General features: G+C 44.8%; 4 protein-coding genes, 1 long non-coding RNA gene and 2 pseudogenes across 15 annotated transcripts; 2 read left to right on the forward strand and 5 right to left on the reverse strand.

Moving 5' to 3' along the window:
- Positions 1 to 21,659: 21,659 nt before the first annotated feature.
- LOC310845566 (testican-2) lies at positions 21,660 to 45,533 on the reverse strand. Its single transcript, XM_083740792.1, has 9 exons — positions 45,489 to 45,533; positions 40,821 to 40,935; positions 39,509 to 39,623; positions 32,208 to 32,322; positions 29,937 to 30,056; positions 26,378 to 26,596; positions 25,003 to 25,065; positions 23,775 to 23,912; positions 21,660 to 22,803 (listed from the first exon to the last, which is right to left on the reverse strand). Exons 2-9 carry the CDS (start codon positions 40,850 to 40,852, stop codon positions 22,658 to 22,660), a joined length of 948 nt encoding a protein of 315 aa, XP_083596918.1. The 5' UTR covers positions 40,853 to 40,935; positions 45,489 to 45,533; the 3' UTR covers positions 21,660 to 22,657.
- Positions 45,534 to 86,354: 40,821 nt separating this feature from the next.
- On the reverse strand, positions 86,355 to 87,018 carry LOC310845581 (testican-2 pseudogene; annotated as a pseudogene). The gene has a single exon. The product of its transcript is annotated as a testican-2 pseudogene (transcript).
- A 10,829-nt stretch (positions 87,019 to 97,847) lies between these two features.
- Positions 97,848 to 146,430, reverse strand: ASCC1 (activating signal cointegrator 1 complex subunit 1). 4 transcript variants are annotated; one of them, XM_083740778.1, is made up of 10 exons: positions 146,290 to 146,430; positions 143,996 to 144,127; positions 140,737 to 140,836; positions 140,308 to 140,405; positions 138,155 to 138,333; positions 126,931 to 127,067; positions 124,589 to 124,708; positions 119,811 to 119,935; positions 118,036 to 118,112; positions 97,848 to 98,321 (listed from the first exon to the last, which is right to left on the reverse strand). In XM_083740778.1, the coding sequence occupies exons 2-10, from the start codon at positions 144,102 to 144,104 to the stop codon at positions 98,205 to 98,207; spliced, it is 1,062 nt and encodes a 353-aa protein (XP_083596904.1). In that variant the 5' UTR covers positions 144,105 to 144,127; positions 146,290 to 146,430; the 3' UTR covers positions 97,848 to 98,204. The 4 variants fall into 4 exon arrangements, with proteins under 4 accessions (XP_083596904.1, XP_083596906.1, XP_083596905.1 ...); XM_083740780.1 differs by having other exon boundaries at positions 140,308 to 140,394; positions 140,725 to 140,836; XM_083740779.1 differs by lacking the exon at positions 146,290 to 146,430 and adding an exon at positions 145,588 to 146,077.
- Positions 146,132 to 172,628, forward strand: ANAPC16 (anaphase promoting complex subunit 16). Of its 5 annotated transcripts, none has more exons than XM_083740804.1 (4): positions 146,132 to 146,246; positions 157,373 to 157,530; positions 170,225 to 170,299; positions 171,815 to 172,628. In XM_083740804.1, exons 2-4 carry the CDS (start codon positions 157,389 to 157,391, stop codon positions 171,928 to 171,930), a joined length of 333 nt encoding a protein of 110 aa, XP_083596930.1. In that variant the 5' UTR covers positions 146,132 to 146,246; positions 157,373 to 157,388; the 3' UTR covers positions 171,931 to 172,628. The 5 variants fall into 5 exon arrangements, with proteins under 5 accessions (XP_083596930.1, XP_083596933.1, XP_083596931.1 ...); XM_083740807.1 differs by having other exon boundaries at positions 146,170 to 146,200; XM_083740805.1 differs by having other exon boundaries at positions 146,180 to 146,237.
- LOC310844480 (craniofacial development protein 2 pseudogene) lies at positions 146,135 to 218,797 on the reverse strand (annotated as a pseudogene). The gene is made up of 3 exons (XR_014568699.1): positions 218,783 to 218,797; positions 149,413 to 150,878; positions 146,135 to 146,231 (listed from the first exon to the last, which is right to left on the reverse strand). The product of XR_014568699.1 is annotated as a craniofacial development protein 2 pseudogene (transcript).
- LOC310845580 lies at positions 183,485 to 200,225 on the reverse strand. Of its 2 annotated transcripts, XR_014564839.1 has the most exons (4): positions 200,140 to 200,225; positions 192,216 to 192,368; positions 191,379 to 191,446; positions 190,193 to 190,803 (listed from the first exon to the last, which is right to left on the reverse strand). It is a non-coding gene; the product is annotated as an uncharacterized lncRNA (long non-coding RNA). The 2 variants fall into 2 exon arrangements; XR_014564838.1 differs by lacking the exons at positions 190,193 to 190,803; positions 191,379 to 191,446 and adding an exon at positions 183,485 to 184,039.
- Positions 199,272 to 203,761, forward strand: DDIT4 (DNA damage inducible transcript 4). The gene is made up of 3 exons (XM_083740797.1): positions 199,272 to 201,222; positions 201,373 to 201,626; positions 202,298 to 203,761. The coding sequence occupies exons 2-3, from the start codon at positions 201,449 to 201,451 to the stop codon at positions 202,789 to 202,791; spliced, it is 672 nt and encodes a 223-aa protein (XP_083596923.1). The 5' UTR covers positions 199,272 to 201,222; positions 201,373 to 201,448; the 3' UTR covers positions 202,792 to 203,761.
- Positions 218,798 to 231,291: the final 12,494 nt, after the last annotated feature.

Consider the following 231,291-nt stretch of genomic DNA (forward strand, 5'->3'; position numbering starts at 1 on the left):
CTCGTGGGTGCTCATGTCCGCTTCTTAAAAAGAGAAGGTAAAGGGCAACGCTGCTCTCCACTTCTCGGCAAAAGACGGACTCAAACCATTCTTCTATTTTCCCTTTCCTCTTCCTTGGGGATGAAATGGACCAGGCCAGCAGGGCAGTCTTAGCTCATTTCATTCCTCTGTCAACTCAGAGAAGGCCAGGAAAAGGATTGCAATTTATAGAAGCAGGCCTTCCGCGCTGTGTTATGTTCATTCAGTTTCCAGTGCTGAAACTCAACAAACAGTTGTTTGGAGGGGCAGGGGAAGTTGTGCTGCATAATTATTTTTCTGAACACAGCTTGCACAGTATACCGTATTTTTCGTCCCATAGGACGCTCCGTCCCATAGGACGCACCTAGTTTTTTTGGGGGGAAATAAAGGAAAATTTTTTTTCCTTTATTTCCCCCCCCCCCCCAAAAGCAGTTCGGGGAAACCGAACCAGGTCGAGGAACGGCGCTGCGCCTCCCTGAGCTTGTGGGGCTGGCCGATGTCTGCCTCAGGCGCAGGCTGCTATCCGCAGCGTGGGGAGCCCTGCGGGGAACCCCTGCAGGGCTCCCCACGCTGCGGATGTGCTCCCGAAGCGCCGGGCGCTCTGCTTTCAGGGCGCCCAACGCTCCAGGAAGCAGGCTGCTATCCGCAGCCTAGACATCCCTGCCGGACCTCCTGCAGGGCTGCCCAGGCTGCGGATGTCTTCCTGAAGCCTGGAGAGCGAGAGGGGTCGGTGCGCACCGACCCCTCTCGCTCTCCAAGCTTCAGCGAAAGCCTGCATTCGCCCCATAGGACGCACCCAGATTTCCCCTTCATTTTTGGAGGGGAAAAAGTGCGTCTTATGGGGCGAAAAATACGGTACATCTTGCTGTTGAGTGCGTTCAAGCCACGCTATGAATTTCTAATAGAAATGGTGTAGAGCAGGGGAATGAACTTTTACTGCTGGCTTCAGAGCATCTCCCCTCCTCACCTGTAGGAAAAGTTCACAGCCAGCGCAGTAAACAGCACTTTGCATCTGACAGGCTGAGATCCCCTGAATTTCTGTCTTGGAGGGGCTTTGACAAATAAGTGGTATAGCTTCATAGAATCCATTGATCTGGGGAGCTCATATGAGCAAAGTACTAAGGATAGGAGATGGTATGTGTGATGCCCATTTATCTCGCAGTCTCCTTGAGACAAATGTCCACACAAGGAGCTCCACCGCTGTTGAAGAAAATGAAGACTTCTCGAAATGGTCTCGCCAGCAAGTATAGCTCCTTCTCCCTCGAGCCATAAATATCTCTTGCTGCAGCCACTTCTTCCAGACACAGTGCAGAAGAAAAATACTGTGTGTTCTTAAAAGGATGGTAGAAGTAGTTTGAGAGTTTTTTACCACTTGAGTTGTGTAGAGAGGGGAAGAGGCCAACATTTAAATCTATGTGGCTCCTGCTAGGAAGAAAAAGAAGAAGAGTTTGGATTTGATATCTCGCTTTATCACTACCCGAAGGAGTCTCAAAGCGGCTAACAATCTCCTTTCCCTTCCTCCCCCACAACAAACACTCTGTGAGGTGAGTGAGGCTGAGAGACTTCAGAGAAGTATGACTAGCCCAAGGTCACCCAGCAGCTGCATGTGGAGGAGTTGGTGGTCCTCACCACCCCTTGGGGGAGCAAATTCTGTAGGCTAAACACTCTGCTCCTGTTCTGTAAAATTATAAATAGGATTGTGATGGTATAGGCAGCAGGGGAAGCAATTAAGAATCACTTGGTGGACCCTAGCAACGTTGTCGTCCAACGGAGTGGGCCTGGTTTAGATTCATAAACAGAGGCAGAGTTAGATCATAGAATCGTAGGCTTGGAAAGGACCCTGAGGATCGCCTAAGTCCTACCCCCTGCAATATGCAGCTGTCCCATACGGGGATCGAACCTGCAGTCTTGGCGCTATCAGCACCATGCTCTAACCAACTGAGCCGTTCAGGCTTATGCCTGTTACCCCCTTGCTTGTGGATTCTGCTATATGGCTCTCCATGCCACCACCTGTGTTTTTCTGCAACTAGTCACACATTAAAATCTTGTTTTATGCAGCGAGGCCTGGATCAAAGCTGGAAAGGTATACTATCCTGATCTTTTATTTTGCAGAACTGAATGCTGGATTTTTTCCTCGTCTGAGGAATGACTTCTCAGTGTAAAAGCAGTGAGTGGACACTAACTTTGGAACATGCGTACAATGCAATAGACGCTACACAGGTGAACAGTACAGTCCTATACACTCAAAAGTAAACCCCACCAAGTCCACTGGGGCTTACTCCCAAGCATGTAGTATTGTATACGACTGCAGCTGAGGAAGACCATTCGAACATTCCTTCCGAAAACATCCTTTGTCATTCACAGGATTTTGGTTGCCAGTTGTCCTGTTCCCCGCTGCCTGTGGGAAGCCCCCAAGCAGGACTGGAGGAGAACAGCCTCCTTCTGCCCATGTTCCTCACCTAGTATTTGCAAGCATGCTGCTTCAGATCATGGAGGAAATGCAGGTCTGTCTTGACAAGCACCCAGGAGTAGTAGCCTTATCCTCCATTCATTTGTCTTATCCAGGGTTTCCCAAACTTGGGTCTCCCGCTGTTTTTTGGACTACAGCTCCCATCATCCCTAGCTAGCAGGGTCAATGGTCAGGGATGATGGGAGTTGTGGTCCAAAAAACCATTGGGAGACCCAAGTTTGGGAAACCCTGGTCTAATCTAAGGTTGCCAGATTTTTTTCAATGAATACGGAGACATCATACATACATACATACATACATACTACATACTACATATTCGGGACGATGTTGCAGAGATGGCGGTGGCAGAGGGGCAGCCCACCTTGTCCTCAACCGCCACGTTTCCCCTTCCTCCAAGGCTTCTATCTCCTTTCTCCATGAGCCTGGGCAGCCCATGAGTTGTTGGTTCTTTGGTGGTGGTGGGGAAGTGGTGCGCAGTGGGTCAGGCATGGAAGGCGGAGAAGGAGGGCTGAGAGCGGTGGCGATGGCAAGGCTCGGGCAGCGCCTTGCCTCCCCTCCCATCGGAGCAGCCCCAATCCCATTCCTACTCGCGTGCAAGCAGGAGGGGCAGGGATCCCTCAGCTGGGAAGGGAGGCTTCACACTGCCTTTCGGAGCAGCCCCGTCCCAGCTCCTACTTGCGTGCAAGCAGGAGGGGGCAGGGGTCTCTCAGGCAGCTCAATGCCTCCGAGCAGCCCCAATCCCATTCCTACTTATGTGAAAGCAGGAGGGGGCGTGGATCTCTCAGCTGGGAAGGGAGGCTTCCCATTGCCTAGGCTTCTCAAACGGCTTAATGCAAGGCAGCATTGCATCACCACACTTTGCAAACCATGACTGCTGATTTTGTTGCACATCTGATCTGTACGCTGTGCAGCTTCGTTTGCAAAGGGAGCACCTTGCTGGAGGGCCAGTTTGCGCACAGCTTGTGGATAATTGTGAACTGAAGCCCCCAGGGACCTTCGAGCTGGACCTACTCTTAATGCCCTCCCTTTTGCCTTTTACTGCTTCTCCTGCCATGGAAACCATCAGAAAGCAGCCCTGCCAAGTTCCTAAACTGCGGGGTAAGCTGTGACTTCCGATCGCACGCACTAGGGGGCAGTGTGGTCCTTCGGCAGCTCCGCTCTGCCGGCCTCCAATCTCAGCCTATGCCAGCAGCAGCCTATAGAGCTGCAGAGTGTTCATTTTGTGCAAATGGTGTGATCAAAGCGCAACATGGGGCTGCTGCTCTTTTGCCGGCTCTTAACAGCCACGTGATGGGCAGCAACCCCGCGTTCTCTTTGTCCTGGGGTGGAATCCCAATTGCCTGGCCCACTTTCTGCAGAGGCCTTAGGGGTTGTTTCAACGTTGATGTGAGTTTCTGGAGTTATCCTTCCTCTGGCTTCACCCCCCACTTGCTGGTGTGAGATTTGATTCATGGAATCGTAAGAGCTCAAAAGGGTTCTTTGGGATCAAAGGACAAGCACCCTGTTTTGCTTTCAAACCAGGGCTAGCTCTGGTCTTGTTAACTATAAAACCAATGTACTAGCACAGTCACTAAATAAATACTGGGGAGAGGAAGCTTGGAAGAGTGAGAGTAAGGAGGATGTTGCAAGTAGCATGTGGTGCAATTCTAGGCATATCTACTCGGGAGTCCTAACGACTTCCGTGGGGTTGCCTGCCAAACAGGCTGGCCTAGGAGTATTGCAACCTGCCTGCCTCACCTGTAAAACACAGGAGGGTGTGGCGCTGGAATCCCTGCAGTCCAAGAATGCCCTCTTGTGTGGTCTGATAGGCCTCTTCTGATGACTGAGGAGTTATGCTTCTCCATTGACTTGCCCATCATGATGTCCTATTATTATTATTATTATTATTATTATTATTATTATTATTATTATTCCCCACCCATCTGGCTGGGTTTCCCCAGCCACTCTGGGCAGCACCCAACAGAATATTAAAAACACGGTAAAACTTGAAACATTAAAAACTTCCCTAAACAGGGCTGTCTTCCGATGTCTTTAAAAAGTCAGATAGTTGTTTATTTTCTTGACATCTGGTGGGAGGGTGTTCCGCAGAGCGGGTGCCACTGCCGAGAAGGCCCTCTGCCTGGTTCCCTGTAACCTCACTTCTTGCAGGGAGGGAATTGCCAGAAGGCCCTCGGAGCTGGAGCTCAAGTGTCTGGGCTGAACGATGGAGGTGTCAAAAGAGATGAGCAAAGAGGCTTTTGCTTAGCTAATTAATGGAAGTCGCGGGATCTTCTTAAAGAACAAAAACTATTTTTAAAAAAACAAAGTTGGGATAGAGAGAAAAGAGCCCAGATTCCAGCCTTTCATTCATTTGGGGGGTGAGGGAAAATTTAAATAACTTGACTTCCAAGAATGGAAAGAAATTTCCATGTAGTTTTGAAGGGATGTCTAAATTCCTCATGCACCTTGATTAGCAGCCTGCTTATACCCACAGGATCACAGAACCATAGAGTTGGATGGGACCCCAAGGGTCATCTAGCTCAACCCCATGCAATGCAGGAATCTCAGCTAAAGCATCCGTGACAGATGGCCACCCAACATCTGCTTAAAAACCTCAAAGGAAGGAGAGGCTGTCACCTTCCGAGGGGGACCGTTCCGCTGTTAAGCAGCTTTTACTATCAGAAAGTTTTTCTGTATGTTTAGTCGGAAACTCCTTGTAACTTAAATCCATTGATTTGTGCCCTGCCCTCCAGAACAGGAGAAAAACAAGCTAGCATCATCTTCCACATGGCAGCCATTGAGATAGTAGAAGATGGCTATCATATCAGTCTCCTGTTTTCCAGACTCAACAGCTGTTTTGAGAATTGGCCCTGAATCTAGCATATTGTTTTGTAAAACGGGCTTACCTGGCAACTAGGTCATAACATTTTAACATGGGGTAGAAAACCTCTCATTATCCCTGTCCGTTGAGCATGCTCTCTGGGGCTGATGGGAGTTCAACAACACCTGGAGGGCCACAAATTCTCTCTTCTCTCTCTCAAAATACAATTGTGTGAGCTTCTACACACACACACATTCAAATTGCCACGATTATTTCTTAAAGGTTAGGCAGTAGGTTACCAACTTATTCCTCAGTCCCTGTGCCTGAAACAGCTGCTTGTTCTGCAGAGGCTGGCAGACATTTGCTACCTAATGGAGACGTGTCAACCAGAAGTCGTTTTTGTCTCTGCCGTGTAAAGTGTTCCCTCCTCATTTCTGCAGATCAGGCCGGCACTAAAGGCGCAAGAGCATGCTGGCCTGGGGTTCTTTTTCGGTCAGTTGGCAACCCTATGCAACAGGAAGGCTTGGTCGCTGCTAGGGGAAGGCGGCCTCATCTTGCCACCCTGTAAGGAAAGTTGTTTCCAAGGAAACAAGCTTAGGACCTGCATCCTTCAATTGCCTTCCTTTCAGTGACTGCACGAAATCACCTCCAAGGAGCAAACAGGCAAATATGCTATAGAGGTTGTGAATCAGCTCTAAGCTCACTACACAACTGTTGTTTTCATCTGCCAAATCCAGTTTCCTTCCGTCTCGGGAGACCTGACACAGACTTTACCTTTATGAAATCCTGGCTCCGTGTGTCCTAGTTTTCCTAGCACCTCGCTGGATTTATGGAGCTGATGAGATTCTTGGCTCTGCCAGCTTTGCTTCGAGCCGCCCTTGCTCATTCCTACGACCCATATTTCAGGTGCTGGACGGCTTCTGCAAGGGAGGAGGCAAAATTAGATTCAGAGCAGTTGAAAGGATGGTAGTATATTGTGCCTGTCTAGGTGCTCTTTTAAGTTTGGGCTCGGGAGTGAATTTACTGCTTGTTATTGTGGATATTATTCCGTCTGATGTATTTGTGTAGCCTCCCACCAAAGAGGATTTGTGGGTGCCCTGCAATGTTCCAAGTTCAAACTGTGCTGCTTTGTATTTCTGGTACTCTGGGGCTGCAGGAATTGGAAGGGAAGAATAAAGCATCACATCCTATCCTGTATATTTGGGTCAGGGGAAGAATGATGTGGGGTGGGATCTCGCAGCATCAGCTGTGACCCCTGCAATTCACTGGGCCAGGTTCTGCTTGTTTCAGGGGTGGGGAACTGGGGACACCCCCCCCCAGTCCTGTTTGGACTCCACTTCCCATCGTCCCTGACCATTGGGCATGCTGGCTGGGACTGGTGAGAGGCAGACTCCTGCAAGGCCCGAGTGCCACAGGTTGCCCACCCCCGATTTGCAGGCAGTAGGAAACAGCACAGCTGCTCAGTTGGGAGACCACAAGACTCTTAAAACAAAACAAAACCACTTCACGTTAATGCGGGAGTGTTGGACCTTTGGCCCTCCAAGTGCCGCTGAACTATAACTCCCACCTGCCCCAGCCAGCTGGCCAGGGATGAGGGAAGCTGGTGCCCAATGACAGACACACCTGCAGCCCAGCCATTGCCCTGGCTGCCTGCGGAAACTGAGCAGAGCGATCTGTCGCTTCCCCAGCTTGTTGTTTTGCCTTGCCGGTTCAGTGTTAGGCACTGGAGGCCACATCAGCCGGATGGAGGCTTCGGAAAGCGACAGCCCGTCACCACTCAAGGGACAGGGAAGACGCTACTAGCTAATGCTAGCCTCTCTGCTGGTTTCCTGGTGAGCATGCTTAGTCCCTCAGATAGCAGCTGCTGCTCTGGAAGGTCCTTCCTGGCTGCTGTGCTAATGCTGGAGGATCTCAGGTGGCCTTTGCCTCAGCCATCTCTTCTTGGCCAGGAGGGCCTTTATTTTCAGCAAAGGTCTTCCAGAATGGCTGCAGTATATATCTTAGCAGCTGGGATTTCGTGATTTCATTCTTGATTTCCTTTTCCTTTTCAACCTGCTTTCCTCCAAATAATACTATATTCTGCCGTTGTCAGAAGTGACAGCAGTAAAGCACACTGTGCATGTTGGAGTTAACTCTTTATTAGCAAAAAACACGTTCTGCAAGGACCTGGTGGAGCGTCAGGCCTAATGAGCACAGCAACTCAACTCTAGTAGGTCCGGCCCCCATGAAGCAGTTGATGAGACTATGCCGACGTGCTTGTCTCTGCTCCTCCCTCTTCATGCCTCTTCTGGTTCTGGAGGAGGGGAGCTGGTCACAGCTGGAGGGGGAGGCCCTCTGGCTTCTTCATCCTCAGCCAGAGTCATCTCTGCCTCTTGGCCTCCCTCCTCTCCTGCCTCAGCTTCTGAACTTCCCTCTGTCTCAGCCTTTTCCCTCTCACTAAACCCTGTTACCTTTTCAGCTTCCAACACCACCTCCTCCCAGTCTTCTCCCTCTGACCACTCGTAGCCATCCCACCAACAACCCCTGGGCTTCTTTCCTTAGGTGTTCCCTAGCTGGTTCCTCCCACCCTTCATCTGCGTCCAACCAGTCCATGACGTCTGTACATGTCATTTTGCATAATTAATTGTGCAAGGAGTTCCCTCAAGGCTCTGAAGGGGACTTTTCAGGCTGATGGTCTCATCCCCTTCTGACAAAACTTATCCCCGTTGCTCCACCCACTTTTGCCTCTGGCCCCGCCCACCTCTAGCATGTGACCTCTGGAAGATTGCACACAGAAAGGAATGTGGCCCCTGGGCTTCCCTGCCTCTGCCCCATAGGGGGGCCTAAAAACCCATCAAAACAACACATAAATAGCAGCCTTACCCATCACCCCTTTGCCTCACCTTGGCCTACAGAGATGTCCCCGTTATAGAAGTAAACAGATGAATTTTCCCAGCAGCTGCCAAGGTGTCAGTAGCACCTGTCACCCAGGGGAGCTGCCAAGGTGTCAGCAGTTGTCACCTAGGTGAGCACTCCAGGAAACGCAGGCAAATGCCCGAGGCGTTGGCATGCCGGTTTCTGCTTGGATAATAAGCTCCAGTAATGAACCGAGCTGGGATTAGCCTCACCCTTTCCCCGAGGAGGGCTTGCGGGCTAAACATAGCCCAGGCAATTAAAAAAATGTAAGCCCGCAAAATGGTTCTTTCGTGACAACGGCGCCTTGAAGGTCCTCCTTTGGGCAGTGGAAGCCACAGGGTGTTGTTATGGGGTTGGGGTTGGCAGCCGTTAGGCACAAGATAGGATACCTCTCATGCTGCGCTAGTATCGTGCTAAATGTAGCCTGGGGTGAGCCACTGGGGAGTTTTATACTTGACTCCGGGATAGGGGCAAAGCTGGGAATAGTTGGCTCCTCCTGTCATCAGGCTGCCCAGCTGCCCTCCCTATGAGTCTCGTTGGGCACAGGCCTCCACTGGATTGTGGGATTCCCCAAGGTTCTGCTTGCAGCAGGAGAAAGCAGCAGAGGACCCAAATATCCACATGTGGATCTGCTGGTGGACACAGCCTCTGTTTGAGAAGGTGTGACCCAGAATGCAGAGTCCTTTTTGACATACGCTGGACCAACCTCCACCAGAGTCCTAATTGGATGTGCTAATTGGATGCAGTGAAGATGGCAAATGTTGCCTCTCCGCTTTCTCTCTCTCTTCAGCATTCATCCTCGTGAAGGAGGTTAGATGAGGTTGGCTCTTTTGTGAGCATTCGGATTCGTTTGCGGTTGGCAGGTATATGACGTTGGGTCAAGCAAGTGTTATCTCACACTTTTCTCCTCGCTTTCCATATTGCGATAAGTCCTGTTTGTGGGAGTGGATTGGTGGTGGCGGCAGGTTTGTTGCTCAAGACTTGCCCGATCATCTTCAACTGTGCAACCTGAATTTGCCAGTATGCAATCAAATCCCACCTGAAAATAGCAAGCGTCTGGAAGCACCCAGGGAGTCCTGAGGCACCTTAAAGACAAGCCTTTTTATGATCCATCCATGGACCTGACCAGAGTCCTCTTTGTCACATCTGATGAAGTGGGCTCTGGCCCCTGACAGCTTATACCACTGTGAATGGTTCATATTTAGTGTGTGACAAGTAGGGAAAAGAGAGTCAATTTATTTTGCATTTAAAGCTGGGGCGAAATGTAGCCATCCTTTGAAATTCACACTTCTCCAAATTTTGCGGTGCAGGCCTTTTTTACAAAATATCTGTGTACTGGGGTAAAGTATGCATAAAATTTTCTTTTTCTTTTATTTACTAAATTTGTAGACCGCTCTATACCTGTAGCTTGGGGCAGGACACAATATAAAATTACAAAATAAAATAAAAATCTGTTAGTGAAAATGACATACGAAAATACGTTAAATCTGGGGAAATTGCGATATGAAAATGTGTGTGTCGGGCAAAATTGCATACAGAAATGTTTATATTAGAAGAAATTCACACCAAAATGATGACTTTTTTTTTTTTGCACATTGATGTGGAAATGTGAAGAGCTGAACTTAAGATGGGAAAGGTGAGAAACTTGAGAGAAACCAAAATGGACAGATTTGGCCATCGCTAGACAAAAGAAACTATTATCTCTTGCTGTGTGGGTTTTGCTAACCTGCTGTCTGATGCTGATGGGAGTTGTAGTCCGAAACACTAGGAGGGCACCAGCTTGGCAAAGGCTGCTGTAACATGGGTGCTGCTGAGGTCAGCGGTGTTGGAGGGACATAAATTGTGAGCAGGATGTACTGTGCAGCCCGGCACATACAGGCCTTCATAGAAAAGCCTCTAAGCCCTTTGCGCCACTTTGATAAATCTACCACACTTCTCCCTCTCTTACAAATATGTCATGACCAGGCGGAAAATGATTAGCCAACTGGGACTCTGGCCAGGGGATGACAACTGCTGTGTGCTGTGCTAAAGCCCTTGAGCTGTGAACTCCACAAAGCGCTCCTGAGAGCAGAGGAAAGCGACTGGTCAGCAGTTCGCATCCGCTGCCTTGGGACGCTGCTGAGCCATGCATGGCCTCCCCCCCTTAGAGAAGAGGTTAGGCACATTTGGGTAGCACGTTCTCCGAAGAAGGGATGCCCACAGGAACCATGCAGCCGAGATCAGAGAACAGGGCCGTGTTCCGAGGGGGGTGACTAGGCAGCTGAACACCGTTTTCATTTTATGAAGATGAACTTGTTTGTTGATGTGTGTATGTCATCATTCTTCACCTTACCTAATTTTAGAATGGGCAAAACTAGGGCATTCGCTGTGGCAGCCTCGACATGGTGGAACAGAGATGCGCTATAATTTTTTTAAAAAATGCCATTCACATGAACATGATGGAAAAGGTACCTTCGTCTGGGAACAGTCGTGTTTCTTTAAGAGCAGTTGTGTTCCTTTTATCCTTCATAGTGTTGTTTCCAAGTGACAGAAGGTGGAGTGGTCAAAGAGGAAATTCCTTTAGCAGGTAGAATCATGAACTTTTGGGGGAGGGGTTATCTAGTAAGTTATATTATTGTTGTTGTTGTTGTTGTTGTTTAGTCGTTTAGTCGTGTCCGACTCTTTGTGACCCCATGGACCAGAGCACGCCAGGCACTCCTGTCTTCCACTGCCTCCCGCAGTTTGGTCAGACTCATGTTTGTAGCTTCGAGAACACTGTCCAGCCATCTCGTCCTCTGTCGTCCCCTTCTCCTTGTGCCCTCCATCTTTCCCAACATCAGGGTCTTTTCCAGGGAGTCTTCTCTTCTCATGAGGTGGCCAAAGTATTGGAGCCTCAGCTTCAGGATCTGTCCTTCCAGTGAGCACTCAGGGCTAATTTCCTTCAGAATGGATGCATTTGATCTTCTTGCAGTCCATGGGACTCTCAAGAGTCTCCTCCAGCACCATAATTCAAAAGCATCAATTCTTCGGCGATCAGCCTTCTTTATGGTCCAGCTCTCACTTCCATACATCATCATCATCATTATTATTATTATTCCCCATCCATCTGTATGGTTTTCCCCAGCCACACTGGGCAGCTTCCAGCAGCAATAATAATAATAATAATAATAATAATAATAATAATAATACGTCAAACTTTAAAAACTTCCCAAAGATTAGTCTTTGTTCCATCATTTCAAGGCCATCCACTTTAAATCAGGGGAAGAGAACCAATTCCAGCTGGGGAGCCAGATCATTATCTCTCCAAACCTTGGGACATCAGGTGATTCTAATATTTCTTTTTAATCTATTAAATTTCTGTACTGCCCTTCATCCAAGGATCACAGTTTGGCTTCCAATATATATGCTGCACTTTGAAGCCCCAGGTGTTTTTTTTTTATAAAAAAATGGAGGTGGAAAGGAGCAGCGTGGGATTAGTTCAGAGAGCAGCGGTGGGAGATGCTTTGCTCCAGCACAGTAGAACTCAGGAGACCACTCCAACCCACCCTTACCTGTCCCACACCTGGGATGTCATGTATGTATGAGATCAGGTATAAGGTGTGCAGGCCTGGCTTCACCAGAACAGCTTTGCAGGGCCAAATGAGGAGGCCTGGTGGTCCAGGTTTGGCCCATGATCTGGAGATTCTCTACCCCTGTTTGCTTTTAAAGTTTGTGGGGTTTGTGTGAAGCTTAAGCAGAAAATGAAACCAGGGAATCTTTCCATATGGCCGGTCTCCTTGTCACTGTCAATGGATGTGTCATTTTCCCTGATGGCACCACCTGCCATAATTCTCCTTACCATTTGTCTCTCGCCAAACCATCTGCATGTTTCCAGAGTTAGGGAATAGCTTGTCTCACAGCATGACGTTCGCAAGCATTTTAGATATTTTACAGCATTGTTTTCGTTATACTTTACGCTGAACAAAATTAAGGGTGGCACCGCCACTGTTTGTTTTGTTACTGTTTCTTCCACATGGTATGCTACTTTCTTTCGAATGGTGTTTTCCAGAAGGACATTGCTTTTCGTACAATTCCACCACATGTGCATAAGCACTCTGTGTTGCCTGCAGTCTCTCCAGCACCCCGGGAGACGTTGTTTGACTATTTGTGCCTCCAGGCTGCCACTGTTTTGCAGGAGGGATTCAAGTGAACAAATAATTGCAGGGGAGTTGGCTTATTGCTATATAAAAAGGTAAAGGGAACCCTGACCGTTAGGTCCAGTTGCGGATGACACTGGGGTTGCGGTGCTCATCTTGCTTTACTGGCCAAGGGAGCCGGCATACAGCTTCTGGGTCATGTGGTCAGCATGACTAAGCCGCTTCTGGCGAAACCAGAGCAGTGCATGGAAACACCGTTTACCTTCCCGCCGGAGCGGTACCTATTTATCTACTTGCACTTTGATGTGCTTTTGAACTATTATACCTATATATTGCTATATAAGTATCCTGCAAACAAATCATAATGAATGCTACATAAAGATTGGGCATTGTCTGGCTTCCATGCTTGTGCAACTGAATCAGAATGAGTGCTCAATGAACAGGCTGTCTAGACGAAACCTGTGTGTTAACTGCCCAGGAGCAATAGATCATCAACTCTAAGGCCCCTTCCCTACTTTGTGTACAAATAGATTTATTCTATCTTTTACAGTATATACTAGTTTTTGCAATGTAATGTTTCTTTTTTGCTATTACAATCCTCTAGTGTCTGTTTCATTTTCTGTTGCATTTTTTAAAATTGCAGAACTTGTTGCCTGATATTTTTCAAAGACCGTTCAAATTCTCCGTAATGGGGGAAGGATGAAGAACACCTTTGGGGTAATGCTGGGTCTTCATAGTGGTTGCCTCCTATACTATGGAGCAGTCTAATGCAAGAAGTTTGCTCAAGCCCTGCTCTCCTGACTTTTGAAACGAATATCAAGCACATCTTTTGGGGAAATTTGTAACCTTACAGGCAGTGATATGTGGCTGAAAATTTTCCACTGCTCTATTTTCCCACCGAAAGTTTTGTTTCCTGGGTTCATTAGAAGCAATTAATGTGTGCCAACTGCAAATTAAATATTAGGCAAGCTTGGTATTTTCACAGGTTTTACTTTTGTTTGCTAACTGCAAGTAAAGGAAATATGCTTAATTAAATCACAGCCTGGGGCATGAGAAAATATTTCAGTGCAAAGTAAAAAAAAAATTCCAAACTTGCCTAATTTGCATTAGAAAATTTTCCCATTCAGTTTTTTTCCAGAAAACCTACATCACTGCTCACTGGGGGGAAGTGCCTATTGTCTGTTGTTAACTAAGGATGTTTTATCTGGCAGGCTTTTTATTTTTTGAGTGTGAGTCTATGTTATCCGCTGCCTCAAGCGTTTGGACAGGCAGCAGACAAAATGACATTGGAAAATGTTGCTGGCGCCAGCCTTCCATTGGAACCCAAAGTCTCAGGGAAACAAACCAGGCAAAAAGGATTCATCTGATATTTGATATTGCTTGTGAGAAGCCGACTGCCAGAACGAGCCACCTGGAAGTTGGTGCCAGGAAGATACAAGCTTTGAGAGGCAGAGTCAACCGAGAGCCAAACTGCTGTTTGAAAACGAGACATGCTGTGATCACGGCGCAGCCTGGAAGCTTCGCTGGTGCGGCTCCAAGTGCTCATAACAACCGAGAGCTGCATCTCACTTTACACTTTGAAATCCAGGGTGACGGACATCCAAGGGCAAAAATACCCAGGCCTCTTATCAGGCACAGCCCTGAGACAATTTGGAGAAGAACTGAAATAATACCTCACCTCACTATTTGCAGGGCAGCGCATTGCACATAAACGTTTCTCTGCAGAGTCCTAGTCAGTACTGTCGCTCTTCAGTTTGTTGCATATTCCATCCCTGATGTCCCATTGTGTCCCATCAGTAGCAGACAGCTTGTTGGGGCAACATCACTCACCTAGTCCCATTGCTGCATGTTCCCTCCCATGTAGGGTCCTTGACCAGACTAGAACTTTACCCAACAGAGGCCTGGAAAGTTTGGCTTAGGGGGAAATGGGAGGTTTTTCCTCTTTCTGTCTTTCTCCAAAGTGTCTGTCTCCTAAAGAGAGTGTCCTGTGTCTGCACCCCCACATTGGTATGTGAGCTGTTAATGGCCTTTCCTGGTTGTACAGTGCTGGCCCAAGACATTTTGCCACCTGAAGCAGAGCTCCCCAGAACGATAGTCTTGCTGCTCCAGTCAGAGTCAGACATTCATGTCTTTCATTTCCCGCTAGGGCCAGCTCGCTCATGAGGCAACTTGAAGCAGCCGCCTCAGGCAGCAGAAACCCAAGAGGCAGTGCCCCCTCTGCCCCACAGCAGAAGTGGCGCTGGCAAGATCTGGGAAGATCTTGCAAGATTTCAGTGAATTCTCGCTGGGAACTGCTGTCATTTTGCAGCCGCCACCGTGAAACCCAGGTACGGGTTCAGGACCACGTCTGAAGGCAGCCCTGTTTAGGGAAGTTTTTAATATTTAATGCTGTATTGTTTTTAACACTCGATTGGGAGCCGCCCAGAGTGGCTGGGGATACTCAGCCAGATGGGCAGGGTATAAATAATAAATTATTATTATTATTATTATTATACGTTTCCCTTTTTGCCTCAGCCAGCAAAATGGGATGTGCCACCCAATTTCCCACCACCCTCATCCTGGGCCCTGCTCAAAGCAGGTCGCCTCAACCTGCTGCCATACTAGGACTGACCTGGCATGCTCAATAGGCAAAAGTGGAAGTTGCATGCCTTTGGTGTCCAGAAGCCTATTTTCCTCGTACAAAATGCAACACGCCACAAGCCCCTGAGAAGACAGAGTTAACTCTCTCTGCAGGTGCTGTCCGTGCGAAGCCTCAGTGAACAGGCCTGTCACTGTTCAGGCCCTGGAAGTGGGCCTAGAAATGCAGGCAGCTGAGGGGACAGCTGCAACTTGCGAAGTCTTGGCCTGGCGATAATGGGAAAAGCAAGGAGAGAGAAAAATCCTCTGTGGCTTTGTTGGCTCGCGGCCTGCCAACGGCCGCCGCAGAGTGACAGTGAGCAATGTGCCCACACTGCAGCAGGAAGAGGCCTTTGGCGTTCTGCAGCGGCGACTCAACGCTCCGTTCCCATTTCGAGTTGGCATCGCTCCCTTTCTCCTTGTGGCTTTATGTGAGAGCAGAAAACCGAATCCTCGCCAGCAAGCCAGGACTGTTTATCTGGCAGAGCAAGGACAGCCTTTGTCGCCTCTTATTCTCTCGCAATCATTAGGACTGCCAGGAGCATTGGAGCTTTGCAGTGTGGATGGCAGAGATCTGCACAGTACTTGCTTCCGAATGCTACCATCGAGGCAGAGCAGATTCTCCACCAGGTGAACATTTTGTAACATAGGAATGCAGAACCTGTGGCCCAGCAGTTTAGTGGACGCCACCTCCCACCTGCACGGCCAGTTGCTGAGGATGAAGGGATTTGTAGTCCACCCAGATGTGAAAACCTGTTGGTTCCCCCAACCCTCCTGCAAGATGTGCTCTGGGGTGTGGTGGGAGATGCTTTGAAAAGCATTCCAGCCCAATGGGAAGGTGGTCAAGGCTCAACAACTTTCGGGGTATCCTGGTTTTTACTTTTTGAAATACAGCAACTATGGTTTAGACACTTACTTGAGGCTGGCTCGGGCCTGCAATGGACGCGGCCTAAAGTTTTGGGTGTGCCATAAGAGCCACATTTGGTCCGTGGGCCAGACCCTCACCATCTCTGCTCTAGGAGTTCCACATTTACCCATATGACTGCATACGCCCATTGAGCTGCTCTGCCCCTGCAAAGCAGTTCTGAGGCCACCTCCCTGCTCAAATCACAGAAATGCCTTTCCTAAGCTAGCAGACGGCAAGAAGTGGGGATTCATCTTGGAAGTGCCACAGCCAGGTGGAGCCCAACAGGTGGGCATTTTTACTAGCAGACGTCAGCACCCTTCTGTCTTCTTGAACTCTTCCCCGACCCCAATCCCCTCCCCAGTGCCATTACAAACCACAACGGAGTGATGTTTATAAATTTTTATTTTCTTTTTTTAAAAAATAAGGTTGTATTCATTTCTTGGAATGGTGTACGTGTGTACTTGTTTCCTTAGGTTAAGTAAGTGAAGTTATTAGGCAGAGAACCGACAATGTGAAACAGTTTCCCAGGGAGCCGCCGGGAAAGCGATACAGGAGTGTCACAGCTGGGAGGGAGGGGAGAGGGCACCCTAGGAACAGAAGGAGCCTGGGGGGCAAGGTCTTGCCCAAGTTGAGCTCTTTAAAGTCCCAGAACGATTTCCGTGGAAGGAAGTGTTTAAACTCTCCCATTGGAACTAACTGGACAGCTTTTGCCAACATGGCACCCTCTGAATGTCCTGGACTCCCATCAGGCCCACGCAGGGTCTGATGGGAACTGTAGTCCAAAGTGGATATCCGGAGGGCACGAGACTAGCAAAGGCCGCAATAGGATTTCAAAGGCTATGAACTTGGGCAAGCTTGCCCCCACTGGTGTTCCAGCGCCCGCCATATGCACACACATACGTTCTAACACTTTTTGTTGTTGTTTCATTTTTAATCGTCTAGAATTACCGAGATACACTTGCAGCACTGAAATATACAAACTGAAATCAAAGCACTTGAACACGATGTTTAACGCTATAAAGTTCAGAAGTTATTATTGCACATAAGACTTAAATATGTTCTCAGGCTATAGGCGAGTTTTTTTCTCGATTCTGGTTTGTTAAGCGTAAAATGCTGTTGGTTTTTTCTTCCCCCTTTCAAAAAAAAATCAACTCATTTTAACACTTTAAAAATACACATTCTTTCCATCAACACTGAGCTGAGATTCAATACAGAGAAGAGAGAAAGGTTTAATAGATTGGACTAGACAGAGCTACTTTAATTTGTTTGGTGTGGGGAGACTTGCGATAAATGTGTAAAAATGATCTATTTGAGATTTGGACACTAAGGGGAAGAAGAGGGGTGTGTTTGTGTACAGGGCAAATTTCAAAAGCAGCACACCTGTGAGCCTAACTCCCCCAGTAACTAACACAATTGTCTTGCTACAACATGAAGGGAATCCCTTATGTCAAAGCAGACACACTACAGCCAATGTGGGTGAGTGTTTGGATCCACATCTCAGGGCTCATCTGGAACTTAATGGACTTGCAGGTTTCACTTGTTGGTGCAGACTGGGATGCACACCTCTGGCTGTTGCGCAGAATGAGTGCTGGATATGGACGTCACTTCCAACTGAACTCGCTTCTGAAGCGTGCTTAAGAGAAATGCAACCTTTGGCTGCCATCTTCAAGTCACATGCTCTACACGGCATTTGTGCATGAAAGCATCAGAACAGGAACACATCCCAATGGCCATTGGCCAACTTTTGAGGAGGTGGTTCAAGAACTGCAGTCTACTCTCCACATTTTAAAATGAATTGAAGTCACTTCTGAATATAAGAACCTTTGGATGGTTAGCTGCAGTCTTAGGAGTTTAATGCATTGCAAAGATTTCCTTCCCTTGGATGTTAATTCTTTTCACCTGTACTCTGGATAAGAAGAATGGTCCATTTCCTTCCCCTCCAGCATCCAGAATCAATGAATATCAAGGGAAAATAATATTTGCACACATGAATACCAAGAGTTCTTCCAGATATATTCATTTGTCCTCTGATCATCGGCCAGTAAGGGGTTCCAATGGAAGGCCATTTCTTGCCCACCTGAGCAAACGATTGCTTAGCTCTCCCAGAGAGGATCAGGGGAGCATGATCCTCAAAGCTCAAAAGAATAGAAAGAGGACTTCACCAGCTCAAAACAGCAAGGATCAGGCCCGTAGGGCTGTTTCATACATTACACAAAGGCAAACCTGGGTTTGCTACTGAGGGCACGCTCGCCAGGTAGTCGCTGCCAATCACAGTTCCTTGACAAGAGTTCTCAGATGACACACAGATTCAAAACATGCTATGAATGCCATACTACAGTCGCTAGTGTCAGCATACACCTAAAAATATGATCATCTTAGGGGCAAACCTAAAAATGTATGAAGGGAGACAAGCAACCAAGAAGAGGAGCACCTGCTATTAGGGAGACCCCTTTGGCCAATTTGTTGAAGCAACCAAAACATTACATACTTACGCTCCGAAGCAGGCTTGCTCTTTCTTATTTGCACAGGGCTCATGCATGAAAAAATAAATAAAATGGCGGCAATGCAGCCTGGTGTTTTCAGAAATCCGAATCTGGTTGATACTAACGGTATGATAAGAGGCTTCCTCGCTTGTCTCTTCTCCCCCTCTGCCAGCACAGAGATTGCAAAACAGGTGAAGTTGTCAGAACTGCCTGATACACACAGCTCCAGCGCTGGCATGGCTGCTTGATATGGTGATGATATCCTAGCTGCTTCCCTCGGGGAAGAGACTCTTTCTTTTTTATTTCTTTTAAGTCGTCTCTGGTGTTGAATTCCCAGGCTGGCTAAGACAGTTCCTGCTCTTATTGAAAACAAACAGCATTGATGGGGCGAACGTGGTGTGGAAAGCAAAGCTGTGAAGAGCAAGGACTTGTTTGCGAGAGAGAGAGAGGGGGCGTGCATGCGCCAAGTGTTGTTTCCTTATTTACAACATTCAGACTAGCTTGCAGGTTTGGAAGAGTGAGGTTTTGAAAAACTGGGATGATCTAACCAACCCCAGTGAAATCTAAGCAAAGTCAAGGGTTGCCAACTCTTTTCCCCAGCAGGACCCTGTCCTCAGATTCAAGCCTGCTCCAAAAGTAAGCCTCTTATCTGGAAAGACCTACCATGTAATCCCAGATATGTGAAAGAGGCCTATTTCAGATTACCCAGTAGGAAGGGGCATTGCACATGCTCAGAGGTTATTTGGACTAATCCACATACTCTTAAACTTTAACCCTAGCAAAAAGGTTTGGGGAGCTGAGATTCGATTCACTAACTCGACACAAAGTCTTGCTCTCATGTCTTTGAACAGTTGCATGACAGGAGAAGCGCTACAGATAAAATAATCCCCACACTTCCAGTCATGGAGTCACAGTGATTGGGAAGTTTGCTCCTACAGTATTTCTCTGTTCTCTGTTAGGAAAGGAGTTGGCAACCCAAGGAGAAACAGGAAGTCTTTAATTCTGTACCCAAGTCCACTTGACAAGGTGAACCCTACAGGGGCGGCAAGAGTTTCTCCTATGGACGTCATTTGGGATGACGTATCTTCTGCTTCTGCTACCCTAGAAGTCAGAGAATGTGTCACGAGGTAATACGAATCAGCTAAAAATGCATTAAAACAAATGAGGTGTAAAATTAAGGCTAGAAGCAGAGAATAGGCAAAAGACATTATGTGTTCACCATAAGAAGAAAAAATGCTCTCCAATTACTTTTTAACTCCCCTTAAGAAAATGGGAGAGGTTTCTCTTCCATTGGCGAATAAGTATGTCTTTTGTCCCATGGGGAAGTTTTTCTTTCAAAACTGGGCAGAGCTAGACAACCTGGAGAGAGAAAATAGTTCTTAAAAAGAGAGTTGAAAGTGGCATGGTTGACTTATCGTTTTCCATGGCACTGACACTCATTCCTTTGTCTTCAGTCGATGCAATACATTTTTGAGAAGTTGGTTTTTGAGCAGTTCTTGACAGCCAAAACCTACAAAAACCTGCGATCAGACACAATGAGGATCAATCACGGGCCACCATTTGTCTGCCATTCTACCTTCAACCCTCTGGAAACAAAACAAAACCCTATCATCCGTCTCCAAGGCTGTCGTCAATGGTGTCAAGGAGGACAAGCAATCATCAACCATAAGCCTTGTTATCAACACAGCAAGCACACACACACACACACACACACAAAACTGTTGTCTCTCTCCCCCCCCCCCCCCAAGTTCTACAGTATTCAAGAGTGTCTGGTGTCTGGTGTCTGGTGCCCCATCATTGCTGCTTCCCTGGATGGGGCAAACCAGGTTGGCGGGGAGAGGCAAGGGCTGTGCAAGGAATACAGGAAGAGCCAACACTGCTCACCCTGGCATGTCTGCTCAGTCCTGGTCCTGCTGCCACCACTGTGCCATCCATTAAAACACCCCATCTTGGTCACTCCTGTGTCCAAATAGATGGGCAATTCTTCCTCTTTGCATTAATTTTGGGATGCTGCCCTGCCTAGTGAAGTTATTTACAGGTTATTTAAACATGCACAACTGGGAAATTCAGTCCCAGAAACACAGGCAGAAGGGGGGGGGGAGGCAACAACAGTGGAGGAGACCTCAAAGAGGGGCTTTCAAAACCAAAGCTCAAGTAAGTCACTGGATAGTTGGTGCTGAGGTTGCAGGTTCAATCCCTAGATGGGACAGATGCATATTCTTGCATTGCAAGGGGTTGGACCACATGATCCTCAGGGTCCCTTTCAACTCTACAATTCTGTGACTCTGTGTATTAACAAGATGCAAATGGATCTCTTAGCAGCAGAAAGGGAAGGGGGGAGGGTACAAAAATGCAAAGTCTAAGGAGGAAGAGGAGGAATTTCCCAAAGGACACGGACTGAGAAGGCCACTCCCTCCCGGCAGTGACAAGTTCCAAGTCTCGCTCGGTCATAATCTATTATTCTCTCTGCAGAAAAGTAGAAGAAATAGTGGAATAAAGGAGGGGTGTGAAGCGTGCAGGTGTGTATATAGACAGAGACAAATAGAGAGGGAAGAGCCTAGGCAAGAAGGAAGGTTAAGAGAGGTCGACACAGCAAGGCTTGTTTATTATCACAGCTGGGCTACACAAGTGTTCTCTGTTATGGTGCCACCGCAAGCATGTGGCCGGGCTCACTGGGAGGTTTAGCTCACGTTAAAAAGAATAAAAATCCCACAGTTATTCATAATCTTTTTGTGTGTGTATTTGAAGGATATGGAGCCGCACAGAAAGCCTAGATGGCTCTACCGGAAGCGCAGTTTTTGCGTAAGCTCTGGAATGCTCAATGTAATAAGCCAAGCTGGCCCTCCCCCATTCTCCACACACGCGCACACACACACGAACACCCGCCATCTGCTCACACTGCGTGAGGGCACCCGTGGCTGCAACACCCATGCACTCGCAACACACTCACACACAGAATCTCACACCTGCAGGAACCCACAAAGCAGTGGGTGCGTCCAAATGCAGCAGCAGTGGGACGACCGTCTCTTTCAAAGGAGAATTTAAAGTTTGCTGTGGTGCACCCTATCCAGGCGAAAAGCCTACAGTTCCCCTGACCTGGAAAAGAATGTAGAAAAGAGCATCTTTACCTAGAAACAAAGCAGCCAATAGCAACGCCACACTGCAACCCAAATCATTCGGAAGCAAACCTCCCTGGGGTGTCTGTTTTGCTGTTGACGGATATGGAACCCCCTTTTTCATCATGGGAACTTTGTTCCTAGCTAGGGATGCCTTTTTGCCGTCAGTTACCCTAGCCTGCCCCACAAATTTGCATTCCACAATCAATAACGTTATTTCTCCTTTTTTTAAAAAAAAAAATATATCAGTGTTTCTCAGCCAATTGTGTGCCCAAATGCCTCTGTCACTCTGCCAGGGCACCGAGAGGCCAAATGGAAGCCCGTTATTCTACAGTGACCAGAGATAAAGTTGAGACAAGTTTGCAGTGCCCTTTCTTGGGATCCTCTAAATCAGCGGGGGCAACCCTGTGATCACCTGTCGGTTCTTAAATCAATACGAGGATGCCAAGCCTCCTGTGGGGAATTTTCCAGGGAGGTAGGATTTTGCAGGACCCTCTCGGTGTCTGAGAAGTCTGTAATATGCTAGCCAAGTTTGGAACCAGCGCTGTGCTACCTGTCCCAGCCTGATATGGATCTAACATATGGTCAAAGGAAGAGAAAGGGGCTGCTCTTCATCCCTGACCTGTCAGCCGAAGTCCAGGTGATCACACCTCTTCCATTGCAACGAAGACCCAGGAATGCTTGGCAGATCTCCTGGGCGCTTGCAGAGCATGTGCTTGAAAGTGATCTGGTGCACCAGGGTGTACATACCTAACAATGTGCAAATTGTTGGAAGCTATTGCTAGGAACCATAACACGAGAGATGATGGGGCAGGTAAACATATCTGGGGGTCTGGCTACGAGCGGAAATGTGTGATAAGACAATTTAAACATTAAATTAAATTACATTTTTTAAATATATTTATATATATAAAAAGACCACCCGAACCTACAGTGCAGAATACTTTGCCCCCTTTCCCATTTTGCTTTGATACAGCTTTGATCTCTGCTAAACTGGGGGGTGGGAAAGAAGATAATCCCCACGGCCATGTAAGGAGAATGGACTCACCCAGGCAGGTGCATACATACATACACACACTCACACACGCACACACACACAACATGTTCTGCCATAGTTAGTTACATTCAACTGTGTTTCCTGATCATCTTGTTAAGCTGTTCCCTCTCCTTCGGGTTTCGATAGCCGTCTCCCAGCCCTGCAGCCAGCATCCTGACCAAACTGTGCCCTCGGCGGCTTCTACCAGATGTAGCCTCCGTCGTCGGCCTCTCCCGCCTCGCCTTCCTCCTCCTCGGCCTCCTCGCCGGCTTCCTCAGTCTCTTTCTCTTCCTCGTCTTCCCACCCGACGCCACTCCCAAAGTCCCCAGAGAATCCAACGATATCATCTGCAACGACGAGAAGAACAACAGCAGCAGAAGCAGCAGCGTTAGTAAGGAAACGGCGGTGCGGCACTTTGGTAACCGTGGATGGTGAACCCTCCCCCTCAGAAGGCATTCATTCACTTCTTCCATGGCGAGGAAACCTTTCCGCTCAACTCTACAAGTGGGGCCAACAGGAGCGAGCCAGCAGGAAATCACACTGAGCAAGTTGGAGTTAACTCTTTGTTGGCAAAAAAAACCCCAGGAGTGTCAGGCCTCGTGAGCACAGCAACTCGTCTCCAGCAAGTCTTGCCCCCCTCCCCCGCCTAGAAGCACTAGCTGAGACTGAAGGGTCCTACCTCCTCACTGCTGCCTAAGTCCAGTGTCTGTGAAGTTAACTCTTTATTCGAAGAAACCAAAACAGTGCAGGCCTAGAGATCACAGCAACTCTTCCTAGTAGCCCCAGGGAAGCAGTTGTGAGGTTCCCACCGCTCTGTAAGGCTCCTCCCTCAATTCCTTCCCCGGCAGCCAAAGGCTCTGTTGTCTTGTCTCCCATTCCTCTGCCCTCTTCATTTCTCTGCATGTTCTGGGAGACCAGGAAGAGGGGAGCTGGTCGCAGCAAGAGGGGGAGACACTTGTGCCTCTTCACTAGCCAGACTCCTCTCTGCCTCTTGGCCTCCCTCCTCTCCTGCTTCAGCTTCTGGACTCCTCTCTGCCACAGACTCTCCCAGCTCACTCAGACCTGCTACCTCTTCAGCTTCCAACACCTCCTCTGCCCAGTCTTCTCCCTCTGACCGCTCATCGTGGTCCCACCACCATTCCCTGGCCTCTGAGCCTTCTTGTGGGTTCCACAACTGGTTCTTCCCACCGTTCCTCTGCATCCAACCAGTCCACGACGGGGGCCACGCTGGAGGCCCCCACTTGTTGTGTGCAACGTGTACATTTTGTGCTCCAACCCGCCAACAGTTCTCCCCACCTTTCCTCTCCATTCTCCTTACCACAATCTGGATTCCCATGCATCCGCGTTCCTGTTAGTTCCATGCCAAGGTGGTCCACGCACCAACACTCCCCACTGCTTGGGTCACACTGCATCTTCCGATAGTACCCATCCTCATCGCAGCTGGGGATGAAGATCCCTGGGGAAGCAAAGTCAGCAACAGGGCGTCAGTAGAGTTGGGATACAATGGTTGCAGCAGAAGGACTTCATTGCTGGGAAATGATTTTTAGGATTGCTGTGTTTTGAAGAACAAAAAAGAGGGACACATTTGCCGACTTCTGCTTTTAACTATGGATTGCTATGGCAAAAAAGAGGACATGTCCTGGAAAAAGAGGACATATGGCAACCCTAGCAGCCCACAGCATCTTGTACAACTGGGAATTTAAAGGAAGATCATACGCTTTGAATAAGAAAGGAGCATAGACTGTAAGGAATAATTGGCCAGAGTAAGGACTTTATATTTAATTGTGCTTAGAACCACCTTAAAAAATAAGCTTCTTCAATACACAGTTAAACAAAAAATGATCTGACCTCAGAGGTGCTTTCACGCATAAACATATGCAATGGAAAACGACAAGGGAAAATCTTCACACAGCGATTATTTCCCTGACAAGAATTACGGTGTGCAAAAACCACTGACAAAAATCATAATGTGTAATAAGTGGATTGCCATATATGCACACGGCCAGGGCAATGCACCGCTACACACACCCCTGGCCTGGCCTGCGACAATGAGCTGTTGCACGATTATTGCTGAAATCTGCCCAGATTGGGGATTTGCTTGCACAAATGGCTCCAGCCATAAGGCTGCTTTGAGCATGTCCACCCACATGTATGAGCTGGACCAGGCATCCCCAAACTCAGCCCTCCAGCTGTTTTGGGACTACAACTCCCATCATCCCTAGCTAACAAGACCAGTGGTTAGGGATGATGGGAATTGTAGTCCCAAAACAGCCAGAGGGCTGAGTTTGGGGATGCCTGAGCTGGACCTTAGGGAAGAGCCGTTAGATCTGCCTAAATCTTCATTTCCATGACACCATCATCTAAAACAGGTGTGGATCCTCTGGCCCTCAGCTGTGGGGCAAGCAGAGATGGGGCTTAGGTGAAAGAAACCAGCACTGCCTAGTGAAGTGCCTTCCAAGCATCGACTATCAGCACCGAGACATCCACAAGATCCCTTTCCCCTTCCCTCACACATCCCCAAATACCTCCCCATTTCCACAACTCACCAGGTTTCTTTTTGGCTGCTTCCTGGATCTGTATCCTCTCCAGCTCCGCAAGACAAGGAGGCTCTGAAACACCCAAAGCAAAACATGTGTCCATTCCAGGATTGCCAAAAACCAGCTCAAAACAATCTCAGCGGAGCCATGCGCTCGTCAATAAATGAGCCGCTCTCTCCCAGTAATCTCTGATACGAGGGCCTACCTTGCAGGACTGCTGGAAGAATAATTAACATAAAATATGCAAAACGCTCTAAGCCCTTAAGAAAAACCACTTACATAAATACCAGGTGTTTCATTTACTAACAGCACTGGTCTACCTTGCAGGTCTGTTGCTAGGTTTACTGAAGTATATATGCAAAGGGCTCTGAGTTCATAAGAAAAAGCACTACGTAAACGCAAAGCAAATATTCTCCCTCCTAAAAACCATTGGCAGCTCCTGGGGAGAAAATATAAGAGAGACCAGCTTCACAGCAAGTCTGGGGAAAAGCATGCTGCTAGATACTATCAAGGTGGGGTGATGTTTTGGGGCTTCCATTGGGGTCCAGAATTAATCTTGAAGGTGCCTTATTTATAGGGATGTTTCTGCATTTTATTAGTAGACCTTACTAATGTTCAATTTTATGGTATATTTATTACTGAGATGCTGAGATGTTTTGGTTAACTTATTGTTAAATTCTGTTGCCACTTGGCCAGTTTTGCCACCACGAGCAAAATTTACGACGGAAAGGTGGCGTGCAAATAAAGGACGATGATCTTTAATCTAAGTGGGGCTGTAACAAGTGCCTCTTTAAACAGCTTGAACTTAGTACTAAAGGTAAAGGGTAAAGGGACCCCTGACCATTAGGTCCAGTTGTGGCAGACTCTGGGGTTGTAGCGCTCATCTCGCTTTACTGACCAAGGGAGCCGGCATACAGCTTCCGGGTCATGTGGCCAGCATAACTAAGCCGCTTCTGGCGAACCAGAGCAGCGCATGGAAATGCCCTTTACCTTCCCACCGGAGCGGTACCTATTTATCTATTTGCACTTTGATGTACTTTTGAATTGCTAGGTTGGCAGGAGCAGGGACCGAGCAACGGGAGCTCACCCTGTCACGGGGATTCGAACCGCCGACCTTCTGATCAGCAAGTCTTAGGCTCTGTGGTTTAACCCACAGCACCACCCGCGTCCCTGAACTTAGTACTATGCTATGGTAAAACAAATCAGCTAAGAAGAGGCTTTTGCTTAGTGCCATCAGTGAAAGATAGGGAGAAGCCCATTTGTCAGCATGTGCGTATCTCTTTCAGCATCACTTACAACAGTTGGCTCTATATAAAGAATGGCGGGATATGACTGGAAGGAGTCAACACAAAAGACTCTTAGGAGAAACCTTGCAGCAACGCACTTTCTCGCCAGAAGCAGAAGCACCACTCTGCGGTGGAGACGCGGCCATCCTTGTAGGTGTCGCAGGAGTTGAAGAAAGGCCGGATGCAGATTTCGTACTTGTCCAGGTTGATGGCTGCCAGCTCCGTCTGATCCAGGAAAAGGTCGCCGTTGGTGTCCAGCTTGGAAAACATCCAGCCAATCGAGTCTTTGCAACTGGCCACAAGGCTCTTGTCCAGCACTGCAAGCAGAAGGGGTTTGAAAAAAAAACAACACAACAACAGAGAGTGAGAAAGAAGAGTAAGGGAGAGCGAAGGTGCCTCTGTGCATATAGGGCCGCTTGTGCCCGCAAGTGAAGGATTTTGGTGCAGGATTCATCATCCTGAGGACTTCAGCTTCCATTGTTCCCACTAAGAGTGAACTCAGGTGGTTTGGAGCTGAAATGGGGCTCCTGAGAGACGAGATGGGGGAAGCAGTGTGTGAAGGTGAACCTCAAGGTAAGAAGAAGTATAAAACTTAAAAAATACACCCCTAGGAGGCAAAACCACCCCAAAGACAACCCAATGGAGACTGAGCATGCTCAGCAGCTGTGGAATGTTGAGTGTCAGCTGGTAAACAAAAAAACCCAAAGTGTGTGTCTGTGTGTGCAACGGAGTATCCTAAGGATAACACGTCTGTCTGCAACTCTGAACAGGAGCACTTGCACTGAGAGGTAGATCACCTGCAGTGATTTGTTGCAGGTTCTACTTGTTATTTTAAAGAAACCAAGCAAGCTGCTAGACCTCATGGCTGCAAAGACAGGGGTGATTAAAAACGTGTAGGCGATGCTTAGGAGCTACACAAACGAGAAGCCGAGCAGAACACCCTGTGGCTGAGAGGAAGGTGCTCCTAGAGTGCCTTGCCGCTCCTCAGAGAAGCTGCATGCATTGTGCAAATAGGCTTGATCTGCATAATTTATACCGCTCACAGAGTTCCGTCTTCCTAGTTGCGGAATTTTTACTTATTTAAAAGCTCGTGTGTCAACACAAGCTTGTGCATATGCATGGCCTCTCCTGGAAAGGCTGTCTGTCGACGCCACTGCACACCAGGATTCAAACCACAGGCCTGAAATTCTACACCGGAACCCCAAAATACCGCCATCACAGTTCTGCATGGCAAATACATGTTAAGCATGTATGGAGCAGAGGTGAACAACTGCAGGCCCACTGGCAAAATCTGGTCCTCTACAAGGTACCAGCTGCTACCCCTCTCCTTCCTGAAGCCAAGCTAGAGGCAGAAGATGCAAGGAGGACGTGGCACGCAGGACAGAAGACGACAGTGGCAGCCCGCCTGAAAGGGTCTTGGCTGCGGCGTCAGCCTGCCACGCTCGGCTCGCTACTCAAAGTGGCCCTCTAGGAAAAGCAGCTGCTATTGAAGGAGACGGGAGCCTTGCCATTTCCCCACACGGCCTGCTTCACTTCCTATCTCCTACGTAGTTTGTGATGCTGCTGCCAGGCTGGTTCCAGATGGACTTCCTCGCCGCTGGAGGTGAGCCACGGCGGCTCACTGCTCTGCTTACGAAAGCCGAGGGACGGGAGCGGCAGAGCCAACGGTGGCACAAGGGCATCGCCCTCCCAACGCGGCAAGACTTCATGCAATGCATCAGGCCCGCCTGTGGGAGAAGCATGAGGCTTGGCGGTTTCTGTTCACTGACATTTAAACTAATGATCTTCCTCCTGACCAGTCACACTTCATGTTCTGCGTGTGCTCTGGGACTAATCTGCCAACTCTGCTCAGGGGCTGGGGACTTGTTTAAAACAAACAAGTGTGCAAAAACCTTTACCTTGCTGTGCTCACACAGCAACTGGCAGAGTGTGGGTGGCCCACACAGAAAGCTCTGCTCTGTGGAAGCAGCCAGGAGATGAGCAGGGCTTGCTTGGTTTAATGTACAAAATGTGCATTTGCTGACGACAAACCAGTCCAACTTTCCATGCTAAGCACATTTTTCCTTTCATCACACCAACTACAAAATGCATAATAATAATAATAATAATAATAATAATAATAATAATAATAGTAATATATATATATATATATATATATATATATATATATATATATAATGAAAATTCCACAGACTTGTTGTTAGAGTGTTAATTTCTCAGATCAGCTCTGAGAACAAAGTATTGTGTTTAAGCTAATGAAAATGTGGCAAATGGCACATGTAAAGCTGCATTTAACACACCGAATCTGCATGAACATGATGGTGACTCAAGAACTGTTTAGTGCAGAGATGGGGAAGCTGTGGCCCTACAGAGTTTATTGGACTACATTGCCCATCATTCCCAGCCAGCTTGGTCGGCAGCTGGGGTCGATGATGGGATTCGTAGTCCAGCAGCATCTGGAGGGCCGCAGATTCCCCGTTCCTGATCTCATGGTATATAAACTAATAGAGTCACACATAAAGACCAGTTTAGTGCCGAAATAAAACAAGCTGCTGGCACCCAACAAGTAACTGCTCAGCCAAAGCAAAAACAATTTAGTTTCACAAGGGGAAATAAGAGCTGACACAACAGGGGGAATAAAGATTGACGGAACCAGGCACATCTGCTGCGCCAGCTCTGGTGAAATAAATGAGCCTGTGGCTCTCGCAAAGTCCTATTCGTTCCAACAAGGCTGTCCCTCTCTAACAGGAGTTGTTGAAGGGCTGATTGTGGTCACCTTCCCTCGTTCAGTGCAGAGGGAGCTTTCTCACATCAATCCTGAAAACATGGTGGAATTTTCCCACTGGTATCTCTGCACTGCTGATGTTACAGCTGAATATGTTCCTGTGTCTTTCACACCTGAATGAAACAACGTTCTTCCTGGTATAACTTAGAGGAAATAGAGGGGTTAAGCCGGGGGGGGGTGACCAGTGGCCCTCCAGATGTTGTTGGATTATAACTCCCTTCCGTCCTTTTCCATTGGCCATGCTGGCTCTGGATGATGGGAGAGTAACCCCTGGGTTAAGCCAAAGTATGCATTCAGAAATATCCTATTGCGCACAAGTATCCCCAGGACTGTACCACTTCGTAGATTGTGAATCACACATTTCAGCATTATCCCCTATCAAAAGCTCCCTGTGTGTGGAAAACCAGCCTGCCAGGAAGAAATATATAGAAGAAATATGGGCGGTATTCAACAGAACTGTTGCATTAACACAACTGGGTCCCTGGCGCTGTCCTCAAATCTACTCCAGAGAGTTGGAGGAAACCCCAGAAGAGATTTAGGGGGGAAGCAGAGGAGAACATTTCCTTGTGCAAGCAGAAATCCTCATCCTGACTTAAGGTTTGCCTTAATGCTACTACCTTGAACGTAACCCTTTCTTCCCCAATGTGCAGGCTTTCCAAGGACAGAAGAGTGTTTGTTTTTTAAACCTATTCAATCATGCAGCCAACCATCCACCTGCAGCTCAAAGATGTTCAGTCTAAGGGAATCACTGGACACAGATATCAGTCCAGTAACTGCAGAGAGAATCTCTTCGGAGATTGCATGGCTCCGTCCCTGTCTTTCCATGACTGTGTACGCGTATGGATATGACAATGGCCACAGTTTCTGCATACCATTCACTGGATTGGCCCCTGCGCTCCCGGAGCTGTTCTGCTTGGCATTCTCATGCAGGAGCTGGAACCAGTCACGAAGCCGATCCCCCAAGTCTGCCAAGTCTTGCCCAGTACAGGTTTCTGTAAATCAAATGCAGAATTATTAACTGAGCACCTCGAGCTGGGAAGAATATGAAAGACACCCAAACTCTATTTTATTCATTGTGCAAGAGTCTCTTTTATGTAGCAAAACATTTCACCTTCGTGGAGTAAAGTCAGTGTCTTAATGTGTGTAATACAGAAAGGACTGCTTACTGAGGAGTTGGGGAAGGGGATGACTTGTGACATTTATTAGCTTGGAAATCCCTGCCTTAAACAAAAGTCTGAGCTGTCCAAATGGTGGATAAACTCCAGGATTTGACAAGAGCACCACTCACTTGCCTAACCAGAGTGTGTTACACATCTTGGACTTGTCTAGAATTTGGGCTTCTGTAGCCTGCCATTTTAAGGGTTTAGGTACAGAATAGCATACAACTCAGAAACAGCCTTTATACCAACTAACTGAACAAAACTTACACAATTAATTTGCTAATTAATTTGCTAAGTTTTTCTCAGGTAACAGTGCTATATTCGCTAAGTAACATTAAGCATTCTATATCTATCTATCATCTATCTATCATCTATCTATCTATCTATCTATCTATCTATCTATCTATCTATCATCTATCTATCTATCTATCTATCTATCTATCTATCTATCTATCATCTATCTATCTATCTATCTATCATCTATCATCTATCTATCTATACACACACACACACACACACACACACACACACACACATATATATATTTCATGTATGCCTCATAGCAGATACTTAACTCTTTATCCTGGCCTTTGATGCCTATGGTACGTTTTTAGGACCCACCTTATATTTTTGATTGTAAATTGTTTCATCTGGTTTTAATACTGTCTAAACCTGCCTTGGGTCCTTATGGTGAGGGGGAAGGAAAAAATCTAAGCAACAACGAAACAGACCTATTTCCTTCCTTCCTCCTCTTTGCAAACGACGGTGTAGCGTGAACTGGATTTCCCATTTCCATGCGAACTGGCTCTTGGCAGATGTGCTGAAATGATTTCTGAATCTTTATTGCGTGGACCAGAACTGCAGTCATGGGGGAACCTGACTTTTGGTGCTTTAAGCTTTCCCACAGCTCTTAGGTCAGCACCATATTGACTCAAGTCTAGGAGACCCAAGATGTGTGTGGGGGGACCTGGGCAATGTGTACTCTTTATGGGAGCCCTTCCCCAGCAGTGGGCTCTGGTGTGCTTACCTGGCATTAGTGTGCAGCTGAGACTGTGCTCTGAACGCTGCCCTAGAACAATGCTGCACTGTGGGGAAGGGAGCATTTTAATAATAATATAATAATAATAAATTTTTATTTATATCCCTCCCTAGCTGGAGCTGGGCTCAGAGCAGCTAACAGCATTAAAAGTAACACAGCATTCTAAAATCAATATTCTAAAATCAATTCATAATCAAATGGCAACCACTGGGCCAGAGTTCTACGAGGATCACCAAAGGAGGGGGTCAGACTGTGCCTTGGCCAAAGGCCTGGTGGAACAGCTCTGTCTTGCAGGCCCTGCGGAAAGATGCCAAGTCCCGCAGGGCCCTAGTCTCTTGTGACAGAGCGTTCCACCAGATCGGGGCCACAGCCGAAAAAGCCCTGACTCTGGTTGAGGCGAGCCTAACCTCTCTGTGGCCTGGGACCTCCAAAATGTTTTTGTTTGAAGACCATAAGGTCCTCCATGGGACATACCAGGAGAGGCGGTCCCGTAGGTATTTCCCGTAGGAAATTCAAACAGCGAGTAGACCCAGCGTAGAGAACTAGCTCTTTTTTGTTTGTTTTTAAAAGGTGGCTCCATGGCAAGCAGCAGCAGTGCCCGCTGCCACAATGCTGGAGCCCTGAAACTGCCCAAGGTTGCCTGGTAGTAATGCCAACCCTGGGGTCACCTTCCCAGAACAAAATGATGACAATGCACACGAAACCGCAGTGTGAGATGTGTTACCAGGGGAGGGAGCTTGCCTGCGTCTGGATCATGGTCTCATGTAGTTTTCCTGGCAGATGAATACATATGGCATGATCAAGGGAGATTGGGGCCCCTTGGAATACGATTTAATGCCAGACTCTTAGGCATGCTTTCTGTTGTTCACACAAAAAGCAGCAGAGAGAGAAAGGGAAGGAGAGGATGCCGTCATCAGACTATTTGCTAAAATGTTCCCCCTGACCTTGTTTGGTGTCTGTTGCTGAGGTCGGGCTATGCTCACTCGCGCATGGGCACTGCCCCTCGCACTTAACCGTCAGCTGTTTGCTGGTCAGGCAGGCTTGCTGCTCCAGTTTGCACTGCAAGACAGAATGGAGAGTAGACAGTCAGAGAAGTCAGCACTTGCCAATCAAATGGGGGACGGGATACCCGGGCTCCGGGACTCTGCTGGTCTAGGAGAGCATGCCATGAACCTCCTCAACCTCATCTCACCTGCTCCTCTGCTGCCGCCTGACGCTTCCCTCCTCATTTGGTAGTCCCTGTCTAGTCTGTCCAACATAGATCACACAGCCTTACAGAGTGGACAATGCCCCCTTCTCCTCTATCTTTTGGCAGCAGGAGCAAGAGCAGAAGGGGAGATGGGAGGCTGGACCACTTCATCACCTCCGTCAACAGGCCAGACCCTTTCGGCTCCTCCTTTCCTTAAGTTGTTTTCATCCCAGCTGGTCCTGCAAAGACCAGGTGCCTGAGTTTGCTTATCTTCATCCCTTTCCCCCGTTTTGTATCATCTCTTTTAGATTATAAACCTGAGGGCAGTAACTGTCTTGCTTTTTAAATGATTGTTAAGTTGCTTTTCGGCTTCTGGAGCAGGGTCCAAACACTACAAACAAACGGATACTCTAAGTTCTGCACTAAGATGACGATTCACCTACTGCTTAATGCAATGGCTGAATACTCATGCACAAGTTCGTAACGGTTACTCCCCCCCCCGCCCAATTCCAAATTCCATGAATAATATTCCTCCGAACGCTCCTTGATGTGAAGCAACTCCATTAATCAGCTCCAGTGTAAACATATTAATCACAGGGATTAGCGGCTGCGTATATCAATATGCTGACATTCAATATAATAAATCGGAGGATGTGACCATTTCCCTTTTGTCCGCGATAGAAGGCACAGCGGGTCTTGGAAAGTATTACTATGGCAGTATAATGAACTCTGCCTCTGGAGCCATGCCCAGCTGGAGCAATGGTGCTCAGCTGATATAGTCCAACTTAGGAAAGGGTTCTGTTACTAGCCAAGGCTACATGCCTGCCGTGATTTCCATGGGGTGGGGGGGGGGAATGGGCACCACAAAACGAGGCTTTCTGAGAATTTCTGCTTTTATGACGGGGAAGATATATATACACAAGTATGTGTGCAAGGGAGGGGAAGGAAGTGGGGAATAAATAAGGCTTTTGGTAGCTGGGGTGGGGCTTCAGAGCATGAGGCAGTTTCTCATGCTCTTAATGACTAGCACAAAAGAAATGTTGCAGAATTCTGCAGTATTTTTCAATATAAGAGACATCTTGCAAATGGGCTTATTTTTCACCTGCTTACACAGATCACAGAATTTGGCTTGACGTGGGATTTTGATTGCAAAGGCACAGACGGGGTTTTTAATTATAGTGCACCCGATTCTGCTTATAAGGTAAAGGGACCACCGAGCATTTGATCTAGTTGTGACCGACTCTGGGGTTGCAGCGCTCATCTCGCTTTATTGGCCGAGGGAGCGTAGCGTATAGCTTCTGGGTCATGTGACCAGCATGACTAAGCCGCTTCTGGCGAACCAGAGCAGCGCACAGAAACGCCGTTTACCTTCCCGCCGGAGCAGTACCTATTTATCTACTTGCACTTCGTGCTTTCAAACTGCTAGGTTGGCAGGAGCAGGGACCAAGCAACGGGAGCTCACCCTGTTGCGGGGATCCGAACCACCGACCTTCTGATCAGCAAGCCCTAGGCTCTGTGGTTTAACCCACAGCGCCACCATATCTCATGCCAAAACACAGGAGGGCTCTGCGTAGGGATGGGGAATCATCCCCCCATGCTCCATGGCTAGATCCTGCCTCCTTCCCCTGATGATCCTTGCTCTTTATTCTGAGTACATTTAGGAGCTCTAAGTTCCAGCAACAAGCATCTCTCCCCCGCTGACCCCTTTGAAATCCAAGGACAGATTGCAACAGAAGGGTTTTGCGGCAGGCCAGCCTTCTGATCCTGTTACTTTTTTTTATTTAACTCTTCAGGCAAGGAGGAACCAAAAGCAAATAACAATGAATCTGCTTAGTGCTAATCTCCCCCGAATGAAATTTCCTGCTGTGTCCTGGTTTCGAACTAATCAGGCTAAGGCTTCTCAACATTCTTTGGTGCATAATAGGCTACAAACTGGCTGCCTGTTTCCTGCAAACTATAGAAAAATATTTCCCCCAGCCACTGACTTGACCTGCTGTGATATCATGGGGCATTCACAAACATCTTAATAACTGATGGGATGGGAGAAAGAGTAACATATTTTTTTAAAAAAATGGAAGGACCCCAGTATATTTGTCTGTGACAAAACACCACACACAGAGCGTGTGGAAATGGAGGATTTAGTTGGTGGGAAGATGAAGGGGTAGATTCACAAAACCCAAAACAAACTTGAGCAAGATGGGCAATGGAACTGATTACTTAGAGGGATGGTGCAGTCTCCCTCACTGGCACAAGCGATGGGCAAATCTTCAATTTATTCCAGTTTCTCATTTCTCCAAACTTAAATTCGGTTCTCCATATTTCCACATGGTTGTGATTTTTTTTAAAAAAAGTTCCCATGAAAATTCACCAGCGTTTTACTGTAAATTTGTCCTAATCTAATACACATTTGTATGCAATGTCCCCTAATGAACAACTGTACGCAAAACAATTTCCCCTAATACAATAAACTGCTGCATGCCATTTTTCACTCATATATGCATTTTTTATGCACACTTTACACCAGTATGTGCATATTTGTACACATTACTTCTCAGGAGACCTGCACTACAAAATTCAGAAAAGTGTGACTTATGAAGACTGGCTGTGTTTTGGTTCTCATATTGTGTTGGAAAGCATGAAGTAGGTACGTTCATCTTTACACGCAAACTGAATTGAATTTCTCCTCCCATCCCCTACTCGTTGGAGGCTTTCAAACAGGCTGGACCGGTCTGGATTTCCTGCATCAAACTACATGTCCAACAAGACCACCTCCAAATCTATGGTTCCAAGTGGTTGGTTCAAAGCATGTTACAGCTATTTACTTAGCGGCAAAGCCATAATTCCAATGCTCCACCTCACTGCCAGATCAGTGCTCGGGATGCGAGGAGACAGCCAGGGAAGAATCAGAATCCTCACTTCCAGTTGCAAATTGTCCCGGCCACCATACGGAGCAATCCAAAAATGGCTATAAAAGATCTCCGAGTTGCGTGCTTCAGGAGCTGTATAAAAACCAGCCTCAGTTTTTAGCAAAGGAACCATGTTTCGGTTTCTGAATCAGTTTACCCCAGGCTGGGAGGCGATTCTTCACAAGACTCGCATCTCTATTTTGAGAGAGTTAAATGCAATTGTATGTGCTAAAGGCAAGAGCTTACTTGGAACAGACTCCCCCATTCCAACAGCCAGAAGGCAGAAAAAGTAGGTCAGCACAGCATAACAAGGGCTACCCAAACAAGCTTTGGCTCAGTGAGTCACACCAATCCCGCACAGCTTCACTGTACTGCATGTAACGCAAAGGCATATTGCACTCCCAATACTGTAAATATACCACTGCACTATTACCCAGAGACTCACTTTGTCTAGAAGGAAAGTAATATGACCTCAAACCCTTGGCGATACTTGTATTGCTGCTGTCCGTCTTTTTAAGGGACCTGCTTTACATTTCATGGAATCAAAAAGATGGGAGGCACCTTGAAAGGTCAACGAGTTCAGCACCCCCCTACAGCAACCTCAACAGAGGGCCAGCCAGCCTCTGCTTAAACAGCTCCAGCAGAGGAGAACCTACCACCTCCCAAAGCGGCCAAAGAGCTCTTACTGTTAGGAAGTTTCTCCTAATATTAAGCCGAAATCTGCTTCGTTGCCATTTCTACCTGTTGGTTCCAGTCATGATTCCGTAGGCCAAAACCATTCACAACGTCCTAATTGTATGCATTTTGTTTCTAGAATGTGATGTTTTGATACCAACATCTAGGTAACAGACATTCTCCCTTTTCTAACCAACACCAGGGACAGCCAATAGTATTTCCTTCCCCAGAAATGAAGGTGCCCTTAAAAAGAAAAAAGGATTCCTTGATCTTGCTGCCAAAACTCATCTTGATTTCTGGTCTGGTCAATGGGCCCAGCAGGTTTTCATATCGTTTCAAAAACCTGTTTGACTACAGATGACAATGAGGATAAAATAAATTCGTGGAAGGGGCATAGCTCAATGGTAGCGCATCTGCCTTGCGTATAAAGGTAAAGGGACCCCTGACCATTAGGTCCAGTCATGGCCGACTCTGGGGTTGCAGCGCTCATCTCGCTTTACTGGCCGAGGGAACCGGCATACAGTTTCCGGGTCATGTGGCCAGCATGACTAAGCCACTTCTGGCGAACCAGAGCAGCACACAGAAATGCCGTTTACCTTCCCGCTGGAGCGGTACCTATTTATCTACTTGCACTTGACGTGCTTTCGAACTGCTAGGTGGGCAGGAGCTGGGACCGAGCAACGGGAGCTCACCCCGTCGCGGGGATTTGAACCGCCAACCTTCTGATTGGCAAGCCCTAAGCTCTGTGCTTTAACCCACAGCGCCACCTGTATCCCGTGCCTTCCGTATAGAAGGTCTCAATTTCACTCTCCGGCATCTACAGGCAGGACTGATAAGGACTCCTGCCTGGAGAGTTGCTGCCAGTCAGTGCAGGCAATACTGAGCTGAATGGACAATTCGTCTGACTTCGTATAAGGTAGTTTCCTTTCTTACTGTGGGTCTGATTTGACTAACCAGTCTAATAATAATAATAATAATAATAATAATAATAATAATAAATTATTTATACCCCGCCCATCTGGCTGGGTTTCCCCAGCCACTCTGGGCAGCTCCCAACAGAGTATTAAAAACACAATAAAACATCAAACATTAAAAACTTCCCTAAACAGGGCTGCCTTCAGATGTCTTCTAAAAGCCAGATAGTTGTTTATTTCCTTGACATCTGATGGGAGGGCCTTCCACAGGGGAGGTCCACCACCGAGAAGGCCCTCTGCTTGGTTCCCTGTAGCTTCACTTCTTGCAGTGAGGGAACCACCAGAAGGCTCTCAGCATTGGACCTCAGTGTCTGGGCTGAATGATGGGGGTGGAGACACTAACAGAAGTCTGCACAATGAAGCCTGCACAATTGGCCGAGGGTGTCAGTACAGAATGAGAAGGGAGGAGAAGAGAAACCACTCTGTCAGGCAAACAGAAATGTGTGCGCTGACAGAGTGATCTCCTTAGCACTACAAATCCCTCCCTTTGTTACTAAATGCGTGTCTGCACCAGAGGAAGTGAAGCCTTCATATAATTTGTTATTCTCTTAAAAGCTGTGCCTCATTTTATTATTTTCTCCGTGCCTTTTTGGTTCTTTTCATCATACTACCATTCACGAGAATTCTGCAGATCTGCAGCGTTTAGCAATGACAATTTTAGCTGCCCTCAAAAGAAAAAGGGGGGGAAAACCACCTCATAATTACCTCTTCTTTATCTTTAAAATCAACCAATTACTCCACCTCTGGGACCTCCACCAAAGGGTTATATATAATCTTGATATAATTTTGTGGATTGGTGATAAATTAAGCAGAGGTGCCAGAGAGGTTGTCTTTGTTGGTTATTATCTTTAATATCGCTAGCTAACAATGCCTCCAGTGCTTCGACTAATATATATATATATATATATATATATATATGTGTGTGTGTGTGTGTGTGTGTAATTTATTTAACTGTACTGAAGTACTAAGTACTGCTCCACAGTTTGGGTTAATGTGTCCTTACAATTTTCACAAAATTGTCCGTTTTTACAGATGGAAATGAATGGTGAGAGGACTTAGGCCACCCACTGATAGCCTAGAGGAGAAGAGCATTAATGAAGTACAAAATTATGTCCATGAGATGGCAATGTAGGAAAGAGGGCAAAGTTTCTAAGCTTGAGAGGAGAGGTGTTGCGAGCAGTCAAAAGACACATCAAGAGGAAGGGGCAGGTGGCTTCCATGTCTTCTGCTCACACTCCTGAGTCTCGTCCTAAGGAAGGAGGCAGGCACTTCCCTCACAGTGAGATGGCCTCACTCCTGAGCCTGCAACAGAACGTGCTTTTCCGCACTACAATCCAGAAATGCGGAAAGAGGAAACATTAGTCCCTTGAGCAACCGTTCTGAAAAAAACAGGCCCTAATAACAAGTTAAAGAACCAAGCTTTTCCCATGGCAAAGTGTTGCATGAGATGCAAGTAAAGATTTATTTATTTGTTACATTTATATGCTGCTACCTTTCCTGCTTTTGAATTTTGGTGCTGCTGCTTTTGAATTATGGTGCTGGAGGAGACTCTCAAGAGTCCCATGGACTGCAAGAAGATCAAACCTATCCATTCTGAAGGAAATCAGCCCTGAGTGCTCACTGGAAAGACAGATCATGAAGCTGAGGCTCCAATACTTTGGCCACCTCATGAGAAGACTCGACTCCCTGGAAAAGACCCTGATGTTGGGAAAGATGGAGGGCACAAGGAGAAGGGGACAACAGAGGACGAGATGGTTGGATAGTGTTCTTGAAGCTACCAGCATGAGTTTGACCAAACTGCAGGAGGCAGTAGAAGACAGGAGTGCCTGACGTGCTCTGGTCCATGGGGTCACGAAGAGTTGGACACGACTAAACAACATCTTTCCTTCGGGAAGCTCCCTTGTATCTTCTTCTTCTTCTTCTTCTTCTTCTTCTTCTTCTTCTTCTTCTTCTTCTTCTTCTTCTTCTTACTACTACTACTACTACTACTATTAGGATTTACAAGCTGCTTGTAGAGCCAACTCCCAGTACACCATAAAGCCGGCTGAATAACTTTGGGTCCATTACTGGGTGGTTGGTTTTGTTTTGTTTTTAAGCTTAACCTACCTCACAGGGTTGTTGTGAAGACAGAATAGGTGGGTGGGTAGAGAAACAAGAGGACTCTGAGCTAATTCTAGCAGCTGCGTTGCCTACACCGTGGTGCTGATAAGGCCAAGGTTGTGGGGTTTGATCGCCTTAAGGGACAGTGGCAAATCCCTGCACTGCGGGGGTTGGACTAGATGACCCCTATGACTCTTAAGAATGTAAAGAACAAGCAAAGACGGTAAAATAACTCAAGAGAACAGAGATACAAAAACTCCCTGCACGCCCCTCCCGCATAATACTAAACAGGTATGAAATTCAGACCAGACCCCCTGAAACGTTGCGGCTGCTTCTTCCCCTGAACGAATGCCCTCCCGCCAACCTCGTTTCCAGGCTTAGCTGCTGCCACTTTCTCTCACCATGGAGCTGTAAGTGTGTCCATCGGAGCCACAGACAGATGCGAGCTGGGTCATGTGACAAGGCTTGCACAAGCTCTCCTTGTTTCCATGGAGTTTCAGGGTAGGCTGTTTGATTCTGTGGGTGCACAGGAGGAAGAGATAAGAAACAAAGAATTCGTATTAAAGCAGGGATAACCTCGCAGCAAACACGCCCTCAGGCACAAGATGCGCTCTTCTCTGTTCGGCACTTGAGGAATGTGAAATATCCCGAAACTGCAGACTGGAGACTGCTCCTCAGGTATCACTGTAATATAAAAGGCAGGGATCCACAAGTGAAACTTTTCACAGAGCCACAAGAAGGAAAAGCTTCACCTATGGATTTCTGCCTGTTGTGCTGCCATGAAAGCCACACGCAGAGCTTCCGCCTGCCAAACAGCGACGGCTTTAACCTTCAGTTATATGATTTGTTCTCAGAAGAAAGGGGCAAAAAGCCATCGAGACCAAAGGCCTCTTCAGCCATTTGGGGCGAATGCGCATGGATTGATAAGGGGCCGGGGCATGCACAGAAACCCCAGTCCCAGCGTCACTGCATGGGCCAGATCCACTTCACACCATCCTGTATTGAGAGCAAAAGTCTGAAGGGAGATTTTAAGGGTGTTCAGATGAATGTGTGCATGCACCTGTTTTCTCCCCGCTCTTAGCTCACAGGAGTTTGGGCGAACACTTGCAGAGAGCTCATGTGTGAACACCTGTGGACCGTAGCATAACATTAAGTGAAGGAGCAGAAGATAGCCTTAGCCACAGTTCACCTGCGCAATATGGCCTCCCTTAGGGATACTGTCTATTCCTCCTCTGCCTTTTCGCTCTTAAAAAGAAGTTAAGACTTGTGGAAATTGTGCAGGCAACTCTATACCTGCTTGTTCAGTGAGAACAGGCAGTGGGGAGCAGGATCCGGCCAAGGGGCCAAATCCTAACCACCCCCACGGGCCATTTTGAGAGATGGGTAGTGCCTCTATCACCTGACGTCACAACGATGTCACATGATCCGAAATATACCTGGTCCTGAGTTTCAGATTCCTGGCTAACAAGTTGCACTTCAGCAGGTGGCTGACAAGCACTTGGCACTTTAAAAAATATTCATTCAATATCCTGAATAAAACAAATCACTTTTAAATCTACTAAGTTTAAGTTTGGGTTGTCCTCCATTGACTTATAAGACCACTGACTTCCTGTTGTGCCCACCACCAAAGGACTTGTCGGAAGCAAGAGCGAGTCACTCAGTAACACCTATTGCCCCACCACGGACTCGTGGGGAGGCCAGCTGCTTCCTTACCTGTGCTCCAGCTTTTTGCGGCTAATGCACATAGCCCGCTGGTAGCCCTGGGCGATGCACACCTTGTGCCGGCTGCATTTCACTTTCTGGCAGGGATCCTTGGTGGTGTCCACACCTAAAGCCAGAAGTAAATGGAGTGTGAATGACTAAATGCTCCTTTTTATAGCAGAGGTTGCTGCCTGATAAAAAGCAGACGCTTGCAGACAACCACACACAACATGCTAAAAACCACAAAGCAACCACGGTCTGCAATACTTCGTTACATGTAATCTGGATCAGAAGCTGTTTCACAAATCAACTTAAATTGAGTCTGATAATTGGACTAGTTTCCCATTTGTAGTGCTATCTTATAAATAGGGTTGCCCTACGTCCGGGTGTATGGCAATGTTGGAAGTGTTGATTTTTTGGCGAATTTCCTTTTTAAGAAAAAAAAAAAAAAAGGACAGCAACTTCATTTTGAGATTCTGCAGGAAAAGCTCAACAACTTTTGTGTTCGGATATTCACTTTTTGAAATACAGCAACCCTACAACTTTGCTACAATCGACGATTTCGAAATTGTTTGCACGCAGTGTACTGCCGACTGCCTTTGCAAACAAACCTAAACTCACCGCTTTAGGAAGACAGCTCCCCAATATGCAACGGCAATGAACCTTCTTGCTGTGTGCTCTCCCTATGACCTGCATGGATTCCTACTACATGCAAAAAGGTGCTGCAAGAGAACCACCTGACATGGTACGTATAAGGATTCACATTTCCCTCTTCGCTGAGGAACGGGTAGGAATGTGCAGCTGTCCTGCACGGACACAGTCAAGGGTCACTTTACACTTGTCATGTGTGCCTGTCAATATGCAGCCAACGTGGGCTCGACAAATCAGCTGGCTTACTCACCTGCAGCAGTGTCCAGTGCTGAACTACATATACTGAAGGCTCTTTGGATTTGCATTCAAGGCATGTTTGTGTGTGATGGAGGACTTTGTGCAAGAAAAGCCCTAACCATGAGGGTGGATTGAGACCAATATTTTTGTTATGGTTCTCTACAGAACTAGCACCTGCCACCTGAAATCTAGTCTCTAGCCACTCCCCTTTCAAACACATTTTTGTTTAGATTTATTTTTTTAAAACACACCCACACACCCCTATGCATCCAAACATCTAAATCCCAAATCGGTGAGATTTAGGTAATACGCCCACTACAACCAATCATCACTAAATCTGGGAAACAGCTATAGCTCAGTGGTAGACTGCATGCTTTGAATGCAGAACAATCAAGGTTCGATTGCAAGCATCTCCAAGCAGCTCAGGGAAAGACTCTCTCCTCAAAATCTGGAGAGCTGCACCCAGTCAACGGAGATAATCCTGAGCTGCATGGACCACTGGGCTGACTCAGCAGAAGGCAGCTTTCCATGTACACTGTGTCAAATTTAGAATAACAGACAAGTTTCAAGCCCTGTGCTCTAATCCGGCCCGAATGACTGGTCTACTGAAACAGCCTCCTGCTTGCATTTGTCAACGAAGGCACACATCTCCATCTGGGCTGCAATGGTTATCTACCCTCTACCAAATTGTCTGGCAGATGTAGTTTGGAACTTCCTGAGGGCACATGAGGTTGGAGGAGGATGGACTAGCTGCCCGCGATGGCTGTTGGATTTGGGCCGCAGAGGACAATGCAGCGTAGAGCTAAGCGCCCTTAAGCTCGCCGCTTTCAAAGGGCATAATAAGCATGCTTAAATCTGCGTGGGTTCAAAGCCAGCAAACTTTACAACGGCAGGAACTTTGGAGCCTGGATCAGGCAGCCTTTGAAAAACAAAATGCTCTTGCACTATTTTCTGAAGGTCAGCAAATCAGTATTCTGGTCAGGCCAGAGCAGTCAAGGCATTCTTTAAATTGAATTGCCTTTATTTAATAAAACCAAGGGAGATCAAAAGACTGGTGCTCAAGTACTCAATTTTCTAAAAGTTTAGGGGGGGGGAGTCTGGTGCCAGTAGTGATTGGAAGATCGGGCGGTGGTAACCAGTGAAACTCCAGCTCCTCAAAGCTTGAATGTATAAACCTGCTTTAAACAGGATCAGGACCTCAGTCCACCGATTTCAGTTCTGTCTATAGCAAGATGGAGGAATCTGTGGCCTCCATGTGCTGTGGGACTCCAACTTCCATCATCCTCAGCCAGCAAGGGATGATGGGAGATGGGAGTTCATCAACATCTGGAGGTTCCCCATTCCTGGCCTACACAGATTGTCTTTGGCTTTATAAGGTCTCAGAGAGGAATCTTTTCCAGCTCCATACCTGGCGATGCCAGAGACTGAACCTGGGAGCTTGGGTATGCAAAGTATACACTCTTACTTATGTGTCAATTTTATTTAAGTCAACCATGTCTACACCACTTACCACCTTAGCCTCTAAGTGGTGTACGGGAAGGATAAAAGGATGTGATGAATTTAAAGCCAATTAAAACTGACTGTGGTTTTAAAAATAAATAAATTTTAAACTATCTGCAATTGAACTATGGTCTGTTCTTATAGCTTGAGCATGCTGTTCTCTTGCATACATTTTTCAACGGTTTAGAAGATCGCGTTGCTCAGGCAACATGTGGATATACTCAAGTTGCTTGCCATAGAACAAGTTGCTTGCCATCTCCAGGGAGAAGGCTCAGAAAGCAAGGAACGGCTCTGGTGTCAGTTGAAGTAGCAGACTAGACAGACCCAATGGTCTTGCCTAGAAGAAACGTCCTCTGTTCCAGGTTGGCTAGGAAGCTTAAGTTTCGTAACCACACAGCATCTAAGTCAGCAAACTGTTCCATCAGGTCTCCCTATGCCCCATATACGTTCTTTCCCTGGAATAGGGAAAGGGAAACCTCAGGTCTGGTGGCCCCACCAGCCCTCTCTTTTGGACCCCCAGAGCTCTCCACCAGCCACATCCCCTCTCCCCAGACTACACAATTCCCAGTTTCGGCTTTACAACCTCCTTGAACGTTTTTGCCAGTCTGGAACCTGCTCCTGAACTCTACACTCATTGTTCTACCCATTTTTGTTTCTGGCCCCACTCACTTCTGGCATGTGGCCCTCGGGACATTGCTGAGAAGGTAAGCTGGCCCTCTGGGTAGAAAACATTCCCCATCTGTGTGATAGAGTAGCTACGCAGTACCAGCACCCCCCTTTTTTCATCCAAGTCTCCCTTTTGAAAACTAAACTTTCCCATCATGCTTTTGTTACTTGACCTGTTTACATAAATGTCCACACCACCCTTCAGTAGATATCCCTGCTGAAGTGGTTTACAAAGGCCAATGCGAAAAAGAATCAAAACGCACGTGAAGAATCACATAAACACAAAGGCTGAAAAGGCAGCCGTATCTGAAAGCTGTAGTGCCGCCAATCAGAGGAGCACAGCTGCATTTACCCTTCCTGCCCCTCTTCCCTACCTAACAGCTGATCAGCGCAACTGCAGTTGATTTGTTGCACATGGATATTGTTGGATCAGCGCCAACTGCCCCACTTGCAAAAAAAGGAGAGGAAATATATATATACCTCATATCCCACTACAACGCTTAGATTAAAATTAGACCAAATTTAGAAAACCTTTAAGCACAGGAAGGCCTTTAAAGCAGATTTAAAATTAATCAGAGGAGCGCCCTGGCAAAGCATTTGTGCAAACTGCAGTACCACCCCCGAGACGGCCCTGCAACATCCAACCTCAACTGCTTTAAAACGACCGTGGACGTCTCCCGACGAGCCCCTGAAACAGCCATTGATTCAGATTATTTCCTCTCCTGCATGAAATTGAGTCCTGCACCATTCCACTTTTTTATTATCTGGACAGCTGCTCAGAGCTCAACTCTGTGCTTCTACTCCGCAAATTTCTCCTCTGTCACATCAACCACCCACCCAATAATTTTGGATCAATCATCTGTGAAGTCACAACTCTGGAGGCATCGATTTCAAGTAGCAATTAAATGATAATAACCAAGGAAACCAAACCTGCAAACTGTAAACATTTAGAAGCAGGTGTCTCCACTAACATAAAAGGGGGGTTATTTCCATCACTCGCATAAGCACAATCAATTCTGCTCAATGGCACACAACAACCTTATCTAACATGCAGGGAAATAGACTTAACTAACCAAAACACCTGGAAGAGCATCAGAATTCACCCCAGAAGAAAGTGATTAAGGCCATGGGTAGCCCACTCTAATGAATTATCAAGGGCAGGGAAAACTTTGGCCTGTCTACAAATTGTTTTTGTGTTTTTAAGAATATGCATTGGCAGGTAGATTGTATATGAAAGACTACTGCAGCTCAGAGGTAACACCATGCTGCTAATGGAACAGAGGGAATGGAAGATAAAAAAGGAAGACCATAGCCTCCACGTAGAAGGAAAGTTGCAATTCCTGCATTGTACACACATATTTTTTGCAGCTAGTAAAACCAAAACCGGGAAACACATCTCTCTTCAAACACGCCTGTACTCTGGCTTGATAGTCTTGCCTTCAAAGTCATTTTCAAACGTCTTTAGAACAGATGAAAGCAAGGTAGATGCAAGTGAGATTTGCTTCCGTATTTACCATCTTGCAGGCCAGGAGGAACCTTGTCCTAACAAGGTCTTGGGTACTTTATCGCAACAAGTCCTTTAAAAAGATTAAGCAGAACCAAAAAAAAAAAAGGGGAAAAGGGTACCTTCATCAACTGGCTGATTATCCTCCCAGCTTTTGATGTAGTCATCCTAAATGAGGGGAAAGGAAAATGACAGCCTAAGTGAATTAAAAGAGTTTAAACAAGAGAAAATGTCAAGTATAAAAATCCAGATGCTGAGAACTGCAGGCAAATCAAAATCCATACAGATAACGTTATGCAGAGGATGCGACAGTGATGCTTCCTTGACAGCCTGAATTCCAGGAAAGAGGCTCTGTTGCTGTAATTTCTCTTGGCTTTACCCTCTTGGTTCCCTTTTTGCAGGAGAAGCTCAATGATTTGATGGGCTGGTGCTTAAGAAGGCTGAATCTTCTCAAGTCCTCGATTCTTCACAAAGCAAAGAAATGGACTAGGCTCTGTGGGATTTGTCCATTCTTGAACAACGATGGGAAACCTCCGTACTATGAGCCTAATCAGGCTCCCCAACTCCAATTTTGGCCCACAAGGCCATTTTGGCCAAGCCACACCCACCTGACATCACATATGATGTCATGCTGATAGTGATGTGTCAGGTGTGGTGCAGCTAAAGACCTGACTTAGCCAAAATGGGGTTTGCAGGTACTGCTGATCAGCTGATTGGCAGCCCCTGCAAAGCGATACGCCCTTTGTCCTAGCAAACCCTGACCATCAGCTGATTGAGGTTTGCTATGCCAGGGCTCAGCCATTGCAAGACCCTATAGTGTAGAACTAGGAAGACGATCCAGGCATTTCAGAACACCAGGTCATATTCTCTTGTCCCTCGAGACCTTGTTTTTAATTTTTTTATAATAAAAAAAATCTCTTCACATTTTCCAAGCTAGCAAGCAATCAGAAGTTAGCAGCCCACTGCAAATCAATGAAGCCATTTTCTGCTTTAAAGTGTTATGCAATCAGAAATAAACATGCTCTATCAACCAGAAAAACAAAATAAAAGCAGTTTAATGACAGAGCCCTTGGCCATCCCGCTTTCATCAAAATGAAGTGTGTGGGGATTGGGGGGCGGGGAATCCCCGAACCTCAGCAGTTTTCTTTCTTTCTTTTAAAAAAATCTCATCCACTATGGTTCTGAGCTGACCAGTCAGAACACCATTATTATTATTTAGACAGACTGCTTTCCCCCTCCATGTGGTACAGTGGTCTTGTGAAGGCACTCCTGTGTTGCAGCACATCTACATTTCTTTAGGATATGGGAACTGGTGATATTGCCATGGTGACAAAGATTGTGTGACCTGACAGGCAGGAGAAGGAAAGGCTCGCTTGTGGAGTAGAGGGGTGCACCTAGCCCTCTTACTGGGTTCTCACAAATATGCTGCCAAGCTCTGGCAAGAAGAGAGTCGCACCAATGTCACAGAACCATCTAGAATGTCCCTCTGGATGGAGGGCCGGATTCCCTCCTGACCAACCCCTGGAGGGCCTTATGACAGTGATGGGATGGGCCAACTGGGAGGAGGAAGACATGGGACAGAAATATGCCACGTAAGAGCCAGAGGTTTCTAAACACAAACACCTCTCAATTGTCCACCCTGGCACACCGTTCCAGCCAGGCAAAAACATCTGACAGGGGCACAGAGCAAGGCCTGTGAGAGGGGTTGCGGTCTGAGGAGGGTCTGAGAGGGCTGCATCTGGCCCTCAGGCCCACCAATCTCCCCATCTGCTCTCCATATTTTTGGGCAGATACCTGATTCAAGATGGTGAGCCAGGGCAGACGTTAACTGCCAACAGATGCTGACGCGAAAGAGCAATTTAAGCGAGCAGTGCCATGTCAGGCCTGGAGCCCACGGAAGGTCAGAGCAACATGCAATTGTTTCTAAATACAGCATTGCATGATTCCCTGCTTCACATGCTATACCACTCAAGAGATATTGGAGCTTATCGGGAAGCTGCAGGACTGTGTCGACTCATTCATGCGACTTTAAAGACTGTGAGGGAGCACAAGGGAGCAGGTGGTGCCTAAGGTGGGCAACCTCCATTGTTTTCAAAGTGTGAGGGGGGGAAGGGGGAAGGCAGTATATGGGCAAAAAGAGATTTATATTCTGACTCGCGGCAACAATCTCCTTAAAGGAGCATGGGGCGTGTTCAGCATCCCCACTCCAGTCACCTTGCTCCAGCAAAAGGTGCTTTTGAAAAGACACAGCTGGAGCTCAAAAGTTCCAGAAGAAATGAGTGTGTGTGGCTGGGTGTGCCTCCTGCACAGCCTTCTCGAGAGGCTGTGGGTGGGTGATCCTTATTTTGTCCTCCTCTCTCCTTGTATGCTCAGGATTTATGTACGTGCGTCAAATGTAAATGCAGACTACACTTGTGTTACAAGTGAGAGACTTACCTGCGTGGAAAACCCTGTGTAAAGCAGAGGGTTGGGCTTAACCTCTTTGGATATATTCCAGACCTCTGATTCAAGAAAGCAGAAGTAGTTCACCAGGCGGTTGCTGGGCTAACTTCCCAGCAGGCTGATCGCTCCTGTTCACTGGAAGGGAGCGAGGAGGCAGCCGGGAGGTCAGCACAGTGCAGGAGTACCAGCAGAGCCAACATGGTGCTGTTCCTGGTGCATTTGCACCCTGCCAACCTCCTCATCCCACCCTTCTCCCTCCTGGCAATCAACAGGAAGATAGTATATCAGTTGCGCTCCACCCACCAAGCCCTGGAAAGTGCCATCCTAGCCAAACCACACAGTCAGAAGAATCACATGGCAACAGCCCTTGCTGAGTTCAGACACTTCTGTCTGTAGGTGAGAAATTACATTTTGGGTTCTCCTACCGTATAGAAACAAAAAGCAGCTCAAATTTCCCTGCCACAGAAAACAAGCATGTCGGAGACAACACTTTTTTCTTTCAGGCTTTCTACCCAAGGAACTTTTTCGTGTCCTTGGAAGTCTGAAATGGTCCGCCCAGCAAGAGATGTCTGCCATGTTGATTCTTTCATTCTTGTAGCCCGGCTGTTAATTCAGCTCTAAAGGACACCCTCCTTGACGTGGGTTTATAGCAAAATTGGATTTAGTTTAATGCAACCTTTGTGCTGTGCCAGTTCAGGCACCAGTGATTTCACTGCAGGCAGACGGACATAGGTATCGAAACATGCAGAGCCAGGATGACTGGCCAATTTTTCACAGACCACATTCAACCACTTAGAAGGTCCTCCAAAATAAACCAGAACCAAAATGAAGGAGCTGCAGTAGAGGACAGAAGGAGACGATACAGATGTGATGATAAAATGAAACAAGATTATAAAAAATATAAAAAATCAGTACTAACCTCCACCTCCTGGATAATTCAGACCACAGCAGAAGGGCAGCAGAAATAACAAGAAAAGGAGAGAAAAAGAGAAGTGAAAAATCCCACACATGAAGATAGCAGCTATCCCAACAAGGCAAAGCAGCCACTGCTATTCCTCTGCTCAAATTCAGAGTAATGTCAGGATTCATTTCCCAGAAATGATGTTTTATTAACCATTCTACTAATGCAATTTTTCGTTTTGTTTTCCCCCAATTTGCATCCATTAAGCCATTTGCCTGTAACAGTGACAGCCGTGGATTCGAGCTGTAAGGGATATAAATCAAGACGAGGGCCCGATAATTTGGGGCATTTATTAAGCAGGCGGCGTCTTCCTCAGGAGGTTTTCTGTTTCCTACAGGGCATGAACGGCAAAGTCTCGGAAGGATGCGCTGGAGTCGCGCACCATATTTCATACCCTTTTTGACACCCCCGCTGATACATGCGCTTGATTATTTTTCCCTTTTTGCCTCCGCCAATAAAGGCCACGATCCAGACTATATGCTGGCGGCAGCCATTATAGGGCAAGCCTGCTAGGCCACCTTCCTCGAAATGCACTTGCAAAGAAGTAAATTAAGAAATAGGGAAGGGATATATATGGCTGGGTTCAATGCTCTGTAGCTATATACGCAACCCATAGAGAGACTACAGTTGAGGTCAACAATCCACCCACGCTCTTGTCCAAAGGGGTTTCAACAGGGCAAGCCAATCCCCACCCAATCCACTCTGCTAGGTATTTAGATATGGTGGACATGTTTCTCCACCTGGCTAAAGCACAGGCAAGAAGCTACCATCAGCAACAGTCAGCATAAGCCCTCGAAACAGGAGAAGGCAGAGCTGAGCCTTCCAAGGATCTGCAGAATTCTATGCTGGTCCAGGTGCCAGTGATGGGCCTGATCCAGCCCTCTCTGCTCTGCCAACTGGGAGCTGGTAAAGCAAAAAAAAAGGGGGGGAGCAGCCATGTGGTTACTGTCCTCCCACAAATCCTCATCTGCTCCAGGTCTGGATACTGCAACAACTAAGGGTGCAATCAGTTCACATGGCCCAATAATGTAAGTGGTAAGAGAAATTCTTAAGACAGTGTTATTCCCCCCCCCATCCTTCCACAGAAAAGGGTTATCTATTCTGAAATCTGAGGGGTCAGCACAACTAGCAGCTAGTGACAATTGAGGCCTTTTGGTACGAATGTGGTTCAAGGTTTTCAAAACACTCCATGGATATGAATGATGAGGCTTTACTACCACTGTGAAGTCAATTGCCATGCATCCTGATTAAAGGAAAAAGACAAATCCCTTCCAGTGTACATCTTTCCTTATTTGCCTTGAAAACAATTAATTTGGACCCCAAAGTGAGTGCCTGCCTTTGATGAGCCTACTGGGGACATTCTTAAAAGACCCAGAATAGGTATAGGTGGGGCTTATTGAAGGGAGATGTGCATATAGCTGAGAACTGGGTATGCAGCCAGAGGCGACAAGCCACTGATCTGTTTAGAAGGCGGCTTGCCTCTTCAGCAGTGAGGAACAAGTGTAGTCAGTTGCCATGTCTAGCTATGGATCATCAAGGCCTGGTTCACAGGGACATATGCATCACTTGATATAAACACCTGCCAGTCTCGTGCTGTCTGTCGATGGGCAGTTTTAAATGGGCTCTCCTTCCGATCCAAGATCTCAGCTGTTTCTCAGCCCTTTGGCAAGGGATCCATTTACATGCAATGCCAGGATTTGTACTGGGCAAAGTATGGCTCGGCCAAAGTATGGCTCATCCACACACACACACACACACACACACACACCCTCCGATAGGAAGCTGCCTTCGAACTGTAGACATCTAACCTTTCACCATGCCTTGGCTGAAGTTTGGTAGGGTGGCCATGAGCAAAACAAACAAATGAACGTTACCCTGGTGGCAGTGGCAAGATGCTGTTCTTGACTTATGGCAGGGATGCCAAGCCTGTTCCCCTCCAGATATTGCTGGACTCCGGCTCCCATCAGCCTCAGCAAGCATGGCCGGTGGTCAAGGATTATGGGATTTGCAATCCAGCCACATCTGGAGGGCCACAGGTTGCCTCGAGGAAACATCACCAGGGCCTGTTTCGTGGGTATCAGCAGAAGCCATTCTCCAGCTGCTGCATCTACCACACTCCAGAAAGCCTCATCCTTTGAACAGCACTGCCTTTTCCATCAACAACCCTTTAAACATTCAGCCCCCATTTTCCCCACTCCCCCTTTCCGCCTCAGGTCTCCAGCAAGTCCATTCATCTCCCCTGTGCACACCTCTGCAGCAGCTCTTCCTTTACCCAACTGCCACTCTCTTTCAATGCCCTGGCTCTGTCCCCAGCCTCTTTGCCCTCGTCCATGTGTCTCCCCCCCACACAGCTGGAACATCAAGCGATGAGACAAGGGGTCCCTGCAGGTTGAAGGAGCTGCACCATCAAAGGCAATTGTGTGCTTCCTCCCCCCGCCTGCTGAAATCTGCCTTCCCAGCTCTTATAGCGAGGCTGGCAATTGCGAGTCAGGGAGAACAAAACCAATTTATTCTCCACTGCACGCTCAAGACTTCCAGGGCGTTCCACCCCCACTGGGAACGCTTTCAATAGCACCAACCGAAAGGGAGCACAGGGAAGAAGAAGAAGAAAAAAAAGCAGCATAACAATGTCTCTCCCTTCCCCTCGTTCCCGCTCTCTTTCTCTCCAGCCCAACCCGACAGGAAACGGCACATTGTCAAAGCTGGCACCCTGCCACTCTGCAGCAGGCTCTGCCAAGTAAGCAAATGAGGCTTCACATCGGAGATGGTGGCGCTGATGTGCTGTGGAGCCACCTGCCGCTCTGGGGACCGCTTGTAAGCACAGGGAGGTGGAGGGAGCTCTCTGGGGTGTGGGCAGAGGAAAAGGACCGGACCAAGGTCCTCGCGATAGATTGGAATCCACACCCGGCTGTGGCGTTCAGTGGGTGACCTTGAGTCACCATCCCTCTGGGTCAGTTTAACCCACCTCCTTGGGGTGGGGGGGGGAGGGCTTCCAGGCCATCGCCATTTTCGGGTGGGATTCAGTCACTGCGCGATTACAGCCGATTGGGAGGCAACCAAGCTGCTCCACCCCCACCCAAAACCAGAGCTTTTGCCACAAGGAAAGCAGCTGGAAAATGCACAACACTGCCCCAAAACAAATCAGAATAGCATCGCCTGAGCTCCAATCAGGATAACTGCTGAATGGACAGGTCGTGTGGAAGCAACTGGGGTTGTCGGTACCCAGGCAAGATAAAAAAAGAGCCTGTGTGGACTAGAACCTGGGAGGCCAGGGTTCAAAATCCCCACTCAGCCATGAAGCTCACTGGGTGACCTTGGGCCAGGCACTGCCTCTCTGTCTAACCTACCTCACAGGGTCATCGAGGGGATTAAATAAAGAGAACCAGGGCTCCCCCCCCCAGCCAGAAGTTGCCAGAACTCAGTTCCAGCACACCTCAGGTGGGTGCCATTGCCATTCTAAGAGAACAAGGGAGGCGTTCATGGTGAGTTCTGGCACCTCTTTTTCTAGAAAAAGAGCACTGAGGTGAACGATGCAAGCCAGCTTCAGCTCCTTTGGGGGAGGAAAATGTAATAAATGTAATAAATAAGTAAACCCCATGCATGCTCCTCAAGTGCTTTAGGAAATAACAAAATTAGATAACCTCAGATTTCCCAGGGCAGACACAAAACACCAGGAAGCTGCAGAAACCCTAAGAGAACTGTTAGCAAAGCTACCCTCCATGTATGTCTCTTGCAAGGTGGCCATTTTAAAGCCCCTCTTTTAAACTCAGGAGCCATGCTATGCTACAGAGGGCTGGGTGAAAGCCAAGGAGACCTAATTTCAAATACCCACCAGGCCACAAAATTCACTGGCTGGCCTTGAGTTAAGTCACTATCTCTCAGTCTAACCTACCTCACAGGGTTGTTGTGAGAATGAAATGATGGCAGGGACAGGTGCAGGAGAACCTGCCTTCAGCTCCATGGAGGAAAGGCGGGATAAAAATGTACTGGGGCGAGCGCACAAACTGAACACTCATGCTTCATGAAGAAAGATCATTTGGTCCCAAACGCTTGGTGATAAGCAATTAAGCGATCTGCCGGCATGTGTGCGGAACAGACCCCCAGCCACAGCTGCAAAGCAGTTCTGTCAAAGGCAAGCCCTTCTGATTCCCCCCCCTCCGCCCCCAATATATTTAAACAATCCTTTCTAGTCAGCGCTTTCTGTTTCTGTCATGCACTTTCCGGAGGGGGAGTGAGGACTGTTGACAGGGTAGGTCACTCGAGACAGCGGCTCCCTCAGGAGGTCAAACTACTGAAGGAGACTGCGCCTGACCTTGGCGCTACTGAAGGGAAGCGTGTTTGCTCAGCGAGAGGAGGGAGTTACCAAGGGCATGCTGGGAGCTCAAAACGCTCTTCGGCCTTTATATTCTGTGCCGGCTTCTGTGGTGTAATAACATCAAAATAATCCGCTTTGAGAGCAGGTCTACATCTGAGGGCTCATCTTCAAAGCCCCACGTAAGGCTTATCGGAAAGGTGGGGCAGTCCAGCAGTGCCCAGAGCATTTTATGCCACAGCATAAAATAAAAACGGCACCTGTGCATCTGGTCCTTCCTCACTCATCTGTGATGTCTAAGGCATCTCTGTACGATTCACTGAGAGTTTCTCTCACCTTTGTTGGCATCCGTCTGTCTCAAGAGACAACAGAGTACGCCTCAAACCACGCAGCTCTGAAGTAACCTCCTGGGCAGTGTGTATGGAGGTCCTGGGATACCCATGGCCTTGCTGATGTGGTCCAAAGGAAAGCAGAACAATGTGTTTCCCACCAGCTTAGCTGCATGAGTTGCCGGAAGGAGGCATACAAGACACCATTCAAGTGTCATAGGCACTCCACTCTGGATTGGTCTAAGGTTTTACACCTTAGCCTTTTCTTCTCCCGAAGGTGTCCTACAAGAAAGTGGCTACGGATTTTTCCATGGGGTTTACTTTTCCCAAAGCTTTTCTCACCAATGAGTGGAGCCACAAGACAGTGGAGGTTTAGGATCAGAGTTTTCCTCTTCCTAGATGGGCTACCTTCCCAGGTGGACAAGCCCCATCTGCCCCTTCGTTCTCTCCATAGCTCACATGCGCACACATATGCCACACATTATATAGCATGTGGTGTGTGTGTGTGTGTGTGTGTGAGAGAGAGAGAGAGAGAGAGAGAGAGAGAGAGAGAGAGAGAGACAGGATGCAGATTCTTCCTATTCCATCATACACAGTACTGTATTTCTCCTTTTGTGAGAAGCAGCCCTCTAAATCCTATAGTTCAGCCCAGCAGTGTCATGGAGCTGTCCAGCAGAATAGCTCCTGAATGGCACGACTAAGGCTCGTCTCATCCGCTAGTATTCTCACACAATTCATAGAATTGGAAGGGACCTCAAGGGTCATCCAGTCTAAGCCCTGCAATGCAAGAATCTTTTGCCCGACATGGGACTCAAACCCACAACCCTGAGATTAAAAGTTTTACTTACACAAAACCCTAAAGGTTGGCAAGGGGGAGCTGCTCCTTAACCTTTTCTCTTTTAAAAAAAACTTTCAAAATCTGTCCATTACAGCTGTGTGGCATTCTGGCTGCTGGCATCTTCCTTTGAGAGGGAGGGAGGGAGGCAGCTCTGTTGGGAAGCTGCCATTGCACTCAAGCCAGCAGTATTTCAACGTTGGGGGTGGGTGGGGAGGGATGAAGGCAAAACTCCCCACCCATGGAAAACTCTCTTTCCTTAAAAATCACTTCCGGGTTAAAGAGTCAGCAGTCACCCAGTTAATGGAGCATCAAAGTGGGCATTTTGGCCCACTCTTTTATATACCCCAGTTCAATGTGTTTGGAAAGCCGGTTTAGCAATGGAGAGATAGACTGCTGCTGTCAGTCAAACAACCATCACTTTATCATGAGCTCAGAGGACCGGGGGGGGGGGGAGGCAAGGTGAGGAATCAATCCAAATCCAGTCGTGCTCAGAAAGCTAAACATTATATAGTGAGCTGTGACTCAACAGTTCAAATACTGCCTCAGTCATGAACCGGCAAGGCCTCTCATTCTCCTCAGGATTCCGGATTGGTGATCTGAGGAACACTGTGTAAGAAAATATGAAGCTGCCCTATATCTGTTTGGACTATTTGTCCCATCTTGTCTACTCTGTGGCACCAGCTCTCCAGATTCTTGGGCACAGATGTTTCCCCATTTTGTTAACTGGTCCTCTGTCACTGGAGGGGCCGAAGATTGAACTTGGAGCCTTCTAAATTAGAAGCAGCTAAGCTGAAAATAAAAAATACACACCAGAAAGGAATCTGCTTGTGTACCACCACTCTGTTCTGGCCAAAGGAGGAAACTACAAGTAGGTCAGCCACAAAACTAAAGGAAGCCTCAACAATAAGCTAGAGCTGGTCAGGTGATGTTCCTGGGACCTCCATAGAAGAAGTCTCAAAATCAGGCCTTCTCAATATCCTGAGCAACTAGACGACCTGCTTCTGGTGAATACAAACCATATTTGCCTTTTACACAATCTCTTTCTCTCTCTCTCCACCCCCCACAGGGATTGAGTCACTGAAATGTTCTCCCAGCTGCAGGGGACCAACTCGGTTAAGCGACTCCCACGAGGCTGAGAGAAAATGTAGAGGACCCCGTGAGCTTCCTCAGTAGGGAGCTATCGCCCATCCCGGGTGGCTCGCCAAAGACGTCTCTGTGCAACGCACACGTTGACAACCCCATCTGCTTCATGTAGACGATCTGCAGATTTAGATGTTGCTTTGGGAGTAGGATGTAACAAAAAAAAAATGCCATGTGCTAAGGGAACCTTGTATTTCAGGTGATGTAACTCAGCAGGAAGAGTAGGCTATTTGCTTGCACACTTTTTCGTTGCGGTGGCTACTGATCCCAATATCTGCCTCCCTGCTTCCATCGGTTTCAAATCTCAACACCCCAGCCAAACCAGAGAAGTGTTCCCAGCGTGCCCCATTGAGGCGATCTGCCACTTTCCCCAGGAACAGTGTCCAAGCTGCCTGATTGTCCTTTCCTAAGCCACCTGCCTCTCAAATAGCTCAATGTTCTATTAGCTTAAAAACCTATTAACAACCCTTTTAATGAGGCGAAGTTAGGCAAGCGGGGGGGAGAGGAAGAGAGAAGAGACAGTATCATGCTGCCAAGGAACCTTTCATCTCTCTGCCGCCAATTCAAACCCACAGCAGATCAGTGGTGGCCAAAAGCGCCTTTTCCAGAACACATTTACATCGTACAAAGACTCAGGCGCACGGCACAGCAGCTCCCTGGGGCGGTCCAGCCATAGCTTCCATTTTACGCGCAACAACAACAAAAAAGTGTATAAAATTTTAATGACAAGAAGAAGGCAAAATGATGGTTCCTACCACTCTTCAAGCAGGCGGCTACTGATATATGCAGCAGGAGATGGGGGAAAGCAGCAGAGAATAAAATCTTATACTTTTATCACAGGCCATTAGCTACTTTTCAGATAGAACATGAAGCATGTGGGGCAGGGGGAGCTAAGGTAAAGACCCTGGTCCAGCGTCAAGTAGGGGAGGGATCATAGCTCATTGGCAAGGCGCATGTTTTGAAATCGGAACAGACCTCTGCCTGAGACCTGGGGTGCCACTCCTGGTCAGAGAAGGCAATATTGCCCTAGATGGGCGAACTCCATACAAAGGAACTCTGCTGGAAGCACATAACACCGGTCCTAAAAGATCTACATGGGCTCCCAGTATATTTCTGAGCACAGTTCTAAGTGTTGGTGCTGACCTCTGAGGATGCACAGAGTGTCACCTGCATTGCAGGGGGTTGGACTAAATGATCCTTGGGGTCCCTTCCAACTCTACAATTCTGTGACCACTTTTATCCCCAGAGGTCACACTTTACTTCCAGGTCAGCTCACTGCAGCCATGATTCTCTCCTCAATCCAGCCTCATCCCCAAGTTGTTCTTGTTCTTCCTGTGCAGCTGGCTACCCACACTCCCAAGCTAGAGGTTTGTTGTTGTTTTTCAAGGACTCCTGCCCTGTCCGTTCCCTCGCTTTGCTGCACCAGAAGCCAAAACCACACAGGCATAAATCACGGCAAAAACGCCACTGCCCATATTTTCACGCAAAACAACCTGGAACTTCCATTGCTCTTGAAGAACAAAAGGGCCATAAAATATTTCACGGAACGTCTATTTGCACCTGGCTGAAACGTATGTCTGCTGCAGGAAAAACAATATGTGAAAGAAATTATAGATAAAGATGAAAGTGTGGGGGATCTTAAAGACAGTCTCGGGTCATACTGGCACATGAAGCAAAATATGAAAATGGCCTCCCATCAAGACTACAGTTCCTGAATCTGGAAGTGTCTCTCCCCCCCCCCCCCCCCACGATTTATCCGTGTGTTTTTCCAAGACCCACTGACTATAGAGCAGGGAGAAGCCTTGGCTGGTCACTTAGTCCCAGCTCCCTTACGGCACCCTCCATGCAGACATAAGAGGATATCAACAAGTTGGGGAAAAACCCCAGGGTTTGCAGAAGTGAAATAAAAAATATCAAATACCCTAAGCAGGGGATTGGGCAATCTCAAAAACCGCTTAATATTGACTAGGCATATTGAGAAGACACAGAATGCTGAAAGAATGTTTGGAGGAGCAGGGGAGCCAGAAAACAGGGTTGCGGGTGGAATGGAGTGTCTGGAATCTGGAAGAGCAGCACTCCACGCTGCAATGCTATGTTGCAGCTCCCAGCAGAAGCCGCAGAGTTGGGCATCTTATGAATGGATAAGTGACAAGAGAATGCGGGAGTGTTTTCAGTTACTTCCTTAGCGACGCTGCCCTTCATATACCCATGCATATATATATTTTTAAACCCTCTCATTGCTATTATTTTTCATCCTGATATTGTGCAGAACAGCAAGGAGATAGTCCCAATCCCCGCCAGGATAAACAGTCTAGATCTGGGAGGCAACATTTGCATTCCGAGTCGAAATCGAAAGGTTCGTTTCTTGCAATGCTGAATAAGACTGCAGAGGGACCAGCTGCTACATCCTGCCGCTGCTGTGTTCACGCATACAGCACATTCACAAAAAGAGAGGGGCGGCTTCCATGGCAGGAAACTGATCCCAACATTAACCATATAGACTTAATCATCCCCAAACTGACATAATATCGGTGTGCTTTTAAAGGGAGGGCCACTGGGGCAGAAGGCTCCATTCTTCCTCAAATTAATAGTGTACCTACCTACCAGTGGCAACTGACAATCACAAGCTTGCAAGCTCTGGGGAAAGACTCAATTCACACCTGCCTGCAGTGGGACGGCTGCCTCTCCAAGTTGGTTTGGCACAGCAAGGAAGGACTCCATAACACCATTGGTGGGCACCAATTGCCCATTAAATCAACAGACTCAACCAGGGAGCAGCACACGGGTGGCCAATCGGTGCAAGACGTGGTGCCGGCATCTTAAATTTGGGCCCCTCCCTCCCTCTGCCAGCACCACAAGGGCTGTGGGCCATTATTTTTTTTTGCAACAAAGCTAGGGCTGCTCTACTTCCCCAGTGCTGCACTCCTGCATAAGACGAGCCCAGCTAGATCAGGCCAGTGGCCCATCTAGTCCAGGTTCCTATTCTCACAGTGGCCAGCCAGATGCCCATAGGAAGACCACAAGAAGGACCTGAATGCAGAAGTGCCTAGAAGTAATTCCACTTGTATTCAGCAGAGGTAGAACACAGCCATTGTGGCTAGCAGCCATTGATGTCTTCCATGAATTTGTCTAATCCTCTCTGAAAGCCATCCAGTCTGGTGGCCATCTCCAAACAGCGGATTCCATAGTGTGTGCAAAGAAGCACTTTATTTAACCAGATTTCCCACATTGCCTGTCCTTATTCTTCCAGCTGCTGTGCTCTCCGACTCAGTAGCATGGAGGGAACACTATTCGAAGGCACAGCAAATGCCTTAACTGTGGTGTCCGGCTGCAGAGCCACACCTTGGACCAGACACACAGAACACTTGCCAAAACGTTGGGGGCCCTTGGAATAAGAAGTCAATTCCATTATATGTGCTACTAAAAGGATGGCCCTAAAAAGTGCCAGTGGGAATAGGTGTTCTTCTGCCCATACGTTCTAATGACAGCAGAGAGAGAGAGAGAGAGGGAGAGAGAGAGAGAGACTTCTACCTCCCATTAGTGCGATTGATTTTGAAAGAAGCCAGAAGAAAAAAAGAAAACCGGCTCTTCAATGCATTTAGCCATAATGTTGACGTTTTGTGCAGTCTCGGCAAAGCACTGATGAGTCCTGCTCTTTGAAAAGTCAGGCTTATTATCTTTCTTTCCGAAGATGCCATATGATGTTAAAAGGTACAAGGAAATGAGCAACTTGTCTCCGTCACAAAGATCTGGCTCGCCAGTGGGTGGGGGAAATCTCCCCTCTTTCACTGCTCCTGTTTTGCCCAAACCAAGAAACTAGGGGTTACCAACTTTGGAACAAGTTAGGATCTTACACCAACTTCTACCTGCAGCCTACAATCCTGGTTTCCCCCCTGAAGCTGGTATAGTTTACTGGTCTGGATGAAACTATGGTTAATTAGAGCCTTCCTGAATTAATCATGGCTCTTGAAAAGCAGCTGCCTGTGCAGGCAAAAGCCTGGTCCATATTTCAGTTTATTAAGCCAAAATACCATAATCTGAAAGCAGCCAGAGTCTTCTAACATGCTCTCTCATTTGTGGCCAGCTATCTTAAAAAACACAGAGGGAGGCTTTTCTGCTCAGATCACTTTTAGCTTGCAGCAGTTACCCTTTTACTGCTAGTAAATCTAAATTAAGTTTGTACTTGGCTGGTGTCACAGCCTGGCTGCTACCGCTCTCGGCGTATTGTCAGTAACTGAAGCATTTGCTACCATAGCATGTGATTATGGCCACAGGATGCTTATGTTGCACTAAAGCAAAGGAATAGACCAATTCATGGGGAATGGGCTCATCAACTGATATGAGCCACAATAGGTGAATGAAACTATCTTCCGAGCCCATGTTCCTCTGATTAACACGAACTAGAGGAGAGCAAAAGGTACCAGCTCTATCCTTCTGAACATCTAGAGCAGGCTTCCTCAACCTCAGCCCTCCAGATGTTTTGGGACTACAATTCCCATCATCCCTGACCACTGGTCCTGCTAGCTGCGGATCATGGGAGTTGTAGGCCAAAAACATCTGGAGGGCCGAGGTTGAGGAAGCCTGATCGAGAGTGAAAACTGAACTGCAGGTGATACCTTCTTAGGGTTCATCCATGCTACTGTTTTCCTTGCTGCTTTCTCCCAGGAAAACCCGCAGTTTAGCACCAAATCAGAACCAGTGTTAGAAATGGCTACTTAAACCAAGGTTACAGTTGCTAAAACAGAATGCCTAGTTGCTATTTTGGGGGCCAGATGGCTCAAAAGCCGTATTTTTCAATACAACTTTTGGGATCCTGAAATTCATTCGGACATCAGGCACCATCCTGACACCCAGGCATCTTCACTTGGTCGCAAGTGGCCAATAGCCAGGTGCAAAATGCGCCTGGTGAATTCCAAAAGCTGATCTGAGCCAACGGCAATCAGGCTTTCCATGGATTGCTGTTGGTTCCAACTGAATGCTAAACTCGGGGGAAATAGCAGGGCAAAGGCAAAACCGCTTGGATCCATGCCTAGAAACTGTGGGACAAGCAGAAAACAACTTCGATCCATACTTTCTAGGCACAAGACAAGTGCAAGTGTTGGCCACTCTTAGTGAAGTATATTCAGGCTTTGGATTGGCTATGCCCAACCAGGTTTGCTACTGCATTCTCCTGGGCAGGTAGGACTTCAGGTCCTGGAGGAGCCTTACTTGAGTGACACAGTCTTCCTCCTCTCAAATGTGTTCTTGCATCCTTGGTCCTTGCTTCTGGCTTCCTTCGGAACCGTGCCTTCCTAGTTTGGCCTTCGGTTCTAACTTCCGGCTTAGCTCTGGCTTCTGGCTCATCTCAGACCCACAAGGCCTCTTCTGGCATGAGAGGCACCTTCTGGGTCACCACTGGAGACAGAACACTGGGCTAGATAGAAGCCGGTCTAACCCAGCAAGCCTCTATGCTTGCATCTCCTTATAAGGTGCACACTTCTACAGTTCCTTCGGGAATAAAACATCCCGCAGACACAGGACCACCACTAGATTGCGTCGCCAATCACAGCATCAGAAAAGCTTGGTGGGACAACATCCCGCTGGCATTTTCAGGGAGGAAAATGCCTTCCACAAATAGCGTCAACTCCAGTGCAGGAGGGAGCTGATGGCTTATTAATTCTGACAGGGCGCTCTTTCTTAAAGGAGCAGATTCCAGCAGAGTGACAAGGGGTATTATACAGAGAGCAAGGGGTAGGGGGGAGAGCAGAGAAATTATTGGGGAATGAGAGTGTGTGCGTGCGTAACATGGAATGACAACGGTCTAAAAAAGAATGTAAAAAAATGAATAATGGGAACGTCCGAGCGGTAAAAATGAAAACAAAAAACTAAAGAATTACAGGAATGTTGAAAAAGCGACACATGAAAGGACAAGCATTTTAAAGCAATCTAAAGTTTATACTGGGGAGGAGCCATCAGTTTGGAGAGTGGTTGAGGAAGGTAAAGCACAATTGCCCCCGAGAATGTAGGAGCACTGGATACAACATCTGGTGTGTTCTAGTGTCCAGGCTCAGTTCACAAGGGGAGCAGCCAGGAGCACGTGGCCCAGCCTTCTCCAACCTGGTGCCCTCCAGAACTTTTAGATCACACCTCTCGCCAGTCCCAGCTGGCACAGAATCCTCTCCAGTGCTCCCTGGTTCCACAAAAGCAAAAAACCACTGGGCCACCAAATCTGCACGGGAAGGCCATCGGTCTGCAAAGCAGGGGCCAAGCCTACTGACTTGCTATTCAATCCGAGGGCAGAGACCTGTGTTTGGTTTGTTTACTACACAACGCCTAGTTGCTTGAAGGGGCTCTAGAAATTGCAACGGAGCAAGGGCTTAAACTCGTTTCTCTTAAGCAACAGGGTGCTCTGGGAACAAAATGAGAGCGAAACACGCAGAGCGAAGCGGCAAGTTCGGTATAAGCCTGTAATTACAAATGCTGTAAAATGGGTTGCTATTTACACCAGGGGAAGGAATCGCGCCATTAGCTGAGGACTCTCACGGCTGGCTCATCAAATCATGGATTGCAACAGATGTGGGAGAGGAAACCTGGGATGAGAATGTATGGCATGGGGAAACTAACATCCAATAACCTTTCTCATGAAACAGAGGACTGGACCACATTGCCCCCGTATATTGACAACACATATTGTTGCTAAACCCGGAGTCTCGCCCAAAGGTGGGGCGAATGGACTCTTTGGAGCCTGACAGCACACTCCCTGATCCCACACACACAAACTCCCAAGGGCAGGTGGGTAACACTCAAAATCTTGGGGATTCAGAGTGGAAGGAGAGAAAGGCAGAGAGACCAAAAGCAAGGGCACCCAAAGCTCCTTGCATTAGCTTGCAGCAGACATTCGCAGTTCAGGGAAAGCAATTAACCCTGTTGCAGGAGCTGCATCTCTCCCAGCCTGTGTGCTCTGCTTGGAGTGAGGTCATTCCACTCTGCATATCCATTACAGCCACGCTCTGCCAGGCACATTAGAGGAAACATGAATACATTGACTTTGAGAGAGAGAGGGAGAGGGGAAGAGACAGGCAAGGTGCACAGCACAGCCTCATTACTCACTGGTCCCCAGACACACATCTCCAGGGGAACTTCCCCCTCCCCAGTGCTCCCGTTAATGAAGGGAAGAGAAGCTGAAATGGCAACCGGAGCAGGGTGGGGATGCTGATAAGGCCAGCAACCTACATTAAATATCACAGTGTGCTTCCTGAGCTCAGGAGCCATCTCCCAAATGAAAGAGGAATGACAGTGATGGCATTTAAAAACGAGGATCACTTTCTCTCTCTTTGCCTTGAGCAATGGGGCATGAAGACGAGTCGCAGCACCCAAGTTCCCTTGGTAAGGTAAAGGTAAAGGTAAAGGTACTCCTGCCCGTATGGGCCAGTCGTGTCCGACTCTAGGGCTGTGCACCCATCTCCCTTGGAGGAAGCCTTAAAATTGCTGGCTGTGGACTTGCCTTTCAGAAAGAGAGAGCAAATATTATCCCAATAGGTCACTCCAGCTACAGTAGTGGGCAAGGACTGGGCACTCACATATAGGCAATTGCTTATGGTGCAGCACTCTCTGGGCTCCACCATTTTAGGATGCAGATCGGGGAAGGAGCTGCTTGCTAGGGTATCACGAAACCAACCCTCGGACGCTCCGAGTATTTGGTCTGTTTCTCTGAGCGAGAAAGAGATTGAAATGGACAAGATAACAGGATCCGTGTCAGCTTGCATTCTTCGCTGGGTCAGATCAGGCAGGTGCAGGGAGGTGACCTGTGCATACATGGAGCCCGATAAAAGTCAAACTCCGCCTGCATTCTTTCGCTGCCGTTATCACCTTGACGATTCTTGCTTACTTTAATTGGCAATACTCACCTCTTAGCTAGCAGACAATGAATGGGTTTATAGACATCAAGCCATTAAAATCTGGCAAACCTTTCAAATGTGACCTATTCCAAAGAATGCTTTTATCAGATGACAGGTCTGGAGATCCACAGACATATGCATAATTGAAACGGTGTAATGTGTTGTTATTGTCTGAATCCTAGCAAACAATACCAAGATAAGGACTCTGGCACAAACCACAATGGGCATTTATTTATAGAGCCATTTCTTCTCCTCATCTTTTTTCTTCTAATTTCACTTTTGTTCCTATAACTGCATGTGCACACAGCAACATTCTCTGCTTTCAGATGATGAATTTGCTGTTCATTTTCTGCCTCATTAAAATCTTTCCATTCTCACCTGGTTCTAATCCGGATCTTGGTAACATGGCCCAGAAGTCTGAGGAACCATCATGAGCCGGGTTGAGTTGAAGGGGCAGATGGCTCCTGGCAGAAGGACTACACGAAAATTTGTGATTAAATTACATGCTGCTAAAATAAAGCCATAACTCTAGATGGTGAAAAATTTGTGGACAAGATGTGTCTATTCCACAAAATTTCTATTCTCAAACTGATACCTGAAATATGACATTTTTCTGACCCAAACTTTCCAATGCTATCAAAGATGGACTTTGTAATAATAGCTATTTTGGACACAGAACTTAATTCGTTCTGGAAGTCCGTTCTTAACCTGAAACTGTTCTGAACCTGAAGCACCACTTTAGCTAATGGGCCCTCCCTCTGCCGCCGCGCCGCCAGAGCACGATTTCTGTTCTTATCCTGAAGCAAAGTTCTTAACCCGAGGTACTATTTCTGGGTTAGCAGAGTCTGTAACCTGAAGCATCTGTAACCTGAAGTGTCTGTAACCCGAGGTACCACTGTAATTCTTTCTGAGCAGTCATTTAAACATGCCATCTTTTCTTTAGGTGTCTTTTGATGTTAACAGGCTTGATGGAAAAAAGACTCTGGCTCAAGTTTGGGCAGAGCCTCCAGCTGGAGAAGGCGACACATCTATGCACTGAACTCCGGCTCGTCTCTGAAAAGAAACACAACCCATTCTCTCCATTGCTCACTCTCTCGTTAGCTTGCCTGGAAAGACTGTCAGAGCAGATGCTGCCATTAAGAGTCGAGCATCAAGCAAGGTAAGGCATGGCATTGCCTGCGGCTCCAAGTCAGAGTAAATAAAGCAAGCCTGCGCTGTTGCATTCATCTTTCATGTCTACAGTGAGAAACAATGAGCAAAGAGGTGCATTCCCTCCTGTTAAAAGGGACTCGGCGGCATGTGCAGCCACCAGAACGTTGACGCAGGGCTGTGCTAAGACAGCTCTACCCATTGGCTCTCTCTTGTTCTCTCTCCCAGCTTACAGCTGGAAATCTAGAAGGGAGACAAAGGGAGTCTCCAGTGCATCACCTTGTACAGACCCTTTGGCTCCTATGTCCCATGCGCAGCTGCCATAGCACTGCCCCGTGTTTTAATACTGGGCAGTGCTATGGAAGCTGCACAAATAGTGCTCTTGTGACCCAGGAGCACCAAGGACGAAAGTGAGCAATGGGGGCAAAGGAACCAACCTCGCAACACATTACTCTGTGGTAGCAAAGACACAGCAGAACTATGGTGGCTGTTTAGCCTCACTGCCAGGTCTAGAAAGGTATTAGAAAAAAGTATCAAGAGAAGCAACAGCAGTGTTGTTGTTGTTGTGGTGGTTGTTTTATTTATACCCTGCATATCTGGCGGGTTTTGAATTATGCTATTAGGCTTTTTAATTATGGTGCTGGAGGAGACTCTTGAGAGTCCCATTGACTTCAAGAAGATCAAACCTATCCATTCTGAAGGAAATCAGCCCTGAGTGCTCACTGGAAGGACAGATCCTGAAGCTGAGGCTCCAATACTATGGCCACCTCATGAGAAGCAAAGCCTCCCTGGAAAAGACCCTGATGCTGGGAAAGATGGAGGGCAGAAGGAGAAGGGGACAACAGAGGACGAGATGGTTGGATAGTGTTCTCAAAGCTACCAGCATGAGTTTGACCAAACTGCGGGAGGCAGTGGAAGACAGAAGTGCCTGGTGTGCTCTGGTCCATGGGGTCACGAAGAGTCGGACACGACTAAACAACAACAAATCTGGCGGGTTTCCCCAGCCACTCTGGGCTGTTCCCAACAGAACACTAAAACAGAATAAAACGTCAAACATTAAAAACTTCCCTAAACAGGGCTGCCTTCAGGTGTCTTCTAAAAGTCAGGTATTTCCTTGACATCTGATGGGAGGGCACCATTTTTATTTGCAGGATGGTGTAGCTGGGAAGCAAAAGCAAACATTAAGAGATTCCCTCATGTTGAGGGCAGTGCCAGGGGGCAAGCAACAGACACACAGAAAGATTCTGATTATAAATCTCGGCACATCAGCACGTCTTTCGAGCTTTTATGAGCTTCTCTGAATCGAAGATTTGTTGCAGCCACCTGCCACATGTTGGCTCCTGCAAAACCAAGCAGAATCTTTCAGCAAAGGTCTCAACCAGGACATGACATCTGGGAAGCCCAAACACCCAAAGACTGAGTGATTTCTAGCTTAGTTTTTCAAATGGCGGTGTGTGGCTGCTATTCTGAGCATACTCCTGCAAAGTGCTCTTGTTGTTTCCTTACATTGGAGGCAGAGTTAAAGTTTTAAAACGCACAATTCCTTCGTCCCACTGTCACTTCCGGTCAAAAAGGTTTATAAGGATTTTGAAACCATACAAAAAAAAAACCCTGCCAAACTTGCTGGGCCACAGGGGAAAGCAAGATGAACACTCACACCCTATCTCTCTTTCAGGCCACCTGCCATCTTCAGCCCAAGTTGAAATCACCATCTTGCTCCAAACATTCTTCCATGTGCCAAAACTACCCCATAAGACAATTTCCTCTTGTCCTCCAGTCTCTGAAGAACCTGACTGTAAAGTTCATCTTAAAATAAATAAAATACAAGCTTGGAAACTTGCACAGACCAAAGAGGTTATGAACAAAGGTTAATGGCAGCAACAAACAGGAGGATGTTTTGAATTATGGAAGCGTGGAAAAGATGGGCAGGGAGGTTAGGTGTATGCCTGTTCTTTGCATCATAGTTAATGGCTGAGCAAGGGGGAGTGAGCCAGTATGCACTAATTAGATTTGTAGGCTGGGAGCGGCTAGGAACAAGAGTAAGGACAAGAGGGGGCTGTTGCCTTGTAGTTTGTTTGAGAGAATGACAATTGTCTCTAAAAAAACAACAACACAGGCCACTGGTGGGGAATTAGCAAAGAGACACCCAACAGGTATTTCAGCACCTTAAAATTGCGTATTTCATGGCATATTCCAGAAGTGATCTATGATTAGGAAAATGATAAAAACTGCAATATTATTTATTGATAATCCGCTTCCTCTAAATTTTCAGTTGGCTTACAAAAATCCAACCTAAAATGACGAAATCGTTTTTTAAAAACCCAGATACTGCGGCTATCTATTTTTAGCTGCTCCATCACCTGTGTTGGTTGGTGTTTTTTTTAGCAAGTGGCTAAATTGAAAGCAATCTGCATGTAAGTGCTTTTTTTATATAAGTAACTTTTTGACACTTTGAAGTGAGTGTAAATTGCAAAAAACAACAACAACCGAGTCTTGTGGTTCCTTAAAAATGATCAAACCTATTAGGGCATGAGATTTTGTGGACTACAGTGCTCTTCATCGGATTCCTTCATATAGAGTCCACTGCCCCGTGATCTAAACTTAATAAATAATACTTCAGCCTGGAGCAACAATGGGTAGACGTAACTTCCCATGTTGCTCCATTGGGAGGCTTTAGGCAGCTCATTGCTGGCCTGCTTTGAGCCCACTGAGCTTTCTCCCAAAGCTTTGGACACCCCCTAAGTTACTGACATGCGCGAGGAGGATGGGGATAATTAGAAAAGACCCGAAAAGATGCAAGGGGCATTTCCCCCCTTCCCTTTGAAGAATTTCAATTTACGGCAGGAATGTGCTGATAAGAGACTGGCTGAGGGACCCAGCTCTTTCATGTCTGGCTGGTTAAATTACATTGGAAAGGGAAAACATATTAAGAGCCTGTATTCCTCGGCAAAGAGAAACAGACGCTCATTCCTGCTGACATTTCTCCTTTCAGCCACCAGCTGAAACCTAACTTCAGGTCGCCAGAACTGAATCAAAGGGAAAGGCATCTTCTGTTACAGTTCAGTTCCATTTGGGCTCTTTTGTTCGGAGGTGGGGGGAAAGGGATGACAGGGAACAGGTAGAATCAGTGTTTTAAACCACAGCATGGTGCTTCCCTCTCTTCTATGAATCCACCCAATCTACCTTTCAAAGCTGCTCCACTCCCAGCCAGTGGCCATTGCCCCATATTGTGGTTGCGAATGTTGTGCTAAGTTAATTCTGAATGCTTTGAAGCACTTCTGTTTTAGCTATGCTGAACATACATCCAAATCAAATCAACAACCCTGCCCAACAAGCAGAGAGCACTCTGATGGTCCCGATACCATCCTGGCAGTCCCCTAACTTCAGCGTCAACATCTGCACGGACGAGGGCCCTTGATAATAGCTCGTCCTCCTAAGCTGCTGGCAAAGCTCCCAATGAGCAGAAGTGTAACACCAGGGCCATGTTGTCAAAGTTCTAGTACAGGCATAGGCAAACTCGGCCCTCCAGATGTTTTGGGACTACAGTTCCCATCATCCTTGACTACTGGTCCTGTTAGCTAGGGATGATGGGAGTTGTAGTCCCAAAACATCTGGAGGGCCAAGTTTGCCTATGCCTGTTCTAGTTTAATGGAGAGTTGGGGCGTCCATCCAGTCTCAACACAGCTCAGAGATTTGAAGATCTCTATCATGTCTCCATCTAAACAAAAACAAGCACGTGCCACCTCCCCTTATCCCTTCTTCATAAGGAGACCCCTTCTTCTTCTACCTGAGTGATTTCCCCACATTGTCTACTGCCCATAAAGAGCATCCAACTCACTGGTGCTCGTTAGTTCAGAATGTGGACGTCTAAATTTGTCAGATGTCTCTAGATGTTGTTGTCATTATTACTACTGTCACTTTGCTCATGGAAATGGCTCCAAGAGGCTTAGACACAAATAGGAGTGTAAAACCAAGCAATAAAAATCTAAACAGCTACACATCTATACAAACAGAAGACAGGTGTTTTCAACGGTGTGTTTTCGAAGGGTAGCAGCCTGCTCCAAGACTGGATTTCTAGTACCTACAGCGTTCTCGAGAGTGGGTTTTTCAACTGACTCCTTTAGAAATAAATCAAGGGTGGGGAACTTGTGGCCCTTCAGGTATTGAAAGGGAGCACCCCATAGGAACAGAAGGAAAAGAAGTGGGATGGGAAGGAAAGCTGGGAGAGTTAACAGGGAGAGATCGAAGATACATGTGATCAGGATTGTGAAGGAGAGGCAGACATTGACATGCACATTTTGAAGTGGCTTGCAAAGCTTCTTCTGCGTTTGTGTAGTTTCCACACCCAGGATCTTGTGTCGTTAGACCAGAAAACCCACAAGGTGCAAAATGTACAACACTTCTTAAGTCCCTTTCAGAAGGAAACCCCAAATGCTATGAGCCACAGTGGCTGTGGCTACTTTGATTATATTCATTGAGGAGTTCGGAAAGCACCTCCTATTTTTAGAAGAGCAGTGGGAACAAATTGGGCAGGGAGATCATAGGACCTCCTTTCTTGGAGATGAAGAACTTGTGCCCTCCAAGTGTTGAACCCTAACTCCCACCAACCCAAGGCAGCATGGCCATTTGTTACGAATGATGGGAGTTGTCCTTCCCAACTCTTTCTCATCTCCCCTCCATCACTTTCCTCGGGCTTCTGCTTTCTCAGGAACCTCCACCCCGGTCTCCTCTTTCCTTGGGCCCCTGCTCTGCTCTCCTTCCTGGCTCAGGAAGCTCAGCCAACAGCACTCAAAAATCCCACTACCCTCTCTGACATCAGGGCAACTCAACCAATCCACCACCCCCAGATCCCTTGATAATATAGATAGAAGGCAAGACAGCACAAAGGCCCAGATTGGCATTTCACAATCTCTCCTTCTTAAGCCAAACGGGGCAGGCACTGCAAATCTAACAGGCAAGATGGAGACAGGCAGGGTACTGCAAATCCAGCAATATTATTCTACCCACAACGCACACACACTCCCCTGCTAGAGCATCGATCATACTCAAAGCTCCACTCTAAAACCTTTCAGCTCGCCAGCATCCTTCTGAAACTGTAGTGCCCAGTGCTAAACGCAGTTCTCCAAATGAGGTCATGCTGTGCTAAGTGGAGTTCAGCCTTCTGGGTTTTCGAATGATGTTCTTGTTGTTAATACAATGGAATTAGTCTTTTTAAAAACCACAGTCAAGCTTGGCTAATTCATGCACCGGTTGTTACCAGAGAAACATGCCCCCATCCCACCCCCCCAAAGAATCTCTGCACCAACAATATTTGAACAAATGGCATAGAATCATAGAATTGTGGAGTTGGAAGGGACCCTGAGGGTCATAATCACCAACCCCCCGCAATACAAAAATCTTTTGTCCACCGTCGGGCTCGCACCCATGACCCTGTGATGAAGAGTCTCATGCTCTAGCAACTGAGCTATCACTTCAGTTGTTAGACGACGCCCATCAGCCCCCAGACTGATGGGATTTGTAGTCCAGCAACACTTGGAGAGCAGCAAGTTGACAAAGGCAGCTCTATATTACTGGATTTAGACTCCAGATCTCTGGAAATTGCATCAAGAGCTACACAGCTTCTGCTACAAGCCCCATCATTGTCAGTATTTCAGAAATCCAAATGGTTTGATTCAGACCCTATCCTTGAAGTGTTCATCGGCATTACTGTTTTGAGGCATGTGTCACCAGAAGTGACAGCAATGTCCTGACTGACCTGAGCTCAGCACATTTGTGCGTCTGAGGTTGAGACTGGAAAAACAGAAGCGAGGCTGCAGGGAGGGCAATAAAAGCTACAGGAGGAGTGTTGTTTGTTCTCACAGCTGTAATGATATCTGTTATGTGTCTCTTTGTGCGTACAGGTCTTCTATGAAGAATGCAGCTAGAAGGAGGACTTCTCAGCTAGGTGAGGGCTCGCCATCACACCATTTGGTTCAAGATTTTGAAAGCCACTGTGGTGTAGTGGTTAATGTGTTGGGCTAGGACCTGAGAGATCAGGGTTTGAATCCCTGCTCAGTCATGAAACTCACTGGGTGATCTTGGGCCAGTGGACCCCTCACAACACACCTATACCTGGCTTGATTCAGGGGTCCCCTGACCTATTTGGGCCCAGGGGGTGCCATGGGCCCATTTCAACATAAGAAAAATTGGTGATGTTCAGAAATCCCTCTTCCCAATGTCTGCACCCACCCCAAAACAAATAGAGCACAAACTCCAAAAAGGGGAAAGGCAGGCAACAACCCCCTTCTCCAAAACCAGGGGAGGGGGGACCCCGGCCCCAATCAAACAAGCAAAAGAGAAGGGGGAAAATATTTTTAAAACTGGGAGAGCAAAGGGCACCAAAGAGGATGTCTGAGGGCACCGTGGAGTTCTCAGGTGCCATGCTGGGAAACACAAGGTCAGCTCACGACAATGGTGGCCCTTTGCAAAGGAGGTCAGAGAACTTCCAAATTTCACAGCTGTTCAAAAGGTTGCATTCTGGCAGGTGCAGTGGGAAGAAGAGTAGGAAGTAGAGTTAGACCTACTGAAATCCCTTCGTATGTACCTGTTACATGTGCAAGACCCTTGCCATCCACAGTATACATCTGCAGTATGTGAAACCCACATGCTTCTGCAGATTCAGCCCCACTGAAGGCCAGGAGGCCCACAGGGTAACTACAGCACCAGGAGACCAGCTGTCAAGCCTTTCTGTATCATGGCCTAAGTCAGTTGAGAGACTGGAACTCTATAACGGCCAGATCTGCCTGGTTGTGGTTAACAAGGCAGAACGCCATTTCCGCTGCAAATAATACTGCCCATCCTCAGATGCCCAATTATTAATAGAGCTGCATTTGGCAACATCATGGTGGTGTGTGCCTTTCTGCAGATGCACAGGCAATTTTTGAAGGAGGGGGGCTGCAATCTTATCCTTACCTAAGGATGAAGGAGGATTTGTCCTGTCTGCATTTTTAAGCAAACTGATATAATCTGCATCTCCCAGACCGATACACGGGCTGAAACATAATCATCCTTAAGATTTCACACACTTCTGAATTTTACAGTTATGATCCTTGGCCCCATAAGATGCACCAAAACACATCAAAATTACGGATTTGGGGATAAAATGGGTTTAGGAATGTGTTTGTTGAGATAAGGCAGGCAGATTCAGATGAAGTGTTATTTCAATACGTTTTAAAGTATGTGCTTATGCATTTTCATACAGCCTTTTTCAAATTAATAATAATAACAATCACAGATAGATGCAAAAACCAGAATCAAACAAACTCATGCGAAATTGACCCGGGAGTCAATTCCACTAAACACAATCCTAACAGGTTTGCACTGGAAATCGAGGGAGGGGGGAGCTTTCAGAGAGGAAAACAAATGGCAGGCTATCAAAGAGAGCCTGAGAAAACCCGCACAAATGTTTCTCCCAAGCAATTGCAGGAACAATAGAGTGTGTGTTGAAGCAGCATGCAGAAGGGGGAGGGAAGAGAGGAGGGAGAAAGATTTGGCACAGCTGAATCTCTTCCTTGGGCTCCATCCCCAGCTCCTTGTCTCTTTCGCATGCATCCTGCCCTGCAGAGGACAAGAGTACAGTGCACCAGCCAGCTTAAGCCGAGATTTTATTTTATTTTATGGCACATAAGTGGCTCTCGGTGACACACAGTGACACAAGCTAATCGTGACTCACCGAGCACAGCATACATCTCAGCGGAGGGAGCCTGTTCCGAGAGACTTGTTTTATTAATCCCGCATTACTGGGAGAGCTTCTGGGGCTGCGTTTAGGCCCTTGCGTTGCAGCAGGACTCCGGGGGGCTGCCGCTGGTGCGTTGAACGCAGAAGGGATACATGAACTGCTCATGTTCCCCTTGGGTGCACAGACACGGGCTTTCAAGCATGTGTGCCCATAAGAGAGATGCAAAACCAGGCGCGTTTCTCTCTCTCCCCCCCCCCCCCCTTAGAGGCTGTTTGGAGTGTCAGAACAGCAAACAGCGCAGATGGCCATTTACGGGGGAAAAGGGAAGAAAGGAAATCAACATCACACCTACAACGTACGTACACACATACATACTTGTGCAGCATTTAACTTCCCCGTCGGCTTGTCAAGTACAAGTACATTGGAAAAGCCGCAGAGCGCTGTAAATGTTGCCAGAGGAGGAACAAAAAGCAGAAGGGCCAATTGCAACCAGGGTCACAGGATGCGTGCCAGGGATGGGGACTACAACTCCCATCATTCCCGGTGGTTGGCGATGATGGCTGGGGCTGATGGGAGTAGGTGTGCAACACCAGCTATAGGGCCACAGGTTCTCCACCTCTGCAGCAGCTTCTGGGTGTGTGCAAATGCTTATTTTGATGGAAGCAACTTCCTGCTTCCCACCACTGTGACACCAGCCCTCGCCCAGCACCATCAGCAGAACTGATGCAAAAGCCACCTTGCTTCAGAAAAACAAAGCCTGCTTGCTCCATTTTCCTTATTCTCAATTACAGTGGCTGCTCACGCGATTCAAGCTAGTGGTAAAATTGATTGGACCAAATAGCCCAGCCCTCCTGGACTAGTCAATTTCATTCAACAAGGAATCTTTAGGTGGGGGAGGGGGAATCTTGAAAGGCAAGCCATTGCTGTGAGAGGGGTAGGAGTACAAGGAATCGGGGTGACTGGTTTTTAAAATAGTCCTCTTCTTAGGACTTTAACAGCAGTTGGCCACAAAAAGATTTTAATGGCATGGAGATAAGGTGTTGGGGGACAAACTTCTGCATAACTCCTTCCATCCTTGGTAAAAAGGACAGCAAGGCTAGATCCCACTTTTACTCCTGAAATGTGTAAACAGAGTAAGGACTGATCCCCTGTTTTTGATGTTCTACCACAGAGAGAGTGACAACTTCCTCTTCAGAGTAGGAGAGAACTCTGAATAGACTTGTACACAATCTTCCTGGGTAGAGGAGAAGCCAGGAGTATGGAAAGCCCAGATGAGTGATGGGGGAAGAAGACGTTGTCCAAGGCCATGTTCTTCCTGGGGACACAGCAGGGTGATGAGATGTGCAGGATGGTCCTTATGCCCTCAAAAAGATGTGTAAAAAGGAGTTTGGGCAACTGCAGCTTTGAGGCCTCTTCTTAAGCTGCAGCTTCCAAACCTCCTCCTTCTGCAGAGTTATTGCAGGAACCGGGCCATGTCCAGCCCCTACAGAGGAAACCCTACAGAGGATCCAGTTCTATCGCAAACAGGATTTGCTAATTCCACATTATGCGGTTGTCATAACGGGCCCCCAGTGGGAAGCATTTAACAGGGGAACCTCCCATCCCTTTTTTATCCTTGCCCTTTATCTATTAAACTAATTGGTTTATTTAACACAGAGAATTACAGCCCACCCTCACCAGCACAGTGAGAGCTCTGATCTATATTCATGAATGCACAGTTCAGCTCTAGCCTTGCTGGCTGTCAGGACAGATATTTCAAGAAGGGGTGGCATCGAGGGGCTTTGTTACGGCTTCGTGGCCTTTCCCTCTTCTTCTTCTGGGAAAAATCTGGACTAGTGTGGGTGCCTCGAGTGGAATAGTAAGGCTGCTAACAGTTCTAAATGCTAAATGTATTCTTGGAAAGAAGATACGCATCCATGGACACTTGCCCTGTGATAGTGTTCCAACAGCTCCGAGCTCTGAGCTCCAGCCAGCATAGCCAATAGTCAAGGATGATGGGAGTTGTAGTCCCAACAACATCTGGAGGGCCACAGTCTTAAACTGTAGCCCAAAGGCCACCAGTAGTCCACTTTCAGGTGGTCCTCGATACCAAACAAAAGAACAACAAAGGGAGGGAAAGAGGAAAGCCAAGTGTGTTGCTGAAGTTTTCATCACATGCTGAAGAGGTAATACATTTCTCAGTTCCAAGTTTTGAGCTGCTTGCCTCTTCCAAGTAATGCAAAACAGAAGGGCATTTTGGCACCTGATGCGAACCACAAAATGGCACCCTCCCCTCTGCCAAGGAAGAAGGGGTGAAGTGGGGATCAAAGACCGTCATGACAAGGGTAGGGGCCTGCTCTGAAAAATGCTGGGTGGTTACAGAGCCCAGGAGACTTGAGAGGGAAGCCCCCTAGGAGTGGGAGGAGACCAGCAGCATCTCCTGTTCACCAAAAAGCCCCTGTAGAGGTGCCATGGGGGAGGGGTGCTGCCTAAGAGGTAGCAGACCCAGCCTCCAGTGGCACCACTGTGGCAGCAGCGGCAGCAGCAGGCAATGCATTCCTTGGAGGCCAAATCTGCTGCCCCTGAGGATCCTGCCGCCCGAGGCATTTGCCTCATCTTGCCTCATGGGTGGGCCGGCCCTGCAAAGTAGCTACAGTGGGAACTCCAAAGAGGGCCTCCTGCTACAGACCTGATCCTTTCCTGTGCTTGCAGGTCACAGAGGACAAATGCAACAGTAGAGTTTTAATTGGTAAGCCAAGGGTCTCTCCGTAGGGAGATGTGAGATTTTTTATTTATTTTTTTAAAGCAAGAAATCCAGCAAAAAAACAAGCCAGCCACGGGGCGGTTCTTAATGCAACATCCTATGGGTGTCTCTCTGCATGGCTCATCACATCCCCATAGGACGATGAGGAAAAGCACTAACACACACAAGCTAGATCACATATTCTGAAGATATGCTGCTGCATGAAACTTAATCTGCCTTGTAGCATTTATGCAGATTAACAGGTAGAATAGCATGGTTTGTGGGGGTTTTTTAATGCTTTTTATTAAATTTTTTAACTGGTTATTCATATACATATTCCAGTCCTTTTCCCCCACATATATTCTCTCTCTCTCTCTCTCTCTCTGTGTGTGTGTGTGCGCGTGTGTGTGTGTGTATACATACACACACCAGGCAATATCAATATTTCACAAGTGACTTCCCAACACCTCATTGCAGCTTCTTCTATCTTCTGTCTCTTTTCGACTGTGTTGTCTTTGTTACCTTTCTATCACATAATATAACTTATCTATTTGTTCTTAACTTTGCGAAATTTATTCAAAACATATCAAGGGTTTTATTTGAGAACAATGTTTTCCTAAATAGCCTTTCACACATTCCCACTCTTTCTTAAATTTTTGGTTTGGTTGGTTCCTAATTGCCTCTGTCATTTTTGCTAATCCCAAATATTCACACAATTTGATTTGCCATTCTTCCTTTGTCCCCCTTCCAATTCCTAGCAATTAACAATCTTGCTGCAATTGTAGCATATAGAAACATATAGAAATATACCCGATTGTCATTGGGTATATCAATTGTCATAATACCCAGAAGAAAGGCTTCAGGTTTCTCAAATGTTTAAACATTTTTCTTAATTCATCATAGTGTTCCAGAATTTTTTAATTTTTTAACCCCACCACATGTGGTACATCGTACCTTCCCCTTGATGACACCTCCAGCATACCTTTGATTTAGATTTATATATTTTAGCCCATTTTCTGGGGGGCCATGTAAATAGCACGGTTCGTAATGTGAACTGGTGTGCTGCGGATGACACAGTACTAAATATGGAACTTAGGAGACCAGTGTTCAAATTCTAGATCTGCCATATAAGGTTTAGGAGCAGCTGAGCTTGGACCGATCATTATGATGTCTGGAGTGAAGCAGATATGAGAGCGGAATGTTAATCACAGATATGCTTTATTTGTGCATCCAAGTGTTTGCGCCCTTGGACTTAAATTTTGAACCAAGCTAATGTGAGGCGGGAGGCTAGTACTTTCTTCTAAAGCTTTCAAAATGAAAGCTGCAGGGGAATAAATTAAGTTGGAGGAGCACACTGAACAGATCTAATTTAAGTTAATTCTGAGTCCAAAAAAAATGACCTGCGGATAAAATTCAGTAACCGTCAGCGATTGCTGTCCTGGTGCAAATATCAGAAACGTACCATCAGTTTCTTCTGTTGGAAATTTCTGTATACCCCAGGAATGTCAATTCTGGGAGCTGTAGTTGTTGTCTGTACATTTAAAGCACGCAACGTCCCCTAAAGAAACCTGAGAACTGTAATCTCCCTCTCATAGAGCTTCAACACCCAGCTCCCTTAACAAACTACAGCTCCCAAAAGGCTTTGGGGGAAGCCATGCACATTCAACCTGCTTGAAATGTCTGGTGTGATGTTAAACAAGGAACTTTCATCCATCAGAATACAGGTGCAGAGGGAAAACCCCATTGGTTTTTCTAGGCAAATTAAAGCTAAAGAGATCTAGGTAAAGGGACCCTTGACCATTAAGTCCAGTCGTGGCCGACTCTGGGGTTGCAGCGCTCATCTCACTTTATTGGCCGAGGGAGCCGGCGTACAGCTTCCAGGTCATGTGGCCAGCATTACTAAGCCGCTTCTGGCGAACCAGAGCAGCGCACGGAAATGCCGTTTACCTTCCCGCTGGAACGGTACTAATTTATCTACTTGCACTTTGACGTCCCTTCGAACTGCTAGGTTGGCAGGAGCAGGGACCGAGCAACGGGAGCTCACTTCGTCACGGAGATTCGAACTGCCGACCTTCTGGTCGGCAAGTTCTAGGCTCTGTGGTTTAACCCACAGTGCCACCTGCGTCCCTGTGCCACCCGCGTCCCTAGAGATCTAACTGGTAATTACCGTATTTTTCACTCTATAACACGCACCACACCATAACACGCACGTAGTTTTTAGAGGAGGAAAACAAGAAAAAAAATATTCTAAATGAAATAGTGGATATATGATCTTTGTGGTTCATGCTGTGGCCACAGTACTACAGTGAGTTTGGAGTAGCCCAATGCAAAAATCCTGAGGATCCATGTGGATCCATGCTTTGTAACCACGGAGGAGGGAAGGATGGGGAACCATGGATCCTCTGCTCACGACTGCAGCAGATCCCCCCCACCATCCGCAGGCATTCGCTCCATAACACGCACAGACATTTCCCCTTACTTTCTAGGAGGAAAAAAGTGAGTGTTATGGTGCAAAAAATACGGTAATTCTCCTACTGCCTGTATTTCTTATAGGAGTGGTCATTTTATTGTGTTTTTCACTTTTACTTTTTAAGCTATGATTAATCATCTAAAGCAGAGGGTTGGGAACCTTTTCCAGACTGAGGGCCACACTTCCTTCTGGGCAACCTTTCAAGGGCCACATGCCAGTAGTACATGGGGCCAGAGGCAAAACTGGCAGAGCAACGAATGCAAATCTTCATTTTGCATAGTAGGTTGGTTTTACTCTTTATCCTCCATCTGGACAAAGTAGAGGCACTATCGGAGTTCAAAGGAATATTCAAGGAGGATCCACAGTAGAGCTGATGAAGGGATATGGCCTGGGGAGAATCCTGAGGTCTAGACAGAGAAGCTACCCTTGGTCTACAGCTTTGGCAACCTTTTCAGCAGAAAGATTTTTATAGTTATAAATCAACCAATCAAATGACAATATTTAGGGAGGTAGGGCTAAAACCTAGGTGAACGGATGGGCTGCAATGCAAGGGGCAGCTCAATTCAAAGCATGCTTCCTCAGAAGAAACCTCACTGCCTTGGGTTGGGCTTATTTGCTTGATATCACATGCATAGGATCATAGCCTTTATCTCACCATGGAATGCCAGCTTTACTCCTTGTTCATAAGACACACTCAGTATCTATAGGTGCCTGGGATACTCATGCAATCATATTCCATTTTTACAAATTATGCATTGGCTCAATAAAGAGTATCTTCTCCCACCTAACAAAATATTGCAGTTTTGAGTGCTGGGAAAATGTGATATCCTTGCAACAGAAGGGTTTGAAGGAAAACAATCTGGATCCCCAAGAACAAGTGATTAACTATCGGGGGAGGAGGGGACATCCTCAGTACAGCCAAGGGTCTAGAAACACCATCTATTTCTCCCCCCAAATTAACCAAGTAAAGTGTAATTCCTCCACCCCACCTACAAATGTGCATGAGAAGAAGTGTGCAAAGAGCCGAGATAGGATAGCAAGGGGCAAAACTTGCATACAGAAGGAACACTAGGCTGGTTGTGCCCTTATTTCCTTATCTGCTTCAAATACACCAGGGGTGGGAAAGATCCAGCCCTCTGATGTTGCTGGACTCTAACTCTCATCAGCTCCAGCAAGCATAGCCAATGGTCAGGGATGACTGGAGTCCAACACTGGGAAGACCAAAGGTTCCTCATCCTTACAATACACTGTAAAGGTAAAGGTACCCCTGCCCGTACGGGCTAGTCTTGCCAGACTCTAGGGTTGGGCGCTCATCTCACTCTATAGGCCGGGAGCCAGCGCTGTTCGTAGACACTTCCGGGTCACATGGCCAGCGTGACAAGCTGCATCTGGCGAGCCAGCGCAGCACACGGAATGCCATTTACCTTCCCGCTGGTAAGCGGTCCCTATTTATCTACTTGCACCCAGAGGTGCTTTCAAACTGCTAGGTTGGCAGGCGCTGGGACCGAACGACGGGAGCGCACCCCGCCGTGGGGATTCGAACCACCGACCATGCGATCGGCAAGTCCTAAGCGCTGAGGTTTTACCCACAGCGCCACCCGTCAATGTTTAGACAATGGCCATTAGTGTATGACGATGGTCTTACCAAAAGATCCATCATACACCCCTGCCCTGCCCTCTCCTGGATCCAAAAGGACCCATGCATCGGAGGTTGCACATCAATTGGATACACAGAAAATGGTAGCCGCTTGCATAGCGTTAGGAATATAGGTTGTTAGATCCTTTTATCCCATTTAGTCCGCTTGCAAATAGCGCTCCTCTCTTTCTCCCCAACTTGCAATGAACAGGCCACACAGTTAAGTAAATTTAAAACAATTTACTTACAAAACGTTCCAAAGGTCAGATTCATGCATTTATCCAAGCAGCAGCAAGGCAGAATACTCTTGGGTAGAAAATACAGAAAGATAGTTCCAAATATGTGCTCTAAGCTTGGCACTTGCTTAGGCACGTCTTCCTTGGTCAGTTCAGTGGGGGGGGGGATCTTCACTTCCTCCCTCTTGGGGGCAGAAGGAAGAGGAGGCGTGAAATGAGACTAGGAAACACAGCTCTATTATCTTAACCCTTTCATATACTAACTAGCCCTATGCTTGCTAGTTGAGCCACTGATGTTGCCTAAGAAGCTTCTTGTAGCACTCTGTGTTCCAACCCAGCTATGCATAGGATCAGGGGAGGGTTAGAAATCAGATCAATCCGCATTCCTTGTCAGCATCAGGATCATGGATGTTGTCAGATGGGAGTGCAAGCAAGTTTGGCAAGGCTACTCCTTTTAACCAAAGGTCAACTGCCTATTTTCAGTATGACTGAAGAAGATGCTGAGAGTGAATCACATCGCATGAATGCAACTAGGGCTGTGAAGACCAGCATGCAAGTGACAGTCCCTTCAACAATGCTTGAACATGATGGGCAACGGGGCTGGGCAGTATCTGGTTTCCAACATCGTGATATATCTATCACCAGCTAAACATCATGATATACCGATATATCACAATGTCTGAAATAAGAATGGAGCTATATAGAGGGATTGGCTTGCTTCACAGTTTTTCCAACATCATGATTTTTGTATAGCACACACATGCATTTGTGATATATTGCCAGATCAAAAATTATGAAACCACTATCACATCGAGGACTTCTTTCTGGTTTTGGATGATCTATCGCCCAGCCCTAACACACATCATGATTCATGATATATTGCCAGGTCAAAGATTATGAAACTGATATCACAATGTGGACAATAGTTTTGGGCGATATATATTGGCCCAACCCTAATGGACAGTCATTGGGGAATTAAAAGGGTGAGGACAAGCTTGGTAGGCCCATTGTGGCTTTCTTCTTTATCTAGAGATAGATAGAACCATCCGATTAATTCTAGGCCATTGTTTCCCCAATGTCTGAGAGCTGAGGCACATTTTTCCCCCTTGAATTAAAACTGGAGGCACTGTTTACTCCAGAAAGATGTACACATGTACAGTGCAGAACAGTAAAAAGCAGTGCTGGAGTCACTGTTCTGAGCATGTCTCCTGACAGGGAGAGCACATGGCATTGCAACTACAAAGCCCCAGATTCAACCTTGGCATCTACAACTAAGGCTGGGAGAGACACTTGCCAGAAACACAGATAAGCTGCTCCCAGAAGACAATATTGAGCAAGGGAGACCACCGGTCTGACTCAGTGGAAGGTGGCTTCTTCCGCTCCAGAGGAACTCACAGAGATGCAACCCCTTCCGAGAGTGGAGAAGGCTGCAGAGTCTCCGCATCGAAAAAGAGTGACTGAATTGTTGGATATGGCCTAATTAATACCCGCCCTATCGTGCTCAGGCAGAGCAATAAATCATGTTCCAAGACTCAAAGCCCTCGATGGGCAGGTCCTTCAAAGGCTGCTGGGAACTGTGCTTTTAATGAATTAATTCATCACACACAGAGAGAGAGAGCTCTCTTGTGGAACGTAGCACAGGCATTACTCGTCTCACTGCCACGAGCCAACAAAACCTCACCCGCAGTTCTCCCGTTTCGCATTCGTTCCTGTCAAACCCGCCAAATTCCACAACAAGGCAGAGTACCCCCAAACTATTTCTTCAGCCCACCTTGTTGGCACGCAAACATGGAAACATTTCCCGCCCTGTTTCTATTTTAAAAGGATCCCTGGGAACCTAGCATACCTCTGGAACTGCCACGAATGGCATCAGTCAAGAGTATAGACTGTCCTATGTGGAGGACCAGCTGCGTGTGTCTATTTCACAACTCCGTGAGAAATGGAAACCCGGAGGGATGGAGGAATGAGACGCTGCTTCAAAAAGACCAGCATGCACCATGGCTGCAATCCTGCACACAGGACTGGCTGAAAGGCAGGTGCTCTATTAAAAGTGTCTGCGTGAGTCAGGTGGGGAGAGAAGTGTGATTTTATTTTGCATCAAAGCATACAATGTTGTTGCAATCCTACATGCAGCCACATTAGAGAGGTTTGTTTTTTTTAAAGGATGGGGAAGAGGGAGTAATTTCCTTTTGCATTCCTTAGAGGAAACGTCGGGTGGGGTTGCCAAGGCACCAAATATTACAGTATTTTCTAAGCTGAGAGCCAATTGACTTGCAAAGCATCTGTAACATCCCGTTATCAGGAATGCTTGTATGTATGTATGTATGTATGTATGTATGTATGCGTTGACGTTCCCTGGCATCACTGAAAATCACCCCCGAACTGATATGCATCAAACCACAGGCTTCAGTACCGGTAATTACTGAATCGGCTTAATTTTCTTATGCTTGTTTTTCTGTAGGAGAGGCACATGTTTTCTAGCTTCCAAAAGTTTTAAATATGATTATCAGGAGGTTTTGCTAAAATGACACTGGACTCAGAGTTGGCCCACATTAAAGTGAAGGTGTTGGGGGGGGGCATGTCCAAGTTAATGAACAGTAAAAGAATTATGTATGCAAAAGGAAGACAAGTACAAGATATTCAAACCAAGAGCGGTATGTAACAAGTTGATATACTGCAAAGTTAAGCCGACCAAGACTTCAAACGAGCTCCCTGTATTTTCATTTATGCACCTTACACATTGTTGTGCTTTGCAATAAAATCACAGTATGTAGCATTACAGGTTTTCAAGGCATTTTGCATGTATTGTTTTCATAAACCTTTGCAAACAACAGTCCTGTAAGGTGGGTCAGAATGATTATCCTTCTACTGCAGATGCAACAGGGAGAGTGGGCTGGCAGAAACCTGCCTGAATCAACCTACTGAGTTATTGGCAGCTGCGAGCTTTGATTGGACCTGGTTCACATCTGCAAACCTAGACTCACTTACCTGGGAGTAAGCTCCAATGAACTCAGTGACACTCACTTCTGAGTAGGAGACATGTAAAGGATCCCACTGTTAGCTGCTACATTACAGTGGGTCCCCACATACAGTTATGTTTTTTCTCTCTCTCTCTATGCCCTTCAAAGAAAGGATACAAAAATAGCCAGGACAAAAGTGCCCTTGCGCAATTGCTTACTATGCCAAAGTATGTTTGCTGTGCAACGTAAAAGCACGTAAGAAAAGCCTCACTGGATCAGACCAAGCAAAGGTCCAACTAGACCAGAATCTTGTTACCGATAATCGCTAGGCAGATGCTTAAGAAGCCCACCAGGAAGGCTGGAAGACAATATATTTTTCATGCTGTTGCCCCCACTCCTAGCAAGCAGTTCAAGAGCCATACGGCCTCTGAACACAAGGGACTCGATCTGCGCACAGTGGCTAATAGCCCTTGATAGACCCCACCCTGCTCCATAAATTTGTCTTATTTCTTTTAAAAGCATCCGAGCCAGCCTCCGTCGTAACAACCTGTGTCGGCGCACAGCCCATCAATTAAGCACAGTTTATATGAAGAAGCGCTTTCTTCTGCCCATCCGGAATCAGCTGCCAATCAATGTCATTGAGTGACCCCCAACTTTCTAGTGTTCTATGTTTTATATGGGCACAGACCCGCAGAATGGAAAGCTGGCTGTGCATTACTGACTCAAAAGACAATCTGGCAGGGGGTGGAGGGGAGGTGCATTCATAATCCTTTGCAAATGCATTGTTCCTGGCCAAAGCCAATCTGCTCAGATGCAGCATGTCTTTGTGGGGATGGTGTGTGCGTGTGTGTGTGTGCGTGTGTGTGTGTGTGTGTCCGTCCGTCCATCATACCCTTTATTTAATGCCTTTGCTAGTAAATCTTCCAGAGGGGTAGTGGGAAGAACTAAGTGGCTCTTCAGACGATGTCAAGAGGGCAAAAGCCAGGCTTTCTGAGTTTTATTGCTTAATCAAATTGCTTTTCCTTCTGATGGAACAGCCATTAGATGAAACCGTAGCTGCTTCCAAACCTCCCTTCCCATCAGCTGACCAGACATTTTCCCAGCCTCCTTGGTGGGTTTATGAAATAGACCAAACCAGATGTCGGAGGGGCTATGTCGGAAAAACATGTGCCCATGCTGGCAAGCTCGCAAGACTTTTCTCTGGGAGCAATTAACCCGGAATTAACTAGCACTCCCTAAAATCACTAGCATCCCTCCAATGCCAAACTCAGCTAGCGAGTGCAGAAATAATTTTAGCCATAATGGGGGCTGCTGAGAAAGAAGTGGGGGGAACCAGAATGTCTGTGGGAGGAGAGGGGGAGCAGAGGTTTGTGCAAGTGTAAGAAATCGTTTTGCAGGTTCCCCTCAGAGACCCCCACCCACACGCACAAATTGTGTATGTGTGAGTACCTAAAAACCCCAGCGAACCAGACGCAAGGCCTGCATACCCCGGTGTGGGGTTAAGTTAGTTCTTGTTTCCACCATGTTCAACCAAGACCACAAGCAGGGTGCAAAGAGGTCTTTTCCCACCCCCTTGTTGTATGTTGTATGTAGGTTGTATGTGGGGCTCTTGGGGGAGGGGAAACCCATCATTTGACCACCCAATGGTGAATAAAACTAAGGTTTTTAACAGATGTTTCGAGGGCAAACTCATCTAAGTGCTCTTGCCCACGGAAATGTTTTTTTCTCCCCCTTTCCAAATGCAGGATTTACACTTTACGTTGCATAAATAGGGGAGCTAGCAGTGAGAAGAGCATTATTTCTTTTTTTGGCCGGACCTGCTTCTTCCTCTTAATCACCTGCCTGGGCACGCACAAAGCGAGCAGAAGACGCTTTACCTGGCAAGCAAGCAAATGGCAGGTAAAGTGTCACCTGGTAAAATTCTGTAGGTGGGGGCTGCCCTTAAAAGGCACAGCAGTTAACAACAATAGCAAGCCTAGACATCAGCCTATTTCATTTATCCTTTGTTTCGTTTGTACGGTTGCCTAGTCCCCATGAAAACTGGCACCGTTTTACTGATGAGGAGGCACAGGGAGGACCGAAAAGCAGATCTATTCAAACAGGGAGGGGTGGCTGTGGTGTGATCTTCTGGTCAATTAATTTTAAAAAGGAGAACTATACAAATGAACCCCCTCACCCCCCAAATATTGGGTCTCCCTGGGGATCGCCTCTCTTCCGACTTTTATTTAGTGTGGACCTCACAGAATAAATCTTAAAAGAGCAGGGCGGGGAGCGGGGAGAATTGCCCATCTGGTTGCAGGATGAGCAAACTAGAGCTTTATCCACCCATTGTCCCAACAGCAGAGAACAGACGAAGGGGTTTTCAAAAGGAAATCTACAGCCACATACTCCACAGAGCTTGCTGCATGAGTCTGCTCAGCAAAAGCAGCCGTCAGTCCAAATCCTACATAGGCTTAGTTGGGAGCAAAGCTCACCAAACTCAGCATTCTGAGCCTGAGTCCATTTATCCAGATGCACCCAGGGGAATTTAATTTAATTATCTCCAGTGCAAGGCAGCTTGATCCGAACTCAGTCTGGGTTCACAACAACCTGCCATGGAAGTAAGTGAGCTAGTAAGAAGACATGGGCAGAAATACACTTTCCTTTGCCAATGGAAGTCCAGGCTCCAAAATCTCCCCCTTATTTCCAGGCAGGATGCAGCAGTTTCGGCAGGTGTGGCTCACCACTACAGTGCTGCTTAGAGATAGGAAAAGCTGCAACTGCCAAAATTCTCTCTTTCTACGTGCCTATTTTCTTTAAAAAGCACATGAGCCTTGACCTCTATTGGGTTGGGTCCCAAGAATCTGTAGAAAATGAATCACTCTCAGTTTTGGCCTTGAAAGGTAAGCCAACTCATTCCTTGTACTCTCTTGCTGATAGCTGATGCCAGATGAGCAACCTCAGCAGCAGCAGCACCCCCCAGAACCCCCCCCCAAAAAGGAGGACCTGCATCTGTTATCTGGGTGTAAGATGAAGCTTCTCTGTTCCCTAGTGACCATCCTAAACAATCACTAGGCACATTTATTTCTCAGAAATCTTGTAGGTGTGGGTAGTTGTCGTAGAACAAGAGAGGCTGGGGTTGAAATCCTACACACCCAAATGACCTAGGAATGAGTCCTATTGAGCTCAAGGCGGTTTGCTTCCGAGTAGACTAGTCAGGATTGCAAAGCCAGGCAGATTTCCCTCTTCTGCTTAGCTTGCACACCTGTATAATGTGGCTCCGTTTCCCCTTGCATCTACTATTCCCCCTCCTCAATTTTCTCTGTCCTTTCGCTGATGTCCGATTTCGCCGGCGTCAGCCGTAAAAAAAAAGAGGGGGGGAGCGGCGAGTGAAGTGTGCCCGCTCCAACACTGCAGTAACCAGAAAGACCAACCAAAGCACACTAACGTGGAAACCGATCCACCCGCCCCGTCCCAACTCCACCCGGCGTTTACTCTTCCGGGACCTTAAATATATAGCAAAGAATCTTTGCACAAGGTGGCAAACTGAGCAGGAAGCGAGAAGGCGAGATGCCAGCCTGGAACAAACACACGCACAGCTCCCCCCCCCCCCCCGGCGCTGCGTGGCTTGCCTTGCAGCAAACGGCTCCGCCGCCAAAGGGCTCATCGGAGTTGGCAAGGGCGGGTCTCCGCCTGGCCGCGTCGGAAGGAAACGGGAGTTCCGACGGGGCTCTGCGCAGCCAAGCAAAGCCAAGCTTGCGCGGCGGCCAAGGGAGATCTTTGCAAACTCGAGTGTGTCTGTTTGTGCGCGTAACAGGAATTAAACCGCGAGGCTGCAAAAGCTATAGCCGGGTATCGAAATCCCACTTGCTCTCGTTTAAAAATAAAGAATCGGGACCCACAGTGCAACCTCAGCTCTCCCAGCCCCGCTTTTTGCTCGACAGCCGCCGTGCAAAGAATCGGGTGCAGGTTCCCACCTACCCGCCCAGCTTTCCCGCTCCAAATGCACCAGCCACTGGGAGCCCACCCCCCGAGCCTTTGCAACGGTTGCTCCGCGCACTGCTACTGCTGCAACAACCGGCGATTGCTCTTGGCGGCTCCCGGCGCGCCACCTGCACGCGGGTTGGCGCTGCAAGAGGAGCCGCCTCAACCCGCTACCGCCTCCTCCACGCCACGCCTGCACCTACATCCTCGACAGCAGCAGCAGCAGCAATTGTTGCAGGCTGCCAATCGCTCCGTTGCCCATGCACCCCCGCGGGTGCAACGCGTTGCAACAGCCTCTACCCACCGTTCCCTCCCTTCCCCACTCCCGGGTTGCCCTGGATGCTAGCGGGGCGGAGGAATTTGCATGCTACGAGGTAAAAAAATAAAATAAAAAATCATGCATGGGTTACTCCATCCGGACTCACGTCTCGGAAGCGGTTCCAGTGCTTGATCTTGCCGCTGTACTGGGAGATGGAAGACAGCCATTGCTCGTCCTCCATGAAATTGCCGGGATTGTCGCCTTCTTTGGCCGCCTTGCCGTCCCCTTCCGCCAAGGCGAGGGCCAGCAGCAGCGGCAGCAGCGGCACCAGACAACAGCCTGGGGCTCTCATCTTGCCTGCGAGGCGGTGGCTCCCTCGCTGGCCGCAAAGCGATTATAGAGTCTTCTTCTTTCTCTTCCTCCTCCTCTGATCTCTCTCCCGGCTCGGAGGGAGAGAAGGGCGGCTGGATCCCCGCTGAAATGTGACCTGATTAGGAGATGCACTACTTCTGCGAAGCCCGGCGCTGCCTGGGAGCCACCGGGAGGATTACGGAGTCTGCGCCAAAAGAGGCAGGCTTAAGTCACTGGAGCATCAGCATCACATTTGACATCATCATACCTGTTAAAAGAAGCCCACCCCCGACGGAAGGGGGTAGGAGGGGACCGGGAAAGGGGCGGGGGGGGGGGAGGAAATAAGGACTCGGAATGCACCGGTCTCTTCGACTTCTGCCTAATTTGCAAAGGGCAACTCATTGTGGCTATTGACTCATAATGACAGTGCATAGCCCAAGAAAGACCTTGGGAGTGGTGTCCGAGATTATTTTTATGAGCAGGAACCCTACAGCTTTTTAGTTCAGTAGCTGTGGACAATTTGGGCGTAGCCAGGATTTATGTTGACCAGGGTGGGCACCCTTCATCATCCTCTGTCTGGCTCTGTCACGGGGAATGAAATGTCTCCACAACCGTTGTTTTAAATTGCTTTCTTTTGACACCAAGTGCTCAGAAAAATATTTCCACAATTTCTACTTTTAGTTAAGCATATTTATTTATTTATTTATTTATTTATTTATTTATTTACTTGATTGGGGGGCACTGCCCTTCCCCCCCAAGCTACGCCCATGTCCCAGAAGATAAGAAATTTACATGAAAGAGGAGCTTATTGTGATCGAAGGCATCCAAGCATTCAGGGTTATACAGAACTCAGAGCAGGTTGGGCAGACAGCAGTTTCTTTTAAAGCTACAAGACAGGTAAGAACATCAGAAGATGCTGGTGGATCAGGTCAGTGTCCCCTCTAGGTCAGCATCCTATTCTCACAGCGGCTCACCAGAACCCAAGCACAAGAACACTCTTCCCTCCTGTGGCTTCCAGCAACTGGTATTCCGAAACACCATACTGCTTCCAGCTGTGGAGACAGAGCTTTGCATCACAGCTAGCAGCCATCGATTGCTCTCTCCTTCGTGCATTTGTCCAATCTTCTTTGAAAGCCATCTAGGTTGTTGGTTACCACTACTTCCTGCAGAACTGAGTTCCATAGATTAACTATGTGCTGCATAGGGAAGCACTTTCCTTTATCTGCCCTGCATCTTCCATCATTCAGCTTCACTGAATGCCCACCACCAGTGCTAGCACTGAGAGAGGGAGGGTGCTTCCCCACCCCCCATGTCCACTTTCTTCCTGCCATGAATAGTTTTATAAACTTGCGCCCTGTTGCCTCTTACTTGCCTAAAAAGTTCCCAGTGCTGCAGCCTTTTTTCATAGGGGCGTCTCTCCATCCCTTAAGGGGTTGTGTCACACAAGATGTATGGGCCTGCCGTAGGCTTGGCACTCAACAGGGAGCTGTAGCGAGCCCAAGTGTACCCAAAGGATACACACAGTGATGCCCTTAGGTAATATTAGCTTCTGGACTTCATGGTCATATGGGACCATTGTGTAATAATATGTGTATTATTTCCACTTCCTGCAATATGTACTAAGCCAACCCCACTGTGTTTGGGGGCGCTGCCCAGATGGCATCACTCGATATAGCTGTTTGTTCTATTCACACTTTACATCTTAATTTTACTCCCCCAAAAAGGCCCCCTGCAGCTAGAGTGGCTTTACAGGAAAGGCTTTTAACCCCTCAGGCCACATCAGATAATGTTTCTCCCACACCCATGTTTCCCCCCACTTCCTAGCTATATGATACCGCAGGAAAACTCTGGGGGGTTACAGCTGTTTGTAACGACTTTGCCAAATGTGATAACTAAACATTTCAAGCCCAACTGCTTCTACTCAAACCCCTGCTCCCCAACTGAAAACTGCTGGATTCCGTACAATCTGGTGTCTCGAGGGATCCTAACCTATTCTCACACAAGCACCAATGCGGCAACAGCAAGATCATACAAGGACCAGGCCTATACCAAACACAAGCACCTTATCAGAATATCTGGATACATTTTAAAAGTGGGGAAGGGGCACCCATTTGGTAGGTGCAATTATTAATAATTGTGAGGCCATTGTTCTCCACAGGAGAGAGTTATGCATGTCCTGGACTTTCCTTCTGAAATAATAAGTGGGAACTGAAAGTGCTTAACTGTGGCAGGATCATGTCCATAACGCTGACTCCCCTCACTCCCAAAATGCATACTGTACTCAGATTATTCAGTGCAGCTACTCTTGCTGACCTGAATAGTTGTAGAACCTGTCAATTGAAACAACAGCGATAAAAACTAACCTCTACCTCACCAGATGTCCACCCTCCCTGTTCTATGCTGCTACTATACTGGGCAATTAAGTGCACTGTCTAGCATATCACCTACGGGTTCAACCACCTAGCAGAATTTGATGTTGCAAGTCTCCAGTGAGACTTCCTTACTTTTGCAGCAACGAAGCCAATCAGTCCTGGTTCTTCCTGTGCAGGGATTTTACAGTCTTGCCAGACTCATGCTGCAACCCTGTGCACACCTATCTGGAAATAAACACCATTGAACATGCATAGAAGTAAGGGGGGGGGGAGCCAACACTTCGATCTTCTAATGTTGTGCATGCTTAAGACAGTATCTTTCCAGCTCTTCAACCCAAACTCACCCCCCTCAAGAACCTCCAAGCCCATAGTCAAGGATTCATCCACTCTAAATTGAGAAAGCAGACAAAGAGCTATGGTTTCTCTTCTCAGAAAATCCTCCAAGAACAGGATACAAATGAGCTCTCCCGTACCTTTTCCTGGCCAATCATTTTTTATAGAAAGCTTCGAGGAATCCCAGTAGGGCATTTAATCATTGGACTATGCAGGGATGTTGAAACCCGTTTCAAGAGTTGACACACATGCTTTTCACTGTCTTGACCTGCTGATAACCAACTGCTAGAAACTATAAGCCACAGTGGGCCACCCTATCCATCCATCTATCTATCTATCTATCTATCATCTATATCTATCTATCTATCATCTATCTATCTATATCTATCTATATCTATCTATCATCTATCTATCATCTATCTATCTATCTATCTATCTATCTATCTATATTATCTATCTATCTATCTATCTCTATCATCTATGTATCATTAGTGAACATTGCACATCAAGAGTACAGATGGGTATATTGAACAGACATTAAACAAAAACTAAAGAGTGAGTTTTTAACATCACGTGAGTTAACCAAAGAAGAAGAAGCCAGGACATAGTAATACGATATGTGATTATTTCCATGGATCAGATGAAGAGTCATTCCAAAATGTGATGGGGGAAGCTGAAATTTAGAAATCCCGTTATTGATATATGGAAATAATCAGAGACCATTAAAAAGTTATTGTTTGGCTGTCTCCTAGCCAGGGTGAGGGTGGGGGAGTATTCCTATGAGGCCCAGGCAACGTGACAAATAGCATGGGATGTTGTTGTCTCCATGTTGTCCCTGTTACTCAGATAATTTAAAAAATAAAGAAAAAATCCCAGCCCAATACTATAAATATATAGCAGGACAAAGTTTCCAAATGTCTATTATTATTATTATTATTATTATTATTATTATTATTATTATTGAATTTATATAGCGCCCTATACCTGGAGGTCTCAAGCTATTTCCTTCCTGCCTGTCACTAGTATAACATATTTAAGAAGAAACTGTCATTGCAGGTTAGAGGGGAGCCTTCAAGATAACAGAGAAAATGATGGTTCTAGTTGCACCAATTGTGCTAAGTCAGAGATAGTGTTAAATGCTCATTCCCCAAAGATATCTACATTATAGCTAATCTATCACACATGAGTAAAAGATCCTTATTTCTTGAACCCAGTTTCTTGAACCCTTTTCAGTATCATATGCCAAATGTAAAGTAGCTTTTAAGTAAGGTAAAGGTAAAGGTACCCCTGCTCGTACAGGCCAGTCTTGACAGACTCTGGGGTTGTGCGCCCATCTCACTCAAGAGGCCAGGGGCCAGCGCTGTCCGGAGACACTTCCGGGTCACGTGGCCAGTGTGACATCGCTGCTCTGGCGAGCCAGAGCCGCACACGGAAACGCCGTTTACCTTCCCGCTGGTAAGCGGTCCCTATTTATCTACTTGCACCCGGAGGTGCTTTCGAACTGCTAGGTTGGCAGGCGCTGGGACCGAGCAGCGGGAGCTCACCCCGCCGCAGGGATTCGAACCGCCGACCTTTCGATCGGCAAGTCCTAGGCGCTGAGGCTTTAACCCACAGCGCCACCTGCGTCCCTAGCTTTTAAGTGGACCAGTCTTATTCCCCACCCCACAGTCTCCATCCCTATTTTATATATATATATATATAGAGAGAGAGAGAGAGAGAGAGAGAGAGGGAGGGAGAGGGAGAGAGTGAGAGAGTTAAATGGAAAGCACTCTGACCTAAGAGTCCCTATCTGGTGTAGTGCCGCCCAGACAGAGGTTTAGCACCTCACTGAGTACTAGACCCATGCAATTAGTAAATGAAGTGCAGAATTAGTACCTTGGCGGATTCAACCTTGGTTGCCTGATTTATGAATAAGCCACATGTGGCTATAAGTTTGCAGACAATGCCTTTGCGGCACTACGTTCATTACAGAAATGCATCAGCCATCTGTTCTGCTGGCGAGAGAGGCATGATTAAGTATCATGTGACACATTGCTAGCCGTGCAACTTAACATGGTTTAAGATGCTGCTATTTACACAGAGAGTGGACTGCTGAGGGTCTTAAATGGAGCCAAAGCTTGTTGGCTCCAAAGTCATAATCTATAAACCGGGCACCACTCTCTGACGTGCAAATATGCAGGATTATGAACTAGAAAAGAACGGTTTTCTGTCGAAGCCAACAAATGCAGTGATGTGATCTGAACTATTTCACAACATCCGTTCATTATAGCCATAGCTTGCAGTTCTTTGCATACAAAAATTTAATTATGCAGGGGAGGAGGCAAAAAATGTCTCTGGGTGTGTGTGTGTGTGTGTGTGAGAGAGAGAGAGAGAGAGAGAGACAGACAGACAGACAGACAGACAGACAGACAGACAGAGAGGAGGGTGCTTTCTGGGGAAAATAGAGCTAAAACCCTATGCAGACTAACTTGGAAGGAAGACCCATATACCGGTAACTCACCCAAAATAAGGAATCATACATAAGATCAGGCTACACATATAAAGGGCCAGGGTGCCTTAAAACATACAAAAGATTCAGCACCGTATAGTGACCATGAGTGTTAGACTGAAGAACTAAGTTCAAATTGCCATTTAGCCAAGTAGCTCACTGGGTGACCTTGGGCCAATCACTCTCGCTCAACCTATCCTACCTCACAGGGTTGTTGTAAAGGTAGAATGGCATGGGAGGTGTGTGTGTGCTACCTTGAGCTCCTTGGAGGAAAGGCAGAATATAAACGTAATAAAGAAATCCTGGTTTCTTGCAATCCTAGGTATTTGTGCCACGATTACAGTCAGAAAGCATTTTGTTGATGAATGCAAAAAGGCACTCCTAAAATCCTGAGAGCTGCCTTTGTATTAGGAAACTCAGCCACCGCTGGTCACATGTTTTTTCCACTTGCCAGTCATATTTGTTCTGTGAGGCATACAGAGGCTTGATCTTCTAAAAGCCACACATAATCTGATCAAACACAGCCCACCCTAAACTGCTCCATCTATCTTATTTATTGTCTGCATGCAGATGGCACATCATGTAACCTTCTTTTAAGCAACGTGTATTACAGACAGGAACTCAGATGGCAACAGGATTCAGAAGGGTCCAGGTCTATGCAGCAAGGGTTTCTACCTCCCTCCCAACCCTGTCTCCAGTAACAAATCATAGGAAGAGCCATCTAGACACAGTTCATGCACATAGCTTTTGTGTGTGTTTTGAGATTTAGCAAAAGCAAAGATAAAATAAAAACAGAAAATTCAAGCAGTAGTTATCTCCAGCTCAGACACCATTCTTGGCAAAGCTTCCTTCTATTCCAGATAGGGAGAAAGAGATAGAAAAAGTACGCAGCAGGCATTTTTCACGAGCTGGTCCTGAATGTTTGGGGCCTGAGATGCAAAAAATATGCAATCTTGGGCACACACAGTACATTTTCAAGTCAGGGATGCAATTTCAAAGTGGCTATCAAGATGAAAGGCTTTACGGTAAGAATAACCCTGTAATTTCCAGCTAAAATCACAAGGGATGTATAAAGCAGGGCAACATGAGCAGCAGAATCAATTCAGTTGTATTGCTCTGCAAAAGATGGTGCTTTGTCAAAGCGCAATGCCAAGCTGTCTGTCGGGGGGGGGAGAAGTCAAAATGCTGTGCTCAGAAATTTCAGCCGGAGCCAGTTGCAAGCAGAGACAGAGGTGTGCTTAGATTGCCTGCATCTAACACACTTGTCAGATGTCAAGTGGCTGTGCGACTACAACCTGATGAGCCCAGTTCTTAATGTTTCTAAAGTGTTGACCCTGTCAGCTGGGCTTGTCTTTTGTGCAGGGCACAAATCAATTGCTACAGTCAGCTAATGCTACAGTGCTCAACACAATGACTCAGAAATAAGGACTGCTTAGAACACAATGCAGTGATTTTGAAACTGCCTTGGGCAGCAGACCCAGTGGTTACAGAGCAATGTTGTGATCTGCTTGCTCCTTGTAGATTTTTGTGCAGTGTCTCACAAAACCCTGTGGCTGCCAGAAAGGTTTCTTAATTAAGGCTCGTATACTTCTGTACCCTGATACATCTGTACGGCGTGTTCAGACTAAAATATATATTAATGTAGCATCTTCAATGTATACTGCACTTTGCATAAGAGGATATGCCCCTGCCCAACTGGAGACAGGAGAGATGACAGAGGAAATAAGAGGCAAATGGAGGTGCATGTTCCATGTCGCTGTCTGTCTTGATCCTGTTATTCAGGGCTTTTGATGGTATACCTTGTGACGTCACCTTGCTTAGACATCTTTGACACAGGGTTCTCTTCTCTCTCCACCCCCCTCCCTTTGGGATGTCTTGCACCCCTTGTCAGCACCTATTTGAGGTGTGCTAATGTCCAGAACCTCACATTTTTAGATAATTTTAATTTTAAAAGGCCCTTAAAGTGTCCATTGTGCACCAGCTCCATTAAGCTCAAATAAGACTGGACTTTGTGCTTGTGTTTCTTTCAGTGCTGTTACATGTTACAACAGTCAAGACAGATCCTAATTTTTGCACCTCACAATTTTTAAAGGATGCTTACGTCTGTAAACATATGACCGACGATTTCCCAGCTACCACAATTGGCCAAAGTTCCCAGGGGTATATTCATTCCTTGCTTTGAAATATGTGAATGTCCTTCAAACATTTAACAAAAGCATTGTCAATCCAGTAGAAATGCAAGGATTTGTTTTTGTTGCAAAATGTAAGCCACTTCTCTCTCACTGCAATAATATGCATCTTAAAAAGCAGAGACATCACCTTGCTGACAAAGGTCTATATAGTTAAAGTATGGTTTTCCCAGTAGTGATATATGGAAGTGAGAGCTGGACCATAAAGAAGGCTGATCACCGAAGAATTGATGCTTTTGAATTATGGTGCTGGAGGAGACTCTTGAGAGTCCCATGGACTGCAAGAAGATCAAACCTATCCATTCTTAAGGAAATCAGCCCTAAGTGCTCACTGGAAGGACAGATCCTGAAGCTGAGGCTCCAATACCTTGGCCACCTCACGAGAAGAGAAGACTCTCTGGAAAAGACCCTGATGTTGGGAAAGATGGAGGGCAACAAGGAGAAGGGGACGGCAGAGGACGGGATGGTTGGATAGTGCTCTTGAAGCTACCAGCATGAGTCTGACCAAACTGTGGGAGGCAGTGGAAGACAGGAGTGCCTGGCGTGCTCTGGTCCATGGGGTCACGAAGAGTCGGACATGACTAAACGACTAAACAACAATGTGTAGGTTTGCATACTGTACTAACCAGCAGATTTTGGGGGGGCGGCGGGAGGGGACATTTCCCAAATCTTAAGACTTAAGCCAGCATCAAGAAACACAAGCTTCTGTAGTCACTGAACACTGACAATGCTCTGCCACCAGCTCTTGTGATCACAATTTGCCTTCACCAACAGCATAGACCAGGTTTGCTCAACTTGGTGCCCCAGATGTGTTGGACTGCCACAGTGCTGCACCAATTATCCCCAGCTAACACAGCTGGAAGGAAGGCTGGAATAGATTGAATGTCCATTTATTTGTGGTGGGTTAGAGTTAGATGGCTATTTGGATAGACTTCCCAGTCGTCTTCAGAAAGAGGTATCCAGCGATGCTGGTACGTAGTCATTATCTTTGTGATGTGCTGAGTCCAAACGTTTGTATTAGAACACCTACCTGTAATGTAAGAATTTTGATAGGACTTGTGATGAGGCACCTGAGGTATCCCCAGTGCTAAGCATTTATAAGCTGTGTGTATTGTATTAGCTAACTGCCAAGGTTCTGCTGAGGACAGCTTTCAAAACAGATGTATCTAAAATAACTCGCTATAAAACAAAAATATATTTATTAATCAGCTTGCCCTTAAACATGTCCATATGAGGTATTGGACTACTACTCAGCTTCATAGAAATTAATTCCAGATCTGCTTCTCTCTGCTGTGAATTTTATGTACCAACTTAATCCAGCGTTGCTGAATTAATTATACTTCATACATTATAAAGGAACAAACTTATTAAATATATATATATTCAAAAAAGAAAAAGAAAGTACATACAATTAAAAGAAACCCTTTCCAATCTCATTTAAAATAAATTGTGTTCTCCGAGTTTAGACCTTGACCTACTAAGTAATTAACTATATTATAGTGGGTTTGCACCGAAATTCAGTGCTATACTACTTAATGTGTAGCACTGAAAAAGATTTGTCAAGCTTCAGGTTGGCCCATTTGGTATAGTTGGTAGTACCCAGAAAGAACTACTCTCATGAACAATGAGAATGGCAGAATCTGGCCCTGCATAATCAAACCCAGCCATATTAATGTCAACCTCAATAACCAACAAGCAGCTAGGGGAAAAATCAATGCTAGACGATAAAGGACAAAACTGGTCAGGAAAGAAAAATTATTGGAAAAGCTTCTACGAGGGAACTGCAGACAAAGAAAAATAAAAATAGTCCTCGTCTCCTTTTCGGGCTCTAATATGCAGCATCAAGTGCATTGCTAAGTGCATAAACAGCTTCTTGGTTACTGTTGTTAAAAATAAAAATATGTCAAGAAGCTTTCTGATGTACCTCTTTTCTTTCTGCTGCAGAAGAGATGCCTGGCTTTTGTGAGCAAGTGGAACAACAAAAAAACCCCACCTCCCTCTGCCTTTGCTCTGGGTAAAGGAAGAACCAAAGGGGCCTGTATTTGGGCAAGCAGAGTACCTCTCAAAAGGTGCTGAAAATTGCTGTGTGGAGGAGAAGAGCACTCAGGATCAGACCTCCAATGAACTATCTGTGCTCTTCGAGGTGACTGGCAAAGTCAAGCCTTAAGAGCCTCAGAAGAGACTCTTGATAGCTGAAGAACGAAAGTGATGACATCAGCCAGCTAAGGAGTGAATAGGGAACACAGGGGTTGCATATTTTAAGAGTAATCATTAAAATGGTTCGTAGTTATTCATATGCCACAAAAAGAGTTTCACTCTGCCTGCATTTGGGAGAAAGGCCATAATGCATGCAAAAGATCCTAGCTTCAATCCCCATCTCCAGGTAGGGATGGTAAGGAATTGTTGAGACTTATACCTGTGAAAGGTCCCCGCTCCAGGCAGGGCTGGAAGAGAGTCCTGTCTGAAATCATGGAAAGCCACCGCCAACCGGTGTCGATGGACCAATGGTAGGACTAGGGCAGCTTCCTATGTTGCTATATACTGAAAATCCACTGGCAGTGAGAGAAGATAATACTTAGATAGACTGACATAGTATAAGGCAGGCTACTGTGTTCCCATATGCCACTGGGTTTTTTTTTTTTTAAAAAAAAGCCACTACAGGACATCCTGAGATGCTAATGCAAGGAAACAGGTGTTGGTTGAGTTGGTAAACAACAAAGCCCAGCCCACCCTCAGAAAACAATTGTGCTGCTAGTATAACTGGATGTGGACAGTGAGGATGATCCCCCAAGTGACAAACAGGAAAATGTATGCCATAGCTCCTGCATTCTAAAAATTGGCAGGTGTACATTTATTCTCTTTAGCAGAATTTCTAGAAAACTGCTTTGTAACATTCAATAGACAGGGATTTGGATGCGAATTGGACATTTCTTGCCAGTACTAAAATAAGCAGCATGATTCAGTCCCCTATCAAATACTGTCAACCAAATAAACAATAGAATTGTAGAGTTGGAAGGAACCACGAGGGGCATCTAGTCCAACCCGCTTCAATGCAGGCATCCTTTGCCCAGTGTATGGCTATCAGTCATTAAGAAAGACTGGGTTAGATCTTCCAGAATTTACTCCAAGCATTCAGTAATATGGGGAATAATATTTCAGATATTACCAGAATTATTGTATTTGCTTTTGCCTTACCTTCCATCTACCGTTTCACTTCTCACTGTTTCTCCTTATATACTCTTGTTCCCTTCTTTTTGTTATGAGATGAAATAACTCTAGAACTCATATACAATAGCTTGTAGATGTTTTTTAAGATACGGGTCACAACACTGTGAGCCATAGTAAATGCTCAGAGCTGCACACAAGCGAACACATCATGCCTACTGCCTTTGGAGCTACACAAGGAAATAGGCAAGCATTATCACACTGCTGGGTGTGATTTTTCACTACCATGTAAGCAGAATCATCCAGGGTGTTGTCCACGTGGCAAAACCTGGCCCCTCGTACGGAAAAATGTTGCTTTGCATGGATTCTGCTCTATGGACAGTGCTCCATGGACAGTGACCATTTCAGAGATGAAAAGAGTTACTTGCAGCCCACCTGGACATGCAGTAAGAACCCCTTCTAGGCAACTGAAGATGGGAGCTTTTGTAAACTGAAAACATCGATTCTTAGGGCAATCCATGAGTAATAACTAGCATTAGATATGTGTTCAAAGGTAAGCTAGTAAAAAAAAATGGATTGGTAACCTTGATTAATTTATTTACAACTAACTGAAAGCCTGTTACACGCAGAATGTATTATTTCATCTGTAACCAGCACCTATTCTTCAATAAAAGAACCAACAAACTAAAATATCTTATTTGAACAAGTAATTGTTTTCACTGTGTTCAGACCAAGGTGAATTTGGAAATTTAGAAGGAGGACAGAATGACGCTGGCCCATCAACAGGATCCATTTAAATCCTCCTCTTCTTCTTCTTCTTCTTCTTCTTCTTCTTCTTCTTCTTCTTCTTCTTCTTCCTCTTCCTCTTCCTCTTCCTCTTCTTCATTGTGCAGTTCTGATGTCATTCTGTTGGGGCATTGGTCTCTACTTCAGGAGAAATTTAACTGCCCAGATGTCGCATAGTAACCAGAGCTATCTGAGGAGAATCTCTGAGAGAGGTAGACTGAATTCAGCTGCACTTCTCCAAAGCAGAAGTTCTCAAAGAGCTGAAAGAAACGAGATGGAAATAATGAAAGATCCCTAAAAGCGTGTGCTCATATTTCTTATGAGTGAAACTACAAACAATATTTTTGAAACACTTTGATTTTGTAGGACAGTAAGAAGCCAAATATAATAGCATCACAGATTATATCTGACCGTTGGCCATCTCTGTTCTTGACATTTCACAATCCTTGTTTACACTTGCCTCAGTAAAACACAAAGGGAAACATAAAAGTGGAATCAGCCCTTCAGACAAACTTTTGCTTGCTTCCCTGGGCTCCCCGCAGATTGGATTGTGAGTGCTGCTCCTTCATCAGCCAAAATGAGCTCAGTGACCAAGTTCCCAGTAGATTTCATAAAAGATGTTACTGCCTCTCTTTGTTGGTATGTAGTGGTATCACAGAAGATATGGATTGTGGCTCAAGGAAGAGGTAAAATTATAGTTTAACCCTGAGTCTTCATTCTTCTGCGACGACCATTTTAGGTGCATCTGACTGACATGTGATCGCCGGTGCCACAGGTCCTTTTGGACCTGGAAGAATGGCAGAACAGGGGTGGGCTGGGGTGTAATAGAGCGGGGGATGTGGGGTAGGGGGACCAGGAACAACAGCCCCACACAAAATGGTCATCGCCAGTAGTTCATGAACTAGGTTAAACAAGGCTTTCTTTGGTGAGAGCTAGTTTGTAACGTCCATGATAAATAAACTGAGTTCATTTAATTAATGCAGGTTATCAAACTGCATACTGAAAGGAGACACCCTCGGGTGCTTTTGTTCAAGATAAGAAGAGTGAACCGGAACAAAAGGCTCTTTGACCCAATTCCTTCAATGAAGTCTTTCAAGGGCACTTAAACCACACACACACCACTCCTGAAACCTAGTTCAGGAGAAAGCTGCTCCAGTGATTAACACTGTACAGGAGACAGATGAAACGATTACATCAGAATATATTACAAAGGGAAGCCAGTAATATTACTTTGAAGAAACATCACATTCAAGTGCTTTTCTCCATTCCATTAAGAAGCAGGAAATTGCTCTGCCTTTAAAATGCCTTTGGAAAACCTTTCAACAAATACACTAATTTCAAACTCGGTATAATGCTGCTGTGCCAAGGGTCAACAAGGGCTGAGTAGCTTAGCTTCCCCATCATGGAGGCCTTAAAAACCCACACTCCATCTGACTTCTTCTGCATTTTATATCTGTCCCTACAGACCTCAGCTCAACATGGGCACATACAACTCTTCTGGCCATTAAAGACTCCCAGCGGCTTTGAAAAAATCTACAGCTTCATTAAGCCCTGCTCATCCAGAGCTGACAATGCATTGATTCTTCTGTGTGAAACCACTAAAATTCAAAAATTTACTTGGCAGGCATAATGTAATATATTTCACTTCTTTCCAGAAATGTACTGAACTCTCCCTGGTATGGTTTATCTTAAACCACTTCTTCACTGATGTTGGCCATTTATTTTATGTTCCATGACCCTCTTATGTAAATCAGGATTTGCCCAAGTGGGTGGGGCATCTGACACCGTAAGAGTTTGCTAGGGGAGCCTGAGGGAGAGACATATACTGTACTGCTCAAAGATGAAGACACTTCAAGGCAAGCTGCAGCTGCCTGGGCTGTACTGTCAATCTCGCTGCAAATATATGGATAGGGAAGAGCAGGAGCAAAGACAGGGACTTAAAATGATCTGGTTGGCTGGGCAGAATACATTACGGGATCTAATATGGTGGTAGGCAAAAGGAATTTCAAAATCTTGAGTCTCTAAGTATGGAGCCTTGGAAACAAACAAAAGGTTCTTAAACTATAAATCTAGCTTTTATTTTCAGATCCTCTTCCACCCAAGAGCTTCAGAGAACAAAGTAGCAAAGGAGAATTGCAATAAACCTCACTATCCCTACTTTGGCCCCTCCTTGACTATTTTTCTGGTTGCCTGGATGGAGGACAGAGTGGAGTGTCAGTGTAGAAAGTCACCTACTGTGTAAAGAGTAGAATTGACATTTGTTGCTCCACCCCTTTTTGGTTATGGCCCCGCCCACCATTGGCATGTGGCCCCTTGAAGCATGCCAAGAAGGGAATGTGGCCCTCACTGTCCTCCGCCCTTGGTCTGGAAGCTGGTCCTGAAAACCTGACTTACTAAAAGATTGCCCCAACAACTGCTGGAAGTGCAGTTACATTTTGAAAAGGACATGAAACTACACAGGAGGAAGCCAAAAATTACTTTGAAATAATCAAGATTCTAGGAAAATCAATATTTGGATAATAAGACCTATCCTTTTATTGCTTCTTGTTAAGCCTAGCTTAACAGTTTATCGAAAACTTTTAAAAATAAGTTTTGATTTCATATTTAAAGCACAGGGTAAAAAAAGGAGAATTGAAAAGCCCTATGCAATTATAAACATGAATCCATAATGAGGCTCCAAAATCTTATGTTCCTGCAATCAAGATATACATTTCTCATATATTAGAACTAATAATGGTGTGTGTAGGGGGTTGTTTTTAAATTAAAATCCAGTTTGACTGAGCACAGTATTTAGAGAATATTTTTTGAAGACTGCAGCAATTTTGACAGGGCATAGGCTTTGAGCTTAGTGGCCAGAAGTGGGATTTTAAGACTACACCTGTTTTTTATTTTCCATATATTTTAAATAAGTAGCTCTCACAGGTCCTCATAATCCTACCTTTTTGCTTACTCAGCAAACAGGATGCTCCCTGCACTGCCTACACAACAGGAAATTGTTACTGTCAGATTGTTTGTGAGCCTGAAGATGTTTTTAAAGTGAGGAATATTGAAGTATTTATTTGCAGTGGCGGGGGCGGAATGTTGAAGTTTTAACTTCTAAGGGGATTATTTGCCTCAAGACAAGCTAGCACAGGAAGCAAAATGCATATACAGGATATTGCAAATATCTGTTTGAGATAACAAAAGCAAGCTCTCTCTTACCATATAGGCAGTTCTTATTTGAAAATAAGCTCATGCACACACACACACACACACACACACACACACACACACACTTTTCAGGGGGTACTCAAGAATACGCAGTACCGGCACCTCTTTTTGTTGTTGTTAAAAAGTGTAGCACTTACTGTAACAATTCATGGTGTGTACCAGCACCTATTTTTCTAAGTGCAAGAGCATTCTCCCCTCCTTTTTTTAAAAGATATTTATTTGTTTTTTAACAAAAAAATGAAAAATGAAAAATGAAAAAACATCAGAAGGATACAAAACAACATAGTCAGTCACAAACATAGTTCAAATAAGAAAAAAGAAATTAAACAGAAAAGAAAACTCCAATTTTTAAATTCGTATTTACATAACTTACTTTCTTGACCTCCTCGCACCTCCCTTTTTTGTGTTCCTCTTTGTTCAATCAAATACAGCAAATCCTTACCCTTTTTCAAAACTAGTTTCCAATTATTAAAATCACTTCTATTATGTCTCCAATCTTTCCTCTTTATGTTTTAACACCTTTAACATATTATTAACTTTGACATAATATATAATATAACTTTGGTTTCACCATTTTTCTAATACAATTTAGCATACTTCTTAACAGTATATCCCTGCGCCATATTGTTTTTATATCCAACATCATTTTAACATTCATAAACTTTGCAGTGTTTCTCCCCTCCTGCGGTTTACAGCAACTGGTATTCAGAAGCATATTGCCTTTGACAATGGAGACAGGAAATAGCCAATAGTAACCACTGAAAGTCCCATCGTCCATGATTTTGTCGAACCCTCTTTCAAAGTCATCCAAGTTGGTAGCCATCATTGCCGCATGTGGGACTGAATTCCATAGTTTCACTAAGCTTCACTGGGTGTCTGCAAGTTTTAATGTTATGATCCACTTTCTCCATGCCATGCTATGATTTTACAAATTTCTATAAAGTCACCTTTTGTCTAAACTAAAAAGCCCCACAGCAGCCCTATCGCTCAAGAAAGGGTAAGGGGAAACATGAAGCAGCTTAGTCATGCTGGCAACATGACCCGGAAGCTGTCTGCAGACAAATGCTGGCTCCCTCAGCTTATAGAGCAAGATGAGCGCCACAACCTCAGAGTCGTTCACGAATGGACCTAACGGTCAGGGGTACCTTTACACTTATTTAAAATACCTTTTACACTTATTTAAAAAGAATACACTTATTTAAAATAGCCACCTGTTCCCAGAGTGGGGTGTGACCTCAACATGTAAAAAAAAGAAGACAGAAAATAGCACTTTCCCACAGTGAACTTTACTAGAACAATTGATTTTTCTGGAAAGGTACCAGCCATACATTAATCATGAGCATAGCGCAAGATTTAAAGAACAGCCCCAGCCTTTTCTCTTCCCGCTTTCACATCAAGCCTCCTACTTTTATTACCTCACTTTATTCCCTCAGGCCTCAGGTGACTGAAGCTGCTGGATACCAAGAGTAGGCAGATGAGGGCAATAGCGTAGTCCAAAGGGCATAAGCTCCCTCTCAAAGCACAGCTAGGAAAGAGGCTCTTGGGAGCACAGATGGTAGCAAAAGGTCTCTGATATTGCAATGTTAATTTCTTGCTTTGAAAAAGGGGTCCCGTGACCCTGCCTCCTGAGCTTAGGTTTAATAGAGCTGCCTTCTACTTCATATCTGATGAAGTTGACTCTGGGCCACGGAAACCTATGACATAATCAGTTACAGTGGTACCTTGGGTTAAGTACTTAATTCGTTCCGGAGGTCTGTTCTTAACCTGAAACTGTTCTTAACCTGAAGCACCACTTTAGCTAATGGGACCTCCCATTGCCGCTGCACCGCCAGAGCATGATTTCTGTTCTCATCCTCAAGCAAAGTTCTTAACCTGAGGTACTATTTCTGGGTTAGCGGAGTCTGTAACCTGAAGCGTATGTAACCTGAAGCGTATGTAACCCGAGGTACCACTGTAGTTTTCAAAAGGTGCCACACCTGTCCTGATTTTGCTTACATTATTTCAGATTAAGGGGAGTTAACAGCAAGTAAAAAAACGTTAGCAAGTTGGATGATCTTTTGTTTGCCCTCCTTTGTTTTCTCAAGCCACTCAAACTTTACTTATGATTGTAGGTCTTTTGAAGACAGAGATGAAACTGCTGTAGGCCACCCTGAACCCATGGTCTTGAGTGGGTTAAACATAGGATTAATAAAATTAAAATTTTCAAAAACATTTTAACTATAGTTTTAAGAATACTTTAAAGTGAGGCTTCCATAAATGTGCACAATATATTTTGCTTTGGGCAGAATGTGTGGAACACCCCCTTGTCTGCTCGGTTCCTGCAGTTTCCTTTCGGCTACCTTCCCCCAAAATGTGATGCACCACTTCTGTTTTCAAACCTGGGAATAGCTACAATCAATCACAGGGCTAATATACAGCAGGCTACCAGCAGAGCAGCACTGCAGCTCCATTTATGAAAACCTGGACATGCCAGCACAAACTACTGCTTTTAAATCACCTGTCATGAACACAGCAAGCATGAGAAACATTAATAGATTTGGCTGAAAAGGTGCTGGGCAGCAGGAAGACAAATATAACCAGAAGAGAGGAAGGGGAAGCAGAGGTATTTAAAACTTCCTTCACGTAATCTCTCTGCTCTGCGCTTTGGGCAGCCTGGCCTGGATTTCACTGTTACTGTCACAGGTATTGATCAGTTCCAAAAGCTTTGCTCTTGCCTAAAGTGGCAAGGCCAAAAGGACCATTTGGAATTAATTAAAAAAAAAGAAAAGAAAAAGAAAACCTAGCAGTTCTGCAGAGAATTTCAATACTTCAATACCATGGGAACAACTCACTGCAATGCTCTGCAGTTAAAAATCTACCAACAAAGAGAAGCAGTATCAGAGGATAAGATGCACACATTCACCCGGAAATGAATACACACATGCAGTCAGTCTGTAGGGAATCCATTCACTGAAAAGTATCAACCATATAAAGCACCGGCTAAGGATAAGGAGATTAATGGTGCAAAACTGTCCTTTGTGAAGCCGCACAAGAAGGCTGGCAAGAGAAATAACATGTCCTTAGCCGCCTGTACAGTTTATTCACAAAACCAGATACTCCCAGCCATGGGTGTGGGAGGCTAAGGACTCAGCCTGAAGGTAAGAATGTTTTAAGCATCAGAAGATGGAGGGGGGCCTTTCTCAACCTTGGGCCCCCAGATATTGTTGAACTACAACTCCCATCATCCCTCGCTAGCAAGGCCAGAGATCAGGGATGATGGGAGTTGTAGTCCAACAACATCTGGGAACCCAAGGTTAAGAAACACTGTGTTAAGGAATCAGATGCCTTGTTGGTGATACAAAGCAGCTACGCTGTGTGGTATCACCCCCAAATCTAAATATACCCCTAAGGGTGATAGTTTTTAGACTTGGATACAAGATCAGATAGGATATATAGTAAGAGCAACCAGGGACATAGTCAGACTTATTGTGCCGGTGAAGCAGAGAGAGACAACACACCCATACCCACCCCTTAGTTTCCTCCTCAGGCAAGCTAAGCTGCCTAAACTGGTCCCATCATGACCCGCCCACAGAAAAGGACCTAAAAATATGATTACCTCAGCTTAACTCCAAGGAAGGATGTTTCTAAGGGCACTCCATCAACAGAAAATGTTTGTGGTGACTGCCCTTTCCTTTATCTCATCTGCAGCACCCAGTTTTCCCAAGAGGAGATAAAAAAATCCCCACCAAAAGATTCTATTGGGATTGTTTTCATGTCCACTCTTTTCTGAAGGCAAAATTCACACTTATTTTGAAGCAGCGAGGTTCACTACATCATTTTTAGCAGGGAAAGTGGTCGCCTACCATCTCACTCTCCCACAAATGAAAAGCACCAAAGTGTACACTTAAAATAAGGGGGCAAATTCACCATGCACATATTAATTAGCTCTCAGCCACACTGATGAAGAAGTGGGAGGACTTGACTTCAGCTACATTCAAATAGGTACAGACTGGTAGAGAGTTTGGGTTTACACTCAAGATTACATTATTTGACTACAGTCTTAAAGAGCAATACATGCTCTGCATCTATCATGCAGATAATATTAGAAAGTAACTTTGCTCAGTTCTTGACTTACATATCATAACTCTCCCTAGTTTTCTACCTGGAGACTTTGAAATTTTCAGTGACTATAACTAAATATACACTTTAAAACAGGCATTCCAGAGCCCTTGGCTTCACAAACTTTTATCTACTCAAGTGCTTAGTCTATATTGCAAAATACAGGCGAGTACCAAGCCCTCAGCCAGCTTCTCTTGAAATTATGCACGAAAAATTTAATAATCCTACCCTAAACAAGTATAAAATAACCTAAATTGAAAATATATTGGTCCCGTGGCTTAGAAGAACTAGCTAGTTAAACCCATGCTCTTTATAGCCTGTCTTTGTGGAAAATATTACTTAAAGTGCAAATTATTATAATCTTTCAGACTTTGACTAAATCAGAACCTTAATACCAGCACAAGCTAGAGGGAAATAAGCTGTAAGTAGCTCACCCATCAAGCATACAATAATTTATCAAAGAAGACAATGTTTGTTGTATTGGCCTGCAGCTCTTGTTCAGTCTTTTTTGATAGAAATGAGTATCTACTACAAGGTCTCTGACAAGGAGAAGATTGGTTTAAAACCAAAGAGGGGTCTGCAAGTATAAATAAAGAACCTCTACTGCAGTCCTCTGGGAACCACATGGATTTAGAAACACATGCTATCCTGAGATGGCAGATATTGATACTGTGGGAGAGAGAAAGGGGGAGGAGGAATGCTTGTAGGGATAAGAAATAAATCAAAGTGATTGATAGGACAAAGGAGACTGATTGATACAAATGGGGTGAATTTCACAGTTCATGAATATGTGGAATGGATCTCAGTTGGCTAGCAGGCAGATGGGAACTATGGACGCAGTATGCTTTGGCCATCTGTCCCACACAACTCTCGTTAATGAACCTCCACTGCGACATGGAATGAATCTGATATTTTAGTTCCTAGAAGGCATGAAGCTGGAAGGAATCTAAAAATCACCTAAATCCAGCTTCTGCACATCATCATGCTTTCTCTTTCTCTCTCACACACTGATTTACAGTGATCCAGATTGCAATGCCTCACCAAACAGGAAACGGGAAGGAATAAGAACACGCAGTCAATAAACATTTAGTAAAAGAATGAGTTAAGAGCCTGTCTGCCCCCCGTCCCCGGCACATCAGTACAGTGGTACCTTGGGTTACAAACACTTTGGGTTACAAACTCTGCTAACCCAGAAGTAGTACCTCGGGTTGCGAACTTTGCCCCAGGATGAGAATGGAAATCGCGTGCCAGCAGCATGGCGGCAGCAGGAGGCCCCATTAGCGAAAGCATACCTCTAGCTAAGAACCGTTTTGGGTTAAGAACGGACCTCCGGAATGAATTACGTTCGTAACCCGAGGTACCACTGTATTATAAAAATACTAATGATGAAAAAGGTTTCTGGCCAGAAAATGTCACAAAGTGCATGTTGTTATAGTTCTGAAATGATCAGATATGAATCTAATCAATAGCATTCCACACACACTTCAGAAAAGAGCCTGACCATTCCCACATTACACAATGAAAAATAACATGAAAAATGTATTTCAGTCTCTATTACGTAACAAGAACCACAAACTTACAGCACTTCAGTGATTTATGTTCCAAGATCGTTCAACTATTTCTAACAAAAGGGCCTCTTTGCTACATTTCCAAAGCAAAGCTTACTTCAGGTCACGGGTGTCAATAAAATAAATAAAAATACTTAACTAATTGAGGTTCTGCCCTCCCCCAACATAAAGCCTGACACACACACCCCAAATGAATCTTGGCTACGCCCATGCTTCAGGTGGCAAGTTGTTGTTCTGATGAGTAGCAGTGAACAGGCATTCAGTGGAATTCACAGATATGTTTATTGAGTCAGATCTTTTACTGGCTCAGGAGACAGAGGTTTGCATACAACTAACCATCACAACAAAGGAACAAATATGGAGGGTTAATTAGTTGATTCAGATCATTTCATTCCACATTTGAAATATGTTTTCAATAACATTTTGGTCACGCACAAAAAGCATATATCCGACTGTGTGCAACTCCAGACTCTGCAAGCTTAGTAATTACCTACACCATTTAATGGCACCTAGAAGTTTTCCAGCACTACAACCATTAAAAGAGCAGGTAGGCTGGTGCTGTTCCAGAGCGAAAGACCCTACCTTCTGCTCCAGAGTGAAATGAATGCTACCTTCTGTCAAAATGAGCCTGCTGCTCCTTTCTAATGGCTTTTTAAAGGCATGCTAGCCAGATGAAGAACAAAAACTTCTGTTATGGCACAGGTGCTTTGTGATTAAGATGTGCTGCAGAGTTTCACAAAAAGCACGGGGGACAAAATGAAAAGAAGAAAATGACGGCCTGGCATTCTTTCCTTACTTCCCATAGCAGGGCTTCCAAAACAACCCACAGGTTATCAAGGCCTTCCACCTTGAAAATACAGCTTGACAGATTTCTGGAACAGTCTCCCTAGAATAGCAAAGGGAGCAAATAATGTCATCAAGTCCCAAAGGAATAATTTGTAAGAGTATTTTATTCTTTTTCTTTAAAATCTTGTGTACTACTCAGAATCTGTTGCGTTCAGCTTTTCTCTCTGCCCACCCCTCAATCTTGTATGTTTTTTTCTGGGTCCAATTGCATCTCCAGTCACTACAAAACTTTGGAAGACAGCACATGCCAAAATTCTCCCTTATATGAAACAAAAGGCACAGAAGCCTTCTCAGGGCCAGGCTGGGGAAATCCTAGCTTTTTCCTGCACTTCTGGAGCAAGACAGATTGTCACACTGAGAATGCTGACTGGGATGATGCTGTGATAAGAATGCCTTTTATTTGAATAGCTTGTGCTTCATCCTCAAGAGGCTACCAGTTTTTTTCTCCTGATCCAACAGGCTAGCTATCCAGCGACCTTTTCCCCCTCCTACTGCAACATTTGGCTTGGCTCAGACAGATTGTTCCACTAAATAATAAGACAGTGGTTCTTCCATAAGTGAGTGTGCATGAAAAGTGTTCCATGAACATTGGAGAAGACTATTGATCTGGATAAGGTTTCACGAAGGACTTTGCCTTCAAGAATGAAGTGGTCTATCCAGTCCACTTCCCTTCCCATTCTTTTTTTAAAAAAATGTCTTCTGTATTGTATTAATCTTTTAAAGAGCTATCATCTGGAGATATAGGATTATAAAGGATTAATGGGGTCTCCTTAGTATTCCATAAAAACACCTTCAAAGCTCCCCAAACGTTGTCGCTTATTCTGCAAAACTAACATGTCAAGCAATTTATAGAAGCCTCTGTTTTATCAGCAAGCGCAATGTTCTTTTTGTTCAGTTTTCATTTTGATTAACTGTTTCCACAAGAACTTTAAAATAATGAAGCTTATTAAAAAGTCTCATGCTAGGGTTAAAACCCCCCCCCCCCAAGATTTGAGAACAAAATTAGATAGTGTTTGAATTATGAAGGCAGTTCATAGAATCATAGAATTGTAGAGTTGGAAGGCACCCCAAGGGTCATCTAGTCCAACTCTCTGCAATGCAGGAGTTTCAACTAAAGCATCCATGACAGATGGCCATCCAACCTCTGCTTAAAACCCTCCGATGAAGGAGAGTCCCTCACCTCCCAAGGGAGACCGTTGTTCTTCCCTTCATCCGAGCATCACAGAGCGGTTTACAATATAAAAACACAAAAATACATACCTCAGTAACAAATAAAAACAATACCCCCCTAAAACAGTTTAAAAGGCCATAGATTGTTTAATTAGCCAAAGGCCTGTTATACTTAAATGATCATGCAACAGAGTCACTCTTGGTGCAAGACCTAATTACAATACCTGGAAATACCCACATTTGCTGCATTTTATGCTCCATTATTTTCAATACCCACTGCTAACAAACTACTAGCCCACCCACAGGACGGCACTCAAATTAGTAACAGATCATACTCTTGAGTAACTAGCTGCACACAGAGACAAGCACATACAGAGTTCCCTCTCCTTTAATCGGTGTTACAAGAGAGTTAAGCAAGCAGTAATGGCACCTGCTGAAAAATAATGAATTAAAGATACATCTGCACAGAGCTCTCCGGCACATTTTAGTGATGCTCCATTAACTTTAATGCACTTTGAATGAAGCCATGTAGGCCTCTGAGAGTCTAATGTGTTAATGAAGTATTGATGGCTTTAGAAGTAGTTAGGCTGCAAAATGGGACTTATTGGTTGCTTCCCAAGTAGCCTCGCAGCTAAACAAAGACTACTTGAAACAGAAGCAAGCATTCCGCTATGTCTCTCCATATTGCAAAACTTGGGCACGTTACAATATTCCATTCACACCTTCAGCAGACCCTGTTGTCTTGGTACCAGTGCTACTTCCGTGAAGCAGTATCTTGCTGTTATGTGACCTCTTTCTACTACCTTAAGCGGAACTACTGTATCACATTCTTTGGCAACCAATTTGTGTGCCCCATCTCTCCGTTTGTGTTTTGCTGAGGGAAGGATTGAACACTGAGGTGTTCACAAGAGTGTAAGGAATCTAGACATTCGTCTTCAGATCAAGAGCTATTTCCTCCTTAGGGCGATACCAAATATGCCACAAGTAGGTCCCCCAAGAGTCTGTTCTCAGGCAAAAACATCTGAATTACTCTTACAATAAACCTAAAGATTGAGACTGGAACATCTCTTTCTATACATATGCTTGCCTCTGGGCTTTTTCCCATACTTTTTGGAAAGGTTACTCAAGGTCAGTAGCAGAGAATAATCAAGTAAGTTAGTACTTACAGATGACAACAATACCCGACTCCCAGTATATTGTGAAGTGCAAACTGGAGTGCTTTGTTTTAAGGGAGAGAATAGATTTAGCGGGCAGTCATGGGATAAGAGGACAGGTCCTCTTATGGATCAGGCACTGGTTAAAGAACAGGAAGCAGGAGCTGTAATAAATGGATAGCTCTCCCAATGGAAGGATGTACTTTTAAGTATAGGAGTGAGAGTGTGCTCAATGATACTTATCGCCTTGTAGCTGTGTTTGGAATTGCACACATACTCTGGAAAGTCTAACATAAAGGGGATACAGAATGTCCAAAATCAATCACATACTTTCTCCCATAAAGTTTCTGTCTCGTAAGATACATAATGCATTGGGTCAGTGTGGTCTACTGGCCACTGTAAATCAAGTGTAGGACTTTCAACTCACCTACTAGAAAAGAGGCAGAGCTAATTGCTGCTATACTGATTGAAGAGAACCTAAGATTGAAAGGAATGCCCATGGAAAGGAGTATGAGGGAAAGGGAAAGATACAAAAATATCACAAATTCCCTATACTGTATTACATTTCTTATTCACTTCTTCCTAGAATTGTTTCTCCAGTGGATTGCCTTTTTTTCTTTTTTGCTGTATTCAAGTTGCTCCAACAAAATAAATTTTCTTCCCAGTCTCTCTTCTGAATGTTCTCATATTCTCTCTTAGATCACTAGCTTAAGGATTGCCCATATTCAGAGGATGTAAAAAAGCTTTCCCCCCTCAAATATTAGATTTCTATTAATGTATTTATACAGTCATCCAGCCCCTTTAATCTTCCTTTCTCCAGACAATGCAAAAGTTGATTTTGAATCTCTCTTTAGCCCTGCGGTCTCCCTACCACAGCATCATTCTAATTGTGTGTTCTTGAATTTTCTCTAGTATATCACAATCCTTTAATAATGCAGGGATCAGAAATAGATGCAATGTTCTGCACTGTGCAAAGTGGCATTATGTGTTTCCAATTCTCCTTTCAATTTTTCTACCTAGCCACTCCAATATTAAAAAACCACTCTTCGCCAAATATTCTATCCAAAAATGCTACAAAACATATATTTGTTTCCTTTCATCAACTTCTTAGTTTTATCTTCTGGTGTTTACGGAGCATGCCAGTAGTGTGTTATAGTCATCTTGCTTTTATAAATTTACTTGTGAAATGCCTGTCATTATGAAGGGTGGAAGGAGAGCACATATATTACAGGGACTCACAAGTGTGAGTATAATATTATTTATTTGGAAACTTTATAAACAGCTTGACTAAAAAAGTATCTCCAACTGGTGTACATTTAGCATGCAACATTGTCAGTGGAGACTGGATCTCCTAATTTCAGAAGAAAGAAGCAGGCTTCAGAACAGTGTACCCAAGTACAGTACTTTTACCTATAAGACCAGACAGCAGCTACTCGTTTTAAAATAAAAAGATGCATGTGGGAACACTGCTGGGATGAGAGCTGAACCCACTCCTGCACCAAGTGACCCAAGTAGTTGCAATACAAGACATGTTCCACTCCCATCCCTACTGACACACCATCTTTCAATTCATTTATTTGTCACAGGAAGCAACTGACTCATAGCCAATGAGCTGCACCAGGATACTCTCAAGCCCCATGTCCAGAGCACAGGTAGATTTTCCTAGTCCCCTGCAATCAAGTCCCAGTTTGCATCTTAGCTTACTTTACCCAATAGGACTCTATGGAAGCCTTTAAGAACTAAGTCCATTCCTATATGCATATCCCATCCTTGGCTTTATAGACTAGTCTCTCATTTTGTGTGACAAAACAAGAGAATCCAGGAGCTAGCTTTTAGAAGAATATGATTGTGGGTTCATCCAAGTCATGCAGATTGCAACCAGACCCCCTCAATATGGCCTGTACAAACTCAACAATGCCTTAGCACTTCTTTCTCGTATTGTAATTAAATAAAATAACCAAACTGATTTTCAGTGTTCAGCACTAGTGGAGATGGGGCTGTAGCCTGGGAGGGTCATTATTAAGAAAGTTAAGCTCTGTCAGTTTCTCAATAATGGCTGTTGTGGAATGCCATAAAACCCTTCTCTATCAGGATGTAATTAACTCCAGCATTATGTAGGCAGCTGTTACTCTAGGCTATTTTTTAAAAAAATACAGGCAGTTTCCCCTCTATTTCACTTTAAATATATGATGTTACAAAGTTAAGGGTCATACTAAAAATCTGTGTCCTGCATCTAGGTTATATCTATTTACCGACATGAGGATTACAAGCGTACTCACAGATCATACCCCATTATCACTTTATTATCTTTTGCTAAATCTCCCTTACTTTTCCTAAACACAGAGAGATGCAAAGACACCAAATGATCTTCGCTTCATTACAGGAGCAGAGTACCTCAAGGCCTGGACATTCTAATGGATTGGAAGTGAAGTAAGTGTGAGGTTTACGCCATGGGATGAAAGGGAAACCTTAGTGGGCCAATGCAGTGCAAAAAATTGTTAAGGAAATGTATGATAAGACCTTGCTTGCTGTGTCATGCATTCAACTGGCAAGAGAGCCTTCAGCATGAGTGTACCAGTTGTAAGGAACTCCGTTTCCTTGATGATTGGACAAACCTACTACTCTGTCCTTTTTACTCAGGCCTTCTCCAGCATTGATTTTCAGTTGATATGATCTATGATGAAGGCTTTTTTTATTATGGAAAAGGGGCTTATAGCTCAGTGGGACAGCATCTGCTTTGCATGCAGAAGGTCCCACCTCATTCTCTGGCAGGTAGGGCTGGGAACTGAAACCCTGAAACCCTGTCAGTGTAGACAATACAGTGGTACCTCGTTTTTCAAACGTCTCGGAAGTCGAACGTTTTGGTTTTCGAATGCCAAAAACCCAGAAGTAACTGCTTCGGTTTTCGAATGCTTTTCGGAAGTTGAACATTCCACGCGGCTTCCGTATTGAGTTTTTCGTAAGTAAATGCTTCTGGAAGTAAATGCTTCAGTTTTTGAATGTTTCCGAAGTCAAACGGTCTTCCGGAACGGATTACGTTGGAAAACCGAGGTACCACTGTACTGTGTTAGATGGATCAATGATCTAACTCAATATAAGGTTATATTCCTACATTCCAACTATACTTTATAGTTTTGTTTTATGATGGATTTTATCTTATGCATGTTTATGCACTCTTGTTCACCACTTAGAGGTTTTATGTTAAGATCTTTATACATCCTTAAAATAAACAAGAGTTAAGTGTATGCAGAAATCTTATGAAGGGATAGATCATTGCCGAGCACTGTCAGTTAAAGCCTCTGGAAATCTGCAAACCTGGGGATATACACTGCCCCCATATTTTATCAGTCTACAACTCCCATCAGCTTTAGCCTGCAGAGACAATTGTGAGAGATTATGGAAATTGGGAGTCCAACATCCATAATATGTTGACTACTCCTGCTTTAAACAAAAGGGGACTCTATGTCACTGGGATCCCATTATACTGGACTTTGCATATGAAGGAAGAGATGACATCTTCTTTCAGAACATACAGTCAATAATGGCTTAGACTCATTAGAGCAGAGTTTCCCAAACTGGGTCTCCAGTTGTTTTTGGACTACAACTCCCACCATTCCTAGCTAGCAGCATGAGGGATGATGGGAATTGTAGTTCAAAAGCAGCTGGAGACCCAAGTTTGGGAAACCCTTCCTTAAAGCCTTCCTCTCACATGTTTCTTCATGATTTCTAAGATCAGCTAGGAGTGCCCTCTTCAGGATCACACTCCTGGGTTGTTCTGGTGACAACGGCACATAGAAAAGAACTATCAGCAACTGTCCAAACATAGAATCCACAAGCCTGCCCCAAATTTTCCAAAATTTAAACATTGTTGGAAGCAAGAAAACATTTCTGTTTACTTTGGCATTTGGTAGCAGTTATAAGCAGGCAAAAAGTTATTTTATGTTCTCATCCATTTGAAAACATGCGACACCTGCTGAGCCCTTTCTATCAGATTACTTTCTACTATATATTTATTACAGTCAGTATGGTGTTGTCTACAGGAAGGTACCAGCCGACTTTAATCTCAAAATTCTCCCAGCCTCATGTATTCTGGCTTCTTACAGACTTATTACCTCTTGAGCCCCTACTGTTGCATCCTAATGCCTAACTTCTGCCTCTTCAGTAGTAGTAGGAGTAATTATTCTCAATGCATTTATATTCTGCCTTCCTGCCTTAATATGAGGCACTGAAGGTAACTCACAGCGTGGTAAATACACACATACACCACAAATCACTTTTAAAAAACTCACCTAAAAAGGGGGGGGATAACAGAAATTACAAATCAAATACATGCAAACGAGAAGGCCAAAAAGGAGAAACAAACTGCTGGAACAAAATAATAAATAAATCTGCCAGGCAGAGTAATCCAAAGCCTAGACACAATAGGGGAGAATGCTCTATTGAACATTCCCACCAGCCCACTCTCAGATATCAGTGGGATACACAAACAGGCTTCTCCAAATGACCTCACAGAACAGGCAGACTCATAATGTAGGAGGAGCCAGCGCATTTGATATACTGATCCTAAGGTGTTTACGAATTTAAAGGTAATAGCCAGTACGCAAGTCCCAAACAAACCAGAATGAATACTGTAAATAGAGTGAGGGGGAGAGTTGACTAAATCCAAGAGGAGGAGGTGGGAGGTTTGGCTACTCAAGGTTTCCAAATGCCCCCACCCCACGTTTCTCATTCAAACCTCCACAGGGGGTAGCATGGGGGAGTACACTGGAAGGCAGAACCCCCCTGCCTATCAGCTTCTCCAGCACCCATCCCCCAGAAACTTCTCCCTTCAAACCTCAGTTCATTTTGATGTCCCAGCACAGCTTCAAAAAAATCACTTTGGCCCACTAGGGGTAAGGGAGATAAAGATTGAGCCTGATCTAATGGGGAGGAGTTTGGCAAGCTGTAAGGGGGGAGGTGGCTTTGGCAAGGAAGGGGATAGGGTGGTTTTGGCGGGGTGGGGGTAAATGAGGTTGGTGAGTTAAGCCAGCAGGGGTGGAAGCCCCTAGTACAGGGTTCCCCAAAATTGGGTCTCCAGCTGTTGTTGGACTACAACTCACATCATTCCTAGCTAGCAGGACCAATGGTCAGGGATGATAGGAACTGTAGTCCAAAAACAGTTTGAAAAACCCTACCCTAGTATTTTGACAAGAGCAAAATGATCAAAGTGTGGCAGTAATCCTAAACATACTTGGCATAACACACTTAAAGCTGCAATCCAACTCCCCAATCTGTCACAGTCTCTCCTCAGAGCTCTGCTAGCATCACTCCTCCAGCCTGGAGCTCCTTGTTCTGCCCACTGAAAGTGTAGGTTGGGGTGGAAGTATCGCTAGCAGGAACTCGCAGAAAGCCCCCCAATGGGGCATGTTGGGGGGTGGGTTGGCACTGGCCCTAGATTCGCTGAATCCCAAACTAACCCCACTGCAGTCACTTGATGGTATTGGGCCTGATCCAGGAACAGTCACCACATCAATTCCACATCAGCATGGAACAGGGTTTTATCTGCCCCAGGCAATGTTGAGTAGCAAGGCTGTGGATGCAGCAGTGGCCACCCCATTCATTCATGCCCCTCGGCTGCCCAGCCAGTGTCAAGATTGCTCTGTGATTCAGCGGGTTTAATTCTGAGTAAATATGCACAGGATTGTGCTGTAACGGGTCTTCTGTTTGTCTAACAGGGCTGTTGCTGGAAAATGTCTGGATGCACAGAAGCCTAAGGTTTATTTTTAATATGCATATTGCTTATTGTGAAGCATTAAATAATTGTTGGAAGACACTGGCAGATGTGCTGATGTGGATGAAATTAATTCAAGGTGAGTTAATAGATCTCAAAGATCTACACTGGTAGGTAATGACTGCAAAATAAAAAAAAATCTACATTTATAACAGAAAAGGTTATTGGAAAGGCTATCTGCAGTGGCATATTATGGAAGAAAATGCCACTGGAGGTGTACTGATTCTCCATATTATCATCAGTGGCTGACACGGTACCAGTCCAGTATCACAGCAGAACAAAAATGAAAAAGTGTTTTAAAATAGGCCTGTGTCTAACTTGCTGCAGGAAGTTCATCAGCTTGTGCCTGAGCTGTGCACTTTTTTTTGGCTGTTCCCACTTGGAGTTTGCAAATATACTTTAATTACCACTTCCAAATGAAATTTCTTTATACTACTGCTCGACCTCTTTTGGTTATGCTCTATAAAAAGGGGCTTGCTCTTACCTGGCATGCTCTCATTTTCAGTTATCAAACCAATCTGAAAGTTATCCGACTGGGAGAATTAACCCCAATCACTGAGCTGGTTGCATAAGCATCCACAAAGCAAATAACAAGTCAACAATACATAATTTGTACTGGAAGTAAAAAAAATGAAAGACTACAATTTAAGAAGTAAGGGAGAATGAGTGAGTTTGTAAAACACATCGCATTTGGATGGCAGGATGCAGCTGGTATGCTGTGACAGTCACTGCAGCTGCATTCATAACCAATCTGACATTTGGGCTTCTGTCTCTAAACCTAAGGAAACTACTTTGCAAGGAGAATTAGCAGAAGAATGTAACTAATATAAAATGGCAGGGGCAAGAGTGCCTATCAGAGCAAAATTCAAAAGAATGCATCACTGATCAATGGTCAGGCTGTCAGGGCTCTACTGCCAGTTATGAGTCATACTTAATTAGTGCCAGTGGGTGTTCCTCTGGGCAGTTGGCAACAAGGAGGGAAATGCCAAATGAGTGGCGAAAGAATGTGGGGGTGCTGGAGAAAGATGGTGTTTCTTAAAAGAAGGCGTGCTTGGGGGAAATTAGCAGCATTCTTTCATGCATCAAACAGCCAATGGTTCTGTTGGCTGGAACAGTAAAAATAAAAATAAAATAACCCCACAATTAATGCTTCTAAAAAACAACTGGTCTGTCTCACATTTCACAGAACTGTGGTATGAATAATAGACATGGGTGATCAAATGTAATGTGTTTTTCCACTTAGAAACTCCATACATCAGCATGCCAAGTCAAGACACAGAAGTGCAAATGACACAATCTTTAACTTGTTGCCAAGCAGGAAGATGGGACAGGTGGGAGATGAATGAACTACTTGAATGTATGCTTCTTTTAAAAATCTAAGTATTTGGGAAATGTTCAAGGAATGAAGGACTCAAAAGTAGCTTAAGGTAGACTTAATGACAGCTTATATTCTTTTCTGCTGTGTTGCAATTAAGTATTTATTATTGTATGTCTTTGTCTCTCTCTCTCTCTCTCTCTCTCTCTCTCTCTCTCTCTCTCTCACACACACACACACACACACACACACAGAATAACTATGCTTGGATAATACTACCTGGGTTTGACATGCCAAGATATGAACAACTCTTTTGGCTGCATAGACAGCAACTTATTGCCCTCTTTCTCATTGCATGCTTGAATGAAATTCAGGCATTTCTAACTAAACAGAGTTTCCCATTTTGTTCCCACTGGTAAACTATGGCTACCTGCTTTGGACTACAGTTTCAATATCTGTATATGTGTGCCCCACCCCATTCTGCCCCTATTCCACCTTCTTCTGGGTCCAAAAGGACCCATGCATCGGCAATCACATATCTAATAGCTATATTAGGATCTCACTTATGAGTCATACTCCAGTCAATGTGCCTCCACATGTCAGTGTCATTTATACATTTTGCACATGTTAGACATGCCAACAGCATTTCAGACTGAATTCCTTCCCTTTTAGTACATATATTCTTTTTAAGTACATACATATATAGTACATACAATAGTCCATCCTCTCTCCCGCCAATTAGGATATCATAGATACAATATACAGGTGCAAGTTTGCAATTTATTTTTAATTTCACCTGGGATGTCATTTAACATAAGCTAAACAAGCCTACTTCACACTGACCTTCAATATATTTCGTCCATCAAATGATTCCCTTTCCTTGAAAAATTTGCCTGCAGATCTATTACTTTGCTCTTCAGCTGCAAAATAAATATATCAAATTACAGCTCATCCTAAAATGGTTTTTTCACACATGGAATACAACTCTGCACTCACCTTTTATACAAGAAAGAAAACCTGCAAATTATTTCCCAAAGTATCATGTCAAAATTCCTACAGTCATCAATATTGTTGCAAGGATTATGCAAGGCTGACAGCTCAGTGTAATAGAATCATCCAAGGGGAAACTAGAGTAATACTCAGGGCTCTGTCAAAGCACATTTCAGCAATAAAGCATTCTCTCATCTCTTGAATTACCAAGTCCAGCATCAAATATCTGATCACTCTGCATAGTATATATTTAAAACCAATGAGGAAAAGTAAGCACTTGGGCAATGCATCCTTGTTCACAAGGTGTCTCTAATCTCTCAATGCCAGTATCTGAGAACAAACTCAAGAAGATGAATTACCCCTTAGCTAGAGTTTTGTTACTCTGCAATCTACATATTCTCCTCACAAGCATATAACCACCAATATGATTTCTGAGGTGTTCATGTTTCATTAAAACCCCCTCAGAATTCTAGCCCTTATGATAGCAAGGAACAAACTGTTGCATTGCACTGAGCCAAACCAAGGTTTAGCTTAGCATATCATAAGAACCAGAAACAGTGGTTCTCTCCTCATTAATCATAAGCTAAAATCGATAAAGAACTTCAGTGCTATCTCACTACGCTATAGTTTGGCTTACTATGTTGTGCAAACCAGCTATCTGAAAATATGACTTTTGGAAGTTGTCTATTTGTTAACAATAAACATGAGCAGTAGTTTGTAATTCAGGCTTGTAAGCAGCAAGCTACCTGTTCACCTGTGAGAACTGCTTCCAGGAAGGATAGTAAAAACCTCGGTGGACTAAGAATTTATATATATTTTTAATGTGCAGCCCAGGCACAGGATTTGAGATTGTGTGGACTCTTTGATAGAAAGTCTGAATTTTCTGATGCAGACATCACACAAACACATCTATTAAGTGTCCTATTTGTTCCATCAGCTAAAATCAAAGACAAAATCTTGATATACAATTAGTTGGTTGAACTTAGCATGGTAGTTCTTATGGCCTTAAAATATGCAATGCACAGAGTGACTTAAGGAAATGTCCTTGTCATAGCCACACACAACAGTTTGCTGTAAGCAGTATGTTAGAATTAGCGCAAGGCATGTTCATGGTTCAGTTCAATAGTTACTCAGTTACTATTCTATTTACTGATATAGTCATTCTCACTAAAACAAAACAAAACAAAACAAAACAAAACAAAACAAAACAATACAATACAATACAATACAATACAATACAATACAATACAATACAATACAGGAGCCTGGAAGTACATAGCATTAACCAAATCCATTATTAGATACAGGAAATACGAATGAAGACAGTAACTGTCTTGTCTAAAAAGCAATACAATACCCTAACTTTCATCAGACATAAGGGGAAGAAAGAGCCAATTTCTGCCAGACATAAACAGTGTGTTTAATGTTTTAGCAAAATATTTCTTCTCTGCTCTGTACTGTGTAACCTTAATGAAGGAACCCAACTCCTTTTGAGGGTCATGAACCAATTATCTTCTGCCTAAAGGTCACAAAACAAATGAGCAACACCAAACACAGGAACCATACAGCAATTTCAGAGATCAAAGTGGTAGCTATATTTCCTCAAGGAGACCTTATCAAATGCTCACCACTAGGATCTTTCCGGAAGATTGTGTTCATGACTGTGGCATGGAGTTTCACCCGATCCCACTCTTTCATCATTAGTCCAGAGGTCACAAACCGATCTGTCAGTCTATCTGCTATGAGTTGGAGCCTATGGAAAGGGAAAGGAAGTAAGGAAAGCCACAATTTTTTCATTACCGTAATGGGATACATAATTGTATGTTCATAACCCTGCGAGGAAAAATACATAAAATTGTTGTTACTAAAACAACAGATGTTGCATTTACAGCCTGTCATTGCTTCAAGGTGGGGAGATATCAGTGGTGAAAGTTGGAATTGGCGGGTCTGGAGTACAGAACACAATGTTTCAGTCACATTTGTCACTGGGCTTAGAATACAAGGCAAGCTTAGATAAGGGATCAATCATGGGATGAGATGACAAAACTATGTTCTTAAGACCAAAAATATACTGACCCCACCTGAAGATGGCTTGATATCATGCTAAAAACAATTTATCTTGTTCCATGTACAATTTTGTAGTGTGGAAATCAGAAACTTGGCCAAGGATGCTTGTCTGAGATAAAGAAATCACCTCTGAATCACAAGCACTTCTTCAAGTCATGCTGGTACCTGTCACTAATCGTCTCTGGTGACAGAGGTGATAAAACAATGTAGCTGGGAACTGACGATACCTTGCTTAACCCTAGCAATACAGCACCTTCCCCTACCCTACAGACATTTCTAGGACAATGTAGTGCACAGGCATCATACAGGATCGTTTTATTTGGGTGTGCACATCACATTCATTTTGGAATTAACCTGCAGCACACAGCCACAGGGTGGAGCTTTATTTGGACATGTTTGTTTTCTGAACATTGCCAAAATAACCCGAAACATTTACAGTCAAGTGTTAAGATGTATTTAGAGACAAGTCAGATGGATCGTTTTTTGTTTATTCACTGCCAAGCATAAATGAGCCCATTTGGTTAAATCGGCTGCAGTACAGCTCAGCTGCATGGTTTATCTGGGGATGCTTTCCAAGGCTGGTGCTTATGAATGAATTATTCTGCCTTACGCCATTTAAAGCACAGAGTGATGGAATTCAGACAGAAGGAAAACATGAGGTCACCATATACAGCAGCTCTCCTCACCATTTCAGCTCCAGCTTGAGATAATGGTTCTCCACAGGAAAAGTGGAAGGATAGAAAGTGATAGAAAAGAGGCAAAGCAATGCTCCCAGCTGAGAACGCCTACCCAAAAATGAGTAGTTGACCAAAGCAGCTAGAACTGTATAGAGTTGCTGTGAGATTTTAGCTGTCTCTAATGACATCAATCATAATGAACTATGTTGCTTCTATAAGTGGATACACACACACACACACACACAGATATATATATATATATATATATATATATATATATATATATATATATATGGCAGGGGGACTGGAACAGATATATACCCAATGCCTGAGCCAAAAATCCACCTATATCTGTAAGCAATAAAGTTGTGGCCATTTCTAATCCAGATCATTGTCTGCTTGAGTTTATTAATTACATCTTACATTTAGCCACTGCCCGTGGGGGCGGCAGCACTATGACTGGGCCCGCAGCAAACAAACAAACAAACTTTGTGGCGAGTTCCCCCCCTTTTTTTTCAAAAAGAAAAGCACTGGTTCTACATCATCTTAAAGGCATCAGTTTAATTCCAGTTCTGATTACAACTGAACGTTTCTGAAAGGTCAAATACGGGAATCAGGAAGCTTTATAAGTGTACAGGAACTTGTCCCTGCTAGAACATACAAGTAATCTCCCCACACAAAAGTGTGATGATTCATATTTGTGCTAACTGCAAACTAAATGTGTGCACTAGGGGATGAACACATTTCTAAAGCCCCGTAGCTCTTCAGTATGTTTTCTTCCTTGAAAGGACTGAGCAAGATTCATAGCACCATGGACAGAGAACATTCATTAAAACCAAACATTCCTGCTCATTAAAATGGGAGATCATCACACAAATGGGAAGTCTTATACAATCTTGTCACTAAGTCCATTAGCAACATAATTTGCCAGATAGCTCATCCCTTTCCAGCTATAAGTTGGCACCTTGGCCCTTTAGGTCTTACTCAGAGATGGAACAGTAATAAGGTTATTCCCTCTCCCACTCTGGTCACCATTTGCTTGACAATCCTTGATGAGCTAACGCTACAGCCTGCTAGCTTTGAGCTGTCCCTTTGAAGCAGTTACTGGCCAATTTCTAGTCTTACTGATTGAATCTTATGTTTCGCCCCTCATCATTTTATTTCTGGTGATACATCAGTGACTTTTAAAATTAGCGATGACAAATGAAAGAAGTATCATCACAGATGATACTAAAACAAATTAACAAAATAGCTCAAGTGAAAATGGTGCTTTATGATGTTATAAAATTAATCAAAGAAATGAGACAAATTAAAATGAATTACAAAGTCTTTGCTACATGGGAACCATCAGAGCATAACCTTATTTCACTGTCTCCCCCCACCCCAATCTAAACACAGTCTCCAGCATCACCAAGGCAAAGGAGGGAAATGGGAACTCTTATGCTTTGGGAAATCAACTATTCAGAAGCAAACAAAAATCAGAAAGGATATTTGCTTCTCACATTGCCATATAAAGGATGGATCAAGAACTTATTTTATAATCCTAAGTGTTGAAAGAGCCAGTCACTTTTCTTAAGGTATCAGAGTAACTAATACTGTATGTTACTATTAGTTATTAAACTCATGGAATCTACTGAGTATATCTATTAAATCCAAGTGCCTTAGCTTTTATATCATCCCAAGTATGTATGTCCTGGTAGCACAGAATCCAGTTAATGGGTAGTGAGAGAGCTATGAAGCAATGGACACTTGTTCTTTGAAAGTGTAAAATCCCAAAGTAATTAGGATCTGTCTCTACCATTGATCCTACGGATCAGATTCCTTGTAAGGCAGAAAGCTAAAGCAAATAAAAACATGGTAGTCCTTATTTTAACAAAAGCTGAGGATTAATTTGAAATGATACATTTAAATCTTGTTTATTTAATTTTGCTGTAACTATTTACTCTGATGCTTCTTTTCAGGAAACCACAGATACATTTCAAAGGGAAGAAATAAATAAATTGAAACATTCAATATACATTTGAAAAGAAAACAAAAGGAATGGCCTGGTCTATATTTAAACTGGTTTCTTAGGGAAGGTAGTGACAACACTGAATACAAAATAAATGAACATTCATACTTTGCAAGTAGGCAAAGTAAAGAGCATTACAAAATTGTATAACAATGTGACTTAGCAGTCAGTTGAAAAGACAGGGGCCACATTCTCGCAGGTTAGCCATCTAGACAAGTCTGAACGGGTCCAAGCAAAGTTTTCAGCTTCCATGCTCCCCCTTCCTCTCTCTGCCTTCCATGGGGCCAGGACTTCAGTAGCATTTAGTTTCATTTTTAAAGAATTCTGGCTCAGCACCACCATGTGCATCAGAGATCCTGGTTTTAAAAAGCCTATGGCTAGCCACATAGCAAACAAACTCCAAACCATGGGTTATGAAAGTGGGTTTTAAAATGAACCAAGGTTTGTTTTAAATCAGAATCTGTGGTTCAAACCTAACACTTTAAAAGTGAAACAAAACTCTGCTGAAGTCGTCTTGCTCCTGACTGCATGGAAAGAGAATATGGGAGGGGGGAGTGCACAAGCCTGATGCACTGTTTGGGCACTTTCAGGTTCACCCACATATGTGTGAACGCAGCCACTAGCTAGCAGTGGTAAGAATTTCAACCACATATTTACCGTATTTTTCGCCCTATAGGACGCACTTTTTCCCCTCCAAAAATGAAGGGGAAATGTGTGTGCGTCCTATGGGGTGAATGCAGGCTTTCGCTAAAGCCTGGAGAGCGAGAGGGGTCGGTGCGCACCGACCCCTCTCGCTCTCCAGGCTTCAGGAAGCTGTCCGCAAGCCTTGCAAGCCTGGCGGGAGGTCCCGCGGGCTCGCAAGGCTTGCGGGCAGCAGCCTGCAGCCCACAAGCTCGGGGGACAGCGGGGAGGTGGAGCGCCGCCACCCCGCTATTCCCAGACCTGATCTGGAGGCTGGCGGGGGGGAGAAGCAAGTTTCCTTCTCCCCATCGCCAGCCCCACAAGCTCGGGGGATAGTGGGAAAGCGCGGCGCCGCCACCCCGCTATTCCTGGACCTGGTCTGGAGGCTGGCGGGGGGGGGGGGAGAAGCAAGCTTGCTTCTCCCCATCGCCAGCCCCACAAGCTCAGGGGACAGCGGGGCAAGCCGCTTTCCCACGGAGGCTGTCCCTGAAGGCAGAAGAGGGAGACGGAGCGCTCCGTCTCCCTCTTCTAGCTTGGGGATGGCTGCGCAAACCTGGGGGGGAAATAATTTTTTTCCCCTTGATTTCCCCCCCAAAAAACTAGGTGCGTCCTATGGGCCGGTGCGTCCTATAGGGCGAAAAATACGGTAAATTAGAACTAACGAGAGTGGAAACAGTTTCTAGTTTTCATAAGAAACTGCACAGATGGATACTCCATAATTATCTCTCTCAGTAACACTACTTTTTATCAGCCCAAGGGCAAACTCATTACAGACCCTTCTTTACCTACAAAGAGGTTGCAATAACCTTATCTCCTGGATATCTTGCGGTATATTTTCTGGCAGAAACAATCAAACTCAGAGGTTGAGAGCCTTTTCAAGAGTCATTATATTACTTTTGCAAATTCATATATAATCACTTTGTGGAATGAAAATGATTTTTTTTAATTAAAAAAGCAGGGGGAAACTTACTTGTTAGAGCCATCCTTCATATGAACTTTTGCATAGAGAACATCCATCATGGCTGGATCATCATTCATGTACTCTACACCTGCTACTTCTACAGTTAGTGGTTTGCCTCCAGCAATTGAGCTGTTTGAAAGAGGGGGGAAACACCAAACACAGTTCATATTTAAGATTTGGCAACTGCATAATTCACTTGGTCAGCTGCACTAGGCTACACCAATTCACCAACACAGTTTCTCCCCCACTTTTTAATGGAGGTTTATGGATTACTTCAATTAAATTTATATATTTTAGTGCGGCTGTTATTTCAGTAGTTTGATGCATATTTAATTTTTTATTTTCATTATTTTCTTTTAAGCCTTTGTATGCTGCTTGAGAATACTTTTTTGAACAGAAAATCATACAAAATAAAATGATCATCGGCAGAATTCACAACTATATCCTGTCCCCAGCAAATTCCCCAGAATACCTACCCTTTCTTCCGTAGAAGACAGAATGGATTGTTCATCACTATTGACTTTTGCCCTTGTTTCTGCTGTTTCTAGAATCATATAAACCTAACTTAGTTCAATTAATTTCAGTGCGTCTGCTCTGAGCACGTTAGCCGACTACAACCCAATGGATTCAACTCACAACAATCTTACACTATAGAACATTGAATCATACAGAGCAATGCCTCATACAGAGCAATGCCTCCTAAGCCCCAACAGATTTATGTCTCATTGTGAAACTTATAATGAAGACATCCAGATTATTTTGCCACATAGAGTGTCACAGGCTGTATTAATGGTCCCATCAAATGGAATGCTGTATGATCATATGAGGGTCAGTTCATATTAGGTCATCACAGGGATTCACTGAGATAGAGGAAAATTAAATCCTGTCATTATTAATGTAGATTGCAAGCTTTACATGCAGTAACTTCTAGATACTATACAGCACAGTGTTAGTAATATTTAACTGTTAAAGAGTACAAACAACTGTAGCATCTTTTACATACATAATAAACTGTCAAATATTAAAGCAAAGGATGAGAATTTTATCTATTTCTGTGGATAGTATCAGAATCCATGCAGCTAGCTGCTCCCTGAATAATGCAGACAAAGGCCTTTTCTCTGACAATTTAAACAAACAATCTAGAAAAGCATGTTGCTCATTGTGCTGCCAAGTCCTCATCACACATTAATGTTAACTTGGTCACACACACACAAGCGTCCTGCGACGCAAAACTGGGTCCAGAAGTCCTCAACTTTGAGCTGGTCTCAATAAACCAGGTCAATTTTGTGACGGCTACCAATCCTCCTGCTATGGATAAAATCTTTGTCGTTGCACTTGGAGGCACTGAGCAGTGAGAAATTTTGCTGCATTAGAGTGACTCTGAAGCTCAGCAAAGCAGGGCCAAGCCCTCTCCATCCACTCCCTTTGCCTTAGGAGAGAGTGGTGGGAGGCTCAAGTCTGCAGTCCCAAAAGGAATGTAAAGTAAGAGATGGGCCGGGGCTCATCTCTGACCTTGCTTTGGGCTTCAGGGGCACAGTAAGGCTTCTTGCCACTTCTGAGCATCTCACTGATTTCAAGTGCCTCTGAAGCCCAAAGCAAGGTCAGAGACAAGCCCCTGGCCATAACTCACTTTGCATTTGCCACCAATGTGCTTACCTGCTAAAAAAATATGCTCATCATTTGCAAGCTCATCTGCGGGTCTCACCCTGCAAGCTAGGAATCATTCTGCTTAAAAGTCCTTGCAAAAAGATTGGAAGTGGAAAAAAATATTGGGGGGGGGGGGATTCATAGTTTCACAGCTTGCTAATTCTACAGCTCAAAGACTATGGTTTTGTGTAGTAGATTATGACAACTCCTGCACTGTAGAATCACTGATCTACTGTATTAGAGCTTATTTTTTTAATACAGTTCAATACTCTCTACCTTCGACTTGTTTCGGAAATTAATCTCAGGGATATACGACCATTGGGTGGGGGGAGCTATTTGCCAAAGGCTCTGCTAGTGAAAAAGTGCCAAGGCAATCACATTTTTCATGCACTTCCAGGAGGGGAGAATCAATCTTTGTTCATGTACAAATAAAACCAGCTACTGTAAGAGAGAGAGAAATGCTAGGTTATAATAAGACTGCAAGCAAAGAGATGCTTCTAAATGGTTTATATCAAGAACAAAGTGCAATTAGGTCCTTGTATTATTTTGTGTAGGCTTTTCATTTACTCCTAATAATGGTTTGCTGAACTGCTGCAAGCTGGGATACCCCACACCCTTCTAAGTTACCCTGGCCCTAGAACCAGTACTTCTTTTTGAGTGCTGCAGCTGGATTATGGCATCCCAAGTGCTTTCAATTTACTCACTCAACAAAGTCTTCTTTACACCTCTGTAGGAGTTCTTGGGCCTTCTGGATTTCCTGTTCATTCAGGAGTACCAGTGTCCCAATAGTCAGATGGAGCTTGGCAGGGTTCTGGAACAGGCTACTACTGACACCATAGTCCTGTAGAAACATTGAGAAATTCATTGAGTGACATCAGAAATTCATGTTTCTCTTTACTTTTGCATATCTAGGAATCTGTGTCGCTTTTAAGGTATAGAGCAGCTCTCTATTACAAGCGAGGCTTTATGTTCTAAAAAATGTGGAGCAGCTATTGGTTCTTTATTCCAATCTCACAGGTTTGTAACCAGGTTCCTGTAGCATCTTAGAGAGACCTATTCAACTGCTATCTCCATCTTGTAACTGAGTCTTCAAGGTAACCTCATAGCTAAACATCCAGCCCAATTTTACTTTATTTCTTTTTCCTTCTCTCCCAATCCCCTATTTTGTGTAACATCTTGCCTAATTGAAGAATTCTCGAGAACTCAATAACTTTTTGTAATGTTTAGCTTGCTTCTGAGAAAGGTATTAACCAACTCCAGATTTTTGAAGTCGAACGTCTGATGATCAGAATTCAAAATGGGTGACATGCAAAATTAAAGTCATATAATAACATGGAAATAGCAACAAATAGGAAATATTATTTAAAAAACAACAGCAAACTAAAAAATGCCCTGATAAATGTATTCAAATTACATTACATAATTTCCTACATTTTGCTGGCTGCTGCATTTTTAAAATCAGTCAGCTCTTATCTTCATAGCTGCTTTAGAAAAGGTAATTTCCCTACAGGTAATTGTCTTGTCTCCATTCAACCACATTGTTAATTTTTACATTTCAGAAACCCAAGTGATGCTGCACAGCGGGGGGCCAGCTAATGATTCCCTTTCTTATGCAAGTCTTATTTGAAGGAGCAAAGTGGCAAATCATTTGCTACTCCTCGGCCACATACCGGTATAGTGATGCAGACTGTAGAATCAACACACCCTTACTCTCATCTTGTTTGATGCCTGCCTATGCACTGTACACATGGGAGATGCTAGCAATATGTATCACACTGGAATAGCTATATGCCGTGGCTAGGCGTGGCACCAGCAAGGCTGGGGTGCATGTGTGTCAGAAGACAGTGCATGGCAGGAGACATTGGGTGATGCAGAAAGTGTTGGAGGAGCAGGGGGCTCTGCCACACAAGTACACTGGAATTATGATGACTAAATGTATTACCAACCCTTCATCAGCAGATCCCACAACAGTAACAACAATTTAAAATTCAATATTAAAAAATGTTAAAAACAAATAATAGTCACAGAATAGGGTGGGAACACACATTTCAGGTGCCAAAGGCCGGGGTGAATTGGTGTGTCATCAGCATTCACTGAAAGCTGTATAGTGAAATCATCAGATGTATCTCTGTGAAGAGGGAATTCCACACCTTAGGGGTTGCCACAGAGAGAATGCCCTTTCCCCGGGTCTCTGCCCCCTGAATTTCTGAGGTTGGCAGAACTACCAGCCCCCCTCCTGATCTTAACCCCTGAGAGGGTCTGTAGAGAAGGAGGCACACTTTCAGCTATTTGGGGCCTAAGTCGTTTAGGGCTTTAAACACTATCTACACAGGGAAATGAATTTTTTCAACAGTGAATGAACTGTGTCACGAATAAAAAATATACCAACTGGAAGAAAGACCAAGAACATTGATTTAGGGCCCTGCACCCTCCAAGAGTCAGGAATCACTATAGAATATCTATTCAGTGTAAAAATAGATCCAAGTATGAGGAACGCAGAGGTCTTGATCCCTGAATAGTAGAAGTTTGACAAAGGCTTTTTCTTGTTTCTAAGCTTTGAGAAAGACTGCTCCAATTTGAGATTTTGTCAGCCCCCTTTATACACAGAAACGTTTAAATCATTTGCTGAAATCTTCCAGAAACAGAAAGTTCCACAGCAATCTATGCCAACCTGGTGTCCCCAAGATGTTTTGGACTATAATTCCCATCAACCTCAGACAGCAAGGCGATGATGGACAGGCCTGATGGGAGTTACAGTCCAAAACATCTGAACAGAACCAGGTTGGCAAAGATTGCTTTAAACAAGCCATTGTATTGTTCCATATCTTATGACTCCAGTTATGATCCTGCAGACTCCAAGACTCACTGAACATGGGCAATAATCTGCAGACAGAGCTAGGAATCCGTTATCAATGCTGCCCATGTTATTGGGAAAGCGTTACTACCGTCACTGCTACCTTCCAGGCCCTCACAGACAAAGGAGGCCAAATTGATAATATTCAATTCAATTCAGTTAATGTCAATTCCACCTTTCAACGGGAATGCTCAAAGCAGCTGAGAACAAAAGCTCTCTCTCCCCCATTCTTTCCATTCTGCCAACTGGTACAAAAACAAAGCTGAAAAATGTCCTCATTCTCTTCTGCATGAAAGCTTATTTAGGATATACTGCAAAGACGAAGTGGTTGTACTTATGAGCTTTCTCTTCAAATATGGGACAAGCCCCAGAAGCCATTTAGTCCATAATGAACACAGGGAGCCTCAGAAGCTGGGGAGGCAGCAGGGGGCAGGTTTGTTATGTTCCAACTGTTGACAGCAGTTCATTTTAATTTCTGTAATGCTCACAGATATGATGCACACAAAATATATTAACACAATAAATAAGCAGCTTTTAGGAAAAGAGGGAGTCAATCTAATCCCATGGGGGAGGGGAAAGGAGATTTCATGTTATAATTACCAGCAACCTAATCAGCTGAATTTCTTCTCTACAGCTTTCCAGGAATCAGTGGTATCTTACATGCTCTGACAGCTTCCTATTCTGATCTGCACATCACTAGGAAACACCTGAACTAGCTTCGCAGGAGGAAGCCCCATTAACAGCAGAGAAGATCCATAACTCCCTCCTATACATTATCTGCAAATATCAAACCAACTGCTTCTCATCTTTTACTACATTTTCAGAGCTCTAGTGATTGTGGTCTAAATTGGGCATAGGCAAACTCGGCCCTCCAGATGTTTTGGGACTACAACTCCCATCAACCCTGACCACTGGTCCTGTTAGCTAGGGGTGATGGGAGTTGTAGTCCCAAAGCATCTAGAGGACCGAGTTTGGGGATGCCTGGTATAAACAGAACAATCCTAAGTAGGTTTACCCAGAAGTAAGACCTACTGAGTTCAATGGATCTTACTCCTTACCTGAAGGCGCAATCTTAATTCCTGGCAAGGGAATAGCAGGCTGAACAGAGAAGGAGAGCTGCCACCACATCTGAAGCTCTGCGTCTCACACTGGCCATGGAGGAAAGGGAAGGAGTATTTCACCTAATTTATGCTGTGCCAGCTTCATGTGACAATAGCAGAGAGACCTGGATCAAGTCCCTCCCTAGCTGCAGGACCAGTTCAGGGTCCAGCAAATTCATGGCTGGTCCAACTTCTCTCCACTGCCATTCCACCCCATATTGAGCCCTTAAACTGACTATTACCAACGGGAACACCACTAGCCATAGCATGTCAACAACTCACATTGTTGATGGTCAGAGACAAACAGAAGGGAAATCCTCCCCATACCCTAAATGCATCCCAGCAGTGGAGGTTGGGGGGTTAGGATTGTTCTGCAAATGTGTTTTAATCTTAACAATTTAACCCCATGACGCTTCTGAGTGGACTTTTATCAAAAAAAGCCTGCAGCAAAGTTGCAACAGGCTGCTCTAGCTTGCTGAGCCCTTGCTGTTTTGCTTAGATGCTTGCCTGCTTTAAGACAAAGAGCCTTTAAATTACTTGTTCAAACTCCCAGTTCATAATTTACTATTTAGTAATCAATGCAGTGCCATTGAATTGAATTGATTTTTCCTTTACATCTGCACCCAGCAATATCTTCAAACAACCCCTGTTGTACTTGAGCATCCTAGCAGCAGCAGAAACAACAACAATAATAAAAAAGTGAGTCAGAAGCATATCTAGAACAACTCTTAAGTAAAGCAAAGTTAGAGAAGAAAGTTCGCTCACAAAAATCTGGACTAAACCAGACTTACAAGCTGTATACAGTGGTACCTCGGGTTAAGTACTTAATTCGTTCCGGAGGTCCGTTCTTAACCTGAAACTGTTCTTAACCTGAAGCACCACTTTAGCTAATGGGGCCTCCCACTGCCACCGTGCCGCCAGAGCCCAATTTCTGTTCTTATCCTGAAGCAAAGTTCTTAACCTGAAGCACTATTTCTGGGTTAGCGGAGTGTGTAACCTGAAGCGTATGTAACCCAAGGTACCACTGTATCTAAATTCTATTTTCTTTCACCATTTAACTTGACACAAACTAATTTGGAGCCTCTAGATTAGAATAATGGAAAGCTACCATTAACACTAGATTACTTCTCAGATACTTGTCACAATTTTTTTCTAAGCTTTCTTAGATGTAAGTTTCTAGCAGTAAATGCATCAGTTATATTGTGATAAAGCAACAAAGGGATATAAAGTGATTGGAATGGTTCAGAGCCACATGTGTCCAATGACTTTCTATTACTATCTATGGGATTGTGCCTTGTGTGTGCATAAACCCAATGAAATCTTTGATGGCCACCAAACAGTTAAAGCAGTCCTCTTGTATTCCATAAAATGCAATGTATAATGTTGGTACCATATGATCACTGTTATTATTAATGCCTCAGAGAAGACGAACATTCAATTCAGCTGGACACATTGGTGCAAACTCAGCTTGCTTCATGTAACAGAAGGACAATGTAATTAGATATTATTATCTATGCAAATAGTGGTTAGATTTCATTTAAAAAGCAATTGTCTGTAATAGGTCTGCACATATGGTAGAAACAGAACACAATGTATCCATAAGTACAATCAAATTACTAAAGTATGAAGTACCCAGTAGTCCAGTGCATTCTGCCTCTTCTCAATGTGTGTACTTAGGGTCACAGTTTTTATATTGTTGTAGGATGAGTTGTACTCTGGGGCTCACTCTTAAAATGCTAAATTGAATTTAGAACTCCACTAGAAGCTAAAAAGATGCTCTAGCTTTCACAGCCCTTATAATTCGGCTTAGATACTTGCCTGCTCTGAAAAAGAAACCTCTTAACAACAACAACAACAACAACAACAACAACAATAATAATAATAATAATAATAATATATTTATACCCTGCTCATCTGGCTGGGTTTCCCCATCCACTCTGGGCAGCTCCCAACAGAATAATAATAATAATAATAATAATAATAATAATAATAATGTGATAAAACATCAAACATTAAAAACTTCCCTAAACAGGGCTGCCTTCAGATGTCTTCTTAAAGTCAGATAGTTGTTTATTTCCTTCCTACCCACAAGCCATTTCCAATTCAGTTTTAAGTTCAATTATTTATTTTTGATGTGGGATAACTACTCATGTTAGCCAAGGAATACTTTGCCCAGAATTATGAGAAATGTCCCAGAATCAAAGTCAGCCTAAAACTTCATCAGAACTACGGAGCTAAGTAAATGCACTGAGAAGAGACAGCGTGTTGCATCCAACAACGGCAGAAAGCATTTTTGCTCTTGCAAGTCTGGGTAGCCAATTCTTGTCGAGCCACTTAAGTCTCACATTTTCCCTCCCCAAAGCTGTTGAGGAACTCCCTGGATAGGCTGGTAAGGGCAGTATATTCAAAACTGAATATACTATCCAACATCTAAGAAACTTTTTTTTTAAATGGAAGCACATTCCATTTAAACCAATATCATTTGTTTCAAATTCATGTTTAGGAGTCGCACATCAGACTCTTAAAATACTGAGTTTCAGATATCCACTACTGCTGCCTTCCTAGCACTGCCCTCTGCTGGACACAAAGTAATAGCAAGCCTTTATAACCCTATAAATAACCATCATTGTTGCATATAGTGGGAAATACTAAAGGTTGAAGGCTTAGAAACAGATGAAGGAAATTAAAATTTGAAGGAAAGACAAAATTGAGAATAAGGCTGCTGAGGCTTTCCCCGACAATGTTTTCTTCATACTTACATTACAGGAAAAAATAACTACAAATAAAAATGTTAGTTTCATGAACATTCTTATTTCAACATGGAAGTTACATTTAAAACAGCCAAAATAGCTCATGGTCAGGGATGGTGATAGTTGTAGTCCAACCAAATCTGGAGAACCACCAATTCCTCACTCATGATTTAAAAGAACTCAGGAGACCATAGTAACTTTATCATCATAGTAGCTTATATAATCTATGGCATGGAAGGTACCACTGCTGATTTTGGGATCCCCCTTCCACTCTCAGCCCTCCATTCCACATCCTCCTCCATTGAGCAAGGCCCATAAGCCCTTGAAAGAGGTTTAGGGAGAGATGCCAGGAAGACCACCTTTTCCATCCAACAAGTGACCAAGAACTTCCACCCAGCCAGCCAGTTGGAAGTGCCATTTTTACAACCTGTTAACAATCTATAACAGGACCTACTTTCACTTATGGCAGTCTCATGCGATTTAGTAACTGTCAGATGCCATCTACCAGAAACTGTACTCAGTACAGTGGTACCTCGGGTTACAAACGTTTCAGGTTACAGACTCCGCTAACCCGGAAGTAGTACCTCGGGTTAAGAACTTTACCTCAGGATGAGAACAGAAATCGTGCGGCGGCAGCAGGAGGCCCCATTAGCTAAAGTGGTACCTCAGATTAAGAACAGTTAACCTGAAACGGACCTCCAGAACAAATTAAGTTCTTAACCAGAGGTACCACTGTATTTCAAACCTAACCCAATGTGCACAGTAAGCTCATCTATTGTATATAAAGGAAACCCTGTCTCAGTAAACTCATTTTAAAGGTGATTCCTTCAAAGGCAGCAAGAAGATTGGAAACATCTGATTCCTAATTTAAAATAACCACAGTTTGTTGTTATGGCCCAAATTACTAACTGCTGTGAGTTTAAACTATGGTTTATTAATTGCAGCAAGACACTTTCAAATCAGTTTGTGCTGATGTCTCATTTCATCGAACCACAGTTTAAACTAACTAGAGTTCCCATTTCAGATAAAATGAAAGACTCTTATTAGTTTAAACCAGTAAGTGGATACCACTATGCTCTTCCTCACAACTGCACCAACGAAAGAGGGATGGAGTAGGTCACAAACCCAACACTCACTTCTGACCATTCACATAATGCTAAATAAATCATGGGGCAGTGTTACATAGAATCTATGGCTTGATTAGATAAATGATCCTTCTGCCTATTTAATTTTTTTTATTTTATTTGCCCTGGTCTGGGCTCCATTTACTTAGATTCTGGGAACCAATATTAAATATCTGCATTTTAGGTTTGTACTTGGATCTACAGCTATTTCCAGATTTATTCTTTTCCCCCCAGGAAATATTTTCTTGGTAATGTGTTTTTATCCATTTTGAAATTTACAGCAATACATAAAAAAATGGCATTACAAAAACTTCAGGCATAAATCCTGTCTCTATCCAATGCATACTGTCAATGTATCAGGAGAGTACTAAGTACAGAACTTTTGAAAATTGTGGCCAAGATTATTTCCAGTTCTTCTATCACCACCAAACCCCAGATCTTAGCTTCCTCATATATACTTCAACAGATGAGATTTTCTTTTACTTTCAACAAAAGAAAGGATAACGCGTGAAGATATCAAGGCATTTTTAACACTCTTAAAAGTGAGTACTTGATAGAACACTTAAACAGGCAAGCAATTCCACCACTCCTCTTCAGTAGCAGACTTTGGGTTCTCAGATTTCAGCAGTGCCCTGTGTGACACTAAAATTTGGTGCCCCCTGCCTCCGGCTTCTACAGCATTGTTGTGGCGCTCCCTGCATTGTGGTTCCCAGTGCCACTACATAGGTCACACTACCATAAACTGTCTCTGCTCCTCTTTACCTGTTACCCTTGCCTAAAAGCAGAAAGGGGAGGATGGAGATCTTGGCTGCAAATAACGGAGGCAGAACGTGAGTTCCAATATGAGACAAGGGAGATTTCACTGAGGAACTGAGAGTGCCTTATTTAGAAGGCACTCCCTACTGAATACCCACTCCATACTTAATTGTAGGTACCTCTTTTTGAAAATTCAACCTCCAAATAATTAAAGCTATGACCTAATTTGATTACACCCATCAAATAACCATTTGTGATACGTATCCCCAAATCTGATTATATGGCATTTGTAGTATCTGTATGATTTTTTGGAAGGAAGGCCAACAACAACCTGTGTCTCTGCTCCATAATTTCAACAACAGTTTATTTCAGTTGATCCTGACAAGCGGCGGAGGCACATCATGAAAAGCTACAAATGATTGTGTTTTTTTGTATATTTAGTATATCTGCTAATTGGGTGATTTAGTACAAAACACTGATCATTCTCTTTCCTGAACACCACCCGCTCTTTTGAAATTATGTTGTATAATTTGGTCCAATCTTGCAACTTACTGGTAAAGAAACTGGTGGAGTCTTGAGCTGTTGTCTGTCTAACAATAAATCCAATCAGATTTATTGCCTTCTTTGAGCACCAGAACTTCAATATTCATTCCCCAACCATTAAGCAGTCTTTTCATAGAAGTTTACATATGACAATTTGTTATGGTATGTCCACCTGGTGGTCATTATTCAGAAACATTTCAGAAGGCAATCAATTGTTGCAGTACAATCAATGGAATAGTCTTTTTCTAAAGCTGGTTATGGCTTTGTTTGTTCTAATTTGGAAATTTAATTTGAGGATATAATACAAGTACAGTGGTACCTCGGGTTAAGAACTTAATTTGTTCTGGACCTGAAACTGTTCTTAACTTGAGATAACAGTTTAGCTAATGGGGCCTCCTGCTGCTGCCGTCGTGCGATTTCTGTTCTCATCCTGAAGCAAAGTTCTTAACCCAAGGTACTATTTCTGGGTTAGCGGAGTCTGTAACCTGAAGCGTCTGTAACCTGAGGTACCAAGGTACTGTACTTGATTTACTCAATAATTAAAGCCTTGATCAAATTGTGCTTTCCATCTTTCTGACTTTATTTGGGCATATATCATTACATTCACTGCTTTTGATTTATATGCTACTAGAATTATATGCTCCTTTGTTCACAGCAACTTCCGTTAGTTTTTAGTTGTCTTAAACATGCTTCGTCCTTCCTGCTTTAACAGTTTGGGGACCCTAATGGAAATCAGCCTGCAACTTAACTTAAATAAGTGAAACCAACACAATCACACATTGCCTCCATGCTCACCCCTATTTCTCCAGCCCTGTCTTCCACTGAACTTTATATTGTAAGCTCATCAGAGAAGGAAGCTGCCTCATCTGTTCTGTAAAGTGTTAGGCACTCTGATCGTGCTTATATAAAAATACTGACACTAACAAAGGGACAAACCCACAAGCTGCAAGTTGCAGAAGCTACTTGAGAAATAAAATCAGTAAGGGCAGGGTCCTTTTTTGCTGTGATGCTTTGATGAGAAAACTCAGTCCCCTGAGACATCTTGTACACTTGTATTCAAACTTTTATTCTTTCAGAAGGCAAGCTATATATTTTCTGTTCAAGAAGGCATCTTGAATTCAACTTATTTGTGTTAGATTTATTTTCCATGTTATCTGGCATGATATTTTTATGAATTTTTATTATAATTGCTGTTATTCTGATGTTGTTAAGGCAACCATAGCTTTCCTCTGAGAAAGAAATCTGTGGCTTGTATAAAAATAACTTATAATAAATATAAATGTTCCTTGACCTTCAGTACAAGTTGTTTGCTCAGTGTAAAAGCTTAGATGGACAATGCTTATTAATTTTTACATTTTAATACACTCTTAATTTTCTAATGAAGCAAAAAAGAGGAAGAGTTATCTGCAGCATATACAGACGCATGAGACTACAGCAATATAAATGATGGATGTTCAGTTGCCATGGTAACTATTATCGTGAGAGGGAAAGATTCCGTACCATTGCTCAACAACCAGCAGAAATGTTAATCTCAACACCTGATATTATTCCATTTTTTAAATAACATGGCTGTTAATCAGCCTCATTTGAATAGAGACATCATTAACTGACTGCTCTATTTTGAAGCTGAAAAAAGCAGCAAGAGCAAACACATACAGCTTCCATAACTAGCACCATATTCAGGTTCTAAGCATCCTAAAAGCTCACCCGCTGCTTTGCACAGCTGTATATACTTTCATATCGTGCTACAAAGCATAGGTTTGCAAATATTGCTTTCTGGCACATCCCACTGTGAGATAAAGTGACATAAGGGTGGGATAACTGACCATGAAATGAATGAGAGACATATGCGAAAGCAGTATGTTTTTTTCCTACTAACTAGCAGCTGTGTATTTTACACAACAGAGTTTAGAGAAAAGTGTGGGAAAAATAATGTACCTCACAGACTCCAGTCTCTCTTGCGGTGACTTAATTCTAGGTTTTAAAAATGTGAAGACTATGAATTTTGACAAAGGGGATTATGTTGTCAGATTTCAAGGAATCCAATTAAACCCTCATAAAATACTGGAGTCATACATTCTGATGCACTATCAAATTATTTTCTCAGAATAGAGTATCAGTACTTTGAAGTTGTTTTTTATCTGGCTGCACACAGAATTTCACCAGAAAGGTGCCTATACCATTCAACATGAAATGAAAATAGTGTGCCATAAATATATTGTGAGACTTACTGATCTCCAGATAGATAGATAGATAGATAGATAGATAGATAGATAGATAGATAGATAGGTAATAGATAATAAAAGGACTGTAACTTTTAGGGATTTTCTTAAAATTTAGTTATATAGAGAGTATAAGTCTGTTTTTCCAGGAATACCAACATTTGAGGAACACTACACAGTTTCTGAAAGTGACACCGTGTAAACTGGACACACTTCTGCACAGACAGGCCACAGAACTTAGCTTAGAGGTCCTGGAAGTAGCAAGGTGCCAGTGCTGGGGAAACACTTGCTTTAGTAAGGGAAACATCTTTCACTTATTCTTCAAAGGATGTGGGCAGCTTCAATGTGGAAATCCTGGATTTTATCTTTATAATGTGCAAATTCCAAGGACAAAATACAAATTGTATTTCTATGATCTCTCATGGCTTATCTTCATACTTATTATCCCACCATATTGCTAACATGGTAATAGTGTTGTTACTAATGACATATTTTTAATGTGTCTCCCAATCTAGACAAGCTCATGTAGCATTTTGCAACATTCTCCAATTATTTATGAGTATTATCACGGCAACTTACATTTGAGCACTTCTCCAACACTTCCTCTTTGAACTGTAGAAACTTTTCCTGGATTGCAAGTTGGTTGAGTGCAAATGACAGAAAGTGTGTGAAGGGTTGTTTCTTGCGGAAGCTCTCCACAAGAACATCAATTCGCGTTCGAGCTGAAATAATACCATTCCGGTGTTGTCCTGTGATCACTGGAAACAAGCAAAACAGAAGACAGGATTTATGACAGCTTGCTACATGTGCTCACCAAAGTATAGAATTAATAACAAGATTTTCCACTGTACCAGAAAGCCACTTCCTAACAAGGTGAGAGCTTGACCTGATAGTAACAGGTCAGTGTTACTATCAAACTAGTGTTTTCAAAGTATGAGATGAAGCTCCCTAGTTTTAATATATTAATATTTATGTATTGCTAGAATCTAATCATTAAAATGTTTCTGTCCTTTAGTTCATACAATTTTTATTTCTCCTGATACAGGTTTGTATTTATTTATGTATACCTATTGATATTGCCAGGACTTTCTCTCTTATCAAAGTAGACTATTTTTGAGTCTCTTTGTTATAATAACTGATTCTACTTCCTCTGGAAACATTTGAGGTTTTCAGTTCACATTATGGGTGCACTGCAGAGTTTTGTCACTCGTTTTAGCCAAAGAGATTTTTGTGTCTGTTACTGTTATTACTGTGCAATGATTTGTGTAAAAGCAGTCCATACACTTTATGAATAAAGTGTATTGTGTGGAAAATAAATATCTAATGTTACATGCAGAAAGTATAATTAAGGGGAGGGAAATAAATAAATGGATAGCAAGCATTCAATCATGTCTGGTTCTTAAAAAAATATGTCATGCTAACCATGATACCTGACTGCACAATTATGCAAACATAAATATGAAGAGAAAAATGTAGTTCCCTCTTTTTGAATAACAGAATGCAACCAACAATGATAGCCTTAACATTAGATCTACAAGATTACTTTTTGGCAATACCATAAGTGGAATTAAAGAATTTGACCCTCTTCAGTCTGTTTAAAATGTGTTCACACTGTGCTTCTACATTCCTTATTTTCAGCCAAGTGAAGTGAAGAATCAGTTACTGAAAGTCTTCAAATCAACACCAAAACAGTAATACAAACAAACCTAATACAAACATGCTCAAAACCCGTTTTGTGCATCCTGTTCTGGGTGTGCATGGAAGAGCTTGGAATGCGGAAAGAAAGCAATTGTCTGGAGTTGTAGCAAAGGAGAAGGCAAGTACAGAAAGACTATTCCCAGAAGCCTCAGGAGACAGATAAACAGACAGATAATATATGGAGGAGGCAGCAAATGCCAGGAAGGCAGTAAGTGAAAGAAGGACTAGAATAAAAGAGTAAAAAGAGCCCATAGTTCTAAAAGGTGGCTTAAATTTTCCTATACCCAGAAAAGGTGTAGGAGATAGAGAGGGGATAAGCAGCTATTTGGACACAAAAAAGAATACATGAGTGGCCTCAGCCAAGACTTAAATGGACAAAAGCAGCTGGGGGAGAGCAAAAATGAGCTGCGATAGGCAATAATTGGTGTAATACAGTAGGCATTTATTAGGGAATTTCACAGCATGGAAAGACATGCTCACTACTAGATACCTTCAGTGGCTTGGACCTAGCCTTTCCTATGTGCAGGAGGGTCTTTAATTAGGCAGGGCTTTCTGATGTCAGAAGAGAGGGAGGCAATTTTTGTTTATATCCACTTCAACTCCCATGCTACTTCCTACACTCTTCTAGTGGATTCGTCAACACCACAGAACAGATTTTCAAGGGTTGCAGGTAGAATCAGCCAAAATCGCCTCTGTTCCTCTTCCATCAGGGCAGAATCCACTGAGCATGGACCTGCCCACGGGATCTTGGGATCCAAGCCAAGATCCCATAGGTACCTCGGGATTGTAATAATTGCCACCCTTCAGTCATAGTCACAGAAATTACTTTGACATTCTGCACCGAAGACGTCATATTACCTTTCTTATACTGAATTCAGTATTATAGAGGCAGCTAATTTCATTCTTCATGACAGTTTTTACATTTATTTTCCAAGTAGTACCACAATGTCTTTATCATCTTTAAGTTTCACACCATGTCAGACCTGTGCATAAAAATTAAAGGCCTTTAAATTTTTACAAAACCCAGAACTCACCAATTTCTCCTTCAACTCCAGGCTTAGGAATAATGATAGAGGTTCGGGTTTCTGTTTCTATTTTCTTCTTTGTTTCTCCTTTTTTGCCTATTATATATCTATATAAGCATACAGTGGGAAAACAGAAAAGGGAATCAGTGATAATTTTTTAAAAAAGAAATGATTAAGTACTTCCAAACTTTAACAGCTTAAACATCCTACCCATTTTGGAATTCTAAATGCTAATACAAGCACCAGTTTCCTGGTGATCGAGGCATAGGACAGTCCCCACAATGTGAGGCTACGGCAACTAATTTATCCCAAATTTCCCATTAGTAGTTGTCAAATGCTAATTGTAAAATCAATAATAAAGACTGAGAACACCTGACTTTCCCCTCTGTTGTTCTAGCTGCATGATTAGCAATTGTGAATATGCACACACAGACTTACTTGTATAGTGGGCTGGGAATGTCCACAGCACATTGGTAGCCTCTTTCTGTCTCTTCCACCACAAAGGCATCACAGGGTTCCTCTGCACAATCCTCAGGACCTGCAAGGTATGGAGTGATTAGAAACTATTCATCTAAAGCAGGCATCCCCAAACTCGGCCCTCCAGATGTTTTGGGACTACAATTCCCATCATCCCTGACCACTGATCATGTTAGCTAGGGATGATGGGAGTTGTAGTCCCAAAAACATATGGAGGGCCGAGTTTGGGGGTGCCTGATCTAAAGGGTAAATAACAAACAGACTTCTGTTTGCAAAATGTGACTTGACCACCACCCTTTAGCGCCTCACAAACCAAAGGTTTTGGGATCCTCTAGATCTGGAGGCCTATGAGGGGGCTGGCAGGAGGAGGAAAGGAAGTTAAATCCAATAACATAAGCGGAAGTCCACTCACACTACAATGGCTTCCACCCATTATGCTAACTTTTAAGTCTTCCTGACATCGTCAGGAAACAGTTGCTGCTGTCAACTGGAGGGCTTTCTTTCTTCTTTTATATTCTCATTGAAAATAATCTACAGAATAGCCCTGTGGAAATCTATTTTTCTCCAAGATGTAGGAGAAAATTTTCTCCTAGATGTTGAATTTTTGGCCTCATACAAATGCTTATTTAAGAAAACACTGAATAGCAGTGGATACAGATGCAGGACCCAAAAGCTGAAAATTGAGGCAAAGTGATATTGACTTCTAGTCTCAACAGCAGTGACTGTAATATGTTGGAAAATGGGATATTTTTAGCTCAGTAAGAAAACACTGCAACTATTTTTCAGCTAACCAGAAATATAATTTCAAAAGATGTCACAAACCTCTGTGTTATCCCACTCTCACCATCATCGGATTTGTTAAGGTGGAATAAAATTTCATTGTATGAAGCAGCATTTTAAAGCGCCTTAAATTTAATTTACAGCATTTTACTGATTTGATAAACACTGTTGTTTGTCAAAGAAAGAACTATAGCTAAGGCTAATAACTGCGAGTAATTTGCTGAAAGGGTGTTCAAGATGCAGGCCACTAGAAAAAATGAGGCAAATATATTATAAACTGATTGTTTATAGCAAACCAAAATATACAGCCTGAATTGTGTGTCTGTACATGTGCAGTGTTGCACAGTGACATTTGCATACTCATAGTGCAATACACACATAGACATTTCAGATAGTTGTGCATGCACATGTACACTCTGCTTATCCAATTCCTTGCCTATAAGAGGACCTTTCCTCTTACTCCATAACTGATAAACTTACTCAGGAATCTTTTGTGAAGTACCTTGCTGGAAGCTTTTTGAAAGTCCAACGACACTATGTCAAATGTCAAATGGATCACACCAATCTATATGCTTGTTGACACTCTCAAAGGTGAGATTTCTGTCTCTGTTCAGCAAGGCTTATTATTCTATATGCCAAGTTATTTTTTCTTTGTCAATACTTGCCACCAGTGGCTTGTAATTTTTGGATCCCCCTCCCCCACCAGATTCCTTTTAAAAAATTGATATTACATTGGCAGCTTTCCAGATGTGGAGGCTGGTCTAAAGGATAGAAGATCTACAACTTCACAGCATAGCTGTAAACTTTTCCCTTTTCTTGCGAGGAATCCTATTCGGAATAAGGGAATTTCCCTTAAAAAAAGGGAAAAGTTCACATCTATGCTTCACAGTGTTAGAAGATCTACAACTTCACATTTGAGTTCCTTGAGAACTCTCAGGTGAATGCTGTCCAGACCCAGCAATTTGTCACTTTTTATTTTTTCTATTAGGTCTGGAATTTAATCTCATTACCACTACCTGCCTCAGATACTCCTTGTCCTAAGGGTTATCCTCTAAAGAACACAACATGAAACACAAGGAAAAGGGATTGGGAAGCAAGATGCAAAAAGTATGATAGCAGCTGGTTCAGTTGCCTAGGTGCATGGGAATATATCCATTCTGGATCCAAGTGTACGCATTATAAAGATCAGGTGTGCACTGCATCAATTCTTCTGACCTGGCATGATATTTACCACCCTGTTCCCCTTTTCTTTTTCCTTTTCTGCTGTTTCTCTTCTCCTTGTGCTTTCTGCTCATGAATTCATGCCTAAGCTTTTTATTCTGCCCACCCACCCTTCAGGGCAGGATGGCTCCTCAGAAGCCCATCTGGTGCTTCCGTTAAAGTGACTACAACAGTAGTTTCGAATGCAAGCAAACTTCGGCACAAAAACAAGTGTTGCCTCTTGACAATAGAGCTTTAACTCCCACTCCATAACAGAATGTGAAATATTTAGCAATTCAACACAACTTACTAATGTTGGCATTTTTCAGCAGTGTGCTGAATTCCACTCCAAACTGTGAGTTAAGACTGTGATATCAATGGTGACAATTGCCTTTTGGTAAAAGTCTGACTAATTGCATACACTTCCAGAAAAGCAGAGGCAAGCTCTTGCTTTCAAAGTTAAAGGAACAAATAATCACAGGCATAGAGAGCTCTGTGTTTCCTATGAATAAAACAGAGTAGCAAGAGATGAAGTCCCCTTGTATGAAGACCTATCATCACCATAAACTTTGTTGCACTAGCCAAAGGCCATGGCATCATTCACAAAGGGAACAACAAAAAAAGCAACAATAACCATAAAACGAGACATATCAATAGTCCCCCAGGCCTAGTATGGCCAGCTCCACAAATGGGGAATCTGTGGCCCTCAAAACTGTTGGATTACAACTCCAATCATTCCATGGTGGCTGGAGCTGATGGGAGTCCAACAACATCTGGAGCCCCATAGATTCCCCATCCCTAGTCTACATTGACTTGTGCAGCAAGTCACGGGCAGCCCTGCTATCCAGCTCTGTTAACTGGAGAGACCATGATCTGAAAATATAACCATAAATATGCAAAGCCCATATATTATTCCTGAGCTACAGCCCTCATATAATTGTATTCCTGATGCTTACCCTCACATCTCTACATTACTCTAAGTATAATATTGTCCTCTAATCCATATATTTCATACATTCTCTCACCGGTATTAAACAAACAGGTTAAGAATTTTGAGACCCACTCTCTATCATCTTGAGTGTCTGTTTCTTTATTATACTGAGTCTATACAGACAGCATGGGTGTTGGCATTTTCGTGAGAATCATAGTCCATATTCAGTACTTGTGTCCAAGTCCTAATGCCAAGATCAGTTTCATATCATAGTCTCATGAAATGGAACTCTGTGGATTCTTATCATACCTGCATAGAAATCCTCTTCCTCTTCATGCTGGTGGGGCTGTTCTCGAATATGTTTTTTCCTGTAAACACGTCCTCCAATTCTTATCAGCGGTGGCCGCAGAACTTCCATTGTGTTTTCCCTTTGCTGAAAGACTAAGTGGAATTCAACAGGACTTACTTCCAAGTAGATGTTGTTAGAACTGTACACTAGTAGTTGTTTTGTTGTTGTTTAGTCGTGTCCGACTCTTCGTGACCCCATGGACCAGAGCACACCCGGAACTCCTGTCTTCCACTGCCTCCCACATGTACACTAGTACAACAGCACAATTCTATACATGTTTACTTGAAAGTAAATCCAACTGTGTCCAATGGGACTTACTCCCGTGTTAACATGGTTAGGACTGCAGCCTTCACTATGACATCTAAACAGAACCTCCCATTAAACAAGGCAAGGCAAACTTGCAAATATTTTGTGCTGAAAAGGAAAAAAACAGAGGCATACTCTACTTTTAAATTCCACAAACATTTGACTGGCAACTGTGCTGGAAACAGAATGTTGGAATAGAATGTTGGAATAGTAAATAGTAAATTTATGGAGAGAAAGAAGTCTTACACTATATATATGAACTGGTTCTTCACACAGGGAAAAGGGCAAGGCTTATGCAAATATGTTCTCTGTCCCATCCATTTTGACAGGGGAAAAACCTCCAGATGTTGTTAGACTACAACTCCCATTATGCCTGACCACTGGCCATGCTGGCTGGGGTTGATGGGATTTAGAACTCCAACAACATTTGGAGGACCACAGGTTCCATATTCCTTTTTCGTTAGGGTACATCCATTCTGGGTGCTCCATTTACTTGTGTATGTGGATTTCAGGTATGTTCATACAAAGATCGGGCACTTATACATAACCCTGCACAGATCTTTGGTGGTCCTTTTTCATGGCTGAGATGCAAAAACTGCTCTCAGGACGTCCTGTCTACACAGAGGGAAGGAGCAGAGCTGCCATGCAAAAAGCAGCTCCTAATGCTATACAATGCTGTCACTCCTAATAGTTCCTGTACTTCCCAGGGCTTGTTTAAACTTAGGGTCTGCGGAGGTTCAGTGGACTAAGGCATGTGCAGGTTTGTGTGCATATTATTAGCATCTATTCCGAGCAGCCTTGATCAAAATGTGGGATAAAGAACTTCTAAACCCGTAGTTCCCCCACAGGAGGGCAATTCAAGAATGAGTTATTAACAGTGAATGGCTTTGTAGGCTTCCTCCATGCGAACAGCTTACTTTTTGAATAATAATAATTATATGTCATGGGGGTTAGGGATCAGGATTTTAGAGATGCTTAGGTGGGGCATGGTCAAAAAAAGGTTGGGAACCACTGTTCTAAACAAATCAACTTGACAGTGTTTCCTGATCTTGTGTTCTTCACTTCTGTGCCAATGACAGAGCAATTTGCCACCATTCTGTCATACCATGTGCAAATGCCTTGTGGAGATTTGTTTAAAATATTTTTAAGGCACCCACCACCATGTGATATAGGGGCAATGAACATTGATATAAATCAAATACAATTATAAACCCATATATACATAAATTCACAAGGGCAGCACTACCAAGAATCAAAATCTGGCCACATGATCTATCCCCCGTATATTTAGTGAGGCGTTGTAGTACACTCTCTCTCTCTCTCTCTCTCTCTATATATATATATTAGTAGGTCGGAAAACGTTATCACTTTTGCTAGGCAGTGTTGCCTTTTTTTTTTCCTTGCAAAGCTCTTGCTGTGACGTGACAGACCCAAATGCAACTGGTCGAGCTTTTCCCCCATCAAGGAATCCTGACAAAGTGGGAAGCTTTACTGGTTGAGTTTCAGCCTCTTGGGCATAAGTGGCAGATGCTGAAATGGGTTAATGTCTCGAATACTAGTTTGTTTGTTTTTTTAACCTGCATCTCAATGCTAAACAACGAACTTTTTTTTTAAGTTGGCATCAAATAATAACCTCCGTATTTCCCTCCCCTTTAATTTCATAAACTTCTGGGGGGTTGCGGCCTGCCTTCGAGGCTTCAGCGCTCTCGCTGGCCCTTCTCTTGTTGCCATGGCACCCAACGGCCGGAGGGAGGAGGAGGAGCCCCCGCCTCCTCAAGCAACGCTGTACGTATTCAGGGCGTGCTCGTGGCCGCCAGGCTCCCAGGCGCGCGCACGTCTTCCTTGCCGACGTCATCCCGGTACGGCTCTCGTAAGTGAAGTTGAGAGCGGCTGAGGGTAAGTGAGGTAAGGACGAGATAAGGAGGGGAGACTCTGCCGCGTTACTTACCAGGGGTGCCGTGGGGCGCACTAAAGCGGCCGTGGCTGGTCACCGGGAGGCCAATGGGCGAGTAACAAAAGGCCGCGGTTGTTCGGCCTGGTATCTACCTCACATTGGCGGGGTGGCTGCGCGCATGCGTGTTTCGATTCGGTTGCCCGCCACGGCGCAAGCGCACTGGGCATTTGAAAGTCAAGTCGGCGGGGTGTAACGTCGCGGTGGGTTCCGCCGTTCCCATATTGCTTTCTGGACATGCTGCCACCCCTGTTTTCCGTTCAAGTTTACTTGGGGAAAAGGTCCTCCAAGCTTAGTGGGCCTTAGTCGCGTCGCACTTAAGAACACAGCGAGGGTTTCCTTCTGAGCAGGCACGCATAGGATCCTGCTGCTCGAATTGTTAGGTTGCCAAATCTGCGGAGCAGGCAGACGTTAAAAAGGCGTGTATAAAAAGTTGGGCTAATTTTACGTTCTTGAAGTCAATGCACAGGACCAAGTTTGTAGATCTTTGGAAAATAAAGGGGGAAAGGCTGCTTAAAGCATAGCAGAAACACTTGCTACACAGCTGGCCGTGGTTCCATCACCTCCCTCTCCTCACCTTCCAGCATTTTGTATTCAAATAGAAAATATTTTAGTGGCTTACAGTTGACACTTGCAGTGACCCAGAATCTAGTAAATATAGTATCCTGCTTTATTGCCCTCATGATAGGAGGTAATTATCATCGCAAACAACAGCGACAAGGCAACTGGGAAGCTAGCCCAACTGTGAGTAAAAAGAATTCACTGGGACTGGGATCAGCCAGGCAAACCAAAGGATGTACATAGATATTGATTTATTCTTGCAATAGTTCTGTGAAGGTCACATTCTATACAGAACAGATAGTTAAACGAAATAGCTAAACAGAATGTCTGTGCTTGTATCTGTCATGTCAAGAAGTGAACCCCTGTTTGTCCATATTTAATAAGTGCTTGTGCTTTTTTCTTGCAAACCAGCAGAGATACCACTGCAGCATAAAGGTAGCTGCATGACTGTCTTTTGGTAGCTTATCATGTCTACGGGGGCACCTGGAAACTGTTTCAGTGCAAGTGTGCCAGTGCATGGTTGAAAAGAAAACCCTCGAAGATGGTACTCAAAAATGTGGAGAGCTTTTAATGAGATGTTGAATTCCCCAATGAGTTTCAATGGAAGTCAATCTTGAAGGCACAAGAATTCAGTTGGTTGGGTCACTCCAAGAGTACAGCACCTCTTCCACTTGCTGACCTTGTGGTCTCAGTATGGCACGTGTCATCATGGGCATAGCCAGCCCAGGATTTATGTTGGGGGGCAGGCTTTATATTAGAGGGCAGAGCCTCAGTTTGTTGTTGTTTAGTCGTTTAGTCGTGTCCGACTCTTCGTGACCCCATGGACGAGAGAACGCCAGGCACCTCTGTCCTCCACTGCCTCCCGCAGTTTGTTCAAACTCATGCTGGTAACCTCGAAAACACTATCCAACCATCTCGTCCTCTGTCGCCCCCTTCTCCTTGTGCCCTCCATCTTTCCCAACATCAGGGTCTTCTCCAGGGAGTCTTCTCTTCTCATGAGGTGGCCAAAGTATTGGAGCCTCAGCTTCACAATCTGTCCTTCCAGTGAGCACTCAGGGCTGATTTCCTTCAGAATGGAGAGGTTTGATCTTCTTGCAGTCCATGGGACTCTCAAGAGTCTCCTCCAGCACCATAATTCAAAAGCATCAATTCTTCGGCGATCAGCCTTCTTTATGGTCCAGCTCTCACTTCCATACATCACTACTGGGAAAACCATAGCTTTAACTATATGAACCTTTGTTGGCAAGGTGATGTCTCTACTTCTCAAGATGCTATCTAGGCCTGTCATTGCCCTTCTCCCAAGAAGCAGGCGTCTTTTAATTTCGTGGCTGCTGTCACCATCATGGAGCCCAAGTGATGTGTGATCATGGAGTGATCATGGAGCCCAAGAAAGTAAAATCTCTCACTACCTCCATTTCTTCCCCTTCTATTTGCCAGGAGGTGATGGGACCAGTGGCCATGATCTTCGTTTTTTTGATGTTGAGCTTCAGACCATATTTTGCGCTCTCCTCTTTCACCCCCATTAAAAGGTTCTTTAATTCCTCCTCACTTTCTGCCATCAAGGTTGTGTCATCTGCATATCTGAGGTTGTTGATATTTCTTCCGGCAATCTTAATTCCGGCTTCAGATTCATCCAGCCCAGCCTTTCGCATGATGAATTCTGCATATAAGTTGAATAAGCAGGGAGACAATATACAGCCTTGTCGTACTCCTTTCCCAATTTTGAACCAATCAGTTGTTCCATATCCAGTTCTAACTGTAGCTTCTTGTCCCGCATAGAGATTTCTCAGGAGACAGATGAGGTGATCAGGCACTCCCATTTCTTTAAGGACTTGCCATAGTTTGCTGTGGTCGACACAGTCAAAGGCTTTTGCATAGTCAATGAAGCAGAAGTAGATGTCTTTCTGGAACTCTCTAGCTTTCTCCATAATCCAGCGCATGTTTGCAATTTGGTCTCTGGTTCCTCTGCCTCTTCTAAATCCAGCTTGCACTTCTGGGAGTTCTCGGTCCACATACTGCTTGAGCCTTCCTTGTAGAATTTTAAGCATAACCTTGCTAGCGTGTGAAATGAGTGCAATTATGCGATAGTTGGAGCATTCTTTGGCACTGCCCTTCTTTGGGATTGGGATGTAGACTGATCTTCTCCAATCTTCTGGCCACTGCTGAGTTTTCCAAACTTGCTGGCATATTGAGTGTAGCACCTTAACAGCATCATCTTTTAAAATTTTAAATAGTTCAGCTGGAATACCATCACTTCCACTGGCCTTGTTATTTGCAGTGCTTTCTAAGGCCCATTTGACTTCACTCTCCAGGATGTCTGGCTCAAGGTCAGCAACCACACTACCTGGGGTGTATGGGACATCCATATCTTTCTGGTATAATTCCTCTGTGTATTCTTGCCACCTCTTCTTGATGTCTTCTGCTTCTGTTAGGTCCTTTCCACTTTTGTCCTTTATTATGGAAATCTTTGTACGAAATGTTCCTTTCATATCTCCAATTTTCTTGAACAGATCTCTGGTTCTTCCCATTCTATTGCTTTCCTCTATTCCTTTGCATTGCTCGTTTAAGAAGGTCTTCTTGTCTCTCCTTGCTATTCTTTGGAAATCTGCATTCAATTTCCTGTATCTTTCACTATCTCCCTCGCATTTTGCTTGCCTTCTCTCCCCCGCTATTTGTAAGGCCTCATTGGACAGCCACTTTGCTTTCTTGCTTTTCCTTTTCATTGGGATGGTTTTAGTTGCTGCCTCCTGTATAATGTTACGAGCCTCCATCCATAGTTCTTCAGGCACTCTGTCCACCAAATCTAAATCCTTAAACCTGTTCCTCACTTCCACTGTGTATTCATAAGGGATTTGGCTTAGATTGTATCTTACCGGCCCAGTGGTTTTTCCTACTTTCTTCAGTTTAAGCTTGAATTTTGCTATAAGAAGCTGATGATCTGAGCCACAGTCAGCTCTAGGTCTTGTTTTTGCTGACTGTATAGAGCTTCTCCATCTTTGGCTGCAGAGAATATAATCAATCTGATTTCGATGCTGCCCATCTGGTGATGTCCATGTGTAGAGTCGTCTCTTGTGTTGTTGGAAAAGCGTGTTTGTGATGACCAGCTTGTTCTCTTGACAGAACTCTATTAGCCTTTGCCCTGCTTCGTTTTGATCTCCAAGGCCAAACTTGCCAGTTGTTCCTTTTATCTCTTGACTCCCTACTTTAGCATTCCAATCCCCTATGATGAAAAGAACATCCTTCTTTGGTGTCACTTCTATAAGGTGTTGTAAGTCTTCATAGAATTCGTCAATTTCACTTTCTTCAGCACCAGTAGTTGGTGCATAAACTTGGATTAATGTGATGTTAAAAGGTCTGCCTTGGATTCGTATCGAGATCATTCTATCATTTTTGAGATTGCATCCCAGTACAGCTTTCGCCACTCTTTTGTTGACTATGAGGGCCACTCCATTTCTTTTACGGGTTTCTTGCCCACAGTAGTAGATATGATGGTCATCCGAACTGAATTCACCCATTCCCGTCCATTTTAGTTCACTGATGCCCAGGATGTCAATATTTATTCTTGCCATCTCATTTTTGACCACCTCCAACTTACCCAGGTTCATGGTTCTTACATTCCAGGTTCCTATGCAATATTTTTCTTTACAGCATTGGACTTTCCTTTCGCTTCCAGGCATATCCGCAACTGAGCGTCCTTTCGGCTTTGGCCCAGCCACTTCATCAGCTCTGGATCTACTTGTACTTGCCCTCCGCTCTTCCCCAGTAGCATGTTGGACGCCTTCCGACCTGAGGGGCTCATCTTCCAGCATCATAACTTTTATATGCCTGTTGTCTTTGTCCATGGAGTTTTCTTGGCAGGGATACTGGAGTGGCTTGCCGGTTCCTCCTCCAGGTGGATCACATTTGGTCAAAACTCTCCACTATGACCTGTTCATCTTGGGTGCCCTACTCGGCATAGTTCATAGCTTCTCTGAGTTCTTCAAGCCCCTTCGCCACGGCAAGACAGTGATCCATGAAGGGGGAACCTCAGTTAGTTAAGTATTTTTATTGATTTGCTTGATTTCAGGGGGGGCAGCTGCTCTCCCCCTTAGCAACACCCATGTGTGTAATCAGGTGACAAGGAAAGTGTGTTCAGAAAAGTTCTATTCAGCTGAATGCATAGGGGCGCAAACTCAGCCCATCAACCCGTCTGCATTAGCACCCACCCCTGCCACTGAATGCAGCTTGAGTTGAATGCAGCCTCCTTGTGATCATAACCTGTGTTATCAGAATTCCTGATTGTGAAGAGGTTTTTAAGTATGTTAAGTTGAATATGCTTAGGATCTGCCTTCAGACTTTTGTGTTGAATGTGGCATGGTTGGGAGTGGAGAGTGTGGGGCTGGTGCATGCAGGTGTGTTGGGGGTGGCCTAGTGACCTCTACATAGTTTGTACAGCGGGACACCCAAACAGAGCTAAAGTGATTCTTATTTCACTATCTGAAAACTTCTTTCCCCACGGTAGCCACTAACGTTGAATTAAAAGTTCTCTGCAAAATGTCCTGCAGTTCCATGTCAGGACACAATTTAAAGATACTGATTTCGGTTCTGCATAACCTTCACCCTTCTTGCCTCTTTTAGATGGTACCCTCCCTCCTTATTTCATTACACTGACCTGATTTGCACATCATTTTGTGCCAAACTATGGCTTAGAGGAAACAAGTGTATGGGCTCTTGGAAAGCCATTTTGCTCACATCCAGACTGGGGCTCATGTTTGGGATCTCTTGTCATGAACCACAAGCTGTAACCGAAGACCAGGGATGAGCAGAGTGGCTGTAGGGTCCTCTCCCTGAGCCCACAACACTGGGCCATAGTTTGATAAAATGTAAGCCAAGCCATAGTTGATCTCTTCCAGGGGTTTTGAGCCCTTGGCTGCAAAGTAAGGGGAAAGTGTGCTGTGGGGCTGGGGCGGGAGAAGCAATCTCTTTTTTAACAATAGGATGCAGAAATTGGTTAGGTTTGTGTCTTTAAATCTGTTCTTTAAACCTGCTGAAACCTATCTCAAAATTTGTGAGGCTATTTGCTACCTACATCCACTAACAGAAAGTAGTTACTATAGATGGAATGAATCAACCTAGTAATAGGGCTTGCTCACTGGCCTACAACTACGTAGCATGATGAGTGGTCCTCTCCCAATTGTGACCCCACAAAGGTGCCTGTATATCTATGCCTGGCTCAGTGATATGGGGAAACACTGATGGCCAGCCCTACTAGCTTCAGACATGTTGTGCTATCTCTGGTGGACACTGAAGCCCCCGTTGAGGCTTTGAGGAGGTTTGCTCAAAGACTGAAGAGGTACAGTATGAAGGTAGCTGGAACTTTAGCAAGATATTTGTGGGGACACACCCCTCCAACTATTCCAGTGTTGGTTCTGTTTCTGGGAAATGCCTCGTGTTACAGCCGTTTATTTCATATCTCATATAAGCAATGGGATATCACTCAAAGGACCAAACTAGATGCAACATTTTTCATGTTTTTAGCCCTTACATGACTGGCTGTTTTTTTAAAAAATAGTCAATATGAGGAAGAGCTAGATGGGGGTGGGGCCGCTGTCGCATGCTGGCAGCTTCTAGGAGCCACAGGTGAGAGCTGAGTGCAGGGTGGGGACCAAAGGAGGACATACTGCCCCAGCAGGAGCACATTGTGTCCCCCACCAGAGGTATTACCCCTCCCCTAACACCCCATACACCCCCACACAAGGCTAAAGGTATGTACAATGTCAAATCTATTTTTACCCTATTGATTCTTTTGCATTTGTTCGAGTTCTAATGTCTCTCTGCTGTAGATTATTTGATTTCCTTCTGACCATGTTTGCTTGAAGGGCAGAGAGCAACAGAAGCGTCTTCTAGTGGCTTAGGTGAGACAGCACGTCTGACTGGGGCGTTTTTATAGGTTGTGAAGTGCCGCATGATTCACTTGGGTGCACTTGTGGCTTCCTGGTTGGTTTCCCTGCAGTTCCTTCGTTTGCTCAGAGTGGCAGTGGCGCCCGTGAACTGAGTTTCCACCCCAAGTTCAGGACTTGCTGTGAATGCCTTCATTACATTATTATATTACATATCTTGTATTTTGTGGGATTTCTCTGGCTACAAATTGCATGAAGCCACTTGTTGCCTTACAGAGGTAAGGAGATTAACAGTACAATTCTGTGCATCATTAATTGGAAGTACGTCCTGCTGATTTAAATTGGAATTGCTTTCTAGCAGATGTGCATAGGTTTGCATGGTTTGTGTCACAATACATTCATTAGTCTTTAAGGTGTTGCAAAACATCTTGAGGTGTGTGGTTTTTCTTTTATCACAACAGACTAATGCTACATCACTACTTTTTTTTAACTTGCTTTCATAGAGACCCCCAAAAGTGTCTATTATGAATCTTCAGTAGCTGTGATTCTAACCGGAACTTAATTGATGCAAGCATATTTCAGGTTATTAACCTGTTTCTGTGACCATATGGGATAGAAAGAGGTTTGGGGTATGTGGTTTGGTTTGCATAGCAGCAGAGGAATACTTGAAATGCCCAGGACCTTTCAGAAAGAGAGAGAGAGAGAGACCCTACATTTACAGTCCAAAGGACAGCTACTTGAATCTTCATGCTTACTACTTAGAGAGATTCTAGTTTTACTAGATTTCTTTCCTTTGTTTATTTCAAAATCAGTGAACCGGTTTTCCCAATATTCTCTATCCTGTTGCAGAGAGGACACTGAAATCTTTTAAAAAGGAGGCTATGATACCCGTCTGGCTTATAGGCCATCCAGTGACTCTTGTGTACCTCAGAATTGATAGCTTTGTTGGCTTATACTAGCTAGGACAACACAAGGAAATACAAGCTCACAAAAAGCCATCCTTGATTGGATTAATTTACTGCTCCCACTGTGGCCAGCTTTTGGAAGATGTATTTCCTCCAGCAAATGCTTGGGTACCATGCTGAGCCATTGATCAGGTAGCCATTGGAGTATGGCGATTTACAAATGTGAAATGGGCTGCATGGCTCATAAAAGAGGAAGGAAGATGCTGTACATAATTGTGGTAGATCTGGAATGGATAATAAAAACAGTAGGTATTCAGTGACTAAACAGACAGCAATTGCTTTAACTGTGTTGTGTGTTGTAAGGGTTTGTTTTTTTAAAAATTATCTACATTAACAGCTTAAAAGAGCATTTTCTTTAGGTTGTGGGAGTAGTTAATACTGTAAGATAGCCGGCTCCACAAAACAACCTAAAGGTTTTGTATCTTGCTTTTAAAAGATTTTATATAACAATAAGGACTTCAACTGGGGAAGGTACCGTAATTGAAACAGCTTTAAGGCCTCTCCAGCCCATGTTAATGCAGGAAATGTGAGGAGGTGGCATTGTAGATCTAAGGGTGTTTTTGTTAGGGGGAGGGGGCTGAAAAAATGTTTCATTTATTCACAAGCAATGCTTAGATTGTGTTTTACACTTGCTGTATTTCTAAGCTGTATGAAGAGTTTGTGTTGACTAGGCTTTCCCCATTATAAGTAAAAATGGCTCTTTTCTGGTTTTCCTTTTGCATATTCTAATAATATTCATTCTGGCGGTGAAATGGTCTCCTTATCATTGCTTCTGTCCTTGAATAGGTGGATGACCCAAAAGGAAAGAAGCAGTGGGAGAAGTCCACTGCATGGCATTTAACTTGCCATATCCAGTTCCTCTTCCTGCTATCTGATTCCGCAAGGTGTTTGGTAACCAACTCAGAACATTACCCATCTTTGTTAGCCTCTGACAGTGAAAAGAATCCTGTGGCATCTTAGGGCCAATTCTTTTGTTACTTTCTGCACTTGAGAACTGGTATCTGGAATGTGAAATAAATGTGCATGGCATCTCTAAAAAATGGCACACACCTATATAATGCACAGCTTTTTGCCTGCAAAACACACCCAAGTGGCTGGAGAAGCTGTGAGCACTTGGCTCAGGAGTGTTTTGCACGTTAAAGCTCATTATTTGTGACCTTTTATAATGATTTCAATCTGTTCGTGATCACAATACCAAGTTCCTGTCTAGGAGCACCTAATCTTCTAACAGTGAAGTTAAGAGCATGTGAACCTAGTGCGTCCTGGACCCCGGGAAATTCCTGGAAACTTCTCTGGGCTTTGTAAACTGCTTTGAGGTTTTTTCCTACATTCGAGCAGTGTATGCATTTTATTCAATAAATAAATGCAAATAATATAATGAAATGCATGACATTGACCTTGGCCTTTGAGGTGCCACAGAACTCCAAAGTTTGGGTTTCTGCATTCTGGCTGCCACCCAGTGGTGAAAGTTTGTATTGCATTTTGTTTCTAAGAGCAAACATGTCGCGAGCAAATGGAGTAGTAGGGTACAGATACATATTGTGGCAAAAGGTGAAGAAGAGTCAAGACTTGAAAGTTGGGGATGGTGCTGTGGCTGCTTGTGGTCCAAATATTCTTATGCATTCCTAAGAACAAGAGCACCTGTAGCTTTTGTTTGTTTGTCCTACAGATGCAGATTCAAGTTTTATATATTCATCTTCTACCTCATAATTCCTAATGGGTTTAAAGAAACCTGGGTCCCAAGGTTAAACTGTTTGATTTCTGTAGACTCTCTCTCTCTCTCTCTCTCTCTCTCTCTCTCTCTCTCTTTTTTTTTTTTTAGAAAAAGAAAAGCAGAATACCCAGCTGCATATTTTTCTACTTGACAGTGTTTGTAAGACAAATCTATTTTGATTTTTAAAATTCTGCTGCAATCCCATTCTCTCTCTCTCTCTCTCTCTCTCTCTCTCTCTCACACACACACACACACACACACACACATATATAATTGAGCCATTTTTTCCTTGCCAGCCTTTGGTTAAGTGTACATAGTGCCAAGCACACTGCAACATGTCCAGCATTTTCTTTGATGGCAGGCTTGCCCACATCTTCTGTCGAGAGGTCCAGCAGTTGCATTTCTCCCCAGAGCCACAGTATGTGGGTCACTCAGAGTTGCTGGGTGGAGGTGGATGGTGTGGAACATGCAGTCATGTTTTGCTCTGAGTACCTGACTTGATGAGAACTGTCTGGGTTTTAAAGCCCTGCAGCACTTCAATAAAACTACTATTTATTTGAATGAATGATGCTTTAACCTGTTCTCAGTGTCTCATCCTTGGGATATTAGGCCACAGCCTGCACTGCGGAGAATAATCATTTCTGTCGGCATGGTGTCCCATCAGATTGGCAGGAATTTGCATCACTACCTAAGCTACATGTAATCTGGCTATCAGGGACATAACAGGGACATAACTTTAAAACCTTTCCTGGTACAAAGGTCTCTGTGGTGTCTGAAATAGTGTGAATTCATGCAGCTGATATGTAAGCTGCCATGCCTCTCTGTTATCATTTATATTTAACAATCGGCATCAACTATGTTGAGTATAATTAGTATAAATTAAGCTTTCAGCAAGTTAATCCTTTTCAAATCATATTGCTGTCTTAGCTCAGACTTTGTGCTGGGTCACAGAAGATGTGTAGCACAGCCTCCAGCTTTGATCTATTGAGTTATGTAAACTAGCTAAATTGTGGGAGGCGGATTTACACTGTGCTCCCTTTGAATCTTGATGTGTTTCAATAGTATGGTCTGGTGGGGGAATTAAAAAGTTGCCAATTCTAGCTCAAAGGCACACAGCTATATTGTGATTGTGTGATCTGTTTTCTCAGCTTGCAATCCTAAATACACAGACTTAGAAGCAGGCCCCATCAATAATGGTAGAGATTACTGTGTTTAAGAAGAAATAAAATAATAATAAATAGTCCAGTAGCACCTTAGAGACCAGCTAAGTTTGTTCTGGGTAAAAGCTTTCATGTGCATACACACTTCTTCAGATACCAATGGATTTCCATTTCCTGTAGCTCAGTGTGGTGCCTTCCATGATTCTAGATTCAGGTAGATAGCCGTGTGGTCTGACACAGTTGAAATAAAAAAATAAAAAAATAATCCAGTAGCACCATAGAGACCAACTAAGTTTGTTCTGGGTATAAGCTTTCATGTGCATGCACACTTCTTCAGATATGTTTAAGAAGATTTGTTTTAGGTTGGGATGGCAGTCTCTAAAATTGGTTTTTCTGTCACTGTTCTCATAATCACAGGCACCTAGATTTTGTGGGTGTGCAATTTAATTTGAGACATGGGTGTGGAATAAATATGTTAACCTTCCTTCCAGCCTAGGAAGCAGGGCTAAACCTTTTGACCAGAAGCTGGTACTAGACTGGCCACTTGAGTTACACTCTTCCCTTGCTAAGACAAACAGAACATTACCTCAAGCCAAGTCCCCCATTGATTTGAATATATTCCCCAATTATCTTATGTGTGAACAAAATGCTGTTTCCCCCAGTTAACTCAGCAGTGTGCTGCTACACTCCCTCCACTGATAGCCTCACATAATGTAAACAACAGCACAAGAAGAAAGCAATCAAGATGGTACATACACTTGAAGCACTTGGTTTTCATGTCTTCCTTTCTCTTGCCTTTAGGTTCAGACTGAGCAAAATGGCTGCCTCTTCGTCATCGTCTTCGGCTGGTGGAGTTAGCGGAAGTTCCGTAACTGGGTCTGGGTTCAGCGTCTCAGACCTTGCTACACCAAGAAAAGCTCTCTTTACGTACCCCAAAGGAGCTGGCGAAATGTTAGAAGGTAACTGCTCTGCATATCTCCTCCTTTTGCGTCAAGGCAATAAAAAGGGCACTGCTAAACATCACATAAACTTTCACCCTTGTGCCTGTGCAGCAGGGGCTTCTGTAAGTCTTTACAGTAAAGTGGTTTTCTCTTGGTGCAGGCGAGAGTGGTTAAGAGCCAGGAGATAGTAGCGATAAAACAGTTTTGTGTGTGGCATACGGGCTCTCAACTTAAGCTGCTTTCCAGGGAGTGAGCCCCAATAAACCTGGGGGGACTTTACTTCTGAGTAAACCTGCTCAGGATTGCCGTGTGCATTCTAGTGGAGCTTGTGCTACTTTTGTTATCCCTTTGCATCTGTTCAACATGCATAGTTGGATGGAGTCGTTCGCCCAGTAAGCTGCATTGATTCCAGGCACCACTCTCCTGATGTTGTATTGCTGATCTGATCTATTGGGCTTTGGAATGTCGGCGATGTATGATTTGCACCCTTGTTTCAGGATTCGCTGCAGATAATTATAGAGCCCGTTTGGATACTTAGGAGCTGCCCGGTATTAGCCAGGAGACTGCCTGTCTCAGAGCCTCTGGGCTCATAAAGGAGAGCATGCAAGCACAGCACCTTCTACTCAGTTAATGCTTGACCCATCTTTCTGTCCTGCCTTCTGCATCAAACAGGACTGGTTGTGCTCTGCAGCAGGCAAGATAAGCCAAAGAGGTAAAGTCAGAGGTTGCAGCATCTCCAAGCACTTAAACAGACAAGCCAAGTTTTTAGGTTAGCATCTGGCAATCCTATCAGTAATAGATCTCCAGGCACACTTAAGGACATCATAAGAGTGCAGCTGAATCTGGTCAAAGGCCCATTTAGTCCAGCTTCCTATTCTTACAGTGGCCAACCAGATACCTTGGAGGAAGCTGGACTGGAGTGCATCAGCACTTTCCCCATATGTTCCTATTTTGCCTTGGCAGTTCTTGGATTTTTCTCCTCCTCTTGCTTACACTTACCCATCTTCTCCCTGCTTAAACCTTGAGTTCAAGCAGGAAGACGCAAAAGCATTTCATTCCCCCGCCTTTACAGAGTCCCAAGTAGTCTTTAGACTCTTGTAAGGGCACTTTGCCTTTTGACTGAAACTCAGACTTTATTTCAGTGGCTTAGATTTCTTGGCCAGTATGCTATGCTGTCAGTACAATTGCTCAGGCTTGATGGATGGTGGCCTGTTCATTAAGATCTGAGGCAGTAGCTACTGCTTAGCAATGCAAATACATATCAGTCAGAATAAAGCTGCCCTGGGTTCTGCTGCTGGAGCAATATATTGAATTCTAGGTAGCTTTATACTGACCTGTATGTCTCTTAATCCTTGAAAGCAATCGATTGCTAGTATATGTAAAGTTTCAGTATAGATTATATTTATTAGGATAGAGTTGGCCATTTCCCCTAACAGCTCAGGACAGTTAACAGTATGATAGCAAGAAAGGATGGATTCTCTTTACATTTACGTTTTAGAAGTAGGAATGGAACTGAATTGTACAATTAGTCCCACGCATAGCAAGAACAAATTATATGCTTATTTATCCAATTGCCATATCTGGGTATGGCATGGTCTGCTTTTAGAAGCTGCCTTCCCTATAACAGGTGGCTCACAAGTATTACCGATATCAGGAATAGGATGCACCGTTCAGCTGTGGGACTTGAATCTGATGTGTCCTTAAGGTTTGCAATTGGTGGCAGTTTCCAGACTCACTCATCCTAGGTCTTTTTGCTGAAAGAATGAATCTCTTCCCCATAGGCATTTCAAGACGAAAAACTAACATATTGAAACAGCACAAGGCATAAGCATGGGGACTTGCTCGTCGCCAAAAAAAATAGCTTTGGAAGCACTTGCCATCACATAGTGTAGCTTCTCCATCCAAGAATGGGAGGCATTTATTTTTTTAAAAAATAGAAAGTTGGGATGGAACTCTTCCTTTATAAAACATGGCAGGATGGGTGGGTATAGTTGCTGTTTCCTTTCTTGAGAGGTAGTTGCTTTTCATTAGAGTTTTATATGCAGAGTTCAGTGTGGGGAGGGAAGAACATTGTACTCTGTAGATCATGCCATCACTTTGCATGAATACTTGCCGTGTTGCACTAATTATATACTGTGTCACAACCCTAATTAATATGTATACATATTAGCATCTGTATGCCAAACTGTTGGATTAATTAAGATTAAATGCTTGTCCTCAAACTTAATGAGCCTCTAGAACCAATTAAAATATTGAAGTATTTTTGTGTTACTGGGCATGTGCCCAGGAGAGAATGTCTGGTGAGGCTTTTTGTTCCCAAAAGAAGAAATAAGACTCCTCAGCTGCCACATATATTTAAGAGAAGTTTAAAAAAAAAACTTCCTACACTGAAAATCACCCATTATCCTTCCCCCACTTTGTTGCAAATAGTTCTGGGAAAGTGTGGGGGGGGGGTGATAGTTGGTGAGACTTATACTAAATGGATTGCTCATATGAGGAGGGGGGATGTATGGCTCCACCACAGTTAGGAACGCTTAATATCTCCAAAGCAATTGCCTCCACCACCCCCTGCCTTGTCTCATGACTACAACAGTAAAGATTATCGTAGCTGGAGGAGAGATTTCTGTTAATTTAATAGTATTTTTCTGATAGCATAACGATAAATCAGCCTTGCCTAGAATTGCTTACAGGGCTTTCTTATTCGGGTGGGCCAGTTCTTGCCATTTGTCAAATCTGGCAGCCTGTTGAGCAAAGACGTGGAGCTTCTGGCCCTCCAGATGTTGATGGACTACAACTCTCCTCATCCCTGACCATTGACCATACCGGCTGAGGCTGATGGGAGTTGGAGTCCAACAGCATTCGGAGGGCCACAGGTTTCTTACCACGGCCTCATCATGCCCTAAAGCAAGGGTCTCAGATTGTAATATACTTTTTTGAGGGGATACTAGACCAGAAACTGAATTTTGATTCTTCAAAGAGCATACAGTAAGATTAGCTGCAAGTTGGTGAAATGCCAAAAGAACCATAGTGTTATGCATCATCTTTCATGAATTTTAATATGCATTTCTAGACGTGTGGTCATTCACATGGATCAGAGTATCTTATCATCATCCCCCCATCAAAGATTCAATGTTTGTCTCTCGGTAGTGTTTTCTGCCTTTCCATCAGGCATTTGGTTGAAATAATCAACTATTTGCAGACCTACACCCCACACACAGTTTAAAAGGCCATTTATTGTTTCATTAGCCAAAGGGCTGGGACGAAAGGCATGCTTTTGCCTGGTGCCTAAGGATATGTAACAAAGGTGCCAGGTGAGCCTCCCTGGGAGAGAACATTCACCAACAGGGAGCCACCACAGAAAAGGACCGTTCTTGTGTTGCCACCTTCTGGACCTCTCGTGGAAGAGGCAAACAAAGAAGGACCTTAGGTGATGATCAGATGGATGGTATTAAATAAAATAAAACAATCACAGGGTCTGGGTCAGTTCATATGGGGAGAGGCAGTCCTTGAGGTATTGCAGTCCTGAGCCATTTAAGGCTTTATAGGTCAAAACCAGCACTTTGAATTGGGCCCGGAAACTTAATTGGCAGCCAGTGCAGTTGGGCCAGGATTGGTGTAATATGCTCAACGCATCTTGCCCTGGCGAGCAACCTGGGCACTGAATTCTGCACCAGCTGAAGTTTCCGAACCATCTTCAGAGGCAGCCCCATGTATAACGCATTGCAGTCATCTAACCTGGCAGCGTTAGCACGCTTATACCATGGAACATAGTAGACGCCCCCACCCACTCTTCACAAACAATCTGCTTGAAAGAGCCTGCAGTGCCTTCCTTGTACACGGAGGACTCCATGGTTCACAGGTTAGGGAGACACCTTCAGTCACAAGTTCCAGGACTCCTCCATGCACCCAAACAGAAGTTATAATCCCCTGGGAATCCAGATATAGCCACCTGCAGCCCACAAAAGATCCAATTTTGTGAGGGAAATGGACAGAGAAGGAAGACGCCTCGCTTGAATTGCAACAGCAAGCCCATACAAGGGATCGCATGTGGAATCCCTGCTTATTGGATTCTTAGGAGAATTGAAGTCACTGTTCCACTAATCAGAGTGACGGGCACAGACAGTAGGGTCCTAAGACAATGATCCGCATGTTTACTTGGATCATTGCTGGCATCTACTGGTTATTTCTCCAGCAGGCCTCCTCACTGATTTTCTCTGCTCCTTGTCCTTCTTTGGTGATCACTCTTGGCTGAGCAAGATTGTCTTCAATTAACACAGTCTTAACGGTGAGTCCGTAAGTGGCTGTGGAGGCCAATTCTGGATTCACACATCCTTCCACAGTGGGGATGTAGGTTTCTGGGTGGGAGTTGATCATGGTGATGGTTTGCCAAATGTACTTTCTTCTTAGCACATTTCTCCCTTTCGCCCTGAATTAGACACCGTGAGACCTTTGGTGAAGGCTGTTCTCCAACTGGAGCGCTCATAGACCAGTGTTTCCCAGTTGTCAGTATTTATACTACATTTTTCTTAGATTTGCCTTGAGAGAGTCTTTAAACCTCTTGTTGACCATCAGCATTACGCTTTCCATTTTTAAGTTTGGGATAGAGTAGTTGCTTTGGAAGTTGATAATCAGGCATCTGAACAACATCAGCAGTCCAACAAAGTTGATGTTGAGGAATCATTGCTTCGACACTGGTGATCTTCGCTTCTTCCAAAACACTGGCATTAGTTCGCCTGTCTTCCCAGGTGATGTGTAAAAATTTTCGGAGACACCATTGATGGAATCTTTCAAGGAGTTGGAGATGACGTTTATAAGTGGTCCATGTTTCACAAGCATACAGTAAGGTTGGTAGTACAGTAGCTTTGTAAACAAGTATTCCCTGCGAATGTCCCGGTCCTCAAACACTCTGCACTTCAATCAGGAGAAAGTTGCACTTGCAGAGCTCAGGCAATGCTGGATTTCGGCGTCAGTGTCGGCCCTTGTGGAAAGATAACTGCTCAGGTAGGAGAAGTGATCAACATTTTCCGACATTGCACCATTGAGTTGGATTTGTGGCGCTGCAGAGGGGTTGTTTTGAGCTTGTTGGTGCATCACTTTGGTTTTTTGGATGTTGAGCAATAGGCCAAGCATTTTGTAAACTTCTGTGAAGCTATTTAGGATGGTTTGGAGGTCACCCTCTGAGTGTGCACACCACGTTGTCATCAGCATATTGAAGCTCTGTGATGGAAGTTATAGTAACTGTACTCTTTGCTTTCAGCCGACTCAAGTTAAAGAGCTTTCCATCAGCAGCAGGGTAGTTGGGGGGGGGGGGAGAGAGCAGGGCTCCTGCACCTTTAGTAATTGCACAAAGGAGGACATTTTCAGCTTGGCTACACCAGCTGCAATTCTCTCTTCTATGCAATATTAAATATTAAAGATGCAGGGCCCCGATTATCTTTTTTCACCTGGCCACTCTACTCCCCTTTGCTTCTGGAAACCACTGGGAGAACTGCTGTTCAATATATGATTTTTACCCCAGTGAGGAGTTTCCCTTTGACAATGTATAGGATCATGGCAATGAAAATAATAAATAGAGTTGGGGCGATAATACAGTCCTGTTTAATACCTGATCCCACTGTGAATGGTTCACTTTGAGAACCACTGTTACCTGTGATTGTTGCTGTCATATTATCATGGAGGAGCTGAAGGATGTTCAGAAATTTATCTGGGCAGCCAATTTTCAGAAGGACAGTCCACAGGCCATTACAATTTAGTGTTGAAGGCTTTAGTCAGGTCAATAAATGCCATATGCAGTGGTTGATTTTGCTCTCTGCATTTTTCTTGAAGCTGTCGAGGAGTGAAAATTATGTCCACTGTCCCCCTATAAGGTCAAAACCCATTTTGAGACTGAGGAAGGGTAGCCTCAGATATAGTTAGGAGACGGTTTACTAAGATCCTTGCAGGAATTTTGCTGGCCACAGCTAATAAAGAGATGCCTTGATAGTTTTCACAGTCTGTTCTATCACCTTTTTAAAAAAAGGTTGATCATTTTGGCTCCACCACATAGCAACAACATTGCTTGGTTTATTATCACACCATTGTTATCTAGGGGTGGGAGAGACAGGAGAGCACTGACTTTTGGGGGCTCCACCTCCTTGATCAGTGGTCCAGTGGAATATTTAAGGAAGCGAAGCTTGCCTGGCCTCTAGTGCAGTATCATTTTGGTACCAGGAAAACATCTTTCAGATCTTCCAAATAAGCCATCTGCTCATTTCGATTTTATTGCTGTTGCTTTTATTGCATATATTTTCATTGCTTTTGTTATATATAATTTCTCTCTCTCTCTTTTGTTTTGCTCTTTTATAGCTGCCCTGGGAAAGTTTCTTTGAAGGGTGGGGCATAAATAGCTTTAAATAATGGGTAGAAGCTGCAGCTAGGTGCTCATTAGGAGTTGTTGAGTGAGTAGTTTAAAGAGGGTGTTGGCCACAGAGGTACTGTTCGATTTTTTGCAGGCACCATCTTTCCCATTTGTAGGCTTGCTGCTGATATCACTGTTTTGAGGTTCACCAGTTTCGGGAGAACATGCACTTATGGAGATAATATTCACCCCATGCAGGAAGTTGCATCGGAATTATCTCTCTGGTTACTGTGTGTTCTGCTTGATGTGCCCTGGAACTGATCCTGTGAGGAAGAATGCATTGCATTGGCTAGCAGTACCAATGAGCGAAGTACTTGCTGTTTATCAGTGACTCTGTCTGTGCTCCTCAGTGTGTTGGGGGGGGGCTCATTTAATTTTATTGTACACAGGTTGTACAATGACAATAAATGTATTGTGATTATTATTATTATGTGTGGTGTAAGCTTATGGGAGGCAGAACCTGCAGCAGGGTAGTCAGGAGAAAAAGAGGCTCCTGCACCTTTAGTAATTGCACAAAGGAGGACATTTTCAGCTTGGCTACACCAGCTGCAATTCTCTCTTCTATGCAATATTAAATATTAAAGATGCAGGGCCCCGATTATCTTTTTTCACCTGGCCACCCTACTCCCCTTCGTTTGTGGAAACCACTGGGAAAACTGCTGTTTGGGATGCACAAGTTGAGAGCACTCCTTTAGAAAAGCAGAACTAGCTACCCAGTTCTTTGGACCCTGACTCTAAACCACTTCAGAAGTTTATAGGCTCCAACACATAAACATCATTTGTCTGCCTTTGTCAGTGACGTACCTCTGAGCCATGGCGGCTGCATATTGCATCAAACGTCTCGTGTCTCCTTCAAGTTAGTATATATGTCCAGTTTTAAAATAAAAAATTTTACTTCTTAGAAAAGTATAATTTTCTGTTCAGTTCTGGCTGAAGGATTACAGATTGCGGCTGCTAGACATTATGTGGAAAATTCCACGTTGTTTCCTATCTGGAGAAATCTAGCTTTTAAGAGAGTTTCATTACAGATCATTCTGCACGAACATAAATGCCATAGATTGCAAAATGGTTTGTAGTGTTCAGAAAGCAATATGTTCAAAGAAGAAAAGGAATCTTAGAAGATCGACTAAAACTGATTAATTTTTTTCCAGCCAAGTGGTGCTCTTGGCTTAACAAGTTAAAATGCTTTTTTTGGCCTGGTAACATGTACTGCCTTTGCCAGTTGCACTTAACTGACACCTTTCAACTTCTATACAGTGGTACCTCGGTCTACGAACAGCCTAGTTCACGAACTATTTGGAACACAAACACTTCAAGACCGGAAGAAGGTGTTCTGGTTAGCGAACTTTTTTTGGAATCCGAACGTACTCCGTTCGGGGGTGCACTTCCATTTTGAGTGCCACACTTGCATAGGAAAAGCACGCCTTGGTTTAAGAGCACTTTGGTTTAAGAATGGACTCCCAGAACGGATTGAGTTCGTAAACCGAGGTACCACTGTATTAGAAATGACAGGACAAATAAAAGCTAGTGGGTGTGATCCAGCAGAACTTAAGCACGTTCTGGTCCCACAAAAACAATTAGACTTAAAGGTGCCTAACTGTGCTTGGACTGTGGTCAGCAATGACCTAGGTGGCTAATAATACATCACTAAACTTTAATGCCTGTGCAGCTTTACTCAGATGAGTTATAGAAGTACAGTCTGGCAGAAGCAAGATGTTTGTCCTTCAAAGGGCTTTTTGTCCTTATGGCTGGACTGTGCATTTTGCAGCCTTAAGTGCATCATCTATCTCATCTCAGACACCGACCATAATATGGTGCTGCTGAGTTCCTTTGGGCTGAGTGCTGGAGGTCAGCTGTATGTGAGAGCATGTCATCTCTTAGAACAATCATTTGGATATTTCACTTTCACTTGCAATTCTCACACTACAGTGGTACCTCAGGTTAAGAACTTAATTTGTTTTGGAGGTCCATTCTTAACCTGAAACCTGAGGTTCTTAACCTGAGGTACCACTTTAGCTAAGGGGAGCTCCCGCCACCGCCGCTGCGCAATTTCTGTTCTCATCCTGAAGCAAAGTTTTTAACCCGAGGTATTATTTCTGGGTTAGCGGAGTCTGTAACCTGAAGTGTCTGAAACCCAAGGTACCAGTGTATGGGGAAGGATGTAACCCACAAAAATACATCTGCAAAATCAAATGTGGGAGGTGTAGCTTGGCTCTGCCTCTCCAAGGTGTAGAGCATAATAGAAGGCTGCCCCACGGAACAACCTTCCTTTCCTCCACCAGACAACTGTTGTGCATGCTATGTTGTGACCAGGCCCTTTATTCCAAGGCCCTCCCGGACCTCTCCAGGTACCTCCTGCAATTGGTTGCTTCCTCAGGCCCTCTGCTTGTAGTCTTCTTTGAGAAAAGCAAATACCTTCACACATCCTATTCAGACACATCAGATGGGGCTATGTTGGTAGCATGTTAAATATAAAGCCTCAGAAACTCCTTTGCATGCTTTGCAAGTATTCATGAAACTACAAGGCAAACTCTTCGGGTAATCGTCAGCAGAATAAAGAGATGTATAGGATTCAAAACAGACCTGAAGTTCCTCAAGTTAAAACAACCAGCCCTTGCATGAGTTAGACTAAGGTAATTAATCCCTGTACTAAATTATTTCTCAGATCCCGCAATTGCAGGGCAGGGGTGAGCCAGGTGTATAAGGCCAGTGAGTGACCACAGAACCAAGAGTGCAGAGGTGGCTCCTTTGGAAGCAGTCTACACACATAGTCACTGACCAGTGTTGTCTAAGTGTAAATTTCCTCCAAGCCTTGACTGCTCATTTTGAGCCGGTCACCAGTATGAAGCAAAAACCCTTCCAGTAGCTGTACCCCCATCAGTAAATTATTTGGGGCAAAGTACCACACATCCCTGCTTTGTTCTAGTTGTGGGTGCCTCCAAGGAAGAGGGGAGAAAACACAAATGTCTATGGTGAGGCAAAATATTCCGAACTGTAGTTGGGCACAACCAAAGCACAATACTGTTCTATTTATGTCCAAAGTCCCTGTAAGTGCAGATTGCAGATGCATGTTAATTTCAAAATGTACACTAAAAGTGTACAGTGTGCAGTAACTGATTTCAGTTTTAGTTTTCAAAATCGTCCAACTTCATCTGGAACCCTTGCCTAATAGCATGAGACTCTTAATCTCAGGGTTGTGAATTCGAGCCTCATGTGGGGCCAAAGATTCCTGCATTGCAGGGATTGGACTAGTCGACCCTTGCAGTCCTTCCAACTCTAATCTATGATTCTTTGTAGCTACCACTGTTGAAGATGGGCTTAGGGAACCTCCTATGTCTGGCAAACCTAATCTCACTTGCTCTACCCCTTCCCAAACACCTGTCCCTTTCCACAGGGAAGAAGTCTCTTCCTGAGGAAACTGTGTGCAAAACTTCACACTTCTGGTAGCTGAAATCTTTCTTCTTCTCTCCAACCATAATTTTTAGTGATATGCTTTATAGCCATTTGCTCCGCTAGCTCCATTCCTTCATAACTCTATACTGCCTTCAGTGTATATAGAGTGCGGTCATTTCCCCTCCTGCTCCCACCAAACAATCAAAGGCATGTTTAATACATTTTCCTCCCTTGAAACTCTATAGTAGAATCTCTGAAGTCTACATGATGGTCATGGGGAGTCAAAATGGTGTCTCCTCTTCTCTCTTCTGTATGACTGACAACCCATTCCTAACCCTGTTTGCTGGGATGAGTGGATTTTCTTTCTGAGCAGGGCAGCTGGCGGTCTTGTGCAATTCCAAGTTAGATGAATCCAGTGCTAACTACACTCTGAAGATTGTTCCCATAAGGTGGGAGGTGCTAATGCACTCTCTTCAATGAGTGATGTGGCCATGGTACATCTTAGAGGTTTTGTCCCAGGGATTTGCACAGTGGCCTATTTTCGATGTTGGATTGCCTGTACTTGACAAGTACCCGTGCTCATATTGATTAACATTCTGCAATGTGAGCATGGGTTGCCAGCTCCATTCACTGCTAAGATTGCACCTTGAGATGCTAAAACATGTATTGTCCTATTCTTTTCCATTGCTCTCAGGTAGACAAGGTGTGTGTTGCCATTATGGATGAGTCACCTGTAGACTCCTGAGATTAGCAATTCCTGGGGAGAATAGGCTCCCCCCCCCCCACCTCCCTAAAGCCTTGTGTTGAGAATCACCTACAGTTGCTTTTGGGCACTGACATGGTGCTCCGTCTTGTAGCTGCTTTGAAGAGCTATTGAATCTTAACTGAAATCCCACTATCTTTGTGACACTTCTAGAAAATCGAAGAATTGTTTTCTTTGAAGGGTGAAAGTCGTCGTCTTTGTATTTTAAGGCAATTGAATTGGAGTTCATTTGCCTTTTTGAAAGAAAGAAAGAAAGAAAGAAAGAAAGAAAGAAAGAAAGAAAGAAAAAGAACAATAGTAACATAGGCTAGTCAAGAACAGGTTTTCTGCACTTCAATTCCATAGATGTTAGGAGGAGGTGTCTGCTTCCGTTGATCTGTTTTTCAGCCCAGATACCACTTAAGGAGCTAATTCTTTTTTTTCACATGGGTAGCCTTGCTACTGGGAGCATCACCGCAGGGTTCTGTGATAGTGAAAGGAGCAAATTATGTGCTAGGGATAATAGGGAAGGGGGTTGAAAATAGACTGGCCAAGGTCATAATTCCTTCATATAAAGTTTGGTGTGGCTGCATTAGGAAACCTGATTGTGCCCCATCTCAGAAAGGATATGGTAGAGCTGAGAAAAGGGCAGAAAAACAACAACCAAATTGATCAAGGTATTGGGAGCATCATTCTAAAAAAGCTGAAGCATCTGCAAAACACTCTTTAGTCATTTTTCTCCATAAAGAACTAAAGAGGGGTGTGATAGAGTTTTACAAAACCAGTGAACAGAGAGCAGTCTCTGCCTCCCCCCTCATAGCTCTAGGTCACCCAAGGAGGTGATTGGCATTATTATGCTTGGGGCAGACAAAAGCATACTCCTTCACACAACACAAAAACTTAACTTGCAGGATTTGCTTCCCTGAGATGTAGTGATGGCTTGGAAAGGCAAATCTGTGGAGGGTAGATCCATCAGCAGCTATTTAACCATGCTGTATCATAGAATCCTAGAGCTGGAAGGGACCTCAAGGGCCATCTAGTCCAACCCCCTGCAATGCAGGAATCTTGCCCAATGTGGGGCTCAAACTCATAATCCTGAGATTAAGGTTTTCATGCTGTACTGACAGCTAAATCTATGTGATGGTTAATGGAATGTCCAAGTTTCTAGGCAATATTTATTTGCTATATTTGTAGAATCCCTTTTGTCCCTAACAGCTAACAAGGCCATTTACGAGAAAAACAAAGGCGAGGGGCTTGATCAATTTGTACGACACACCCTGATTCAAATTTTGCATTCCAGTGTCTCTGTTTAACGTGGCTGCAGTAGCATAGGAAAGTGCCTTATAAAGAATTAGGCCTGTGGTCAATTTCGCTCAGTATTGTCCGGGAAAAGTGGTCATCCAGTTGCTGCTGGACTCCCAACTCCCAACATCCCTGACCCAGCTGTAGTGGCTGGCGCTAATGGGATCCAGAGCCCAACAACATCTGAAGGGCCATAGATTCCAGAGCCCAACAACATCTGAAGGGCCATAGATTCCTTATCTCTGGTGCAATTGCCTGGCAGTGGCTTCCCCAGCGTTCCCTGGAGATGGTATCAGGCAGGGTTTTTGTGAAGTCTTGCAGGTGGTTGTTTAATTGTCACTCCCCGCCCCCTTTTTTCTATTAATGATAACAAAACCAAAAACCATTTTCTATCTCAGTACTCCATGAGTCCAAACCCAGGTTGGCTTGAATTCTTGGTCCAAAAAGAAATGGTTGTTGTTTCCAGTGGCACCATTAGATGGACATAGGGAGGCATAAAAAACGTAAAGGGACCCCTGACCGTTAAGTCCAGTTACAGACGACTCTGGGGTTGCGGCGCTCATCTAATCTCGCTTTCCAGGCCGAGGGAACTGGTGTTTTGTCTGCAGACAGTTTTTCCAGGTCATATGGCCAGCATGATTAAGCCGCTTCTGGTGAACCAGAGCAGCGCACAGAAACAGAATTTACCTTTCTGCTGGAGCAGTACCTATTCATCTACTTGCACTTTGACGTGCTTTTGAACTGCTAGGTTGGCAGGAGCTCACCCCGTTGCGGGGATTCAAACCGCCAACCTTCCGATCATCAAGCGCAAGAGACTCAATGGTTCAGACCACAGCGCCACCCACATAGACTAAATTATCTTCGCCTTCTATTTACAGATGGCTCAGAGAGATTCCTATGTGAATCCGTTTTCAGCTACCAGGTTGCATCCACATTAAAGCAAGTGAAACATGGTAAGTACTCTCCAACTTATATAAGAATCGTCATTGGATATATCTGTAGTAAAAGTTCCATAATCATAGAATCATAGAATTGTAGAGTTAGAAGGGACCCTATTTGCAAGTGTTTTTTTTTAAAAAATATCTTAATCTAGTTGATCTCTTGTGAACCTGTTGACACAATGTTATCTCAGATAATAGAATTGCAAAAGCAATATTTATTTATGCAGTCTAGTTATTGAAACCTCTATTACTTAGTCCTGCGTTGTATGCATAAGAGGAGTAGTATGAATGCTGCATTCATACTAGGTAGTCTTGTGAGATGCAATTCTGCTGTTAAAAAAAAACACTCTCTGTCCCACGGGTCAGTTGGTTTCAATATCACCTCCTCTCCTCCTTCCTGGCTCACATGGTATATTGGAGATCAGTTGGTATTTCTGAAGTGCCATCAAGATGCAAGAGATCTCTATCAGATACATATATATTTTTTGTACTGCAGTTCTGTGCAAAATGTTCAAAGTGTTATCTGGTTAGATTAACTTTTTGTGTACGAAACTAGATAATGTACTGTTCCAGCCATATTCTGTGGCCCAGCAGATTGGACTAGAATCCTTCAGTTGCAATAATCAATCCAAGTGGACTAAAAGTTAGATGACTGTTCTGAAGTCAGATTCCCTTTCAGATCTTCATGTTTACTGTGCAAAAGCAGTTCTACTGATGTCTTTTTCCTGGGAGTAAGGTAAAGGTAAAGGTACCCCTGCCCGTACGGGCCAGTCTTGACAGACTCTGGGGTTGTGCGCCCATCTCACTTAAGAGGCCAGGGGCCAGCGCTGTCCGGAGACACTTCCGGGTCACGTGGCCAGCGTGACATTGCTGCATCTGGCGAGCTAGAGCTGCACACGGAAACGCCGTTTACCTTCCCGCTGGTAAGCGGTCCCTATTTATCTACTTGCACCCGGAGGTGCTTTCGAACTGCTAGGTTGGCAGGCGCTGGGACCGAGCAGCGGGAGCGCACCCCGCCGCAGGGATTCGAACCGCCGACCTTTCGATCGGCAAGTCCTAGGCGCTGAGGCTTTAACCCACAGCGCCACCTGCGTCCCTTTCCTGGGAGTAGATTCTGGTTATATAAACAACCTTTCTTTACGTTTATTGAAAGCTATTGTAATTGTATTCTGTAGCTCAGTAGTGTAAAAGGATTTTCCTCTTTGAAGACATTAAGAGTTTTCCTGCACCCCCTGGGGAATTGAGTCTCCCACAGCTAAAGGAAGGGGGGCTTATTCACACTTACCTTTCACCCTGCTTTTTCCAGGCACAGATGAATGTACATCTAGAATACATATATAAATAAAATTAAAACTTAAATTTTGTTGCAGATTGAAACCAACTTGCTGAAGGGGGGGGGGGAGAACTTTTCTGTAACCAATGAAAGAATTGTCTACGGCAAGAGACTATTCATGGCTGTTAATGTGTTTCATTTGAAAAGCTTAATTGAAAGTTTATTGCTAACCACAGTCAAATTTTCTGTTGCAGATCAGCAAGTTGCTCGGATGGAAAAACTTGCTGGTTTAGTTGAAGAGCTGGAGGCAGACGAATGGCGGTACAAACCCATAGAACAGTTGCTGGGGTTCACTCCTTCATCGGGTTGAAAGTTTGTTGATGTGGAAAGATAAATCACTTGCACGGTTCCCTTTTAAAACACTTGGCTGTTTTCCATTGCTTGGACTGCAGTGTAGTAAAGAACGGTCCATAACTGGGCTGCCTCTTACCAGAGCCAGTAAACTGCAGACACACAAGGTTTTATTAAAGAAAAAAATTTATTCGGTTTTCCAGCAGCCTCACTCAAGAGCTTGTTTCAGGAGGGTGTGATTGCTGTAACTAAGGAGATACAATCAGTTTTTGAAGAAGAACCTGTTTGCTCAAAAGGGAAGGGGTGGCTATTTAAACTTACAACCCTTTATGCTGACCTTGGAGCATGTGTGCTGAAAGTTGGCTGGGTAATTGGACCCTTGTTACTGTTCAAGTTAAACTCCTGGAGGGCAGAGTCAAAAGGCAACAGGCTTTGGCCTTAAGCTGTCCCTTTGAAGATGGATGTGATAAAACAATAGGATAGGATCACTTGAAGGGCAGAAGAACATTAACTGTTTCCTGTATTTAGATTCCTTGGTTTTTGCTGAGTCTGCATTTTGTCAGCTGTTTCTCTCTCTTAACTGACTGTGGAAATATTGGCAGAAGATGACTGCTGTTTAATGCAGAGCAAGCCTCTGAAAAGCAGCGTTGGCTGTCCTCTCCTTTGTTCCAATTCACTTGAACCGTCTGTTTGGCAATTAAATTATTTCTACTGCTATGGTGTCTGCTCCTGTATTCTTTTCAAGGGCTCTGGAGTCGGGAAAACGGGAATCAACTGGTGCCAACACAAGCTTCTATAAAGCAGCTGTCCATATTTAAATCTTTTTAAAAAATCTACTCCATAAGGATGATTATGAGTCAAGTGGATGAGTTCTCCTGCTGTATCTGCCAAAGCACAATAGCGACATCTCATCTTAAGCACTTATTTGCTTGTAGAAGACGTTTTACGGTTGGGTTTTGTGTATCCTGTTTTCTATCAAATTTTAAGGACAGAATTCAGGAAACTTTTTGTGTATTTTAGCAGTGCTCCACCTACATGGGCAGTGTAGTGTGGGAGGCAGGAACTGCTGTAATACTGCAGCCACAACTTAGCAAGCAGTGGGTGCTCAAAACCAAAATGTTGCTGCTGCAATTTTGCACCAGATTTTATCACAAGTCTGCTATGGCTTTAATACAATCAGTATAAGATTGGTAAGAAAAACATAGCTCCTGTAAAACTTCTGTGCAGCCTTAAAGGGTACTAAAACATTTCAGTTTATCTTCTTTGTTTTTAGCTCTCATGAAGAGTTGGAATGTTTTGAAAAGTATATAGAAGTTCAAGTCCATCAAATTTATCAGCTCTCAACCTAAGCCTAAGCTAAGTTACCTAGATTTCTGTGGAGCTTCCTTTTAAGTAAATTATGCTGAGGCTCAGTGAATGGCGCTTTCTCGCCTTTTGTGCTCTGTATGGACAGTTGCTATGTACCAGGGCTTACGTGGAGTTGCAAGGAATCCAGGTCCTCGCAGCATCTTCTGATACTGGGATAGCTGCAGGTCTCTGGAAGACAGTCCTGCACTCCTTTTTTATAGTAACATCCCAGCATTATGCAAGTTTATGCATGCCCTGTTGCTTTCAGGTTGAGGAGAAATTCCAGATCTTCAGTGACAAAGAAAAGCAACCTTGCTGCTGGGACAGGCCAAAGGCCAATCTAGTCCAACATCTTGTTCTCATGATAGCCAAGCAGATGTCCATAGAAGCCCTCAAGCAGGACCTCAGCTCAACAAACAGACAATGGGACACACAGGCATGATCTTTAACCAACTTGAAATGCTGAAGAGCATCTCTTTAGCTACAACTGCAGGCTGACCATTAGGACTGGACTTCCAGTTTGTGTGTTTAATTTTTGTTACAGATTATTCAAATTCGTCATAGTTTGAAGGTCATAATTTTACATTACAAATACTATGGAGTTGGTGTAGCATGCTAGCATACTGCTGCTCCACATCTGCATTCATCAAAAAAAGGTAAACGAAGGATATTAAATTGCAAACAGCTGAAATATCTAACAAGTTGACAACTAGTGAATCATTTCCATCTTCTCATGACTGATCAAGCTGCCCTTTTCTCTCTCCATTGTCAACTGTCCATAAATGTGTCACATGCAATGGCTATACGGAAAAGTCTCATATCCTTTACACAAAGCCACATTTCAAATTGTTTCATAGAAAGTGGGTGATCATTTGAGGCAAAGCATTCTTAATCCAAGGTATAGTCCGACTAGAACTTTTCAAACTGCACAATACATCATTCTTTTAAGCATGCACACACTGAAATTTGTTAGCAATCTGCATTCCACAATTTTTACCGCAGAGCAGATTATATAGCAAACTTGTTATTAAGCAGGGGGAAAAGTTGTGTGAAATTATCTATCCCATTAAAACTCTTTGATCTCGGGGTCCAGGTCAGTTCATATGGAGGGAGGTGGTCCTTGAGGTATTACGGTCCTGAGGTGTTTAAGGCGTTGTAGATCAAAAACAGCACTTTCAATTGGGCCTGGAAACTAATTGTCTGCCAGTGCAGTCAGGCCAGAATGCAATATGCTCAAAGCATCTTGCTCCAGTGAGCAATCTGGCTGCCACATTCTGCATCGGCTGAAGTTTCTGAACTGTTTTCAGAGGCAGCCCTATGTATAATGTGTTGCAGCAGCAATCTAACCTGGAGGTTACCAGAGCATAGACAACAGTAGTTAGGCTGTCCTTATCCAAATAGGGGCACAGTTTGGCCATAAAATAATTTTTTTACCCATGTTGGTTTTCTAAAAAGAAACCTGCAACATCTTCATTAACATTTTGACCCTTTTAAAAAAAGAAAAAAGAGGTGGTGGTGGCTCTTGACTTGTTTTCATTCTGAGAAACGGAGGGAAGGGGAAGGTTATTGCGAAGTAATTTTGATCAATGCTTTCCATTTAACGTTTGGATCTTTGACCCATCCCAATCCTCGTGGTGGAGGTCACCATGTCGAGTGCATCGTCCTTTCTTAGAAGTGGGAGGATTGTGGAACGCCAAACATGCCGTAAAAATAGTTTACAAGCAGAGAGAATACAACAAAAGGCCTTGTGCAGTGATGTTCTCAGGGTTTCCAGGAGATGCCAGAGGAACATTTTGTACTGACTCAAGCCTTTTCTGCAGCTCTTCCCTCCCAAAGTGCTACAATCTGTACATGAACTCTAATTATGTACAAACAAATCTCCAGCCAACATCTCCAGATTCAGACAGCAGAAGGGAGGCTTCTTAAATAACTTGGAGCAAACGGCACAGCAAATATTACCGATCCGAGCCAAAAGGAAGCCGTACAGCAAGCCAGTACTTCTGACCTGGCTTGCTGCGCTGTTGTGTGTGCTTGCAGAGCTGAAACTAGCACATTTTCTGAGATGTTCCCCATCATGTGGCTTCAGTCACGCACCTATGTCTTGTTGTGCTGGACTCCTGCATCCTGGAATGGGGCCACTTGCTCCATTGTCCGTGCTAAAGGAGCAGCACACCCTTCTGAACAGCTTTGTTTTGTTTCTCCTTGAAGGGCACCGGTAACCCATGAGCAGATCAACTGATGAAGTGATGGGGATAGCTTCACCTGCTGAATTCGTGCTTGCCGTGTGGTAGTTAACAGCAACATTAATGGAAGGGGATAATAGACAAGATACTTCCACCAATATTTCTGAATAGCAGTTGGTGGAAGCCACTGGAGTGGAGAGTGCTCTTGTTTGCCGGTTTCCCCATAGGCTGGCCACTCTTGAGAACAGGATGCTGGCCTGGATGGGCCTGATCCAGCAGGCTTTTCTTATATAGGCAGCCTTGGCTCCTACAATAGGTCCTTGCATTAAAGGGACAGGATGGGGACACCCTCCACATCACGAAATGGTTCGATCATGAAGCTGCAATAGAAGACCCCAATTTGATGTTCTATGTCTTTACCAACTGTCTATTGTGCAGGAATTGGAGAGATGAAACATGAAGGGTGCGATGAGAGGAAAGCCTTCCGCCACTTAATTTCTGCATGTCACACATGTTCACAAATGCATACCAATGCGACTGGTGGGGGGAGTTGGTTATTGTTGCCTATATAGGTTATCAATTAGTAGACAGACCTAAGGAAGATTACACCAGGTGATCGCATATTCCCTTTCAGCCCTAGGTGTCTTTGTTTCATTTTTTTAAATTTCTCAGTACTCTGTGTCCTGGAACGATTCCTGGAGTTTGTTTAAGGAGTACTCAGACAATTCTCTTATTTTGAAAACGCATTTATAGGAGGCAGCATGGAACAAAGCACTTGTTAGAACATTTTTGTAATGACAGCAAACATCAGTCAGAGAGTGAAACGATTTCCTATGCCAGTGTCAACAGAGAGTTGCACTCTGCATGTGGTTTATTCTCATCTGCAATTAAGCATCATCAGACTCTGCAACTGCCTGAGGATATGGGTAGCATCTCGTTGGGAATGGCCATCCCCAATGAATACAGTGGTACCTTCGGTTAAGAACTTAATTTGTTCTGGAGGTTTGTTCTTAACCTGAAGCACCACTTTAGCTAATGGGGCCTTCCACTGCCGCTGCGCTGCTACTGCATGATTTCTGTTCTCATCCTGAAGCAAAGTTCTTAACCCAAGGTACTATTTCTGGGTTAACGGAGTCTGTAACCTGAAGCGTATATAACCTGAAGTGTATGTAACCCGAGGTACCACTGTATAGGACAACAATGCAACTTGCAATCTGACATCCTCCGAGAAGATAAGGAGAAATAACTTGGCTTTGATCCATCTGTGAAGACATAGCTATCATTTCAAAGTCTGTTCGCGGGCTATCTGATCAGTCTGTGAGGATATATCATGTCAAAGTCCATTCCCAAGCTACCTGATCAACTTCTCTTGAATGCATTGTTGTTGACATCCATCTGTCTCTTAGTCCTTATAGTAGGCCGTGCCATTGGTCCACCTAGTCTGCTATTGTATGGTATATTCTGATTGCCAAAGGCTCTTCAAGATCTGCCTCTATCTGAAGGTGCCTGAGGTTGAACCTTGAGTGTTATGTAAGCACAGAACATGCCACTCGCTGGGCTGTGGAGATTTCCATTGCACTGCCCTGGAATAAGGAAATCGGATGTTTGCTTAACTTCATAACTGAATCCCATAATGCTTTCTGAATCTTCAGCACAGTTGTTAATTTCCAGGAAGTGACATGCCCTGGACATTAAATATAACCTATCATTAACGCTCTCTGGTCCAAGCAGAAAATTTCCACCGGAGGTGTTGGGGAGAGAGAGAGAATTCCACACTCACTCTAATGTTTCTTTTTACTGTTTCTGCATCAACACAGTAAGAGAACTGAACACAGAAATGATACTCATAGGAAAATAACTGATCCTGTTGCTTCATGAGTTTATCCGGCAGCTGGCATTGCTCATACTCTAAACACAAGACCCTGATTTAGCTAAATCTATTGTGAAGTAACCTGAAGTCTTAACATCCATTAGGAAATCCAGGGGAATGTCTGTGCTGTGACACATTGTGATGTATGCATTGCCTTGCTTGTGGAATTTTTATGCCTTTAGCTGTTTATCCTTCCCTATTTTCTCCTTACTTGCCTTATTAGTAACTGATACTTGATATGCCAGAGTTGGTCCTCTTTTCGCCCCCTGATTTCTCCGAGGGAAGATGGACAGGTGTAAGTCTCACTGGCTACATTTAAACATCAAACTGAACCAGCATTTAGCCTTCCCTGAATCTTGCGCTTCTGGACCAAGGATGATGCTGAGTCTCCTTGGGAGGAAGAGCGGGTTATAAAATTAATAATAAGTAAATACCAAACACTGGTTGGTTTAACAAATCAGCTTCAGCAACCAAGGTTTGACTGGAGCTTGTTATAAATGCCGATCCTTGGTGTGGATGACACAGCGAGCCAAGATTCAGGGAAAGCAAAACTAAATGCTTCCATTTGCATACCCTCCAACATTTCTCTGATGAAAATAGGGACGTCCCTTTCCATAATGAGAATTGTGCTATTTATACCCCCCCCCCCACACATCTTATTGGGTTGTCCTAACACTGGGCAGCTTCCAACACATATATAAAACACAAGAAAACATTTTAAAAAATTAAAAAACCACTTCCTTATACAGAGATACCTTGGGTTACATACACTTCAGGTTACATACGCTTCAGGTTACAGACTCTGCTAACCCAGAAATAGGTCTTCAGGTTAAGAACTTTGCTTCAGGATGAGAACAGAAATCGTGCTCAAGCGGCGCGGCGGCAGCAGGAGGCCCCAATAGCTAAAGTGCTTCAGGTTAAGAACAGTTTCAGGGTAAGAACGGACCTCCGGAACGAATTAAGTACTTAACCCGAGGTATCACTGTACAGGATTGCCTTCAGTCTGCTGTGGGGTTGGCTAACTCCATACCCTCCAGCGTTTCTCAAATGAATCTAGGGACATCCTAAGGAAAAGCGGGACATTCTGGGATCAAAACAGAAATCAGGAACATCCCTGGAAAATAGGGATACTTGAAGGGACTGCATTTGGGATGTGCAGGAGAGGGGAGGTGGACCACATGTGGATAGCGTGCTTGGACTTATTCTAGCGCATGCATGCCACACTGATTAAACAAAAAATAGGGAATCCCAGGTGAGTGCGACCCTCCTTTTCAGCTTCAATTTTTCCTCTTCAATTGCTGTGATGGCTACAGAGAGACTTTTCTTCTTCCCAACCTCTGTGTGTGTGTGTGTGTGTGTGTGTGTGTATACACAAACACAAATACTAGGGGCTACCTACTCTTGCCAATTGCCCTTCCCCCACATCTGACCACCCCCTTTTACACCTCACCCATCCCCTCATTTATCCCCCCCCCCACAGCTTGCCCCAAGCCCCACTACCTTCCCCTTGCACCCTCTCCTTTAAAGGACAGGCAGGCATTTCAAAGAACAGTTTGTTAAACTGCTGTGTGAAGGACCTCCATTAAACCTCAGTGCAGCTATGTTTAATGGAGGGGGGAGGCACCTGACACAATAGCTTTCTATACGGTCCCCTTCCATTAAACAGCGGCTCTGGGGTGCCTGCCACCTGCACTGCTTCCCCACTCACCTGGCTGCCATTTGTGACATTGCAGTTGGCATGGCCGACTATCAGCAGCCAGGCCAACCACAGCGTGATGACAGCCTTACATTTTTATGTCTATAGAAAGATAAGATAGATAAGGTGCTTATCTGTCTTAGCAGGCACTTTATATTGTTGATTATGTAATACATGTACATCTTGAAATAAACCACACAGAAAAAAGAACACGTGTTTTTTAAGTGCTTGTCTCGCCCACTCTTTATATTTTTAAATGTGCACCTTAAAAAAAAACAACCTCTTAGGTATACAAACAGACAAAAAAAAAAAAAAACCCTGCTTATCTGGTGCTGAACAGTAGCTCTAAAATCTGCCAAAAGCAGGTCTGAAAGGGAAACAGCCTCAGCAGCTTTGTGGGTTTCCTTTCAGCTGCTCTCTTAAGTTGTGAAAAAGGTTCTTAAGGAGTTCTTAGTCTCCCACATAAGCCACCAGTGGGAGGGTTTTGACTGCCTTGGAACAAGAGCAAAACCAGAGGCCCCTTGTTTGTTGCTGCTACTTTGGAACTGGTTGTACTAGAAGCAAAGGAAGTGAAAGAGCAGCTCCCTGAAATGGGCTCTTAAGTAACAGGGTCTTAAGGTTGTCGCTTGCCACTGGTCACCACAGCACAGGAAACTTCCACGGTTTTAGAGCGTCTGGGCAGACTGGCTGAGAATCTACTGCATGCAGAGAGAGAGACTGAGCCAACCAGCCTGATGGACTTCATACCAGAATAAATGAAAAACACGCATTGGCGTGTATTGGGGTGGGGCCAGAGTTGGCCCAAAACGCATCACTTTGTACTTGCTTACAAATATTACAGCCACGCTGTGGGAGGTGTCATTGAAACATTTCCAAATTGCAATGCATCCTCTGTGCCCATCCTGAAGCACAGAGGAGGCGTTCTTCAAAGTATACTTCCACTGCTCTGCTGAAAAAGCAAGACACTTTTCAGTTTTAAAAGCAAGTTGCCTCTGCAGCAACCTTTCCTTCCTCTTAGGGCTTTTCAGGATCCTCTTTATTATTTTCATTAGGGGTCCCCAGCCAGGATAAGAATCACAGATCCACTCTGAAGCAAGAGGAGGAGACAGCCAATCCCTGTCCAACCTGATCTGAGCACAATAATCCTGCACAAAATGCGCCCCACAGAGCCAGAGGCAGCCCATCGGTCATGCGGTCTGCCAGAGGCTGCACGGCCCCTTTGTTTGTACAGTTCCAGGCAAGAGATTTATCAAGCCCCCTCCTGGTGTGCCTGCCTTGCAGAGTTGTGGGCTGTGTTGGGTGTGATGGATTGCAGGTTGTACAGGCCTGATCTAATCTGATGGCATCTCTCATCCCGGCTTTGCAAGTGCACAGAGGGAGCTGACGGGGCAGAGCAGCTCTTTCCCAACCCGGTGACCTCAAGATGTGCCAGCCCACAATTCCCAGCCCAGCCCTGCTGGCTGGCAAATGCGGCTGCTGCAGAGGATGTTTAGAGCTCCTTCCCCGTCTCTAATCTCCTCCATTTCCCAGTTTGTCCTCCGTTCTCTGGGAGGCGATACATGATCCAGCACCCTCAACGCTCCAGCAATGCGACCGCCCAGACGATGAGATGGCACACATAAGTGCAGCTACGCACCACCAACAACAAAAAAGGCCCCCAATTTAGACAACACCAGGAATAGCGTAGAAACGAATCTAGCAGAGAAATGCCCTTTGCCCTTCGTGCTTGGATGTCTGCATGCTGTTTTATGAAGCTAGCCGACCGGGTGCATGAAGAATTAGCATTCATGGAGACCGGTTTGGCAGCTAGGAAGGGAGGCGAGGGGGGGGCAGGGAAGCGGAGACCATCTCTGTCTAGACCAGCTACCTCTGGCAAGAAGCCCAGCTTTAGATTTCCTCTCAAGCCCTTGAGCTATTGAGGATTGCTCTGGAGTCAGGAAGCAAAATCCAAACACGAGAAGAATCTCCCTCGTACTTCCTTATTTTGGCATGCACAGAAGGTACAGGCATCTCTATGTCCCATAAAAACTGGTTGTGGCCCTTGGGTGCCCAAAGAAGTGGTGAAACAATTTCTGCCTCCCATGTGGCCCTGCTATGCATGGAGTCTGACCTAAGATACAGGCTCAATTTGGAGCTTACTGGTCTTATGCACAGCATCCTCGTTATAGATGGCAATGTGCATTACTTTGCATTCCTTCAAAGTGTGGCAGACCAGCCCTGCCGCATTGGGGAGCTCTCCAACTCATTCTGCTGAGTGGGGCCTCAGACTTCGGCTCCAGTGTCCTTTACTGATGGTGCCAGTCAGACAAGACATATTCTTCCAGGCATATGGACATATTTAATTCTATTAATGCTGCAGGAATGCAATCTGGGCTTTAGGGTGTGTTTGTATTAAGGTTTATTGTATTGATTTTGTTCATTATCATGCTTTTATTATGCTGTATTGGAATCATTACACTATATATAGTTGTGGGGGTTGATTTGGACGATTCCTTCAGGTCACCTGCAGGGAGGTTTTGTATCTGTAAGGTTGGAGTCTGTAACAGAAGGAACTGCTCTTGTTAAGCATCCTCTTTACGTGTCTAAAGAGTTGGTCAACTACAAGGGTGTTGCCATAGAAGCAACGAGCTTGTGAAGCCTTTGGAATGTACCATTTGCACAGGAGACTAGTTTCTACACACACTCGCACATCCCTCTCTAGCATCCACCCAGACCAGCAAAAGACATAATCAGAGTTCAATAATGTATTCCAGCCAGGCAAGAATATTTGAGGGTGCAAAGAAGGGAGGGACAGAGGGGTGTGAAAGGCTGAAATCAGCCCCTGGGTCTGAGGTCCAACTCCCCCCACCCCCAGCCATAGGTGTCATGTCTGCACTACCAAGCTCAGCTGCTGAGAGGATAGCTGCTGAGAGGATAGCTGAAGAAGCAGCCCAAGCCTAGCACCCCCAAGCATGGCATCCTCGGGTTGTCTGCCCCTAAACCTAGCCCTTGAAGCCATCTGCAACCCATGTGTATTTTCTCATCAGTGAATCCTACGTAAATCTGGAATCCCTGAGATGGTCGGATAGCGCCTTGTAGGCCTCCTTCTGGCGACTCCTGCAGCCAAGCTGGTGACAAACGTGTTGCTCTGCTTTCCTTTGGACCACCTCAGCGAGGCCAAGAGGGGATATTGTCGTCTGGGCAGCCCTGGACCTCCATACACACTGTCCAGGCTTGTTCCCCAGAGAGGTCACTTTGGTGCTGCTAACACAGCAAAAGCAATGCAGGGGAGGTAGCAGTTATGATAACATTCAGCAGTTTGACTTCACCCTGGGTGGTTCACTCCATTGTCTCTCAAGGCACACAACAACAAACTCCCTTCCCTCTTGTCCCTTCTACTGTTGATCTGTAGTTCCTTGGGGCGGAGACTTGCCTTTTTATTCACATTACTCCGCAGTGCAACATGAATACTTAGGAGGAGGAGAACACTGTTGTCTCTTGCCATCTGTCCCCCCCCCCCAAAAAAAAATCCCCACCTCAGTGGCTCTTTCTGAAAAATGTGAGAATGCTACATGGAGGCATAAAACAAGCTTGGCCCTCCTGTTGCTGTTGGACTTTGGCTCCCAGCCTCCCTGTCCGTTAGCAATGATGCCTGGGATTTATGGGTACCAGAGTTTAACAACATCTGGAGGGCCACAGGTTCCCTTCCCGGCACACAGGAAGAACTCGATAAACGCAGGCAGGAAGGCTTTTTCAGTCACCCTTTAAGTGCATCCCTTCAGCCCTCAGGGAGTTCCCAGGACTGTCCTATCTCCTGCACTTCTGAATAGTTGCTCCTGCTTCCTTCTTTTGCTGTGCAATTTCAGCAGGCCCCCCAACCCCCTCCCTCAGATGAGCAAAAATCACTGAGCTCAGCACATGCCTGCCTTGGAGCTGGGTGGGAGGGCTATGGTTTTTTGGGGGGAGGAGTTCCTCTTTTGCCTCGCAAGGCACATCCCTGGCAGCCCAAGAATTTTTGTTTTCGTTTTTAACCATTTCCAGGGATGGTAGTACCACAGTGTGTGCTGCTTTGCTCTGGAGTTTGATCTCCTTCCAGATGAATCCCGGCTACTGCAGACACATCAGACAAAAGCAGACGGGGAGGCGGAAGAAATGAGCCAATTGCACAAGGGCAAAAATAGTGTCACTAGGTTCATTCTGACTGCCAGGATCGCTGCCATAATTCGCCTAGGCTTTTCTTCCACCATGTGATCTGCCTGGTTTTAATTCCAGTGGCTTTGGCTGCTTTCTGCTGGGTTAAGCATTTGCATTTGAGGGCTCTGCTGAATTCATTTGTGCCCTTCTTATTTACATGCCTATCTTGGCAGCGGTCGGTGGTTTTAGGCTTGTGAAAGTTAAGACTGAAAAGAACGGCATATAAATCTTTTAATCAATCTTTATTTACTCATTTAAAAGATTGATAACCCATCCTTCACTAATACTGATATCAGGGCAAAGTTCAACAAAAAGTCAAATAGCCAACCAATTTAGCGGATAAACAACCAAGGCTGCAATTCTAAGAGGGAGACCAGATCCAAAGGTGGCTTATCCGCAGGAAAATTAACTACGAACCCCAAAATTTGGGATCCTCTCCAAACCTGCGTCACATGTTTTGCAGGTTGTTTTGCAGCGAAAACCCCACATTTTGCAGCACCCCACAAACTGAGCCACTGATACATCAAAAACGGGGTTCGTACTTAACATTAACGAACCCCAAAATTTGGGACCCCTTCCAAACTGGTGCCAAACTGTTGTTTTGTAGTATTTTTTTAGTGAAACCCCCAGGTTTTGCTGTGCCCCACAAACTGAGCAATTGCTACTCAAACCTAGGGGCATAGCTATCCCCCAAACCCAACGTTGTCCAATTCGCTTCAAAACCGTGCCAACACCAACAAGGAAGGACGTCTCTCCTTGCCATCTTTCATGGGCCAGAGTCCGCTCCGTCAGATAGCATCGACTGCCGCTGTGTTTGAAGAACTATCCTTCCTGAAGGTTACAATCTGCTGGTTTTCCTCTGTAGAAAAAGAGAGGAAATAATGATGATAACACCGAGAACACAATTTGTGTGAGAGCTTCACATCCTCCAGTCTGGGCAACTGGCCAGAAGGATAAAACTGGGCTATACTAAAACTCTGGCCTGTTCATGGGTATACTTTGCCTAAGTACAGTACCATGTTGGGGGACATGAAACAGAACTTGTGGATGCACTTACCAAGGTCAGATCCAGGTGGTTGGGGTCCCTGGGGTAATGCAACACATGAAAGAAGGTACCACAAAGAAAAGTCTTGTGGTATCTTAAAGACTGGGAAGGAACCTACCAGCTCTCTAGTTTGCTTTCACCTACCTCAAAATCACTCTCGCCCACAGGAAGTATGCAAACCAACACATAAAAGTGAGTTGTGACAACCAGTGCTATTTTTCTAGAAAAAGAGGTTCTAGAATTTGCCGTGAACGCCTCCCTTGTTCTCTTATAACATACTGTCCAACATTTCTCCTATGAAAACAAGGAAGTCTCATTCCATAATGAGAATTTTACTATTTATACCCCACACATCTTGCTGGGTTGTCCCAGTCACTCTGGGCAGCTTCCAGTATATATAAAAACAGAATATATATAAAACATATATAAACATATATAAAAACAGAACATTAAACTTTTTTAAAAAAACAAAACCTTCCCTATACAGCATTGCCTTCAGATGGCTCGGGGGTCAGATAACTCCATACCCTCCAGCATTTCTCCAAAGAAAATAGGGACGTCCTAAGGAAAAGTGGGACATTCCAGGATCAAATCAGAAACAGGGACAGCTTCTCTAAATCAGGGATGTTCCTGGAAAATAGGGACACTTGGAGGACAATGGCGCCCACCCGAGAAGTGCCAGAACTGAGTTCCAGTGATTTCCAGCTGAAAACAAAAAAAAGCGCTGCTGATGGAAGAAGCGAGCTCTGGCATCATTTTCGTCCTAGGCAACAGAATATGCTCCTTTGCCACCTTTTGCCTCCAAAAAAGCAATAAGAGTGGGAGACGATAACTTCAGGGCCAATCAGGGTGGGAGGTCCTTCAGACTTCTGGAAGTGTTCTGCATGAAACCTGTGTCACCAACTTCTGGAAAACCTGCTCCCTTGTCAGGTTACACATTTTAATTCATACCTTGCCTCCAGGAAGGGAGATATATATATATATAATGAAAGTTCAGACGGCAAGGACCCCTTGCAGGCATTGGCCCTGCTGCAATTACTCCAATTACACCATGGATAATCTGGCCTTCGTGCTCGCAGGGGATCTCTGCATGCCTAATGATCCAAAAGACCAAATGAAGCCACAGGTAAGAGCAGGTTGAAACCACAGCAGACACATGCCCCAACTTGCCCCAAAGGGAAACAGGCATCAATCAGCTTGGATGAGTCACCTTCAGTGCTTCAGACTGCTTTTTTTCTATTTGCCCATTTCTTGGAGTTAAAGTGGCTGGGTGCCTTTTCTTTCTATATAGCCCCCCCCCCCTTTTTGGGAAATGCCCAATGGCAGTTCAAAAAAATAAGATGTCAAATTGCTGTTGTTTTTCTTAAGGAGCAGTAAATGTAGGTATGCTAGATCTGACTGGGCATGCAAACATTGGGGAATTTTTTTCTTCCTTTAAAGCTGCATGAAGATTGGCTTGCCAGTTTTTCTGTAGCTGTGCCGTTAAAAACAGTTTGATCTGTAGGCACTGACAAGCGATTCTGTTGACCTCCATGCTGAGAAAAGCTTCACTTGCTGGTTTGCGCAGTGTTTTTTACTCTGCACAAGCACCAGAACTGAATTCCTAATTGTACTTTCCTCAAAGTAAAGTGAGGTACGATCTGATCCTAAGCATGTCTCCTCAGACTGGAGACAAACAATAATTCCTGAGAGGTGAAAGTAATGCAAGACGGGCATTCTTCCCCATGCAATGCTTAGGATAGAATTTAACAAAGTTTTACTCAGTGTAGACCCCTGGAAACGAATATACATAACTAAGTTACGTCCATCAATTTCAATGGATCTACTATGAGTAAAAGTTAGTTAAATGCCACCCTCATCTCTGGTCAAACCAGCTTTGTAGGATTTTAAAGAATCACTAAAATCTGAGGGATAATAGTGTATGGTTACCAGATTTTTTTCAATGAATCCGGGGACACTTTTTTCAGTAGTGGGGATGGTGAGGCAAAAGACCCTGGGCCCAAGCACACATGCATATTGTATAAAGGTGCAAAGCCCTTGTTTCACATCCTGTGAAACATAAATGTGCAGAGTTTTTAAAAAACTGGGCAACGGCCGCTGCCTGCCTGTGACTCCTGAGCCTCCTCCAATCTCCTCCCCCTTCCCCCTTCATTTTAACTGATCGGGAGAGGCTCAGGAGTCGCAGGCTGGCCATTGCCCAGTTTTTTAAAAGCTCTGTGCATTTATGTTTCACAGGGTGCGAAAGAAGGGCTTTGCACCTAGCCTGGCAGAGAAACCGCGTGCCTCACGCCCCTCCTGGGCAACAGCCACCCACCCGCGACTCCCGAGCCTCCCTTGATCTGCCAAAACAAAGGGGGAAGGGGGCAGGAGATCTGTACCACCAAACATCCCCAATTCTCCTCTGGCAGTGGCGGCAGCAGCGAGCAGCTCCTGAAACCAGCCAGAGCCAACTGCGCTACCAGGCTGGCTCCGGGCTGCTGAGGCTGTCACTGCCACGTTTCCCAGGGACAAATTTGCAAATCTGGGGACATTCCGGGGACGGAATTTGTCTGGGGACAGATTTGCAAATCCAGGGACTGTCTCCGGGAGCCAGGGATGTCTGGTAACCCTATAATAGTGTGATGCTTCTATGTTGTACACATTATATTAAAAAAATAATGCTTCTGTCTTCCTGTCTTCAATTCTCTGGCTACTTTTGAGCATCACAATAACCACGGTTTATCATTAAAGAAAAAAAGCCTGGGGTCAAATGCTCTCCTTCTTTAGACCAGTGTTTCCCAAACTTGGGTCTCCAACTGTTTTTGGACTACAATTCCCTTCATCCCTGACCGCTGGTTTTGCTAGCTAGGTATGATGGGATTTGTAGTTCAAAAGCAGCTGGAGACCCAAGTTTGGAAAACACTGCTCTAGACAGCCACAAGGACGAGATTGGAAGCTTTCACTTCCATTGTCTTACTAACTACAGCGTGTTGTCTTCTTCAAATCTAACAAACTGCAATTGATCTAAATACGAATAGTTTGAAACAAGCCAACTTCAAACCATGGGTTATGAAGCTGGCCTGTTTCAACAAAACACAATTAAGACAAACCACAATTTAGGGTTCAGATGGAATGTGAAACTGTTCTTTGTTTTTGTTTTTAAATGTTATTGATTTATAGTACAGTGGTACCACGGGTTAAGTACTTAATTCATTCCAGAGGTCTGTTCTTAACCTGAAACTATTCTTAACCTGAAGCATCACTTTAGCTAATGGGACCTCCTGCTGCTGCCGCGCGATTTCTGTTCTCATCCTGAAGCAAAGTTCTTAACCCAAGGTACTATTTCTGGGTTAGTGGAGTCTGTAACCTGAAGCGTATGTAACCTGAAGTGTATGTAACCCGAGGTACCACTGTAAAGTAAATACAATCAAAACAAAACCAAAACCGGAAGCAGGTGGGGAGGGGAGAGAAAAAAGGAAAAATAGGTTCCAGCAAAGCCTGCTGGTCATTACTTCATGCAAACAATTCCAAGTCGGGGTCCCCTTTTCTTCCCTTTTTGCCACCTGCTTCAGGTGGCTTTTTCATAAATCGCAAAAGAAGTTACGTTTTCTGATCACTGAGCAATTGGCCGGGGTGCATGGAGACATGTGCTCCTTCCAGTATTGTTACACTAGTCTTTAGGCCACCAACGGTGGGGTAGAATGTAGAAAAGAAAAGAAAACGGTTTTGCAAGAAATGTAGCTTTTGCATTTGGTTTTAAAGTTGAGGTCAGGACTGTTTGAATCCTCTGTTACAAAAATACCCAGCATTTTACTTACTCTACAGAATATCACAGAACATAGTGCTGTTGTGTTTTTTTCAAAGTTGATTTTAAATGAAGAAGGTTTGGGGAAGCTATAACTACAGAATAATACCATAATAAATTGCTTGCACCCCATCCTATGCAAGTCTACTCAGGTGAAAGTTGCTTTCAGTTCAATGGGGCTTATTCTCAAGTGAGTGGGCATAGGATCCCAACCTTACTCTGTAACTGACTCTATCTTTCCACAATGCACAGCTTCAACTGTTGTCCTCTTGACGTCCTTGGAGAGGAAAGCTGTTTTTAATTTGCAATAACCCTTAACTGCTCCTCAGCACCTCCCCTCCTCCCAAAAATCCCTGTGAGGAGTCTAAACCCACCCGCTCAGCTCTGCCTTCAGTCAAGTGTGTTGCTGATGCAGGGATTATATTCAGTTCCAGTGGACATGTTTTTTTCAGAAGCACAGCACAGCGTAAAAAGCCAGGTGAAAACAGAAACAGTGTTATGCTGCCATTGATGGTTCTGAGAAAGACTGGTTCAAGTGTTCTAGAGACTGAAGGTACAGAGGCCCATTCACTGGAATGAAACAACAGGAAGCTGCAATAAAATGCTATTTTTCAGCTTTTGAGGAAAGACATCTCTTGGATGCAACCATCAAGAGTTCCAGGAAGTGGGGGGAAATGAAATCTGAAATTAAGGAAAACTGGTCATCAGTAAATCATAAGGCCAAAGACAGGTATATCACCTGATGTGTGGCTTAGAGAACCAGGATTTACATTTCTTTCTGTATCTAGATTTATCTTCAGCTTTCTTTTCTTACCCAGTTAGAACCTGGATAGACTTTTCTGTCAAGGCATACATGGGATGACTGTTTGTTATTTTAATGTCATAGCCTTTTAGGAGCTGTAGAGCTGGCAAGTGGCATCTAAGTTGATAAAATAAACAAATACATAGAATTGTAGAATTGTAGAGGGACACCGAGGGTCATCTAATGCAACCACAATGTCAACTAGATCATACATGACCAATGGCCATCCAACCTCTGCTTAAAAACATCCAAGAAAGGAGAATCCACATCATGTTCTATTTCCCCACCTCTCCCTCTCATTGCATACACAAGCAGCCTAATACCATGAGACTGAGAAATGGCAAGATGGGCTCCTCAGGTGGTCTCTTGTGACGTATAATAACAGGAACCCGGAAGGTAAGGCACCAACGCCCTACTTCTTCCTGGAGCACCAGAAGGACCTGCAAGTCATGATTCTAACATCACAGGCCAGAATCCTTCTAAATCCTTTGGGGGTGGACGGCCTCAGAGCCAACTCCATCCAATCTCCTGCTAGGTAGCTCCATGGTCTGTTGTGGACATTCTACTTGTGGGAAAATTCTACATGTGACATCACCCCCTATGGAATATTATCCAGCGGTGACCTGAAAAACGGGCATTTTCTGCCATTACCCCTGTATTATGGAATGCCCTTCCCTCTGCCATATGTGAAGTAGCAACCATCAGGTGCTGAAAACATCCTGCAAAGACTTATCCATTCGCCCAGGCTTTAACCCAGGCTTCCTCAACCTCAGCCCTCCAAATGTTTTGAGACTACAATTCCCATCATCCCTAACCACTGGTCCTGCTAGCTAGGGATCATGGGAGTTGTAGGCCAAAAAAACATCTGGAGGGCCGATGTTGAGGAAGCCTGCTTTAACCCATAAGATCAGTCCCTGTTCTATGTGGCTTTTATGCTAATGTTTCATTAGTTTTAGGCTGTTGGTTTTTCCCCCAGCTGTTGCTTTTATTCATTTATTTAGCCGCTTGACAATTACCAATAATGGACAAAACTCCGCTCCCCCACAAAATGTTGCTTTGTCTCCTAATATGATGCAAGTAAATGTGAATCAACATAAGGACACCATCTCTCCTCCCCGCGCCCGCCTCCTCGCAAAGAATGAAAACCTACATGAATTTACTTTCGCGTGAGGAAATTATTTCACCGACAATATATAATGGGCAGCCAGTTTATTCATGTGTTTATTTATTTCATTTACGGATAGCTTTTCATTAAAAAAAATCCCAAGGCAATTTGACAATTAAAAAAACAACCCAATAATGGAAAAGCCTTGATTAAAAAACAACAACATTGTTGTTGAGTCTGATATGGATACAGACTGGGATACAAACCTTCACTTGAAAGATTTCGGCCACTTAAAAGCTTCAGCAAGGCTGAAACCTGAGAGCAGTACGGGAGACTGTACTGGAAAAGGAGGGTAGGTTTTTGACTGCTTTGAAGTCCTTGTTGCCAGAACCATGGGCAAGAGAATGTTGTGGTTGTGTGTGTCTCTTTCCTCTTCGCCAGGATTAAGCAGGGCTAAGGTGGGGTCTTCTTAGATCTCTTTCATTCTTTGTGCCATTGGTCCTAATGAATACTGCTTTCCCACCCACCCACAACTGCTATTTGAACAAGGAGAAATAAGCTGTTGGGTGGGTGCCGGGGTGGTGGTGGTAAAGGGTTAACTTCTTCCCTGCTAACAGCACCCTCCCCAGGCAGCAAAGAGAGCCATCCTGTGTATTATCGACATTCGATAATCACAGGTAGTCCTGTGCAGACTGCAACCATCCTTCCTGTTCTCAGCACCTTTCCCTTCACAACGTGCCTCTTGCCATTTGCTTCCCAGGTCACCTATGCTGTCGGCGATGATGAACGCGAATCAAGCCCGCCCTGAATTGTCGCCAGCTTGTCTGTAGTCAACACAAATGACTTCAGTGGATGGAATTGAGGTCAGCTGCAGTGGACCGATTGTCCTGAGAAAATTGAGGTCAAATGATGTACGAGTCCCCCCACAAATAATCTGCGGCCGGCACAAGAATCATGGGCAAAATAACAGGTTGAGCTTAAATATGTGTCCCTCAGCTACTTGAAGCCTTTGCCTAGCAGTATGTATCTTCCGCTCCATCATTCCTAAACTAATCCCTTAGGAAGGGACAGTGCTCAAAAATATATACTGACTTCCACAATGATCAAAGTTATCCTTAGTAATGCAGTAAAATAAACATTGAGGGTGTGCTACCAATGAATTAATACAGATGTTTACATTTCCATAGGAAATGCTTCCCAGCCTTTAACAAATTCTGATCTTTGGCTGTTTGATAATAAATTGCAGATTTGGACATACAGGAGCACCATTCAGGTATAAACCTGTCTGAGAGCACCACACAGGCATCAGACACAGTTTTAAATTCTTTTATAGATTGATTCCCTGGAGCAAAAACCCGGTTCCTCCTTGTTGCCACCAAGGTGACATGCTGAGTCATTAGTGGGATCTACAAATAGAACTAGCTGGCCTAATTCCTCCCCTCCTTCTCTAACCAGTGCTTACATTCAAACAGGAGAGGTGTGCCCGGGGTCAAGGATGCCATCTGTCCTGGAAGCCCCCGTTCCATAGTCCTAGGTGTGTGGAGAAAGGCTGTGGTTATTTGTTGGCCATGGGGAGCAGGGGACACTCTGCACATGCTCAAAGGCATGTTTTGTTAGGATTATTTCACATTTTCCAGGACTCAGAGCCCTGGCATTAAAAACAGATCCCGAGGCTGAGCCCAGGGCACAGATGGTGCGCCATCTGTAGCATATAAAACTCATCTGCATCCTAGGGTCCAGTGGCGTCAAATGCTTAACTTGTCCAGTTCCTTTTCTTTGACTTTGCAAAACGTAAATCAGCTAATACAGCATGCTTCCTAGGTAAACACAATTTTAGAGCATTTGCCAGACTTTTCAGGGGACGCTTGAACAAACCATTTTCAGAAAATGCCACATTTTTATTTTTTATTAAAGTTAGATGTAGAGAAATGGTCAGGTTGCAGCTGAATCACTGGCTTCAAGAGCAGAACAGTGCAGGTACAGCTTGGGAGGAAACAGTTCTGATGCTAGTTCTTAGTTTTAAGCAGTGGCGTAGCGTGGGGGGTGCAGGGGGGCCGGCCGCACCGGGCGCAACATCTGGGGGTTAGGGTTAGGGGGCGCAAATCCACAGGTTAGGGGGCGCAAATCCACGGGTTAGGGGGCGCAAATTACTTGCCTTGCCCCGGGTGCTGACAACCCACGCTACGCCACTGGTTTTAAGGGCCTAAGTGGTTCGGGGACCTGGGCAACTTAAAGACCACCATCTCCCATATGTCTTTCCATCTTCCCCCCCACCGCACACCTGCATTCCACTCAACACCTGAGTTTCTGCTGCATATTCTCTCGCCAACGAGAGATGATGCCTAGGACCAGCATGACTGAGGCATCTGTCAAGGTGTGCTCTGATACAGGGGCCCTGCCGTTCATCCCCTTCGCTGCTATTGCCTCCTCATTCACCCGCTGGGGCTGCCAGCTAAAGAGTTCCAAAATAAAAGGAGCACTGTATGAGACCAAAAGAAAATGCTGTATTCCCTGCATCTAAACATTAACGACACTTTATTTGAATATACCACCTTTATAATGCATCGGAACCTTTGCAGTGATGGTGTATCACATGAACACACATGATTTACAAAACCGTCCCTGGCAGTCTACCCATAAGAAGCAGGGCCTTTTCAGTTGTAGCACCAACACTGAGGATCATACCCAGTGTTAATCATAAACCAGCAGATTTAAGCAACATAACTCCATTGATTTAAATAGATCTAATCTGAGTATAACTAATGTTGGATACTACCATGAATATTTCCAGCTGCCTAAATAAAACCTGCCTTTTTCAGAGAGGCCTTTTACTATCAGTCTCGGTCCCTTCTGTTTGCTGCCTTGATGGGGCTAGGCTCTTCTTTTCAATGTTCTGCTTCTGATTTTACTACTTTTTATGACATTTATGAGCTTGCTTAGCTTTGGCTATCTGTTTGGCTGCTTTTGCTTTTGCTCCTGTCTGCTGCTGTTTGGGGCTACTTTCTTGACATGATTCTTGTGTTACTGGTCTTCATGTGGCTAGCTGCTTTGATTTCTTAGGAAGATAAACCAGGGTGCACGTTACTTCATAGGATCTACTGGATATGACCCAAGGCAACCTGTGGACCCTCGGAAGAGAAAGAAAGAGAGCAAGCCCCCCACCAGCCAGAAAAAAAGGGTGGCATTCAACTGAAAACATATGAATGATTGCACTGCTTTTCAGAGACTGGGACGTTTATGGTCCTCCATACTCACAGCCATGCAAGAGTCTGTGCTTTTTTAAGAGGGGGGATTTGAAATGCTTTTTAAGTCTGTATTTTACCATCATTTTTTTTTCTAAAAGCAATGGTTGGGGTTAACCTAATGAACCCCTCTCCTCCTTCTGTTTGCCCCCTGAACCCCACAAAATTAACTATGGAGGAACCCCCACAACAGCACACAGGGGGGAGGGGGGATTGTTCTGTCTGGCAAGCTAATAGGTTTGTAGAGGTGGAACATTCAACACAGCATGACTTTGAATTCCAGCCAAGGGATGTCCTCATTTTTACTCATCTGCTGAAGCTAATGAATAGGACTTAAGTTAGCTTTATTCATTTCAACAGGTAAAACTTATTTGAGTACCACACACTATTTTGCAAGCTTTCACATATCAAGACAATAATAAGGATTTTTAAACAAGGGCTACATGTATTTTAACAGATGCAACGTAAATAGCTATAATGTATTGCCTACATCGCACACACACAAAAACACGCCTTTCTCTGCAGTGTATATGTTTTTTTGGAGTGACTTTACAATCTATGAGCCACTATATATGGGGTTTGTAATGCATATCCTGCAGGTCCCATGAGAAAGTCCGCAAAGCAGTTTTGTGCATCCCACAGAACATTGTGAGAATGTATAAAACCTTTAATTTAGTTTCTTAGTCCTCATTATTGCAGGGGTAATTTAGTAGTAAAAAAGCACTACAGGAGCGGTGAGCGGAAGGGCTTATAAAAGTTTGTTGTATTCATTACTTTTCAAGTCTCATCATCACTGAAGGCTGGGCTGGATGCAGGGGGTCTTTTTCCTCAGTAGAAGCCACCATTTTAACATCAGTCTAGTTTATGACAGTGAACGGCTAAGGAAGTGAATTCCCTGCTACTGAAAATACATGCTACTGAACAAATGAATCTGTGGATTGAACTATTTTGTGTGTCCGTGTTATCAGCAATGATGCTACACATTGTCCATGCAGCCTTGGTTATACACCCTTGCCAGTCAGTTTCACAACCCAGGGTGTCACGATATTCCCACACAAGGTCACATGACCACATAGAGAGAACCACATGGTTCTAAGTGTGGTCCGAGGGCTGCTACCTTTTGTTTTATGGCAGCTAATAAAAATACCTGTAAATTTCCATTGGAAGAGGCTTTCAATCATTTCCTTCAGAGTTGTCCAGGAAAGAAAGGCTGATTCACGAATCCACCTCCTCTCTCATTTGCTGTCCTAAGAACCCACCCCCCTCCATTGACATCAAGCCTCTATAGCAATGCCAGTGTCTGTTTCCATAGGGAGAGAAAAACCGGGGGAATATCTTAATAGAAGGCAATTGCTTGCAGTCACAACCAGGATGTCAGGTTCAAACGAGAGAGGAAACAGTGCTGGGCAGATGGATAATCTTCTATATTCAATGGTGCACTTTGTTGGTTTACAATGCCTTATAAACATTGGCTTTATGAAGATAAAAGGAATCTGATCATTAAGTCATTGCCTACTTAATCCCTCCATCTTTCTGCTTTTAAATAATAATTTTTTTTACATGAGTTTTTGGCTGAAGAAGAGCTCCTTAGTGTCCAGCACTGAACCCTATCATGCTGCAAAGGATTCTGGGACATTTTATGGAGGAACATATTCAAGGCTAAACAGACACAACACAGGAGGTCTGTAATCAAATTTCCTGACTTTCAACAACAATTAAAGCAGACACGGGGCTCCAGTTTTGTTCAGGGACAGTGGCACAGGGAGAAGCAGGTGTTTAGCTCTTCCTTCCTGCCATTCTTCAGCTCAGAATTGCCCTGCAGAACTGTGGGAAGATACAGCCATGAAACAGCTACCTACATGATGCGCCCCTGGCCAAAATGCTTTGGACTACAACTCCCATCATCCCAAGACAGCGTGACCAGTGGTCAGGGATGGTGAGAATGGTTAGGCCACCAACATCTAGAAGGCACCAATGTGGGGAAGGATGAGCAAAGGCGAATGTCCTGACACAAGGCCAAGCAAGCTGGGATCTGAAGTTGCACACCCTCTGGAAAGCCACAGGTTCTCCACTTCTGACATATACAGCCACTGACATGGCAGCGGTGGGGAGATCCTCCACCTCTGTACAGTTCTAGCCTGCTGAATTTTGCTGGAAGGTTTTAAGCACCTACCAGGGCTTTGGGTGCGTGTTTATAAAGCTTAATGTGGATTAAAGTGCTCTGTCACCCTACAAGTCCACTTCTGAAACTCAACCTTTTGATGTCTAGAAAGTGGCTGGGAAATGCAGCAAAAAGTGGATCCGGGTGAATGCTGGATGAACGCTCCATTGCTCACGGTCATACAAACGACATTCTCGTTGTCCTATTGTGGCGCCTAAATCACTTGCACCTCTATTCTATGGCCTGGTTTGGGTTAGACCACCAGACTTTTGACTTTGATTTAGCTGCACTCACTTAACTTTTTCTTGGCCAAAATGGCATAGCAGTCCGGAAACCGGAATGGATGGGGATGGGGGGTGGTGGAGGAGAATTCTGGTCCTGCTAGCATAAAACCATGCAAGGACTACCGCTAGCACAGTAGGGCTTCCTCTCTCTCCACCCTATGCACCACTAAATTGGCTGGGGAAGCAGGATCAGAAGCTGCAGGACGTTTGTGTGTGTGTGTGTGTGTGTGTGTGTGTGTGTGTGTGATTAACTTGAATTCTTCTGTGATTGCAATCCACAAACCACAGAATCTGGATTATCTTGGAATAGACGTGTATGTGAAGGGGGTGGGGCTTATCCACAAGAAGGAAACCCCCGCTCTTTAGCGCTGAATTGGAACAAACAAATTTGTGGAAAGCAAAAATTGACTTTTGCTCTGAGTGCTAAAGAGTGGGTTTTCACGGGTGGGGGGACTCTGGGGCAAAACAAACAAACAAAACCACTGGACACAGAGCTTTCAAGTACAGTCGTACCTCGGGTTAAGTAATTCGTTCCGGAGGTCTGTTCTTAACCTGAAACTGTTCTTAACCTGAAGCACCACTTTAGCTAATGGGGCCTCCTGCTGCTGCTACGCCGCCAGAGCCCAATTTCTGTTCTTATCCTGAAGCAAAGTTCTTAACCTGAAGCACTATTTCTGGGTTAGCAGAGTGTGTAACCTGAAGCGTATGTAACCCAAGGTACCACTGTACAGTCCTGTGCCTGGAAAGAGCGAGGGAAATGGTAAGCATGAATAAACCCAGAGAGAGTTGCATAGGTTTGGGCTGTGTTTTATGGCTGTTTTCGTTATGTACACTGTTCCTGAGCATTGTGTGATTGAGCAATCTAGAAAACTTCCTAAATAAATACGTAAGGGCAAAACGAGATGCTGCCAGGAAAATAATTGAATGATGAGCAATTTGGGGTACCTTGCGAGGCAACAATGGGACCAGGCTAGTTTAAATCACGGGGGCCATTCTGGAGAAGGATGGAGGAAAACAGTAACTTGTTGAAGTAAGGAACACACACTGTTTCTTTTTGTATTTTTTTAAAACAAAAATCTTAAATTACAGGTGGAAATCAGTTTGAATGTTGGAAAAGCAACATGTGAACATTTAAATAAATGTGCCTGCCTTTGATGAGAAATCTGGTCACTTTGGGATAGGACGGACACATCAAGAGCAGCTGAATGACTCAGGATGTGAGCTGGGAATTCCCCAGGTTCAAATCTCACCTCATCCCTGAACTCAGAAGATGCCCTTAGGCCAGCTGGGATCTTGAAGCCTGCCCCTCCTCCATTCTTCCCATTGGCATTATGAAGGTAATAACACTGGCATGCCTACAGGGTTCTTTTAAGAATGATTGAGATAATAATACAGATTGAGTGTTCTGAGCAGTCTTCAAGCACTCTATAAAATGCTGAGCAGCATTATTACTATCAGGTTGAGAGACATTTTAATTAGAATTCTCTAGATTTCGTCTTCATCTCAGTCCCACTGTTTACATGCATGTGGGGAACATAAACAGAAATGCAAAGGCTATGGCAGCCTGGTGCCTTGCAAATGCTTTGGACTACAACTACTATCACCCCAAAGCAGTATGACCAATAGTCAGGAATGATGGGAGTTGTAGTAACAAAAAAATAAATAAAATCTAGAGGGCACCAAGATGGGGGAGACAAAACTAAGGCAAATCTCCTGACACATGGATTTGGACTGGCCCACTTTCCTAAAACTTGCCAGGGCATGGTGGATTTTTGCCTGGGCATGTACCACAACACAGCCACTGATGTGCGTGAGTAGGATGGAAATAAACCTAAGTCAGCTTCACACACATTTTAAATGGATTGCGGGGACCAGTTCTCAGGGCCGTCTTACCCATAGAAGCTAGTGGAGCGGGGCGCCAGGGTGTCAAGTTCTGGAGGGTGCCTAGGGAAGAGGCAGAGGCTTCTTTTGTATTCCTCCCTGCTCTGTTGTTTTTCAATTTATGCAGCGCTGTGAACTGAAACCCAGGATAGGGCACACAGGTATATTTTAAAAAAAGGGGGGGGTAAGGTAAGGTAAAGGACCCCTGGATGGTTAAGTCCAGTCAAAGGCGACTATGGGGTACAGCACTCATCTTGATTTTCAGGCTGAGGGAGCCAGCGTTTGTCCGCAGACAGCTTTCCGGGTCATGCGGCCAGCATGACTAAACTGTTTCTGGTGCACGGAGGACTGTGACGAGTACCAGAGCGCATGGAAACGCAATTTACCTTCTCGCCACAGCTGTACCTATTTATCTACTTGCACTGGTATGCTTTCGAACTGCTAAGCTGGGACCGAGAAACGGGAGCTCACTCCCGTTGTGCGGATTCGAACCACCAACCTTCTGACCGGCAAGCCCAAGAGGCTCTGTGGTTTAGACCACAGCACCACCCGCGTCCCATGGGGCACAGAACTCCCATACCTGTTCAAATTTCCTCTCTGTTTTGGCAAGCTTAATTTCACCCCCAGTTATTTTCATTTAAAAACGTATCTGCTCTCACTGAATATTTTTATTTTGCCTATTTGAAAGCATTTATGATATAAAAGCAAATAAAAACAGGAGCCAAACTTATGGACCAGAGAAAGCGTAGCGAGGGCGGGGGGAGGGGGAGAAAACAAAATATATGCAACTTGGCTAGCCATCTGCTAAGGTCTGCTGCCACCATCAGCAGATGGGAGAAAAAGTTTGGTGCGCCGGACGGAGAAGTTACCTTTTCCCAAGTTACCATTTCCCAGGGCTGCCAGCTGTTTTAGTTTTAGTTTTGGTTTTGCTTGACTTAAGAACTTAAGAAGAAAAGTTTTGGGGAAATCCGAACGCTGGCTCATTGCTCTTTCAACCTAACCAATAACTTGTTGTGACACCAGGTCGATGCGCTTAGTATGTTCAGAACTCATTTATTCCCCCCCCCCCCTCTAATTAATGTGTGAAGCCTGCATTGGACTGGACCCATCTTTATCTAAACCAGGGGTCAGCAAACTTTTTCAGCTGGGGGCCAGTCCACTGTCCCTCAGACCTTGTGGTGGGCTGGGCTATATTTTTTTGGGGGGGAATAATGAACAAATTTACCCCCACAAATAACCCAGAGATGCATTTTAAATAAAAGCACACATTCTACTCATGTAAAAACACACTGATTCCCGGACCGTCCATGGGCCAGATTTATAAGGCGACTGGGCCGGATCCGGCCCCCGGGGCGTTAGTTTGCCTACCCATGATCTAAACTCAGTGCCCTCTCTTCCAGAAACCTCGGGTGAGTCAGTCCGGCCTTCAGCCCTCGAAAAGGTCCTGCAGTTTATTATATGGAGTTTCCTCCTTTCTGATGAAACGATATGCTTTTTTGCAGCAGCTCCGGATGCTTCCTCTTCCCTCCCTCCCCCCTCGCTCATGATGCAATTCCCGCAGCAATTTACACGGCTGGGAACCCGGGAGGCGCTAGGGCCCAGCCGAGCTCGCCGTGTGAGTTCTGGTTGCGGCTGGACTGCTCGGCTCGAGTTACGGAGCTCCCCGACGTGCCGAGCTCGCCGTCGCACCGACCGGCCTCCTCCTCCTCTACCCGAGAAATTGCAACAAAACCCGCCCTTATCAGCTCCGCGGCGGTCAGTCGATAGCGCGGCCCTGCGCGCACCAGCGCCCAGACATGAGCTGACGTCAGTGCAGGCGCAATAATAATAAAACGCCTGTTATTTTTTGGCGATCCAAAGTGTTGGCAGGGTGGCCAACACTTAACGTGTGAACCCGAGTCCGACACGGGTTTTACATCACTCCTCTTGTGCATTGCAAGGAAAAGCCCGATGAAAATGCGCATAATACCAAGTACTTTTGCGGGGGGGGGGGAGTGTCCTGATCTTTGCAGCAACAAAACACGCACACATCCCTCTACAGGCCGCTTTGTGGAAGATTCACTTCTTCGGCTGCTTGTCAAAATAATGTAACCTGACTGCTAATGCAACTGTTACTTTCGTGGCCATATATCTACATGGTTAAGGTCTTTGGGAGAGAACACTGTAAATAGGAAACGGATCCTTTAAGCTTTGGAAGTGCCCGGAGGTATATTATAGTTAAAGTTGGCAGACAGATGCCAAACCGTTTCTACGTGCGCATCATGTAGATATTCTCTTGAAATCCAAGGGGTTTCTCTGGCCTAGGATCGGGGTGTGTGAGATATACCGGTGTCCTTCCTTTTAACTACAAATCTATTGTGTGTCTGGGGAAAACAAAATGCAAAAGGAGCCACAGCTTCATGAGAGAGAAAGAGAAATCCCGTGCGTAACACTGGGATTGAGAACAAAGCAGGTAGCTCAATCCGTAGAACTCAAGAGACTCTTAATCTCAGGGTCTCGGGTTCGAGTTCCACGTTGGGGGGGGGGGGGAAGAGTCCAACATTGGGGGGGGGGGTTTGAACTGGATGATCCTTGGGGTCCCTTGCAGTTCTTTGATTCTATGAAAACTACCTCGCCACTGACTCTGTAAGGCTGCGGTCCTAACTCCACACTTACCTGGGTGTAAGCCGCACTTGAATACAATAGGACGGGCTTTTCAGTAGACTTGCGCCGATCCTTTCCTCGTCCATCCTAGTGCGCGTTATAAGGAGGACAGGCCCTACTGGTTTGTAGCGGAGCCTGCTCGCTACGTGATATGGGCGCCCAGCGACGGATCCATCGCTTGCCTTCCCCACTCTTAGAATCCCATGCACGTTGAAGGGAGTTTACTCAGAAGCAACCCCCCTCCCCCGTTTGGAAGCTGCCTTATACTGAGACACACTATTGCTCCATCGAGCTTAGTGCTGCCTACACTGACTGGCAGCCGTAAGCCTTTCCCATCCCTAGCGGGAGTTATTTACATGGCTTTCTCTCAGTCACACACAATTGGGGGCTTGATTTCCAGGTAAACGCGTCCGTGGGACCTTCTGCTTGCACGCAGCGCTAAAATGCATGCACACACCTCGGGCTTACTTGGGAGCGATGTCCCGTTGAACTCTGCAGGCTTTGCACCCGGGTGCAATTGCAAACGCGCAATTTTGCAATCGGGCATCGAGGAGTGCGAAGTTCAGGGGTGGGTGCCACACACATTGTTATGCGCCCCTTTCCCCCCTCCCCCCCACTTCCAACACCAGCCTATTGTTCTGCAGCCTGCGCCACCCCCTCGCCGCAGCCACAAGCCTCCCCCCGCCCCCATCCCCGTGCAGCCGCAGAACAAGAACAGCGCGGAGGAGGAGGAGAAGGTGGAGGGGGCGTGTCCCAGGCTGCTGTAACCGGGCAGGAGAGAACGTTGCGAACGTGCGCTCCCTCTCCATTGGAGCGGCCCAGCTCCCGCTCCCGGCCAATGAGCTGCGGCGGAGCAGGAGAGCCGAAGCGGCGAAGGCGGCGGAGGGAATGGGGCGGGGCTTCCGAGCGCGCACACCCCCTGACCCGACTATTTAAAGGCGGAGCGACGGGGGGTGGAACCGCAGTGCCAAAGAAAGGGCAGAGGAGGGAGGTTGGGTGGCAGCGGGGTCGCTCGGGCAGCTGCGCGCCTCTTACCGGTCGTACGGCTCAGCGCTGCTGCTTCGACTAGGTTCCTCGACGGGCGCCCTGAAGCCGGTAAGTAGATGGGTTTTCCATTAAATGCCCGTTTTGCACGGGTCCCGTGGTCGAGTCTGCTGTCCTTTATCTTTTGGAGCTGGTCTTAAGACGTAGGGATCCGATCCATTCCGATCCTCACCTGCGCCCTCCTCTTTCCCTTTGCTACAGAGCCGTCCATCCCAGTAGCGGACACCCGTCTTCCGACCCCCGGTGTGGAAAAGCGGCCGTGGGAAGAAGGGCAGCGATGCCAGTCTCGTGGGACAGCTTCTCCTCCCCGCTGCCTCCCATCCCGGAGCAGAGGGAGAACCCGCCCGCCTTCGCCTGGGGGAAGGAGAGCGCCTACCAAGGGGCCGCCGGCCGCAGTGCCCGGCTGGAGAGCTCCGACTGCGAGTCCCTGGATAGCAGCTTGAGCTCCGAAGCGGGTAAGCGGGGTTTCTCCTTCTCACCGGGGGTGTCTGTCTTAATGTCTGCAAACGGGCTCCTAGGCCTCCATATGCGGGTCTGGGCTGGGAGAATTGGGGCCGGGGAGCTGCTTGTAATGGGTACCACGTCTAAGCAGATTGGGGGGAGGTGACTAGGGATGCTAATGTAGGGGGAGCTTTGGGGACCTGCATACATAGACGGGGTGGGGGTGGAGTTCTATCATGTTTACTTAATTCCGTTTAAAAACTCCCTTTCCCACCCCTTTAAAGCAGAAAATGAGCTCTTCAGTGATTCCCATTTTAAGTGCATGCAGAATTGGCCTACTTTAGTGAAGCCTTGGAGGAGGATGGGGGGGTGGGGGAGTGAGCATTATGGGCAACTACAGGTCAAGATAGGAATTTAAAGTGCTATGTATGTTTAATGGGCAAACCAGCAAGCAGCCACTGCCTTTTGTTGCCTGCCTTCTCTAGCAGAGGGGTTGCTGAGAAGCGGCTGCCTTAAGCTTACAATGTGATCTTTTTGTTGCCCAGAATGGCTTCTACCAATTAAAAACAACGAAATGCACAAAGCTGTTTTGATTTCTTGGCGGGGGTGGTGGTGGCAATAAAGGTATCGCAGCAGCATTAGCAGCAGAGTAGTCACGGGGCTGTTGTCTCTCCTTCATTTGCAGATGCCCAGGAATATCTGGATGAAGTGTCCTTGCCGGACTTTGACTTGTTAAATGATCCGGAGGATGAGCTCCTGTGTGCCAATCTCATGAAGCTAATCCAAGTCAGTCTGAATAAAGCGAAGATCAACGCCAACCGCTCCTCTAGGCTCCTCATGCCAAGCCAGCTGATCGCCCAAGTTGGCAAGGAGCTCCTCCACTTGGCCTATAGGGAGCCCTGTGGCTTGAGGGGGGCCCTCATCGACTTGTGCGTGGAACAAGGGAAGGGTTGCCATAGTGTGGGGCAGATTGCTGTGGACCCCGGCCTGGTGCCTACCTTCCAGCTGACTCTTGTTCTAAGACTGGATTCCCGCCTCTGGCCTAAAATCCAGGGACTCTTTAGTTCCGGCTCTGCTTTTTCTCCAGGCTTCAGCCAATCGCTGAAGCTCAGCACTGGCTTCAGGGTCATTAAAAAGAAACTGTATAGCTCTGAGCAGTTGCTCATAGAAGAGTGCTGAGAAGTGTCTCCTGGTTGGAATTAAAACTGAGCATTTACTCTCTTAAAGATAATGGCCAGCACCGGTCCAAAGTGGGGAGGAGGCGTGTTTAAAGGGCTGTGGAACACAAGCCGTTTCCAAGACGCAGCTGTCCTCTTGAGCCACTGTAGGTTAGATTTAGATGGAAGATTGACTTAACAAGTGATACTAGGCAGGTAGTCCAAAGAGGAGGAGGAGGAGGAAGGCAAGGTTTGAAAATTAAAAACAACAACAACAGCACTCTGCTTTTTAGTAACTGACAAAAAAAAGCCCCCTGGAAACAATGTGCTAGCTTTAAAAAAATCCTTGTCTGACATGTGGGACAACTTTAGCAGTATTTTTTTCCCCTGACAGCTGATGACATAACAGCAGGGCTGCCACTAAGGATAGATGAAGGTTGCCTGCTTTTTTGTGATAAACTTTTCTTTTTTTAGAAATCGGAAAGAAAAAAAACTTAGATAGTAATCAATGGATATCTGGTGAGTGGTGAGGTGCATGGACAATTGTTTATATGTGTTTTAAGGTCTAAAGGGACCCAAGAATGTGTTGCATTGCTTTGAACAGAAGGGCATGAAGAAGCTCCACTACTGACACACTAGGGCAGCTAAATATAAGGACTTCTGAATGAATGGGGGCGTTAAATCCACCATGCATCATTTACGCAGCTCTGTTTGTGTTTATTTTTCCCCTGAATGAGACCAGTGTGGGAGGCACAGGGCACACAAGGTGGAGTGTGCTCTGTCATGGTTGGGTATCCTGGTGATGTATGTTTGAGGGAGGTGTGAGGTGATGCTGGGCTGGGGTTGGGTGGGGGGGGCAGGAACCCTCGCAGTCGGTCTGTAGTGCTTCCATTGGTTACAGTTCACATGGAATACACTTGATGTTCAAGTTTTTGAAGACTCCTATGCAACTGTTGGTTTTTTTACTTTTCTAATAAAAACATTTCTAATAATCTGCTTCTCTCCTTCCTTTTCCTTGCCAGTGTTTTAACTGGGGCTGCAAAAAGGTGATGGTAGTTGGATGATTGACTTCTGAAATTGGATGATTGATTTCTGAAATGGGCTTTGGGACACTGGAGGTTTCCTAGAATCAGATTTGGCCTGCGGCCTCTATTTTCAAATATGGTTGAGTGAGGGGGAAACAATGCACTCTGTTGTTCCCACTGTGCCTCTCTCCACCCGAATCCCAATTTTCAAACATCTTCTGGACATACTTCCTTCCTTCAGATTGTACTGCCTTAGGAACCTGGATGCTGGGAGCGAGCTGGAGAGAAAAGGCCCTTGCTTTGATGTAAGATTGGAATGGACACCTTGGTCAGCAATTCTGTGGTTGCCTCTTCAAATTTGCTAAGCCTAGGGTGCCAATTGACCTGTAGCCGAAAATGCCTGTTCATGACCAGGTTGTCAAATGGGGTTTAAACCAACTAGCATATAGGCCTCAAAAGGATATGGGCATGTCTACCAGTACAATGGAGATCATCCCATCAAGAGCAGAAGGCCTTGTGTGTTGTACCTATCTGAATTATCTTCCCGCCCCACAGCTACTCCCAAAGCCACCACCGAAGGGGCCTTGCATCAGATGCTCTGCTGGGGCCTGCTCCATTGTTAGCCATTCTCCTTGCAGGGGCTGGTGAATAGAACTCTTAAGTATCTTTATCAGCCCTTAGGGACACTCCCTCTGCTGAAAGCAAAGGGATTGGCTTTATGTTGCCAATGTCTCATCTGCTGTAGGAAGGCAGCTATTGGTATTCCTCCAGTGGTGAATGTGCATGAGAATTCTTCCCTAATGGCTGAAATCAGTGGTACAATAGAGGTTGTGTTTGCTCTAAGGAGGTTACTTGGGGAAACAAATCAAAAACCTCAACAAAAGTAACCAGTCCTGTGTGTAAGTCAGCTGTGGGCTTTTTGTTTTAAGTGGCAAGTTAAAGGCTAATAAAAGGTAAAAGGTAAATAAATATTGAACCATTGAGTGCGGCATAAGCTGCTGTAATGCAGAGCCCATCTTGTCAGGTTCATGAGTGGTACTTTTGGCAGATAACACCTAGTACATACAAAATTTGGGGAAGTGTACTAAAGTCCCACCTGGAGCCCCTGCAACATAAGAGTAAAAAGGGAAAAAGCTGAGAGCGTAATCCAGCTGAAGGACCATCAATTTTGGTGGAAATGTTAGGCATAGGCAAACATAAGATCCCGGCCAGATGAGGCTAAAAGCCCACAATGTCCAATATGTTTCAAGAGTGGCCCGTCGGACAAAAAAGTCCACAGCAGAACATGGGCGCAATAGCCCTCTTCCCACTTGTGATTCCCACCAACTGGTATTTTAAGACTTGGCTGAATAATCCTTTACCTGACTTTAAGCAGAATCTGGGACTGAAGGGGGGGAACCACAAAAGGCAATTATACCAACATGGTATGGGAAAGAGAGACACCCGCAGCATCCATGGAAACATGGATACAGCCCGCCAAGTAGGGACTGTGCTGCCAATAATGGCCCCATGCTACCCAAACGTGGAAAGAGACCATGAACTCCTGCAAATGGGGATATGCTTGCTGCATTGTGACACCTGTGGATGAGGGCAGCCCAGCAGCCTCACTAGCTCTAGCGCCACAGGCAGCAATGGCCATAACCGTCTGCAGACAAGTGTCTTCCCGATCATATGTGTGTTGTGAAGATGACAATGGCACACACTACCTCTCTGTTTTTGCTACAGAGTTCTATTTGATAGGTATAAATACACAGAATATGTGATGTGCAGAGCTGAATTCTACAAGTGGCCTCTCGACAAAAGTTTGTAGAATCGCCTAACAAGCCTAGCAGTGCATTCCGTTTCACAGTGCTGACCACGAATGTTTGACTTCAGCTCGATGTCAGCACATTGTGGAATGGGCAACAGGCTTCCGTTTCTCCATTATGCATTGCAGAAGCAGCATATGGTTGCTGCTAGACAAGCATATTTTCCCCAGGATGAGCCTATCTGCTCATGGACGATGTGAGGCCCTGACAGCTATCGTTTTACATATTTATGAGATTCGTAAGACCCCCGTCATGACATAACCAGAAAAGGCACCTTGCTATTAGTAAAAGCACATGCACAAACTCATTCCTTCTAGTGAGTGGGGGAAGAATAGCTTAAGACTTACTTCAGTGTTACTTATTCCAGGTAAGTGAATCGGATTGCATGGGGCTCAGTTACATTTTAAAGGAAGGATGAGAGCAATCTACAACACAGGTACAATCCACATTCTTTCCTAGGGATGTCCCTGAAATACGACAAACTTCAACTGTGGTGGACCTGTGCCACCATCCTGAGCCAAATCTCTCTCTCTTAACTTAGAACATTGCCACTTTATTCAAGGAAAACTGCTGGAGATGGATAGAACAGAAACAAATGTTTAAATTGTCCCTCAAAAGCATTCTAGTACAGTCAAATGTTTAAAAACAACAATTGCTGTTTGGAACAATGCATTTTGGAATGTTTGGGCAAATCAGGATTTAGGTGTTCCATTAAAACTAAATTAGTTTTAGATTCTTAAGCAGAACCTCGAGTGAAATTGTTTTAGAGCTTGCTGCAATCCAGCAGAGGATCCTTTCTGTTGATCCTCTGCCTCGGGAATATTGCATTTTCCATAGGAACCTAGGAAGCTGCCATTGGCCCACCTGGCTAAGTGTTGCCTGCACTGACTGGCAAGAGCTCTCCAGGCTTTTGGACTGAGAACCTTCTTGACCTGACCTGGAGATGCTGGTGATTCAACCTAGGGGCTGTATGCAGGAGCTATGCCAGAGAGCTATGGCCCTTCATTGGTGCTGGAAAGTAGGGAAATATTGAACCATAGCATTATAGAGTACTGGTCTATGCACCTTTAAGCAGGACATACCTGCTCCTGTCCAGACTTCCCTCTACCTTCATGACACATTCAGCACATGTATTTACCAGCCATTAAAAAGCTTGATTTCAATCACCTGTCTTGCTTACATCTCTTCCGGTGTTTAGATGCATGATGTGACATTTATTCATTTAAAATTTAATTTGTAGCTTTATTTATTAAGGAAAACAGATAAAAAGCACCCACTTAGAAACAGCTCTCTAGAGATTTGTGAGCAGTGGGGGGGGGGGGGGAGAGAGATAGGTTTGTCACAAACACAAATCCCAACAGTTGATGCAGAAAACTGGCCAAACTGGTACCCCTAAGTTCAATCCTTGACAAAGAATTGAACATTGGTATTCAAGGTGATGTGTGTCCTATCACAGCAGCTGGGCCATTTGAACAAAGTCTGCCTGCATACTTCCTTGAAGCAAGTCTCCGGGACGTGATTTTGGGTGCATCCACTGGAAAATGCCTATGATGCCATAATTGTAGGCAGAATAATCCCTCTTCCCACATTATGATGCTAAACCTCAATGTTGATCCTGCAAAGGGGAGGGGGAGTCTTCTGTGGTCACACTGTGAATTTGCTGACCAGTACTTCTGCACTCAACTCTGGGATGCGACACAAATCGTTCAAGAAGAAGTTCAGCCAAAAGACTTGAAGCACATAAAAACAACACCTGGGTACAATGTACAAGCTTCATTCAGAGGCTCAGAGAAAGGAGCTGAATGTAAAGCAAAGAATCCAAGGAGAGGCCAGTCAGGTCTCCTGAACCTTGTGCTTCGATCGTGAAGAATAAGGCTCAGGAATGGGAAATTCTCTAAATGTGCAATTATATCATGGATTTGTAGAGTTGGAAGGGTCCCAAGGATCATCTAGTCCAACCCCCTGAAATGCAGAATTATGAAGCTCTCCTATACAGGGATTGAACCTGCAACCCTATCAGCACCATGCTCTAACCAACTGAGCTGATTCACCAAAAACATCATTAAGCTGTTTGCAAATTAAAACTCAGTAAGGTCAGCCAAGTAAGGGGCTGAAAAGACAGCTCCCCTGTCTTCACGTTTTAGCATGCAAGGACATGGAAGCATGTTGCACAATCAGCTGTTGTGCACATATAACCATGGGATTCCTCCATCTATGGAAAAGGAAGTCCATATTCACTGCCATTCCTTTTGAACACAGAAACACGCCCAGAATCGAAGCAATTCCGTGCAAAAGAGCCTGCAAAAAACTGTTTCTGTATCTGGAAGGTGTTGCAAACACAGAGCTGGGCACAATGTGTAGACAGCCAACTAATGTTCCTGTTGGACTATTAGCATCTTCATGCAGGGGCTGGTGCCTGGATCAAATCCCACCCCTGGCAAAGCGTGTGAATGTGGCCCATATTAGGTGGTAACAGTATCCCTGTGTAGGGGCAACTGCACACCAGCATCAAGGAAACATGCCCAACCTTAGTCCTAACCCTATTGTGAGCTGGTACCTCTGGCACTGTGGGTTAAACAACAAAGCCTAGGGCTTGCAGATCAGAAGGTCGGTGATTCGAATCCCATGACGGGGTGAGCTCCTGTTGCTCAGTCCCTGCTCCTGCCCACCTAGCAGTTTGAAAGCACGTCAAAGTGCAAGTAGATAAATAGGTACTACTCCCGTGGGAAGGTAAATGGCATTTCCGTGCGCTGCTCTGGTTCGTCAGAAGCGACTTAGTCATGCTGGCCACATGACCCAGAAGCTGTACACCGGCTCCCTCAGCCAATAAAGCGAGATGAGCACCGCAACCCCAGAGTCGGCCACGACTGGACCTAACGGTCAGGGGTCCCTTTACCTTTAGCTCTGAATCAAGCATGCAGATTGCACTCAGGGAATTTAGGTTTCCATGCAGTTGACTGGCGCACATATTAGCACCAGTCATTTCTAAACGAATTAATTCCTCGCTGGGCTGCAGTTCAGTGTGAGGTGTGACAAATAAAAGAACCCAAATTACTTCAGTGGACAATCACAGCTGTTCAGGAAGACACCGAAATCCCATACGTAAATGAAAACAAAGCTCTTTCTCCCTTGCTATCCTGCTCTTCTTCTGGAGTCTCTGAAATGTCAAGAAACACATTCCAGTGTGTTTCTGAGAAAGAAGGAATCTGCTCTGCAGAATTCCGAGAAGGCTGGCTTTGGAATGGGACTGGTAGGAGGAGATGAGCACAAGGCAAGCATCACACGATCCTCACAGGCTGATGGGAGTCTGCTGCACAATGTAATTCAAAACCCACAGTTATTGCTCTGGAGAAGAAAGTAGGAACAGGTAGTACTAGCCAAACATCCTTCGTCTCTCTGCCAGATACCAGCTGTTCCTTTTGGGCCAGCCAGATCAGAAGAACTCAACTCTGTAGGGTAACTCTTGAAATAAATCCATGGTGGTGTTTTCCAAGTTTTGTAACGTCAATGTAAACCCTTTCCAAAACAAAGTTGTCCATTGAGGAACTCTCATGTTAGGGGTAGCCACTGTGCACCCTCCAGTTGTTGTACTACAACTTCCATCAGCTCCAAGCTGGTATGACTAATGCTCAGAGATGATGGGGAGTTGTATCTGGCAACATCGGGAGCTCCACCTGTCTTGTCTAGTTGTCATGGAATCCATGCATGTTGGAAAGGATTCTGGGGACCGTTCTAAAAACACACTAAGTTCACACGGCCAAGCCTCTTAGGCTTCACCATTGAACGGAGAGCATTCTCAGCCTAGAAGATGCCCAGTATGTCCTTGTAGCTGTAGGTTGCTAGGGATAGTAATGATACACACCTCTGTCAATTTCAATGCAACAACATTCCTAATTCTCCAGAACATGGTTCTGAAACCATGGCACAGAAATGCCTATATAAATAAATACAATAAATAAATACAAAATAGACAAGGATTGAGAGCGTGTTGTCCTGATCTTCCTCATTTCCTTTGGTTTTCCCTTAGACTTGGAATGAGTGTCATGGGCATGCCTGAATGCTGAAATTGTCTTCTATGGGTGTTCCTGAATTTGGAGGCAGGATTGGTGCTGAAAAGGCAAATGACCTTCTTAGTCGTGGCTCCCTGTTTGTGGAATTCTCTTGCCAGACAGATTCACCTATCATGTATTTCTTGTGCCAGGTAAACAAATTTTGTTGTTGTTTAGTCGTTTAGTCATGTCCGACTCTTTGTGACCCCATGGACCAGAGCACGCCAGGCACTCCTGTCTTCTACTGCCTCCTGCAGTTTGGTCAAACTCATGTTGGTAGCTTCCAGAACACTGTCCAACCATCTCGTCCTCTGTCGTCCGCTTCTCCTTGTGCCCTCCATCTTTCCCAACATCAGGGTCTTTTCCAGGGAGTCTTCTCTTCTCATGATGTGGCCAAAGTATTGGAGTCTCAGCTTCACGATCTGTCCTTCCAGTGAGCACTCAGGGCTGATTTCCTTCAGAATGGAGAGGTGTGATCTTCTTGTAGTCCATGGGACTCTCAAACAAATATCCTATACAAACTTACCTGGAAGTATCATTCTAAATAGATATGCATAGGATTACACAGTTGATCATTTTTCCCCCATTCTGTTTCATGCTATTGATCCTTTCAGTCTGTACTGCTGCCTTGGCCAATGTTTTATAACTTAATTTTGATTGTTTTAACTATCTGTTTAATTCCATTGTATGTCATCCTGGAAGTTTGTGTTGGACAGAAGGGTGCTATATTAAAATGGGGGAAGATGAACCAAACAATGGATTGGCATGAGGAAGTTTCCCTGTTTTGGAGTGGTCCATCATGCTAGCAACATAGTGGCCGATAATATGAAATATGAACAAATGTTTTGACTAATGAGTCAAGGTCCATAATAACCAGATCGTGTGGAGGATTACTAATAGTGACATGTTGAAATCAGCTTGTTCAACTGAAAATACAGGTTTAGGTTCAAGGGGAGATGAGATGTAAAAAACAACACAAAAACCTCTTTAAAATTCGACAGGTAGGGGACTTAGCTTGGGAGGGGGTGCAGCCTGGGGTGAAGGGGTGTATAATCTGGGGAAGAGTCTCAAGATTAAAAGACAGAGGCCAGATCTATCCCTACTATATAAATTTACCGGGGGGTAAGTTTCACTGAATTCAGAGGGACTTACTTCTGAGCAGACATGCACTAGATTCCAGTGTATGACAGTGTATGACTGACTATTAAAACTACCAAATGACAAGGGTTGGGGGGGGCTGCCCCCTATGTCAAAAGACAGCAGTTTGATGGTTAGAAATCATAGCATGGGGATAAACAAATTATTTACCTGCGCTGGCTCCTGCCATTTTAAAATCCCCCAATGCCCTGTAGCCCTGTTAGGTTGGGTGCTGTGGGGCATTGTGGGAAATTTTAAATGACGGCAGGGTGACTAGCGTAAGAAGAGACTCATGTTGCTGAGGTTCCTTCACACCGAGAGCTGACTTGCCATCACAGATTCCCTGGCTGGAAGCACACCAAACATTTAAAGCACATTCCTCCTGGATCCTGGGAACCGTAGTTTACCCTTCACAGAGCTGTAATTCCCACCTTTCTTTAACAAATCTCAGTTCCCAGTGTCCTGGGGTGTGCGGTGTATTGTAGCCATCACTTTCTTTCGCATGTTGTTTTACATTCTGCCATTAATTTTACCTCAAATATATACAGAAAAGAGGGCCTGTAAACCTTTGTGAGAATCTTTCTTCTCTTCCCACACGCCAACATGTCTCCCCTTCCTCTGTGAAATGCTAAATGACACCCTTTGCTGAGGCTCTTGGTTTAAAGAGCCTGAATATTGCTGCTTTTTTCCAGCCTCTCATTATGAAGAGCGTTTGAGAAAGCCACCCCCAAGGAACAGCGATGGCATTCTCACTCCTCTTGAGTCACGGCTTTAATTATACAGATGGGGCAAGTGTTCACTAGGCTCCTATTGATCACAGAAATAACTTGCCTTTTCCTTCTCCATCCGCCTCCCGCAACAAGGCTGGAGCAGTGGAGCAATCCTAATTGCTCACCGGAGAGGCGTTGCTAGAATGACACCAGCCATCACCTGAGGTGCTGTAATTACAGCTTGCAAACAGGAGTTGGAGACCGGTGAGCTGTCATCCTGGTCTTTGGTGACTGCCTTTTTCGGTTTCTCTGGCTGTAAAAGTGAGCCACTAACAGCTCTCTATTGCCCGGCCTGCTGCAGAGAAAAAGACACACAAAAAAGACACCAAAAATACCAAAAAAGATAGACAAAAGACAATGTTCTGTGTTTTAGTGAGACGGCACTCAGACTTTGGAACTCCCTGCCTCATTACCTTAGGCAGGTGCCTTGGCTGTATTCTTTCCAGCAGCTGATAAACATTTTTGTCTAGGCAAGCCTATTCAGAGCCACATATGTTGACACATGTTTTAATCTGGTTTTAATTATTATGATTTGAATGTTTTAAATAGTGGTTTCAACTGGTTTTTTTGCTGGTAATTTTATTGTTTCATTCTTTTTGTAGCCCCCTTTTCGTCATTGTTGTTTTTAAATACACTCAAGAATTTTGAGAAATAATAATAATAAAAACCCTGAAGCCACAAATCTTCCCCTATTCCACAACCCTTTCATCTGGGCACTTCTTAATCATTTCTTATAATATGGAACACATACACTTTTACGAATAACCCCACCCAAGTCTTGTATCCAGAGAGCCTTCTCTGAATTGAGTGTGAGTTAAGTATCAATTCGTTCATGCTCATTGGAATCACAGCTCTAGGGCAGGGGTAGCCAACGTGATGCCCTCCATAAGCAGACTACGACTCTCATAATCCCTGAACATTGGCCATATTGGCTGAGGCTGATGGCAGCAGAGGGCACCACGTTGGCTCCTCCTACTCTAGGGACAGATAGAGCTTGCAGGCTCAAAGACCTCCAATAGCCTCCCTAATCTTACATAGAGATGGTGCTGTGGTACTTGACATTGAGGGCTTTTAGAATTATGTTTACTTCATCTCTTGCAGACCTGCACCTCGGTATCGAAACAGAAGCAGGAAGCTGGGTTTTTGTTTTGTTTTTTTTGAATAGCCCGGTTCAATCCCTGGAATCTCCATTGAAAGCCATGTTCAGAGCCAGTGTGGCATAATGGTTAGAGTATCGGATGGGGACCTGGGAGAGCAGGGTTCGAATCCCCACTCAGCCATGAAGCTCACTGGGTGATCTTGGGCCAGTCACCATCTCTTAGCCTAACCCTACCTCACAGGGTTGGTGTGAAGATGAAATGGGGAGGAGGAGAACTATGCACATCATCTTGGGCTCCTTGGAAGATAAAGGTGGTATAGAAATGTAATAAAGGAAGAAATGAAACACCGAGGAACCTAGATGCCCTTCAGATGTTGTTGGATTCCAGCTCAGCCTCAGCCAACATAGCTAATGGGCAAGAATGATGGGAAATGCAGTTCGGCAACATCTGGAGGAACACATGTTCCCAACCCCTGATTTAAAGGCTCAGGTAGCAAGTGATGGGAAAGATATATTTTTGAGACCCCGAGTGCCACTCCCCAGTCAGAGTAGGCAATACTTAACTAGATCTACTCAATCTGTCTTGGTTGGCCTCCAAATACCCCACAATCCTAGTTTATCCTTTGCAGAGCTGCAATCGCCAGCAGCCTTAACAAACTACAGTTCCCAGGATTCTTTGGGAGGGGGGTGAAGCCGTGTTCTCCAAATGCATGGTGCATGAGCAGCCATGGTGTGCGAGAACCTCTGTCATTTTATGTGCAGCCACCTGTGAACAAGACTCTGCCTACTTTGCATGCTCATCGACATCCTGTGCTGTGCTAAATCTGGTGCAGAATGTGGCTTCCTGAGACACTCAGTGTTCTCTCCTTTAACAAAAATAATAATCTCAAAATAGTACATTACTAGCACTCACGGTTGTGGGGGAAAAGTTTGAAAACGTGTGACTGGCACATCGATAGACCTTGGAAAAAGAAAAGCTGGGGCAATGAAAAATAATAATAGAGATGTTCATTCTATTGCATGCAGAAGTGAAGAAACATTATTAAATAAAAAATCCTGCTGAAGGATTCTCACCAGGGAGGTGTTTTAGAGTGGACGGGTCTTCTGAGCTCAGGTTCCAGGCAAGGGTTGGCAACCTGTGGCCCCCAGCCTCATTTCAAGTAGCCCTCTGCAAGCATTCAGTACAGACCTCTGACAAATGTGATTGGTGCTGCACCTGGCACAGCAATGAACAGAGCAGGGGGGAAGAGGAGGAGGGAAGAGAGTAAATTGGTGGCAGAAAAAGACAAGGAAGGGAAGGAAGCAAAGAGCAAGAGAGAGACCCTTTTGACTCTGGGGCTGCTGAATTAGGCCGCTCATCAACATGAGGCCCCCAGCTGATCACCCCAGAGGGACTATGGCCCTTGACACAAGTCTACCCCTTCTTGTAGGTTGAAGGGAAGCAAATGGGAAGCTGGTGCTCATGCCTAAATACCCACACACAGAAGCTTCCAGTTTTGACCAGTGTGGATCTTGTGTTTCCATCTTGTGCTCTGCTGTCCATGGCAGAATGTAGGCACCATTCAGTTTTGTCAGGTAGGAGATTGATAGGGTCATTTCGACCCCCCTGTGGCAGAGACCACCACCTCCCAATTGGGTCTCTCAAGGCACATGGCCACAACCACGTTGCTAATAGACAAAGCCATGAAAAACAGAAAGGCTACATTCTGCACCGTCACTCACGCCTAGTAAACTGGCAGAGTTCAAACGCTTTGCTGCAGCTGGGAAAGGTCAACCATCTCAGTTTAAGGCAGCCTTAGCAACTCGGTGCTTTGGGAACACAAAATCCAGCCAGATTACCTATGCGTGGGCTGAGCTCAGAATCGCATTGGGAAAGTTTCATGGACACCATAAATTCACTCAGTTTCTACATGGCACATTTCAAATGTTTGTTATATAGCCCAGTTCAGGTGTTCAAAAACACTTCACCAGTTGCAGTTCCAGGGTAGATTTTTAGAGGGAAGGGGAGGAACCGCTTGACTAAGAAATCTTTGCAGGCTCCTCTTCCTCTCAATAGTCCCACACCACCATTTCCTCGTGATGGTGCTGGTGTTTTGTTTGTCCTGTCCCTGTAGGCCAAAGTGACACTAGTGCCCAGGAGAAAAGGGCAAGATCTGGGCAGAGGCTGCAACTCTTTCTCCTTGCCCCTGCTAGCACTCACCTACCTGGAGAGGACAGGTGAACAGCCAAGGAAGTAACCCAGTCACAAGCCTCTGGGGTTTTGCCCTGTGTCACCTGCTGAGCTGTGGGCCTCAGCAGATACCTGATCCTGCCAATATGGCCCTGTATGTATGTATTTCTGTATGCATATACCGCTTGATCAGCAAAAAACCTCTAAGCCGCATAAAACAATACAATGGATAAGAAAATACAAATAAAGGCAAACTTTGCAAAACAAATAAAAATAATCAAAATAGAGATACTGAGCAGTTTTGAAATAAATATACATCATAAATGTATATTTATAATGTGCAAATTATAAATAATAATGTAAAATGTATATTTATAAATATACATTATATGGACTGAAGCTCAACATCAAAAAAATGAAGATCATGGCCACTGGCCCCATCACCTCCTGGCAAATAGAAGGGGAAGAAATGGAGGCAGTGAGAGATTTTACTTTCTTGGGCTCCATGATCACTGCAGATGGTGACAGCAGTCACAAAATTAAAAGACGCCTGCTTCTTGGGAGAAAAGCAATGACAAACCTAGACAGCATCTTAAAAAGCAGAGACATCACTTTGCCAACAAAGGTCTGTATAGTTAAAGCTATGGTTTTCCCAGTAGTGATGTATGGAAGTGAGAGCTGGACCATAAAGAAGGCTGATCGCTGAATTGATGCTTTTGAATTATGGTGCTGGAGAAGACTCTTGAGAGTCCCATGGACTGCAAGAAGATCAAACCTATCCATTCTTAAGGAAATCAGCCCTGAGTGCTCACTGAAAGGACAGATCTGAAGCTGAGGCTCCAATACTTTGGCCACCTCATGAGAAGAGAAGACTCCCTGGAAAAGACCCTGATGTTGGGAAAGATGGAGGGCACAAGGAGAAGGGGACGACAGAGGACAAGATGGCTGGGTAGGGTTCTTGAAGCTACCAACATGAGTTTGACCAAACTGCGGGAGGTAGCGGAAGACAGGAGTGCCTGGCGTGCTCTGGTCCATGGGGTCACGAAGAGTCAGACACGACTAAACGACTAAACAACAACATACATTATAAAAATTAGATATCTAGACATCTATCTATCTATCTATCTATCTATCTATCTATATCTATCTATCTATCATCATCTATCTATCATCTATCTATCTATCTATCTATCTATCTATCATCTATCTATCTATCATCTATAGCTATTCAGTAATCTGATCACCTGACATGCCCTGCCAGGTAGGGAAGAAAGTCTCAGCAATCAGGTTGGATTCTTCTCACTGCTTGTCAGGCTGCACAGACTATTGGCTCACCAAGTGGCGAGATGCAGCATGTGATAATTTACCACTTAAGAAATGTCTCTGTGTATTCACCCTGCATATTCATGTCACTGAGACTGTGTGGGTGCCTGAGGAGCTAAGGAAATGGTGACTTAGCTAAAGGCCACCCACTGCGTTTGCAGCTCAGGCAAGATTCGAAGCACAGCGCTTGCCAGCTTACAGTTCACACTCGGGTTACTTATGTTGCTACAGCTCTTGTTTCTTGATAAACACAGGAGGTCCCTGGTTAAAATCTTGCTATTTTTGCTATTGGCTGCTGCTTGTTGTTTAAGTAATCTTGTTTAAGTAATTATTAGAATTGCTATTGTTTTGCAAAGTCATTAGGAAATTGTTATGCTATTGTTTTGCTGTTTTTAGAAAAGTGTTTGTGTAGTGTTTGTTTGAGTATGATATTTTTGTGTGGGAAAGTAGCACACAAATAAAATGAATGAACGAATGAATGAAAATCTCTCCAGTTCTTATATTTACTCAGCTCCCCAGCTGCAATATAGGAACATAATTTTGGCCTCTTTGAGGTAGTTATGAGAAGCCCTTCTTTAAAATGTTGTATAAATACAACGATTCAATGTTGAATTACTCTGCACCAGTCATTCTCCATTAATCAAGTTACCTGGATGTAAAAATCAATTGTATGGTATACAGAAATAAATAAACATCCCCAGGCACTGTCTCCTCTGAATCTTTTCTGCAAATTCCATTAAAGCTGGAGGCAGAGGTTACTCTGCTGAGAAAAGCCATTAGTAGTTCACCAGCATCAGATTGTTGCTTGGAAATCCAGAAGTTTATTGCTGCAAGATAAATCCCAGGCAGTTTTTAAACAAACCAATATTGCTTGTTTAAAAGGTCAGAGGGCGATGTGTGCACTCACTCAGGAAAATTATTTTTGTTATCAATGGATAGCCTGTTAGTTCTCAAGGTGAACCACACCATCCATTGCCCTGAACATCTTGGAAGATTGACAGGTGTGTTCATGTCTTTAATTATTTGTGTCAAAAGCTCTCTCTAATACAGTGGTACTTCCAGTTACATACGCTTCAGGTTACATACACTTCAGATTACAGACTCCGCTAACCAAGAAATATTACCTCGGGATAAGAACTTTGCTTCAGGATGAGAACAGAAATTGTGCTCCGGCGGTGCGGCGGCAGCAGGAGGCCCCATTAGCTAAAGTGGTGCTTCAGGTTAAGGACAGTTTCAGGTTAAGAATGGACCTCCGGAACGAATTAAGTACCTAACCCAAGGTATAATAATAATAATAATAATAATAATAATAATGGTAATAATAATAATAATGCCTGAACCAAGGAAACATAAATTCTACTCCCTCAAAGCCAGGTTTTGCAGCCTGAATACAAGTTTGCACTGAGAACTTCCTTGCTTCCTCCCACCTGATTCTCACCTTTCCCTCTTAACCACCTAACTTGCTTAACTGGCAGAAATGGTACTGGGATGAAGGAGGCAAAGAATCTCTCTCTCTGTGTGTGTGTGTGTGTGTGTGTGTGTGTGTGTGTGTGTGCGTGCGCTTTCCCCTTCCTTCTTTGGTGCCTAACATGAGGGGTGTTGGGAAATGTAGTTCACCCTGTGTTCCTAAAGGACACTTCTCCCTTACTCTATTTGGGTTGCCATTGGGGAAGCAAGGAAGGTTCCTGGCTCAGGATGAGTGGGGTAGACAAATGGGTGGAAGGAAGGAATAACTCATTCTTTTTTTGGTTTGGATTAAAATCCAAACTGGGGAATGACTTTTGAGGAGATCGTTAAGAGCTGACGAGATTTGGATTTCTGAGCTGGAAAATACTAGGCATGGCACCATCTCAAATATTCAAGTCTTCTTTCTGCATAGAAGTGTGGCACATTATCCTTGATGGTTTTGCCAGCACAGATTCCCTTAAATAACGACTTCCTCTGATCTCTAGTGAAACTGACCAAATCAGGGGCAGACAGTATTAATTTGGCTAGTGCCCATTTCCTTCATTGTCTCAGCTTCTTTGCTGTCTCATGAAAGCATCGTGAGGGCAGGCAACGAAGAAAATGGTTGTGGTGGAATATATCTTCCACAGTTTATTTCGAAATATACCTGTGGAATTTCCTCTGCATTAGTGCATCAGATCAACACCCAGGATAGGTGAAGGAGGGAGTGTCTTCTTCTACATTAGCTGTGGTGACATGCAGTTTAACACGAGAACAGTGGTACTGTGTGATCACTTGAGTGGAGGAAGAGTCCCAAGCGATAAATTGTTTCAGCCTAATTTTGACTGGATCGAGGCCTTAAACAGGTTTAACAGTCTATCCCTGTCCTCAGGGAATCCCTGGAGGAGTTGTCCTAGGCATCTCTAAGAATATCTAACAGAGGATTCACAACATGCCTGGTTAAACTGCGGAAGTCACTGTCACAAGAGGCAGTGACAGCCACCATTTTGAATGAGCTTCAAAAGAGGATCAGACAAATTCATGTAGGATAAGGCAATCAATGGCTACTAGCTGTGTTTTGCAGTAATTATCCAGGGGTCAGCAAACTTTTTCAGCAGGGGGCCGGTCCACTGTCCCTCAGAACTTGTGCGGGGCCGGACTATATTTTTTTGGGGGGGAAATGAACGAATTCCTATGCCCCACAAATAACACAGAGATGCATTTTAAATAAAAGGACACATACTACTCATGTAAAAACACACTGATTCCCGGACTGTCCGCGGGCCGGATTTAGAAGGCAATTGGGCCGGATCTGACCCCCAGGCCTTAGTTTGCCTACCCATGAATTATTTGGTTGCTAGATACCACAGGAAGGAGAGTCTCTTGTCCTCAAGCCCTGCTTGTGGGTTTCCCACAGGCCTCTGGCTGGCCGCTGTGAGAACAGGACTCTGGACTAGATGGGCCATTGGCCTGATCCAGCAAGCTATTCTTATGTTCTTAAAGTGCAGTTTTACAGGATTTATTTTTTTGTGAAAGTGATGGCAGTTAAACTGAAATAAAGCTGATATACTGTAGATAAACCTATAGTGACCCGGGCATAGCCTATCAGCATGCTCTTCCTCATCAGGGCATCATTTAAAAATGCTTCACCTCCAATTTTCTGAATTGTTGTGCTGATAGCAGGCGGCTAGCTCCTAGCTCCTTTGTTTTGCCATCCATGTCAAACCCCACTGAAACATTAGGGCATATCACTTTAGGGTCCCGAAAGCTATACAGCTTTATCGCCTTTAATTGTTTGAAGGAAGATTGCCTAGGGGCCTTGATACCTTGTCAACAGTGTTGCTTACCCAGCTTGTCTTCTGTCAACTATCCTTTTCACAGGCAGATAAAAGACCTTGTATCTGGCTCTTGATAAGAGTCAGTTCAGCCTTTCCCCCTTCCCCCTCTTCTTAAGCACCCCTCTCCTCATGTTGAAGTTTCCCTCCTTAGTCAAACAATCTCAGAAGCAGAGGTCTATGCACTGCTGAGTTTTAAAAATTGTGCTGACATCTTTTCTAATGTACCGTGTTGAAATGAGACCCTCAGATAAGACAGAGGCACAAAGATCAAATCTTAGTCCAAAAGCAAAAAATAAAAAATAAATAAAAATCCCTAGGTCAGAAGGCCATTTCAGACACAACTTTTTGTTTCATACTCAGAGATAACTTCTATGTCGTAGAGGAAAAACAGATATGCCACCACAAAATGCTGAAACAAGCAATCCTCTCACTTTACTTTCAAAACCCTTACTTTTTTAGTATTCAGTGAATATAAACTTGTGTAAGAGAGTTTTGCTAGGATAAAAACCCAGGAAGTTATAGCATATACCAACTTCCCAATCCAGGAGTTTGTATTTTTTTTAAAAAAAACGTATGTGTCACAATGCAGCAATGACAGCTTGCACTTCACTTTCTGCTTGGAGTGCTTATTTATGTATGCATAGACATTATTTGATTTTGCTATCGTTGTTTAATGTACATTTGATGGGCAGTTGCGCATGCAAACAGATTCCACTGAGAAGCACTTGCAGTTGAGGTATATTGGTTCCATCAGAGCCTTGCCAGCATATTCACAGATGCCAATCAAGTCAATGTCTCTGGGCATTGCAGTCATCAAATAATTGTTCAGGCTTATGTGAACTAGACCACAGACAGAATATTCAGGTCAGTCACTTGAACCTGAAATTGGTTCACACACTCACAGGGAACTGTATGAGAAATCAAATTATGTGCACCCAGGTAAGAACCAGAGCTAAGATTGTCTCCAGCGTAGAAGAATAAACTGTTTAAAAAATTTGGAGAATAAGGCAAATGACTTGCTTATTGCAGCATTTAGAAACGTGGAATTTTATTTAGTTAAATGATGCTTAGAACAGACATGCAATGTAGGTGTTATTGACTAAAAATCTGGCATGTGGCCCCTTTAACAGAAGCAGCTAGCTCAGAGGGCTGCCTACTCTGTGTAGGTTTCGAGGCCTCATCAAGAAGAAAGTTTCTTTAGCCACTAACTCAGCTGATAGGAGTTTCTACCCCAAAAGCTGAAGACAGCGCATCAACCCAAAGCATTTAAGTCAAAAAGCACTGTTGTCAATGGGTACTCACAGGATTACCTCAATAAAGTGGTTTAATTGCTGTTTAAAACCATGTAGTTACACTTTCCCAATGAGTGTCTACAAATGGGCATATCTATAACAGTTCTAAGCTATACTAGCAATTGCAACAAAACTTTAAATGAATTAATTGGGAATTTAAAAAAAATTCACAGATTTCAGCAGGAGACTTGAACACATACTTTGAGTCAACGGGCCTTAAACATGACTAACTTTTTTTTGTTGGCTTGTAGACTTTTTTCCCCTATGAAAATTTGTCTACTAACAAATTCTCTGGAAAGAAAATGGCGGGGAAATGGTTAGGACCATAGGAAGCTGCCTCATACCCAGTCAGATCACGGGTCTATCTAGCTCACTGTCATCTACATGGACTGGCAGCAATTCCCCGCAGGATTTCAGGCAGAGTTTTCTTTGAGCCCTATTAGGAAATGCTGGGGATTGAACTTCTGCATACAAAGCAGATGCTAAGCTATGGACCTTCTTCGCCAATTGAATGAATTGGTGCAAGTCTCCAAGGTCCAGCACACAGAGCACAATAAGCTGCTATGACAATCCTCAGCCTTCATGCTCCACGACAGCCAGTTGAAATAATAGAATCATAGAATTATAAAGCTGGGAGGGAGCACGGGGGTTCATCTAGTCCAATCCAGTTCCCCTGCAATGCAGGAAATCTTTTGCCCAACATGGGGCTCAAACCCATAACCCTGAGATTAAGAGTCTCACACTCTACCAACTGAATCTGCAGACCTCTGCAAAGCCACACTTCCACCTCTTAATTTCCAATAATATCCTATACATGAGGTATATCTAACCAGCCAAACCGGTTTTCAGACATTCTTTGTTTCAGCGAAATGAACAATCACTTTGAATTTCTCTCATTAATCTCCTTGGACAACTGCTAGCCCGGACCTAATTTTTGTTTGGAATGGGATCGGTTGACTTGAATGAAATTCACTTCCTCAGAGGGAAGGTTAGTCTTCCACACACATCTGGGCAGATCTAGTTTGGCGTGTATTTATGCAAGCGTTGTGGTCCAGAGACTGCCCTGGATGTGATTCCACAAGCTTTCAGAACACTGGACATTTACAAGCGAGGCAGGGAAAGCCAGAATTAACCTAGCTGCCGCCTCCTCACTCTTCACATGGGAAGGTGAGAGTAAGGGCCTATCATATCTGAAGGAACGTCTCCACCCCCATCGTTCTACCCGGACACTGAGGTCCAGCGCTGAGGGCCTTCTGGCGGTTCCCTCACTGCGAGAAGCCAAGTTACAGGGAACCAGGCAGAGGCCCTTCTCGGTAGTGACACCCGCCCTATGGAACGCCCTCCCACCAGATGTCAAAGAGAACAACAACTACCAGACTTTTAGAAGACATCTGAAGGCAGCCCTGTTTGAGAAGCTTTTAATGTTTGAAGCATTACTGTATTTTAATATTTTCTTGGAATCCACCCAGATGGGCGGGGTATAAATAATAAATTGTTGTTGTTGTTGTTGTTTAGGGGTGGGCAACCTCTGTTCTAGGACCACGTGTCTCTCTCAGTCTCATTTCATGCTGGTAACAAGGTAGAAAGTGATTGGCAGAGAGGGGAAAGGGAGCCATCTCCGGTTGTGGCTCCATCCATTGCTGGCTTCTGCCCTGCTCTCCGCTATTATGTGCCCATCTTGTGACCCTTGATAACAATAACAAAATGTTCCTCACTTTTTGCTTTTGCTTCCAAGTTATCTTGCCAGTTTGCCACGGTGTAAAGCATGTCCCCATATTGGTGGACGGCAAGTATTTTGAATAAAAAAGAACCAAAGTCTTATTACACCAAAACAAGGTTTATGCAAGAAAACAGGACACACTCTTGGGCATGCAACCTATGTGCGTGCACATATGATCTCCGAATAAAAACATTCTTAATAACTAATGCCCTTCTAAGACAATAAACAGGAATTAGGGTCAATATCTTAAAGGTCTCAGGATCACGATGTCAAAAAAGGTGTTGTATCAGCTTTTGGCAGATACTGCTGAGCAGTGCGTGTCTATTCCAAGGAATGTGATGATCAAGATCCTGACAACCTTGAGTCACATAGGATGTTCTCCTTGCGAAGGGAAGGCCACTACAATGCCTTGTTGGAAACAAGGAGCCCGATATTTGTTTGAAGTCCTTCTGAACAATAGGTATTTACATATGGCTGAAACAACTGCATATGGCTGCCCCAGGAAAGGGAAATCATATTGGGAAGAATCAGTTAATGTAATTAGGCAGCGTTGCCCTAATTATAGATGCAGAAGGTTCTCAGAGGAAGCCTCAGACTATGGGGAAGCCAGAATTGCCACCACAGATATTTCAGACCAGAGTTTGTAAGGCTAAGCCTATGTAAGTTTTACAATCCAGAATCTGTTTTGAATAGCATATGGTGTATGTTGTGGTATGCATTAAGACTAGCAATCCCTCTTTAAAAAAATAATATTCCTTGCCTGATCCTGGCAAGGAATATTGCTTATTTTTTGAGGAGGGGAGACAAATACTTTGCTAGTCTTCTGGAGGCTTGACACAAGCTAAGCAGTTGGGAGATTACAGAAATATTGCAGCATAGTGCTTAGGGCAGCAATATATTAGGGTCAGCAAAATATATACTGACAATTTTAAAAGTGTGACATGCGGAGGCTGAGAGGAGCAACTATTTTCAGCCAGGATTGCTTAACGGGGAAAAGCTCTTAGAGGCAATGCTAGTTATGGGACTAAATACCTGTCATGATTCCTGCTTCCCATGATTTCATGTAAGACGTCTCGAGACCCTTGTGGTGTCAGGCCATTCTCCAGGCAATCTCAGCGAGAGAAGATGATCATCAATCTCCCATCCAGGACACCTGAAAAGAAATAAATATAAATTTGTTAAACTGAATTTCATGCATTGCCTATAAGGCCATTTTACTTATCTGATGCACCTCCATCTTATGCCACATACCTCCCAGATGGTCACTGCCCACCCCACACATCCTAGAGATCCCCTGCCTCTTTTTTCTCAATGCTTTGTTAATCCTTTTGACTTTTCCATTCTGGTTTTTACGTACAGTGGTATCTTGGGTTACAGACGCTTCAGGATACAGACTCCGCTAACCCAGAAATAGTACCTCAGGTTAAGAACTTAGCTTCAGGATGAGAACAGAAATCGTGTGGCAGCGGCCCAGTAGCAGCAGGAGGCCCCATTAGCTAAAGTGGTACCTCAGGTTAAGAAGGGACCTCCAGAACAAATTAAGTTCTTAACCCGAGGTACCACTGTATAAGTATTATGTCTGCATCCTGTTTTGTTCTTAATTTATTGTATTTGGAATGCCTTTCTGCATAGTAGGAAAGAAATTATAATGAAAACTTGTTGAAAACTGAAAGAGAGAGAGAGAGGAACAAAATGGCGACCCCACTTTCCCCATACAGAATCAAACTGGAAAGAGGGCAGACAGTGCCCTTTATCATACCTGCAGGCAGCAGACCAGCTCAGGGAATGCAGGGCAGGCAGTTTAGGAGATGTGGCAGGAAGCCACCTCCAAGCACGCGCTGCCTGAAGCAGCCACTTCACTCTGCTTAATGGTTGGGCCGGCCCTGCATTTCAGTCTGCTTTTTTGCCTCTTCCATGGGAGGCATATCACCCCATGGAGGGTGGAAATGTTCCCCGAAAGCTTCATGTTTAGCTGGAGAGATGTGAATTTGCTGCTGGCAGCTGCTGGCCTGGAACATGCATCATATGCAATCTCTTACAACAATAGCTTCTGAAAAAGCAATGCTGAGGCTTTGTGGGAAGCTTTGGGAAACAAACATTCCCACTAGAAGCAAGCCCAGTTTTAATCCTGCCTTCTTACCACCTTCCCCCATCCCGTTTATTTTCCATGTTGCCAAAGCCACAGGTGGTCAGGTTCGGCCCACGAGCAGAAAAATTGCCAGTGAGTGGGTAGAGGCTGGGGAAAGGCAAAAGAATAAACAACTCACAAACGCTGTCCCATCAGCAACACCCACCCCCAACCAACAAAAAAAGGAAGAAGAATCCATGGAGAAGAGAAGCTAAGTGCCACAGAGATGCTTAAGCCACAATATTACATGAGATTTGACAAGTGTCTTCATCTTAATGCTTCGCCTGTCTTATTCATTGTTGTGTGGGGCAGAACACAACATGAGACTTGCAGCTACTAAAATGGCATGGTGGCAGGATTTAATTTGATACCGGGATCATGGGACTTAGCCGTGGAATCTGCTTTCAGTGCCAAAGCTTTGGAGTATGTAATAAAGTATATGTGTAGGGCAAGCAGGGCTGGGGAACCTGCAGCCCTCCAGATGTTGTTAGATTCCAACTCCCATCATTCTTTGCCATTGGCTCTGCTGGCTGGGGATGATGGGAGCTGGAGTCCCACAGCACTGGCATACCCTTAAAAAAAAAAGGTAAAGGGACCCCTGACCATTAGGTCCAGTCGTGGCCGACTCTGGGGTTGCGGCGCTCATCTCGCTTTACTGGCCGAGGGAGCTGGCATACAGCTTCTGGGTCATGTGGCCAGCATGACTAAGCTGCTTCTGGCGAACCAGAGCAGCACACGGAAACGCCGTTTACCTTCCTGCTGGAGCGGTACCTATTTATCTACCTGCACTTTGATGTGCTTTCGAACTGCTAGGTTGGCAGGAACCCTCTAAAATCCCTCTAGCCAAAATCAGGACACTCAGGTTTTTTTGGTCCCAAGTTCTTGCAGGAGCCAGCTGATTCATGCAAAAGTGCAAGACCATAAAACGAGTGTCTTTTGGTGACTCGCACCAGAGTGCTGGACCAAAAAAAAAAAAAGGGAAATTCCTGGATTCAATCAGAAGCTGAGGTGGCTTCTGTAATTCCAGGATGTCCTACTTAAATCGAGACGGGTGAGCAATATGCATCTGTAAAGCTACAGTATCCTCATACCACCCCCAGGCCCCTCCTGAGCTATATATTTAAATCATATAACTTTAAACAGTCAAGGCTTCCCCCAAAGTATCCTGGGAACCGTAGTTTGTTAAGGGTGCTGAGGACTGTTGGGAGACCTCTCTTCCCTTCACAGAGGTACAATTCTCAAAGCAGCTTAGCAATGAAAACTTCTTCCCAGGGAAATCTGGGAAATGTAGCATTCTGAAGAGAATAGGAGATCTCCTAACAAGCTCTCAGCACTCTTAACAAACTGCAGTTCCCAGGATTCCTTGGGGGAAGCCATGATTGTTTACCACTTTAAATGCAGGGTGCTGATGTGGCTCCAGAACAGCTTGCAAAAACCAGGAGTTAAGACAGTCCCTGCCTGCAGGCTTACAGTCGAAAAGGCGCGACACACATACGCCTCTCAGGAGCTGAAAAACAATATCAGGCATTAGTTCTTAAATTACAGTTCTTAGAAGAACCGGCCAGGAATGAAGCAGTTCAGATAGCTTGGAAGAGTGTAGGCAGGCACTGTGAATGTGCAGAGTGCCTTTCCTATACTACGAACTAATCCCAACTTTCTCCCGTGATATAGTAGAAAGACTTTCGGACCACAGAGTCGTATATCTAGGGAAACTTCCAGCCTAGCAACTTTGTTTTTAGTAATTAAACTCTGGGTTGGGGAAAGAAGAACAGGGAAACTTAACCTGAAAATAAAATTGCCTGAGTGCATCTTCCTAATAGTAATAACATAAAAAAGGCTGGATTATTATTATTATTATTATTATTATTATTATTATTATTATTATTATTAATTGAATTTATATACTACCCTATACCCGGACCTCACTAGCCAACCAAATGCCTATTCAATGCCCACAAGCAGTACATGAGGGCAAGAATGAGCCCTGTTCCATGGTACAGTATTCATGCATGCTGTTTCCGATCCAATACAGGCATCGGGACCGGTAGCCATTGGAAGTAAAATGTTTGGGAGCCCCTGATTTGGAGTAGTGCGCCTCTGATGCATGAAAGTCATTTTACAATGAAAGATTTGCTAGTAGGACCACATTCTCAGTGCACCCTCAACTGCAGATTCCCAGAGCAGATTGGCTTCGCTGCTGAACTTTGGCTGGTTCTGTTTGCACGCATTTCAGTTGTTCATTTTAGCTACAGGCTCCTGATGTTTTCACACATGTGCCTTTTACTCTCAGGCCTGGTACACCATTGTTTTTCATTGTCTTAAGGCATGTGATATCCCTCAGCCCCACACTCTGAGGCCAATAATACCCACCTACCGGATGTAAAGTACTTTGAACCCTTAAAAAGAAAAGAAAAACCCCTACAAGTTATCATTCTGTTTGACATGAGCTAAAAGCTCTAGGTCCTTTGTTTGTTTTCCTACAGGCAGGGCATTTTCGACAGGGGCGGGTCATGAAAAAAATCGACCCCCTACCTGCAGCCTGAAGTGGTCTTGCCCATTTGACCACTACCAGGACTTTACCATCACATTCTCTTGCTGGGTAGACTGGATTGCTGGGAATATACATGGGAGCACTCTGGGTAGAATTCCAGAAAGGAAGACAGACAGACTCCTACTTGTCCCAACCTGTTTGTACCTAAGCCCTAAATTTGGGGGAGCAGGGAGCTGTTTCCAAAAAAAGAAGCTTTTCTGTGGCTTTTCTAGGAGCCACCAGCAGTTCTTTGTATCGACTAAGTTTTATTTAGCCAGCTCAGCAGTTGGAGAGGAGCCAGAAGCCACACAAGGTTGTTTTCACGCTGCTGAGGAGCTGGGAGAGTTCAGCAGAGGCATCTGATTAGCCTGGTGGCAAGAACAGGCACTTGGCAAGCCTGACATCAGATTCTGGCCGAACACACAAGGCAAGCGACGGGTGCCAAGATCTCCTTGGCTCGGCTTCTCCGAGGAAGGATTGCACACAGAGCCAAACGTGTTTACTACTTCAGGCCCGTAACATGAGACACGGCCCTGGCGAGGGTTGCGATTGCAGAGGAGGGAGCGGCCTGGAGACGGGCATTTTCTGGAACGATCTGAGGAATTGAAGAGAGACGGGGATCTTGATCTCTGAGAAAGGGCCCTGCTTGTATGGAGTCCAGCTCCTCGTGTGGTTTTGAGCAGATGCCAAATTATTGTTCCTGAGCAAAGGGCTGGAGCGAGTACCAAGCTCTCTGCAGGGAAATGCTGGATCCTTTCCCCAAAGTCTGCTTTTGAGGAACTGACATTTACCCTGGCTTGGGTTTCCCGCAATGAGGACTGCACCCTTTAATGCAGTACATCACAGACTCTCTGCTTAAGGAATGATAAACGACCCATCGCACAAGAGGCTTTTCTTTGTATTACTGGCCGCTTCCGCACTATACGTGCGTTATAAGGAAAAAAACTGCTCCCTTTCCCATATGGGGGATACATGCAAAACAGTATCGTATCCCTGTTTAGTCATGGGTTCTCCCAAAGGATCCTTGGAACTGTGGCTTGTTAAGGGTGCTGTTAGGAGACCCCTATTCCCCTCACAGAGCTACGATTCCCAGAGTGGTTTGACAATCAATCCTTTTTCCCAGGGAACTGTGGGAACTGTAGCTCTGTGAGGGAGATAAGGGTCCCCTCGCAACTGTCAGTCCCCTTAACAAAGCCATTACTCTTTAAAATGGTACAATGCGGGCTCTGTGTGATTGACTGTTCTTGCTTTCCCTCAGGATTTTCTTTTTTTAAAGTAGATTTTCCAAGTGCGCAAACTCCCCATTGAAAGAGTGAAGCCCGGCGCCTCTCATTTCAAAGATAAGATGGCAACATGCTCCATCTTCCTGAGGTGTGGCACGGGCTGCTTTAACTGGTAGGCCCGTGAATTGCTCCATAAAAGCGACATATTGAGAGCCATTAACATTACTGTTGGAACGATTGCAAGGCCTGGTAGATGAAGGAGATCTGGAATTAATTTTAAGTATTACAGTAAGGGCAGGAACAGAAGCAGCTGCGAGAAGACGGATTGCTCCAGACATCCAATAAAGTGGAAAAGGCTGTGAGAACCCTGGATCTCAGCAGAGTCAGTGACACTGACAAGTTCAATAAGCATTAGAAACCTAAGAGGTGCCATCAATAACGTTGAAGCAGAGTGGACTCCCTTTGGAAACTTCTGGAATGCATATGTTAGAAGGAGAAATCTTTGAATAATTTTCTTATAGTTGTGCGAGTTGGTGCGGATGGTTTGAAAAACATTTGACAAAAAGTACGAACCGTATAGCTAAAAATGTGTATGATTCTTATTTTATTTTTTATAACAACAAATGATTGGTCGACTAAATCTGTGCAGTGCAATGCTAAGAAAGTCATGGGCGTAGGCAAGGTGGGGGCAGCTGCCCTCCCCTGCAGATCAAGTAAAATAATAGAAATACTTAACTAACAGACCAATCACGTCGGTTCTCCCCCCCCCCCCAATTTCTGGCTACACCCATGAAGATAATGTACTAGGGAGTAAGCCATATAAAACTTGGCGGGACTTTTCCCCTGAGCAAATATGTGTCCCTAGTTGACTATTCAATAGCAGTAAATTTTAATTGTGGTTGTGATGGAAAGTTGCAATTGGGGGAGGAGGGTTGGACCCCTTTTGGTTCTAGTAACTGTAATAGAGTTCAGAGACCTGTGGCTCTCTAAATGTTAGAATCACAGAATTGTAGAGTTATAAGCGACCCTGAGGATCATCTAGTCCAGGGGTTCTCAACCTGTGTGTCCCCAGATGTTGTTGGACTACAACTCCCATCATCCCTGAGCTCTGGCCTTGCTTGCTAGAGGTGATGGGAGTTGTAGTTCAACAACATCTAGTCCAACTCCCTGCAATGCAGGAATATACAGCTGTCCTATACAGGGATTGAACCTGCAACCTCTAACCAACTGAGCTACCCACTTGAGTTGTTCTCCAACTCCCATCACTCCCAGACAGTGTGGCCAGTGGTCAGGGATGATGGCAGTCATAGTTCTGCAAGGGTAGCCCCTACTTTAACTGCATATATACCTGATTATTGCTTGCTCCCAAAGCCTGGCACTGAAAGTGGATTCCAGGATTTAACCTTGGCAATCGTTTGGAGGGCTGCAGGTTCCCCACGCCCGCTGTAAAAAAAAATTTATGAAAAATAAAACATTAATGCAGACTTTCCTTCTAACAATGAGCGTGTGTGTGGTTTCTAAGATATTAAGTTATCTCGCAATATTGTCAAAAGCGAGCTGACAGTAAATCACACTGTGCAAGTTGGAGTTAACTCTTTATCCACAAGAACACAATCTGCACAGACTTGGTGGAGTGTTAAGTCTAATGAGCACAGAAGCTAATCCCTGGTACGTCTGACCCCATGGATCAGTCTCTGCCTCCCCACAGCCATCTAAGTTCCATCCTCTCCAGGGTTTCCCCCAAGCAATTGGAGACTGTGCCTACGTTAAGCCAACCCTCTCCGCTGCCCTTTTCATGCCTCTTCTGGTTCTTGGAGACCAGACCCTCCCAGCTCACCAAGCCTGTTGCCTCTTCAACATCCAACATGTCTTCCTCCCAGTCTTCTCCCTCCTCTCTGACCACTCATTGTCATCCTACCACCACACCCCAGCTGGTTCTTCCCACCATTCCTCTGCATCCAACCAGCCCCTGACAAATATCTCCTTAAGGGCACTTGCCTAGATGGAGGTATTGGCGCTGTGCAAGTTATATTCCATATGCTCAATTAATTGGCAAATGAATCAATTTAACAGGGATTAAGCAACTAAGTAATATTTCTGGGGCACATAGCACATCATCCACACTGACTGACAGCGTTTCTCTGGGCCTGCAGACTAGGGTCTCTCCCAGCCTGAGCTGGAGCTGCCAGGTTTTGAACTTGAGACCTTTTGCATGCAAGGCAGCTTGTTCTGCCACAGAGCCACAGCCCTCTCCCCTGATATGAAGGGCCATGGCTGTTACCACTCAATTCAGTCAGCTAAATGAAACCCCAAACCCCAAACTGCTGGCTTTGCACAGTCTCTCTTCCCCAAACCAGAGACACGCAGGCCTCTCTCCTGCCAACATTCATTGCTCTCTGTGTTGCCCCACCTTTCATGTCATGCTCTTGCCTCATTTTCACACATGGTAGTGATTACCTTTCTTCTGCTGCTTCACACACACACACAGCGCTGCAGGATCGCTCACCCGCCATTCAGCAGTTCCTGTGCACGGATATATTTTCTTATTAAGTCAGAAAAGGGATGTGTGTGTGCCATCTTAAAGTTCTCAGAGGAAATATGAAATCTCTGGAACCTGAGAATTTGTTATTAAAGTATTAACAGCACGTTATATGGTACACTTTGTGAGAGAGTACCAACAAAGCAAATCTGGTCAAAATGTGAGCCCACAAAAGTCATCTATGTCCTTCTACCGGCCAAAGATGCCTTTGAGCATCAGCTGAACTCCTCAAAGATGTCAAGATACACACAAACTGCACTGGCCCACCATGCTGTAATGTTTAAGGGAATCCATGTTTTATGCATTCCAGTTCACTGGCCTCTAGAGTAGATACTGCTGGGTTCTACACAAAGCTCAGCAGCTCTAGAGACTAAGCCCTGAGGCAATTGGCCAGAGAGAGAGAGAGATCTGGTGGCCTCTCCTCA

This window comes from Podarcis gaigeae (assembly GCF_964106915.1).
Source record: "Podarcis gaigeae genome assembly, chromosome: 5".
NCBI lineage: Eukaryota > Metazoa > Chordata > Lepidosauria > Squamata > Lacertidae > Podarcis > Podarcis gaigeae.

Bases quoted from the DNA above. Each gene is read 5' to 3' on its own strand.
- LOC310845566 (XM_083740792.1), bottom strand. From the start codon at position 40,852: ATGTGCATTAGCCGCAAAAAGCTGGAGCACAG. The intron at 32,323-39,508 runs GTGAGAGAAAGT...TCTGTCTTGCAG, and splicing joins GACACACTTACAGCTCCATG to TGCAAACTGGAGCAGCAAGC. The intron at 25,066-26,377 runs GTGCGTTGCTGC...TGGGTGTTTCAG, and splicing joins CTTCTGCTTCTGGCGAGAAA to AGCCTCCTTGTCTTGCGGAG.
- ASCC1 (XM_083740778.1), bottom strand. From the start codon at position 144,104: ATGGAAGTTCTGCGGCCACCGCTGATAAGAATTGGAGGACGTGTTTAC. The intron at 140,406-140,736 runs GTAAGTCTGTGT...ATGCTTATATAG, and splicing joins ATTCCCAGCCCACTATACAA to ATATATAATAGGCAAAAAAG. The intron at 118,113-119,810 runs GTGAGCATTTGA...TTTATTTTGCAG, and splicing joins CTTCCGGAAAGATCCTAGTG to CTGAAGAGCAAAGTAATAGA.
- ANAPC16 (XM_083740803.1), top strand. From the start codon at position 152,088: ATGGCCAGCCCTACTAGCTTCAGACATGTTGTGCTATCTCTGGTGGAC. The intron at 152,186-157,372 runs GTACAGTATGAA...TCTTGCCTTTAG, and splicing joins TTTGCTCAAAGACTGAAGAG to GTTCAGACTGAGCAAAATGG. The intron at 170,300-171,814 runs GTAAGTACTCTC...TTTCTGTTGCAG, and splicing joins ATTAAAGCAAGTGAAACATG to ATCAGCAAGTTGCTCGGATG.
- DDIT4 (XM_083740797.1), top strand. From the start codon at position 201,449: ATGCCAGTCTCGTGGGACAGCTTCTCCTCCCCGCTGCCTCCCATCCCG. The intron at 201,627-202,297 runs GTAAGCGGGGTT...CTTCATTTGCAG, and splicing joins CAGCTTGAGCTCCGAAGCGG to ATGCCCAGGAATATCTGGAT.